A 288,358-nucleotide genomic window follows, 5' to 3' on the forward strand; every position below is an offset into this window, starting at 1 on the left:
TATTTTCATTGGAGAAAGGGAACATAAAACTCCCCTTTATGTGGGTGGCCAAAAATCTTTCTTCTCCATTTGACCAATGCCATCTCATCATTTAACAATTTTTTCAGGTTACAAAATAAATTTTTGGCCCATCTCTGGTTCTGTACACTTGGGAGTACACATAAGAACTAAATATAGCAAAATGTTTGGGGCCAACTACCGACCTCTTTTAGATACCATAAAAGCAGACTGCCCTTCTAAAAGCAGACACGCCTGTCTACCCTAGCTACTTTATCTTCTGCAAATGATTCTTATTTTACCATCTAAAAAGGTTATAAAACTGCTTGAAGTCATGTGGAGTTCCTTTATTTGGCGTAAAAGGAAGCCCGGTCTAAAGATGGCAGAACTCCAAATGGCTGGGTCTGATGCGGGGTTTAGATGTTCCAAATGTGAGTTATATCAATTGGCTGCTCATTTTTGGGTGATGGCAGATTGTCTCAAATCTGCCCCTGCTTAAGTTTGGTTCAATATTGAATCCTTCCACTTTATGAAACTTGCTGTTTGTGAAAAACTGTAATGGATTTCTGAACTATCCTTATCACATTAAGCATGGTCAGAGCTTTAAGATCTAGCTTGGAGCGTCTGTTCATTTAACATCTCTGCTAATTCCTTTCCTAAATAATCTAGATTTCTGATAGGCTGCCAAGAATGTAGCTTTAAAGTATGGTACATCAAGTGGTTAACAAAGCTAGGAAATTTATTTGAGACATACTGTATATTAGACCTTGCTGTCCTTCCAGATGTTACAGGAGCAAAGGAAGAATTTTTCAGATACTGTACTTGCAAATTTGTCTTTTTCTTACTAAGACACAACATTAGCAATCTTATGTAGGAAGGGCTTTGTGTTTACAAGTATCTAAAGATAGACTAACCAAGTCTATTTTCTAATTCTTATATTTTTTATTTTCCAAATCTTTACACTCCTCCCATAATTCTAAAAAAGTGTGGGAGAGAGACCTGGACTTCGCAATTGATGGCCCTGACTGTCAGAAAGTGTACAGTCAGGGCTAGCTCAGTGGTTAAGGCGTTGGCCAACGGTTCAGAAGGTCCCACTTCAGACTTTACGACCACCAAGTTGCCACTGTTGGGCCCTTGCTCTAAATCCAAACTACAATGATACTGGTCTAATATTGAGGATGATCTGGATGTAATTTTTTAAGTTTTGATTGCGTATGCTCCTATGTGCCTATTTCTCCTATGTTCCTAGGTCTTCTAGGCACTCAATATCAAGCATTTTAATTTATTATTTATTATTTTAATTTATACATCTTTTGTAACTAGGAAAGAACGTTTTGTTGTTTTGAACTGAACATGTTGCTCAAATAAAAAAACTCCTGACAGAATCTCATAATGGACATCATCTCCTAATAATATGTTTATTGTATGATTTATTCCTCTGACACTTTTTATAACATATCCTAATTTTAAATATATTGGACGTACACTGTCATCTTCGATAATACAAGGGTTTCCTAATCATTTTTCAGTCATCTTTTTTCTATACCGCTTATCATGTACAGGGTCATGGGGGACCCGGAGCCAATCCAAGGAGACTTTGGGCACAAGGACAGGGTGCCAATCCATTGCACAGCACACACATGCACACACAGACACAAACACTGTGGACAATTTGGGAATGTCAAATATTCATAGGGAACCCATGCAAACTCCACACACCACGCACACAGACCCACTGAAATCAAACTCTCCACCCTGGAGGTACTGTACCGATGCCACAGCGTGTGATTTTTGTAATGTTTTCACTGAAAAATGTTTTTTTTCCTTGGATACATTTATATTCATATGTTTTCTTCTTATACAGTATGGCCTTTTTCTGCTGTGGAGAGTAGTTATTGTTTGGGGTTGAGATAATGCCTAGCATCTCTGTCTGTGTCTTCTTCTGTGTGTGTCATCGTCCCTTATGTGACCCTGGCTGTGAAGACCCAGCAGAAGTTTTTTTTGTGATTCAATATTTTCTTTATGAAATCATATGCAGAATGTGGTGTGTTTTTACAGACAGGGTCACATATGGTCATGTTATGTCTGAAATGTTTCGTTCATTTGTTAAGTTTGTTCAGGGCAAATCCAATATATATATACATAATTTAATATGTGAATTTAAATAATTAAAATTTCAGAATGAATTTAAACAACAGGGTTTCCTGCAAATGAGCAGTGTCTGAGACCCTGGAAGCATATTAGCAACCCTGGACTAGGTTATCAGAAACCAATTATACAAATAATGTATGCCAAATCAATACAATGAAAAGATATAAAGGTATTTTACAGCTTAATATCCATTTTGCATGAGTGGGATAGACTGTGAGTCTAAAGTTTAATTGGACACATGCTCAAAGATGTCACTTTGTTGTTCAATCGCACTTTGTTGTTGGGTTAAATATATTTGCTGATAAATTGTTTCAGTTATAGATTACTCTCGTTTGATGAGGACTTGTACACAAAAGAAGCTATTTAGTTAGCATTACTTTTACTTGAGTCAGTCAGTATACTTTTTTTCACCAGGGCTAATAATCCTGTTAGTGATCTCAATATGCAAACTGGCAGCATTACCTTTTAAAGCTAAGACATCAGTCAATCATTTAATGTTGTTTAACTAAATGCTTGACACACTTCATCCATCCATTCATCCATCTTCAGGGACCTCTTTATCCTGATTCATCGGATGCCGCTCCTGGTAAAGCGCTCATGCTGCATGGTCTGCTTGTTTGTTAACATTGTGTTCAGGGTGTTTGCTCCAACCAGCCTCCTTGGGGAAATGATGTTGACTGCTGCAATTAAATCCTGCTTGAACAGGATTCTGCATCCCAAATATGCAGACAGGATACAATAAAGGGTGACGTGACAATGTGTGCGTGATCAGCAACTTCCTTTTAAGGTCTGTTGGAGTGGAAGTGCTCCAACTGGGAAGTCCATTTTTTTAGTACAAAGCAAAACTGATTGTATTGTATATGGAAGTTTGAAAGCAGGGACTTTCTGTGCTCAGTTTCTTAACGTTATCCACTTTCACATTGCCTTTTCTAAAAAAAAAAAAGAATTCTCGGTTGTGTTCAGGTGCCACAGAGACTAAAAAACAACAACCCTGCAGATGTAAAACACTTCACATCTGCAGGTTGTCTGTTTTTTGCCAAAAGGTCACAGTGTCACAGTATAGGGGAAAGTCTGCAGGGGCTGCCGGTTGTTTTTCGTCATAAAAAGACCCTAACAATTCATATTAGAATTCACACCCTGTTCCTTTATGCCTTACCATTGCAAATACATTCTTAGGCAAAAGAAATTAAAATAAATAAATTAAAAAATGGAGCTTTTTCAAATGATTGGCTAATTAAAATGACATAAATATGGTCTAATTACAGCACCGGGTATCCCTGAAAGGGTTTCTTAAAATCCAGGAGATGATGAGAGGATGTACATTTAGTGGGTCCATATTATTAATAATGTAATTAATCTAGCAGTGATTTTCTTCCCTTCATGCCCACTAATTAGAGTAATTAATTAGTGGGCAAGCTAATAAGCGAGCTATGATAACTAAGTGTGCTATGTCTTTAAACTGGCTAATTAGGGTAGTTAGCTGTGGTATCAAAGCTGACTAAGGCAGTACTAACATGGCTAATTGAATTATTCAGTCCAACCAAACCACTTGGGTTGCCAGCTCAATGCCTGATTGTATCTGACCACTTGAGGCTGAAGGACCTTACTCAAGGGTCCAACAGTGGTGTCGGGGCTCAAACCGGCGATCTCCTGATGAGCAGCCCAACACCTAAACCACTGTACTGTACATTATCCAATATGGAAGCATTTTTTTCTGGTGCTGTCTCATTTATTTTTTTATAACAGTTTAAACCTGGTCAGGGTTTTGGTGGATCCTGGGAAAACAGGGCAAGAGGGATTACACCTTTTGTTGGATGCCAGTCTATCACAGAGTGCCATACACATTTATATTTGGGGCACGTCAAGTCACCAGTCCATCCATCTATTCTCTACGGCTCTTGTCCTGTATACTGTAGGGTCACAGGGAGGTCTGGAGCTTATCCCAGGGAACCAAGGGCACAAGGTGAGGGGGCCAACCCATTGCACGGCACTAAGGGGAAATTAGAAATCACTCTATGATGCATGACTTTGGATTGTTTGAGGAACTCAGCATGCCCAGAGAAAGCCACCAAGCATGTGAAAAACAGGCACACAGACCGCATGTGACAACCCAGAGGCAAAAGTGCTAACCATTACATTTACATTTATGGCATTTGTCAGATGCCATATTCAGAGCTCCTTACATTAATCTCATTGTAAATCTGTGCATTTTAGGGTTAAGGGAGTGGCTACAGCTTGGTGGTGCTAGAGATCAAACCTGTGTCTATGATCAGTGGTCAACATCTAGACCACTGAGCTACCCCTGTCCACTAGGTTGTTGTGTTGTGTAGGATAAATTTATAATAAATAAGCCAATGACTATAGTAAGCCCCCAGTATAATCATCTATCCGGAGGCCTTGTCTAATAAAGGAAGCTATTTTTAAGACTCAAAAAAAAAAGAAAGGCTTTCATGTTCATTGACCTCATTAAAAATGAATCGTTACCTTATCTTTGATGTATACATTAAAGACCCAGCTCCCCTGTGCTCTGACATTAATATGATATGACACTAGTAAGTGCTGAAAGAGACAAGTGCACCTTCAAGGTTAACAAAAGGGCAGTGGCCCTAGAGATAGAGGAAACTGAAAGAAAACCCGCACAACTAGGGAAAAAAAAGAAAGATTCTGACTCTAACTATTGCGCTACTTTTTTTCTACTGCCATCTCATGGTCAACTGTCATTGATACAGCTTTTCAGAAATACTCTCGGACAGAGTGGAGAGCCAGTTCTCCAGATGGAGTAAGACAAGCCATGCATAATGGCAGTGTAGTATTATGTGGTCAATACTTTGTAATCCTCATTATTACCAACGGGGATGGTTTCACACATTCACTGTAACACTTGACAAGGCAATAATCAGTGGCTTATAAAATAGCAAGTCTGTGTCAGCAAACAAAGGTAGGCTCCCATAATAGGATAATACTGATGGAAATGGGCGGACGCATGTTAGCAATTACCCGACAATGGCCATCCTTTCGACACAGGACAGACAGTCTGTAACTATACAGCCATCTTGTGTACCTCCGCATCTCAAGGGAGACTCTCGAAGATCTGCAAATAGTATAAGGATGAATGTTCTTAGACAAGACTATATATTTGCAGCAATGAGAACTATGCTATCTTCATCTCATTCACATATAGCAAAAAATATAGATCATCCAGCTCCCTACAGAGAGAAGAGCTTTCGTGGGTTTTTATTGGGATCTTTAGTTTTACTTTTCTCTAAGTGAACAGATAGGGGTAGACTTAGTTTCTAAAATGTCTGTTCATCAATAAAAAAAGTTCTCCACTCCCGAAAGGTGCAAATGGTTCAGTTTGCCTGCACACAGATAAAATGCTTTCTTAGTTTAAATAGCAGATGATACATGAGCCCATGGACAATCATCCATCAACACCCCTCCCATGCACAAAATGCAACATAAATAAGGGAAACGGGGAACATATTAACTCCAATGGCTTTAAAGAAAATTCATATATACAGTACATACTGTATACAGTAAACAGACATTTGTGCTACAGTACAGTACAGTACATCTATACTATCATTTTACCATCTTTGACAGGTTGTGCTAGGTTTTACAATTATTGTGCCCTGCAGCATAAAAGGCAATGATATTATAGAATGCATTTAGTCTTCCTTTACGACGCAGTAGCTGCATCTGGGTCATTACCTACAGTAGGTAAGGTTAATGCGATTTAGCTGTGTCATTAGCTTTCCTAGCTTTATGGCATGCCTGCAGTTAGACCTCTTTAATGTGCACAATGTGGCACATGCAATTAGTGTATATCTCCGCTTGGTGCCTGATAGGCTATTCAAGGTGGAACGTGGCCTTGTGAATGCAAAGCCACAGCTAATTATCTTTAAGAGAAAGATTGGAAGTTGATGAGAGACTCCAGGGAATTGGCTGAGAAGGAAGAGAGAGAAAGAGAAAGTGAGAGAGAGCAAGCAAGCTCTGCATGCTTGTTAGATGTTTGTCTCACTCCTTAGGCTTCTTCAGGCCATCCATCACCTAGACAGAATCATTACTGTTCCAGTCAATGCAGCAACTGGGCTCAATGTCCCTTAAGGAGCACTGCACCGCGCTACAGCACAATCCAGTCCAAGCAGCTTTGTTATTGTTTTATCATGCAGAAAACGGTCGCGCGCCTAATTAATACCGAAGCACTAGATTTCTTATTGCCTCCTCTTGGCTGCCTAGTGCTAGATTGTCCAAACAAAGTGTCTTTATTATCCATGTCCTCAGGCTGCAAACCCCTCAGGTTGGCCTGCAATACACAGGATGGTTGCATTAAATTTGAAAGCTGGACGCTGGCCTGACACACTCACATAAAATGACCAATGTCACAGGTTTTATACAAGGACAACATTTACCTAAAAGCATTTTTGCAGCATGCTAAAGCAGCAGCAATTTCGGTTTAAACATGTTCTCACTGCATAAAGCGATGAACTAAACACCAGAGTCTGAATCATGCAAATGAAAGTCTATCTTCTCCAGTCTTCAAAATAAAAAACATCACAGATGACTAGGTATTTAATTTTTTTTAATGCATGTTTATGAATGCATTCAGCATATAAATACAAGCTTCCCTTTCTGCTTTCCTGTATACAAACAGACAATATTGGAATCTCTGTGTTTCTAAAAATCTGTCGAGATCTGGAGGAACGGAAAATATACGTAGTTGAAATGCACTCTGTGCTGATTAATTCCTGCACTGGGGGTAATATCTTACTGGAACATAAAAAAGGAACAGTAGAAGATCTGGGAAATGGTATGCAGAGACCTCATTTTTCTTTTTTATTTAATAGGATAGTCTCAAGGAAACCCATGTAGAATGAATAATGAATACTTAACATTTTACGACGACATTGAACACGTAGTATTATCAAGCTTAGTGCAAGTCCTTGTCATATGGTCATATGCCATATATGGAAACCCTGTGAAATCCATATACATGTAAGTATTCAGTAAAAAAAAAAAAAAAAATAATAATAAAAAAAGACAAGCCAAAAAAAACCCTGACACATACAGTGAAATACAGTGCAATCCACAAGTAATTAGACAATACACACTTTCTTTCTTTTCCTTTTTTTAAGTTGTAGCTCTGTAGTGTAATGCAACATATTGATTTTATAGCCATGACTATAAGCATAAACAGCAGCTTTAAATTGTGATTACTTAAATAGATGAGCCATGTAAAAATCACAAACGGTTTTTATACACAGTCTCTGTTTTCAGGGGATAATTGGACAAATTTAATTAATACTCTTGAAAAAACATTGCTATGCTTGGTACTTGTCTGTTAATTCTGCACAGTCAAGAGCTGCCTGTACTCTCTGACCCACAGATATAATCAGACACTGGATAGCTTCATTAGTGGTGTTCTGTCAGGCGTATAATACAGTCATCGGTTTTGTTCCAGAAACATTTTGCCTTCAGTCTTGTCTTAAATAAATATAAACCATCGCATAATCTGTGCTGAATAAAACATTATTTATTCAATATTTTATGTCAGACCAACATCTGGAATTTTATATATATATCTTCATATATATATACAGTATATATACTGTATGAATATGCGATTGTGAATCGTGAACAGCAGTCTAACCAGCTGCCAATAAACTAGCTCACTTTTAAGTAGGATTTCAGTATTTCAGCATTTTATCAGTAGCTAAACAAAATTTAATTATACCTTATGAAGCTGACTTTTATTCGATAATTATACTATCTGGCCAAAAGTTCGTGGACACCTCACTACCACACATATATAATTGGTCTTCTGATACCAAGAAGTTGGAAGTACACAGTTGTATAGAATATCTTTGTATGCTAGTGACATTACAACTTCCTGTCACTGAAAGTTAGTGGCTCAAACATGTTTCAGTATGACAATTTAGCATGGAAAAACTCTGAACCTCAACCAGACTGAACACCTTCAGCAAGATCTGTAACACTGACTCTGCCCAAGGTTTCCTTACTTAAAATCAATACCTGACATCACTAATAAGTGGGGTAAAATGACCATAGCTTCCTAAATCTAGTTGACAACCTAGAAAGCCTAATAGAATAGAGGTTACTATAACAGTTAAAAGGAGCTTAATCTGGATAAAGATGTTCCATAAATACATATGATTGTTATGGCCAGTTGTTCACAACGTTCATCAATATGCAGTACCAGGGTGAGTCAAAAATTATCCATTAATTACTTTGGTTATATTAAAATGTCTGTTGGCCGTGCTGCCTGTTCAATATATCCGTTTCCCCAGTCAGTGCTGTGCAGGTGTGAACAGGTTACATCAGTTCATTTGTAACTGTGGTGCGAGCAAAAATAGATTTTTGTTGTGATTTGCACAAAAGAAGATCAATGATTAATTTTTTGTGATCTGACGGGATACCTGATGCAGATAGAATACACAGAAGTGCATAAACAGAAGCTTTTGGATATCTGCAAACACAATTTGACCAGGTTTCTTAAAAAAGAATCATTACTAGTGACAAGACATGGATTCATCACTACAAGCCTGTGGGTAAGAGTCTGGAACGGGAACATCCTTAATCATGTATGACTGCACAGTATGACTGCAAAACAATTCCTGCTATCCGTTTCACCCAAATGAGCATGGGGTCCCTGTTGAGTTTGGTTCCACTGAAGGTTTCTTCCAATTGCTATCTCAGGGAGTTTTTTCCTGCCATCATCGCTCTCAGCTAGCTCATCAGGGACAATGTGATCATTTTGATTTATACACAGTTTCTCACATTTCATACAGATTTCATCGTTTTCGTTTGATTCTGTAAATCTGCTTTGTGACAAAGAACATTGTTAAAAGTAAAATAGAAACTAAATAGAATTTAATTTAATCGCAGACCGAGAAAAAGTTCAACAGTCAACCATCAGCTGGAAAATTGATGCTTATAGTTTTTTGGGGGGTTTTCATGGGCCAGTATGAGAGCATTAACAAGAAAAAGCTCCAACAATTAAACATTGAGAAGCTTAAAGAGGGGCTGAAGCCTAAACTTAAGCGTAACACAGAGGACTGCTAACCAAGGCCGTTATGATCTTGTATTACAATGCACGCCCGCACACTTCTGTCACTCTGCAAAAACTTTGTTTTAAGGTGTTAAAGCATCCTCCCTATAGCACTGATCTTGCCTTATTGGACTGTCACCTGTTTGGTCCCCTAAAAGTGAAGACAGCAGTGCTATTGTGGCTCGCAGCTCAACCTAAAACATTATTATTATTATTATTATTTTTTATAAGGGAATAAGAAACCTTGTTGACAGATGGACAATGTGTATTGAAAAGCAAGGAGGTATATTAATAAAAAAAATATTTATGTCTTTTGTAAAAAATAATTTAGGGTGGATTTAGATATTCTTTGTGCTGCAGTATCTGAGATGGGGTTTCGGTATTGCCTAGAGAACTGACTTGAAACCCAAGCGAACAACTTTAAACCTGAAAAACCCTGGGATAGAAAATACATTCTGAAAGAGCAGGAAGTGTTGTCTTTTCTGTCAAATATAATATCATGTAATATAAAAGAAAGAGACTTTAAAAATTAAAAATAAAAAGAATAATAGGATGAAATATGAATGAGAAGACAGCAGATACTGAAGGTATCTAGCATATCTTATTGTTTTGCATTTTATTTTGTGCCAATAGACAATAGTGATAATGAAGCCACAAGAAACTAAATTCAGATTATGAGATTGTAATATTTGCTTGGAATTTAATCATGCTTAAAATTGTCTATTTCGCTGTTTTTAAATTAATGAAATATTTCCAGCAGTTACATCTTAGGTCCGAAAAATTATGCATGCAATTCCTGTATTAGATCCTCACTAAGCATATTAGGTACAACACATGGTAAAGCTTGAACATAATGGCTGGATAATTACACTTAATAATTTTACGGCTGTTTTACCTTGACCTGAAATAGCTTCTGTTTAGCATTCATTCAACTTGATCAAGTGACAGTAAGAATCATGCTAATTTATTGTCTGTGGGGACCTTTTCATACTACATATTAGGGATGGGAATCGTCAGGGGCCAACTGATCCAATATTCCGATACTCAGTTGTCGAATCAATTTGTATTGCACTTTTGTTAGTATAACGATTTCAAAATATCTCAATTCTATTTTTTTTTTTTTTGCTTCCAAATTTCATTATAATCCTAAATAAACTTAGCAAATAATTTGCTCTTGCCACACAGGAAGCTGTTCTGCCTGCTATGTGAATAGTTTAATGCACCACCTACTGGATTACAGAGGAACTGCAACACAAATGTAATATAAAGGATTATGTCACACAAATTTCAAATAAAAAATTAAATAAAAAAATATTTTAGAGTGATAAATATATTGCAAGAACTGTGATCTGTAACTGAAATGATTTCCCCCATCTCTACTACAGTACTTAATATCCCTACTACAATAGCTATCCATGTGCCAACTTTAAATTAAACTCGGTTCCAAGTGAATGCTTGTATAAAATAAACTCTCTCCATTGTCTTCAAGAAGGTTTATAACAATTATTGATACAAGAAAACATTTTGAGGTAGGTTTTTTACTAATTTGCTAAGATTAGCTGGCTAACTGTTTTCTTTGCTTATGGCAGGTTAGCCTAGCATTGATTCGAGTGGCTAATGTACAGTGGCTAGCAAGTCAAATTCTAGCTAAAGGTAAAAATCATTTATTTGCCTGAACTTTACTTTATATTAATTCATAAGCACCTACTTTATTGCTAGTCATTCTTATGACCAGCTAAGTTACAAAACAATTCTTTTTGCAGGAAAAAAGAAATCTGTATAATAAAAAAAAAAAAAAGTTTCACCATTTTTCCATCACAATACTTTTTAATACTTGAGTACATTTAAAAATAGCAATGTTTTATTTTGTTGGCTGGATAATTTCTTCTTTAATTTTGACACATGCACAAATCAGAGATTATAAACTTTGAGCATTAAAAAAATGTACTTTTACTTTACTGAAACAAGTTGTGCCCTAGGTTCAGTGATAATGTAGCCTGGAGTTAGCGATGCAGCTGGACATGGCGGACATGTATAATAGTAATGTATTCATAGATTCATAGACTGCTAATGTAAATACAGTGCTGTGAAAAATTCTAAAAAAGAAGAGTGAGCAAAATTCCTCTTCACATAGGGCCATGTAGGTTTGGACAGCTTTTTTCCCTTAATTAATGAAATGACTTATCTTTGTGTATTATTGAATATTAAAATTTGTTTGATTGCAATTATTCAAATGTGACAAATATACAGAAAAAAATCAGGAAGAGGCAAATATTTTTCATAGCACTGTATGTTTCCAGGTCATCGACAGTACATTAACATATTAATAAAATTAAGAGTCCATATGAGGGTAGTACTATAATAAGAAAAATGTGTGTATTTAGGAGTGAGGGGTGGATGTTAGCATAAACCCACTCTATGTTTCACTTTATAAAACTTGTAGTATATTAGAAGTGTTTATTTGATTAACATTTCTCATTGTAAGCACTAGACCTCACAGTTTGGCCCATGAGCTCATATTTCCTTATTATATTCCAGAGTGTCTGATCATCATAATTAATTTGGCATTTACCCAGCCACCTTCCTTTCATCATTTCTTAAAAACAGGATGAAGCGATTCTGAGACAATAAATAGTAAATTACATGATCAAGTGGATTGGCAACAGTGTATTGCACAAAAAAATGACTATTACACATAAATGCACATAACTGCAACATAACGATGAGAACAACTTTAGTCTCTTCTTAACCAAACCACTGTACACTTAAAAAAACAGAAGCACTAACAAATGATGGGGCTTTGATTTTAAAATGGTACAGAATTTGCTACATAGATTAGTAGAGTAGAAAATATCATGTCACTTCAATCAGTTCTCGAGCGTCTGGTCATTAATCTGGCTAAAACAAGGCAGAATTCATGTTAATGCTGGGTGGCCAAAGTCACGCAAAACAAAGAAAATGGAGGTAAAAACGAACAGCTCGGTAATGAAACAGAGTGTTTTGTCAAAGACAGAGAGGAAATTGTTTCGTTATAGCTTTGAGAGCATGCCAGTGCAATTGCCTTGACAACAATCATGCTAGAAAAACATCCAGTTTCGCAGTTTTGCCTGGTCCTCCAGGGTAGCACAGGGAGCCACAGCTCACAATGTGGGGATTAGATGCTTCATCGAATTTGCTCAAACCCTTCTCGATCAAACCTTTAGGCGAGCTGCCACTGCCTAGAGCTAAGTGAGGTGTCCTGGACTCCTCAGAGACAAGTGTCATGGCCTACCCAAATTTCTCTTTCCCTCTCGCTCTGTCTCTACTCTCTTCCTCCCTACTCCTGTGCAGAATGAAAGCTGCGAGCGGAGCTGCGATCCAGGGTTTCATATGAAATTGGTGATGCTCCTCGTGTCACTACATTTGCTTTACAACAATATACACCAGCGCAAATAAATAGATCCAGTGACACCCACTCGCACTGTTGCTGTACGGAGTGCAATAACTCATGTGTGCAAACAGGTCATTGGATCAGCAGGGAGCTGTATGAATAGAGTGTGCTACAGTATGCAGCAGGGAGTAGCACTGGCAGACGTTGTGAAGCTTAATGTGGCTATTACAGACGGTATCTAAAAATAAGCATAGCTTCAATGACTTACCGGTTATTTTAAACAAACGATCCTGAACGAAAGACTAAAATTATTAACCAACCAATTACGGATAAACATATGTTAAAAGTAATGCATAATCAGCAATTCAGTTTCTGCTGTTCAGCGGGGATCCTCACTGTTCTAGTGCTTCAGCTCTGTATTTAATTCCAAAGACGATCACGCAGAGTATGATATCGATTCTAAGAAGTATTCGACCTTCTGCTCTGACCAACTGCTGTTTGCTTGAAGGGATTCGAATGAGACAAATCATCTAATCCCCATGTTGTGAGGACCCTGAAGGAGAGCTACATTCTAATTGGCCACCTGCCACGACTCGGTTGGTCAAAAGAAATGATGCCGAAGTTTTGTGGACTTTCTACAAACTTCCTGTTCATTAAAAGAATTTTAACAGTCTGAGTAATAAATCTCGCTCTCTAATCTATAATCCTTAATCTAGGCACCTCCTGGAAGAGGGTTGAGTTGTTTTATCGTTGGAGTTTCACTGATTTACTGACCAACTACTAGATTTTTTTTTCACAGTTGTTTTTTTTTTCTCTTTTTGCTGCAGTCTCCAGCTCGAAGTTTGCCAGTATTTATTAATATCTCAGCAGTTTTGAGTTATTAATGTACATTATAGCTAAAAAGTTAAATAAAAGTAATCTGGAACACAGAGAGAGCACAGAATAGAGACAGTGATACTGTACTTGCTGGAGAGATTGTGAACGTGCTTGCTCTACGTTTGCGGCCAAATGTATTCAATAGTTATTAATAATGAGTATTTAAGAAAAGTGGGAAGTTATTGTGATGAAGCGCACAGGGAAGTTGATTAAAGTACGAGACACAAACACAAATGACAAATGACAGCTTGATTTCGGTAACTCGCTCTGCAGTTTCCCAGCAGGAACCCTAAAGTTGGATGACGGTTGTCATATGGTTGTAATGACGCTGCAATGTCATCCACCGTCGGGACAACACTGTACTTGGAAGTTTGAATGAGTTTGATAAAATGATGTTGAGATAACTTTGAGTAAATGATCCCAAAACAATATTGCAAATACAACCTCAAAGCACGAGATTTATACCTTTAGGACCTTAACATCTGTTCGCACAACTCAGACCACATTCTTAAGTTTATGACCGGATTTCGATTTCTAACCAATGATCGAGAGGGACACAAAATTTTCCATGCACAGAGTTTATATCTCATGATACATCTCTTAGAGTTGTAATGTTACCTTTCTCTTTCAAATTCCTTAAACAGTAATATTGCCTCGTGCATTATAGCTCACAAAATACTTAAGTGTAATACTTAGGCGTTTGCACAGCATCCAAACCACATAACATCCACTTTCACAGAACAGATCTCAGACATTTAATGTTTTTCTTTTAAATTATTATAATTTTTTGCTTTCTGATCTACTTCCAGCACTGGCCTCTGGCCTTAGTGGCTTGGTTCAATGCAGGAAGGGGTCAATCCCAAACCAATGCCCGAAAACCTAGCCACTGGAAGTGCCACGTCCTAAGATAGAAGGGTTACATCAGGAAGTGCATCCTGCAAAAAACAAACAAACAAACAAACAAACAAAAAAAGTCCCAAGTGCCAAGTTGTATGTGGATATGACGGTCAGCCAAGTTGTATGTGGATATGACGGTCAGCGCTGGCAACTCCCTAACAAGAGCAGCTGAAAGAAGAAGAACAACAACATGTTCTCCTGTGGCTATAGAGACTGGAGTTCAAGTCAGGTCATTAGCTTAGTTGCAGAAAGACAAAAAACAAAACTATCAGCATTACATAGATGCATTTCAGTTGAGAGAAGTCGTATTTGCAACACTGGATTGAAGTTAGCCGTTCAACCATATCCTAACATCATGTAGTTAGTCAATGTTGGTCTCATGTCATTTCATCAAAGTAATTCATACTTTTAAAAGCAACCTAGTACAAATGGTGCCCCAACATTCACAATGGTGCCAAATTAACAGCGCCAACGTTCCAAAAACCACAAAACAACGCTTTGACAACCGAAAATTCCTGCTGGGTTAATACTGTGTTTATCCTGCATCATCGTGAATGACTATCAATAAGCTCGAATTAGTAAACAGCACTGACTTAAACATGTGCACCTAATAGAGATTCCTGTCTCTGGACCACTGACTTTGGACCTTTCTTTTTTTCCTTTCATCTTTTTCAGCTGCCGTAGCTTTCACTATGCTTTCCTTTCGGTTTAGTACGAGAGGGAGAACAGCATTTGACGGTATAAACAGGTTGTTTTGACAGTTTGAACGGAAACTAACACGACCTGACGCAATGAAACTGAGCAGAATAAATCAGAAGAAGCCTGGATGAGAAATAATGTGTTTTTGCAACATGTCTTCTCCAGTTTTATGATTTAATTTGGCACATGGCACAATCAGCATGTATACATCTGGTATACATAAATAAATATTAAATATAATTATACATAAATATACATATAGAGCTGTTAAAAAGACAACTGGTGTGGCATGGGATTACGGTGTTGAGAATTCGACTAGTACAAACGCTAATCGCTCGCCGTCTTTCTGGATACTGATGCTTCTAGAAGTAGTCTAGTAGTAATGGTCATTACAACGTTAAGATCAATGGGAGTATAATCTTCCTAAAAGCCCTATACATATATATATGTATGCCCATATTTATATATATATACTGTATATATTTATCTATATATTTAAAGAAATACAGGTCTACACTGAACTAGTGTTATTCAGTGTAAACAGGCCACCATGTCCTGCTGGGAGGAACCTTACAAAGTCAGTGGAATCATGTCAGTTAGTTCAGTTGAATATTAAGCTATTTTTTTTTCTTTTACATGTAAAATAATATATTTATTTTTGTAATTCTTAAGCAAAATTAGACATATATAACTTTTTTCGAAAAGAACAAAAAGTGCTATTTTGCAGAGGCGCAGCTCAAACACTACTGGTGAAAATCATCAACATGGTAAAGAAGCCCTCCATGTCCCACCCCAAAGACACAATGTTCAACAAAAATAGGGTAAATGTACACACATCATACACACGCACAAGCACACTCACGCGAGCACGCGGGCACGCACGCACACAAACAGACGCGCAGTCGTGTGTAAGTGTGCATTTCATGAAGATAGTTCATTTTGTCATAAAATATGCAATTTTCTCTTAACAAAACACTCACAGTAAAGTCTGTATCTTCAGTCTTGTCTCATGACAGAGTCATGATCAGACGAATTATTATTACTCCAAATAAAGGAAAAAAAACAAACAAAAGATAAAACCATATATGAGTATATTCAACTGAAAAAGCTGGTCTGGATTGCCTCAGGTCTCTAAACATTTCCAATGTGTCGCTATCTTATCATTTTTTTGCACAAATCCGATCGTTCAGGCGAAATAAGTTCCAGGCACGGTCATGTCACTGAAAGATAAAACAGACAAAACTAAAAATCAAGCTCTCGTGTAAGGCATTGATGAGAAAAAAGAAAAAGCCACACATATTATGCAGATGTCATCTGAGAGTTTGGAAATGTGTTTCCCACGCGAGAACGAAATGGGAAATAAAAAGCACTTTTCTTCATATTTTTTTTTTCATTTAATTATTCAAAAAAAGTGTTGCCAAGATCCTGCCCCGTCTTCTTAAAAAGGTTGTCCCCCCAATTTTTAAAATGATTATTAGAAAAAAATACTGCTCGAATTGCTCGTCCCATCTCGTCCCATGGAGTAGTTCATGACCGAATTGAATCGACATTCACAGAAAGCAACTGCCTGTGACAAAATGTCTTTCTTTCTTTCTCTTTTTTTATTCCTCTTCCATGACTGTGATATTCGTACAAAACTCAATACTCTTCAGCACCCTCCTTAAAGCTATACACGGGTGGTGGAGTGTGAGTGGGCCAGACCGGTTGTGCCAAACCCGGCTGTGAAGGTGTTATATGGGTGCAGGCTGGGCATGGGCACCAGTGAGTTGGGGATCATGGTGATGGTGTTGGGCGTCATGAGAGGGATGTCATCAGGTGAGCGGCGCAGAGTCAGCGTGTAGTCGGGAAGAGCGGTGAGCGGCAGTGACTCTCCACCTGGATTGGCGTCACATTGATTGACTTGCAGCGACGCGATCTCATCCTCAACGTTGGTGCCATTGACGTTGGAATTTGCGTTTGCACGGGGCGGGCTGCCTTGAGGCCGCTGCTCCTGGCGACGCTTGTCCTTGCGGTAATAAAGTGCAGCAAAGGCGAGGACGTTGAGAAAGAGCAGAGAGGCACCCACAGCGATGGTGACGCTCAACTCGGTCGAATAGTCCCGTGCGTTCTCGATAAGCAGTGGCCCAGTCTCGTCGCTATCTGCGCCGTTCCGTCGTTCCGTGCCGCTCTCGCTGTTGTAGGCTGGTGACATGGGTGGCCGCTTGGTGTTAAAAGGCCAGGCCTTGCCATTAGGTCGCTTGGTAGCCAGTGAGTTCTGAGTGGTCTCAGGTGGAGGCACTCGTGTAGTGGTGGAGGTGTAGTGGAACATGTCGTGCAGGTTGTATAAGTGTGGCACCAGATGCTTCCAGAAGGCCACCTTAGTAGCACGGTAGTGGTCACGAACTCGTGGCTTCAACCCGATGTGCAGGTACAGCTGGTCCTGAGGGTTGTATTTGGACCAGGCCACTTCTTCAAAGCGGTTGGCTTTTGTGTGGATGAACTTGGTGTCCTGAGGCACCGGCTTGTTGGGATCTCTGTAAACACACACATCAAATTTATTAGACTATACAGGGTCTATTGAATATATATAACATTTATTAACTTGTGTGTCACACAGCAGTATTTTCTTTAATAAACTTGGACATAAATAAGTAACAACAAAGTTTGAACTCGTCCAACAAAATATTGAGTTTTATTTGGAGCAAATAGGATCCAAAAGCTCCAGGATATATTTCATTCTCTGCACTAAAGTGAACATTAACTTTCTTTTAATGATTAAATACTCCAGAGGATTAATTTTGTGGTCTGTGTGTGAAAATATCTGAGGAAAAAATGTCATGAAATATGAATTTATCTTGTTCTATTACACCCCTTACAAGCCAAGCAGTACCAGTTCATCAGGAAAGGAGGATAGAGCTTTTAGGTTTGGGAGTGCTGCTCGGTTATGCACAACTTGGACAAAAGTATTTGGACAGCATGCCCATACGTATGTGGTTTTCCCAAAGCCTGTTACCATGAAGACGAAAATACACAATTTACGGGAACTACGAGGCTTAAACCTGCCTCCACATGACAATGTTGTTCACATGGAATCATATTTTATTCATATATGACACACATCACAGACATGTGAAATGCATGATCTTTTTCTGTAAAAGGGCAAATGAGGGCATTTCTTCATTGGAAAGTCTCATATACAGTCCAACTAGACTACAGATTATAGCAACTATTCAATATTATTCACAGATTCTTAATGTTAGAACTAACTGAACTATCAGCAATTCTACTTTTACCCTCTTTCACTCGATATAATGTTTAGCTGGATACGCAAATGCCACAGTAATTTCAAATAAGCAAAGTGTTCAATCTAGCTACAGATATCATGCTTATACAGAGCACAAAAAGGAAATGTGCAGAAGGTCAATTATTCATACAAAATGATAGGCTGGTCGTTGCAGCCATGCACAAATAGTGTGATTTAAAATACACCAGTCCAATGCAACAAGTGACCATGATGTAGAAACGACCAGTGAAATGAAACATGGTTACTAAACCATACTGCCAAATGATGCAAACTGATTAAGGACTGAACCGTGCGAAATCAAAATTTGATCCCTGGGGGGGGGGACAGTTATACACAAATATTTCTTTTGAAAGAATGCAACCAATGGAAACAGAGAATAAAACTGCCGATTTATTTTGTCTCAGTTTAACGTCTGCGGCACCATCGGCCAGCTGTCTTTCAATTCGGAATTAAAAGTATTTAAAGTATTTTTTGTTCCACCTTGATGTCGTGACATATCAAAATCTACAAGCGCTCGTGAAAGAGGAATACATCATCTGCTCTCTACATCCTGACTACTGAACGATATACAGAAGCAGCAGCTCAGGTTTGTCTGGCTTTCCACAAATGAAGACACAATCGATAGTTGTTGCAAGCCTTTGGTCAAGTGGTGTCTTGCAACTGTTCTTCCACTTCATTGACCACATCCTCTTTTCCTCTAACTCTTCCGCTCTCCCTTTGGACCTTCTGCTTGACCAGTTTCCATTTCACAAAACATAGCAAACTGCTCTGAGTACTTTTTCATCTATGTACACAAATTGCAGCACTTTAGGTGCTACCGTTTGACTCGACAGTGCTTACAGTGCTTCACATGAACGGTGTAGAAATTGACTTGCATTGTGCTAGTGGGTTTTTTATGGTCCAAATTGTATTTGATTGTTTTCAGCTTAACAATATAAAGTTACCTGTGCTTTGTGATAAGGGCTGTTTATGAGATCCGCATTCTTTGGGTATTACAGTAGGTGGAAACTGACTGATTAAAAAAGTTAAATTCTTCTATATTCTTTTGGTAACTGAAGATACTGAAGAAATGCTTTCTGGGATTATGTAAAGAATATTGGAATTTGTGTGTTAAGCCAGTTTTACAGTGTATGATTTTGAAAAAAACAAACAAACAATGATTGTGAGCCTACCAATAGGTGTCTCAATGGTCAAACTCTTACACATCGTCTTTATCCTGTATTCAGGGTCAGGGGTAATGGAGCCTATCCCAGGAGGCTTAGGGCACAAGGCAGGGTACAAATCCAATGCAGAGCACACATAAAAGAAAGATGCAAACAGACTGGAAAAAAAATGCTCAACACCCCAAGTCCACATGAAAAACATTTTTTTTCAAGAAATCCAGTTTTCTGCAATAATACCTATACATTACATTTAAACTCCTTTCACTCTAGCCATGATTGTTGCATATCCTGTCCACGTACGTCCCCCGTCCCCACACTCCCCTACTAGAAGGCTTTACATCAGTGATAACGCTCTGTACCTGAGTACACGTGTGTATTTACGCTTTCTGACACAACAGGTGGCAGTACGCACTTAGTTGGTTTGCTACCGAACCAATAAATACAAAGAGAAGTACAAAGAAGTCAACCTCCATGCTACGCCTAATATTATTGATATTTCAGAGAAAATGTGAAGAGTGAACCTCTCGCTACATTATCGACTATAGCTGTACAGTACGGAGGATGAGATCGGGGCACGCTCTGCACTAACAGAGATATTGAAAGGAGTAGTGAAGTTGACAGTCACATTCTAAACATTGGTCTAAACAGCACTTCCATGTTTAGGTGCACCTGGCTTTCATATTTCATATTGTCACTGTGACCATGCTCAAGACTACTTTTTCAAGTGAACTATCAAATTGGACTACGGTTAGGAAGGTCTCAGGTTCAAACCTCACAACCACCGGTAACTTGGTAACCAAGTTACCACTGTTGGGCTCTTGAGCAAGGCCCTTAACCCTCAACTGCTCTGGTGTATAATAAAATAAAAATGTAAGTTGCTCTGGATGAGGGCGTCAGCCAAATGCCGTATTGTAAAATTATTCTGAATATGAATACGTATATTCTGAGACAGTCGTGTGAAAGCACCCTTAGACAGCCTTGTAAACCAAAATGGTTTATATCTGTCAAATAGTTTCATGTGTATACAGTTTTAAATGAGGGCTTCATGATAGTTAACAAAACCGAGAGCTTATGCAGTAGTTCTGCGACATTTTTTTTTAACCAAATCTTTGAAAAGCCAACTGCAGGGAACCTAAAGCCGCATGCCCAGGAGCCCAAGATAATCTGCTTTACAGCAGCTAGAATCAATGCCACACTTTACATATACAATTTATTTATGTCTAGCTTATGTTGAGGTATGGGTCTTTTAAAGGTTTTTTGAGACGGTCCTTTGAGAGAAGCATTAAACGTGAAGAATTATAAAAGGGCCATAAATGAAAGGATAAAGATGATTTGACCTCATGTAGATACCCTACCCTGTCCTGCTGACTTTGTAAATAAAATGGTGATTATCACAGCTTCAGTGTGCCTTGGCATAGACTCTACAAGTCTCTGTAACTATCCTAGGGAAATGAAACTCTATCCTTTTAATTGCTTTTTCCCTCAGGGGTGTTTTGATGATAATGGAGAGAGCTGTCCATTTAAGTCTGGATACCTATAGGACATAGCATAGGATTTACATTATCTTCATACTCATTATACAATTTTGTGATGCCTGTGGATAAATATGTACACCGATTAGATGTAATATACAACAGAAAAGATGATGTCCAGTATTGTGTAGGGGCAGCTCTGGCCCCTTTGGGGCATGACTCCACAAGACCTCTGGGGGGTGCTGTGGTGTCTGGGACCAGGAGATTAGCAGTAGATTCTTTGGGTAGGGGGTGGTGCCTCCATTGACCAGACAAGTGTGTCTGGTGCATCCCATGGGTGCTCAATCGTAATGGCATTTGGGGAGCCTGGAGGCCGGGATGATGGCTTTGGGCTCTTTGACTTCTGGGCCATGTGCATAGTGGGCTGTGGTGCATTGAGTGCCTCCTATCAAATGTTGTCCACCGGCATAAATGAGTTCTTGGTTCCCATGATGCTATTCATAAATGAGTTCTTGGTTCCCATGATTCCATCACTAGTTGATAAACAGTGTGAATATTGTGTTGTGTTAACTTTTATGGCTGATTATCATAGTAACGATGTTGAATCTATGATGGCTCAACACACACACACAAAAAAAGGGTCAATCTGTTTTTTAATTTGTTACCGGTAATTATATTTTCTTTTCTTTTCTTATTTTCTTTTCTTTTCTTTTCTAGAAAAAAAAAAAAAAATTTCTTTAATTTTTTTTGTGAAGCTGCTTTGAGACAAAGACCATTGTTAAAAGCGCTATATAAATAAAATTGAATTGAATTGAATTGAATTATATCTGTATTTATTATGTTTGCTTCAGAAGAGAGTTTTACATGGCCCTATGTACACGGCCTGAAAAAAAAGGATGAGTGCCTTGCATCAAGAGCGTCCCTTCTTACCCTGATGCGATCTGGAATAGGGTCAGTCTGGACTCATCAGATCATATGTCTTTTAACCATTGCTCCAAAGTCCAACCTAAATGTTCCTTTATTATTATCCTAACAGCATGTGTGTTTTTTTTGGCCACACAGTTGTTTTGTTCCAATCCTGTCAGTTCTCTCCACATGTGGAATTTTTCTTACTTTTACTATTAGACATAGCTGTGATTTCTGCAGTCGATTTTTAGCGTGGCAAATGTACCAAGCTGATGTTTATGGCCATTCATTATTCTTTTCTGACCGCAGTCCTTCCACGTAGTTGATGGTTCAGCACTATTCCTCCTTTCAGGTTTTAATAATGTGTTAGACAGTTCTTAACCCAATTTCCAGTAATTGTATTGTTTTCTTTGCTGCAGGACAATAATTTGATTCTTCTGAGACGGCGACTCAGAATTTGGTCAGGCAGTGTATAAGCCATCCTTTAAATATGAATGAATGAATAAATAAAACAAATCAATGCAATAAAATTTCCCAAGCATTATGACAGCATAGCAAAACCCAAAACTAGTCCTAATTGAACTCTCATTGCCGCATTTCTGTTTATTCCATGCTAAAATCTGCCTTTTCTAATACTCTAATCAAAGCAGTGTAACTAAAGCAAATTGAAATGTATTTGATCATCTTTTTTTCTCTCTTTATGTTTCCTCTAGCCTGTTCTCTGCTGTACAGCATTTACTGTTATTACTGTCTATATTTACGTGTGTACTCACGCCCACCCTTCCTGTCTGGGGGTTTATCCTGATGGCAGGTGTGATCTTCGTTCACTACATTTTCGTTTGTCTGCCTGGGACATCGTCATACTTAAATCTATTCTTATCATACTGGCTATATTCTGTGTTCCTTTATTTACCTGCTAGAAAAGATATAGAAGGTACAAATATTTAAATCATTTATATACCTTCTATGCTGATCTATAGAGGGTAGCCGGAAGCCTGGACACTATCCCAGGAAAATTTGGGCACAAGGTAGGGTACGTCCTGGACAGGGTGACCATCCATCACAGGGCACACATGCACGGCAATTTGGAAAAAACAGTTAGCCTAAGCTGCATGTCTTTTGATTAGGATTGTGGCAAAAAGCACGCGAAGATTCTGCACACAAACTCGTGGTGGGAATTGAACCCTCAACCATGGAGGCATGAGGTCACAATTCTAAGCACTGTGCCTCCGTCTTGCCTAAATGTACAAGTCGACATATTTTATTTCTATGGGGAAATGTAAAATGTGCCAAATTAAGTTATTGTCCAGTGGAATGGGAAAGAAAAAGGTGAGCTTTGGTTATTGTAAAATGTGTGCCAAGCTCCAACAACAAAGAAATAAAAGAAATAGTTTCAGCTTGATGATGGAAGTAAAAAGGTTGGAAATCAAGTGACAAGTCGGTATTTATGACAAAAGTTATGCCATAAAAATTCAGCATTCTGTGTTTACTTCACTTGATGTTTGGCCTGGATAGACGAAGTGCGTTGTTGAAATTTTCATTGAGAAGATGTTTCTGTTAATTACCATTTTTTTTCATATCAACAAATCAGAAATATGTTTTTGTGGTATTTTGTGGTAGGCATTAGATAATTATGTAACAACAACAGCAGTCAGTTGTTATTTTAAGACACGGAGGTCAGCCTTTCTGGAATAGTTCTTGCAAGAACAGGGCGAAGACGAGAAGTTTATTTGGAGTTACCAGCGTCAAAAATCACCAATTAACAGCACTCGGGTTGGAGCCGTTATGAAGGCTTTGCAGATCATGAGTAGCAGATACATCTCAACATTAACTGTTCAAAGGAGACTATTGCATATGGATGCTTTAGCATTGCTTTACACTGTAGAAAGAAATAAAAATCAGGAACGACCATGAAGATAGAAACTTTTGATCCCAAACTTTTGAGTGGTAGTGTAGTTAGATAATAGTGCTATTGTGTTTTATATGGTGGTCAGTATCTATACTGGTTTACTCTGGATGTATTTTTTGGTTGGGTAACAGTAAAACATCCGATGTTATAAATATTTATTTAAAAACTTTAACATTTTCACCATTTTCATAAGATAACTCCATTTTTGCAGTTTTAAGGAATATTGCGAACTGATAAAGAATATTTTGTGCATGTTTTCTTTGAGTCAGAAGGATGATTGTGGAATAAAGATTGTTGAAGATCTCGAGAAGTATTATAAGCAATACAAAAACTACAGTTTATAGCTTCACCAGCCTCTTTCTCTACCAGTCTGAGTTTTACTGCGGTAAATGATAATGGCTCCCCATCATAGTTCAGGCATGCATTGTATAATCTTCATTGTGTCAATCAGTCATCCTTTAAGGCTTATAACATTATCTTTATTATACATAAGCGCATGTATCTCATGTCTGTTTAACTTGTGTGTATTTTAAGTTTGGTAATTTTTTAGTTGTTTCTCTGCTTACCACAGTGCTTAGACTACAGTATCCCACAGAGTTTTGTTACAACATCCAAACTGCATAAAGTCCTATTTCACAGCACTTATCGTAAAAGTTATCTACTGTACGCTTTACTGATCACGTCACAATACATCACATCAGTTTTTGCTTGGTAAACAGGCAGATATGTGTTGTGCTCTGCTCCAAACTTGAAAGTTTAAAGCTTCTAAAATAAGATTACATAGGGTTTTTTTTTTTTTTGGTTAAACATTTTTTATAGACAATCTTGTATGTCAAAGAATAATAATTTTTCAAAATGAGTAATAAAAAATGAGTTTTTGTCTTGGAATACAAAGAAATAATAATTTTTACTTTTATTACAAATAAAAAAGTAGAACACTAGAAAACAGTAAAATATTAGAAATGAATAAAGCTGAAAATATAAAAACATGGTAAATATTAATTAAATACCTATATAATATTAGGAATATTAGTGTTTTCCCTGCCACCATCGCCCTCGGCTTGCTCATCATAAACAATCTGATCATTTTGATACACACATATTTCTCACACATTTCATACTAATTTTCATAAATCTTTTGATTCTGGCAAAGCTGCTTTCCGACAATGACCATCTACTAATAGAAATTGAATATGAAAATAATAGATATTATGGCGATATGCCTCATACTGTATGTAAGTACAAGTGCAACTCTTTATTATTTTAAGGCATGCATGCTATGAATGAAAAAGCTGCCCAAGCGAAACTTACACACTGTGCTTTCAGGCAGGCACCCACACACACGCATTTTAAATAAATGAATCAATAGTTCATCAATATTAATCAGCGGAGTAATGGGACATTGCTTGCTATGTAATGAAAAGGACATGAAGGTGCTGCGTCTGTACAGTGTAGCTTTTCCATTCAGTCAGGATCATTTTCGCTTTGCCTACCTGTCAACATTTTTTTAGTTGACACTTCTCCTGTCAGGTGTTTTCCTGCTCAAAGCCATAAATTCCTCTATATGCCATAACAGAGTGACCTAAATATCATCCTCTAGTGCAGGAAGACAAACCAAACCGACTAGATTCCTGATTCAGAGACAGAAGCTGTGTGTACACCTGCTGCACGAACATAATGCATTATTAATTCCAATTGTTATTTTTTTAATACTGTTCTATCTAAAGGTTTGGCAGACACAATATCTATGCACTATATATCTGGTGTATTCAGTATGCCAAGTTTAAAGAAAGCCCAATGCATCTCCCTCAACTCTATATGGGGAAAAAAAAAGAATGGAGCAGAAGCTTTTAGAGCAAATACGAATGAATAAATCAGCATGTTTCAGGGTGTTCTTCAGGTAGCAGCTTGTTTTTTTTTTTGATAAAGCAACAGTGGTGCAGGCTCTTGGCTAATTGCTTTGGAGAAACAGCACAGTGTGCATTGACAGCGAGCGTGCTGATAGAAAGTGGACCGTATTAATCATGACACTAAAACATGGGGTGCCTCGAGTGGAGGAGCTTGATGGACACACTAACACCTTCCCGCCTCCAGGGGTCAGCGTTTCCGCATCCACATTGAAGGCGGCTGGCGCTCATGTGCAAGGTGGCATCCAATTCCCTTTCCCCGGCACTACTGATTTACTAACTGTATTAACATATGGCATTTCGGACCGAGCGCATGTCACATTCGTTTCATGTATCCTGGGTGTGAGTGGAATAGTGAGGAAAGGGGGATACTGTACGAAGTAGAAGGCAGTGGCACAGCATGGCATGATATGATCTCATCTTCACATCCTTCATGCTCACGTTTGGAGTTTAATCAACAGATTCAAGGCATGAGCCCCACTAAGCATACAATCAACTTTGGAAAGATTTCTCATTTGTGAGGAAATATGGCACACTGGTGTGCTGTACAGGCCTGGGGTCTTTTTCGGCTCCCGCTCCTCAAGGATGTGGGAACCTGTTCACTTTCTGCGACACAAAAAAAGAGATGAGGGAATGAAAAAAATTCAATCCAGCCAAGAAGATGACACGTTTTTATTTCTAGTTTATTGCTGTTAATTTTTTTTTTTCACTTTCAGGCCAGGACTTTTAAATTCATACTGCTGAAGTGAAATCCGGCGAGACTGTACAGTATATCAGTGATGTGGCTCATAAATAACCCGTTTTATTAGGCTAGTAATGATCCCCGATGAATATTGGCAGACAGGCTATGATGACTTTGTAGCCGAATATCAGTAATTAAGTTTCAAAGGAGCAGGCGGCCGAGGTAAGGTCATATTGATCCTCCTTTGTGCAACATGCCAGAGAGCAGGACGTCAATGAAGGCTGCAGCATCAGTAAGTTTATGAATTCTTGCAGCACAGCCGGCGTGTCCGAGCCGCAGTCTGAACGGTGATAGGAAAGTGCAGCGTGTCAATATACGCGAGACGTTCTTGCCAGTAATAATCAGGGTAACAGACTGTGCATTGACTGCATGCATGGTGCAGTGCATACATAGTGGTACTGGAGTGCTGGTCAAGCTTAACTCGGGTCAGCAATGACGTTGTTGTCATGACAGTCACTCAGGAGGAGAAGCAGTAAGACGCATAGTTAGAAAGCTTTGAAACTTTGAAGTGTTTTTTAAATGTAGGTTGCGAAGATGAATAATTCACCACCTCTCTATGGAATCAATGCAGCATCTTGGTCTAATCTGATTTTTGCCATAAGCAAGCAGTATACATAGCTTTATCTGATTAAACACACATACACGCCTGCTGATTGTGGCAATAGTGTCAATAGTAAAGAGGAAGTGGACTGTGTGAAAGGGTGTGTATGAGTGGACAAGGCCCTAATAGACAACCTACTACTGTAACCCTCTTTTTCATATCGCTACTTAGCAACGAGTGGTGTGTGGGTGTGACATTCAAATCCGCCATTGTAGTGAGATTTCTGATCTCATTTTGGTCACCCCAAAAAATCTTTAGTGTGTATTACTGCCTTTCAAGACCCCTTTTTAGAAGAACAGAGGACAAGAAGACATTACTTCAAGCGTACCATAATAAGTGCCCAGTTTTGTGGGTGTTAACTATTTGTGTCACTAGACTTATAATAGTCATCTTTCTATTTTAACCAGTGTTTAAATCCATAACAGCTATGAAGCACACTTATGTGCTTAAAGTGAAAAAACTGCTTTAATCTAAATCTCTCTCATTATAACATTATAACTGTTCCATAGCAGTACTGTGGAATTATATCACTTTATCACTCACACATCGTCTATACCACTTTTTCCTGTATACAGGGTCGCAAGGGGCCTGAAGCCTATCCCAGGAAACGTACGGCATAAAACAGGGTGCCAATTCATCATAGGGCACACACACATACACACATTCACACACTCATTCACACACTATGGGATATTTGGGAATGCCAATTAGCTTAAATTGCATGTTTTTGAACTGTGGGAGAAAGCCGGAGTACCCGGAGGAAACTCACCAAGCATTGGAAGAAGATGCAAACTCCATGCAAACAGAAGTAGGAATTGAACCTGGCCGGTAATCTCATCCAAACCCTGGAGGTGCAAGGTGACAGTGCTCACCACTAAGCCGCCATGCCACCGGTAAAGTACAAGTTTAGTACAATACTGTACACCCTTATACAACTTTATACAGTTAGTTACAGCTAAGTAATCTAATTGGATGACAGGCATTTCATGAGTGCTGATATACAGCTTAACAGCACTTCCATGTTTAACTACATGCATTACTCTATCGCTAATCACTAAATGGCGGTCGCCAGCATGGGTGAAAGTAAGTTAATACAGTGTGCAGCACTGGAAATAGGGGAGAGCAGCTGCCTGCCAAAACTTACATTCAAAACTAGTAATGGAAGCACTTTCAGCAAGAAAACACTTGTGTCACGTTATATCATCTTAAACAACACTTTGTCTCTCAGTGATTGCCTCCAACCAGTTTGTGTTGTTTAGTTCACGGTTGAAGTGTACTGCAAGGCTAACTACTGTGGCTTCTAACACAAGGCTGATTTTTATTTGGCACAACTGGCATGTGAAACAAGGGATTGTACACCCTACATAGAGCACTAGCCTTCCATGTCATGCTATTTGGGATTCAACTCTGGAAACCTGAAAGTTAGCTGATATTCTGAAATGTAATAAGTGGAAATATAAAGAGAACTGTACAAGATTTCCCGCCAGTCCCCAAAACCCAGCTACTTGATGCAGTGCCAGTCCCAAACCCGGATAAAATGGGAGGGTAGCATCAGGAAGGGCATCCGGCGAAAAAACCTGTGCCAAGTTTGTATGTGCAGACCAGATAGTCTGCTGTGATGACCCCCTGCCAGGAGCAGCTGAAAAACCACCTTTCACCCCTGTTAATTACACAGTCAGTTTCCAGCTCTGGCAGTCGTGGTTTCGCTAGTCGTGCAAGGATATGTGTTGCCGGAGCAAAACAACAAATCTTACTCTGAAAATAATAATAGCCATAGATAATAATAAGAGCCAATAACTATTGTATAAAAGCAGTATCACACTCGAGGTCATGCTGTTGTGCTGAATATCATCATGGCTGCGTTCATGGGCATGATGTTAACATAAAAGCGTATCTGTAAAGGCTTTATGTCTCCCCTGAATCTTTGCTGCACTTTCACTTGTCACACGATGCTTTTCTGATGCTTATTTAGCCTCAAACTTCATCAAAAGATTAAATAACTCTTTATATTCTTACATAATGAAAGTGTAACAGTGTACAGATGTTTATCGCTGTTAGAGCTGATGTAAAGCAGATTAATAAGATAAAGCTATCAGGCGCAGGGCTTTCATTCTCCTGTGATATGTAACAATTTTGTGCACTGAAACTAATTTGTCGACCCATTAAACAACGTGTTCGCTCCTTACGCAGTTTGACATAATTAGGGTAGCATCTTAAAAAATAGATAGTTCTTAGATTTTACAAGGCTTCCTTAAGGGTTAATTTGATAATTAAGACTTCATAAACTCCAACAACATTCTACTTGAAATGATTTCTTATTGGGAAACATTGTTGTAGGTTTGCCCCAGAAGGACAACTAAATAACCATTACGAGTTACAAATTTTCAAATAGGGTATACTGAGACTCATGTGCATTCTCCAGTGCAGGTGTATAATGGTTTGGAAACAACATATTAAAATAGTTTTATTGTAAGTCTAGACTACCAAATATACACTGCTTGGCCAAAAAAAAGTGCTTTTAGCTTTGAGGGCACACTGTGGTGGCGAATACATGTGTAAAAATGATTCTTCATGCTCCCAGAACTGTCCATACTTTCACAGTTTGAATCGTGGAATATGCATGTTCAATCATAGCTCTTGCAAAAGTTTATGCATGAGAAAACCTGATCATTCAGTACATTCATGTAGTCAGCTGAACTAACTGAAGCACCCGCAGATCATAAGACTGCCTCCAGATGCTTGTACTGCACAGTGGGCACGATGCATGATGGATGCATTGCTTCCCTTTTTACCCTGACGCAGCCATCACTCTGGTAGAGGGTCAATCTGGAGTCATCGGACCACATGACTTTTTTCCAACCCTCCAAAGTCCAATCTTTATAATCCCTCATCGTTTTTTAAACACAGAAACACTGTTGAACATAGTTGTGATTCCTACTGTCAGTATTTCTTACTATGCATCTTTACTAAATATTTAAGTGATCTCCATAATTTTTTTTCCTGACCATATTTCATTCACAAAGTTGACGGTTCAGCACAGTACTAACAGTTTTTAATAATGTGTGTGACAGTTCTTAACCCAATTGCAAAAGTACTCAATTATGTTCGGTACTTGATGCATGCTAATAACTTGACCCTTCTGCATTGGTGACTTTTTTTTTTGGCCAGGTAGTGCACTTCCATATGTTTGACGGTTCTTTTGGGTAAGTGAGGCTTCTGGATCTCTGCTCGGCTGACTAAGAATGCTCCTCGAGAGCCAGTTGGACAAGCTAGAAGTTAAAAAGAGCTGCCCTGGAGCAGATTGGATTGAAAGTTGATGCTTCTGGGCACTGATTGTGAAAGAAGGAGACCAACTCCTCCAGAGAACTTGGTAAACAAATGTAGCTGGAGCCGTTCCTCTCCCAATATAAGGCCATGTGGCATGAGTCTTACCATCCTAAATTTATGGATGATGCAGTCCATCTGGCAGAGAAACACATACAATATATGCATTCACAAGCCTAAGAAACACAAATCCCATGATATTTGCTTCATGCAACAAACAGTCCATTGCACCACTGGACAGCAGATGCCAGGTGATGAAAGTGTTGTTGGTGTTTGCATGTTACCCTATCTCTCTCTATTTCTTTTACCATCTTTTCATCATTATGCCATAAAAGGGAGCTGGGATGGGACCCTCGGTAGGCCTGTTTGCAGAAATCTGGGGCACATCTGAAAAGACTGCTCCAAATACAACTGGGACAGATGTTTTAATTGATGGCAATCATGCAGCCATCCTACAACCAGAAAGTGTCATACAGAACACCAGGGACTAGACTTCAGGCCTTAGTGGACTGAGGCTGTCCAGAGACTCTAATACAAGGATACTAGTTGTAGGTAAATTTGAGGTGCAGCTCTGTTAGTGCCAGCTGAAACTGAATAGAAGGCTAAACAGCGAGTTTCACTTAATCTCTACCTTTTTTAGACCGAGACATTAGGGGTACTAATTGGATGGAATTTCGTTACAGTACTTAACAGTGGGCTTAGGACTGGGTGAATCCTGACAAGAAGGACGATCTGAAGCGTGTGTGGCCTTAGCAGTCGGTTCTTTAGGTGAGGATAAGCTCTAATTAAACCGCATCCCTTGATACTGTATCCAGTCAAACCCAATCTTAAAAAAAAAAAAAACAACACACCACTTTGTGAACAGCATTGTGTTCACAAAGTGAAAAATATTAATAATAAAGATAAAACTTTATTATGTTTAGCATGTGTGTAAATAGACACACACGCAACCAACCCCTCAACATGCTTTTGGACTGATTCAAGTAGGTACACGTATCCTTATATACTGTACCTGTACAGTACATACTCGCATCCGTCCAAAAGCATGTTGATGGGTTGGGTGCGTGTGTTTATTTACACACATGCTAAACATAATAAAGTATTATATTTATTATTAATAATTTTTTATGTTAAAAATTAACAAAACTTAAAAAGTAAAATGGTTATGTCACATAACATATCTCACTTATCCCACTAAGTCTGGTATCTGTGATTTCCTTTATTATCTCATTAAGCACCTAGTGATCCCAGGGGAGCTTGGATAGAGTGCACGGTTTCCTGTACGGGGCGAAGAAGGAACATTTGTCACATGTTAAGCACAGGTTGGACACACTAGACATGATGGTTTCACTCATGGGAGAAATGTGTGTCTTACAGGCTGATCTACTCCACCTATGGGATTCTAATGAGCACAAAGTTCCTCTGCCAGTAGGTGTGCCAGCAGTAAATGACTGCTAGAAATAAATATGACATGGCGCTAGAGAGTCAACTACAATTAAATGTGGCTTTTTAATGCATCCTTTCTCACTTCATAATGCATCAGTGACCATGGCCCCAAGGACCACCATATCTAAAAAGATTTGCTGAAAGAACCAGAGGAATTCTTGTCAATTTCTGATATCTGAATGCTTAAGTGAGGTGTCGAAAAATAAACACCAACACCCATCTATACACATGCTGATAATTTTCTTTACAGGTCATCATTTATGAATAATGCTATTCAGGTTCTTAATGATTAAAATAAAGGACAGTTCCAGAGGGTTCAGAGAGTGCTTTTTGTTTCAAGGAAACCAAAGTAAACTGAATACGTTTTTTGTTCTCACAAGGTCTAAACATATCTGAAAAACATGAACCACAACACACATGCTTGCGTGATTAAGGAGAAACCTTGAAATCTTCTCTGTTGATGCGGCCAAACTTTTTTCAACTCACAATTCGCACGTTTCTCTCTCCAGACATTTTTTGGAATCCAGCACTTTAGAAGCTGCTTGTAGCTCTGATGTTATTGGAGCATAGATCATAGGACTGTGGATCATAGACAGTCGCTTAATATTTTTTCACTCTTCATTATGGTCCATAAGGAGTGATCAGATTAGATGGAAAGACGGCTATCATTTATTAACTCATGGTCCTACATGTTTGGCCGACGTCACTATTCGGAACGTAGTGTGATGGTAACAAATCTGTCACTGCACATTTTCTTGCTGTTATTATTGCTTTTTATTGCCAAGTGCAATGTTATAACTATAGCCATACTGCCTCTAATGCTAATGTATGATCTATGATCCAAACAGGGAAGTATAGAGGTGGAGGTAGAATCATTGCAAACCAGTGATTGCTCAAAAGCAATCATTGCTAAATTGTCCTGATAATTGCCATCTTATTGCAATGACTTCTCTTCCAGAAAGAACAGCACAGCAATCTCCAGTGTATCAATTTCCTGCTCTCTTTTCAAATATTTTTTTTCCAGCAGCTTCAGGAGGCAATATCTCAATTACACCATTTGTTTATCCACTGTATTGCTTTCTTCTCGCTGATGTAAGTTTACACTTTCCTTCCATGATTCATGTACTGTAAAATATATAATGTTTGCATTCTAATGTTTTTATACAGTATACACTATGTTTGCTTATATGATAAGGTTATATATTAGTGCATTATATGTTCACAAGATTTTAGAGTGTTTCTGTGGGAATTCGTGCTCATTCATTCTGTAGAGCATTTAATAGGTCAGGCACTGATGGTGGACAAAAAGGCCTGGCTCGCAATCTCCTTTTCAGTTCATCCCAAAAATGCTTGATGGGGTTGAGGTCAGGGCTCTGTGTGAGCCAGTCAAGTTCTTTCTTACCAAACTCATCAATTCAATTTAAATGTATTTGTATAGTGCTTTTACCAATAGTTACTGTCACAAAGCACCTTTCCAGAATTAAAAGAAATTTATAAAAAAAAATTATAAAATCTGTGAGAAAATGTGTGTCACAATGTTCAGATTATCAATTGTCATCAAACCATGTCTTCATAGTCCTCGCCCTGTGCACTGGGGCACAGTAATGTTGGAATAGAAAAGAGCCCTTCCCCAAACTGTTGCCACAAAGTTGGAAGCATAGCATTGTCCAAGATGTCTTCTCCTCTGCAGCAGAGGTAAGTTTTGGTCTTGCCTGGGATGGTCTCCACGAGAGCCAGTTTCATCATGGTGCTTGATGGGTTTTGCAAATGCACTTGACAATGATGTTCTAGCAAAAACTATTTCAGAAAGGCTGTCTTAAAATAACTACTGACTGTTGTTGTTGTTATTACATAAATAAAACCTAATTCCATATGTGTTATTTCATAGTTTCAAAATCCCAGTGTTGTAGAATGTAAAAAAATAAATCACTAAACAAAAACAAAGAAATCTGCAAGTATAGATTTCTATAAAAAACTGTATATATAACTTGTGTTCAAAAAGTCCTGGAAAAGTTGCTTGAAATTTTCCCAAAACTAAATTTGTGTTTTTATTGCCAGTGCCCCAGTAGAAAAACACATCCTTCAATAGTTAAAATTTTTACACAAAAATACATGACAAAAAACTAATCAGATAAATACCTGTACAGTCTGACAGACTGGCGGCCAAACAAGAGCACTTCAACGCACTCCTACTACTTTACGTAGCGGAGAGACTTTCTGAATGCACTGTATATATACATTATGTCATATTGACAGTCTAATTAAAAAGAATTGCTCTGTCCTTGATATGAAGAATAGCATACATTTTTTTTCTGCAGTTGCCTTTCGATACGACTACTATTTTATACAAATCACATTTTGTCCTTTTGTGTTAAAACAATGCATCCACAGCGGTGCTGCTGTATTTAGAGGCTCATCTGTTCCACCCATATTATAACCATAATCCACTCTATATTTCACTTTGGGCCGCCTCTTAACATTAGGCATTATTAATTTGTACCTTGCCCAGGAACGATTGCTCCCCACTCCCTAGCATTCACATTATTTTTGTACTCACTCTTGCGTATATTTACAATCTCCGATACAGCAGATGGCAGTATAAACATATTTGGTTTGTGAGTCGCTTTCAAACACAAGAGAAGAAAAAAAGAAGGTTGTAAACCTTTGCACTATGCCTAATATTATTGATAATTCAGAAAACTATGTGAAGAGCGTGCCTTCCTAATTCATTAGCCATGGCTGTGCAGGTCAAAGGAGGAGGTTAGCGTGTGCTACGTGGACACAGAGATTTCGTACGAGGCTAATGAGCTGGATATTCAAAATGATACTCTGTTTAATTTTTGTCATTTTAATCCAGGTGCAGTTGAGGAATTGAGCCATACATGCAGTATTAGTTTATTCCTAAGCGCCTGGCGCTGAGCTGCATTACTAATGCACAGTTCGCCATAATCACACGTCAGACGGAAGCTGTTATACATTTAATAAAAAACCCTAAAGTGGAATTGTTATAAAACTTAGGCAAATCATTTTTCTGAATAAAAACACTTATTTTTTATCATTAAACGTGGTTTAGAACTGGAGATTTCTTTACAAGAGAGGTGAATCATTCACATAGTGCACGGAAAACACAGGCGACTTATGTATAAAGTGAGATTCCTTGGGTTGCAAATGTTAACGAGTCACATAAATAAACAGTTTCAAATCCATATATCTCCATATAACGAAATGCAGCAGTACTATTTAAAATATCACAGATATCAAAGATAAAATAAATAAATAGATAAAATAACAATGTAGTGTTGGATACCCAAACTCATATTCCCATACTTGGTCTGAAAATAATCGTTTTCATCCCTAGTGTTTTCTTAAGTAGTATGTGTGGGCTTATGCAGTAGGCAAAAGATGGGAAAATAATATCATTATAAGAATAGATCAGGATTAGTAAATGTACTATGGAATAACATACACCTGTCAAAGGAAAAGCTCTAGGTTTATAACTGTGTTGTTATAGCATAGATCAATATAGACTCAGACTCTGTAACAAGCCACTTTGTTAGCTTAGCCTAAGTTAATTAGAATATTGGCGGCAACTCTTCTATCGGTAGCTGGGCTTAAACTAAGAGGCTATTGAAAACAGAGAGGGGTGCAGTTACACAAACCGTGCATGAGCTCTTTTAAACCGCAGTGGGACTGACCGTGGTCTTTGCTGAGACAAAGCCAAAAGACGAAGGATGTAATTAGCTCCAATCCTGGGAAAGAACAGGTTGGCCTTGTGTAATGGGGCCAGCTGACGTTTGAGCGTGGTCTCCTCTTTGTCTGAGTGCACTGGCTTGCAAATTCCCCTCATTAAGATGCAGCAGTGTCTTGAAGTATTTTTTTTTTTATTTACTTACCAAGCTTACATCATGTGAAAAATGTGGTTTAAGCCAAAATAAAACAAAGTAAAAGGTACAAGTATTATTTCAGTGCTAAGTGTGAAGGCACTGCTAATTGAATTTTCCTTCAAACAAATACACCTCATTTACGATACCTTCCATGAATGAATAAATCACCAAACACGATTAAAGTTACAGTGCTAATGATGTGTAAATGAATAGTACTGTATATGTAAACATGCTATTGCTGTTTTGACAGTGTAACCCGAATCACTAAATTGAGGAACAAGTGGACAGGCTGTCATTTTCTGCACATAAGTACAAAATATTCATTTTTCTGTTGGATCTGAATTCATGTCAAGACGACTTGTGTGAATGAAAACAACAAAACGAGAAAAGAAACGAAAATATTGTACTCAAAAGAGACTGACAATGGATAAAAAGAAACCCTGAATAACAGCGTTCCTCTGCTGAAAAGCTCCTGAAAAGAAAGAAATGATGTGAAAAAAACAACTGGATGGGGATAGACTAGTAACACAACTGTCTCTATAAATACAGTGTTTTTTTTTTAAATCACAAAGTTGAGCTGGTGTAGCTGGAAAAATGGCAAGAGACATGGGTTAAAAATGCACAATAGCTTGATGACTGATTTGGGAATAGAAATAAGACTAATTCTTGAATTCTAATCAATCATGTAAATGAATTGAATATATTTGCTTTTCGTATCAAAAATCCATTAGGATAAATGACTAGCTGTTTGCAATCCTTTTTTTTTTTTTTTTGTTAAAAAAATGTCACATTTTACTGCCAATAAGTATTTTAATATCTGTTTACTTTTGCAATGACTCAAGATAAAAAAAAATGGAATTCAGGTTTGGGAATGATGCATGTTGCTGACCTCCACTCACACAGGTTCATATAACGGAACTAATGTATTACACATATCAGATTTATAGAGATGGCAAAATCTGGGTCATCTCATTATAAAACAGCTGGCATAAACAGAACAGCTGGCATGACAAGCAAATGCAAACCGCTCCACTGGATTCCTGGACAAGGTGTGGTTAGGTCAGCTGGGTCAACAAGCAGGTTGGGTTGAAGGACCATCTACAGTACTGTAAGGTCTTCACTGAACTACTTCTCAAATATTTAATCAGTATTTTCTGAGCTCTATATCTAATCCCCTAACCTTTAGAAGTTACAGAAACAAGAGCAGGATAAGTATTCCAGTTTAGAAAGGACACTACGTGTCACAGAGGTACGCTCTTTGCAAAACAGAGTTACATAATTTTCACAACCTAGTGTTGGACAAGTCTAGTTCAATGCAATATGCTCTCATAAAGAAAAAAAGATGCTATTCATGATGCTACTCTTGTGGCCAGAATGTGAAATAAAATATATTATATAGAATATGAAATGTGGAGTACCCTTAAGCTGTGTGGCTTTTCCCAGACAGATGTTTGTCTGGAGGCTTTTCAGAGCCTTTTGCACATTTCTTTTTTAGAAATCCAACTGAAAATCTAACTCATACTCTATCTTATTTTCCAACTTTATCTTTTGTGTATTTTTAACATTCGGAGAAATGTCAGACGATGCCATTTTATTATGAATAGCAAACAGGGAAATTCACGCAACCAGAAACATGAGTAATCAATATATATTTTTGTTTGCTAGGAACAGTGGTCATCAAATTAGATTTGTTTTTGTTAGACCCGATTACAAGGTCTTCTCATACAAATCCATAATGTTTTTGCTCTGGGCAAAACTGAGCCGAAGAAGAGGAGAGGGAAAAAAGTCAAGTCAGCTGGGGAGCTGGTGATCGACTGCAGAGACTGCAGCTGATCGATGCTGCCTCGGGCAGAATGTCATATGGTGCCAGATAATTTTCTGTTTTCACCCCTTGTCGCAATCTTGCAGCACATACAGTATTCCCACACATGATCTAGACTATATTTTCACACATAAAGCACAAACCCATACACATTTAAAGATTAATGTTGTAAGGCTTTTCATGGTCTCATCTTCATTGCTAACTATCATCTCTGACACTGCCCTCCAGAAGCCCCAGACTAAACTTATAATATACTAGAATGATTTACTGAACAGCGGCACTCACCCAGTCTTGGCGAAGTTAGTCCAGTAGGTCATAACCACGGCGCTAAGCATGACATCATTCTTAGAGAAGTTGCAAGGGAACAGGTCAGTAGGCCCGATCATTGGAATACCAAAGACATAGGGTACTTCATCTCCATGTGCCGCGTCTGACCAGGCGGGTTTCATCAAACTCTGGCAGTGGTGATAGAAGGCATAGAAGTAGGTGGGCGAGCCATAGCGAGCATGCAGGTCAGCCGTCACCACCGACGGTTCCACCCACTGATGGTCAGTGAATAGTGCGACGAGGGTCTTGCGGCGTGTTTCTGGGTTGTCTCGGTCAGCCCAATCCGTGTACATGAACTTGATAGTCTCCCTCAGAGTGTCCTTCCCCTCTGGGTAGCCATACAGGCTGTCTACAAAGTCAGAGACAGAGAAGTCGAAGTCGTTGCCTGAAACGCCGTCTTCAGAGTCCACAACGTTTTCCACAAATCGTAGGCCCTCGCCCTGGTTCACGCCCAGCATGATGTCGTAATTGAGAAACTCGCCCTGCTCCATGAGGATCTCGGGGTCATCTGGGATCACATCACCATCAATCACTGGCCCGAAGGCCACATGGTAGCGTGCAGGCTGGATGTCCTGCTCTACTAGCTCGCGGGCGTTCTTCTTCCGTAGGCAGTGCACCATGTCCATGGTATCCAGCACATTACAGCCCACCTTCTCTGCAAGCAGACGTGTATATTTCACAGGCTGGTAGTTGACAGCCCAGCTGGATAGCGCTGAGCCGCTTTGGATGATGGCACGATGAAACAGACCTGCAAAAAAAAAAAAGAAAAAGTAAGGGACATAAACAAACTTTTCAAATAACACTTTGAGCAGTGAGTGATTGTGACGACTGGCTTTAATAATCATTAAAAAGAACATTTCTACATTAATGTTCAGTCTATAGTTAATCTTTCCATTCTATTGCCCTAAAATGTGGCACATGGATAAATAGAATCATTTATCAGACATGTAGACAGATGGCTTTGTATAGCAATGCATTTATATAACAGGCAACATTTGCTATGTGCATATATACTACTAAGATTTTCTCAGGTTAAAAGAGTGCTGGGCTAGAGTTCATATGTCGAAATCATACAAAGCATCTGATCACTGGTTGTGATCCTCCATCAACACATTCACACCCACCTCCTTGCTAAAGCAGAGTAGTATTCACTCTTTGCGTAGGAACAGAACAGTATGACTTTCCATAGCCAGTACCAAAACTGATGGAGGTTCAAGTCTCTCTAGCGCTTGGCTGCTCAGTAAGTACTACTAACCGCTCCTCAACCATAACAGTTGTGCAGCAAACGGAGCCAAAGCAGTCTGCCTACACATGCACTGCTATTGGAAGGCTATAAATATAAAGAGGAATGGGCACAAACGCCTGTATTACTACTGTACAATGGCTCTTGTACACCTCAGAAATGATCAAGAGATATGTGCTTGCACACAGTTGGCAGCCCAAAATAGCTTGGGCTCTGATATAAGGTGCACTCTTGCTGCAGCAATGCACTTTTTTTTTTTTTTTTCCAGTTTAGTCTGTTAAAGGATTACTGGCTCAGCCTCCTCGGGGCAATCTCCTACCTGATTGCACAATTGATCTGAAGACCTGCATGCGCCACATAGCCCCGATGCACACTGACAATGTTTGCCAACCACTTAGGCCTTCTCATTTGCAGCAAGATAACGTTTTACGAGCCAAATGGTGGAGAAAGGAAGGACCAGTGCAAACATCGCTCAGTTTGCACAGTGTACGCTGCTAATGAAGTTTTGTTTTTTCACCGAATTCCCTGTGCTGATTAGGTCTAGAAGAATAAATTCATACTGCAGTTTTCCTCCCCGACAATGTTGCTAACACTTCTAGAGGACAATACAGAATAGATCAGAGACTGATTGTCTCTGTGTGAGTGTGTATAGACCATAAAGCTATGAGAATACACTAGCGAGAGAGTGGGCTGTGTGGCACTTTGCTTCTTGGAGCAGCTCCATGGCTGAAGCTTTGGGCAGGACAGAGGCCAGACTCCCCGAGTGAGCTGAACAGATGTCAAGGATATCACTGAGCTCTCTGAAGCATTAGCACAGTATGTGCAAGATGAAAGATGGCCACCTTGGGGCTGAGAAAGTGGCAAATCTGTCCCTGCCCTCGCTCTTCGTATATTGACCTAATGTTCTCCTCTGTTCTTTGTGTTCTGCTGGAAGCCTTGTGCAACATCATAAAAGTGTTAAGCCTTTGATTGTGGTATCTTGCGTATAACTGTAAGCCAAACCTTTACCCTTAACCTGCCTCTGAAAAAGATAAATCACCTTAGGCGTTATTCCTGGCTACTTCTCCTTGGCCAGCCAAATGGCCAGAGGCGTTAAGAGCCATTTTTGACTCACAACATTGTCGGCTACATTCCCGACTATCCCCTGTGTAACCATGTCTGTTTTTGCTATGGAGGAGCATCAACCCTGCCTCGGTGACTCGCTGATTGATTGAAGTAATTATTCTAGACGAGGGTCACCTCGCCGAAGTACAGCGGATACAAATTACTAGCTGACTGAGAAATTGCCTTGCAAACAATATACTTTGTACTTTTAATTGTGTGCCCAGATCTTTATTAATACTAAATTATCCTCAGCTCTCAGCACTTTACGTTTACATATGAGTACTTATTATCCTCTAACCTATATGTATAACTTCATACCCTATATCTGAACTCTTTGGAACAACCTCTAAAAGAAAAACTTTGTTAAATGGTGCTATAGAGGTTTTTTTTTATATTACAAACACAGAGAGCAATGGACATTATTTCATTATTATTATTATGTTATTATGAAATGTCAATCAATTCATGGTTCCGTCTAGTTTGGGAGGTTTATCTACTTCACCTGTTTTAATTATCTAATTTTTTTTCTGTAACTGAGGACTGCTGCGAGACTGACTGCGAATGTTTTGTCTCTGCAATTTTTGTTTTCTCTGTCTTTTTATAAACTGGGTGAGTAAAGTCAGGGAACGTGGGCCCCATGAAATTCAATTTGGTGTTTGGTACTCAAGAATTTGTACTTTATTACTATACTTAAATATCACTCTTTGTACCTAAATCGAGTATTAACAATATACAAAGAAAGTCTTTTCAATACTTTGTAATACTATAATGATTTTTTATGAAGGAAAGTAGTTTTTTGACTTTTACTCAAGTGCAGATTTAAACGCAGGACTTCTACCTTTACCGTAGTACAGTAACATTTAACCAATGGTATTTTTACTTTTACTCTAGTACAGGATTTGTATACTTCAGCTCCATCCATCCAACTAGGGGTCTCTCTAGTCCAACTGTAGGGACAGTGGAGGCCAGTGGTGAACGCTATATCTATTCCCCTTTTTACGATCATTGTAGAACCTCAGGTCAACGTTTGTCATGGTCAAATAGCCTAATGTGCAAATTTAAATAGAGTACTTCTACTTCTATTAAAGTAATATTTTACCGACTTTGCTTTCACTCAAGTACAGGATTTGTATACTTCAACTAGAACTGAATAGATAAATAACTTAATTTAACAATCTGAATGCCCTCTCCCCCCACCAGTAAAGATTTCATTATTAAACTATAAAATATGTACACACATAGTTTTTAACATTATAGTTTTGCTAATTTAGCATTTTTCTGATTGCAGATTTGACTTTCTTTATTGCCATAATAACTTTGAATAAAACATGTGCTTTCCAAAACTGTAACTGTAACTTTCCAAGATCTGCAGACCCATAGGTATTCCCAACACAAAATCAAACAATGTTCATCACTGACTCTTTATCCTTAATGAATATTAAACAGTCATGAAAAAATGATTCACCTTTCTACATAAAACATGAAGAAATCTAATGACATTTTGCTTGATGAATAAAAATGAGATTAGACAAAAGCGAAAGTTTGTGTGCTCATTTTGCACAGATGATTATACGAAGCCCATAAAGGCGTGCTGCATGCTAAACACTGGGCCAGGTGGAGGAAGGGCTATGGCAAGAGGATGCCGCTGTAGTTATGTGCATTAGCTAATCACCTAACAGATCTCTGTATGCTAATGTTAAAGCTTTGTGTTTGGGAGGAAATGCTGTCAGGCTTCTAACTTATACACATCCACATTTTCTGTATTGTACGTATATCCTGTCTAGTTAGCTATTTCTTTAAGTAGATAGATAATTTCTATGTTCTTATGTTGTTTTATGTGAATGCAGTTTAATGAATTTCATTACAATCCAAAATATATTTGTTATAATGGACGCTTGGGAATGTTATTATGTATGCATTGTATGAAACACCAGATAGAGGGGCCTTCGGGCTCTGTTTGACATGGGTGCCGAGCGCATAAACCTGCAGGCCTATCCATCAGCGAGTGGCTTTGCTGGCAGATTGAGGTCATGGTGAATTATGACAGGAGCTGGGAGGTAATCACTCATTTGGCCCAGCTAAAATGCTGCTGCATGCCTGGGCTTCGTCGACCTCGACTGCGTGCCTTCTCCTCTCAAGACACTAGTTAACCAGCTGCATAGCAGATGCTCTGATTGGCTGATGACAGATATTCACTACAGATACAAACCGGTGTCCTTGCACCATGTGTATCATCGTACAGTATCATGATATGTGGGCTATGAATTGGTACACAACATACGATGAACATAACATCATAACTAGTGGCAAAAGAACAACAGAACTCTGTCTTTTTAATTTTAGCAATCAGTAGGTGTGAAAAATGATTTGTCTTTTTGGCTCACCACTAATCCCTGCAGATCGATCCAGAGCAGCTGCATACACTCTTAGAAAACAGGGAACTAAAATAAGTAATTGTAATAATTAAGTAATTGGTGGTGCCCTCACAAGAACAAATGTGTTTTTTTTTTTACTTAGTAAGGTGTATGCTCCAAAAGTAGCACTTTGCCTTAGTAGTTGCACCACACTGTTGCCCCACAACTCCAGAGTTAGGGGTTCGAATCTCATCTCCCGTTTCATCTGGGTACTCCGGTTTCCCCTACAATCCTAAGGTATCCATTGTAGGGGGATTTGCAATTCCAATTGGCCCATAGTGTGCGAGTGTGTGTGGTGTGTGTGCCTGAAGTTTGCAAGAAGTTTGAGGTCCACAGCAACGTAAATCTCCTTTACAGCACTGCTCACGATGGTGGCTTGAGTGGATGCATGGATGGAGTGTGCTTCAAAGTACTTTTAAAAGCTAATTAAAGGTACAAGAGTCAGCCTTCAGGTTTAATTATTTACCTTCAATCACTTATAAAGGTAAACTGTACTCACATTACCATGAAATAGACAGACATCAAAGTTACCCTTGAAGCTTCCACTCCACTCACAGGGCAAGTTGAACTGAGCGAAAACCGGCGCTGACAGCAAACCCCTTGTCTCAGAGAAGTGTCAGGAGTTCCTGTCTTTATAAGCTTCTCTCCAGTGTCCACTTGCTACTTCACTCACACACACACACACACACATACACACACTAGCACATTTGCACTCTCACTAGTGATTATGGCATTTTAGCCTTGCAGTGCTCTGGGCTTGTTCCTCTAAGTCACCTCCCTAGTGTGGATGCAAAATCCCTCAAGTCTCTCTGACTGCCATGGATGACTCGGATCCCACAGCAGAATCATCTCTTCTTCAGCCCAATGTGCCATTATCATCACGATTTTCTCGCTCTTGCAGTCCAGGTTTACTGCAAGGCTTTTTCACTGGTGATGCCATTTTAACAATGCCTCCTGCTTATTCACCAGCTCCTCTTCCTTTTATTTAAGAGGCCAAGTACGGAAGCGGTGGGGATGTAGACTATTCATCCAGAACGAATACATCTCTGTCTGTCTTGGCTCCTACCTTTGACTCGGGATCCTGTCTCCATAGTTACGACATATATGGCAAAAACTCATGCTAGGTGCAGTCAAGCAGCTACCTGCTTCAGTGTTATGTTAATTTTTTTTTTCTGAGAAGGCAGCACAGAGGATCCTATTATGCAGCAATTTGTCTCCAGGGCCAAGCATGATTTCTGTAATGGCACAAACTTCCTACCTATAGATTAGGCTGTAGAATAGCTGTAAATCGATTCCTTTGCAGTCGCAAAGGGCAAACACTGCACTCCACATTCCTGTCCTCAAGCAACAGCAATCCCAGGAGTTATAATAGAATATAACACACTGGTCGGTCGTCCTCACAGTGTGTAAAATGTACCAGGGGATTATAATTCCTGACGCTGTTTTACCATGTTAGCGTATTGCATCATAAACAATGGAGTATGACATGAGATGCCATCACCTGGGCCATTACACTACTGAATCACACCTCTGAGCGCATTTTGCCCCCCATCCTATACTGCATCTTTGCATATAAACGAAGCAAATTACCATAATCAAGTCCCCGCTTTCGGGTTACACTGTTTAACTTGCTTACTTCATTTATTTGCATACCCTTATTTTATTTAGAAAATCCTAAGCAAAGTCACTCACTGCCTTCTTTAATAGGAACACTTGTTTATTCACTGTTTAATCATTAGAGATGAAAAAAATTGATTTAGTCACAAATCACGATTCTTTTGTGTGACGATTGACGAATCACCACACTGACACCAAAATCGATTTTTCAAAACCAATTTTTTTCACATTTATAGAATGGAAATGAACTGGTAGATCGGTCAGAATTGGCTGGTTTGTAGTTTGATTGATCATGACTGGTGATCAGCCGATCAATCTCAGATATAAACGATTCTGTTCAAAGCACAGAAGCTTCCAAAGGGTGCAACAGAAATGCATTTTAGGGCATTACACTTTCAAAAATTGCACCTGTTAAAAGTCTCTAATCTGCCCTTTTCTCCACTCTGTGAGCAAATTCGTCTCAAACCCACTCATTACACACAATTACACCAGTCTCAAAATACTGCAAGCGCAATTTATTCAACAATCCTGTGCGTTAGAAGCCACAGCGCCTGCGTGCTCCTAGTCGGTCAACCTAAATGCTCACTTTGGAGGCATTTGAGACGGAAGAATATCGCCATTTCTTTATAATTCCGCAGGTGGTACACTTTGAACTATTTAGAAATTTTCATCCCGTGTGGTAGGAGTAAATTATTTGCTAAGTTTGTCAAGAAATAATAATTATGGCAGATGACAAATATAAGTGCTGCTTAGTTAAATGGTATATTCTTGTATTTGGCAGTTATTTTGTATTGTATAAATGCTGCCCTTGGTTTTAAAGTAAGACTACATTTATTTAAACTTATTAAAAAGTGTAGTTGAATCGGGACTTGAGATCATGATAATATCAAATCGGGAGGTGACTGGTGATTCCCATTCCTGTTATTCTTACAATTATTCTCAGCAATAACAATTCTACAATGATTATTAGCTGATCAGGCTGCAGTGGAGCAGTGCATGAAAATACTGCAGGTATGGTTAAGAGCTTCAGTTATTATTCATATTAAACACCAAAAACGATGAGAATAGTGACTGATCTCATGGGATTTTTTATGCATACTGTACACACAACAGTGTCTAGTTTGCACTAGAAAAAACGAAAACCAAACCAAACCAAAAAAACTAGTGAATGATGGTTCTGCAGGCAGAAATGCCTAAGTGAGTGCTTCAGGAGGTACAGAATGACTATGGTTAGTTAAATAACTACTATTTACACTCGTGGTGAGCAGAAAAACATCTCATGCACAACTCATCAAAGGTTGAATTGGATAGACTACAACAACAGAACGCCACATGGGTTCCAGTTTTGTCAGCCAAAAACAGGAATCTGAGGGGCCCATGTTCACCAAAACTGGCCACATGATTATATGCCTGATTATAAAATGTGTGTATATTATGTGTGCATTATAATCCTTACACTATAACTACTGTACCATTAAGACAGTCTTCCTCATGCATAGTCACAACTACTGGTTTTCTAAAACCAACTGATAAGAAAAACCTGTTTGAAATGTTAACACAAACTTTCAAGCGAAAGGTGTAAGTTTTAGGAACTAACACATGAGCATCTGGTGGCACAGCAGGTAGTGTGGGTGACTCACAGCCGCTGAGCTCGGGATTCGATTCTAAACTCTATTTAGAACTCATGCGTTTGCATGCTCACCCAGGTAAATAATGCACTAAAACTCCATCTCTTTACACAACTCAAAACCTGGTTGACGAGGAGCAATGGCCAGAGGCTAAGGCGGAACAGTGAGCGATGAAGAGAAACAGCACAAATAAAGCTTTATTCACCAACCATGGAGGATGGATGACTAAGAATGATCCAATCGACAGCATCTGAGCTGCAGGATCGATACCTCTTTCAGACGGGACAAGCGCAATATCTTCCGCTAATCATGGCACGACACCCCGCAGTCGATAGTGTGCACTCTCAAGTGCTCAGCAGCCACATCACCCCCACTCTGCCCACACTGCTGTAGTATACTAATCTTACAACATACCTCCAGTTCAATCACTTGCTCTTTTCACTTCATGTCTATCTTAAACCTCTTTCTTTTTAAAATACTGGGCTTCCCTACTGTAAGATGTGATGCTTTGTGACACTGCCTACATCTTTCCTATTATATCTTACTACTGTTCTACTACTAATACAACAACAACCACTACTGCGGCTGCTACTCACTACATTTCCCAGAATGCAATGGTCAACAAACAAGGCTGGGGGCGGGGAGGAACCAGAGTACCCAGAGGAAACTTAGTACCAAGCACTCCAAAGTCCACGCACACAGACCTGAGGCGGGAATCGAACCCTCGTACTGTACATGGAATTGCGAGGCCACAGTGCCAACCACTATGCCACTGTGCCACCTATGTGTTTTCCTGTTTTGATATTCCAGTTCGATTTTGTTTCTGGTTTCCCATGGTAATCCTATCTTGCCCTGACTCTTCTTGTTTAAATGAGGGCATGCATCAGCTACACATCTATGAATCTTCACTATAAATGATGAAAAGTCCCGAAGCTAACCTTAGGCCACCTTGAACATATATGCTTTAATATGGTTTTAAAAATAGCTAACGCAATCTTTTCTTATGCTGTGTGAAAAATGTTTGAAAATCATCTACCGCACTTGGAGCTGTGAATGATGTGCATGCGATGGCTATAGTGCTGCAGGATATCTTTCTCAATGCCTTGCTTTCACTGTATTTATTTCTCTCTCCCCTTCTATTTTGACCGTTTTGCCCTCTCTGCATTGCCAGACCTACATACAGAATACATTGTGAAATATATATATATATTATTTTCACTCACAGCATAAAGTAAACATCACTAACATCCTGTTTGCTCCCATTTTCTCACTGCACTGTGAAAAAGAACAACACCACACACACAGTCACACATCACCCAACGCAACCAACAAGACGCCCAGTGAGCTGTAACTCGTGTCGATTCGGAGACGTGAGGAATAATGAGTTATTATTGTGTTATCGCTGTTTATCTCAGTGCCATGTCGGCGTAAGCCTCTCCACTAATCTCATTAGATTCAACACCCGGTAAAGTGTTTTTCTGATTCCTCGTCCATGCACTTTGCAGCCGAACGGGTTCGCTCTGGTGCGTCAAGTATAAACGATTCCCTCCATTTACATGCCATTTACGAGAGGAATATTTTTTGGGGGAGGAAAAAAACACAATCAAAAAAAAAAAAAAATCCACCATCACCAACAACAAAATAACAACCTCCCACTGAGCCAGGCTGACTAAAGCCAAGGGTGTGCTATTTTTGGAATCACAGAGCCCACCATGGGAAGCTCACTCGGAGAGAAAGAGGTAATTTGGAACACTTTGAAAAGCATGAAAAATGTAATATTTCTAATCAGATTTACGTAAAGGGGATTTACTGTGTAGCCATACACAATTCACTTATATTCCTGGCTCCACTTTGACTCTGACAGCCAGCCTGCGTGGCCGAGATGCAATTTCAGCTGCCAGGGAGCTTGTGCGGGTAAGGCAGTTAAATTCGTGATAAAAATCAGCAGAAGCTGACCCTTAGGGGGTCTTCAAAGAACCTAGCACAAACCGTGGTGCTCCAGCATGCTGAGAGCAAGATATAGATAGAGGTGGAAAGATGGAGAGACAGCGAACAAGACTACACTCCTAACAATTTCCAATGACATCATGCCAGTGAGATCTCGGGGTCGATTATAAGCAGAAAACGCTCTGTGTAGCTGGAAAAACAATCGAGCACAAAGGTTTTAACAGCTCTGCCTCTGAGCTTTTAAAGATTACTATCTCATTAGGTTTTAGAAATGCAGCCTAGCCAGTGTAAAAGTCTGGAAAAATATCATGCATGCACACAAACACACACATACACACATAAAAACCAAGACCCATAGACTGGAACACATCTCCAGGCAGACCAACGCCTACTCTTCCTCAATGAGAGGCAGAAAACTACCTTAAGGCCATTTCAAAGATATGCTCTCTTTCTCATCGTTTCTATAGACTCTCCTCATTAAGCAGAAAATACAGCTCATGCTATCTGTACAGCATTTACGCTCCTTCACAGCTTCAAATAGTGGTGCCAAAATGCACTCAAAGTGCAAACTGAGAGAATAAGCAGAAAGAAATAACAGCTGATGGTTAAACCTATTTTTGGGAAGTATAATGCAATCCATCAGGGCTCTTTTATTTTTTATTTTTTTGGTCTAATTTCTGTCTTGCTGATTTCAGAAACAGCAGATCAACATTGACATTTTGGTCATGTTTGAGCAAGCATTAACAGGTAAATGTTTGACTACGCGAGGCAGACGTCTCTCTTCGCGCGTCCTGTGACAGCCATGTCGGTCCGGGACGTGGATGGGTCTGTCTGTGGCCAGTTCCAAGACCCTGGCCAGTGAGATAACAGGCCCCGCAGTAGAACAACACATATGCTCGCGCTAATTTAAACAGACACGCTGTGTAAACACGGGCCTAAAATAGTAGGCCACTGCCTTTGCACTTTTGAACACAGTAAAGACTGAAATGGAAGCATGAAGGCAGAAATGTATTCCTACCATCATCACGACATAATCATGGTCTTTAAAGCAGCTGCGCTCCATTGTGGGAGTGTGTGACGTTGGAGATGTGTATGTATGAGTGTGTGGGGATAAGTAAGACAAGCTGTATTCCTCTATTTTAACAGATCATGATTCCTCTTGGCTTAATCAGTCAGTCAGTGTGCTGTCTGATGAGCAGACCGGTTATTGTTAGTATTAGTCTAGATTTTGTTTATGAAAAATGACAGGGATTTAAGTAATCCAAAATGAAAAATATGGAAGTTGCTCAGAGATTAAGGCTCTAGGCTACCAATCAAAAGGTCATGAGTTTGCCTCTTAACTCCAGGGGTGATGTTTCATGGCTGACTGAGCCCAGCTTCCTAACAATACGTGAAACTTCTCATACACTTAAGCGCCTAGCACATCTTAACCATTTCCCTTATATTATTGTCAGAGATCCATCTTTGTCCTCTCGCCTACAATAGTTCTCATATTTATGTCTCATTTTCATCCATTGAGAAAAAATGACATCGCATTTGTTAGATTTTTAAGTAGAAGTATTTAGTATTATTTTGTTATTATTGAATTAGTACTGTTTAGAAACATTTGCCATCCTAATTAAGGCATAATATAATAAATTAATAGAATCAATTTGCAAATTAAAATTATTTTTGTAAACTTACATACATAAAATGGTAAAATCTGGCATTTAATTTACTTCCTTAAAAATAGACCATGGCTTTGGCAGAAAATTAAAAAATGTTTTCCATCTTCTACTAATACTCGTGTTTTGCAAGAGTAATGCTTCTACTTCTTTTAAATTTATGTGCGGTTGGTGCAATACCACCACCTAGTGGACTGGAGAGTGAATTAGAAGATTCTACATTGGTTACCCTGTGTACCCCAGGAGACTACAGGCACAAGGCAGGGGACACCCTGGACAGGGGGGCCAATCCATAAATTAATGCTAATTAGCCTGATCTGCATGTCTTGGACAGTGGGAGGAAACCCACCAAGCACAGGGAGAACATGCAAACTCCACACACACAAATCCTGGAGGTGCGAGGCTAGAGTGTTAACCACTACGCCACCTCACCATCTGTGACATTTACACAATCAATTTACACAACACAAGCTATACAACATTTCTATGTTTATACGACCCTTTTAGTAATTTTTCATATTTGTTTTAAAACTTGAAAAAATATAACTGCTTAAGACAGGTCAGACAGTAAAAATGAAAATCACAATCCCAGAGAATCAAATGGCATCAAATCAAATCGACAGTCAAATTATGATTCACAGCTCAACCAGTCAGGCCCTGAGTTGAGTCAGTCCGATATGCCATATCAATATCCTAATTACATACGCCAATCCAGTTCCCAGTCATAATCCCCTCACCTCTGTAATTATAACACAACAGTTATTTACTCTGCATCATATAAATCTTGTCATGTCAATCAGGACTGGGAAGGAAATTGTATGTTTGTGAACTGAGCTACAGTACATTCTGTGTGAATGGAAGGCAACAATCATTCTTTTTGCACAAAATTTCATGGATGGATTTACATAATCACATGAAGGGTAGCATTCTAGTTCTACTATGCTTTAAATAAAAATGCTGTATTAAATGTTTCTTGCAGCGTTAATGCATGGTAGTGAAATGGTTTAATACTCAGTGTGATATTTCAACCTGTTCCACATACACAGTGACATTGGTACCTGAGGAGGCATGATATACAGTGAAGGAAGTTTCTTGCTACGCAATGCTACATTTCCGAGAACTGTCCTAGAGCTGAGTACAATAAGGAAATACAATGCAGTGTTCTGTAATGGTATAAAAATAACCCTCAAACATGGCTGCTTTCAAACTGTCTTTGTATTATGTGTACAATTTCATGTGCAGACTCTTCAAAAGCAAAGCCATATGCAGCCTCTTCATACGGCATATGGTGCCATGGATGAACCTGAATAGGTCTCACAGAAACGCTGACCCCCTAACTATAAGCCCAGGATTCTGGCAGCTAATGGAAACTTGGCCTCGGTTACAAAGAGGCGACAACAATCTGGTCATGTTAGGATAATGGGCTAAACACCTTCAGAGTGTACAAAAGTGTATAGTAGGTACTGTATAAGGGATATGACCTGATAAGGATATATTATTTAGAAAGAACAGATAATGCGCTCTAAACAATACCAAATACAGCTATGAATCAGAGGCACACTATTTATTTCAACAGGGCACGTGGGTGAGGCTAGAGGTGTACATCAGGATGCGGTGGACAGCAAAACATAAAAAAAGGTTGCATAAACAGGAGCAGACATGAAGCAAATAAGCCCCAGCTAATGGTTAATGTTAATGCTGGTCATTAATAACATCCTGCTCAGGGTCATGGTGGTTTAAACTAGGATAATAATATGAAGTAGAACCGACTAAATTAATAAGAAAGTGTGGGCAGGAACAAATAATAATAATAATTATAATAATAACCAGCTGCATGGCAAATACCAGGGATTATAGTGTAAGAAACTGCCAGAAAATGGTTTGTTTCAAGCAGCTTTATTGTAACAGGTAAAAAAAACAACAAAAAATGACATTGTCATTCTGTATATTGTTTATGGGTGTTTGTTTAAATGTCTCATACATAGTGCTAATCTTTTTTCCCGCCCTTCTTCTGCTCTATACTCCAGTCCAGTAGGGGGTGGTATTGCAAAAACTGCCCATAAATTCAAAAGAAGAAAAAAACATGAAACTTATAGAATGATATAAAATGATTTAATCGATTCTAAATATAAAACTGACTCATTGATTCAATTAAATAGCTCGACTATCAAAATTTCTAACTCTTGTACTGTTTATGGGGACAGACAGTGATATGGTTCATATTTAATAATAATAAAAATAATAATAATAATGATAATAATAATAAAAAGCAGGCCATGTCCACTTTGGGTTTTAAACCGGAATACAGTCGGAGAAATAGCACTGATAAAAACAGGGGCACTACATTATACAACCGATATGAAAGAATATAGCCCATAATTTGATTTGCCATTAGTGATTTTACTATTTCACTGCAATATGTTGCTTTCCAGACACACAAATTGATGTATAATTCAGGGATGTGGACCTCAATGCATTAGTTTTTACATTTATTTTATAATTTATCAGAATTTTTTTTATAAATATAGTCAAACCTTTCTGGCTTTTCAGGATAGAGAGACAAATGGGAGGCTGTATGCCTCTAAAATCCAGTTTAGCCTCCCTGAAGTGATGATGTGTCAATCGCTGACATTTTCCGACACCTTAGGCAGGCGAGGTGGTGCCAGACTTCATCTCCTTCTGATTAAATCAGCCGGGGCATGTGAGAGGTTCAAATCTCAGACTCTAATTAACCTGCTTCTGTCCACAGTCACTGCAACCAGGCTACCAGTTAACCCTCAAGCTGCCAATAAGTACATGCACTTTAGCTGAAAGTCAAAGTCGGAAATTTCAGCGGCTCAAAAACCTCATTTTATCGGGTAAAATAAAAGATATGGGCTGTGGTTTAAGCAATGTTCTTCTCTGGGTCAAAAATAAATTATATATTTATATACTTTTCGTCTGACCTTAAATAGGATCACAACAGTGTCAAGACATTTCTGAATGCTTTGGAGCAGGAGTGATTATGGCTAGGAGGCCATTGGTGTGACTAAGTTACGATGCTGTCTTTGGCTTTGGAACAGCAGCCACACCAAAGCACACTACAAATGCGAACTGGTCACAGCAAACTTCGTTGGGAAGGAACAACTTCAAGTGGACACCATTGGTGGATGCTTAAAAGGTGCTAAAGTCAGTACTGCACATCCAACTAAGCCTTATGAAACAATTTGTCAGTGCTCTGGATGAGGACTCGACAGCCTTCAAGTACCTTCAGGACATTCTTACGAAGCTGTCTGAGGCAAAAGTCATATCCCATGTCTTTGTCAGACCACGGATAAAGAAAAATCCGGACTGCATGAAGTTCCCCAAAAAGCTCACTAGCAAGGAGAAAGCAGCTTGGAACAGTTTTTTTCCACAGTGGTTGAGGGCTTTCTGGGCAATAACAAAGCAAAAAACCTACAGTATAAGCATCTTGTTGAGACTCTGATAAAGACCTAGAGAAGAGTGGGCTGAAGGATGTCTATTAAAGTCCATATCCTTGATGCTTATTTTGATAAATTCAAGGAGAACATTGAGAGCGTACTCTACTCTCAGGAGCAAGGTGAGTACTTCAACCTGGACACACAGGACAATCCCAAGGACAATATAATTAGAACAAGATAAGAGACCATATTTGGATGCTGCTTCATGAAAGTGATTTCAAATATAATAGTAGTTCTATAAAAAAAATAAAAAAAACTACTTCTACATCTTTTGTTTGATATATTTATGTAACCACTTACTGTACTTTCAAATCTTTTGGTCATTTGTTATAACTTTGGTATGAATAAATGTTAAGGTTTTCATGTGTATGTTGTATTTTTTTTCGTGTCTATATAAACTTAAAATGCAATAATGCAAATTTGCCCATCTTTAAAATGTCACAAAAGCTATATTTGAGCAATCATCTGCAATACTGCCCAGGAACCAAAATTATTTTACAAAGTTTTACCCAGTTTTGTATTTAAATATAAATCCAATGATGTTGTAAAAACTGTCAGTAAATGTAAGTTCTGAGAGGTCCATTACATCATCATAGTGAGGTTTATGGGACTTAATATTTTCTTCTGCTTACATTCACATCCTACCACATCCTAGTCTAATTTAAACCATCAGTCTAATCAGGCAGCTACAAAGAATAAATGAATTCTACAAACACATTAGTCGTTTTTTGTCTTATGATCTTCACATCTGAAATTCTGCTTATATTGACATTCAATAAAGAAACCTTTGTCTAATTCCAATTTTTTTTTTGTGCTCCAGGCATAATGCTCACTGTCTCTTGTCTCTCTTGTCTCAACCAGATGTTCATGTGAAGCATTAAGCTTTCTTCATTATAGCTTATCTGATTAGTGTAATCATATTGGTTACATACCTAGTTCTAAGATAACATAAAATGCCTGTTACTGGGAATAAAATTTAGTCAGGAATATTCACCAAGACAAACTGACATAGTGGTAAAGATCCACTCATCTGCAGATAGAGAGCGAACACTGCAGGAGTCGCATAAGGGCTTTGGGCTGACATACTGTTGACAGCAGAGACAGACCTGTGTGAATAGTTCGGTGGAGGAGAAACCTTTAAATGCAAAAGTGATGCAGGAAAAATGATATGCCTTCTCGACTTTAAAGTGAGGTTGTTAAAAAATAAAATGCAAAAAATGGAGATGGAAGCTTAGGGGAAAAAAACAACAACCCCAAAACGTATAGAACAGAAAACTACTCATGGACTCATCGACTACTGATATATAAACAATTTTTTGGCCTGATAAATTTCTTTTTCAAGACATTTTTATTTTCTCTTTCTCTTCATACACTAAGTCACTGCATCTGAATATGAACAGCCACAAATATGACAAGGATTTATTTAAATATACACATCCGCATTGGTTTACTGGTTCATGTGCCATGAAGTTTTTTTTATTTATTTATTATAATAGATTTCTGTTTTATGGTGAAAACATTCAAGAGTATGTTTCGCATCCTTTTTCCTGAATTCCTTCAATTTCTTCAACAAGTTAACACAGGTCTCAGAGATTTCCCAAAGTGTGTATGTTAATATTTCAGCTTAAAATAGCTCTCAGAAAACTCTTTTTATATTGTGCCTTAATCTCACCTTCAATCTCTCCTCTATCTGCACATGCTGTTTCAGTGTCTATGTAAATGAGCTACTAAAGAGCCACGCCCCTCCAGAGAACAGCAGAGCTGAGTAACAACTAGAGGAGGGTATCTATATACATCACAAAATATATCAAATATATATCAAGAAAAGAAGAGTAATTATTTTTTTTGTGTTCTGATGGTGGACCAGGTGCTGAAACAACTCATGGAAAAGCATGAACAGAAGAGTTTGGAGATCTGCAAACAAAATTTGGACCAATACTGTAAGGAAGGTGAAAGTTTTATAAAGAGAATCATTATTGGTGACGATACATGGATTCATCACTACGGACCTAAGAGTAAAAGGCAGATCATGGAATAGAAACATCCTCAATAGCCGACCAAGAAAAACCTGGAAAATTGTTATCAGCTGGAAAGTTGATGCTTACATTATTTTGGGATTTTCAAGGACCAGTACTGGATCATTATGGGGAAAAAAACAGTTTTTGCTCATTACAAAAGAACTGAAGCCTAACCTTCAGATTAAACACATTGGACTTTTATCCAAGGGCGTTGTGATCTTGCACACTTCTGCCCACACTGTCGACACTCCGCAGAAACTTCGTTTTGAGGCGTTGAAGCGTCCTCCCTATAGCCCTGATCCAGATCCATCAAACTTTACTCTGTTAGGTCCCCTGAAAGCAGCCCTACAAGGATGAAGATTTACTTCTGACGAAGAAGTGAAGACAGCTGAGCATTCGTGGCTCGCAGCTCAGCTTAAAGCATTTTTTAATGAGCGAATACAAAAGCTTGTTAAGATAATGTCGAAAAATGATGCATTTTAAATAACATAAATTCTACAGCCAGAGTGTGGATAATTTATGACTCACCCCTGTATAAGAAGTCACAATAACGGAAATCTAATTGGATGGTTAAAGTATTAAATGTTTTTTTCTTACATTTTTTGGTTTGTACATGCGTACAATGGAGTCCTAAAAACTGGCTCTGAGTAAGCTGTAACCAGACAGTGTCTGTCCATCCGCCCCAGCGCGTGAGAGATTTGCCAGAACCACAGTGACAGGGCAACATCTGACATTATCTTCCATGCTTTCAAGAACTGTCATCTCCAGGTATTCATACTGAACAAAATTTTGATGAAGTGACTACACAAATTACAACTGATGGACTGTAATTTGGATCTCAATCAGAGAGTTAATCAGGACCAGACTGACACGGTGATGGACGTTTAATGAATATCCTTTGCTCTGGTTCGGCTTTCTGTATTATGTATTTTACGTCATGCAGAAAATCCATGTTGACAGTTCTGATATCGTTTAGATATCGTGTCATATTTCTGGTGTAAATCAGGGTCATGAATAAACCACGAAGCAAAATGCCACACGGATTACTTAGATACTCCCTCCTGATTGCAGGGAATCAAAATTTTTGCTTAGACTCTTCTCAAGTGTTGAATCTTAACAGCAAGATGCAAAGAAGCATGTTATCTTAAGGGCTTTAATAATGCTGTGATTTGAATGCGAACAATGGCTGCAGCTATTAAAGCCTGTTGCTTGATCCTGCTGTGCGGAGACTTGGCTTCAGACTGAGAAGTAGGACTGCTTTTTTTCCCCGACGGTGAGTCCCATCCGCTCTGAGGGGAGGATGAAAGGCATTCAATAGTTGGCTTTCTGCCTCACTGATCACACAGGAGATTATCAGTCTCACATATACATTCGCAACCGGAAGGCAGGAGGATAGGATAGGAAAATAGTGGTGGTGGGATGAGACCCATAAATGATTACAGCTCAGAGAGAGCTGGGAGTTTGTGTTTGCTTTCCTTTCCCCCTCCTTTCCCCTGATAGCATGAATTTTGGCTCTTTATTTTTTTCGGATATTCATACCTCCCGTCCTCTCGCTGTGTTTATAGCAGCCACTGGGCACACATCTGTAGCCGTATAGATTTCCCAAGAGCCTGCATTCAAACAGGGGTGGAAAGCGTGAACAGCTGAGCTGCGCAGCTCAGGGGAACACACAGTCATGCCAGGCTAGACCGAATGCCCTTGCAGACAGTGAGAGAGATAGGAAGAGAGAGAGATTGATGTGGAGATTCATCATGCCTAACACCTCTGGGGCTGGACTAGATAAAGGTATGGGCAGGTGAGCTTTCTATGCGATTATCCGCCCATCCAGCACTCCTATTAGTATGACAGGGCATAAAAACAACACCTAACTCCCACCTGGCTATATCAATTATCTGCCCAAATCCCTGCCGTGGCCGGTTGATTCCCAACGAAGCTGACGGCCGTGCACACAGGTAATAAGGCTAATTGCCTTTCATCGAGCTCTCTGACCTCTTGATATTGCCGCCTCAAAGTTTTTTTTTTTCCCAGCTATCTGCTAAACAGCCACATATGCTGTTGATCCTGTGGTGTTGCGATCACATATTCCGAGCACCCTCTTTGGTATGCCCTTTTTGGTCAGTTTGCATCTGAGTTTTATCAGTTGTGACACTGAGAAATTGACTTTGCTCTGGCTCTCATCAAATTGTGGTGGTATTGTGTGTGGTATTTCAGTGGTCTTTGAGCAAAATCTTGGTTAGATGCTCTTGTCATGATAGACGCCAGTGGGAGAGTTTTGCCGTGCACTTGCACTGTTCTCCGTCAAGAAGCAGCCTACTAATGAGGATTCTATTAACAGACATGGGACCATGCCGGCAATAAGGCAGACGGAGAGGGCTGGGTAACGACGCTAGCAGTTAGCAAACAGATGTTCCTTCTGCAGAGAAGCTGGTCGTGGCTAATGAAGCCTTTACCGTTTCCGAGGAGTCCCAGGACACTCAGGGGAGCGCCTACGTGTGTCCATCTAGCTCTTGTGCTCAGTGTGTGTCGGATAAACAAACGTATGAAGGAAAAAAAAACAGTCCATCTAACAGCCTGCTGCTCTCTGTAGGAAGGTTCCTGGCTCTTGCACTCTAGACACCAGCTGTAGCTGCATATACAGATACAAGGCCAAGCTGCATTTGAGCATTAATTACTCACAGTGGCATGTAATGAGATGGGGGTGTCCACAGATATTTTGGGGAGCAGAAATTTAAAAAAAGAACACATTCCATCTCAGGGACCACTCATACTAATTATTCTTTTAATAAAGCAACCTGTTTTCCAATTAGCCGGGACCAAATCTGTCACATTAGATCAGCGCGTCCATAAGAAAAATACATCTTTTAGATTGCATGTAATGGCACTAAGACCTTTAATCAGTGCTTGTACTTTCTATGATATATTGCATAATGTTTCTCGTTATACCAAGACGTTTCTTTTCTTTTTTTTTTTTTAATAGTGAGAATGCGTCGTGTTAGAGTAAAAATATTGTTAGTGTTGCCTTAGTGAGGAAATACTTTCCCAGCAGGGGCAATGAAGTTTCTAACTAACTATGTAAGTACATGGAGTCTCTTGGTGTAGCATATGGATCCTTCATTTTTTAACAGCTTGTATCACTTTGAATTCATAATCCATTTAAACACACATCACATACACTTCTAAAATAGGATTCTTCAAGAGTTGTTCTATTAATTATGCATTATTTGCTTTCTAAAAGAGTTGCACTTGGAGACCTCTGTGGTTGGGAAAAGTTTTATTTCTCCACAAGCTAAGAACCATTTCCGGGTTGTGAATTTACTATTAAAAAAAATGCCATCCTCTACATTTATTACAGTACGCTTATCTATATTCCAGAATTTATATATTTTATATTCATCTATTCTTGATAAGAATCATGAACAATCTGAAACAGTTTGCTTTGTAAAATCACACGAATTGAGGGAGGAAAAATCCTGTTCTGTTTTGTGTGTCATACTGAACAAACATTATGTCTAAGAAACGAAGATAAAGATGAAAAGAAATCACTGGCCTTCAATAATAGATAAGTTACATGTGTGGATTTGGATGAACATTTGGTTGATTAGGAGGTTCATAGGTCTCCGTGACCATTTGAAGCCATTTGAGAGGCTTCTCTTAACTGTTCCCTCAAACGGGGACGCACAAAATAGTCTAAAATTCTGTGTGTTGTACAGTAGCATTCAAATTTCCCTTCATGGGAGCTACGGGACCCGAAGCTGTTCTAGCATGACATTGTCCCAGTGCACATATGGAGCATGGTTTCCCAAGATTGGAGTTTAATATGAATGACTTGCACAGATCTCTGACCTCAGTCCCACTGGATGAACTGCCACTTTGATTGAGCCACATTGTCACGGTACCTTATATCACTTCTAGTAGCTGAATGAGCACAAATGCACACACCAAGCACTCACACACCAATTCCCACACTACGAGCAATTTGGGAGCACCAATTCCTGTACCTTGATCTGCATGTCTTTGAACTGTGGGACACACATAGAAACCCGAGGCAGGAATCGAATCCTCGACCCCGAAGGTGCAAGGCCGCAGTACTAGCCACTAAGCCACCATGCCGCCTAGTACAAGACTGGATTTTTTCAACTACAACAACAGTCAATTGTTATTTAAAGACATGAGGGTCAGATGTTCTGGAATAGTTCTATTGTTAAGTGCATTTGCAAAACCAATCAAGCACCTGTCTCTCATGAAGAACATTCCAGGAAAGCAAGACCAAGACTAACCTCTGCTTCGGAGGCGAAGTTAATTTGGAGTTATCAGCCTCAAACATCACCAATTAACAACTAGCACCTCAGATAAGAGTCAATATGAAGGCTTTACAGATCAAAAGTAGCAGGAACATCTCAATATCAAATGTTCCATATTTTTGATGCCTTCAGCATTGTTTTACAATGTAGAAAGAAATACAAAATGGGAAAAAAACATGTGATTAAAAGGTGTGTCCAAAAGTTTGTGTAGAGGAATTTTTAAGGGTTATTGAAAACAATATTACTAGGGGTATATCCTATTGCCAGCCAAGTAGATGCATTGACTTCTTACTACTTTTTAGAAAGTAATGGAACGACTATATCATATATAACTTAGGTACAACTCAAGCATGAAAAATAATTACACACTTCAGGTATTGCAAAGACCTCAATTTTCAAGCTGTTCTACAAAAAAGGTACTGTAAACTAACCTACAGTTAACAGTGCTTCATTAGGTCCTGTAGCTGGCTACTACTGATGTACTTGTAGCATGTTATCAAGTGCAATCGATGCTTTGGGAACCAAAGAAGACCTAACCTTTGGCTATATTTCTGGAATACGGCTGAGATGAAGAAAAGCTTAAGGCTAAAAAAGGGGAAACGCTACAAGGTAAAAGCCAGTGAAGCAGCAAAGCTCTTATTTTATGGAACCAGTAAATTGAGGGGGTGTACAGACATCTTAGGTTACTTTGGCAGCAAAATATTACATTCAAGATAACAGTGTCATTTTTTCAACTTGTTATTATTCCCACAAGACAAATGACTCATTACAGTAATAGCATGAACCAAATTGAAATTAGCTGTTGATCTCAACAGATTTCCTCCTTGCTTATAACATTAGTCTCATTTTTAAAATAAACCAATTGATCAAACACACCAATTAACCATAGCATTATGACCACCTGCCTAATACTGAGTAGGTCCCCATGTTGCCACTATCATAGCTCTGACCCGTCAAAGCATTGAATCTACTAGATCTCAAAAGGTTTGCTCTGGTACTGTATGTGGGACCATGCCATCAGCAGAAGATCCTTTAAGTCCTGTAAGTTGCGAGGTGGGGCTTGCATGGCTCAGGCTTGTTTTTTCAGCACATTCCACAGATGCCCAGTTGGATTGAGATCTTGAGACTTTAGAGGCCAAGTCAACACCTTAAACTCATTATGGTGGTCCTCAAATCTTTCTGAAACCATTTTTGCATTGTGGCAGCTCACATTACCCTGCTGGAAGAGGCCACTGCAATCAAGGAATACCATTTTCATGAGGAGGTATGATAACCAACAATGTTTAGGTAGGAGGCATGTGTCAAAGTAACATTGACATGTATGGCATGAGCCAAGGTTTCCCAGCAGAACATGACACAACTCCTGCCACCTTTCCTTCCCATAAGTCTCCCATAGTGTATCCTGGTGCCATCTCTTGGCCAGACACACACGCACGCACGCACGCACACACACACACAAAGAAAACTTGATCCATCAAGCCAGGCTCTTCCACCATTCTTCCAATGCTCCATAGTGCAGTCCTGCTATTTACATGCCCACTGGTTTTGGACATTGGTCAGCATGGGCACCCTGACAAGCCTGAAGCTACGCAGCCCCACACATAATAAACTGCACTGCATTGTGTGTTCTGACACCTTTCTATGGAAACCAGCATGAACGTTTTCAGCAATTTAAGCAACAGTAGATCTATTACTGGATCAGACTACAAAACCCAGCCTTTCGGTCCGCTCATGCATCAGTGAGCCTTGGCCGTCCATGACCGGCAACATCCAACCGGTTCATCAGTTTTCCTTCCTTGGACCACTTTTTTTAGGCCCTGACCACTGCAACATCCAACAAGAGCTACAGTTTTGAAGTTGTTCTGACCCAGTCCTAGTGCCATCCCAATTTGGCCTTGTCAAAGTTGCTTAAATCATTATGATGACAAAATGTTCACTTGCTGCCTAATACTGTATATCCCACCCATTTCCAGGTGCCTTTGCAATGAGAAAATCAATGTTATTCACTTCACCTGTCAGAGCTCATAATGTTATGGCCGATCAGTGTATATAGAAGAAAGCCATATTCCAGATTAGTAATATGTGAATTTTGCATGATGGACAATAATGTTTTTAACATGTGACAGATGTTTACTAAATATTACAACATCTGTAACCACTCACATGAGCAGAAATGTGACAGCTATGCTTCTATTTAGAAAATCATATGCTCCAAACATGTGGTCCTGCTGTGCTTTTTAATTGGAAGGTTTAACTCATCATTTTGTTTGAGCATGATTATACTGTAGTAATGCTTTGACATACTGTTTCCATTTTGTTGTCTTTCTACCTACTGTAGCCTATATATCTATCTATTAAATAAGTCAGTAAGAAATTTACCTTTAAAAAAAAACATAATTAGTTCCAATATAGTTCCCATAATTAGTTTCTTATATAGTTTATTCTAATATAGTGTAAAGAATTTCTGGTTTTTAGCTTTTAGTATATACAGTAAATGGTACAATACTATTTAACATCTGGGGCAGCATAAGAGCTTATGGTTGGGGGTTCCAGTCTGTGTCTTTAGAGTTTGCATGTTGTCATTGTGCTTGAATGGGTTTCCACCGATAGTCTAAAGACATTAAGTGACTGGCGTCCAAACTGGCCACAGTTCCCCACTTTGTGCCATGAGTTCGCTGGGATGGGGTCAGGGCCCCCACAACCCTACACAGGACAAGAGCTATAGTCAGTGGATGAATGAACAAATGAATTTAACATCTAAAATATAAAAACACTAGTAACCACAACCCAAAGTAGAAAAATGCAATTTGCGCTGCTTCAGTATAGACTATTTTGGGCGTTTTTACATTAGGGCCCAGGGATCGTTTCCTAAAATTCAGTCATGTCCAATTCCTCCCCGTCACTCGGGGAGGGAGCGATCGTTCCTGGGCACGTACAAATCAATCGTGCCCAATGTGAAAACGCCTCTAGGTTGCTCTAGAAAAGTCATACATTTAATTAGTGATTGTTCTGGAATAAAATCCTTATATATTAAATAGAGGAATATTCCAAACCCATCATTTATTTAATAATATATTGTCATGAAACAAGACTCTTCTGGAAAGAAATTAATGAAAACCCGTTTATATGTAAAATTAAACATGGTTCTAAAGCGACCCACAACCGTCACTGATGCTAGTTCTTGAGTGACCATATTTTTAATTAAGGAAGTGTTTTAGGGCAATACTTTTATGTGATTGTTGTGGAAATATAATTGTTTATACTTTATCTCCTTTTTCAAGCTAGAAATCTCTTGCAACACTGCACACTTGGGAACCGAAGATTTACGCTTTTGTCAAACAGGCACAGGTTTTTTTTTTGTTTTGTTTTGTTTTGTGCGATTCAGCATGTTTATGAAAGTTCCTTCCATTTGGGGTTTACTTGTGCACTAACAGCCCTCTCTGCAATGAACATAGCATTCATTTTTCACAATGCTGGTGTGCAACAAAAGCAAACGCCCTGTTATGTGCTTTATAACAGCCATGTTCCTCAGGTTTTAATAGTCCAGATGGCATACCCTCCACAGGTCGTAACACATCAGAGCTGCTCCGCATGACACGATTTAGTCTACCGTGTGCGCCACAGAAACCCGAGCTCAAGAAATTGGCTTGATTTTTATTTTTTTTTACATTTTTTTAAAGGAAAAACAAAACACCTTTTTCTGTCCGTACTCTAATTATTTTCATCAAGCTGAAATGATGTTGCAAAACAGAGCGTTCCTTGTTTCCATGAATGTTTGTTAACCATAAGGAATGGTCACTAATGAGAAAGAAATATCGTGCCTTATCTGCGACGGAGCTGAAGAGCACTTGAGAGGAAATAGCCTGAGAAGAGAATGGCTCAGGTAATTTTAATGGTGCTGGCGAAAGGGAAAAAAAGAGGAAGAGAGAAAGCAAAAGAGAGAGAGAGAGAGAGAGAGAGAGAGGGAGTGTGTGTGTGTGTGTGTGTGCAAGAGAGGAAGCGAGAAACGGAGAAGGAGAGAAACAACAGCTCGTTCAGTGTGAATTTAAAAGTGGAGCTGAGTGCCGAAGACTACGTCTCTAGGTGCAGCTCTACCACGTGAGGACACGATTTGATTCAGGCTGATGAGTTGGTTGATGGGAAGTTCCTTCTGCATGGAAGAAAACAGGGCTGAGACCAAAGGGAGAGAGAGCAGGAAAAAAAAAGAATATTCAACATGCCCTAGTTTCATCAACAGAATCCATGCAGGTGTCCTCATAATATCTACTTTGCTGTTAATGAGACAGATTACCCATGTGATCTAATTTACAGGCTGCTAAATAATGTCACACAATTCTGATAATTCTGTATTACTGCATTTCTCTTTTTTGACAATAAAGTTTAATCTAATCGAATCGAATCTAATCTAATCCAATTAAGCTGTGAAATATTTATCGCACCACAGCACTGCTGACTTTTGGATTAATAACAGTTCTAGCAGTAATACAAAATGATCGCTGTGATAAAAGAAGAATATATACCACTCCTGAACACCCTTCAAGTGATTTCAGAGGTCCATTTGCATTGTTTTTAACACAGTTTTTTTCACAGAAGAAGGCAAAGCGAGATGGATAGCGTTAGATTCTTTAGATTCTTTTCATTCTCAAACCAGAACGGTCTTATTTTGGTCATGTTTGATGTTATCGGATGCAGACAAAGAGCCGGTTGACACGAAGGCTGCGGCGAAGGAGGAGGGGAGGATTGGAAAGGGAGGAATGGGGCATTCAGCTGTCACGCTCTTAGTGTTTGGGCTTCCTGTGCAGGTGGGCATTGAGGAGTGCCAGCTCCCTCGCTCAACAACACAGGCGACTATGCATCCAGCCATAATGGATGCTTTTCACAGAAACCGCTCTCTCACACGGGACATGAGAAAGGGAGACAGAGCGAAGTGTGGAGGAGGCTGTGGAATGAGAGCGGTGAGAAAAAGGTGCCGAGTGGAAGCAACCAGACAAGAAATGTGTACTTTCGCGCACCGAACGTGGGCTACGCGCTGTAAAGAGATAAGCTCCAGAGGCAAACCTATTTGAAGACAACCACAAATTAACGCTCACATACAGTATAACAAGCGAGGGGAATAATATCGGAGCAATAAATACGCCTATTGAATTATTGCAATAATACGCCATGCGTTCCCTCAGCTCTTCTTCAATATAGGTGATTACTTAATTTGTAAACCAAAGATGACACTGCAGAATAATCCATTCAATGCTCGTTCGAAGCCATTTATAACCCCTGGCAGCTGCTTTCATAGTTTGGTTGCTGTTGTATTTCGTCCTTGTAAGCTTTAATTATCGGTAGCCATGTGCCAATGAGTCTTGCTGCTTCCACGTGTTAAAAAGCACTGAACTGAAATGACCAGCTGTCCAGCAAAGCATTCAGCCAGTTGAAAGATTATTATTTTTCATGTTCGGAAAAAAACCTTGAGAACGGTCACGAATGTCTGCCTAAAATCCCTTCGCAAAATCCATTGTGCCTTAGAAGCCATGTGATGAATGAGTGACTCATTGATGCAACCAGAGTCCATCTCAACGGAGGTAGAGGTTTAAAGACAGCCGAGGGATCTTTCTTAATGTTTAGGCAAGTGGAATTTATATACATACTGTAAGAGTAGCACAGTACTTGTGGTTTTGGTGGGAGGGGGGGGGATCAGTTTTTATTTGTTCATACACAGGCGGATCGGTTATCGTATTCCAAATGAATTGCTCAGGAATGAGTGAAATAGTTCAGCAGGCCTTGTTACACCAGCACATTAGAACTTGTGCACCCAGTGGGTGCAAAAACTTTTGGGGCTCCATTTCACAGCAACATTAAAGAGCTTACAACTTTCCTAAAGCTGGTTTTGTGGCTGTTCACAGTTTCTATCAGCAAAGCTACAGTATAGCTGCTTAAGTTGACATGTCATTAATCACAAATCATCCTGTACTTAACACAAATAATACAATGTCGGGAAGAAAAGCAATTAAAAAGCAGCACAAAATGTATTGCTCTTGTAGAGATGGGTCCTGAAGAGACATACTGTAAATAAACGCACACACAAAAAAATCACATTCTTTCCAAAATGCTCAGTCTGAAATATCCCCCTGAGATAAAGCATTTTTCATACCTCAAGTTTCCTTCATTTTCCCCCGAATGTGTCCCACTGCAGTGTCTACTGTATGTAAATGAACAAGTTCTGATCCACGCACCATCAGAGAACATCAAGCCAGGGGTTAAATCCACTTATATGAGGTCATACTAGGGGGGAGGAATTTAATTAGCTTGTTTAAGTTCTGGTTAATACAAAAACAGAAAAAGGTCAAAAAGCAGTCAATGTTTTGTCCTAGTTTTTTTTCTTTCTTTTTTTTTCTTCTGGAGACAAATATGAATGTCTAAAAATGACTAAAAAGTGAATTTCACATAATAGGTCCCCTTTAACTGTTTTCAACTCCATGCCCTCTTACACACCCCATTGTTCATAAAGCATAGACAGTTTTTAAGGCAGCCATGGGAAGTCAAATGGATATAACCCAATTACACCACTTTATAATATTTCAATTCTAACCCCAACAATTAAAAAAATTATACCACTGGCCAAATTACTGCTGTCGGCAACAGTGGCCATGAAGAAAACAATCTGCCATGAAACAGTGCCTCGGTCATATTCCATGCGTGTGGCCTTGCCTTATGGTCATGAAAATGGTTGCTCTATCAGTATTCACATATAAAAATAATAATAATAATAATAATAATAGTGTTTCTATTATTATTATTATTATAAGATGGAGATTTATTCATATCCTATGAAATAAATATCTAGGTTTACATTATAGTATTAGAACATAATATTTGTTACAGTATGGAAACAAAGAAAAGTTAAGATTGACACCAAAATATATTTAATCAGTGGACACTTTTTTTAAAAATTTTTTTGCTGTCTTCAAGCCTATCATGGGCAGCCCAGATACTAATTTTTCTTTTTTTCTTTTTTTGAGAATTCTGCAAACTGAATTTGCCTGCCCAAGTAAGAAACCTGAATACAGATTACTGGTTATCTGAAAACTGAATCACTGAATTTGTGAACATTGAAAAATCAATTTGAATATATTCTATATACTTCAGCTTCCATAACAGAAACAGCTGACCAAGCATTGCTTTTTCAATATTTATTATATTTTCCAATTTTGGTGGGGGTGTCCACTGAGGCTTCGAAATCCAACCTCAAGGTTTGACGACTTGAGCGCTCGATGCTAAGAAGTACTGTACAATTAAAGTCTTACTCACTCATCACCTTTACGCTTTATCCTGCTGTAGCATGGGGCATGGAGTCTATCCCAGGGGACATAGAGATACACAATGGACGGGTTGCCAATCAATCGCAGAGCACATACTCACATGCTCATTCACACACTACGGGCAATTTGGGAGAGAACATGCAAACTCCATGTACAGAGACCCCGAGGCGGGAATAGAACACGGACCCTGGAGGTGCGAGGCGACAATGCTAACCACTAAGCCAATGTGTAACCTACAATTTAAGTATTATTTGAAAATCTTTATGCCTGTTTTGCTTTCATATTAAATCAATTTCTACCAATTGACCTAAGTCTAGCTCATTATTTTGCATTAACAGATTAATCAGGTTATTTATTCTCCCAACAGGTAGGCTGGTTCCATGCCAATGTACATTTGTCCTTGCATTGGCAATTCTGTGTGTTTCCTGTTGTGTGACAACCTGTACACCTCCTATTCAGTTAAATAATTAGGTAATAAGTTTAGTTAATGTGGTAGAACACTAAAACTTAATGTGCAGAGGTGTTTTAGCAGAAGGACTGGGGAAGTCTTCTAAAATGTGATGGCTTTCCGCTCTTTGTATTATGCTTTATAGACTGGAGCAGTTGCAGCAAGGGTGCTGCAGAGCGATGGCTACAGTCTCTGAATGAACTATACACCCACTGACTGGCAATCTGTCACTGCTTTGTTTTTGTGGAAGCTAAGCTCTGAGCTACACTTCATCTAGAATAGATGGTTCTTCTCTACACCTTACTCTTTAGTTTCCTATCAATCATAACAGCCTATTCTTCATGAATTATGGAATGTGACACAGAGTTTCTGCCTACAGTAACGGCCTGCATCTTCACCTTCTCTTAATGCTTCATGGGTATTTTCATTTAAACGAAATCTGATTTCTTTTTTTACCTTAGGTACTTTTTACTTTGGGGCAAAATAAAAAAATATCAGGGCTGTTCAAGTCAAACCGGGACTTGTGATGGAATTTCATGTGAATAAAAACGGTTAACAGTACAAATGTTTTAGAGAAGGCCGTACATTCGTGAATGATGACTCCAGCCGAGGTGGCTCAGAGCCCACTGCAGTCAATCTCATGAACATTCAGCGAAAGAAACACCTGATCCTTGTAAATCTATGGATAACTTGTCACTAACTTGCAGAAAAGACGTATCTGTCTGTGTACAGACTTACTGTACCAACACCCCTTGTACATTACAGGAACTCGGCTGGGGGATATTGTCCCATCCCCCGTACAGACGTAAAGCAGGGAGTCGCTGGCTCTGGAGTACTGAGAAAACTTTCTACCTAGATGGTATCCAAGCACTAGTGAAACACTGGAAGGTGATTATTTATAGAAATAAAGGTTTTTAAAGGTTTTTTACTCTTACAACTGTGTTCTGTGTTTTTCTGCAGGATGTATAGTCGCGGTTTGATTTGAACATCACTAAACATTGCATTTGCCAAATGAAGAAAAGTGTTTGAGTTTTTTTTTCCCCACAAAACTTTATGTAGTTGGATCAATTTTTTCCCTAATAAGCTAGAAAAGCCTTCCCTCTTTGTCTTTATGTCTGTTTTAATAATAATAGTTTATAATTTAACTATAAACCAACTATAAAGTTACAGTAGTTTTCAATATTACATTCAAATTACAAATTACAAAATAAAATATCAAATTTAATATATTGAATTTAGTCAAATGTATTACAGTACTTCACATTTTAAGACAATGTAAAGACAAATATAGGATTATTAAAACTATTTCTAAACATTTTCTTATTCCAAGCTTAAAGTTTTCTTGTTTTATTGATGGATAAATTCTTTCTAGAACTACTCTAATACATACTAAATGATGTATTTAAATAAAACATTTTTAAACATGAAAAATAAATACAGTATACGGTAGCTTGACTTTCTATCTTCTAATATGGCATCAGGATTCAAACAGTCGGTCAATACGGAACAATTGTGAAAAGTTGTGACATGGCATATTTAAAAAAAAGCTGGCTTTAATAGAGGTCATAAAATCCACATGGTCAGCAACATAATATATTAAAAATATATTTTAAACATTTGATTGGTATTAAGGGATGCAGTAAAGGCTAAATCTCTCCCTACACTATCATACCAACACCACCAGCTGGAACTGTTGACACAAGGTATAATAGGTCTATGTGTTCATGCCTTTCATGCAATATTCTAACCTTAACATCTGTAGCAGAAATTGAGATCAATCCAACCGAGTGAAATATTTCCAATTGTCTAGTTTGATGAGCATGTAGCTACTGTAGTCACACTCATGTTCTTGGGTGACAGGAACAGAACACGAAGTGTTCTTCTGCTGCTGTAGCCCATCTGCCTCAAGGGTTGAATTTTTTTTTCTCCTGAGATACATTTCTGCTCACCAGAGTCAGACCACCATTTAACACCATTTAACAGCTGTCTGTCTGTTCTTCCCTGACCTTAACAAGTGGTCTTATGTTTACAACATTTGATCAGTTGATGGTTAAGGGCCATGCTCAATGCGCCCACAGGGGCAACCTGGTGGTCATGGGTTTTGAAACTGAGACCTTCCGAACCTTGCCTCTACACTATCCTAGAGACTTATATGATTTCTTATTAACGCAGGTCTACAGCCAATCAATCACATAGCACCAGTGACAAACATTATAAAAAATATAAAACTAAAGACTGTCAGTTAATGTTAAAAATCAGAATGTTTTTTCTCAATCCAGGTGTAATTACTGATTTTTGTCCTGGAAGGTTTTGAGCCTTCTGTTGAACGTTAATAGTACCTACAAGTGGTGACACGTTGTACATGAAGAGTTTAAAATTTTGCTACGACTAGATGATGGTTGCCATGGAGACGGCTGGCGCCAGATGGACTGGTTTGACTGTTTCAGAAACCGCTGATCTCATGCAGCTGTAGAGTTTCCGACACTTGTGAAATCCATGCCACCAAGAACTGAAGCTATTCTTGAAGCAAACGGAGTCCTAATAATTAGTATTAGTTAAGGTGCTCTCAATATAAAATATAATACATAATACAGTTGTACTTTGGAGTTGTACTTCAAATGTATTTTGTTCTTCCTATGTGCTGTTGGTATAAAATACGATTTTTTAATATACTTTATGTCTGTTAAGCAATTGTGATACTATAATTGGTTCACACTGGAAAAGCAATCTCTGTCTTTAAAAATGAACACTCTGTAAGTAGTCGCACTAATAATTCTATGTGTACTACCTACTGTATACCCTTACTTACTCACTCATCATCTATACCTCTTTATTCAGTTTCTCGAGGGGCCTGGAGCCTATCCCATTAGACATAGGGCACGAGACAGGACAGGATTAGACAGGATGCCAATCACCTACTCTACACCTCACAGGTAAATAGCTCTGATCTTTGTTAAAGACTAGTGTTGTACTGCATGTGGCTTTTTGCTTTTGCTTCCAAATGCTTTTAATCACTGTTTGTATTATAATGTTCTGTTTTTTTTAATGTTCTGTGCTCCCTGCAGTGCATTTTTACTAAAACGATCCAATCTTGTTTCCTGTAGAATACAAAAGAATCTTTAAGCACACCTCCATTCAGAACTCATGGAGTAATCTTTATCTTTCCTGATGCATTTCAGACCTAGCAGTTTTGGACAGAACCAAAATCTCAGACGTATTTCAGTCATAATTAAATTACCCCTTGTGAAGAATAGACTTCTCTAAATAGGGATTATGATGCTGTATAAATAATCAATTCCTGTCAAAATGCCAGGAGCTGCAAATGAGCTACAGCTACAAGTGCTATGTACATTACATGTGTTACGTTGCATGAAAGAATGTTTACTACACCGTCCCTGTTAAATAATTAGACTAAAAACAATGAAGCACAGAAAAGTATAAAGCTGGAAAGCGTTATTTTGCAGTTGGACACAAAAGATCTGTTCTGACCCCTTTGAGATGAGGGTATTTTCAACAACAGATTTTTCTCTTAGCCTGTGCCACGGAATATGTTATTTCCACAACAATGGCTCTTAGTTCTACTCAATACAATGATCTGTGGCCATACAGGGAGCGCTTGATTCACATTTATTATTTTTTCTTCGCTGTGATATCGGCTGACATTTACTGGCGGCACGGCTGTAGCGATAGGAGGCTGTTATGATACCTGCATAATAAAGTGTGATCTAGAAATGTTTACTCTGGCTGCAGCCATCTATATCTTGGCCTCGCTTTAGTCCTGCAGGTTTCTTTTCAGAAGAAGTGGACCAGAACAGAGAATGCCAGACCTTTTAGAACTTCCATAGGTCAAACACAGGCAGTCGCTTTGCAGAAAAAGTACTGATGTGTTTTGTCTCTTCCTCCTGCAGTTCTTTGTGCAAAACATTTTAACCTACTTTTAATGGGGTCATACAAGCAGTCAATTGCATCAGAATCGGGTACAAAAACATAGCCCTGGGCTCAGACGTTTCCCTTCCCGTTGTTGGTAAGGATTATTCAGTGGTGCGTCTATGTCTACAGAACGCCAACCATTGGTTACTTAAGATCAATCACAAAATCGAAAAACATGTAGCTTCATATTACACGAGACATTATAGTCTGGGTCATGACGCTCACCTCCATTTAAGTAATGCATGGTGGAAACTAAATAATGGAGAGACTAAATGTTGTGGACTTTACCGCTAAAAGCCTTATGGTCTTGTTGCTCACACCCTTCAGGGCCACTAAAAAGGTACACTGATACAATTTCAAGTTCTGTTGCTCTGTTAGAGCTTTTTAGAGCTGTCAGCTCCTTTAGCCAGATAATAGTCTGCTAGTCAGAAGCATCAAAATGCAAATCAAGTGCTCAAAGGCAAGTATGTAATGTGATCAATTTTATGCTATTTTCCATTTTTTTGATTTTGTACAACACAATGCTTTTTCATGTCATAATACCATGAGAAAAACAACATGACAATTTGAATGATGATGATGATGATGATGATGCATTCATTATTAAAAAAAAAAAAAAGTGCTTGAATGCAGGTTCCCCAAAGAATACGAGTCATCAAGTAGGAGAGAATAAAAACGTGTTAACTTTACGATATGCATTAGAGGGAACTGAGGGAAGGATGCCAGGTTCCTTGCAGTGATCTCAAAACACTAAATGCAAATAATCTCACTTATAGAAGCTATAACCCTTGGGGAGATTTTTCCAGAACTGTCGTTGAAGCCTCTCCATCTGTCCTTTTGTAAACACTGTCAACCAAACAATCATGTCTTTAAAGTATAAAGCATGCTTCCTTGAGTTATGTCCTTTATATGCTGTATCATGCTGTTGGTGGTTTTACTAGACCATAATGCATTCCCATGCACTACAGTACCGTGTTTCATGACGCTTCCATGAAACAAACCACGGGCAACGACTTTACATTGGCCGTGCTTTAACGAGAGGCTCATTTTCTTAATGACATTAAAGTGCTTCAAGGCACAAAGCTCACTGCACTCACGGCATCCTTCTAATAAAACCAGCCCAGTTCAAGCAGGCACATTTATAGTCCTCAATAACCCTAAAGTCTTAATAAAAATGAAAGCTGACATGGTCACATGGACTCCTCCAACTACTAGGCCTTCTGTTCTTAATGTATGAGGCATTCCATTAAAAGGGGGACACCTCCTCACAAGCAGAGCTTTTAGGCTGATTAGTTACTGGAAAGGGAAAAAAATAGCAATGACCTTCACTGGCAATGCTGGTAGCTCACATCCTTCCTGACCTAATAAGCATGTACATATAAACCTGCCGGCGCTTAGTATTCCAGGGGTGTGTCGAAGCCAGCTCTCATTCAACATCATAATCATTATGAAGAGAATGGAATAGAGGGGAAAAAAAACTAATATCTGTGCTCAATTAGAGCAAGCCATGATGCCAAATGGATAGTAACATATGAGACATCTAATGTCCTGGAGAAGTGCTCTCTCATTCTATCTCTCTTTCCATTTTCCCACTGATGCTTGTAAAATGGAAAGGGAAAAGAAAAAAGAAAAAGCAGACACACTCTGCTCAGACTGTATAGTTGCATCTGTTGAATCACATTAAAGCACTAAGTCACATAAAACCCTCCAGTTCCTGCTACTAATGACCCATTTTTGCCTGGTTCTTCTCGTCGGGGCACAGTGGTTACGATATCAAGAAAGAGCCAAAATCGAACGCGGAGCCTTGCGCTTTTCTTCGTCCGTCCCTATCTTGTTCTTTTCATGGAAGTTTGACATATGCATTAAAATCCCACCTGGATTATTACCCTTAAATTTAAAATTGGATAAAGGAGATGAAGAGTCACATGCTGTAGTGGGTTGCAAGCAGGAAACAGCGGGTTGCCCGTGCTGAGGAGCCACACTGTGTCGAGGAGACAGGTCGCAGTGGCCTCATTAACACCATCATGCACACACACACACACACACACACACACACACACACACATTGGACAAACAAGCAGTGCCCTCAATCTCACACAACCCACATGGCTCTGCGTGACTGAACCTGACACTCAGTTTGCTGATTTGACCCATGGTATTAGCTGCTGATGGGATTCAGGTAAAAGAGTATTCCTGCGCATTAGCTTGAGGTGGTAGATGTGGTCAATGAGGTTCCTCTTGATCACTGGATTGCTGATGTTCGGTTTCGGTATGTATTTAATGCTAATTCTTAAATACTGTTAAATATTTACAACACAAATACTTACCATTAAGAAGATTGAATGAAGAAATGTTGTAGCACTTGTTTTATCTGTACTTTTCGCTAAAGAGTACTTTCTCCTTCGAAAAACTAGAAGAAAACAAAGCATTATTTATAATAGAAGGAGCAAGAGTCAACGTGTTGTAAGAAAAAGGATGATTTAAGCTGAGTGGTGAAAGAGGGTGAAGAATAGCCTCAGAGGGTGATGCTCTACATGACCTGCAACCTGGTGTGGACAAAGGGGTCCTGTGTGTACTTCCACTTGTGCCAGGTCTAATTAAGAAGTTAGAGCCTGGGTAAAAAAAAATAAAAATAAAAATCAGCACTTTGTGAGAAAAGTTTGTAAAAGAAGTCAGTGCAAGTCAAAGCTCATAAGAATAAACGCTTAGGTGTGAGTACTGTATACTAGCTCCACATGCCTTGTACAGTACCTACTGTATATACGAAGTAGTGCGTACAGTAGTAAATCAAGTGTGCAGGTACAATCTAATAGTATGCCTGCTAGATTTAATTTTCTCTAAGCCCTACCTTTTTAAAAGAAAGGGACCACCATGGGACCACAGCTGACTAGAAATTATTTGGGTGGTGCAAAATTCTCAAGGCATGGTGGACTTTTGTTTGGTGGATTGAATCTGTAGTAAGGTTCCTTTCTCTCTTTCCTTTTTTTTCCTTAAACAACTAGATGTGTCTAATCGTGTGTCAGTCGTTTGAAGCTGCAGTCAAAAATTGCATGCAAAACTCATACTGTACATCTGTAATCTACTGTACCAAAGTAAAACTGGTTTGCTGAATCTTCCTAAAAATGAATGGACAAGTGAACAGCTTAAGTGCATACAGTAGCTGTTCATTTGGAATATGTGTCCAATAAAGATCTCTTCGATTATGCAACTTAATCTATCTTTTGTTGATCGGCTCTATTAATTGGTGAACAAATCAGTTTTTGATTTGCCTTTTAAATTATTTAAGTAAACATACAAATGTTATATGGCACTATCATTAAAAATACCAAAACCCCTAGCAATCATTGTGTGTCAGCAGCAGCTTCCTATTCAAAACAATAGGCGGTCAAATGACCGCTGAACCGCATTATAAGTAGGTGACACTGGCGCGGCGCTTCTAGTGTTAAATACAAAAGTGCTTCCAACTTTCACAAATACTCATGTTGCACAGCTTAAAACAAATCAGAGAGTAAACATTGGTGCTATCGTATGAATTTGAATTAAAATAATCGAAATGCGAAAACCTATAATGCACTGCTTTAGTCTCTATTGACCATGTGTTATACATATTTTATGTTGGAGAATAAGTGTTGTGCACACACTGTACATTACAACAGTGTTTTGTTTTATTAGTTAAATAGTTTTCTGGTTGAAATGTCCTAAGAATCACAACTTATGGACGTGTACAGACTGTGTCAAAGGATTTAATCACATGGTCTGTAACAAAACTAATGAGATGACAGAAGAAGCTGTTCACGTACTATAGGATCACACAGGAGGAATGTTGCAATGTTTGGACAGAGCCGCATTTAATCTCTTATTTAACATATTTCACTTTACCTGATCTTTTTTGTCTATACTGTAAATCTAAGTGAATCAGATTTATACACACTAGTCTATAACATTAACATTAGTTAAGCAATTACATTTGACACTGACCAACGAGGTCAATGCTCGTTAATGGCACAGATCTCATATATACTGTGTGTACAAACTAGAAATTACTAGACAGTTTTCAGCTCACAGCTTCAATCAATCAATCAATAATTTCTTTTCGCATTTTAAGCCTCACTCCATGTTTGCTCATTCCAACAGCACACTTGATATTGCTTATTATGCGAACCAAATCCAATGCTTTCCTTGCTACAAGGTTAGAAAGTGCGCACTACAGCCGTACACTTGCTTGGTATTCCCCTCAGGTGTTTCAACCCTCTTTGGCAGGCCACTTCATCCCCTATCCTTCATTTGATGACTGAGATCACAGCTTTATGGATGAACGTTGAGGTGTCTGATTGATATTGGTAGCACTCACCATCAGAGCACCTTTTCATAAAAGAGAGCTTCCTGTTTCAGTTTTCCAGGGTCTCACAAATTTATACGGCACCTCTTTTTTTTTTTTTTTATCTCATCAAGCCGAGCAGGGCACACATTTCTATTCAAGGGAAATATCAGCATCAGTAATATCCAATTTACTGAAAAGGAAAAGAGAGCGGGTTTGAGGTGGCTGTATAGTACCACGCTACATGAAGCATGGCATGGTGGTGTATGAATAAAAAATTTATGGCTAGAAAATAATAAAATAGATGGGATATAAATCCAACAGCAGTCATATTCATTTAAGGAAATCAAGGCAATTAGTAACGCTTTGATGCAAAATGCAGTGGAGGAGCACAGAAAATGTTTCATAATAAGAAGCCAGGCGAAATTGCCGAAATGACCTGATTTCAGTTCGAGACTCCATCTTCTTTCAATATACTGTAGAAATACAGAGACTCTGGATTACTTAGGTTTTTTTTTCCTTCTTTGAAGCAGCTGTAAGCAGGTCAAGTGCTAGTTATCTGAACATGTACAATGGAAGAACACCAGTATAGCCTTTTAAAATATGTTTTATAACAAAAATGTCTTGATGAATGCCAGATTTTAAACCACACACACACACACACACACACACACACACACACCAGTCTTATACTACGCCGACTAGAGCTTTTATTCTGTTGAAAAGTTAGACCAGAAAACATCGAGCTACCAAACGTAAAAGGCTCAATAATGAATTATACGCTGGGGATTGTTACTCTAGCTCACACTCTGACATGTGTCAATTCGCAACTAGTTTATTTCCAGAACAAAATGCCAGTAATTAAAACCCTGTGCAACAGGAGTTTCATACAATTGAAACTCAAACACTAATTATGATGCCTCCGAACGCATGTGGCCTTGATTTATATCAAACACAGTGAAGCGACACACTGCCATGACAATTCATACAACCCTGGTAAAAGCCGGTGAAAAACTGTCATGACTTTATGACTACATAAATACCTAACACCGTGTGTTAATTTTCACAGTCTGCTTGCAATTCTCACTCAGAGAAAGCCTGGCATCAGTTAAAAGCATTTTGGCAGTGTTTTAGACCAAACTGCCAACAGGCAACTGTAAGCATGTAAAAAAACAGCACATTAGAGAGTGCATGCCATTAGTCTTGCCCATTACGACTGTGGATTTGAGCAAAAAAAAAACAACAAAAAAAACACACAGAACAACCTAAAACCTCCTTGCAGGTGCACATTGGCAAAAAGAAAATGCTAATGACTGAATTCGTGCCCCAGCAACAACTTAAAAAAAATATATTTTTTATTTACAAAAGTAGGATCGCCATTTTTTTTTAGGATTAAAGATTTATCTCAAAGTATCTCAAAGGATGTCCTTTTACCTTCTGAGTGATGGGACAGGGTTAGCAGGCTCACGCAAGAGGCGCCGATGCCTGATCCGAAGACTGTGATGCGGTTAGAATCACCACCGAAGTAGCCGATGTTCTCGCTGATCCAGCGCAAGGCCTGGATCTGATCCAGGAGGCCGTAATTACCTTTAGCGGCCTGGTCACCCGTGCTAAGGAAGCCTGTAGGACAAAAAAAAAATAAAATGTCAGAACACTTCCTTTAACACATCCTTGGTTTATAAGGACTTTTATGAGACATTATTGTTATATATTCTCTCCTGTGGACCGGGTAAAGACTTAACCAATTATGCCACTTAATTTTGTTAAAATGTAGCTAAAGATAACTGTTTTATTATTCACCATTTAAAAAGATACAGTCGTTACTTTTAGCGTTGTCTTCAAATCCACACCTATAACACGCCTCTAAACTAGAAGAACTAAATCCCAAGATCTTTCTGAATTGACAAGAATCATGCAAGTAAAAACCCTCATTTGCCCTTATTTTCATTTTTATATTTCTCATTTATAGATCCCACAGAGCCACAGAGCTGGTAATTTTTCTTCTAAGCAGATACTTGTGACTTCTCTGGAATGTGGAGAGAACTATTACAATGTTGTTCCAAAGATAACCATTAACCCCACCTTTAGTTTTATTTTGCTGTAAACATGTAGCAGTGGAGAAACATTCCAGTTACTGAAGAACCAATGATGACGAATGATTTAAAGGATTAAAAAAAAAAAAAGTCTGGTTAATGGAATAGCTCTGCTATTCATAAGTGTTTTCAACTGTCATAACTGAGCTAGGATTGCAATTAACTGCTGAAATGAAAAACAAAATAAATAAAGACTGAAATGCCTTCAGCATGACTACACTGTATTATACACTGCCTGGACAAAATAGTCACTATTTTAGGAGGGTCATGTTATTGGCCTGTATCAAGGAAAGAAAAAAACTAAGAGTTGAAGATGCTAGAATTGGGAAAAACCCTTTCATACATTAAAGCATGGGAGAATAGTGCTGAACTGTCAAGTATGTGGAAGAAATTTGGTTTCAAAATGTGGAGATCAGTTGTACGCTTGGTGAAGCTGAATTCCAAAGAAATCGACAGTAAAAATCACAGCAATGTGTAGCCATTAAAAACCAAATCATTTAGCCATTTTTTTCCATTACTATGATTTTAATAAATATATATATATATATGGGGTCAAAATCACCAGCACTGGTGGGCCTGAGTTCAATTCCCAGCCAGTGCCCAAACCCCAGCCACTAGATGCTCCGGAAAAGGCAGGAAAGGCATCCGGCGTAAAATCTGTGCCAAACTTGTGCAGACTAGATAGTCTGCTGTGGCGACCCCTTGTCGGGAGTGACCAAAAGACCGGCAACATACAGTACAGTATATGGGGTCAGGATTGTGAAATATAGCACAGGCCTGCCCCTATATAAGCATAATAAGCACCCCCTAGGCAATATGATGAATTGAATTTTATTTCATTTTAACCAACTATACACAACCATGATGTCGCAAAAAAAATTACAAAAATTTGTATAGGGAAGGAAATGTGCAGGCACAACAACGCCATTCCCGTATTCTGGTATCAGTAAAATTTACGCATTTTAAAAGTCTTAAAAACTTCTACCTGACGTGTCCAAAAACCCAAATGATGCCCAAAGCCTCACAGTCATTCATATTGGCAGGACTTCTGGATAAGCAGTTTTTTTATGTTGTGCTGCTGATACCAGTTCATGCCACTTGAGTTTTAAGAGTTATTAGTTAAATTAAGAGCATTTCCACACACACACACACACACACACACACACACACACACAATGTGATGAGAACTCGCAGGATTGGGACTAAACAGCTGTGTGTCCAAAAGAAAACCCAAACACTAAAACTTGCTAGGAAGCATAAAGACTGGACCTTGGATTTATGTAAAAATGTCATGTGGTCTAGTGAGCTCAGATTGACCCTATTCCAGAGTGAAGGAATCAGATCAGGTTGAAGCGAGGCACCCAGCAGGCATAGTGCGCAATGCACAAGACTCTGGAGGAAGGGTTATGATCTGTGGTTGCTTTAGTTGGTCAGGTCTGGGGCCAGTAACATTATGTGGCAATAAAATGAAGTCAGCTGATGACCTGAATGTACTGAATGACCAGGTTATCATATTAATGGATTTGATTTCTCTAAAGACCCAGCATATTCCAGGTGGACAAAATAATAATAATAAAAAAAGTATAGAAATAGTGATGTATTCACAGTAATATAAATTTAACATTAATAGAAATATTGAAACTACTGTCTGGGCTGTAAGAAACCAACCAAAAAGAATTTAGCATACACAAGATGTGTTGTATACCCACCTAAAGGATTGTTAGGAACACCTGTTCAATTTCTCATTAATGCAATTATCTAATCAACCAATCACATGGCAGTTGCTTCAATGCATTTAGGGGTGTGGTCCTGGTCAAGACAATCTCCTGAACTCTAAACTGAATGTCAGAATGGGAAAATTTAAGCAATTTTGAGTATTTTACAATCTGCTCAGTTACTGGGATTTTTTTATGCACAACCATTTCTAGGGTTTACAAAGAATGGTGTGTAAAGGGAAAAACATCCAGTATGTGGCAGTCCTGTGGGCGAAAATGCCTTGTTGATACTAGAGGTCAGAGGAGAATGGGCTGACTGATTCAAGCTAATAGAAGAGCAACTTTGACTAATATAACCACTCGTTACAACCGAGGTATGCAGCAAAGCATTGGTGAAGCCACCACACGCACAACCTTGAGGCGGATGGGCTACAACAGCAGAAGACCCCACCGGGTACCACACATCTCCACTACAAATAGGAAAAAGAGGCTACAATTTGCACGAGCTCACCAAAATTGGACAGTTGAAGACTGGAAAAATGTTGCCTGGTCTGATGAGTCTCGATTTCTGTTGAGACACTCAAATGGTAGAGTCAGAATTTGGCGTAAACAGAATGAGAACATGGATCCATCATGCCTTGTTACCACTGTGCAGGCTGGTGGTGGTGGTGTAATGGTGTGGAGGATGTTTTCTTGGCACACTTTAGGCCCCTTAGTGCCAATTGGGCATCGTTTAAATACCACAGGCTACCTGAGCATTGTTTCTGACCATGTCCATCCCTTTATGACCACCATGTACCCATCCTCTGATGGCTACTTCCAGCAGGATCATGCACCATGTCACAAAGCTCGAATCATTTCAAATTGGTTTCTTGAACATGAGAATGAGGTCACTGTACTAAAATGGCCCCCACAGTCACCAGATCTCAACCCAATAGAGCATCTTTGGGATGTGGTGGAACGGGAGCTTCGTGCCCTGGATGTGCATCCCACAAATCTCCATCAACTGCACGATGCTATCCTATCAATATGGGCCAACATTTCTAAAGAATGCTTTCAGCACCTTCTTGAATCAATGCTACGTAGAATTAAGGCAGTTCTGAAGGTGAAAGGGGGTCAAACACCGTATTAGTATGGTGTTCCTAATAATCCTTTAGGTGAGTGTGTGTATATATATATATATATATATATATATATATATATATATATATATATAAAATAATGGACCATAATAAAATCATGGTCACGGTATATAGTAAGTGGTTTTAAAGACATGTTTCTGTACTTGAGGAAAACATGAATCAATCAATCTGACAACCAGCTGGGTACAATTTATTCACAAGAGCTGATGATTTATGATCATAATATGACAAGATTGGTACAACAAGATCGCTACAATGTTCAGTACTGTACATCACAGCAACTCAGTTTAAATAGATACTAGTTCATCGTGTTTTAATAAAAGATCTATCAAGCTATCTTAAACTGTCATCAATATCCGACGGTTGGCTGCAATGGCCTATGACATCATATTAGTGGTTATAGGGCTTACACTGTGAGAACCTCAACCTACAGTACGTGCAACCTACATGAGTCCACACACTCTCACATCCTTTTAGACATTACAAGCAATTTGGAGACAACAATCAGCACACAGTTAATGGACTGTGGGGAAAAACTAGAGCACCCAGAAGGAACCCATAAAACAAACACACACACACACACACACACACACACACACGAGGTGAAATTCAGCACCAGTTCTATAGGTGCAAAGTGTCGGTGGTAAAACACACTAAAAAGACTTATATACATCTTTAAATTGAACCTCTTTTCATACACGTCTTTAAAACTTCTCTCAAGGAAACCCACTAACATGATAAAGCAGGCTTCTCCTAGGCGTTTTTAATTCAAATGCTCATTTCAGGCTCAAGGAAGATAAGAAGCTTGTGCCATTTTCTCACCCACTGGGCTCCGAGCTGAATACACACACCAGGTTCAATAAAACGCCAAGAATCGAATTCCTGCGATGTGTTGTGTCTATGAGACCAAAGCAGACTCTCAATATAAGTGGATCTCAAGTGACATGTTTATAGCAAGATTGATTTACATATCATATCCCTGGAGAGTCCTTATTAAAACAGCTGATAAGAAATGCATTTCCTTACATTGTTCATGAAGGTCAGCTATTCTATTCCATTTCCAAATTCCATCACAACCTTTGCAGAAGATTTCAGATCTGACGGTAAAGCACCTCGTGGGTGAGGTTTCAAATTACAAGGCTGGTTTTACCATCTAACAAAGATATAGTGTGTGTGCAGGCCCATAGGTCACAAATGTTTAAAATATTGATTAGCTTTCAAAGACTCTGATTCCCAGCTGAAACACACTGTTCAGTGTTTAACATACAGTATGTCCTAAAGATACTTTTGGTGCTAGACCCATAAAAACAATAATAATAATAATAATAATAATACATGCAATTTTAGTTTTGCATTTGTTGCGTCGTTATCCCTATATTCCAGCAGAAAATTTACACTTTTTAAAAGTAACTTTGGTTCTACATGACATGTCAAAAAACCCGAATGCACAGTGTGATGTCTGAAGCCTCCTCGTTAACACACACCGGCAGGACATCAGTCTAAGGGTTTTGTTTTTGTAAATCGGTCTAGTTGCTGTGTTGCCGCACGGATCTGTGCTGCTTTCGTTTTAAGGGTTAACCCTCCTGTGGTTTTGTTTTTAAAGTGCAACCTGTTCACTGTGCGAAACTGAGCATGTGCGACCGTCATCCCAGCCTTCTTCTTCAGCCGGCATCCATTTACTCTGTCTCAGTACCAGAGGTGGGTAGTAACGAGTTACATTTACTCTGTTACATTTACTTAAGTAACTTTTTTGAAAAAAAAAAAGGTACTTTGAGTAGTTTTAGTTTAGTAGTACTTTGAGTAGTTCTACTGCACCATACTTTTTACTTTTACATCCCTACATTCGGCTACACTCGACTCGTTAGTTTTCTAAACATAGTCCACACATTACATATTCTTTTTTTTCACGGTGGATCTACCATATGATCGTGTTTTACCAATGAGATATAGCAACAATAATCACCTGACTCTGTTTAACCAATCAGCCGCAATAACAATAATCACATGTATTAAAATGACCACACAGAAACGGTTAGTTTACCTGTTTTATTTAATCTTGCAATGTTAAAATATATAATTAGCAAATAAGCTAGAGGGCCTTTTTATTATTATAATTTTTTTTTTTACAGTTGTTCTACTGGACCCAGTTTATGGTCATTTTCTATCCTCTTGGCCATTTGGAGAGCAACTGAATATACAGTATATCTTACACTGGAAATAGTTCACACTGTTCAAACATACATATGTTACCTACAGTAGATATTTGCTTCAAAACCTTTATGTTGTAAAAAAAAAAGTGAGATTAGGACATTTGTGCTTCTTGTTCTGTAATTTGCTATTATATAAAGCTATTTAGTTTTATTCATTTATTTTATCATATTTATTTTATTATTTGGAAATGTCAGAATTTGTACTATATGTTTTTTTATAATTTTGTCTGGTTGCTTACATTATTTCTAAAAAGAATAAATCGAACATTGCGATAAATCAATTACTCTTACTTGAGTAATATTTTGGATGATTACTTTTTACTTCTACTTTATTTATGGTCTATATTATTTTGAAGTACAGCTACTCTTACTTGAGTACAATTTTTGGATACTCTACCCACCTCTGCTAAGTACACCGCGCATGTGCTACCGCTCGGTACATATTTTTTCTGCTAGCGCGAGAGAGAACTGTCTGCTACTAGTTAATCGATCTTGGATGGCAGATGACAGATTTATAAAAAGGATCAGCAAATATACTTAAAGGGCCATCGATATACTTGGGCAGCCCGCCAAAGTATACTCTATGTGTGGGAAACGCTGCTGTTCCTGTTAAGGGTTGTTCAAACATTTTAATACAACTCATAAACCGGCTGGCTAAAACGAAAAGCATGAAACATTGCCGCATTCGACTGAACAGGTACAGTATAGAGGTTCACACATAGAGGACGCACAGAAAATCAGCTAGGAGGGGGAAAAACAGAGGGGAAAAAATTATCAGCTGTAAATCAATTAAATAGCATGAAACTGATTAGCACATCAAAATGAGCCTGCTCGCTTTGCATAAACCATTCTTCCAGAACAGAGAAGACAAGCTAGCATGAAAGAGAAAAAACTTTTAAGTTTTCTGCACTCCCCACGGGCATTGTCAGACATTTTCTGTTTTATAAATCCATGGATTTTTCATGTAACTTTTCAGCGTCATTTAAAATGAATTTGCTTCAAAATTTAACCAAAAAAACAAAACAAAAAAACCCCCCTACTATTTCTCTTCTCTGATGTCTGACGCCACAGTCGGCAAAGCTTGAGTCTTTTACTTTGGACCCTGTTCTTTTCCGAGCATCTCTCGGGAGCTTGTTAGACACACCAAGAGTTGGAGATGAGCCATATAAGGTCATATGAAGACTAGCGGGAACTAGGATGAAATAAATTCACCACTGATCAATAATTGTGGTTGTTTAAGGTAGAAAAACAGTCGTACACTCCGCTGTGATCACGATCACGCACGGGGGGGCAGAGTTAAACACAGGGCCCTGCTGCTGAGAGAAATACGGCAGAAAGCAAATGGATCAACAGATGGTCTACTTTAGAGCTCCCGAAGGATGGCAGAGTAGTGAGGATGTGTGCTGGAGAGGCCAGCAAAGAAGCCTTCTCCAGAAACCGCAAAATACTCTTTTCAGATATCTGTACATAATAGCTGTAGCCAAAACCTGCATTTTTCTTTTTTTAAAGTTATATAAGATCATGGAATGTGTTTGTGTGATTCATGTCACCTAGAGATGCAAAAACATTCATGGGTCTTCAGAAGTTTTTATGTTTAAACGTGGCAAATCATCCTGCTATTGAGTGACGGACGTCAGCAGAAATACGCATTCCCTTATTTGTAGTTTCATAAGTTGCTTTCAGCCATGACCAGAACAGAGAAATACAGAGGAATGCAGCTGTAAATGATTGCCAGTTTTCACGCTGCCATAACACGCTGAGCATTTCAAATTTACTTGTGATTTTTCACAAAAACACCCTGTTCCTGCATTTGAGTGGATATGACTTTTTCGTGGCTGTAAATAGCTTTTGAAAAAAAAAGAAAAAAGGTTTTTTTAAGACAATACAAAAAAATGACAAACAGGTACACATACTCACGTATATTTTTAGTTCTTTGTCTTTCTATCCTTAGTACTCCATCTCAGTACCAAATTACTGTACACCCATTAGGTACACCTTGCTAGTACTTGGTTGGACCCACTTTTGGCTTCAGATTGGCCTTAATTCTTTATGGTATGGATTTAAACTGTGCTGATTTTTGGTCCATATTCACATCACGCACTATGCAGTAGCTGCTGATTTCTTGGATGCACATCCATGATGCGAATCTCTCCTTCCACCAAGCCCCACAGGTGGTCTACTAGTAAAAGGTGTCTGAACCAAAACCACAGAAAATGGTAATTAAGATAAAAAAAAAATTAATAAAAATACATTTAAAGTATGCATTAATAAAAGTAGATCAAAACACAACTACTTTACATACTACCTAACCCAAACTACGGTAATTTAACACCAATAACAGCAAAACAGTTAGTATTCTTGGTATGCTACAAACCAGCTTCAAATTTCAGTAGGTCTTTTGCAGAAATATGACCATATTTGCCTTATCTGACAAAATACACACCTCTCCTGACTTGGTCTGACCGGGGCTAAGACACACACACTGTCAGCTGATGTCCCCAAGCTGTTAGACATGGTGCATGCCTCTGCCTTTAACTACATCTCGTGTGTCCTCAAACTGTCCTCAGATTGTTGCATGTCACGGTGTCGGAATCCTTTGTTGTGAAATACAGCCACACTTAGAACTAGAATGTTTCGCTTTAGGCCTTTTAATTTAAGCATGTTTAGCTTAGCGAGCTAATGCTACCTGCAAGTGTAATTACTGCATTCACGTGTATGGTCTCATTTCAGAGTTGTGCTTTTAAGTCGGAATGTAAAAGCAACATGCACACTCGCGTTACTGCAAAGATTAGTTGGATTAGTCGAACTCGCGTTCAAGTGTATTTTCACAGTCAGGAATTTTTTTTTCACGTGCTATGGCACCAAAATCTGCACTATAACCAGGTTCTAGTACATGTACAGGTACCTGTGCCATATTGGCACCCAACCCTAATTCTGCCTGTACCATCTGAGTGTTGCAGCAGGAATGAAGACTCATCAGACCAGGCAAGATTTTTCCAATAATCTACTTTTGTCCAAATTTGGTGAGCACATGTGAATTGTAGCCTCAGTTTTCTGTTCTTAGCTGAAAGAGCAGGTCTTGGAGTGGGCTTCTGTTGCTGTAGCCCATCTGCCTTCAGGTTGAGCATTCATAGATTCTCTGTAGCATACCTCAGCTGTAACGAGATTTTATTTGACTTACTGTTGCCTTTCTATCAGCTCCAACCATCTGGCTATTCTCCTCCGAGCTCTGGCATCAACAAAACCTCATTGCCCATAACATGCAAACTCTATCCACAGGTATGAGGCGACAGTGATAACCACTTGGCCACTGTGTCAAAAGCAGCTGCACTAGATACATCCAAAACCTGCCGCAGACTTCCCCAACTGTATTCACTATTCCAGCTTGTCAGAATTTCAAATGCTGTCCATTCATGTCGCCTGGACATCCCACCAGAGCGGCTCTTTCCCTGCTTACTTTACATATGAGAATATTGACACGCATGCACGTTTCTTGAGTTGGCATGCAGTTAAAACACCATGTGGTTACAAATTCTATGACTATGTGTGGTCTGTTTATACAAAAAATCAGTCATAACAATAACACCATATAGTTTTAAACCATGAATGTTGATTATCATTTATGCGCCAATGAACTGGAGACAGGATCACAGGCAACCAAGGCTTATTTATGCTTGTGGGGACTAAAAGCCAGCCCCTCTGGTCCAAACCCACAGAAATGCCAAAACAGCAAAAATCACAGAAAAAAAAAATGCTGGCCATGACAGAAAGGTGTCAGAACACTCATTACGGCATACAGCATTACGGCGGCCCAAGGATGCTGATCCGGCATCCAAATTTCCCAGATCCCAATCTTGATTGGGCATCCATGATATGTGCCAGACAAACAAGTCTGATCCATGGAGGCCTCACCACTGGATTCACAGCACCCAGGATCCGCTGCCAACATCCAGGTGCCAGACACCATAGCACACCACCAGAGGCCCTGTGGAGCCACACCCCAAGAGGCCAAAGCTGCTTAGGTGGCACAATCTCAACCAGATGCCCACTACACAATATTGGGCATCTGGTTCTGCATTGTAATGTTATGGCTGATGTTATGGCTGAATGTAGTTTGCATTATATGTACCACTCATTTTAAAAAGAATATCCACTCACGTACAGTACCAGTCAAAAGTTTGGACCTTCTAATTCCAGGGTCTTTTCTGACTTTTATTTCTTTCTACATTGTTAAACAATGCTGACGGCATCCAAAATATGCAATAATCTCCTTTGAATGGTTGACATTGAGATGTGTCTACTTATGCTCTGTAAATCCTTCATCACGCCTTTAATCTGCGGTGCTGTTACTTGGTGATTGTTGAGCCTGGTTTAAACTTCTCCTCTGCAACATAGGTAAGTTTCGGTCTTTCTTCCTGGGATGGTCGTCATGAGAGCCAGTTTAATCACGGTGCTACAGTAGATGGGTTTTACAAAGGCACTTGACAATACAGTACTTGCAAGATTAGGTGATTTTTGTGTCTTAAAATAACAACTGACTGCTGTTGTTGTTGGTTAATTAACTTTTTCCATACATGTCATTTCATATAATATAGAAAATAAAATTATAGAATGCAAAAAATAAATCCCTAAAAAAAAAAACAATGAACTGGAACGTGCGTTCAAACTTTTGCCTGATACTGCATAGTCATTCGAATATAAAAAATGAGCCATTCGTGTGGCAGCTGCACCGTGCATAAAATCATGCAGACACAGGTAAAGAGCTTTAGTCCGTGTTCACATTGAACATCATATAGTGGAGAAAATGTGATTTCAGTAAATTTCCTTGTGACATTTTGGCTGTTTTGAGTATTTCAGAATATACTGATCTTCTGGGAGTCTGTAGAGGTTACACAAAACGTTTCACCATTCTGATGTTCGATTCGAACATTACCTGAAAGCCCGAATCTGTACGATGTTATGCATTGTGCTGTTGCCACATGATTTACTGATTGGATAGCTGCAAAAACAAGTAGGTGTACATGTGTTCCTAAAGAAGCTCTTACCATTATATATACAGTAGATATAGACATGTAGAAGTTTAACACAATGCTACCATATGTGTATCTGTTTAGTGCTTAAAACTTTCAGATCTGGATCTGTACTTAAATTTAGACTCGGTGTGGGTGTAAGACAAACATGGAATTTTTATTTTTAAATGTATGACCCCTACCTTATGTACACACTATAAAAATAGAAGAAAAAAAACCCTAAAACTAAGATAGTGGTGCCAGCACTTTTAGCAATGTCTATGACTTCTCCATTCTCAACCTAACCTTGAGATATATACAGGTCACAGAGTTATTATTTTTTGTTTGTAAACAAACTAAAAGGTCCTGGTGTACAGTTAGTTGATATGCAATCAAATCAATTTCTCATGTTATTTTTAAAACCCAGCTAAGGATTCGTTTCAACATTATTAGCTTTGTCCTATAAAGATAACTGCGATATCTATTGATAAAAATAACCACCCGGCTGACCTAACTAACAATGGCTTAGACACGAATGTATCACCCAAGGTCCCTACATCCTGCTGTTTAAATATCATCAGTTATAGTACATAAAGTGGAATTGATTGCCACTGGAGAGCCTCTATATTTTTCATGGTCTAGCTCTGTCTCATACTGTGTGTAATAAAGCCATAGAAAGGGAATCTATTATCACTGGCCTCTCTCAGGAAGTTGAAGGGTGGCTCAAACAAGTGGAGAGGAGATCAGGAAGAGGAGGAAGCAGCCGATGATGATGATGATAACCATGATGCAATGAAGCCTCACTGCCTGTCTTTTTCGCTGCTTTCCCCTTGCCCTCATTGTGGGTGCCAGATAACAAGGCTGGCTGTGTATCCCAACTATCTTCCACCCCTCTCAATGCACCAAGAAAAAAAAGGCCACACAATCAAAGCCTTGAGAATCTTGCAGAAATCCTCCCTCCCTCCCAGTTCGACGACAGAGCGCCAGGCCCCCTGCCCTCTACCCCCACCCCGGGTGTATGAATGGAAGGTTCTGGGGTGTGGATGGAGAAAGAGGCCACTTGAAGGCCAAAATGTCTGCATAAAGACGCAGTGTGTCAGTTTCCCTCATGAAGACTATCACCCTGCAGTCCATCCCTCCCTAAGGGATCTATTCACTCTTCCCACACGCTATCCATGCAAACCCCCCAAAACCAAAAAAATAAATATATAAAATTCCACTCCCCGTAAGAAAAATCATGGCATTCTAAGAAATACGAGGTCTGAAAAGAAACCGGGGAAGGCAGGCAGGGGAGGAGGTTGTGCCAGTGAAAAGATTCAACACTCATTTATATCATGAAGCTGCTTCTCTGTCACTCTCTCTTTCTTGAGGCACTCAATAATGTGACTACGGAGTTCAAAGAAAGACAGTGCTGTATTTTTTTTTCCACTGCTTTGAATACTGAGGCCTATTCACTGCACGCTTCTTCTCTGTTTCCGGTGGTAGAACAAAAAGGGGGCCATAGATTTGGACATAGCTTTGTTGTGAGACACTAGGAATGACAAGCACACTGCGATTTTCTGTGCAGCAAGTCTGTTCATTGTCAGATGGCTGGAATGGTCTACATACTGTATGTGGCATCTCAATCATGTTTGTTTCGAGTTTTTAGGAAGTTCCAAATGTCACTGGATGAATACGGCTTCATATCCATCTGCCTCCAAGGTTCTGGCTCGAAGCAATGCTTTTGAAACGATATATTCCACAGAGTGAGCTGTGAATTCATGGGAAAGCCTACATATGGTAACTGGCATGAGATAACATATTATATGACTTCATGTGCAGTGTAATCTCATGCCAGGAGGCAAATCTTAATTGGTTTTAAATGAGATCCAATAAGAGTGCCTTTGGAGACTGGTACGCTTTCAACTCAGTGAAGCCGAGTTGCACGCCTCCAGTTCAGGAAGTCGGCCCATGCTCGAAATTCGAATTGCTTTCTCCAATCAGTCTGCGAAATGAACTGCAAATGAGGCTGACCCCAATCTAGCACATGTACGCCACCGCGACACAGTTTAAATATCTATTTCAACCTTCTTAGCAGGATAGACAAGAGCCTGTCTGCAAACTGTCATCAGCACACGCAGCTTATCATCAACAAAAGATGATAAACTAAACAGCCCTAGAGATTTGCAGGTGATAAGAACAGAGTTCCTCCTAGCAAAGTGACCAGTAGTAGAGTAATATCTGTCTGAACAGGGAAGGGCCAGCTGACTCTTAATCTGATTACACGATCGGATCTCTTCGGACAGTTCAACCTCTCTCGCCTCGACAAACCACTGGAGCCAGCTACAAAAGAGCAATTTGCATGGTACACTCTCCTTCCTAATTGAATACATTCCAATCGATCCCACGATGCTAAGTGGTTTGGTGGACGGGTGGGGGTGCACGGGGAGACTTGAGGCCAGCTCTCAAAGACTGCGGAATGCGTCCGCTTCACATCATACTGAACGGCGGCCAGCCATATTCACGTTTCTTCCACGGCACTCGAGTGAAGTGGATGTTGTGCGCGTCAGCACAGCGACTAATCAAAGCAAATTGTGAGAAGGAAACGGCTCGCAAGATGATAAATTAGAGCGTTTTCAAACGGCACCTGACCTCAGGTGGCAGCCACAATCTCGCTTCGTGATAATGAGCAGATTCCGAGGCATCTTAAACTTTGAAGTTTTCAGATGTTAGGACCCAAACTCACTCAGACAGCCTGCTACCTTTTCTCATTTTTTATCTCCAGCAGATTAGTAATGATTTGCATCACCTCAGGCAAAAGGCCAGTGGGGATCCGTTGTCTTAACTATTTCCTGTTTTTGAGCTGTCTGTGTTTTGGGGAAATTTGAAAAAGTGCAGAATTATCTGGTCTGACTCCTGCATCGCTGACAAGCTGTTGAAAGGGCACTAGTTAGCTGCACTTCACCTCAGGGAAAAGCGTAGAAAAGAGCTATGCCTCCGCTGTCCTGCTCTGAAGTAGATTACAGGGGAAGTTGCTGCCTCCCAGCATGCCATTGTGTGTTTGAATGCTCAAGCAATGGGGAAGTATGGATATTAATCACAGGGACGAGTACATGCTTAAGAGATGGATGGGGTGTGAGTGCAGTGATGTCACCCTGACGAATGGCTTGGCAATGTTGGCGGAGACTTGCGCATCGCCTCTCATTTCAATTAGTTCCTCAGCGCTACTAGCAGCTCTCACCTCTAGCGCAGTGTAAAAACTTGTCTGTGTTTGCGTGTCTTGCACGGACATGCAAACACGCGAACACGCAAACACATACACATGCAGTATGCCATTTCCCCCACGTCCTCCAGCGCTGGCCTCAGGTTGACGAACAGACACACCTCTGTCACACCAAACCGACAGCAGTGCTTTAAAACAGGGGAGCAGTGATCCACGAGCATTGCTCTTTGATTTAATCACTTGCTATTACTGGCACAGCAGTTTGCAGGCTTCCCTCGTCCACTGCAAGTCATTACACAGTGAATATCAGCTCTCACCTAAGGACTGTCACTCACCACCCACATGATTAACTCAAGTTTCAACCACATCCTTGTCATTAGAGCACATTTTCTTGTCGCTTGTCTTAAAGGCACGTGAGCAAATTGCACATGCTCAGCAATAATATATAATACGCCCAACCTGGTTTGAGGGAAAGCAGCAGCGCTGTAATCCATTTACATTGCTCTACATGTGCATACATGTATATTAGAGATGTGGGAAAAAAATCTATTCAGTCATCGCGATTCTTATTGTGTGGCAAATCATGTATCGCCACACTGATTCTGTAATCAATTTTTTAAAAACTATTTTTACTTTAAAAGTGATTCCGTACAGAGAACGGAAGCTTCCGAGTGGCACAACATATCCACATCATTATGGAAGTACATTATCAACAATCATGCACGTTAAAAGACTCCAATCTGCCTTTCTTTTCCAACCTCTGTCTCAAAGCATCATGAGCACAAATTAGTTGAAAATTGCATGCATTAGCAGCCCTGCGTGCCCGCATTAGAAACCGCATGCACTCATACTGTACTTGCAGCCTCTCAACCCATGCGCTCCCTGTCAAGTTGAGTTTTGAGACATTGGAAGTATTTAAGAAGATAAAACAACACAGTGTCTTTATAATCCTACAGTTGGTGCACTCTGAGCTATTTACACCTTTTCATCCCATGTGGTAGGAGTAAATTATTTGAATAGTTTGTTTAGAAATAAAAAGTACACTGGATAATATAACAGAGATATAAGTTGTTTTGGAAAAATGTAACAGGCTACATTTGATTAATCATTAAACTTTTTAAAGGCTTTTAAAGGCTTGAAACTAAATGTAATATCAAAGCAGGATATTTATAAAATTGTAATACTTTTACTTTTATTGGTGTAATATTTAAAGGTTGAACATTGATGAACATTAGAAACCCAAAGCTTGAGTTTTTTTTTTTTTTTTTAAAGAAATAGTGCCATACTTGAGCTTCTAGAACATCCAGAACTGGGCTAATTTACAGACAATCTTAAAGTTTAATGTCATTAAAGTAACAGATGCAGATTGCTAATTACTGTGTCATGCAAATAACATCAAAGTATGCTTTAATGTCTAAAACATTGCAGATGCTTGTTATTCTTGTTTATTCCCAAAACAAGATATTCTATTATACATCCTACATATCACACTAGCTTTCCGTTTGATACTTTTTGGGATTCAACCCCAGAACAATTAGTTTGAGGATTCAACCCTAGAACAATTCTACAGAATAAGTGGAGACATTAAGAGAAACTTAAGAGATTTACACGACTGTGTGCCACCTCCATTGTTTATTCTCCTGGCCTTCTGGCTACATATTACTAGTAAGAATTTATTTTACCCCTGCCTTTAACCATATAAAAATGATTTCCTTTGGGTCTATAAAGCTAACATTAAATGTTTTCTGAGTTGTTTCCCCTTCAGTTTCCATTTAAAACATATCCAAAATGATAAATAGATATAAGAAAAAATCAATTCAGTGATGTATAACTATTCTTTTCTGTAGCAATTCATGTATCACCGTACTGTCTCTAAAATCTTTTTTTTTTTCATTTATAGGTTTGTATTTGAGGCAGTAAAATGTTGCCATTCCTCTATAATCCTTCAGGTGGTCCGTTCTAAACTATTCACACATTGGCAGGGAGCACAGTTTCCTATGTGGTAGGAAAAATAATTTTTCAAGTTTGTTTTTAAATGTGCAACAAAATCTAAAAAAAAATATTAATATCAAATTGGAATATTTAGAAAATCATGTATTGTGATTCATACTAACAGAATCACAATACAAATCAAATTGGCCCCTAGGTATGATGATGATGATGATGATGATGATATTGCATCGAGTGATCCCTGGTGATTCCCATCCCTACTAGATAACTGTTGCTTTCAGCTTTCCTTATGTAAATGAAATGTCTTTAGAGTAAAAGTAGTTTGTGCCTGTCTTATCCTAAGTGTCTGTTTTTTTTGTCATTATAGAAGAGCTCCACTTATTTGATTGTTGGACAGGCAAAGAGTGCCAAGAGTCAAAGATATTTCTTACCACTGCACTTTTACATTTCACTGTGTGTCTGCGGTAGCTCAGAGCATTAAGGTTCTGGATTACTGATCAGAAGGGCGATAGTTCAAGCCCCAGCTCTATCAAGCTGCCAGTGTTGGGTCTGTGAGCAACCACGTCTGCTCCAGGGGCACCGTATCATGGCTGACCCTGGGCTCTGACCCCAGCCCGAAAGCTGGGATATGCGAAGAAAGAATTTCATTGTGGAGTAATGTATATGTCACAAATAAAGCCCTAACTTCTATGTGCTCTACATATAAAGTTCCACTTCCTAGATCAAAACAGTGATTACAGTGGAGTTAGTGACATCATCAGTTAACATAGTAAAGAATACGCTTCAGAAATATAACTTTGGCTTGTAAAAAAGCTCATCAAATAGATGAAAATGAACAAGAGAGGCAAGGGAATGTACCAAAAGCATATCTAATGGGATCGTGCAAGCTACTATATTCTCCATTGGTGTCTTTTTACTTGCCAGAAGCACAACAAACAACATTTGGTTAAAAAAAAAAAAAAAAAAAAAAAAATTGGCACATTGATGTTATGTCAATTGCACGAAAATAAATGATGATTGGAAATGTACTTTATTCTATTAAATAAGTTTAGCATAAAAAAAAATCCAATTCTACCATTATTTATTTTTGTTAAACTTACATATTGTATGTACAGGGAAATTCTGCGCTTAATTTAAATATATATCGACAAACTCAATTTAACCATACTAATTTTCTGTTCATAGAACTGTTGTATAATAGCAATATCACACTCACAACTTGCAAGCTCATGCCTACGGCCAAATCATAGCCGTGCTTGTGAGATATTGCTTTATTATGCTCACGCTACCTGTTCCTTTTTTGTGCACTTCAGCTCTATATTTATACCAGATAGAAAATTGTGGTTGATTGTTGCTTGGACATCACTAGTTAATTTACAATAGATTTCACAAAAAAAAAGAGAGCTTTCATACTATTTTCAATGCCAATAATGTCACACTAATGTGTGCTAGAATTAGTGGAGACATGGAAGCTTGAATTTCTAGGATGCAATGTGTAGGCAATGGTAGGAAAATGGTCAAGAAGGTTCCTTCTAGGGCATCATTATAGTGTAAAACCTGTGATGACATTTCCTAATTGCTGCCCTTCAAATCAACTGGATATATAAAAAAAAAAAACACCAGGGATGAAAAACCACCAGGGTGTCCCTATGTGCAAAAAAGCATGACAAAGTGTCTTAATGGGTGGCGTTCCAGGGCTAAAACAGGATGAGTTGTCCTAAAAGAACTCATACATGCACGAAAATGAGATGAAGTGCCTTCCAGGTTTTCCTATGTGTTATAAAATATATCCTCTACAGTCAACACAATTTTATACTGTAATGAACAACAGTGAGTTCAGTGAGAAAAAAAAAAATCCCTGAGATGATATAAAAAAGAAACCATAATAGAAACCACATTCGAATAGTTCTATCCCTTTCTGTTTAACACTAGATGTGCGATTAAAGTCCTCATCATTGCTGGTTTGCTTTGTATGATTGTAGACTACGGCACCACGCCTCAACCTTCTGACCTTTTTATTCATCTCTGGTGAATACAGATGCTTTGAAAAAGAACCTCATCTGAATGGTCCATCACTGGGAAGCCTGACTGTAGACACTGTCGTCCAATTTCCATTGGGAATCACTGCCAAAAATCTCTTGAGGTAATTCGTTTTTCTTTTTCTTTTATACATTCAATTCACACTTTAATCCATTGGCTTTGTGTTCATGAAGGGAATAAAAAGGTTAGATCGCTCTTTGTCTTTCATCTTTTGATGCCCGCAACCCCACAGGAGAGCGTGGTGCTTGGTGTCTTTTGCCAGGCATTGGGAGACTGTGCCAGGGCTCCTGTTTGTTTGCCTTTCTTTCCATCTCCATCTCGTAGGAATCTGCCTGACAGTCCGGCAGTGCTGCTTCCCCCCCAGGGATTCGGCATCAGATAAAATGTCACCACGGTTTTTGTTTCCACCTGCCCCTCGGCCGCCTGTGCACCTGAAAATCTAGGCAGAACAGAGAGTGGTCCCTGCTTAAAAACACTTCTATCTGGTCTTATTGGATAGGCAACTGATTTTAGATCTGCGTGCTTAAAAATTTTAATCAGTAGCAAGGTGTTAGTAGCCAACTGGGAAGAAAAACAAGCTAATCTCATCCTTTTATGGATCATAGTTTGGACAGATTTGAACAGTATGGGCTGTACCCAGCATGCTTCTTATGCTACAGATAAAACACAACTGCTCCTCTTTTCATTTTTTTATCTCTTTTCATCTACCAAAGCAAAATGCTGACTTGTTTTTCTACTGCAAGTATTCCCATGTCTTTTGCTGCTCTAATTCAGAGCGAACATACAGTACGTTGACAATGTATAAATATCTTTATTTTTTTTTTACAAAAATATACTGTACTGCATATAGTATGAAAAAAATTAACCAATATTATACACCCATCAAAACATAAATACCATTGGCAGATGAATTGAATAAGATTGATTATCAATAACATACCAGTAAACCGGTGATCATTTGCACCCAAGGATCATTTATGCTTGTAGAAAACAATCGGTAATCTGTCTGGTCCGATCCCATAAAAAAGCCAACGTACCATAAATTGCTAAAAAAAAGTTAATATGTGCTATGATAAAAAATGAAAAACTCTTGGGGTATCACAGAATGGCCTTAAAAAAAATTTCCCTACATCTCAATCCGATCGAACATCCATGGAATGTGTTGGTCTAATCCATGGCGGCCCCACTTTGCATCTTACCGCACTTAAAGCGCTTCAAATTAGGGCCCTAGGATCATTTCCGAGAACACTTGACCCTTAAATCTGGTTCATTTTGATCAGTGGGAAGACAAGTGTCCGGGCTCTGGAACTGTTGAAAAAGGTGGTCACGGGCACAGTATGGTGCACTTGGGCATGGATTGAATCATACGAAAGCTAATTGTACCTGAACATGGAATGAGCGGTTGTTTAGAACACGACATCATTACTGCCATCTGTCTCCTCCAAAATCTCAGTGCACGCGCCAATCTATTCCTCTGACCTACGCAATACAATAGGAAGGAACATGAGAGCCATTTTTTTCCAAAATTGGAAACAGTGCGAAGATTGACTTCCTAGTTTGCTTCTCCTCTATGTGTTTAATGGTGGTTTGCAAGCCAACCAGGTGCATACTGCCACCTGCTGTATCGGAGAGTGAAATATGCAAGTGTACCCGAGTACGGAGAATAATAATAATAATAATAATGTGAATGTTGGCCAGCGGGAGAGTAGAGAGGGGTAGCAACCATTTCTGGCCATTGGACAAGTCAGTTATGTCTAGTGTAAAAGCTAAAAGAGTTTCCTGCTAATGACCTGGTGCCAGATACCACAGAGGTCTTGGGGAGCCCATGCCTTGTCCGGTCAGAGCTATTTTGGTGGCGCAGGGAGATGAAAACTTTTTCAGCATAACACAGTATAGGCTCTCTGACCCTACCACTTGCCTACCTGTCTTATAGGTTAGCTATTTTCATTTGAGCCGCTGTTGCTCTATGGTATTGTCTCTTAGGTTTTCTCTAAGATTAGCATGTTTACATGTTATTGTTAGATGTAGACTCTGCTTTCTTTTTTTCACTTTCAATAAAGCCACTAACAGGATAGATCAGGTAGCAAATGCGATAACAAGAATACCAGAGAAATGGTGATAAATGTTTGCCATGTACTGTATTCCTCACATATAATCATAAAAGCAAAAGTAACACCATTATAACTTCTCTCCTAGCAAAAGGAGCTTTCTGGCTGGTAGCTGGTAGACCTCAAGGATGTGTTAACTTAGCAACCAAATATGTTTGTGTTTTTATAACCTTACTTGTACTTTAACACTACTTTTATCTGTTTAGGAGACTGTAGTTAACTCATCAGAACAAAATCTTTTTTTAGTCTACTATTGGTATTGATATTTTTTCAAAGCACAAAAACTTTGGCGATCAATGTGGGTCGAACCGGTGGAGCAAAGCAGCCTGATCCGTCCTCTCCACCGGGAATGGCTTGCTATTACTTTTCTATGGACTCCACCTGACGCTTTTCCCTAAATTGCCCATTCGGGACTTACTGTATATGCCCCATCACCCAGGATTTTGCACGCACCCACACAAAACATACAGTAGGGCCAGGTCTCCCAAGCACAATGGAATGACAATACTCCCGGGAACACACACACACACACACACACTGTTTTCGAGTTAGGATGTTCAGTTTGGTATGTACCTGTGCCAAACCACTTTGCTCCCCTGACTTGCTCGTTTTTGTTCAGACAGGAAAGAACGCCACACTGCTTGTCAAAGAGCTTGAAAAACTGTACTACTTTGGTAAAAATTATGTCCATCAAAAAATAATTCACCTCTTGAGAAATGGCCCTGAATTCACTGCAAAAATCACTTTTACTGGATTTGTAGAGTGGACACGCACTGAAAAAAATGTTTTTGGACCACTTTTTAAAAACTGCCACCATGTTGCAGCTTTTAAAGTACACTTATGAAACTTGACATCCCACAAACTGAAAGGCTTTTCTCTCTCTCTCTCTCAAAAAAAAAACCTCTGTAACCCCAATGTTTCCTTTCATATACGTAAAATAATTGCAGGACTGCACTTGCCCTTTAACCTAAATCTCGTTAGGTTCTCTGTGCCTATGAGTTTTGTGTGCTGAAGGAATGGGCAACTACAGAAAGTGGCCGAAGGTTCGCCCCCCAACTTACACATACCCCCTTGTATATCATAGACTCATATCTTTGGAACTACAGGGCTTGGACAATAAAACTGAAACACTGGCCAATTTAGTGTTGGAGGTTTCATGGCTAAATTTAACCAGTCTAGTGGGCAATCTTCATTGATTTCACATTCCACCAGTAAGAGCAGAATGTGAAGGTTTAATTAGCAGAGTAATAGCACAGTTTTGCTTAAAAGATTGCAAGCCACACAACATTATGGGTGATATATCAGAGTTCATGAGAGGACAAATTGTTGGTGCGTGTCCCACTGGTGCATCTGTGACCAAGACAGCAAGTCTTTGTGATGTATCAAGAGCTGTATCCAGGGTAATGTTAGCATACCACCAAGAAGGACGAACCACATCCAACAGGAGTAACTGTGGACGCAACAGAAAGATGTCTGAAAGGGATGTCCGGGTGCTAACCCAGACAACCCAGGGATGTCCAAAAAACATAAAACCACAGCTGCCCAACTCACTGCAGAATTAAATGTGCACCTTAACTCTCCTGTTTCCACCAGACTGTTCACGGGGGCTCCACAGGGTCAATGTACATGGCCGGGCAGCCAGGCTGAGTTACAGTATGGTGTGGAGAAGCCCCAAAGGAGCGTACCACCCAGACTGTTGTGTGCCCAGAGTAAAGCATGGAAGTGGATCAGTGATGGTTTGGGCTGCAATATCATGGTATTCCCTAGGCCCAATACTTGTGCTAGATGGGTGCGTCACTGCCAAGGACTACCGAACCATTCTGGGGGACCATGTGCGGAGTGATTTGATAAACATAAAAGTAAAGTTGAAAATCTCCCATGGCCTGCACAGTAACCAAATCGAACTAGTATTGAGCCACTTTGGGGTGTTTTGGAGGAGCGAGTCAGGAAATGTTTTCTTCCACCAGCATCATGTAGTGACCTGGCCACTATTTTGCGAGAAAAATGGCTCAAAATCCCTCTGGCCACTGTGCAGGACTTGTATCTGTCATTCCCAAGATGCTGTATTGGCCGAAAATGAAGGCCCTACACCATATTAAAGTTAATAGTACTAGATGACTGAACATTCCCAATGCACCCAAATAACAAAGGTTTGTGGATCAGCTGTTAACTGATCTAATTCTTACCTTCCTGTAATTCCAGCATGATGAGATTGATACGATGAAATTGTTACATTTTTCCATTTTATACTGTACAGTATATGTGTCTTAATGTTTAACAGGTTTCTTATTGAGTGTAAAATGTGTCAGTTGATGAAGTCTAAAAATACATAATTAAAACCCTAGACATACACTTGAGTTGCTGTATCTGAAATGAAAATTAAAATATCCAGAATGTAGCTGCTCACTGGCAATAAGCTATTTATTGCTATTTTTTTCTTACATTTTGTTCAAATATTACATTATTATATATATATTTTTTTATATATAGAAAGGTTCAGAGCACATCTGGTTGAGACTGGAGGTGTGCATTGGGAATAGGTGCTCAACCTTAAATTTCCGTGAGCAGGAGGTTTTTGTTTTTTTGCAGGCAAGAAATTAGCTATGAAGCTCACAGGTGCGAGCGGTTTGCAGATATGATGCTGGCAGGAGATCGCATTTATTATGATTAACATGAACAATGCATTTTTAGTGATGCTTTTACAGCAATCCATTTATAGGATGTGTTCACTCATCAATTGTAACCGCCTGTTAATTGACAAGGTGCTTAAAATTAGGTTATACATTTACACAGGTTATACCTATACAGTATATTGGTTATACATCTTCGTTCGTTCGTTCATAGAATTTTTTTATAAACACATATGTTATATAAACTTATAGCCTGGATAATCTAAAAAATAATAAGGTTGTTGCAGCTGGTCAGGTTTAGGCTCAGCAACTACTGTATGTGGCCATAAAGTTAAGTTAACTGACTACCTTAATATACTGAATGACCAGGTTATCACATCGATGGATTTTTTTTCTTTCTTTTTATTATTTTTTTTCCCCTTGATGTCACAGGATTGGTGGTTGGAGCATGAGGAGATCAACAACTACTTGTACTACTTCTGCTAAAAGATTTTAATTTATTTCCATGATGACAAAGAATATATATATATATAATACTAACTGACTTCGTAAAACACTTTAAAGCATTTCATTTTAATATTTGCATTCACTTTACAAACATTATTTGGGTGTGTCTACACTAAATCCAGGATCAGTAGAGCTGTCAGTTGTCCCATGCGGTGCAGCCGAATGAGATTTCTGACAGCTCTACACCACACTTTTGGAGCGACATCCTGGGCGAAGCTTTAATCTAATTCCAATTTTATTGAGATGTATTCATCATTCAAAAGGAGCTTCAAATATTGAATTATATGATTTCCTGTCACAGTGTCACCCTGTGAGTGCATGGGATTCACCTGCCATCAGATCCACTCGGTTCAATATAAGAAGGAGCAGCTTTACATTGAAATGGAGGACCGCAAGCTGTTGAATGTGAATGAGACTCTTCGGCCCAGTGCCTACCAATTTAAAACACTTTCAAAAGTGGACCATCTGAAGCAGGGTTGTGAGGTCTTGGAGCGCAAACGGGTCACTGCTAGACAAGGGGTGCTCGAATAATGGAAATTTACTGACAATTCTCCACCTCTCTCTCTCTCTCTTATGTAGATGTCATCTCATTCGTGTCTCCTCTCAGTTGCGCTGAAGGTTGACCTACTGAGACAGGGTTCTAGTGTCAAATCAGAAATGAGGTGAGAGACCAATAAAAGGAAGTGGGCTCATTATTCCAAGTGCACAACATCTGGCAACTGACAGTCTTTTCATGATATTGTAGTATGACCTTGTGTCTATTGATTTTGTGCATGCATTACATCGAGACATTCAGGAATCAATGTTTTTGCTTATATGGCTGGGAGTAATCAAATATTCCATATTTAATATTAATCACAAACAACTTCATTGAGCAGGTGCTGCATTGGCTGTTCCTGGTTGGCAATTTGGAACCTGGCCGCACCAGTTTGGAAAAATATTAATCCAGCTCTACAAATTGTCTAATATTCAGGCTTGTGGTAGGACTTGGCTGGATTCCTGTGTTAGCTCTGACTTCCCTAAGTATCTATGGCTGAAATAACACAGAAGTGCAATTGGGCCTTTGGGTGCTAAGCATCTGCACTAATTACACCATGAACAAAATTAGTCCTGGTTGTGAGCAGTTTCATAATTACAGTACTTTCATAAATGACCATAAATAGAAAAAGAAGAGAAAAAAAATAATAATGGGACATGTCCAACCTAAGGAATGATTTTTTTTTTTCTGATTTCCTACAAATATTTTAGCAAGGAATCTAATAAGACATACTGAGCACATCCACTACCTGCTGGAAGCAAATGTGCATCTCCACCTTTTGATTGCAAGTTTAACAATAGTACAGTGCTGCTTTTGAAAGAAATCTCAAATAACATATTCCTTATTAAAGGGCAACATATTCATCAAAACCTGTGAAACTCCAACCAATTTAACAAAAATGGGGGGAAAAAACCTTCAGTTTCCATCTTCCTCAAGTGTGTGAGTCTTATTTGCTCTTGATTTGAACCATTCACTGAAATTACCATTATAATCCTGACCACAGTCACATTAGGAAATGCAAATAAGGGTTTTGCATCAAAATGCAAATTCATTCAGTTAAGGCAGCTCATCCAGAATTCATAATTTAGTGTGAAAAATGGTACGTCTGCAGCTGCATCTTTCCAGCTCCCAGTTCTGTGCTTATGTACTTTCACCGAAGAGATTACTGAGATCATAGAATGTGTTCATGAATGCAATAACCAATTAATTCGAGAACACTGGTACTAAAGCCAAGGCTTTTAGTAATGGTGTACGATTACAAAAATTGTTCGAATTAGTTAGCCAAAAGTTATTTTTGAACCAGATTTATAGTTTTTGTCGTAAAATATCAAAGAATGCAACAGGAACAGAGTCAAAACGAAATAAAGTGCATTCATCAAAAGTTCAAAATACTTTCTAGCCAAGTCGTGGTCAGGTTCCCAATGCATCTTTCATACTGTCACTAACAATGTGAATGTTATTACTACTGTATGTCTGTTCATATACTGTAGCACCACACCCTAATCAGACACATACTGTACAACACAGCGGCTTGGAATACATACTGTGACACGCGCAGTGGTTTTCTTTGGGAAGTGATGGTTTAAGCCATAAACATGGTAAGCGACAGAGGAACATAATATGAACTTAATGTGGTATACCAGAACATGACACGGCCCCACAAGGTCATAACTCAAACCTGAAGAGGTCGTTGTGAGAACTTCATTCATGTACATTAGCAAGAACGCAGTGACATCCCAATAACAGTGAGGTCAGAACACCATCCAATCTTTCCCATCTGCGCCATGCTTGTCGTATGTCAATCAAGTCCTTATAAGGTGTTAGTTACACTGTTATACACTGGTCAATGCCATCATTATGATGTCCTTTTTAAGTTCTTTCTGCATCTTGTTGATCACAGTAACACAATAAGTTGATCACTTACTTCCCTGACTGATTTCTAACTCCTTCCTGACAACCTGTACACCTTCTTACACACTTTCTTGAGGATGTACTGGGATCACGGCTCAATGTGATGGGGTTTAAGCATTTAACATGACTTAGCCAACCTGCAGCTTTACAATATTGTCTGTTAACATTATCAAACAACTTTAAAGTAGAGAAAAATCATCCATCTGGTAGACTAGTAGCTACTTTAATAAAAGTCATGTAGTTTTTTTCCCCTTACAAGTTATTATAGAGATGCTTCCCTGACAGAGAAAGTGGTCTTTAAAAATGTACAAGTTCACTCCAGGGAAGTCTTGGTGCTCTTTCATGTAAGACCATGAAACTTACCAATTGTATACAGCTCCTTGACCTGAAGATTCCTTGCAGCCTACGACTGTTAAATACTTCTACAATCTGCAGCAGATTTCACACGTTTGTTCACACATCCAAAGCCAAACACACCATTTGTTTTCTAGCTGAAATCACCCAGTTGGATTAAAAAGAAGTGAAAGTACAGCACTGTCCAGATGTTTCAACATCTTAAATTGATAGCATGTATCTCCACAAATGCAGGTGGTCCTCATCCAAAGTCATTTTCAGTCTTGCAGGGTTTATGCCATGTTCCTGGAAAACACGGGATGTTTAGGATAAATCGTGCCAGGTGCGACTGAGTGTGTTGTACTTGTGTACCATCCACTGCGTCTACCTTTTTTGAATGAATGAATATGCAATAAAAAAAATGATTTTTATTATTCTTTTTTTAAAATAAAAAAAAGAATAATAAATATATATATATATAAAAAATTTTTTTTTAGTTATAACAGCCAATTATCCAAGCATATTATAATGCATAAAAAAACAGGATTGCCCACTATTTGTAGAATGTTAATAGAGAAGGTGGCTGCAAGTCAGACCTATTGACATGCCTTGTGTCTGATTTAATTAGCATTATGTGTATTAATGAGATTTTACAACAAAATGCCGCATGCATGTAGGAAGATGCATCATTATTAACATAGACATGTTGCCTCATATGCTATGCACGCTGATCATGATAAAGAGGTGTTGAATCCAAACTATTTATATGCACAGAATTAGCAGCTTTGAATGCAAAAAAAAGCCTGTGTTCAAGCTTGTGTACTTGGAGCAAACAAGCAATTACCCACAACTACTGTAACTCTCATCTACCTGAGCGTGGAGCCATGTAGTGCTTAAAATGCTTATTCCTTCTCTTTTCTTTTTTTGTTCCCTCTGAAATATTTTCTAATGTAGGCTTGGTGCAGGAATTTTCATAAGGGAGCATCAGGGGCTAATTGTTAAAAATGGAGTTATCCAAACGCATGACCTTCAAGAGCCCCAGAGGACAATAAGCAAGAGGCAAATACAAATATCTTCCCAATGGTTTTGCTAGTACTCAGAAGAATCCTTTGTCTCCTCAATGTCATAATAATGATGTAATAACTGGACAGCCATTGTCAGTGACTATCATGCCATTTAGCACAATTGATAAAGACAAAGCTTGGGAAGAAAAACGCAGCCGTAGTTTGGCCTGGTGTCAACCAGACTGTTCTGGTGTTCCTAATGAGGTAGCTTTTCACACACTGGTGGTTTTGTTGGTGTGCCCCTGTAAACCCTGGTGATAATTCCATTGTGTTTAGCTTTTCCTCTAAATGCACACTTCAAATGCACACTTATTTGGGATTTTATTTTCGCATTCCAATTATGGTGCAACAAGGCATCTTATAATACTTCTAAGCTAACACTGGTAAGTAATGTAGATGATGATGAAAACAATACTGTTTATGAAATTTGCCATGCTCCACATTCACTGTAGGAGTACAGACTGGACACAATACTTGACCAGTGGAAGTCAATGTGGTGGATATCAGAGAACAAGATACATGATGGGAGTAATGAGTTACTGTACTGTACTTTTGTTGGAAACTAGTAATATACTGCATTACTTTGCGTGATAATAATGCAGTGATACAGTATGTTACAGTGGTGTGAAAAACTATTTGCCCCCTTCCTGATTTCTTATTCTTTTGCATGTTTGTCACACTTAAATGTTTCTGCTCATCAAAAACCGTTAACTATTAGTCAAAGATAACATAATTGAACACAAAATGCAGTTTTTAAATGATGGTTTTTATTATTTAGGGAGAAAAAAATCCAAACCTACATGGCCCTGTGTGAAAAAGTGATTGCCCCCTGAACCTAATAACTGGTTGGGCCACCCTTAGCAGCAATAACTGCAATCAAGCGTTTGCGATAACTTGCAACGAGTCTTTTACAGCGCTCTGGAGGAATTTTGGCCCACTCATCTTTGCAGAATTGTTGTAATTCAGCTTTATTTGCGGATTTTCTAGCATGAACCGCCTGAAACATTTAAGTGTGAATGCAAACATGCAAAAGAATAAGAAATCAGGAAGGGGGCAAATAGTTTTTCACACCACTGTATGTTGGTACAAATAAAAGTTGACTTATCACTCTGTAATAGAAACTTTGTTATCAATGAATCCTATGTTCATTTGTTTTTTATTTAAAAAATAAAAAATCCACTTAAATTATTTTCAATATTTTTCCAAAACCAAAATTATTTTCTAATCCAAAATGAAAAAAAATGGATAATGAACTCTCACTTTCCATTTTCATTAGACACAAGTGGCGCAACCATGACCCTCTGAGGCGCCACACCTCAACACGCATAAAAGCAGGATTAATTAGCTGCACAAAGCTTTTATAGGCATGGCTTTTACACATTTACTGTAGCATTAACAGTGCCATGTCAAGGACACATGCTTACTTACAGTTACGTAAGTAAATCTCAGTAGGGGAATCGACAAACTGTACTGTACTTATGTATACTTGGTTACTTAAGATTGTAACTTGTAATACATTACCTTCACAAAAAAATAACTGTAACGTTATCAAGTAACTTAGCACAACATTTATAATAAAAAACTTAGAAGAGTTTTTGTGAGGTGCTGCTGTGCTGACGCAGAGAAATCAGACCAACTAAAAGAAAGCAGAAACATGCTGATAAACTTGAGGATACAAGTAAGATGCAGGCAAGAAAAGGAACTGCTAGGAGATACCACCATATACATGCAATAGAAGAACAGAAGAAAATAAAGGGTAAGAAAAAGATTCAACAGAGATATCTGTAGACTATTTGTTGATAAGTATAGAGAGAAAGAAGTTACCCGGGGAAGTTTAGAGTGTGAGGGAGATAATAGATAAACATAGAAAGTGGGCAGGGTAAACAGGAAGAGTAAGAAAATCGTTAAAGGTAACTGAAAATATTCTACCAAGAGGCAGGAAAAATATATACAGACAGTGTGGAAGGCATAAGCTGGGATACCTTTGGATAGAGACGCATTTCTTCTTAACCAGAAAGTAAGCGAGATTTGTTCAAGTGCTTGACTGACTCAAACAACAACCCAAAGTCTTTCAGATATCGCACACCTCTGCAAAATCTAAACAAACCAGTCATTAGCTCAGAAAAGTAGCTAAATATGAACAACAAAGAGATTAATGAGAGGCGTTTACATCCTTTTACTGATGGAGAAGCGCTGACAGTGTATTATGACAGAATAGCATACTCGCCTAGGCTGACAAAAACGGCATATTCCAGAATCCAAACAGTACCCTTTACATAACCATAACCTTCTACAAACACTCAGTTTTCTAATTGAATAAGTTTCCCCCCCACCTTTTTTAATTCCCCATTACTGAGCTACTACTGCAGTAAAAGAATCTGCCTCCGAGGGTAAGAAATGTATGGAAAACATTTAATAAGATGATCAACAATTTCCCTAGGTATGAAGAATTATAAAAAAAAAAAAATTGCCTGTACTATAAAATTTAAAGTATAATACTTTCCCACCTGCCATGCAGAATGCCCTGTTTGTGTCCCAGTCACTGGGGTTGGAGGGCAACCCTAATGCCTGTCCCAAGCCCATTACAAATGGGAGTGCTGTGTCTCGAAGGGCTTGTGTGTAAAAGCTTTGCCAAAAAAAAAAAAAAAAAAAAAAAAAAACAGACTGGAACATGTACGTAGCATATTGATGTGTTCTGCTGCCACTGAGTATGACATCATGTTTGTTCCTTCCTCAAAGGTCTAAAGCACTTCAGAGAGTATCTAGTGTCTAATTGTTTACTTCTGCAGTCTCAGCCTGAGGTGCTACACTCACTGGTCATAAAGCGGCTGATATTTGTATGCCTCACTGCATTTTCATGAATATGCAGTTTTGTGTAATATCTTTTCAGAGCGAGACATGTCCAGTAATGTGCAAAAAAGTCTTAAGTCACCCCTAATTTCTTTATATTTTGCTTCCAAACAGACTTTAGTCTTAAGGAAAAGTTCTCCAGGCTTTCTGAAGGTACTTCAGGCTTTCTAAAGGTTGGCTCTCATTTTTGGCAAGTTTTTGGGCATATTTTCAGTCCAGTTTCTGTACCTGAGCAGTTTCAGAGCATTATTTTTTGTTTGTTAAGCCTCACAGTGACCTACTGTATGTAGTATACTGGTGATGCTGAATGCTGAGTGGATGGAGCAGATAAGAGGGGAAATGGGGTTGCTGCTGGTGTTGTTACATAACCAACCAATTTTTAAATTGTAACTTTAGGTACTACATCCAGTATGTTCCATTTCTTTAATTAAATCTGCATACCTTTATTTAATTTCTACATTAAGGATGGATCAAGACTTTGTACAGAATTGTACAGGTAATTTAAATAGTTTAAATCATCTTATTAATCTCATTTAATAGTAAACAAGATAATATTGCAAGTTTGCAATTGGGCTATGGGAAACGGCCTGGGATTTTCTTTTATTTATTTTTTTGCTGCTATATCAGTTAAACTCACTCTTTTTGGGTTGCTTGAAATATTTTGTTGCTTATACACCTAAGGCTGAAATATTTATTACTACCTAGACCAGAGGTATTTAAACAGTTGGGGTAGGATGGAGATTACCAAAAATACAATACTGTACTAGTCAAAAGTTTGGTCATATTAATAAAAAGTTTGGATTTATTTTCTGCATTCTAGGACAATATTGGATTTTTTTTTATTATGAAATAACATATACATAGAATTAGGTAATTAAATACCAAAAACAACAGCAACAGTGAGTTATTTTAAGACATGATGGTCAGCTGTTCTGAAAAAGTTCTTGCAAGGACAGTACTGTCGAGTGCATTTGCAAAACCGATGCAAAACCCATCAAGCACCATGCTGAAACTGGTTCTCATGAAGACCAAAACTTTCCTCTGCTGCAGAGTAGAAGTTTATTGAGGGTCACCAGCCTCAAAAATCACCAATTAAGAAACAGCACCTCAGATTTGAGCTGTCATAAAGGCTTTACAAAGCAAAAGTAGCAGACATTAAAAGACAGACAGAGTTCAGCAATAAAAAAATAAAAATCAGGAAAGACCATGGAATTAGAAGGTTTGTCCTAACTTTTTGGTGGCGGTCCATAATTTAATAATTTCAGACAAGACAAACTAAACAAATATTTGCATGGGCGCACCACATTTTATATAACATTTGTTATAAGATGCACCGAATGGGCGATCAGCATCACATACTGTATAGCCTATTTAGTGGCAATCACGTTCGTGCTCCAGAGTAGCCACAAGTTTGCCCTATCATTGTGAGTAGCGTACTTGTACTCTCGCAGCAATCAGAACGGCACCAGCAAATCACTAGCCAATCACATGCATCTGTGCATCAGTTGACCATATTTATTAGAGTAAATAAAGGCTAACAATTTTGAATACAAAAAAAAATAACAGGCCTACAACAGCATGTACAATGCTGCACATTATAAGTTATTTATGCCAACTATAACTGGAAAGTGATTTAAAAGTGTTGTGTGTTTGCTGTGCTTGCCCGTGACAGTCAGAAACCTTTCAGGTTTTGGGAGGGACAGTAGAAAATTAATTAGTAAATTGATATCATGCCTGTTCACTTTGTTTAACATCAGCCGACATTTTTTATTATTTTCCTGGCAATAACAGGTAGATTTTTTTGCATTTTTTTAAACATGGGGAGAGAAGAGAAACAATTTTTTAGCAATTTTGTTACTTTGTATTTACACATAAACCATTAAAAATATTTTTATAATTTCTATAATTGCATTTCTGAGAAAATAGATAGCTTATCTAATCGGCAAAAAGTTAGCATGACTGCAGGTTTGTGTTCCAGCCAAGCAGGAACACACCCAACTCCGCTTCTAAAATCAATATTGGCTATTATGATTAGTTTTATCGGGTTTGGTCGCAGTGAAAACCTGCGGCCATGCCAGTCCTTTGTGACTAAGATTGCTTTGCCCTAAAGTGTAGTACACACTTTTTCCCCACACATAGTATTTTGAGCACCTTGCTCTTAAAAGACATCCACTCTGCTGGCCCCTTTGCCTATAAGCCTCTTATCACACGCTTACACAGCTTAAGCAGCATTATTATCTTGCCAGACAGCTGCCCATTCCCTGACTTTCCATTATGTTTCACAGCATTTACAGGCTAATGTTGCTTTAATTGAATTGCCCACGTGCGCAGACCCATTTGGGCAGTCCAATGTCAAGACACAAACATATGGCTGGGTAACTGGAGTGCTTACTAGAAAGCAAACAAGCAAAAAATGCAAAAAAAAAATGAAAGGAAGAAAGAAAGAATTTTATTACAACTAAGAAAGATGGAAGAAAACAAGAAAAAAAGGAAAAGGATGAAAGCATGCAAGGTGCAAAAGAAAACATGGAGAGAAAGAAAAAAAAGACGTTTTAAATTTACTACACCTTAAATCCATTTTAAATAGAAAAGATGTAAAAAAAAAAAAAAACTTTATGAGTCTTCCAAGGACGGCATGTGTCGCCTTCCCACTGAACCTGCTACTTCTAAAAACTAGTAGCTATTTTACATCTATGCTTTTCAATAAAGGTTACACTACTTTTATTAGTGATGCATAAATTACACAATATAGCAATCATACCCTGCACTGCTCATCACACTGCGACAAAGACCATAAAGTTCTCAGTGTATCTAAAACATATCAAAGGATGCAGCGGGAACAGGGTCAAAATGGAAAAACGTGCATTTATCAAGTTTATTCACCAGTTCCAATGACTAAGCTCATGATTAATGTTAGTTTTCATTACTTAGTTTTAAGATTATTTATCTTAGCTATACGAAAGTAAGAGAAAAAAGAGAAAAAAATGGATTATCTAAACAATAATTAAAAGAAAGTAAATAAGAAAGAAAAAAAAAACATGTAATCCATTAAAATAAGACAGATGGAAGAAAATTAAAAAGCAAAAAAAAAGGCAAGAATGAAACAGAAAAGGAAACAACAAAACAAAAAGAGAGGAAAGAGAAGCATGGGAAAGGAAACAGAAGAGAGGACAAATAGGAAAAGAGGAAGCTGCATCAGCACTGAGAGCAACACACTTTTGACGGCATTCCAACTGAACTCTTGAATAATCTTTACTTCAAATGTTAAGTCCACCACAGGGTTAATCCTGAAAGTCATGTGAGCAGTGCTGAGTAAAGGACAAGTCGTATGTGGTCACCGATTACATGGAAAAAATCCAACGCAGGAGGAATATTCTACCTTTCTCGGCTTTCCACATAACTGTTGTTTAGTTACAGATTGGACGAATTAAATTTAAAAGAAAAAGTTCTACGACATGATTTTTCCTAATTAAAAAAAAAAAAGAACCAAAGAGATGTTGAAACCTTCAGCGTTTGATCTCTACTAAAACGGTCTGTAAAATCTACTGTATGTCTGCAATATTATTGCACTCCAGATTTTTTAAAGCAAAAAAAAAGGTTTGACAGACTCGTCCTCTAACAGAATGTGAAAGAATGCACTGCAGCCAAAACCAACGATGGGCTCAAATGCATCAGCACATTAACCCCTTATCATTATTCATGAATCAGCTGCCCTTGTCTGTGCACTGCACAAAACACAACCCGTTGGAGCTGTTTACGAGAACAACTGTAGATCTTGTCTCACTGCCGTAGGGATAAACTCTCTTTAGACACTGCTGGTGATTAGATCCACAAATGTCTCACCTGCACATAAAAGAACACAGCATGGCTACCAAACAAACTCATAACAAGTGTACATAAAGACAATTGGCACTGCCTGAGGCTACAGATGCCACATACTGTATGGGGGTAGAAAAACAAACGTATGATCATAGGCAACAATTCTATGAAAGTAATTGAACCCCCAGGGAGTTTGTGTCTGAACACTGCAAACTGGTCGCTTACAGACTAAACTTCAGAGAGATTTCTTATTTTAACTGTCACATACAGTAGGGCAAAAAAAGTATTTAGTCAGCCACCAATTGTGCAAGTTCTCCCACTTAAAAAGATGAGAGAAGCCTGTAATTTACATCATAGGTATCCAGAAAATCACAATGTAGGATTTTTAATAAATTGATTGGTAAATTCCTCAGTGAAATAGGTATTTGGTCACCTACAAACAAGCAAGATGTCTGGCTCTCACAAACCTGTAACTTCTTTAAGAGGCTCCTCTATCCTTCACTCGTTACCTCTATTAATGGCACCTGTTTTAACCTTTTTATCAGTATAAAAGACACCTGTCCACATGCTTAAACAGTCACACTCCAAACTCCACTATGGCCAAGACCAAAGAGCTGATCAAAGGACACCAGAAACAAAACTGTAGACCTGCACCAGGCTGAGAAAGCTAAATCGGCAACAGGTAAGCAGCTTGGTGTGAAGAAATCAATTGTGGGAGCAATTATTAGAAAATGGAAGACATACAAGACCACTGATAATCTCCCTCGATTTGGGGCTCCACGCAAGATCTCACCCCATGGGGTCAAAAAGATCACAAAAACTGTGAGTAAAAATCCCAGAAATCACATGGAGGGACCTAGTGAATGACCTGCAGAAAGCTGGGACCAAAGTAACAAAGGCTACCATCAGTAACGCACTGCGCCGCCAGGGACTCAAATCCTGCCGTGCCAGACGTGTCCCCCTGCTTAAGCCAGTACATGTCCAGGCCCGTCTGAAGTTTCCTAGAGAGCATTTGGATGATCCAGAAGAGGACTGGAAGAATGTCATATGGTCAGATGAAACCAATATAGAACTTTGAGGAGAAAGAATGCTGAGTTGTATCCGAAGAACACCATACCTACTGTGAAGCATGGGGGTGGAAACATCATGCTTCGGGGCTGTTTTTCTGCAAAGGGACCAGGACGACTGATCTGTGTGAAGGAAAGAATGAATGGGGCCATGTATCGTGAGATTTTAAGTGAAAACCTCTTTCCATCAGCAAGGGCATTGAAGATAAAACGTGGCTGGGTCTTTCTGCATGACAATGATCCCAAACACACTGCTCGGGCAATGAGGGAGTGGCTTCGTATAAAGCATTTTAAGGTCCTGGAGTGGCCTAGCCAGTCTCCAGATCTCAACCCCATAAAAAATCTTTGGAGGGAGATGAAAGTCCGTGTTGTTGTCCCCAAAACGTGTGTGAAAATCTTGTGAAGACATACAGAAAACGTTTGACCTCTGTCATTGCCAACAAAGGATATATAACAAAGTATTGAGATAAAATTTTGTTATTGACCAAATACTTATTTACCACCATAATTTGCAAATAAATTCTTTACAGATGTGATTTTCTGATTTTTTTATTTTTATTTTGTCTTTTATAGTTAAGGTATACCTACTGTATGATGAAAATTCCAGGCCTCTCTCATCTTTTTAAGTGGGGGAACTTTTGGTGGCTGACTAAATACTTTTTTGCCCCACTGTAAATGTTGTCGATTTGACAGTGACAGGTTATAAAATACTGGATTTTTACTGACATGCTTTCAGTATATTAGTTAAGTTAAAAGTGATGCTGGACTATACAGTATTAATGTGGTATACAGTATGTAATACTTATTTTGGTAATGCTCTTTATCACTGCCTTGAGGATTTAAATTCTGAACCACCAGAGGAAACATGTTAAAAAAACATTCAAATTAACAGGCATGGTAAACAGCAAGTTCAACCCAAGTTCAGTTCCATCATCATACCTGGGAATCTTTTTTTCTTGATATTTACCTAACATTTATTAAAAATCTGTCCAAACTGCAACATACTAAGACTGAATAAGCAACGAACTTGACAGCTCTTTCCCTAGCATATAATAGCTACCAACTAGGCAGAGTACAGACTAACACATACATCCTCCAAGACATCTGAAGTCAGCCAACCACATTTTCCAACTGCTGCTCATGCATGTGTCATAGGGCAGCATGACAGGCACACACACTCACACACCAAGCAATGCGTGGCAATGCAAAATCTGGCCTATTTTGCACTCATAAAGCTAACACAAGCCCATGTTTGGGGGAGAGAGTTTATAATACTGTATCTCTGCCATCCGGAAAACCAAGTCCAGTTCCCTTTGGCTCCTAGATTGGTCAGGATTTACTGTAAATGCACAATCTTAAAAGAAACCTATTATGAAAGAAATATTTTTTTAATCATTTCTACCCTCTAATGTGAAGATATCCTCCCCTGGCTTGTTGCTTAGTTCTACTGATACACGGGTACTGACATGACACATTTGAAAATGAACTTAAGTTATAAAAAATTCTTCATCCAAGGGGTTCTTCAGCTGGATCATTAACAAACACAGTTTGATGAACCTCTGGGACGTGTGCTAATTTGTTAAAGAAATGTAAAATATGGGACCTTTAAATCGACAGGCCAAATAGATGCTCTTTGGGTTGCATCACTTTTCTGTTCTGTTTCCATTCTGTATTTGCCATGTCTTCACTTCATTGCTCACACATCATCTCGCTTCAACCAGAATCAGTCATGGACATAATGGTGATTCATGTTTAAGAAAATCTAAATAATTGAACTACACCCTCTTTTGTGTCCTTTTTTAAATTATTTTTTACATTGATCGGTTCTGCTACAGTAAACAATACTCCCATTAATCGGTTTGATCTGCTGAAAGACTTTGGTGTTCTGCCAGTTACCGAACCCTGATCTACAGTTTCCGCTAAGAAAGAGGACCATAATGTGTGACAGTCTTCTCTATTTGAATAATAACACCCACTTGGTGTCTTAGCCTTCCATATTGCTCCTGCGCGTCTCTCTTCCCGAGTCATTTGGAGCGTCTGAGTGGCTCTCACGCCCACCTTCTCGCTTGCAGCTCCCACCTCTAAAGCCGTTTGCCAATCTCTCACTCCCACCTTCTTCATTCATAGCAGCACAAATGTAGCCAATTTTGACTCCCACATGTGTAAAGATGCCTGACCTTCTCTCCTTAGTGAGGCCAAAGCATGATTAATTTCCTGACAAGACAAGTAGCTTGAGTTGGCCAACGAGGCAATATAATTCTCCTTAGGCAGAGCGTTTTCGACCCAGAATGCACCTGATGATGGACAAATGCTGTTTTCCTCCCACAGAAAAATAAATGAATCAGGCAAGAGGAAAAATAACGGATTGAAATATCACCCTCTTTTTTTCTCATTGATGTTAATGAATCATCTACTATAATGCTTCATCTGATGTCTTTGGAGAGGGGCTATATGTTTTTTCTATGAAAAGATTCCAGCTGAAACTTTCTGTATTTGTCTTTTTAAGGGCACAAGTCTTGATGTATTTATGATTTGAGGCCCTCCAGAAATCATGAGTGTAGATGAAAAAAACCCCGAACAAATTGGTCAGTAAGGGCATGAATATAAATAAAAGACACAATGAATAAACAGAGATAAATCTATCAGCCTATAAACACAAACCTGGACCTACTATGAAATGAAGATCTAGACTTAGACATAAGATGAAATTATGCTTAAATAAGAAATAAAACATTTAGGGATGAACTGTTGTAGTAAAATAATCCACACTGGAGTTTAGTGATATACAGTAGCCTGGCATGAAGTTGACGTGAAGAAAGTTAACGTTTTCATCCCGAAGCTGATTTGTCTATAATATTATGGTCCAAATTTTTTTATTCCTTATACAATACTGCAAGCTTAATTGTTTAATTAATGACACATCATAGCTTTATCTACCCATAGATACAGTACATTTGATGTTGTGGAATAGCCTTAAGTTACTTTACATTACATCAGCTATTATAGAAAGCACAGCATATCATTTGCAGAGGTGGGAAGAGTATCCAAAAATTGTACTCAAGTAAGAGTAGCTGTACTTTAAAATAATATTCCTCAAGTAGAAGTAAAAAGTAGTCATCCAAAATATTACTCAAGTAAGAGTAAAAAAAGTATTTGGTGAAAAGATACTCAAGTACTAAGTTACCGTTTCATCGTCATGTCCGTTTTTTTTTAATTTTTTTTAGAAATATGTAAACAGCCAGACAAAATGATAAAATACTGCACAAACAGTAACAAATCGGGTGTAGCTAAATGTAGGGGTGTAAGAGAAGCGTTTCTTCTTCGCCCAATTCTACTCAAGTTAAGGTAAAAAGTATGGTGCAGTATAACTACAGTATTCATAGAAGTAAATTTTTCCAAAAAGTTACTCAAGTAAATGTAACTCGATACTACCCACCTCTGATCAATTGTCATAGAAAACAGAAAACACAAAGAAAGGTTCACCATATAACAATTAATTTTCTTTGTTAGATAACATTGTTTAATCTGCTTTGGATTATGTGATGTGTCCAGTGTACAAGTCTCTGTGAATGAGCTTTTATGATACAAAACAATGGCATATTAAAAGGAGGGAATTAATATATATCTGAGATCTGAGTAATATCTTAGAAGAGAAGACTGATGTAACAAATGTAGCTGACACTAACGTAATACTTTTATAGAAAAAGAATCAAAATCTTGCGACAACGTGGTTAGCGCTATCGTCATGTACCTTAAGGGTCTGAGTTTGATTCCCACCTCGGTGTCTGTGTGCATGAAGTTTGCATGTTCTCCCCATGCTTGGTGGGTTTCTTCCCACAGTCCAAAGACATGCAGATCAGGCTAATTGGTGTTCACAAATAGCCTGTAGTGTGTGAATAAGCTTGTGTACAGTATAAAGCGGTACTGACGATGAGTGAGTAAGAGTGAATCAACACCTTCTGGCCAATCAAATCTGAGAAATTAAGTGGTATTAAGAGCAATAAAATATACAAATATTTACCTGTAAGTAGAGTAACCTGCACCCTAATTAAACAGATTTTTAAAAAATAAATAGTCTATTATAATGATCTTTAAATGTTTTAGTTTGTCATTTAAATCAAAACATCCATTAAAGCCTTTTTTTATGAAAAAGGTTAAATTGACTGCAATAACTCTTTCAATTAAACTACTTTATGATTTCAGAACTACTCTCATCACAACAGTAGGTGGATGTGATATTTGAATTTTTTTACTTTATTATATATAAGTACATAATGGTTTTTGTTTACTTTCTCTCTCTCTTTCTCACTCTCGCCATCTGTACAGATAGCTCTTTGATTCTCACTTCTGTAGCAACGAGTAGACTTTAAACATTCTAGTGATGAAAATGAAAGAGCTCAATATACCCAGCTGCTTGCCTGGACGAAAGCATTGCAATGCAGATTGGGTGAAATCCATCACCGGGAAAATGTCCCTGTAATGTCAGACAGCTCAGATTGCAATGCAAAATTGAAAGTTGAAAAAAAAAAACAGCAAGAGATCAAAAACAACAGCATATCTGGGTCCTAACCTTCAGATCTTATGAAATCCTACTGTAGATAAGACATTGACTTTTCCTGCTGGGCTTTAGTTATGCATGCATGGATGTTCATGTGAACAAAAAAATAAACTTTATTTTATACCTAAAAAAAATAAAGAAATAAAAAATTAATTCTTTAACATAAATAATTAGAATGTGTTGATTAATTTACTATAAGAGTTGTTCAAGAAGAAAAACGATTGACATTTACAGGTCTTTAGCATGTGAATAAAAAAGACCATACGTCAGTGGGTGTTGAATCTGGCCAAGGTGGCTCCGAGCACATTGCAGTTGCACCAGTGAATATTCAGCAAGTGAAACACCCGATCCTTGAAAATCGACATACAGTACGACATGTCGCCAACTTGCTGAAGAGACGCACCTGTCTATGGAGGTATTCACACAATCATTCACCACTTTCACAGTACAGGAAAGTTATTGTTGCACCCCCTGTACAGTCCTGACCTCAATTCAAGCCATTTCTACATGTGTGGGTCATTAAAGGAGTTTCTGGAAGGCCAGCATTTTAGAAGTGAAGCAGGGAGTGAGATCATGGCTCTGGCACACTGAATAAACCTTCTACCTTGACGGTATCCAAGCACTAGTGAAACGCTTGGATAACTACATTAGTAGAGGAAGGGTTTACAAAGGGAAATAAAGGTAGATCTTCTTTAAAACGTTCTTACCATTTAAATATTTTCACCGTTGTATGTTGAAATCTGTAAATCTGTCAATCGTTACTAAATCGTTACAAAAACTACCTTGTTTCTGGGATGTTCCACAACGTTAAAGGAAATGATGTATCTATAAAAGCATGGCATTACGGTCATTCAAAAAATGAAACACTGTAATTGCGAGCAAACTCCTGTGATGAAAAAAGACTGAAACAATTTGGGGTGGTAACAAAAACTCCTCAGTACAAAACCCTAAACATAACCTACATAATTAATTTACTCCTTATTTATGCTACAAAAAACAGAATGGTCCTGGTAGTTATCTAGCTTAGATCCTTGACAGACATATATAGAATGAAAGAAACATATAAAAATATTTACAACTCATTGCTAATAAACAGCAAAGAGTACTATTTTCTATTAAGCACTGTAACAGCTCATGCTGCCATTTGAGTTGCATAACAGTGCATTTGAAAGGTCAGTAAAAGGTAAGATGCTCTACTGTATATTCCGGTCACTAAGAGATGAGTAATGAATTAAATTTAAACTGTATACATTTCGAGACATCCTTTCATTTAAGCTTATAATGAACACTCTGGGCAAAGAAATGAAGGTATGTTATTACACGAACATTTTGATGGATGAGCCCTGAGAGAACACTCCACTCCACCAAAACACTTCCTTAACCATGATGATTTAGTGACACTGCGAAAGAAAAAATGTAGAATATCTCTTGGTCTTGGAACAGACAGGAAATAGTACCTGTATACTCAAAGGCTGTAATATTAAATATCTTACGTCTAAAGATGTGGCACGTTGTTAGAACAATACTGTAGTGTTGGTTGTCCAAAATTTAATATACAGTACAAATACAGATAAAAACCCTTAACATAAATAGACTGTTAACATTTAATTATGTCCAAAACCAAAATGGCAAAAAAAACATGATATCGACCAAAATGTTTTTCTTTTTTGATAATGCACATGATACACTGCAATGGATAGCATCTCATCATGTGCAACTATTTTAAATAAAATCCAGCATATTAAGTATTTCCTAAGATACAGTAGGTACTATGCATTTACACTGATCCAAATATAAGATTTTTAAACCTATTTTTACCTTTCTGTCAGCATTACAGTTTAATTTCCAGATCGTCATAGAGCTAACTTTATGTCGGAGAGAATCATCATGATGGAATATGTTTGGACCCCTTAGGCCTTGTTCACACCTCACATTAATGTCAGGGTCAAATGTGTCTAGAAGACGCATTGTGATCCCATCACTAAAACCACTTTCTGAGATGGAATAGGATGAACATGTCAACATCACATTTGTCTTCGTGCATTCTAGACAGCAATAAAGGACCGCGTGATCGATTTCGGCATTGACCTAGCTGAAAAAAAATGTAATCATTGCAAGACTGTTTGAAAATCACACTTAATGGTAGAAATCCCTGTCGCTTGGCTTAATGGATAAAGTCAGTGCAATAACAGCACCTTCTTTTCATATATTCATTTGTTGTCTTATCTCTCATGCACTTGTGAGTTTTGTTAGCAGACCTCGGGAAATTAAAATGTCTGCAACAGTTCTTTCAGGTACATTCACGGTACATTTCCGCCTCGGAAATAAGTGCAGCAGAAGACTGATGTAACAAATGTGCATGACAGCCTTTGTCTAGGACAGTTAATTCCAGTTATGAAAAGAGCTTTAGCTCAAGTTAAGAGAACTTGTAATTCTACAATCTAGGACATACTGAAATGTGCATACAACTGTGGTACCAGAATAGAAAGGAACTTAAAAAAGGCCTGTCTTAGATTGACTTGCTATTTAATTAAATTACATTTATTTTTATTGTATTACATTTTATTGCGATTCAGTTGTTGTCTTAGGACATTTGAAATTACTGGAACTAAGATAAGAACCCTAGAACCTACGTAAGTGCTGAACCATCAACTTCTTAGAAGAAATGTGGTGAGGAAAAATCATGAATAAAGATCACTTAAACACTCTGTGAAGTTTAATATAAAAAAAAAAAAAGCAGTAAAAACCAAGGCTATGTACATACACACAACGTGATGAGGACTAAACAGTTGTGCGGCCATACGTGTTAGTGAGACTAATCAGGAAAAAAGGATTCAGTTTGGAAAAAGATCGGAAAAAGATCATGTGGTCGGATGAGTTCAGATTGACCCTATTCCAGCGCGATGGGTACATCAGGGTCAGAAAAAACCGATGCTCCCATAGTTCTGGAAAGGGTCAATCTGGACTCATCAGACCACATTAGAGCAATGGAAAAACATTGTTTCAAAAATCTTTATTCATGCATAGTGCCCACTGTATAAGCATCTGGAGACAGTGCTTCAGTTGGTCAGGTCTAGACTCAGCAACATTATATGACAAGTAAATTAATTAATGACCTGAGTGTACTAAAATATCAGGTTATCATATTAATAGTTTTTCTCTTCTCTAAAGGCATGGGTATAAAGTATTCCAGAACTCGACTTGTAAAAGAGTGGTTCTGAAAGTATGACGAATTATTTCTACACATGAGCTGGCTGTAATCAAAGACAAAGGGGACTGAATACAATCTGAGAGTGTGCTACTTTTTTTCTGGTCAGGCAATGTATAAACTTTTTTTTCCTTTTTTTTTTCTTTCGCAAATGTTATTGCTAAAGACGGCAGCACGGTGGTGTAGTGGTTAGCACTGTCGCCTTGCACCTCCAGGGTCCAAGTTTGATTTCCGGCCAGGCTCGATTCTCGTCTCTGTGTGCATGGAGTTTGCATGTTTTCCCCGTGCTTAGTGGGTTTCCTCCGGGTACTCCGGTTTAATCCAACAGTCCAAATACTGTATATGCAGGTTAGGCTAATTGGCATTCCCTAATTGGCCTTAGTGTGTGTATGTGTGTGTGCCCTGAGATGGATTGGCACCCTGGTTCAAGGTGTACCCTGCCTCGTGCCCTAAGTCTCCTGGTATAGGCTCCAGGCCCCCTCCACCCTGAATACAGGATAAAGCGGTATAAAAGATGAGTGAGTGAGTAAGTCTTTTTACTTAAGTCATAATTAAAACTAAAGAAAAGTAAGATAATATGACAAAAAGTAACATACAGAATTAAGCTCAGTTAATTCTGCACCAAATATACCGTATAAGAAGGCTCTACTGCAATTCCTTTTGCTAAACGTCTAATATATTACATCTTTGACAGTAATTTCTTGACAACTGCACAGACAAAGAAAATCCATACACAAATAGCTGATCTCATTTAACAAATACCATCAGGTCGAGCGATTGCTGCAAACTGGATGGTGAAATTTACTGGATTTAATTTGGAGTAGGCTTGTGCCAGCTAGTCAGCTGGAGGTGTATAAAAAGCAGCATGCTGATCCTCACTCCCTGACATTAATAGGGTGAATTTTTTTAGCCTATTTATTTATTTATCCATCTATCTCAGATTGAGCATGCCTATTAAAATAACAATGGATATTCATATATAAAGTCCAGAGAAGAACTGGACAAGACCCAAAAGAGGAAGTCCAGAAAGGAGCTCTTCATGGCCGTTTACCATGTGCGTGTTCAATAATGTTGATTTCTCCTCCAGGCCCCAGTGAAAGACTACAAATAGCTTTGAGTCACAAGCAGTCTTTTTACACAATGGTTGGAACCGCAAGTAAGCGGCAGCTCTATTAGCAGCCTTGGCAACCATGTCCACTGTTCCTCATTTAATGACTTAATGTCAAGGACCTTATTGTTGATTAAGCTGCTGTATTAAAATGAATTTTTTTTAATGCTGGTATGACTGAACTGAATGTCGTGAATCACTCCTCATCTTGAGCAGGCAGCTTACAAAAACCAAACGGCTCACCTTTGAGCGGAAGAGCAGCAGCCATTGTTAATTTTTAATACGTACAGAAACGGTAATTGTCTACCCCATAGGAACTGGTGTGCTCTGGAGAAGCAGTGACTAATTATATTTGTGAAGAGCAGTGATACTAGATACTTCTGTCTAACTGGGACCCATTACATATTATTATAGAGACACTGCAACCAAGGACTAAACTTTAACATGCACACTTGCTTGCAAGAATGTCCTATTAATACTACAGCTAATTAATAATTTTTTCAATAGCTATCCTTTTGGGGATAACCACACGAATATTTTGGCCCTTGTAGTGACACACTGTATGGTTCCCAACAAATAGGCTCCCCAAAAAAGATTTCTCCCACCATGTAAAAAAAAAAAAAAATAATAATATATATATATATATATATATATATATATATATACTGTATATACATATACATATATACATAGGTGCAACCTGCCTTGTGTCAACAGTCTAGGATGATTTCTTGGCACATTGATACCAATAACTCACTGCCACATCCTGTTTAGGTACGGCCACAGGCCATGTGCGTTCCATTATGGCCACAATTTACCCATCTTTTACTGGCTACTTCCAGGATGATACAGTAATTCACCATGTCACAAAGAAAAATTCATCTTGAACAGTTGTCATGACAATGACTTCAAGAGTTTTTCAGTACCTTTCCAGTCTTGAGATCAGAATATAACAGAACACCATTGGGATTCTTGCCATGAAAGTACACCTGAAAAAAAAAAGGCCAAAATGGACCTGAACCTTAAAGGAATGCTTGCAACATCATGTGGAATCCATGCCATAAGTAAATGAGGCTGTCCTAAAAGTAAAGGGAGGTCCTACCTGTTATAAGTTTAGTGTCCCTTAATAAAGTTGAGTTGTTGGTCTTTTGGCTGCTCCCGTTAAGGGGTCACTACAGCGGAATACCCGGTCCACACTACAACTTGGCACAGGTTTTACGCCGGATGCCCTTCCCGACGCAACCCTCCCATTTTATCCGGGCTTAGGACTGGCACTGCATCCAGTGGCTGGGAATCGAACCCAGGCCCTCCGCATGGCAGACGAAACACCTACCACTGAGCCACCAGTGCCCTAATAAAGTGTTTGGTGGGTGTTGGTCCCTTATTTACCAGACTCGGAATTAAGGAGCCTCTAGATCTCCATATGCCACATCCTAGCATGTGGGTCTCGCCAGTGTCCTGATTTTATAATTAAACATTAAACCTGTAATGAATTCTCATTCATCTAAATGAGGAAGGCCTCAGATCTAAAGCTTTGCAAATGGAGCCCCAGGAGAGAGGCCTGACCCTTTGAAGCAATAATTACTGTTTCTATCAGATAGAAAGAACACAACCAAACTGCAGAAGAAAAAATTAACCAGGATGAAACGGCGGTCTTCGTTACTGTCATTTACTTATATAGTACTCAATGACATTTGAAGTCACATAACCCAGATTGAAAGATGATGGTATCATCTAGCCATAATTATACTGGTCCAGTTCAAAGTGCTTCATAGCACAAGGACAAGAACAGCAAGCTCTACAATAAATATAGCATAAAGCAAAGGTTAAAAAAAAGGATTATTTTTAATACTAAAATACTTAATAGGATGCCAATCCTGTCTGGAACCATGACAAATACTGATCTTCCTTCTTTGAGATTCTTTGCCAGGCAACATTTAGTTGCTGCTTGTGTGCTGCTTCTGCCTTCAGTAAAAAACAGGAAGTGTTGAGGTCAGGTTTGAGAACATTTTATTTCTTTGCCTAAAAAAGCTCAAAAAGTTGGTTTTTGGATACAGTACCGTGCAAAAGTCTTGAGCCACCCTTCGTTTCTACATATTATATTAAATTAAAGTATGCAGATGAAATTAAAGAACTTGGAACAAATGATTTACTGTGACAGGTTAAAAAGCTGAAATTCAATAATTGGTTGCTTACTGTATAACAACCTCAGCAGCAACCTCGTTCCCTTCTTATCTGTTCCAGCCACTCAGCATTAAGTATCACCAGTACACTAATCACCGGCTGGATCATCTGTCATCATCTGCACCTGTTTCTCACTGGTTCATGCCTTAAGTTAGATTGATTTTTATCCTTGAATGATTCATAGGTCACTGTGTGACTTAACAAAATAAAAAAAAACATGCCATAAGCCTGGAGGACTATTCCACATGACTACATAAAAAAAGAATACAAAAATGTCTGGCTCGTTGTAAGCAAAATATGAAGAAATGAGGTGTGGCGCAAGGCTTTTGCACAGTACTGTATGTATGTTTTGGGTCATTATCCATCAGTAATATAAAGTGCTGTCCTATCAGTTTTGACACAACTGGCCGTGAAAATGCTTATCAGTCATAGACTAATTATTTTTGAGCCTCTGAAAATGGAGGGACTTGGTTGTAATTCCTAAGCAATTAATGCAATATTTTTGCTAAACCCCACTGAATTAAAGCTGAATGTCTACAGTTCAATCAATCTTGATTGCTTCATTTAAAATCCAGTATGGTGGTGTTTCGGAGGCAAAAATATCACAATCATGTCACTGAGCAAATATTTTTGGAACTGAATGTACTGTAAATATTCACTCAGAACTCAAGAGCCAGCGCTGAAACTACAACACAGTTTAATCATGGCAAATCATTATGCAATTTTTTTTTTCATCTCTAGTAATCACAAACAATGCAGCATACAGTAACTGCTCAGGGTTATGGGACTGTTACAGATGTGCTCCTGTAGTGTAAGCTTCAGTTCTGAATTGTGTAATTGCACAAATGTTAAACGTTTTACTCTAGATTTAAAAAAAAAGCCCCTACAGTAACTGCTCTGATGTATAACGAGATAAAAAAAAATAAAAAAGTCGCTATGAATAAGGCATCTGCAAAATGTCATAAATGTAAATGTTCTCTGTGCACCTAGAGGGTTTCTCAGTCCATAGACATAAGCTGATTACAAATTGTCCGTAGTTTATGACTTATGAGTGTGTGAATGTGCATGTTTCCTGTGATGATTTGGAACTCCATCCAGTGTGTACTCTGCCTTGTGCTTTGCGTTTCCTGGGAGAGCTCCACAACCCTACACCAGATAAGCTACAGTATCAAAAAAAAAAAAAAAATGGATGGATGGATCTTGTACCTTACTTCTGTAGTAAAATGACAGCCCTTCATAATGAAATGTATTAACAAAAATGAAAACTACCTCCCCCCACAAAACCCCTCCCCAACTAATCTGTTTCAGTTTCATAAATGACAATTTTATCTGAGTCACACTGCCCACAAAAGTGCATTTTAAGAATTTTTTTTTGCATATTTATTGCAGAAATGTATTCACTTTCATGTACATTTAACAGTTCAGTCTAAAAAAAGCATTAATGCTGGAAACTGTTATGTTTAATTTTTTTCCCCCTTCGCAACAAACTGTCTCTGTGACTCATGCAGAAGGGCAGGGGTACATAGCAAGCAAATAGTCTGCACAAAAAAAAAAAAAAAGAAAGGAAAAAAAGGTCTACTGCACACTAGGAAGTATATGAGACATTGCAGCTTGAGACATCATTAAGTGATAGCTCTAATAAACAGGTTGAACATTAAAAGAAGATTTTGCGGCAAGTAGAACGATTGTACAATGGTAAGTCAAAAATTATCCGCACTCCATCTTATCAGCGCTTTCCATTTAAGGCTTCAGTCTCCCCAGTCACTGCTATGCAGGTGTGAGCGTGTTACATTAGCTAAATTGTAATTGCGGTGTGAGCAAAAATAGATACCCCACTTGTGATTTGCTAAAAGAAAAAAACAGCGTGCAGTGATTTGTTTTTTGTGGTCTGAGGGTGAACCCAGTGCCGAAACAACTCATGAGGTTAAGGAAGGTGAAAGTTATTGGTGACTAGACATAGATTCAACACTATGAGCCTGAGAATAAACGACAAAGTATGGAACAGTAACATTCTCAATCGAAAAAAAGGCAGCCGAAAAAAAGTTCAAAAGTCAAGCATGCATTTACAGTAAGCATTTGTGCAGACGCCCTTATCCAGAGCGACTTACTTTTTTTGTTATTGCAGTATTCATCTGAGCAGTTGAGGGTTCCGAACCATAATCCAATGCCTTAACCACTGAGCTACCCAACAGCTGGAAAAATTCATGTTTACAGGTTTCTGAGAATCTCAAGGGCCAGTATTGAAGCAATATAAGGTAAAAAGGTTTAACTAAGGTGTAATTAACAGTGCTCATTACAGTGACATGCATAAAAAAGAGATCTTCTTCTTTGTCTTTCAGCTGTTCCCTTTCAGGGGTCGCCACAGCGAATCATCCGCCTCCATCTAACCCTATCCTCTGCATCCTCTTCTCTCACACCTACTACCTTCATGTCCTCTCTCACTGCATCCATAAACTGCCTCTTTGGTCTTCCTCTAGACCTCCTGCCGGGCAGTTCAAACCTCAGCATCCTTCTACCGATATATTCACCATCTCTCCTCTGAACATGTCCAAACCACCTCAATCTGGCCTTTATCTCCAAAACATCTAACATGGGTTGTCCCTCTGATGAACTCATTCTTGAATGCATAATAAAGAGATGAAGCCTAAAAATTGAATTTTATTTCTGCCCACACTATCAACACTGCAAAATCTTCGTTTTTGGGTTGATAAAGCATCTTCTCTATGGTCCTGATCTTGCCTTTAACAGTTTGGACCCCTGAAAGCAGGCCTACGAGGATGAAGATTCACTTCTAATGAAGAAGTGGAGACAGTAGTGCATTCGTTGCTTCCAGTGTGGATAACTTTTGACGCACCCATGTACTGTATAAGCTAAGCTGTTAACCATGCTCCTTCTATACAGGAGTATTCTCAAGCAAATAACTTGTCTTCTTTGTTTTAATTTATGGATAATTTTTAAAGCTTGATTTCTTTTCATTTTACATTTTGATTTGATATCAATTTAGTGAATGTAATTAATATAAATTGACCAGATATTATAAGCATTTCATTAAATGTTGTGTGGGTGTGATTTAAAATACATACAGTAATCTATTCAATTGAAATAGCATTAAATGAATCTTTTTACAGTATGTGTAAACACGCATACACACCTCATGTGTGCATATCTTCATACTGTAAATTCCAGATTTCTACTACTCATATAGATAAACTCATATGTATAAATAAATATTTGAATCCAGTTTGATAAAAGAGGTCCACCGTATTTTAATGGACAATTACTCAAATTTCTTTTCAATTTCTTGTTTTTTTTTGTTTTACTTCATTATATTGTGTCTAATAATCGAGCCTCAATTATTCCCAGCTCATCCTTCTAATTAAAAGACTGCTCATTCTGCATTAATACTGATCCATTTATTTATTTGTTGATTTATACTGTAGTTCACTCTGCCTTGAATTTCAATGACATTTGCATTGGGTCCCACAGTCTGCATTATGAACAACAAACACTGTGTGTTGTATTACTTGTCCCTGGCTTTGCATTCCATAAGCTTAAATTATTAAAATTAATTATATCATTATTCATATATTGCATAACACTGGCAGAAGCCCATAACATTTGCATGTTTGCCCTGGTTAAGTAATTGGCAATGTTTATCATTAGATTAAATATTTAGAATGAACTGTCAAATCATAACTGTTGCTCTTGAGACACCATTCAATATATTTTTCGTTTTTTTTTTTTTAAACTAGAATACTTTCTGTGATAGCTGTAATAGTTTTTTAGATAGCAAAGAAAAAGGTTTGTCCAGGCATGCTTAAAATGACACTTTTCAGCAAACTACTGTATGTGCAGCAACAACAACAACAACAAAAAAATTGGTGTAAAGAAAAACAGGCAAAATTATTGGGTCTCAATGGTCTGCACTGACGCAAACCGAATTTACAGATGAAAAACATGATGCTAGATAAAACATACATAGCAGCCAATTTATGAATATTATTTCCCCTCTCTTTTTTAACTTTCTGCTTTTACCGAATCCAACAATTGTACATTGTGCTTATAATGTGCTCAAAATCATCACAATCAACTCATGAAAAAAGTCTTACTTTTAAAAGTCAACTTTCAATAACCAAAACAAAATTCCATAATTTCAATTGTGATATTTCTTTTGGGGGAAAAGTATTTCTTTTTTAATACATTAACAAAAAGAATTGTCTTCTGCTTTGCATAGTTTTGTAAATTTATGATGTTAACTTGTTTTGTCTTAGCTAATCAGCCAAGTAGGTGTCTTAGCTACTTTTTGTAAATTTATGTTGTTTGTATGCTTTGTATGCTTTTAGCTGCAGTAAAACATCTGAATGGTGCAAACGTTTTAAAGAAGGCTGTACGTCCGTGAATAACAATCCCGGCCCAAGGTGGCTCAACGCCAGTGCACTGCAGTCGTTCTCGTGAACATTCAGCAAGTGGAACGCCTGATCCTTGAAAATGGACACCTGTCACTTGACACACTGTCATCAACTTGCAGGAGACACACATCTGTCTGTGGGAACTGTACAAACAATCATTCAATGCGCAACCATTCATTTGTTATTGCAATATCCCCTGTACAATCCTGACCTCGCCTCAAGCCATGTCTGCATGTTTGGGCCAATAAAGAAGTTCCTGGAGGGCCAGCATTTTACAAGTGAAGCAGGAAGTTTGATCATGGTTCGAGTTTACTGAGTAAACTTTCTACCTTGATGGTATCCAAGCACTAGTGGAACTCTTGGATAAGAGCATTAGTGTAGCAAAGGATTATATAAAGGAATAAAGGTAGTTTCATTCCTCAAAACTGTGTTCTGTTATTCTGTACAACCAAGTCCCGGTTTGACATGAACACCCCCTGTATAATATATATACTTAAAAAGGCAATAATAATACTGCATGCCCTCACTTTCAAACTACAAAAAAAGCATATTTACTAAAAAACACCCTTGAAACAAATAAAAGCTCCTTACCTAAGACGCCGACCCGGAAGTTGAGCGTGATGACGATGACATTGCCGTAGCTGGCCAACACGCTGCCGTCGATCATGTTCCCCGTGCCCTCCATGTAGGAGCCTCCGTGAATGTAGACCATCACAGGTTTGGCGCCGGTGTCTCGTATGTCTGCAAGAGTGGCCACGGTTAAACCTGCTCTCTAAGCCCTAACACACACAGCAAAGAAAAGCTCAACACTCGACCCTCCCAGATACCAGCCACACGTACATGGCTGCCTAATCGACCTCTCATGACAAACTGATAATGCACAGCAAGGAGATATGAACAGATGAAGCCGTATGCAAGGTCAGAATTTAATTGCTTGCATTGTCATGGCGAGACATTTGCAGCCTCAGTGATGCGATGACGTTCGAATTTAGCGCATGTCACGCCCAGGCACGGAATAAAAGGCGATTATCTACAGAATCTTTATGTCTAGAAATTCTATAAATATTTCTGCATGTATTTAACCTAAGCATATGATGCACTAAAAGGACTATTTAGATTTTAACAAAATTCTCTTATGTCAAAAAAATAATAATAATAAATTAACAACATGTGGCCATGATTGAAAAAGGCTGTTTTGACAGACGTGATTCTTTCTTTGTCTCTCTCTTAGGTCTGGTGGTTGTTTGGCTCTGAGTCCCAGTCAAACAATTATATGGTATTTGTGGTTACCATGGCTACTGCAGACTGCAAATTCTAAATCCTCGAGAAAAATTGCAAATGACAAACAGTGTGCTTGCTTCGTCCTGCTGCAGTCTAGAGGGCTCTTCATATTGCATTCACGCCTATTTACGTGGAAACGGTCATGGCTAATTAGCGGCACTGTGAGATGAATGAAATGTCCTTTGTAGGTGCTGCATGTTTTTTTTTTGTTTTTTTTTTGTTTTTTTCCTTTTTGATCGCCTGCGCCTTAAGACTTATCTGGTATCTGAGAGAGCTGTGATAAGGCATGGGTTTAATACTGGCAATTCTGGGCTAACATGTATCTTACACAAGAGAGACGATGCATAGAGCGAGGAGAATGAACAAAAAGATGAAGGATTTCCTGCACCGGCGAGGCATGGGACATTAAAACAACTGAAAGTAGACAGATTCAGAGTGAGAAGGAGAGAATAAATATGCCAGAAGGAAAAGTAAGAGAGAAAATAAAAGTACTGAGTGGAACAGGATGAGTGATTAGTCATGTCAGTGTTATCAGAAGCCTCTTTTGTTGATTCACATCAAGAAGTTTTGAACTTGGAACTGAAACCGGTAAAAAACACCTGACTAGTTAATACCGAGACAGCATTAAAACAAGACACATTCGCAGCAGGTCACTGCGTTTCCAAAAATAGTATGCGCTGAAAAAAGAAGAAAGGCACAGTGAAAGACTGAATACAAAATACACACATTTTTAGTTCATGCATTCATTTTCGGTATAAAGTCAAAAGAAAATGTGAACTGTGAATAGGATATAAACTTTATAAGAACTGAATTCATGTTTAAGATGTAGAGGATGAGGGGACCCGTTATAGAACGAGGTGATACACGTTCCCACATGCATTCGCACACACCCACACATGCACTAGATGCTTTGTACAGTACAGTATGTCTCGAGGCAGAATGCAAGCATCAAAACCTTAAGCAATCCTAACTTCATCTTTGTTCCCTTTGACCTGCATGATTCTGAAGACCCGTCTACATACAGTAGATGCGCTGGTATCACTTCGCCATCTGGTGATTAGTGAATCCATGAGTGGTGTAAGTCATGCTCAGGCCCGTAGCGCTGTCACTCAGCCTGTTCTCCAGCCTCATAAATCTCACCGGGCCACTTTGCATGGTGGCAGCAGTGTCACTCCGTAGGAGCCGAATGGCGCGGTATGAGCAATGAGCGCCTCCAACAACGGGCGATCTGCTTGACAAGAGTTGATTTTGACGGCATGCATGCAGCTACCGTCAATGCGAATTACGTCAGATGTGACGCAAATTACAACTCCATGACAAGTCATGATCACAACATCGCACTGCTGAACCCTTCTGTGTGGCATGGATAACAAGTAATAATTTGTACTGAGCTTTTCATTCACTGCAAAGGGAGCCTGGATACGCAGCGTTATCTTGCGTATTTTGCCTTAGATTTTGACAGTGCTGCACCTGAACAAGATGGGGGAAAATGACCTTTGAAGAAGAGGACTTCTTCAGGCTGTGGCCATGGCGTTTGTGCATGAAATATAATGTTGCTAAGCGCATAGGCAGGTGGTTTGATGTGCTCTTTTGAAGCCTGGCCTTTGGTACCAGAGGGGAGCTGGAAAGAGAGTGTAAAAGGAAAAGAGGGAGAAGGATACATAGTAGACCAAGCCTCTTTCCACACATACACACAAACTCTCTTACAGAATCAATGTAAAAATCACACCGTATACACCAGCTACCAAAATATAACTTTAAAACCAATAAAATGTTTGCATCACCGGTGGATAATAAGTATTTACCTCCTAGAGAAAATATCTTTCCAGAGATTTAACATAACAGCCCAATAAGCCCTTTCAAAGCTCTTCATTTGGGCCATGAAGGCTCGAGTCGATCTTTCCTGTCTTTTCATGACAGCAGGCAATGAACGTAAACTGGCCCGTTGTCTTTTGAAACCATGCTGACTGACAGCTGGAAGTCAATAGAATCAATCCTAATAGCTAGACAGGTGGAGAGAGTCAAAGCCAGGCGTTCTTTGTCCTCATTAGGGAGCTTGGCTCACTCAGGCAAACAGTTGCGGATCCGTTTCCATGAAATGGGAGAGACCAGGCAAAGGTGCATGACTCTGAATAACAGGGCCACCATTCATCATCCATGTTGCCTCACTCCCTTGGCGTGATTTCGAACCTCCACCAGTTCTAAATATGCCTCAACTATGACAGGGATGACACAGTGCACCCTGGCGCTAGCCTGATTTCCGCAGGGCCTTCCGGAATAGCAAATTCCCTGGGTTGCAGCAGACTTCAGTGACTGCTAAGAGCTCTAAGTGGATGAGGGGCCACCCGAAACAGGTTTGCAAAGCTTTTTTCAGTCTGCCAAATGAGCAGAAGATGAAGCGCCTGCTGAATCGAGATGACAATGCCTGGCTAAGTGGATTGCAAGATGGTGGGCACTGTCTACTTCCGTACACAGATTATATAAAACAGTGTCAGATACAGGGGCTGAGGAAGTGTATGAAATATACAGTGGCCTTACAGTATTGCCGTATGTTCACACAGGCCTTCCGATCCAAAAAAAGAGGGTTCACTGTCCCCGGTTCCATTTTTAGCATATACAGTATTTCCAAGCGGTTTTACAGCCGTATCACTATGAGATGGGAAATCTACGGCTTAGCGCCGAGCAGGACATGAGTGTTAAGTAGGACGTTTGTCTCAGTTCAGTCTCTGTGGCAATTTGGAGAGAGGAATCTTAAACAGTTATTTATAGTGCCATCTGCTTCCGAGAAAAACTGATACAACGCCTGAAGAAAATCATTTCAGTGCTATAAAAGCATCAAAACAGATTTGTAGCCTTTCTCTATTCAATTATCACTCTTAGAGGAGCTAACAATAAAAGTAGTATGCCTATATTCAATTACTTTAGAGGAGATAATAAAATACGGCAACAAAATAAACAAGGTAAATAATCACGCGAAACACATTAAAGTCAGCGGTGCTCGGCTTCAGGCACGCGTTTTTGGTGTTTTATTTTCTGACTTATTTATTAGCAAACATGTTTACCAATGATTTTCCCCCCAGTCCTGTCTTTAGGGGCCATTGTACAGAGATATCACTGCAAGTTGCAATAAATATAAGCCAATTGGTTTGATATGCGAAAAAGTGGGAAGCAACAAGCACACCTAAAGCACATATCTTTAACTCCAGCGGCGTATCCGTGCTTTTACATCCAGTTGCTCTGGCAGTGGAATTGGACTCCAGGCCAGGTGGTAAAGCATCTGGCAGGACACTTTGCCATTTGAGCACACCACTTGGCTATACTTGGCCAAGTGGATTTTCACAGAGGGCAGCCTCAGGCACCATACTGTATCTCTGCACAAGGCAGTGATGGAATTGCCTGTTCGGACAAACTGTAAATCTAATGCAAGCACTTTAGACAAATCTGTCTTTGGGGAATATGTTACGTCCCCACATACAGAAGGCCGAGACATGCTTCAAGACATCACCTCTGCCAAAGAGATGTGCTGATTCTGTATCGACTAACACTATAGCTAATCCTCCTAACCACGCTTCTTTAATAAGTCTCTTTCAGAAACGCACATGAATACTCTGAAAAAAAAATTAATCTTCGGCTTCTGGTGTAGAAAAAGCACTGAGCCGAGACTGACGATCCACGTTATGGCTGACCTGAAAAACCGACACGTCACAGCATGAGGTGCTTACACAGAGCACACAAAACCCATGTTCGATATGGTATAGCAGCCTAGTGGTGAGCATATAACTCACCTGAGTAATCTCGGAAAAAAGCAGATGAGCAACAGAACAGCAGTGGCTGGGTTTGCAGATAGATTCTGGGGTTTAAGCCGTTTGCTGCGGCATGGAAAGAATGCTTCCCTGTTTCTAATCTTCCCAGATATCCATCCTGAGCCCTGAATATCCCAAGATAAATACTGAAATTGAACAATGCTGTGGCTGAGCAGCACCTTCTTTCATTCTTTCTCTGCTGTTAATCCTCTCAGCAACTCTTCAGGCTGCATCTTTTCAACTATACAGTATGCATTCACCACACTCTCAAAAGTCAGCTATGATATTATGCTTTAACAGTCACAATGGCAAACATTTAGTGGAGTATACTGTAGATAACTGCACTACACTATGATTGGATAAGATGCTGTAAAGTAGAATGAGTGGTGTGACCTATGTCTTTAGGAGACAATAGGATAAGCTTAAATCCACAATGTACAATAGAAAATCACAGTATTTATATTTATATACATACAATAAACATGCACTTTTACATTGTCCTAGTTTTAAACTGACTAGCGTTAAACAAAAGTCAAAGTAATGGATTCTGATCACCAGAAGTCCCATCACACCTTGAATCTGGACGTAATGCTTTCAGAGAGATGCCAACTCGATAAACAACAAATTATTTAAGATGTAATTACAGCTGGCCAACTATTTCTGCCCGTATCCCCTATTACTCCAGTGACCCTTTCCTATCAGAAGAATAATCACATCAGAGAGTGTGTTGCTAGTTTGACCCATTTATAATTATGGCTGGCTAGCAGTCATGCAGTCTTTTCTGACCTACTTTCGATGTACCCAATTTTTGCCAAGTAAATTATGGAGAGATTAATAAAAAGCTGCATTTCTTTTCCCTTTTAAATAATAATTTGATATCTTTTGATAATCACTTGATTAGATATTAATGTTTTCTAAAGTCATATCAATCGTTACAGATTTGTTCCCTCAATTTCACTATTCACTTATTTTTATAGACTTCATCTTCATGATACATGCTGCGTATTGCCGGAGAATGTCTTTAAGGATCACGATTGTTTTATCACCCACCCCCGGTACAAACTACAAGAAAAAAAAAATATACCAATAACAAGTACAAATTTAATGTACTATTGTATATTTTAATGACAATATGATATACAGTGGTTAGAAGAAAATGCCTCTTAAAGTCTATGTTTTTATTTACCATATCATTTGCCTACATTACAATTATGGAGTACTCATCAACCTATATTTACTAATAAAATGAACAAGATCAGTGAATAATCAATACATTAAAGTACCCATATCAAAGCATAACTTTGCTGAATTGATGTCCTAAAACACTCAGGGGTGTTTCTACATAATGCTAAGTAGAACAGATATTAGCCTTGACCTCAGAGAAGCAACTGTTGCTGCACATCAATCTGGGAAGGGTTATAAGGCCATGTCCAAACAACTTGAAATCCAGCATTCTACAGTAAGACATACAGAGAGCCTTCCAGACAGTAGCTGATCTTTCCAGGAGTGGGCGTTCCAGCCAATTTAGTCCAAGGTCAGGCAGTATAATGCTCAGAGATATAAAAAAAATACCCAAGAGCTACAATGTGTAACCCAGTGGCCCTCTGCAAACACAGGAAATGTTTCTAATCAGGAGAGCACAAACAGACTAAACAAGTTTGACTTTGATGGATTTGGGTGGCTAAGAATAATTTTAATTTGAAAAAATTACTTCTAGACAAATCACAAAAGATCCAGAACAATATCTTTTGGATTGATGATAACAAGGTGGAGATGTTTGGCTGTACCAGCTGTCCGTCATAATGGTAAATGTAGGCTGTTTTTTTTTGCAGCCACATGACATGGGATCTGAATCAAGGATGAATTTTTTACCTTAATATTCTTGAAACAAATTATGACGTCCTTCATGCAACAGATTATGCTGGGCCAAAATTTGGTCATGAAACAGCAATCCCAAGCACATGAGCAAATTGACATCTGAATGGTTAAAGAAGACAATAAAGGGGTTGGAATGGTCAAATCAAAGTCTATTTTTTAACCCTATTGAGATGCTATGGCAGGTTTTTAAGAGAACTGTGCAGAACTCTTATTTTGTTATAACTGGTAAAAGTTAGATGGTGCATTATATGGTGTAGTTATCTTCTACCTTGTTTGTAAATGTAAATTTTAGTTTAAAAAACAAAAACTGAAAAAAAAAAACACATACTGAATTAATTTGGCAACAAATTTAGAATTACATTAATAAACCTTTACATGATTACATGATGATGGGATAACATTGAACAATTGCCCCTAACACAATGTTGCAAAAACAATATTAATACCAAATACAGAACAGTAAATTAGAACATAAGAAAATTAGGCAGAGAGGTACCATTACAACACAACCGTCATAATACCCAAATCATGTTAGAACGTTAAGGGACCATCGATGTGGTCAACCAATGTTCACCAACATAAAGGTTAAAATTTCATTGTTTTGATGTTGTATTTGCAATGTCGTCTTTGGGTCTTTTGTTCAATGGTATATCAACGTCCTTTTTACTTATATTCATTTTAACTTAAAAACAACATTATCCTGACGTTGACCCAAAGGTGGATGTCATCGCAATGTTGTTGCAACTATATCACAAGCCTTAGGGATCCTGCAGATACATGTCAAAGAAATGTGGTTTCAGTTGAACTAAAAATGGTTCTTGGTACCAAAAACAGAAAAAACCTAGTGTTTAAACAGAATTTTACGAAAAAAAAAATTAATGGGCAGCATTTCTATAGATCAATAAGAGTCGTCAAATGAGAATATCAGACTGGTTCGAGTCTGACAGGTAAGCTTTTCCTAATTCAATGTCCAGTTTCGGTGAGCCTGTAACTCCATGATTTCATGCATTTCACCTGATGACACATTCAATTCAATGCATTCAATCATGACACATGATTGGTTGATTGGATAACTGCTTGAATAAGAGTATTTTCTAAAATATAATAATGTAAAATTTGATTTGTATTCTTAATTTAAATGGATTATTAGATAAATAATAAGACCTGTATTGTCTACTAGATTAACCTAAATACAAATTGAGTTATTCTTTGTATTCTTCTTGTTCATACAGTACCACTTTAGTATCTTTAGTGCAGTTGTATCTGTATTTCCTTATTTTAAAATGTGATGAAATTTCACTTTCATTATATTAAAAAGTTTAAAGCAATCGCTAAAACAGCAATTTTTTTAAGAACAAACACAAACAAAACCTAACCCCATTCATCCACCATCACTCTCACTATGTTGATGAGTTGGGTCATGAAAATGAGAAAAAGGTAAAAATATAGCAATGATTTTATTCAAATCGTTTAAAAAAAATAAAAAATAAAAATAAAATAAAATAAAAAACAATAAAAAAAAACTGAAAACAAATTCATTAAACATGCTACCGCCTTCATCACCAAAAGGAATACCTTCATCTTCATCGCCGTCATTATCTGCTAAATCTTCACCCTGTTTTTTAGCATGGGATCCTATAAATAAATCAGGAAAAGACACAAAGATGCACAACACAATTCACAATAGTACGATCATTAAGGCAGAAATGGATATTTTGATGCCTGTCACAAGTCTAAGAGGACATTGTAACATCCCTCGTACATTCAAATGCTTTGAAATGGTTTTGACCTTAGATAGAGTTTTACATATAAATAAAACATTAATATATAGTATCAAATAAATACACACATAAACAATTATTAAACAAACCTAATGAGAGGGTAAAAAAATACCAGATGTAACAATCCACCCTGAAAGTGACTTACATATTTTTTGTAACGATTATTACTTTTTTTATGTAAATAAGGTCCCTTTTTTAAATCTAAATTTCTATTCTTTAAATTTCATACCAAAGTTTGCTTTGGTTTTTCCCCAGAATATAATTTTCCTATCTGTTGAAAGACGTGGCTCTGATTTAGCTTTTACTTCATTTCTACCTAAACAGAATGATGCAATGGTGCTTTAGTCCTTTAATCTAATCAGCTCTCACCTCCTCATCTGTGAACCCAAACAAATCAGCTGCCAAAGTGTCAACTTTCATGCTACCCTGTCGAAGCCATCATATTTATAGATTTATAATTAGCTGAGCTAAGTGTCTACTGTATAGTTAACTGGATTATCCAACTATGTGTCCAATGTCTGCTGTATCCATTACTTTTACATTGAATTTTACATTAATAAAAAATGCACTTGTCTGAGTTTTTCCACCCTTGAGCTTTGTCTTTTTTATCCTGGGGTTGCCATATTATATCATTTGATCTGCAAGATCTGGAATAGGTTTTGCTGTATGCTGGTGTCCTTCCTGGCGCGAGTCTCCCATTTTCTAACCAGTCTTGTGACTGGCACTGCCTGCACTGGCTGGGAAGTCTTCTGAAGAACTAAACAGGAGGGACTCCCTTTTGAGTTTTTTTCTCCTTGGGATAACAGTGAAACCCGAGAGTTACCCCTTGTGATTGTTTAAACGTTTTCTCTTATTGAGTGACCTTGTGGCTATGCTGGCAATGTCAAGCTACAGTATAATACTGGCATGGCAGACAACTGCTAATTTCTTACAGGAATAAGAAAAAAAAAACATTCAGCATCATCAGGCATTTCAATGTAAATGTGTTTCAGGGTGGAGTGTACCTTTAAGTGTGTATCTTAGACCCAATGAGCCTTCTTATTAGGTTTGTCATTTACATAATAAAGTAAACATCCTATAAACAATATGCATATTTACATTTATAACATTTATAGCCATAAACAATAATGAATAATTCATAATTCATAATTTTTTTTCCATCTTGCATATTCTACTATGTTCTACCACAGTACTATTGTCTACTTGTAGAAGCATTTATAATAATAAAATATTTGGCAGGAGACCGGCAGGAAAAGTAAAAGCACCTCTTATACTACAGACAGAGTTCTACAGTAGATGACGGTATATTAAAAGTTTGACATCAAAATGAGATTTTTGCAGTTTTGGGAAAAACAAGAAATGATAAAGAATTTTATGTGCATGTTTTTTTGGGTCAAAGACGTAAACACAAATGGGCAAATATTATGTCAAAATTGTTTTGTTTATAGCAGTGTGAGTATCGTGTTCACTACAACTCCCACCACCACCTACAGTTTTGTCACAATGGATAAATCAGCCTGCAGTTGTTTGTGCTCATTTAAGTATGCAATTTAGTATTAATAATATGTCGATTGAGTTTTCATAAAGAAAAATATCGCAAACCCATGCTTTGAGTTTTTGGGGCGAATCACTGACACAAATTGCAACAAGGAAAAAAGTGTGGCTCTCAAACGCAGCAAAACCTGTAACTGTACTGTAACTGCAGTGCAAATAAACATTCTCCAAAATCCACTAAATGCATTTAGTTCACTCATAGCAGGTGCTATTTTGTTTAGCAGTAAGGCCTTGTTCACACGGGCGTGAAATTTTTGGATAAACGAACGCGCTCTGAACATCCTAGACGTTTATGTTGCGTTTTGTATTAGCGCTCGATTGACTTCTACACTGGCGTTCGTTTGGCTCTGTCTAACGCCAGCCTGCAGCCCCAAGTTTTGCTTCATTGATCACAGGATAGAAAGAAGTGATTTGGCTGGCCTTATAGGATGTGATGTGTTTTGCTATGTAATGCAGCTGCTCTCTGTCATGGTTTCCCTAAATAGTTTAAAGTTTCTTAAAGGAATATCTATGTACATACAGTAGTGCTTTTCAGTTGAAAGGCTCTATATATATATATATATATATATATATATATATATATATATATATATATATAACTGACCAAAATGTTTAAAAGCCAGAAAATAGTGTTTATCACATTTTGCAGTATAACTGTTCCTTAACTTTATATTTATACGCACAGTACAGTATATAATGGGTTTCACAAAAAACTGTGATAGATACTGATACTATGTTCTAAAAAATTTACTATATCTGGCTAAATATATTCCTTAGGCATTTTATAAACGTTGTTTATAAAAAAAAAAAATGTTTTGAGGAAACTTGCAATTTATCCTTCTTTAACAAGCTTTAAACCTTTTTGCCAAAACACAACAGCAGACAATTTCATATATTACATATCAAAATGACATCCTAAAAAAGCTAATCGACGTTGCTTCTTTTTGTCACATTATCAACGTAAAGTAGCACAAAATACGGGCTGCTGTGAATGGGATAAAACAGTTGAAAGACACAAACTAAAGGACATTTTCCAGTCTGAAAACAGCATGGTAATTTCCCCCATTAACTTTTTTAATTAACATGCATTATGAGCGACAAATCTCAAAACTTTTTTTTACCTTGTTTCAATTTGCTGCCAGTATTTTCCTCATTTTTTTATTAAAAATTAGCCAACATATTACTGATATTAAATAACATACTGGCACCAACACCACTGCAGGCAGATTTATCAATTTTAACAAAACTATGGGAGGGGAATTTAAAGTTCTTGCAAAATCACACAGACATGAAAAATAAACCTGCTTTTCTCAAACCTGGCAAAATAAATTTAGCTCATTTTGCAGTGAAACCTATCATATTACACTTACATACTGTATATACACAAGTAGTCAAACGTTTGGACACGCCTTCTAATTCCATGACCTTTCCTGATTTTATTTTTTTTCCCACATTGTAAAACGATGCTGAAACAACTAAAATATACAATAATCTCCTCTGAACATCTGATATTGAGATGTGTCTGCTACATACTGTACTACTGTACATGTTCTGGGAAACCTTCATAACAGCTCTAATCTAAGGTGCTGGTGAATGGAGATTTCTGAGGCTGGTAACTGAACTTGGTGAACTATACAGCGGAGGTAAGTTTTTGGTCTTGCTGTCTTGGGAGGGTCGTTATCAGAGCCTTATTATGAGAGGCTTAGCAAATGCAACTTATAATACTCTTCTTGCAAGACTTAGTCCAGAACAGCTGCCCTTCATAGCTTAAAATAACAACTGACTGTTGTTGTTGCTGTTACTTAATTAACCGTCATATGTTATTTGTTTAAAACAAATCCAGTATTGATCTGGAATGAAGAAAATAAATCCATCCTGTGCCCAAACTTTTGACTGCTACTGTATATGTACAACTTTAACTTAAACTTGTGTACAATAATATCATATATGAATAATCAAATTCTATGTCCCAACCTACCTATTGAGAGAGTTCTATATAGTGCAGTATTTATACAGAGATTTTTAGGTAATCATGTAACCATTAAAAAGAAAAACATCCTCCTCCAGTATCAATAAAGAGGGAAAGGCATGTCCCAGTATCTACAAAGAAAACAATATAGTACACGAGTGCAATACCAGTCATTAAGCCTTAGATTTTAACCTCAATTTTTGTGTGTGTGCGTGAAATTAGATTGGAATTATGTAAATAAGAAAGAAAAGAAACCATTTTTCATAGGATGTAGCTTTAAATCTGTTTTTTTTTTTTCAGTTGAATCAGAACTGCTCCATTACAGTCCCATTTACAAGTACTCATCATAGTCTGTTTATAATTATGTCCTGCAATTATAACCTCTTGTCATGATGAACGGAGTTGTCAGCTAATTATGTCACATATTTGACTCACTCTGCTGGTTTACCAACAGCATCAACATGTTGGTGCAGTAGCTCGTTAATGGAAGTTTGAGAATTAGCGATGACTAAAAAATATTTTTTAGTCAATCTTTTGATATTGTATGTAAGTCAGGGAAGCCAAATGTCATCTCCTGGACAAGAATCCTGGATTTTTTTTTCTGTGTAAATTGCACTTTACTCCAAACTACATGCAAATTTTTTATGTTTTCTCTGTACCGTGAATGAAAAAGAGAAATTTCCTTTCACTAAAAAAAAAAAAAAAAAATCCAGTCATTAATATATTTCAGTGTAGAGTAATTGCATATGTATATTCCGAGCCTTGAATATAAAACAAACTATAAAATATTCGCTACATTATAGCTTTACAGGTGTTGCAGCATAAAATGTAAACAGAATCTCATTTATCATTTGCTATCACTTTGTTGATGAATTTGCACTTTCTGGGCCTTTCACAGTAATAGTAAATTTGATAAATGATAAATAAATATTACAAATTCTAAGATGCAGCCAAATAGTGACATTCTCCCCCCAAACATCCCCCCCGCCCGTACCTTCTTGACTGAATAAGGCAAATCAAGATGGCTACATTGCTGCTTTTAGTTTCTAACCACTTTCTATTTCTGTTTTTGATATCTTTTTTTTTTAACTGTAATGCAATTATTGGCATTGCTATGTTGCATATTTTGTATAAATGCCTCTGAGCAAGCAAATGTTGAACGTGGTCTGTAATTATGTGTACTGTATGTGTATGTCAAGGCCACTGAATATGGACTGAAAAAAAATTTCCTTTTCAAATATATATATATATTTTTTTTTTAAAGAAGTGAGATTTCTGACATTTCTGATTTTTGCACTAAAACCTGGCTTAAGTGGGTAGCAGTGTGGCCTTGCACCTTCTCTGTGTGGGTGGAGTTTGCATGTTCTCCCCGTGCTTTGTGGGTTTACTGCAGGTACTCTGGTTTTCCCCAAAAGTCCAAAGATATGCAGATTATTCTAACTAAAGTTTCCACATTGCCCATAGTGTGTGTGCTTGTGTGCCCTAAGACAGACTGGCACCCTATCCTGGATGTTCCCTGCCTCGTGCCCTGAGTCCCTGGGATAACCTCCAGGCCTCCCGTGACCTTGACAGGATAAGTGGTATAGATAATGAGTGAGAGAGACCATGATGACCAACTCATGATGAATTAAAAATCTGGCTGAAGTCACATGATTGACAATTAAAGATTACCTGCTGCCATACTGTATGTACTGGCTGAGCATAATGAGCTTCTTAGTTATAACAAAGGCACACACAGTGGAAAAAAGGTTAACAAATTGGAACTTTAAACAAAGGGACGTAGGTCCAGACTAGAGGTGGAAATCTGTCTTTTCTCACAAAAAAGTATTAACTGAACACATTTGCACATCAGACAGCACAAGATCTTTATGTGTTAAATGAATAAATCATTTAACACATAAATAGTGTTCCATGTGCACAGGTACAGTATTTTGATTTTCCCACAACAGAGACACAGAAATAGAGTTGGGGTGTGTATATAACTGGGTGAGATCCATTTCGCTGATCAGAAAGACGGATTACTCTAGGACACGGTGCCAAGGAGCCGCCCTCCAAATACACTCCCATATTAACCTCTGTGAGCAGCAACCCATCACGGCCTGTGGTGGAGCGCAAAAGAAATGTACTCTCTCTCTCTCTCCTCACCGTGACCTCCAACACACTGGACTGATGATGCGCTCGATATCAGCTAAGCACCAGATGGGAAATGTAGTCGCTTTGACAAAGGAGAAATACAGCGTGTCAGGGCGATAACTGATTGGAAGCTCTCTGAAAATCTGAAGAAAAAAAAAAAGAATCGCTGGGTTTTCACTGGCGAAACACTGCTTAATAACAATTCAGTATTCTTCAGTTTACAGACTTCATTTCCAATTCTCTAGTGGCTTCCTCTTTCACTTCTTTCCAAGGCTTGCCTTCTGCTTCTATGATAAATTCCTGTCAATTCGAGACACTGAAAGTTTAATGCGCAACTTGGAGGGAATGGATTTGAGGGGACTAAAAAAGGCACTTAGAGATAAAGAGGATTGCAATTTCAAAAAGAAAGGGTGAGCCAAAGTTCACAACACTGTTCAGGAACAAAACAAGCAGCGCATTTTTTTTTTTCTTTTCCTGAAGGTTAGCAGACAGATTGGCGTTATGCGACACATTAAAAGAACTGCAATGTGCTATTAGTTACTATAACATCGAGCCAGCCCAAGCTGGTATAAAATTAAATGGATCTCGTTATTCTATAAAGCAAAGGAGTTGAAGTTAATAAAACAAATAAACCCTTGACAATTTCCTAATGAGCCTGTTTTAGGATGCTATGTTTTTGGAAGGAGGAGCGCATTAGAAGCAATGCAAAGTGAAAAAAACTTCCAGACAACTGGCCTACAACAATTTTATCTTCTTTTTCGGCTTTCTTAAAAACTAGCCCTGGGCTTTTCTATGGGGACTAGCAACAAAAGCTATTTGGAGGCTAGTCGTTAGCGAAAAGATATACTGGGCCAGTATATGAGCAGCGGGGGGAACTGAATGGGAACTTCCTGGCCAGGCTGTGTCTTGCATTTCAAGTCAGAATGAATGAGGCGCCAGAACTGAATGCAAAACTCCTGCCAGGACTGGGTTTGCAACACATTTAACAGAGCTGTTCCATATCAATCAGATGGGACATCCGGATTTTTTTTTTTTTTTTTTGCTACCGCTGTATTGCTTACAGTTTCTCTGTCCTGCACGTCCACACAATCCTACACAACCCCATTTAATGCTTTCCTCTGCAGCTGGATAGATCCGAGCTACCCAAACCTCCCAATTCCATGCCATGTTATCGCTCAACCTAGCACGTATTGGCATTTTCATCACACTGGCAATCTGTAGTGATCTGCTACAGGATGACATTTTTTTTTTCTACCCAAGATCCAACCTCAATGTACTCCTAACATTCACAGCGATTTCGAAGAAAGGCTTTTTTCCCCCACACAGCCCTTGTGCTGATCGCTATGTAAATCAGATCTGTGCTCTGATGCTGCAAAAATATTCTCTCTCAAACGATTAAAGAAATGATTGGGAGCATAAATTCCTAAATAGGTTTCTAGCTAATAAAGCAATTTTTGTTTCAGCCCCCACTTGAAACATGAGAAGAATGGCTCCCTGAGGAGAATGCTGTAAAATGCATGCTTATATGGCAAATCTGGATCAAACAAATGAGAAATGAATTACTGCAAGTACAATAATTTCATCTTGCATTGTAAGCGGCATTATTAATGCAAGACTTAACAGCACACGGGAGATTACACATTTGCTGTAGTAATTAACTTAAAGGAATAAATAATTCTCAGGACAAGCGATTAGGCAGAAAATGGGCTTATAGGTGGTGCTAAAGGGGTATATAGTTTTAAAACAGACATTTGAAGATATTGTTCTAAGCAAGAGAAACTGACAAAATGACTGTCATGAATTCTCCCTTGCAACACAGCAAGTGCTTCTCTTCTGCAATTTTTTTTATGGTGGCTCATATGTTTTTGCTTGTTTTCCATGTTTCCACGCAAGTCCTGGCATTAAATGATTATCCCTTTATGTTCAACAGATCCTTTATATCCTGATGTACTACACGATGTACTCCCTACTCCCTGTGGATTAAGGTAACTTCCCTCAACAAAATCCCTCTATTCAGAACTCTGCGCAGATGTCACTTCCTCTGTGCATTACCCTGGCAGCTTGGATAGGTGCTGCTGCTACTGCGGAATTTTCACACTTCTGAAATAAATATATTCTGACAAAAACAGACACGTATGCAAAACATATACTATTAAAATGTATACTGTATAACTTGTGGAGGAATGTAATTTCATATGGACTATGTCATCTCTAAATATTATGCAGATTAATAGTCTCTGTAATTAAAGATTTATTGATAAATAAATAAATATAAATGTAAATTACTTACAGATGGCTGACTTAAATTATTATTATTATTATCAATAAAAAAGACCTCCTTTACATTAATAAATGGTGCATAAAATGAATGCCAGGTCTCCTTCGAGCGCCTTGCCTTGTTTTTTTTTTGGCACTACAGTGAGGCACAATGACTGATGGGTAATTTTTCTTCTCCACTTCAAAAGCGCAAAGCAATGGGCCATTGTTCAGTTGTGCTCTATGCTGTTCACAGTGCCCTTTGAACTAAGCGCGTTCCTTCTCTAACGGCAAGTCGTTCCCTGTGAAGTGGGTGGCACAGGGTACGGGCATGTTACGAGTCCCTCCATCGTAAAATCCATTCACATCACTTCCTCAGAGTGTTACCCTGGTTACGTAAGCAACTTGGAAATTCCACACTCAGTCACTCATCGTCTTACCACTTTATCCTGTATTCAGGGTCGCGGGGGCACAAGGCGGGGTACACCCTGGACCGGGTGCAAATCCATCACAGGGCACACACATATACACACATGCCGGGCAATTTGGAAAATGCCAATTAGACTAATCTGCAGGTTTTTGGTCTGTGGAAGGAAACCGGAGTACCCAGAGGAAACCCACCAAGCACGGGGAGAACATGCAAACTCCATACACACAGAGATGGGAATTGAGCCTGGCCAGTAATCGAACAGTGCTAACCACTACAACCCATGTGCCGCCTAAATTCCCCACTACGGAAACAAAATACTGTAAAATATTCATTGAAACAAAAAGTTAAATAAAAGTGTGTTTATATATATATATATATATAGCTGCTGATTTTTATTTTTTTTTCAGTTGATGCAGTCTTCCTTTACTAACCATTCATTCAGTGAAATTGTTTAAAATGACAAATTTTGACCTTATCTTTTGCCCCATCCCTGGCAGGGGGCAGGGTGGCAAACAAACGACTAGAAGAACTTCAGTGCAGTTTACTCAATGCGAAACCTATCATTACTGGTATGATTGTACTTGAGCATAGTGCAGATTGCAGGTTTTTTCCCTCCATCTTCTCTTGTTCCTTTTCAGCTTAAAACAAGCGATATTTTTAACAACAGGTTTCACCGCTTTGTTTTCTTTGTGAGTCTCCAGGGCTGAGTGGATTGACAGAGACACAGGATTCGAAAGGGCGATCAACAGGCTTGGAGAGCTGATGAGTTATTGTTGCCTGGCAACAGTTCCTGCTGGTTTTTACATCATGCTAATTTCTACAAATTTACATGAGATTACAGGTTCATGTGCAGAAACCAATAAAGCACTTCTTTCCATGGATCAAAAAGATCAGGGTCTACAAGGTAAAAACAATAATGATAATCACGACCTTGTTTACAGTGCATCGTGCTTTTGATGCCTTTCACTGACCTGTCATTATAATAAACTATGTACTTTGATTATTATCATTTATTTTAATTTATTTATTAAATTACAAAGCAAACAGCACTCATTATTTGTACTGGTAACAAGTTCATGTAATTATCTCAATAGCTTTGATAAAGCTTTTTAATTGCAGTTTAATCTCTGCATGGCACTCAAAATGTCTCATTTCTTTAGATCCATGCATTGCTACATAAAGCTAATTATTTCTTGGCAGTGAAAAAGCTGCGATGTCCCTGCTTCATCAAAATCAAAGTATCAATCATAACCATGATTGTTCTATAATACACTGCATCCCTAATTCTCATAACTGTTATGATGTATTTTCGTTACAGCAGTTTGAGCAATGTTTTTAGCTTACTTATCTTTTATTAAAATTTTTATTTATAGGCAAGGAACTATCAAGATTATTAAAATTTATTTATGGCTTATTCAAGGGGGAAAAAACACCTTCAGGTTAAAGTGTGTTTTTAGGAAAATGCACCTTAATTTTCTAAACTACAAAAATGGATTGAAACAAAAAATCTTGGTCAGTTGTAAGGCTGGATCTTATCTTATCCATGCAATTTCTAAACCTTTACTGGACCTCAATGAGAGTCACTTGTAAATTTTTTTTTCAGCCTGAACACTTATGCTAGGCCGCTTAAATAATCTTTTAGTAGTAATGCATTGGGAGCTCACATTTATCTTGTCACAACACATCAGGCGCGCATTCGTTCTGTTTTCCCACCAATGTTTCAGACACACCTATAAACTAATCAGTTAATAGCTCAGCTTAACTGCCTGCTATTGTCCAAGTAGACCTATCACTTTCATCCAATCATGCCATGATGCTTGACTGTTTATTCATGTTTGCCTGGGGTTCAAAAAAAGATTATGTTCATGTTCCTGTTTGTGTTTAGGCATGTGGAAAGACAGCAATCAAACTCGGGAGCAGCTCAAATGGGTCCAGGAACTGAATTGCACCATGCCTGTGTATGATTGCTCACATTACTAATATTATTGTTCCATACTAGAGTACGCTTGCGTCCTTAAGCTCTCCAGCACAGTAGGGGGCGGTATGCATACACATTGCTTTGAGTTAAAAAAAAATCACAGATACAAGAAGAGTATACAATATACAGTCGTCAATCTTTCTGCTTTGCCTAAAACTATATTATTGGCTGTTTGGAAATAAAGTGACCCTCTCACGTGCCAGATGTGTTGATGATGTCACATCGTTTTGAACAGCACTCCACTTCCATGTTCAGGTACGGGTGGCAAATCATATTTGATTTGTGCGATGCCCAAGTATGCCATACCGTGCTCGAGACCACCTTTTAAAATAGACTTGAGCATGGCATGCTGACCTGTGCCTGTGCACCAAGTGTTCATGTTATGCAAACATATTCAACTTTGGGTTCAAAGATCCCATCGTCGTGTTTGGGCCCATGATGTTGAAGCCACTGGAGGACAACGCGTTCATGTTTAATTTTAAAAGCAATAGTTTCTTTTGTGGGTTTTGACCTTTCATCCACATGCCAACTCCATTTCAGGTCACTTAAAACTGACATTTAAAAAAAAAAATACTTCTTCCAGGGTGAAATCTGGAAACTGATGTTTAGAAAATTTTTCAGTGTTGACACGTGGACAGGAAAAACATTGTTTTTGGCTTGTAAGAGCATTTGATGCATGGACTGTAGCTCCTGTGTTCAAAGTCAGAGTGTGACGCACTTAGTGAAAACTTTTTTCAGGCTTCTTTCATGGCCGCTTGTTGGTTTGCCATTCTTTGGCAGCCTGTTTTTTAAACTTTTTTGTCAATTAACTTTTTATGTAAAAATGGAGGACAAGAACCCATCTTTAAGGCCTTGTTCACACGGGCGATAAGTTTTTGGATAAACAAACTTGCTCTAAACGTCCTAGACGTTTATGTTGCGTTTTGTAGTGGCGCTTGATTGACTTCTACACCGGCGTTCGTTTGTCTCTGTCTAACGTCAGCCTGCAGCCCAAGTTGTAGTTTGTGTGTTAACCTGTGGGGGCAGTGTGTCTGGAACTGGGTATAAAAGCCCGCCGCTACCGGGTTCACTCTCTGACTGCACAACATCGGATTAAAGGAAGTTTTTTTTGTGGTTTATAAAGAAATGCGAACATTTCAGCGTAATTTTTTTTAACAATTATTATTTTTTATTTTGCCCTTTTCCGCATTTCCCTATGTATAGCATGTAGGATCATGGGATATATCCGGTCCTCCGAAGCGTAAAATGAACGCATGCAAAGTTTTTTTTAATGCCGTATAAACGCGCAGCCGGACAAACGCACGTCACCAAAGCCCGTGTAAACACTCTCATTGACTCCTACGTGTAGAAAACACTCTGCGCTTGATCCGCGCTCACCGGACGCTACGAACGCAAGAAAAACGCTCAATTTTAACGCCCGTGTGAACAAGGCCTAAAAACAACCATGTATGTGTGGACTATGAATGAGGAATGAAGTCTGGTTCAATGTGTACTCTAGCCAAGCTTGATTGCACTGACTGCAGGAAATGAATCAAGCAAGCCATATATTTTCATTGTTTAAATCTTTGTAGGTGTGAGCTACTAAACTGCGCTTCAATTGTTTCAGACAGAGCTGCAGTGCTGCAGAAGCAAAACGAATTCTAAATATTTATATGGATATGTTCTAGACACATAAGAAAAAAGACAAAAGAAATGGACAGAATACACAAAAAAAATTATGCTGCGAATTTAGTAAGAATTGGCTCCATGTTTTCTTTTTTTTTAATCCTACCTGCAATTGGACTGCAAACCCCTTATAATATTCTGGCTAATGAATGAAAGTTTGTAAGCATGTCTTTATCCCTACATGTGTCATGTGAAACTAAAGCCAAAAATGTTTCAAAAATCTTAAATGAGCAGTTATATATATATTTTTTACAGGTTTTGAAGTATTAAAAAAACTACTGCAAATTGGTAATGAGCATTGAAATGCTCAGTAACTTATAAGTTGTAATAATTTTTTCCTGAAATCTTCTGCTTACGTTTCAGTCTGATAGGTGATGCAATTGTAGCAGACGCCCATAAACTTAAAAGAAGAAGAAGTAATATTCTCACAAAATATGAGTATTTGTGGAGGATGTATGAGGCTTGTATCTTCTGCAAAAGCTATGGAATAATACACTATTTTAAATGTTTTATTAATTAAATTGCATAATCTATTAAATAGCACAAACTCAGAAAAACAGTCTTATAGGTGTGAAAGATTCCAAGATTCTAATTGTGAACTGAGGACAATGTCCCTACTCATTATAGAACAAGATGCGGAGGATCACTTCTAGAATACATGGAAATAAAACCCACATACAGCGAATCTCTACAGTGATTGGTTTCGATAATGATCCTTAAATCATTGCGTTGATCGTGCTACATTTGCAGTTCTGAGTCTTCTCGAGTAATAACTTTCCCTAAAATGTTATGGCTTTTTTTTTTTTAAAAGCATGTTTGAAGCTGACAACACATCAGTACATTTTCATTTCTTTCCCAACATATTAACAAGCTATGTCTGAATTTTTGTGACACATCAACATGGATTTTTAGTTATTCCATGAGCCTGACTCACGTCTACAGTACATATATGCTTTCTGAAGCATGCTTTTATGACATTTCTATGGCTTTAATTAAGACAATGTAAATCATTTTCTACAGAAAGTCTCCACACAAAATTGAAATTGCGTGTTCGTTAAATGTTAGGCAATAGGAATGTGAGCATAACAGTGATGAATGCAATCATATCCTTTTTATACACAAATGATTTGGTTTCTTTTAGACTTTGCACATCAAAGAAGCTGTTTAACATTAACTGCCTGGCACCTTGGGGTAGCCATGTCGGTTCATTTTATTCAAACGGATTAAAAGTAAACACTGATCCATAATGCAGATAATTATGCCAAATAGATATAAACTTTAAACAAACTTTGTTTTCCGTAACAGATGAGTATTTTAAGGTTCCAGAGCCCCAAGGCTTGTCTATGCAAGTTTAAATTGGTTTGAAGGAACAAACATTCGGTATTGAACATATCACTCTCTCATAATTATTCCAACTTTCAAATTGCTGATTGAGAGCTCTGCACTGATCCCTTTAATGTGACAATTAATCAACTGTGATGTTACACATGCACTGTCACTCGCAGATGAATCCCTTTAATAAGCTGAATTCAGAGGGCTGTTTAGGAGTCTACATTTCATGTCACCAGTTGCACTAACACTGGTGTACGGCCGGGATTTCACGTCGTCTACAATAAAAATAACAATACGTACATCTTAGAATACTATATAAACATTGCACATAGCGAGATGAATGAAGGGCTGTGATCACTGCTGTATCAAATAACATTCAGTCAGAGAAAGATGACTTTCTAAGAAAATCCTTATTATGTGGAGTTGTTCTGCAGCTGAATTGCTTTCGGAGTTGCAGCAGAAGCATCTTTGTCTTTATACAAGGAAAAATACAGCGATAAAATTTAACAATCTTATGGTGTTTTATATGACAATAAAAATGTTTCATAATTTCCAGTTAAAATTAAAGGCACCAGGAGAGATTTTAACAGTGACATAGAATTTATTTATTTATTTATTTATTTATTTACTAAGAATGATTTAAACATTCCTTTCACGCCGAACTACAAAACTCACCATAAATGTTTTTGGCCAGGGTTTGCAGCACTTTTCGGATCAGCGATAAAAAAAGGGAGACCAATTTAAATTTGCTTTATATTTACCACCAGGAGAAAGGTACTGACCTCCTTCTTTTAAACAAAAAATAATGCTTTGTATTAAAGAGATGGGAGAAAGAAATCAAGTCAGTGATTTTTTTGGGTGATTTGTTGACTGATATTTTTAAATATATTGTTTAATTATATATACTTGCATTTGAAGTGGTAACATCTCTCTGTAATCCTGCAGTTGGTGCGGTCAAAAATATTGACGTGTATGTTTTAAACTATAGTGAGGGACCCCTATGGATCACGATCAACTATGATCTGTTACATGCCTAATCAATGTTGCCATCATGTTGGGTAAATATGACATTTAAGTTTTATATTCCAAGGAAGTTTATATTTATAGGAATGTATAAAAATATATATATTTATAAAAAAACAAAATTCATGGCCTATAGTTATAGTTACTATATGTAGAATCTGGTACTGCACTTTCACCACAGCCACAGTGTCTAGACCTTCTTGTTAACTAATTTGCATGCCTCGAATTCAAAAATGGAAAAAGCTATCTAAGACAATTAGACTTTTGTCCTTGACCCTATTTGGAACCATTCTGAAAAAAGTTAATTTGCTGGCTCTAATTCCATATCAATCCTACATGCATTCATTCACTGGTTCTTGAGCTATCACACTACCAGGAATTTAAGATGTACAGACAAATGTACAGACAAATTATTGTACGCCGAGAACATGAAAAAACATAATGCCTGAACTGCATGGTCGGCAATAATGAAAAAGGCACTTCAGGATCCATTTACTGAGTGAAATTGATGCTTGTAATTCATTCGCTATTTGGGTCACTTTGTGTGTCACATTCAAATATTATTGCGATTTTTTTTCGTGTGTGTGTGTTTATCTGTGTGAATACCCAGAACACATTGCACTTCTACAGTCCTACAGCTCTGTCCTGCATCTTGCAAATCAAAATATACAGCATGTTTGGATCACTTCCTGCAGTTCCAAGGTCGTCTCACTTTCTCACTCCAATTGAGCTTGATTTCCGGACTGAGATAACCTCACTCAGACAGTCTCAGCCCAGTTATTCCAGTCTGCACCTGAGTGCTACTGCGTTGCTCTCACCTGCCTAAGAGGGAATGCATCAGATACTATATGTAGGTTCAAACAGACTGCATACCCAATATTTTACTGGCACCTTTATTATAAGTGTTTGTAAAACAGAATGGCATGAAAACATGGCTACACATGGAAATAAGTTACAAAAGCTGCCATTAGATCTGAAATCTCTGTGGGTTTCTACTCACTCACTCACACATCTTCTATACTACTTTATCCTGTATTCAGGCTCGCGGGGAGCTGGAGCTTATTCCAGAACACTTAGTGCACAAGGCAGCGTACACCCTGGACTGGGTGCCAATCCATCACAGGGCACACACACTCACACTCTCATTCACACACCAGGGACAATTTGGGAACGCCAATTAGCTTAACCTGCATAACTTTGGAAGGAAACCCACCAAGCAAAGGGAGAACATGCAAACGGAGACATGAATCAAGCCTGGCCGGGAATCGAACCCGGACCCTGGAGGTGCATGGTGACAGTGCTAACCACTACACCACCATGCCGCCCCATGGGTTTCTAATATATTTATAATTGGAGTAATTGCATGTGGTTGAACTAATTCAGTCAGTCATTTTTATGGCTTGTCCTCCTACAAAAAGCAATAGTAATGAAACCCAGTTAGCTTTTTGCCACAGTACTGTCACAATGATTATGTCAATGATCATTGAGGTCATCGTCATTTTTTCATCTTTAAGTCTTTTATAGTGGCCTTTTGAATCCTTTTAAATTCTCCCTTTCAATAGTGTATACACCGAACACATCAGCACAATAAACAGGTCTAATGATTTCACTTACTACTGTATGTTTTATAATAAGATACTGTATGAATCGCTGGTTTTTACATTTATATACATTTACTGGATATAAATTGGAAACTCAGACCACTATTTGTAAAAGATTTGTGTGTAAGACCAGAAACTCACAACATGCACCAGATACTTGTGAAAACTGGTGCATGCGACAGCTTTTGATTTAGTAAAGTACGAGGCAGTGTCTGTACATATCTACTGAATGAAGTCACTTGGAGAACATCAATTGTACAAGCAAATTATAAGACCAAAGGGCAGGTATTTAATTTGTATAAGCCAGTTTCTGCAATCGGAAGATAAAAAAAAAAAAAAAGGTTTTAAAAAAGTTCTTAAATTATGCCTCAGTAACTCAAAATAATAAGAAAGTTTGATTCTCAGAATGACGGGTGAACCTAACCGAGCTATAGTTGGCTTTGTAAAGACATGCAAGGCATGTGCCACCTCTCATTCCAACAGGATGTAAAGTCAGCCAGGGAAAAAAAAGGTTTTTCATTCATGCATATTATTTGTTTTTCAGTGCATCTTCTCACCTTTGCTCTGTATTACACCTGACACTCGATTATGCATGTGTGTCGGTTGCCACAGCTGCTGTGAACAAACAGTACATGCAAAATCTCATTTCCTTACTCTTACTTCTCAAACTTTGCAAAAGCTATGATATCCTCAGCAACTGGATGTACACTTTAACAAACCGCATATGAAACCTGACCTGTTTAATTTGAAAGCTTAGTAAATCAAGGAATCATTGTATAAGCACTTATTGTATTATGTTATATAAGAGCCACTGTAAATATTGTGCAAACATAATTTACGTAAAAAATCATTAAAATGATAAAACACACTTTACATAACAAAAATGCATAAAATTCTGCTTGTTCAGTATGTTTTTTGCTGCTCTGGAATATAAGATTATTTAGTGATTTGACATGAGGACCCATTAATTAAGACAGACTATGATGAGTATTATGGTTGGTTAGTACACTGACTTTTTTTTTTCTCGCAAAAACTGGAATGCACAATATAATGCATCAGTATTCCATACTGTATTATATATTTTAGTCATCTTAAAAACATAAAATTACCATTAAGGACCTTGGAGCATCCAAATTCAACTGATAATTACCGCAACTTGTGTAAAGCAAGAAAGAGCAACATCTACTGTAGTAATTACGTACTCAAACAAATATACAGACTAAACTCATTGGAAGTCAGACATTCTTTACCACTCTGCTGCTTGTTCATATATAACATCGTAAAACATACAGACATAATTCATCTGCACTCCAATTTCCATGTTGCCCATTCCAATTAGTGCTCTGATTCCCAGGATGATGGAGTTATGGCGCTGACTTTAGAGAGGACGTACCAGTCGCTCTCTTCTCTTTTTCGCTTCCCCATGATGGCTTGCTTACATACCTCCTTTTCTACATATTTTCTTGTTGGGTTTTCTGGCACATTCCTTGGATATTCTTTTGACTGTGAAATGAATAAAAGACTACAAAATAACAAAAGTCTCTGGAAGAAAATCGGGAGGACACATGCATCAAATTGTTTCAGACCACCATCTCCCTTCCTCCCGTCAATATCAACCAGAAAAACAAGGTAAAAGGTGTTAAGAAAATTCACTGGGGTATTTCTTTAGGTATGAACTGTATTCTAAAAATATTGGAACAGATTTGCTGCAGGTCGGGACACAGGAAGCCTTGTTTCACATGCACTTCTATATAAGACCCGTTACAACCATGAAGTCGGCTGAGCCTTTTATTATTGCGTTGCCTTTACCGTATGTCATATGTTTGTGTTACAAAGCGGAAGTTATTATTTTTAAGTCTGAGCAAAATAAATTCAAAAACGTGGCATGTATTTAAGAGTATTTTGTAATAAATTTTTGGGAATATTGTTTTTCTCATGTGCAATTTAAGTACATCTTCTTTTGACATGTTTTTAATTTGATCATTTTGAGCTTGGCCGTGGTATCCATGTGCCACTCTTATTTTTTTTTATTGCTGAAGTTATAAATACTGTACTAAGGCCGGGAGAAACAAAAGAAAAGGATAGTAATGGGTCTTACATGGCTAGGACTGATGCTACAGGCCTCTTGTGTTCCTGCATCTTTAACCAACCCTACAAAGGATCAATGTACATCAAGAAGGCTGATCTCTAATCTCTAATCCCCAGAAGAGTCAAGACAGTGAGGAGAGGGAGGTGCACCAAGATCATTAAATCCAATCTTTATATCCGATTATAATCTAAGTTTTTGTGCGTTTTATTTTTTCCTTTTCATGATTACATTTTTTTTGGCTTTATCTTAAAAGACACAAAAGAGGAACCCATTAACAGTGGCATGGAAGGGAAGAGCTGATGAAATGACATCATGGGAGATCAAGTCAAGATGTAGTAACAAGGTGGACAGACACAGCATGCGCCAGACAAATCATGCTTCAAACACAATACATGGTGACAAAGAAGGAAAGAAGTGAAAATAATTGTTTTTCCTGTTTACCCAACACACTCACCATCTTCGGTTGGCACATATATGTTGAGGTACAAACAATCCTCATTTTGCTCCTGTATATATGTGGCGACTATATCCAAGTTAAAAGTGAACCAGATGGGCATCATGATCTCAGGCACGGCGTTGTGGATGTTTTGCGGGCATACGGGCGCAAAGTGTGTGGCATTTTTAATGCCAGACCATGATGAGGGCGGCTCGGGGGGCAGGAACCGCTTCTCAGCCACAGGTGGTGCCGCATAAGGCACACCCAAGTACTGGTCCACAGGGCCCAGGATCTCGCTGGGAAGTGGAACGCGCATACCGCGTAGCTTCCCGTAATGTGTGTTCACTGTGGGGTAGTAGCTCTGCGCCCGTGCCAGTGCCACAACTGAGCAAAACAACCATATCCACAGCCTGGTGGCATGGCATCCAGGCCAGACCACTGAAAGCCGGTTCCTCTGCGCTGTTGGCCACATGGTCTGTGAGAACGCAATGATGCCGACAAACACTTTTCCCTCAGCACGTGCCTCCGTCCTTCAGGCCCTCAACTCGTATTCTTTTCATCGGCCACGAAGGAGGGGCTGCGTGGCTTAAAAGGTGTAAAAAAAAAAAAAATACTTATTCCTGTTCAGAATTGGGTGTTTATTCGCTGTCTAGTCCTCGTGTCGAATCTGCTGTCCTGCACGGGAAGAAAAAAGGAGAAAAGAATTAATGATAATTGCCACAGAGCTAAGTACTCCCATTTATATGTCTTTCTTCCTTTACTACATTGTCTCACTTTTATAGACTCAGCATGTGATTTGTGGTGCCACTATAAACCAGCACCGCCAGCACTAATGCTGCCGATCTGTACAACCCAGAGATTGTGTACCTGGTTATTAGGGATTTATTGCAACACCACTGTTTGTATGCATTTCTATTTGTTTAGTCACAGTTTTTGAATCTTGACAAAAATGTGTTTTTTTAAACAAGGCCATTGTGAATATTCTTTGGAGAAAGAACCAGATCTGGATTTACTGGCTCTCAAATGAACATTCAGGTTTGTTGAAGACAGAGTGGCTGTAAGCTTTATGTCCCAGGGTGCCCTCATGTCTGTGTTTCCTCCGGGCACTGCCTTTCAGTTTTGTTGTCATTGTTAGTCTTGCCGAAGTCCCTGCTTGCTCTCTACACAAAATGTACACTGACCTTATCCATTACGTAACAGTGGGTATACCTTATTATGTGTTTTTTTTGTCCTCTCTCTCTTTCTTCCCCTTTTTTTGAGCCACACATGGCATTCCTAAGTTACAAGTGATCCCTTTTCGCCCTGTGGACCTGCTTGGTCCTTTCCGATGCCCAATTTCTGGTTAGAGTTCTCATCACTTGGAGACCACTGAAGATGGCCCCATACTGTACCTGTATGTAAAGCTTACAGATAGATGTTGGTAACCTCAACAAACTTCATGTAGTTAAATCAAATTTGCTCTTAAATCTTCTTTTTTTTGTCATTTTGGGGAGTTTTCCCTTGCCTCACTTTCTGCTCCAAATAAATGACCAAAATAATATTAATAAAATTTATATATTTTTATTTTTACTTTCTATCCTAAACTTATATTTCTATAAAACTGCATTGTGACAGTGTCAATTGTTAAAAAGCATTTAAGCAAATAAAGTGTAATGAAATAATCGGATTGATTTGAATAAAGTGCTTCAAATATCTGTGTGTGTATCTGTAGTCAAGCCAGAGATTTTTATTCTTTGTCCCTATGGGACCCCAGTCCCAGTGCACATCTCTAGACTGCCTGTGAAGATGTTCTGTGAACAAAAATGAAAAACTGTGGCATTCATATCTTTATTTCTATCTGTTTAAATGCATGTCTGTTCATTCTGAATAATGTATTCATATTCACTTATATCCCTACTGAGAATAATTATCTCTGTACAACTCTGTCTTATGAGTTGTTTCTATGTCAGACATGGCCGACTGTTGTGAGTGTGTGATGGTGCAGAATAACAGAACACAGATGTGAGAAACTACCTTTATTTCTCTAAATAATCCCCTGATACACTAATGCACTTATCCCAGTGTTTCACTAGTGCTTGGCTGCCTTTAAGGCAGAAAGGTTTACCCAGTACACCAAAGCCGCGATCAGACCGCCTGCTCCTCATCTATAACGCTGGCCTTCCTGGAACTCCCTTAATAACCCAAACATCTGAAAGTCGCCTGGAGCGAGGTCAGGACTGACTGTATGGGGGATGTGGCTATAACTCCCAGCCAAGTCTCTTTAATGTGCAAGTGGTGTTCGTGAAAGATTGTGTGCAGAGTTCCAACAGACAGATGCATCTATTATCTGTCAATCTCAAAGAATCAGGTGTTCCAGTCGCTCAATGTTAATGGGAACGACTCCAGTGGGCTCTGAGCCACCTCTGCTGAGATGGTCATTCACGGACATGCCTGCTTTACTGCAGGTAAGCGTCTCATCACATTACTATGCTTTAAATTACAGTACACCAAAACTCCCAGTTTAAGTTGTTTGTATATAAAAAGGTCCTTTCCGTTTATCAGTCACTATGAAATGAATAAAGCTCCCACCTCACCTTTACAACTACCACACCTGAACCTTATAGATGAAGATGTGTGAAATAACATTTGCAGCCAAAGCTCTCCGGGCCTGTCTTGAAAGATCACATTTGCAAATGCTATAGGGGCACTGTGCACTGTAAATGCTAATCAGTGTCAGAGTGAAGGGAGTCCCTTGCGGGGGTGAGACTGCGGTCCAAACAGTACTGATCAATTTTCAGTTCTTAAAGCTTAAAACCTTCAGCCCTCAGCCATTGTCCCATGGGCCTGGAATGAAAAACAGAAGAAAAGGCAAGAGTTCTTGGGCTGGATATTGCATCGCGAACCAACTGCGTGAATGATTTATAATGTATTGGCACCCTGTCAAGGGTATGCCTGAGAGAAGCAATATGAATTTTTCCTCAAGGTGCACTTATCACTGAGTCACACTTCTCTCTTGCTCAAAGCCTTCATGTGTATTCCTCCACATCATGCATGTGAACCTCATCTAAACACACTTATCACCCTCAACGAAATGGGCGGTGAGGGAATGTGAGGCCCAGAGGGAACAAGTTCGCTTAAGCACAGGAAACACAGCTCAGTTGGTACATCAAACTCTTTTCAATATGCTGTAAACATAATGTTGTTGTTTTTTTTCAATGTGTATCACTTTCAATGAACTGAAAGATCCTCAGAAAGAAAGATTGCTTTTGGTTCCCTTGACTAAAACTCCACATTAAGTCCATGATTTATAAATTATTTTGAAGATCAGTGCAACTGACAGACTCATTCTCACTAAGCTTCCATTTAATTTAGGACGTTACCTGCTGACATTTTTTAAATCGAGGCTATGATGAGCAATGCTGTCTCAAATGGCAGCTTATGTCAAACACAATTACATTATTCATGTTCGTATCGGCTCTCAAAAAGAAGCATGCTAAAAGCCGTGTATAGCCGGTGCCTGCCTAATCGCGGCAAAATATTATCGGGCGTGTAAATGGCTTCGCAGCTGTGTTGTACTTACTGTGATGAATTAAGCAATTGAATTGGTTTGAGCGACTCAAACTCTGGTGTTGCGTTCAATATTAATCTGCAAATATGCAGCGCTTCTTTCTATAAACATGCTGCAGGATGAAATGCACAGCTTGCGCTCATCGGAATCAACCACAACACCCGTGTGGTGTTCAAGTCACATGACTGGAAGTGACTCTAAGCACCTGCTGAAATCCTGGCCGGGAGAAAAGCACAGGGCATTTTCTTCCAGCCAGTTTTCCCAGAAACTATTAAACGGCTCTTCTGCTAGCCCTTAAGGCTATCCATAAATACTGGCCACTGACAGACTGTTCAGGCTGAAAGGGGTTATTAGTGGTCGTGATCTCCTGTATGTACATATGTACATGTACGTTAAACGATTTCTCCCTCCTAGTCTCTCTTTTTCTCTCTCCAGCTTTGCTTCTCTAAAAGCATGTCAGACCTGCCACTCATCTACCCTGTAGAACCTCCACGTCTAAAATATATCTGACAGCTCAAAGGTGAAAAAAAAAAAAAATCCAGACTGTTTTTTATGATACTGTGCAAAGAGAAAGAAAAATATATATGCTACAGTACAATTGATGCAAGCTTAGCATATCCAGCCATGACCAGAGGTTCAATTCAAATACAATACAATTCGATTTTATTTGTATAGCACTTTTAACAACTGTCATTGGTGCAAAGCAGCTTTACGCAATCAAAAGAACATTATGGACATTTGAATGAAATGTGGAAAATGAATATGAATCATAATGATCGGAATGTCCCTGATGAGCAAGCCTAGAGCGACGGTGGCAAGGAAAAACTCCCTGAGATGGCAGAAGGAAGAGGAACCGGACTCAGCAGGGTGATAACATAATCAATGGGATTACATTTTTAATAGAAAAGATTCCTGCAAAAAAAAAAAAAAAAAAAAAAAGCTTGTGTTTTAAAGTGTTCACAGCCAAATCACTGGTGTTAAGTAAACACCTGCTGGGTACATTCGAAAACAATGTCACTACACTGTTCTCCCGATATTCACTGTAACTAGTAAAGCTGGTTATTTTGCTATTTTTGGCTAGAGTTGATGTAGTGCACTTTAATTTGCAGAGAAAAGACACACACACACGCACAAAAATAAGTAAACCCTCTAGCAGACATTGTGTAGCAAAGTCTGATGTAGATCACTGGAGCTCATTTAACACTGCTCGTCTAGCTACAGTAGTTTTGTGTTTCTTTCTTTTTCTTTTTTTTTAAATCAGGAAAATGGTGCGACTTTGAAGGAAGCCACTTTGCTGAATGGCATTAAGTGCATTTGTTAGCTCTTAAAGACTTATTTGTATTTTCAAGTCCTATTTACAAAAAGGAAGAAAGTGGGGAGTCTAAAGAAAACCAATTTACCAATGAGACTTAAGTCTATTTACAGGCCCATTACAGCTCTGAAAGCTCATTTCACCTGCTGTAGTGTTTTGTACTTTTCCTGTCGGTATATTTGTTTCTTCTACACCTCGGTTTAGACCTTGATTCATATCCTGCAGTACTGTTTAATAATCATTTTACTTAAATAATACATCAGCTTTCAATGCTAATGTTCATGTAGTTTTTACACAACATACACTCAGGTGCATTAGAGGTATTAGTTTGCCTAAGGACTTTTTTTTTTAAAGTTAAAAAGTAATTACGGACTCAAAAAAAGTAGGTTGAACATTGCTGTGAGCACTTCAGTAACACCTATTAATCATAACTCTGATTTCTGGCTGGCAGCAAAATGGCACGCTGCACATGGGGTGATAGAGAACAGAAAGACCTGAGCTGGTGGAAAAGCACCTGAAAAACTCGACTGTCCAAATGATTATTCTGCGCAAAGAACCTGTCAATGTTTCAAATGACTTCCCAAAAAATTATGTTTCAAGTTTTTTTTTCATTTTATTTCACTTTAAAAGGTAATCAACAATGACCAAGCGTTCAAACTGGCACTGTATTTGGTACCTGCCTGCTGTGAAAAATGTCGCTTTTAATCAAAGAAACTGACGTGTTGGACATATAATAAACATTTGTTAAATGTCAAAATATATTCGCACATTACAAATAACCCTGGCAGGAGAAATAAGATGTTGTGCACTGCTTAATTTTGGCATGATATCAAGAACAAGTTCAACGCCATGCCATTGCACCTATGCTGCAAGTGACACTTTTATAAAATCTACTCCTAAAAGCCTCTTTTTGAAAAAGTGAAAAGCAATGAAAGATTCCTGAAAGCCTCAACAGACAATCCTCGAGTGTTTTCCTGTATTGTATTTCACTCTTCCCAAAAGGCTTTGGCTGCTACTACCGTACAAAAAAAAGACATCTTTTGCCTCATTTTCTGCCTATATAAAAAAAACTCTATTCAATACTTTATTTGGATTGTCGTTTTGCTACTATTTGATCTTTTAAGGGCAAAAATTGTAAGCCATTAAAGTGGTAGTAGAGTTTGGTGGACCAGTGCAAATGCTTAAATCATTACGGAAAAATTTACAAAAAAAAAAAAACATCCAATTTTTATTCCTAACCATGCACTGAGCAAAGCTATATGAAACTGGAATCACCTTGAGATTGCAGATGAACAAACAAACAGACAAATAAATACATATACTCCCTGGCCACTTCGAACATCAGTACAGTACATCAGTTCGAATGTGCGAACACAAATATCTAATCAATCAATAATATGGCAGAAACCCAATGCATTTAGGCATGTAGACATGGTCAAGATGATCTGCTGAAGTTTAAACTGAGCATCAGAATAAGGAAGAAAGATGATTTAAGTGACTTTGAATGAATGAGTGGCATGATTGTTGCTGTCAGAATATTTGTCAAGAATATTTCCCGAAACTGTCGATCTCTTGAGATTTTCATGCACAACCATCTCTAGGGTTTACAGAGAAAAAATCTAGTGAGCAGCAGTTCTCTGGGTGAAAATGATTTGTGGATGACAGAGACAAGAGGACAATGGCCAAACTGATTCAAGCTTGTAGGCAACAGTAACTCAAATAACGTCTTATTAAAACTAATAAGGAAGGAAATTTCAGAATGCACAACACATCAAACATTGAAGCAGATGGCCTACAACAGCAGAAGACCACACCGGCTGCCACTCTTGTCAGCTAAAAACAGAAAATTGAGGCTACAATTCACATGGGCTCACCAAAACTGGACAACAGAAGTTTGGAAAAACGCTGTCTGGTCGCGGTTTTGATTTCTGCTGTGACTTTCACATGGTTGGAGTTGGTGTAATTCCTGGTATGGATTCATGTTGCCCTGATTAATGGTTCAGGCCGCTCACAAACTAGTTTCCTGAACATCACAATGAGTTCACTGTACTCAAATGGCCTTCAGTCAACAAATCTCAATCCAATACAGCACCTTTGGGATGTGGTGGAATGGGAGATTTTCAGAGAGAAATCTACAGTGTGATGTGATGCTACTATGCCAGAATCTCAAAGGAATGTTTCCACCACATTGTTAAATCTATGGCACAAAGAATTAATGCAGTTCTGTTATGTCAAAAGGGGGTTAAACCCAGTACTATCCATCTCTCAGAACAAACCCTATAGTTTTCTTTGAGGTACTCTAGGACCACTAGCAATAAAAAAGGGGAAGGTCAATGTTCCCCTGTCCCTACAAGTGCAAGCCTCAGTCTTTTATGTCTATACTATTACTACTATATCCATTTAATGTTTAGCTTTCTGTGTCCACTGAAAATGCCATCCACATGCAGTGCAATCTATAGTATAACTGCTCTGCAAGCTGACTACAAAGCAGATGCTATTGTATAATTTAGCAATAGAGTAGCGTATGATAATTTTCTTTTACACCCATATTGCCATTGTTGCTTTCTAACATATTATGCAGTCAAGTATTTAGAATGTTGGATTTCGTCAAGCTTTATTCACCAGACATCATGTTCATTTTTATATTTATGTCTTTTTCAAAATCGCATAAACCCAACATTGTGCTTTTCACACAATTTAATGCATCATGACCAGCAACAAACCGGGATATTAGTCTGCATAGATGAAGGTTAATGTACTCCTAAATGATCATTTTCCAGGAGAGAGACGATCGAAGCTGCTCAAAGTCAAATTAGAAACTTCAGTTGTTAACTACCTGCACTTCAGAGGGGAATGTCTGTTCTCTGGGACTTTAATTTCACAGTGTTAAATGCATCTAATACGTCAAATGTCACACGTTATTACACTTTTATGATAATAGTCACCTGAGTTATCACAACACATTTAGAAATGGTGGTGTCATCTCAAGCCAATAAACATCATCGATCACAAAGTGTCAGATCGGATTTCATAAAGTGGAAAAGAAGCCGATTTTAAAAACTAACTGGCAAGCTTAGATCTCTTTAATTAGATATTTCCTTGCTCTTCAACATTTTATTGCTAGTATTGATCCACAGTAAACCAGCTGGACAGCATGGTTGTCCCCGGAGAAGGATATTTTTAAAAAGCTGTTAATGACTGAATATTGCTCAGGGGACATTTTAAAAGGACCATATGGGTCACAGGAGATTCTTTACTAAATCAGATTAAATGTTATAAATCACATCTAATTTCATGTACAAATTTAATGGATAAAACAAACAAACAAATGAACATAAAATGTGGTTCAACAGACTGTTTGAAAGCAAACTGAACATGCCACACTTGTAACAGATGCAACGTAAGCTGCCATTGATTTCTTCTTGGAATTTGTTGTACTTTGTAGGAATTATTTGAAAATACCACAAGCTGAGCATTTTTCTTGAATCCCACTCATTCAAGAATAGAGATAAGATATACTGTGAGCATTTATTTAAAAAAAAAGAAAGAAAAAAATTATATTATAATTTGTGATGATACCACTGGATGTGTCATTAAAGTTATGCTAATGGTTTGCTAGCAAAGTGACAAGCCAATAAAACATATAGCATGCAGAACAATAGAGAAGAACAATGGATGATACAAAATTATACTAAACATCCACCCATTTAGATTACAGTAATTAAAATCGAGGTTATAAAAGCAAACTCATACACACACACACACACACACACACACACACACACACTACAAACTCTATAACTCCTTCTTAAATTTTAACATTGCCTTAAAAAAATACACATCCTTGCATTAACCGATCCTTTTTCCCCTTTATCACTTTTGTGCACCTGAAAAAATATTTCTGATTAATCATGAATATTTCAGTTTATACGGAAATGCTAAAGAACAAACCATGTGACATTCAAACATACCCCAGGCAAGTTTTATTCTACATGTCAACAGACTGCTAAACCTTCTTGACCCTCCTCACACTTCCTGTTGTCCCTGCCATGCCACTGAGGCTCATCAACTAATACTTGCAGCACTTTTTTACTTTTGCTTTAGACAATATATAAAAAATAAGTTTGGTGCATCCATAAGAAAGACCATATTTATTTGATACATAACTAAGATGAGGTAACAGGGCTGTTTCCCAGTTTCATAGCTTTCCCAGATTCCTCCTCTTAATTAATGAGGTCACTCTCCTGCCCTTGCTCTATAATACAGTAACAGTGAAAACGACTATCTGCTGAACGTGTTGTTGGAGCCCTTTTGGGACGTACTATACCCTTGGCCCAAATAAGCCCAATATTCTCTAGCAAATAAGCTGAAAGAAAGACATTCTGTGGACAGCACACCAGAAATTTACAGCTAATTAAACACATTTGAAAAACTAATTGCCACAAATACAATGTATAATACTAAAACCCTGATAGTCTAATAGTTCTCTTCAGGTCAGGTTTTGGATGCCAGAAAATATTAATATGTTATGGTTAATGTATTGTATATATTCAAGCAGAATTACTGTTTTTTTTTTTTTTTTTCATTTTTAAGTATTGTTTTTTTATTTTTATTTCGTTTTATGCTTTGGCCTTATAGTTGTAAGTTTAAATTTAGAAAAAAAAACATAAGGAACATTTGGGACAAAAGAAACATTGCACATATAAATTTCCTACAAAAAAATCTGTCAAATAATAAGAAAATTAAATTTTAGACAGAAATCCTAAATGCATGTTCAGCAAGTCCAGCCAAACAACGTTGAATATTCCAAAGGCTTATCATGTGTAACCCCAGAATAACAGCAGTGGCACAGGCAGAATTTTCTGTATGATTTCTCAAATGACACCACCAAATTAATGTGTCTTGGCTTGCCGTTGTCAGTCTTGGCCCTCGAGACCTAGGGCGAGAAGCGGTGGACCCAGTTGTTCGGAATCTGGTATTTCTGGCATCTCCAAACCGCCTGGCATCATCTGCTTGCATTGCACCAAGCTAAAGCATTCCAATGGCTCTGTCCATGCTACTGTAGAACTCTCTAAATGGGACATGAGAGTGTGAAGACAAAATGCCCACTCAGAATGTTTTCCTTACTTCTAATACCAAGGCATGTCATCTGGACAAAATCATATGCACGTACACAGTACCACTTAAGAAGATGTGAGTTTTGTTATCCATGATAAAGAAACGCTTTAATGTGCATGACCTTACCCGTTTAAAGGCAAACAAAATGAATTAGTTTTCAGGTTTTTTCGTTTTTTGTATTTTTTCCATAGTGCATTGTTTCTTTAGTCCTCGAACATATTTAATCTGAATACAAATAAGACCTCTATCTGGTATGAATGGAAAAGCTAATTTAACCAAGCCGTGTTTCATAGCCTCAGGGTTTGAATTGTGATAAGCACACCTCATCACATAGGTTTCCATGTAACTGCTTTTGGACACAGATAATTACATGGTTTCTCATGGTCTTACAGGAATTCTGATCTAAAGGTTTATGCTTCCAGCATGTTTCTCTTGTGTAAAGTGTATTCACTGTCAGTTGCATGTGGTAATATTCAAACTATTTTATGGTCAGTTGCTGATAGCAATGTGTTCTCTGATGTTGGGAACAAAAAACACAGTGTCCCATGTGGGTTTTCTATAATGTCCTGTAACATGATTCTCTGATAACTTTGAGAAATAAAATATCTTTCTTTCTTTGTACCCAAATTTCACAATCATGAACTACGGTTAACTTTAGCATACTCGCCCTATCATCCGGAGATCGCTGGTTCGATTCCTGGGTGATGCTGTAACCTCTCGCAGTTAGAGGTCTAGAGAGAGCTGATTGGCTGAGCTCTCTTAGAGAGGAGCGATGAGAGGTACTTAGTGCTCCCACATTAATACCGGCTCTGCAGCCAATCAGGGGCGTCTGTGAGCTTGCGCAAGCGTAAGGATCGGATAGCGCTGTCCTTTAAGCAGTTTGAAAAGATGCGGTCGGCTGGCGTCACATGGTTCAGAGGAAACACGTGATAGTCCTCGGCCCTCCCGACTGAGTGGTAGTAGTAGCCTTAATGTGGAAGCGCCCTAGTGACGAGAAGGAATTAGACACGACTAAATTGAGAAGAAAATCAGAAGAAAAAAAAAACTTTAGCATACTTGCAAACGTTGCAAGCTTTTGTGGCAAAATACCCTCATACAGATGGCTGTATCTTTGGGCTCTGTTTCAAATTAAATCATCTGTTTGCTTTGTCTATCTCCACCTCAGTATGGCTTTGTTTGGGCTGGCAGCATTATTATTCCGAAAACATAAGCCTTATTTTGCAGCCATTCGGTGCCTGAAATCAACATGACCTCAAACAAGTCTACTACAGTCTGTCTATACCCAAACTTACTGATTGACCTTTTAGAAAGGACTCTTTAGAAATCAACTCCACAGGCACATACAAGTAATTGCTGTTTTTTTTTTTTTTTTATAAGTAAAATTAGACCACTGTTAATAGTATATCTCGGTGTATGAAGTATGTCTTGCCATTTGCAGCTAACACTTAGTGGCATTTAAACCTTAATATGGTGACAAAGTGTAAAGAAAACAAAGTGCAGTGTTTATTTTATTACATTTTATGATATATATATATATATATATATATATATATATATATATATATATATATATTTCATATAATCTTTTATTATATTTTATTCTGGGTAGAGCCAAAAATGTTTCCTCTGAATCTACTACAGTATATGATAATTTATCATACACAGATGCATCAAACTCGATTGGATTGAGATCTGCGGAATCTGAAGGCCAAGTTAACTCTTCGTCATGTTCCTCAGACAATTCCTAAACAGGTTTTGTAATGTGGCAGGATGCATTATTCTCCTGATGGAGGCCAATGTCACTGGTGAGCCCTGGAGCCATGAAGGAAAGTACAGTACTTGGTATGTTTTCCTTGGTCTGTTTAGGTAGGTGGTACAGTAGAGTATGAGTTAAATTCATATCAATATAAACACCAGGACCTGAGGTTTCCCAGCTGGACATTGACCAAAGCACCACATTACTTCTGCTGGCTTGCCTTGTTCCTGTGGTGCATCCTGGTACCATCCACATGATGCACATGCACCTGGCCATCCACAGGATGTTAAAGAAAAAGTGATTAATCAGAACACGGCACTGATGGCTGATCTGTGGCTTCACAGCCCTATACACAGCAAGCTGTGATGCTAACGCCTTTCTATCTAGTAATTTTGACTGCAATTTGTACATCCTTTTTGTTGAGTAACTGGTTGTCCTTCCTTTTGCCTGTCGATTCGGAGATTCTTTGAACAAGTCATCTAGTCAATCAAAAATTCAGTCAGATCTTTATGCTTACCTATTTTAAATGATTCCAACAAATTTGTTTTAATTTGTTTTAATAACTACAGTAAGTACTCACTTGCTACCTAATATATTATACTCCTTAACAAGAGCCATTGTAATGAGAAAAACAATGTTACTCCCTCCAGCTGTCAGCAGTTTAAAGTTCCAGCTGATTGTTGGACTGTACTGTATATCTTGTCTGGCCACTGATCAAAGAAATGTAAGATTTGGTAAGATCAATTTTACCTGAGATTACATGAAAATAAATAAATAAATAAAACTGTCAAAGAGACCTAAAGAAAATCTGATTCATGGCAAACACCAAAAGGAACAAATGCAGAGCAGGATAATGTGGCAATTTACATGCAAATGACTTACAGTTGCAAAGAGGCAAGCGGAGATTGAAAAGAAATTTGCAGTGTCAATATGTGTTTTGTAACCGGCTTGAATCTTGAGCCCATAACTCATTGATGTGGGAAAAATGTGGGAGTCCGCAACAGCAGAGCAGGTAGAATGCTTAATTCCTTACCTGCTTAGAGTGAAGCAAGTGAAGAAAAGAAAAACTACACCATAACATGTATACCAATCAGATATATAGATATTTAAAATTCTAGGGACAATGTGCAGCTCTAAGTTAATTTATTATAAGTATAGTCAATTTTATTGGGCCTCATTTAAGTCATAAAACATTTGTTGGTGCATTTATGCAAGGAATAAAAAAAAAAAGGTTACGCATCCAAAAAATAACTAATGTAAACCCTGATTGAACAACTAAATATCATACAATATTATAAAAAATAATAATAATTCTAACTATTTTAAAATACAGTAGTTCCTCGGCATATTTCGGCCCCGCCTTAAGATTTTTCACTTTAAGAACTAAAATTTAGCAAAAAATTTGCCTTGCCATCCAAAGTATTTGCGGCGTACGAGCAGCCGAATCAAACCGAACTAAACGCCGGCTTGCGCCTCACTCTGTGTACGTCCAGCTTGTGCCTACCTTGTGTGCGCATAAGTTGTGCATGTGTCCACGAGCAGTTCAAAACTTGTTTGCATGAGTCGAAAGCCAAGCAAAGCGAGTTTGCATATTTTTCTGGGTTTTCTGCATTTTGTGCAAAAAGCAGGTACAGTAGCAAAAGGAAAAGGGAGCCACTTTCAGTTTTGTTTTTAAAGCAACCGATGACAAGAAGAATCATAAATCAATGTCTATTTATTTTATACTTCACTTCATTATTTACATCTCTTTTTTAAATGTTTTAATCGTTTATATATGCAAAAATATGATTATTATTATTATTATAGTTAATATGAGTATTGGAAACTTAAGGAATATTGGTGGGTTTTTTGGGTTGACTGAAATGGATTATTAGTATTTACATTATTTCCTATGGAAAAATGCATTTCGCAATACATAATTTTGGACAAAAACCTCCGGAATTTATTAACTTTGTATGCCGGATTACTTTTTTAGTTGTTTTCTTGTTTGGTCACCTATCCTAATTCAGCTATTTTCGTTATTTGCTCTAGATTTTGCCCTTTTTACCTGCCGTTACATTGCAACATGATTTTATTGGTATTGAAGTGACATTTCAGGCATCATTTTAATTTATACAGCCCTTTGTGTCCAAGACCTTCTTTGCTGTTTGTAGGTGTCTTTTAATGACAACAAGCTGCTTTTGCACTTTTATGGTTGCTGAGCATACGCAAGTAAGTAGGAAGAAAATGTTTGTAAATCCGGAAACATTTATCCCTGACTTTACTAAATGGTTTATAACTCATTGTACACAGATAGCAATATTCAGGACAGAACAGCACAGGAGAGATTCATTATGGCAAATGATATCATTTTCAGTTGTTACAGCAGATATCGTAATTATTTAAAGAGATTCAGTCAAACATCTGAGATGACTGCTGAATAAAGAGATAATATCCACTGTGACTGCGTTGTGTTCGGAGGTTCTCCACAAACGAATCAGGAGTAATTTGTCGATGTGCTTCCCTGTGGAGCACATACATGTTTCCGGTATCTTTCTGAGTCTTTGGTATTTTATTTGATCTGTCAGTACAGATGTCTGCGTCTGAATTGCACAAAGGAAGAAAGCTACGCATCCGCATACAAATGAGCCTCCGTGACTCTTCTTATTTCCATTCTCAAGGTTCTGGTTATTTTATTTATCGGAAGGATTTCATTCTGTGTCTTCAGATGATATGCATATTGTCTCTGTGAGTAATGAAGCTCCCTGTCTTGGAGAAAAACATGCAAAGACAAGGTTTGCGGATTTGTTTTTGAGGTTTGTGGCAAAAATTAACCTTGACAAGCTTTAATCAACAAGAAGCAGAGCCCATGAATTGCGGATGGCTTCAGATGCCTACAAAAGGAGCAAAAAAAAGCATGTCACATAATCCAAAGAAGGCTAAACAGCTCTGCACATTAAAATATCGCCATTGGGGAGTAAAGCCTCCATCAGGGATGTTAGCCAGTGGATTTAGTGGAGATGGAAGGGGATTACTGGACTGATATCAATCATTCCAGCTGAACCAACAGATCATTTAAACATATCAGATGCATTGGCTGCTCAATTAGTTTAGACCTATCCAGGCTTCCAACACCACAATGGGATTTCACAGCTACCCCCTGAGCTCTTAAAAAGGTTAATCTGAAATGAATGCGTCTTCCTGCACTACTGGGACTTCAAAATGCCTGACGGGCAGTGGGCACAGGTGAGCATGCCAACAAGGGGATTTGAGAGCTGTAGGTGCCTACCAGCTTCACTCAACTGTCCAGGAATTGGGTTGGGAGTTGATTCCTTGGCTTTCAGCCTGGAGCTGAGGTGAGATGCAATAATGAGCTTGCCTGGTACGCAATGACACGGATGTCATGAGTTACCCTTTTTAAACATATCAGGCAAAAATAACTTAGTGTGGGCAACCAGTTGAATGATGGAAACAGTAGGTCATTAGAGGTACAACATTTTTTTTTTACCACCCATGTTCAAGGACAGCACAGTACTACTTCAGCGACCAGCCATCTTTTACCTAGTCATAGCTAAAAAGGGAAGTGTTGCCTTGCTGTTTAGCTTTTCTAATCTCATTTGAAAGCCTGCCTCTGATGTGGGTCTTCTTTTTAAATTGGCAGGAGGCCAAAGTGATTGATTAAAGTAGTGTTACCCAGCTTTATCAGGCCACCTTAAATTCAGAGCTTCTGCCAAATCTATTAGGTAATGCACCCCTTGTCATTGTACTTTTCTGTCTGAAGGGGTTGTAAAAGTGAAACAAATATAGAATGGCAAAATAGAAACAGGTTCAGGCAATATGTGCTTGCCCTGTGAATCCCACTGAAAATCTGTGTGAATTCTAAAGAGTCATAAATTTAGTCGGAATTTTGTACTAACGTAGTGCAAATAAGTTTTGCAACCCATGGCTCATACCTTGGTCTAACCTTCAATATGCATGTACTGTATCAGTCCTAACAACAACAACACCTGGCAGGTGAACTGCACAAATGATCACCAACTATATATCAGTAAACTGGTGGCTCACCCATGTCCACGATGACCAAAGACCAGCCCATCCAGTCCGATCCCACAGAAAAGCCGTCCCAAAACAAATTGCAGAAAAAGTCAGTGCTGGCCATGATAGAAAAACACCAGAATGCCAAGTGCACCACAGCTTGACATGCATTGGGCCTAGCAGGCAAAGAGCCCAAGGATGCCGACCCTGCCTCCAAAATCCACAGATCTTGATGCCGATCGGGCACCCATAGAATGCAGCGGACTAAAAGGTGGCCCATCCTTGCAAACTAAGTACAGCACTCAAAGGTCTCAAATGCAACATTCTGGTGCCAGATAACACACCACACCCAGAGCAGTCCTATAGGGCCACACACCAAGGGGTCAGAGTCACCCAGTGGCACAATGGCGTTATAATGTTAATGATTTTAATGTTATCATGATGTTGTTCATCAAGTCACTATTCATAAAAGTCGACTTGTGCAAATTACTCATACCATGATCTTGAGCTGTTAATAATTCAGATAAAAGGGAATGAAATATAACTGCAGTGAAAGTAATAGAAACGCTATGGGCCCTTTGAGGTTTATTGTATTAAAGGGTGTAGGCCTGTGAATTGAGGAAGTGGCAACGTTATTACTGCTGACTCCTACAAGGCTGGGTTACAGCTCTTAGGACTGTCTGCCGCTGGTCATCATTCACAGATGCTCACATAGAAACACAGCTTTATAATGATCAAGAGAAGACTCAGACAGCCATAAGGCACTCAGACACTCGCAGTCATCCGAGAGATTCCGGCGCCACATAAGTCACTCAGCACTGTCCGCTCTTATTTAAACCTAAACTAGCCCATTTACAGCACTGTGCCCTTTCACCTTCGCACATACTACAGAGTCAGCATAAAAAGTCTTTCCCTGATTTTAAACATATATTACTCAAAACCCATGCCAGGTACAAACATATAATTTAGTGCTAATTATACGTTAACATAAAAAAAAAATCTTTGTTGAATACAATCATGAAAGGAGTATACGCACATAATACATACTTGTATTCAAAAACAAAAAAATGTTATTGCAAGATAGAACTCGTCATCATATTTATTGCTTGGTTTCGCAATATGCATTGTGAAATTTCCTTACACCATAAGCTACTTATTTTTTGCAATTGAGATAACTGAATGTAAATGTTATAAACCTTAAACTACGCATAGTGAATTCTGCCAAATACACGATATATACACCTCCTAATACCACAAACATAAAGCTAATATATGCTGTTATATCCTGCCTTCATTCTTGAGCGAAAAAACTATTTTTCATATGTGTGTGAATTGTATTTTCACTTGCGGCAGGGATTGCAAAGTTCATATTTGGAAGCAGAGAACGCAGGATTTAATTTATTATTTTTTTATTCAGAAGATGTCTTGTTAAAAAATACATTATTTGTATATTTATACATCTGTATTATTTGCATATACTGTATGTTGTTCTTTGTACAATGACGATAAAAAAAAAACGTCACACACTAATATTTTTTGGATTGCTTTTTGCTTTCATTACAGCTGTGACACCGTTTTGATGAGTGAGCTTATGGAATGTCACAACATTTACTTCTGTCCAGAGTCACTTTAATTACTCTCCAGGATCTTGTATTGATGATGAGAGAGTCAGACAGCTGGGTAATGTCTTCTCCAGGACATCCCAAAGATTCTCAATGGTGTTTGGTCTGGACTCTGTGAGGGCCAATCAATGTATGAAAATGATGTCTCATGCTCCCTGAACTCCTTATTCACAATTTGAGCCCAATGAATCCTGGTATTGTCATCCTGAAATATAACTGTGCCATCAGGGACGAAAAAAATCCAACGATGGAAAAATCTTCAGTATTTTTAGGAAGCTAACTGTCCTCATTTTTGAGCATATAGCATTGCTGAAACTGCAGCTACCGCTGGGGGCCAGGGTTAGCTCAGTGGTTAAGGCTGGGACTACGGTTCAGAAGATCCCAGGTTCAAACCCCACAACCAAGTTGCCACTGTTGGACCCTAATAACAGATAGATCATAACACTCCTCCTATAAGTGTGTACAGTAGGCACTACGCGTGATGAGTTCATCACTTCATCTGTGTCACTTCTTGCCCTTATCACTTTGGTACAGGGTAAATCTAAACTCATCAGACAACATTATCTTTTTTCCAGTGCTCTACAGTTTATTCCTTATGCTCCATAGCATGTTTTTGTTGTTTTTCGACCACATTTCTTTTTGATGCTGATGGTTCATCATTATCCTGCCAAGTTTTAATAATGCATTTTTTAATTCTTAACCCAATGTAATTTCAGCAATCTCCATATTTTTTTTTTTTTTTATTGATGCAGGCCAACAATTTGGCCCTTCTGAAACAAAGTAACAACTTGACCACAGGATATTCTCACATGGTTGTTTAAGAAATGAGAAGCTACACAATGCATCAGTTAAAGATACTTAGACTTGTTGCCAGCTGATACCATATTAATCTCTGCAGTAAGTTTCCAAGGGAAGGCTTCTTTGTCCTTAGTTAAAGTCAGTTGGTGACCTTTTTCGGCCCGGAAGTGTATATTCGAATAAATCATCATAATTGTATTGTATCATAAGCACAACATTTTCTAGCAATGAAGTTCAACCATTACAACCCATTCAGCTACCACGTTGGAGCAACAGAAAAAGGTCATGTGATTTAATAAGTTAGGCTTGACTCCATTTCTATTATCTGGGGTTGCTTCAGTTAGTAGTCAGTTCTAAGCTTAGAAACATATTATTGCGTAAATTATGCCTGAATGTTATTCAGTACATTTACTGAATTTTATGAATAACCAGGACACCAAACCAATATAATAATTTTTATTCTGTGATAATTTAAGCATTTTTAAGCTTAAATTATAAAATAAATAGCTATCAATTTTTACAGTAATTTGCTGCCAGCACGCTGTAAAATCTACAGTCGATTACATGAAACTGAAACCCTAACCTTGCTGCTTAAGAAAGTAAAATTCATTTAAGTTTGATTCTGACATAATGAAGATAAAGTTTTATACATCTGGTTTGTGCAGCATGTGGAACTTCTGGCTGAGGTGGTAATGTGAAGAACACGGACAAAGACAAAATTGATAAATTACCTAAGATAGCAAGACATACCATTAGATTAATTAAAGTTCATTAAAGGATGAACATCATCCTTTACATTATAATATCAAAAATCTTGCTCAGATTAAGCCCACAAGTCTGTAAAACAGAATGTTATTTCTTTCTTTTTGTGCCTCGAGGATTTAGACAATATATATGATCTAACATGCAGACATATTTTGTAGTAAAAACTGATGTATGTGCCTCATCTCTTTAAATGGTAAAACCTTATGATTTATGTGAGATACGTGTTTTAAGTCATGTTTTTAGATTTGTTTTTACAATACCATATAAGGTATTATAATTTTTACTGGACAGATGGATGGATTAATATTATCTACCTTTACAGTTAATAAACTATACTACCAATAAAAAATATTGTAAACTTACATAGTGTAAAATATCAAATAATCCAGTTCATATCCAGTGATGCTTTCAAGAAAGTTACTTGGTTAAAAATTACAACGAAGTATAAGCTTAAAGGTCTTGCAAACAAATTGCTGGGATATGCAAAGAATAATACATTTTACTGTGTATTAATGTATAAGGTATGCAATAAATAAAGGGTTGACTTAACCATGAGTTGAACATGCAACCTTCTGATCTATAACTTAAAGCCTTAAACATTAAGCCACCACATCTTACTGTCAATAGGATATACAGTACATTTATAGCACTTTATGGGCAACCTTCCTGTTACTGAAGGAACTCAGGAACTTCTGTAGGAGCTCAACCAATTTTTTCAGAACTTCATGTTTTTTCATACATTCCAGATTTTTATTAATTAAACTCTCTTAAAAATAAGAAGAATTAAAAAAATGCTGGTCATATTCATAATAATAAATGAGATGTTATCTACTGAACCCCTTCAAATCAATGGAAATGTGTTTGGGATTGTATGCGTGTGTTTTTGGAATTTGTCAATTTATTTTTTAGTTCTTTCAATTTATCTTGTGACTACGAGAACAAACATGTTTGGCTACACAGCCTTGAACATCATGTCTCTTATGTAAATTAGCTTACTATTGTAAGCGCCTTATTAAGTTGCCTTAATTTTTTTTTATATTGTTTGATACATATTTATAATAAAAAAAGAATTTAAATAAACTTAATTTGAGAAATCCTTGATATTCTTAATAAAAATATTATTTCTGTCTAAATCATCTGCCAATCAGATGGCCTTTGCTGCTTGGGTAGCAAGAACATCATGCCCCAAATACGCAAGTTGGAAGAATTGAGACCAAGAATACTACTTGCAGCCAGAAAAGCAAGAAGATACTTACACATATTTAGACATATACATAACTCATGCTGAAATGGGAAAAGAGCTGCGTATAATTACACATTTACAAATGCTACACTGCAGGTGAGGTGCCAAACTCGATTCATCTTTTGTCATGGGAGTAGTGTGCAGATGGAATGTTGTGCTATATTTACCCCACCCAAGGACATTTTGCATCATGACTGGAAATGAGAGGTGACAAAAGAACTGACAGTCACTACAGTATAACAATATGTGATTCACTTTTATGAAAATTATCCCAAAGAACAGAAAAGCAGAAAAGCAGTCGGACAAAAATCCAGTATCCTCTAACACTGGCTAAAACATTTAATTCCTTTTATTTAATTGACCTGGAGTTATTAGTTTATCTGCAGCAGAGGCTACTGGTTAATGGCTTTATAATACAAATTATATAACTATTATACAGGAACAATAGGGATTTATGAGTCTAAACACTTTTTCAATCATAGTATAGCTAAAAGTGAATGTCTGGCTTTATTGGAAAGTGTCAGTTATTGCAAAAATGAGTAAGTAAATAAATAAGTAAAAATGATGTAAAAAGGAAGTGCAGATGATTTCATGCATGAGGTCCTTTTTAATTTGCAAGATGGAATAAGAAACTTAGTATGTAAAAAAACATACACACACACATACTGTAAACTATACATTATATATATAAAAGATGAGATTTTTTTTTCCACCTTTCAGCACTAACCTTAGCTGTAAAATCACTCCCAAGACCATTTATTGGTGCCTTTATTTAGCACCATGAATGAAGTCATAGAGGGGGTCATAATGTTTCATTTAGTTCAAGCAAAACATGCTAGTATAGGTAACAATGAATGACACACTGGGTCATAAAGTCAGGTAAGCATTTATTGGCCCTACTATTCATTTAAATCTCTTGCTTACAGCACAGTTATAGTAATTAACTCTGCTGCAAGGTTAATTCCACATCACCTTCCAGTTTATTCATTAGTGAAACACATAACATGGATGCTGTAAAGCATTTTTAGGAAACTGTTACTTAAAATTGAAATCATTAAATCCTTAATACTATTTACTGTCAGATGTGAACAGTTTGACAGCCAGGTGTGGCATAGTGTGGCACATTCTGGCAAATTCCAACTCTGCCTCCAGTTTCTTCATAAGGGACAAATTGATAAACTTTGACATATTTCTATACACTTTTACCTATCCATAAATTTTAGTATCCATACAGTACATTTATGCTAAGCTTTTATTTGAACCATATATGTTACTGCACAGTAAAATTAGGTTCTTCGCATACTCCAGCTTAGGAAGCTGGGGTCAGAGCAAAAGTTTAGTCATGATATGCTCTAGGGCCCAACAGTGGCAATTTGGCTCAAACTGCCCAAAATGTGTCCCCACATTTGTTAAATTTTTCAATTTATATCTATAATTAAAATTTATATCCAGGATATATTCAAAAATTTAGCTATAAAGCTGATTTAGAACAAAATGAAATTAATCTTAATTTAATTTTCTTCTGGCACACAAGGTTGTCGATAACTATAACACTACACGTGCTTATTAAAGAATGTTTGAACTTCCACAATTTAGGCAAAACATAAAAAAATTACACATTCTGAAAAGCAAAAACAGCAGCTGTCATAAGTGTGTTAAATGAGTTCAAATGAACCCAAGAAATGAAAAGACTTTTAGGTTCTGTTACTGCCATTGTGTCTATTCCAGCATTTATGGACTGCAGGTATGTTTTGCTTAATCTCTACAAAATGATCTGTGAAATATGACATTATGCAATCTGGATGTTGTGCGAACACTGTATTATATACAGCTTGACAAAGTTGTGTGTGGGAGGGGAGGGTACTGTAGTACCCTCCCCTCCCACACACAACTTTTTAAATTATAGTAACCTTCTTTTTCACTTCCAAATAGTCACTTCTCTTTTTTCTTTTGCTGCTTCTAATGCTTCTTTACATGCTGGTTAACACCGTGAGCGCATTTGCTGTGTCTGTTGCATTTGTTATGTCTGATTCTGTTCTATTGGGATTTCTGAACTGTGGCCTATTATGACCTTATAGGACCATGAATGTATATGCAGTAGGATGATGAATAAACGGCAATGTTATATGGCACATACCGGTACTATGACAAAGTGCTGTCATGAACTACCAAGGTGAAACTGACACTGTTAGAGGAGGAAGCTGACAATGCTTTGCAAACTAACTTTTTATATACATTTTATTTTTTCCTTATGCCAATAAACAAGCTATGTTTTTAAAATGGCTTTATTTAAAATAAAATTTGACACTTTTTTCTTGGTTGCAGTTTCCAAGCAAATCACTACAAAAACACAATCAAACCTGAGTTTTCTCAAACTATTTCTTGATAATAAACTGCATACTGAAATATCCAGAAACACAAGGCTGAGTTATCCATTAACACTTTTCAGTGGAGTTACCTCATTCTGCTGTCAAACAGTGTTCCAAACAGATACAAATACAGATGTAAATAGACTTGTTTTGTTTAAAAAGCATTACAAATTATAGTACTGTATGCATAGGATTTAAATCTTCCCACTTAAATAATACAAGACAAGTAACAGTTAAAGCCATGTTAATACATTTTGAGCCACCCCTCATTTCTTTATATCTTGATTTCAAAGAGCCCGACTTTCTTCTAGCTTTTAATGTAGTTCTGAGAAATAGTTCGCCAGGTCTCAAGGACTTTCATGGCTCTCATTTTTGGCAACATTTTGGTTCTCAATTTTTATCCAGCCCTGTACATGAGGAGTTTCAGAGGAATGTTTTGTTTGTTTAACCACACAGTTTTATGAATCATTCAAGCATTAAAAAAAATCTAACTTAGGGCATGAACCAGTGAGAAACAGGTGCAGATGATGACAGATCATTGGGCCAGTAATTAGTTTACTGGTGATGCTGAATGCTGAGTGGTTTGAACAGACAAAAGGGGAAATAAGGTTGCTGCTAAAGTTGTTACATAAACAATCAATTTTTTAAATATATATTTTAGGCACTTTAAAGCCTGTCACAGTAAAACATTCGTTCCCTATCCTTTTATTTAATCTACATAATTGTATTTAATAAGAAGAAATGAATGGAGACTCAAGACTTTTACACAATATTGTATTTATTTAAAAAAGAAGGCCAAATGCATAGGTTTCAATTTGAATTCACATATGAAGGTAGGGTCATTGTGTTATTGTACACCCAGAGTTGTTCAATCAACAGCTTACTACATTAGCAAGAAGACTCATCACGAATCTTTCCACTGGTCTTTATCTCGAACTTGTGTAAAATTCTGGCCGAGCTACCCCAGGTGCAAATACTACTCTCTCTCTCTCTCTCTCTCTATCTCTCCTTAAAGCAAACAGCTCAGTTTGAAATAATTATTATTTCGAGAATGTGTATGTGTGTGCATGAAACAGAACTGAATTGGCCTTCACCGCCTACAATGTGTGTATACAAGCTGAAGACAACAAAGGAAGCAGTCTCCATGTGGGTAGCACTTCCTTTCCTTTATTAAAAACATCAAAGTATGTTACAGTGAAAGACTAACAGCTCACAAAAAGTAGGCCAGATCTAAATACTAACAACGAATTCTGCCTCGAGTCTTTTGGTCTTGCAATATGAAAGAATATGAACAAATGCCATACAAATAACATTGATTTAATTCACAGTAAAGCTCAAATACTTCATGTAACACTGAGTAAAAAAAATCAGTCAGGCTCAAAATCAAATCGAACTTTAATTCAAGGCATCGGAGTACAATCGACAACTTTTATAAAGAGACGAGTGAAGTGACTGATGCATAATCAGTTGAAATTACAGCACAAAAACTAAAATTTTATTAAAATAATAAATTTAAAAGATCGAATGGCTCTGTTTATAATGTTCCATTCTAGCAAGCCAATATGAATTTTAACAAGGGAATACAACAAAGGCAATATTTTTTTCTAAACACTTTGCAACAATAGCAAGAGTGTCTTTCAAACCAAACATATTACCTTCAAGGCTATGTCGATATTCTCTCACAGTCTAATAAGCATAAAGCCGAAGTGTGGGTGTTAAAACAACACATTAACCTGTATATGTAAGATTTGTCTGATATGGCTTTAATAGATTAATGGAAGTTGAAGAATAAATAACATAGACTGGCACATAAAATGTGAAAAACAGACAGACAGACAGAGAGAGAGAGAGATGGGAAAGGTGTATTCCTGGCACATTAATTGCAGCTGCTCCCAGGCTGTCTTTCTTATTCCCTGTTTGTTCCTCTCTTGAGGCTAATGCATCAAAGAGCTGCATTAGGAGAACTATCCAGAGATGCAAACACTTAAACTAAACATGAAAAATGTCTCAATTATTAAAAGCTTTACACAGGTCTGCTATTTATGATTCATTTCATATAGTCTGTAATGCATATTTTGGAAGTCTGCTGGTTCTGTATATGTGTGCTCTAGTCTCCAGTGTATTTCCCTCTATCAGACTCTTCTATCAATATCCCTGGCAAATGCAGTCCGAAGATTTGGTACCCATGGGCATTAGAGGCAATAAATCTTGGCCAGAGGTTGTGTGGGCTTCCCAGATAAATCGAATGTGCTGTATTTTATTGCCGCTTTGCTTGTTTTAACTTTCTAGAAGTGGGAAAGTGTGGTGCTATCCTTGGTGCTGAAACTTCCTCCTGTATTTACAGATATACATACTGCCTTACACTAAATATACACTGTAATTTAGGCTGACCTATTCACATCTAAAGTTTATACAGTATTGATCGCTACTAGTTGTTTCTCTCTCTGACGTTAGCATGATTTTGCTTTAATGTGTTTTACATTGATTTTATTTTTTTTATTCTTTTTGGTTTTTAGTATTTGTGGATTTTACTTTATTTACATACATATATAGTACTGCACACAAGGCTTGAGCCAGCCCTCATTTTTTTTATATTTTGCTTCCAAAGCGCCAGATGTTTGTGTATGACAATGTAGTCTTAAGGAATAATTCTAAATGACTATTTTTTTGGCTCTGCTGTTTTTGCTCTTATGCAAAAATTCATTTTCAGTCCAGTCTCTGTACCTGACTAGTTTCCAAGGAATGAAACTTACTGGTGATACTAAATTTTGAATATTCTGACTACTTTTATTATTTTTACTGTGAAGTATCCATATGTGCAGTAGTAATAATAATAATTATTATTATTTTTTTTTTATTATTTTTTTAAATGAATTTCTTTATTTTTTGTGAAGCTGCTTGACAATGACCATTGTTAAAAGCGCTATATAAATAAAATAAAATTGAATTGAATTAATAATATGCATTCAAACTAACCTCAGAGCATTTATTTTCTAAATACAAAATTCTAATTTCAGCAAAAGTGCCACAAACTGATAGCACAAAAAGCTACACTTGGGATTGGGATTTTTAGACCATTCCTATAGTAATCCAGTGTGGTCCAACGTTTCTTAAATTCTCCACTCATACTTTTAGTACCTACTTGGAGTCAGTACCATTTAATGTTTTAATAGATGAAAGTGATGAAACAGGCAGTATGAGAATAAAAACTATAATTTTCAACTATCACTTAGTAGATTTGGAATTTGTACATGCGAGTCAGATGAACAAGTTTATTTTAAATGTAGTTCAGCATTACATCCAGTCAACATGCTAAACAGCTAAGTAAGATGAGTGATATTTATGTAGTATATTTTCTTACTTAAGCTGCAAACTGTAGTTTTCACTATTATAGATTAAACAAATAGATATGTCTGTATGTTGATTAATACTCTTGTTAAGATTAATACTCTGTTAAGAAAGAAGTGTTCACTGAGTTGTGCAAAAAATAGTAACAGCGCCATCAGCGGCAGCAAATACGGTAAACATTATGTTTTTAAAAAATCCTTTACATATCCCTAATTTAAAAGAACAATTGCTTAATATTTGCATTAGATAGTGGTGTTACTATTTTTTTTACTTTCTTTTTTAAGAAAGAAAGAAGGTATATGTTCCTGTCATCAGGAAATGACTAGTTTGCCACTGTTTGCAAGTTTATACAAATGTTTAGATAGAAGATAAATTCATAATTAATTAAAATAAATTTTATGTTTCTTTTTTACTTTATTGTGCCAAAAACGTACCAAACTTTGACTGAGGTATGTACCAAACGTGACTTTTGCAAAGCCCTATTGCAAAAACAAATTAATGGAAACTAATAGATGAAAACACCAGAGAATTGCTCAGTGTTCATACTGTACCTAGTACAGTTAACTTGATTTGCTAATCCCCCATTGGGGCTACTACACAGCCTAAAATGTAACATAAATCAAACAACCAATTTTCACAATGACTAGTGCATTACATAATTTGATTAACTAATTACCTTTAAAAGATATATAAACTATTTAATCTGCAGAATTTACATTATTTCTCAGCAAATTGAAATCTTCTTGTAAAGATGCTGAACAGTAAAATGCTTTTAATGCTGCTTTAGGGATTTTTTTTGTGTGTGAGTACGTGTTTTTAAAAATGAACCTCGGGTCACCAGTTTTATTTAAAGCTTTGCGGGTGTTTCACAGCTGTGCATCAACTAACTCCTGTCTTATGTCTTTGTGCTGTAGCTTTTCTCTCTTTATGTGCCAGCAAGGAAGAAAATGGGCCAAGGAGAGACAAAGCCAAGAACATTCCCTTGGGAAACACTCCACATTTCCCACATCCTTTGTTTTAAGATTCAGGACTCTGCTTTTCTTGTTTGAAGATGCAGGAATGGTAAAGAGAAACAAGTTTCTGCATGGTTAAACTTCACGTTGACAGGAAATGTGTTTGCTGAAGTACCAACAGACATAATCTGCATTACATATTTTGACCATGAGGAAACAATAAACACTGTAAGATTATTTAAATTCTTGTACTGTGGCTTTGACTGCAGTCCTGAGATGAACCACAATGTGTGCAGAGTTACTGTATATGTTTTTAAATATGTACTGTATGTATGTATTTATGTATGTATGTATGTATGAATATATAAATTTTATAACCTTATGGCAAGATCTTTAATGTTGCATTTCTAATTTAAAACAAGCAGAACCACATAAAATCACCCCAAATCCCATTGGCTTATTTAATGCTTATTCTAAGATCCAAATATTTAAAGTTCCATTTTATTTGTAGCATTAAGATTTATACTGTATGTACTATCCCTAAAGTACTGATGGTTTACTGTAGCCCTACATCCAGGTTCCATTCACAGTAATGTAAAAGTCCACTTTATCATCCATTAAAGTGGTGTAACCAATTTGATATTAGAATACTTTTAATGAGTAAGAAAATTTTCTGTGAATAATTTCATCCTAACAAATAAATATTAATAAGCTTGAAAGCTAATTTAAGACAAGACTATGCTTACTTCACAGCATTGTGCTGAATTCACCCACAGAAGTAGAAGGTTGAAAATGGCACATGAAAAGTTTGAAAGGTTACCCTTTACCTTTCTTCGGGAGTCACTGATAAATCAATATGGATTTAGAGACTAAACAGTGAAAGCTGTGTAAACAGAAACCTTGTGTCTCAGTTTGCCAAGAAGATAAAAGTATTTTCCTACACTTTTTAAAATATGTCATTATGCATCGTGCTTGTCTGCTTTCCTCCTGCCTTGAGCTGGCAAACGAAGTTAGGAGATGTGTGTGCCAAAGACAAGATGATTTAAAAAAGAAAATTAATAATGGCAATGATTAATGAACAATTATAACTAATGAATATTCCTTTATACAAAGTGGAATCTCGGTTCACGAATGTAATTCGTTCCTAAATTCTGTTCGTAATCCAAATGTAAAACAATTCTATAAAAATAATACAACACTTATTAATCAAATAAACTGTACTGTACATTTTTATATGTACATGTACTCTTTCTTCGGGAGACTTGCTAATGTGATGGAATGGAGGAGATGAAGATGTGTGGTGAGGAGGCTAGTGTCTGAGAGAGTCCCCTTCCATAATAACACTGGGTAATTTTCCTTCAGGGGTTTTCTCTCTTTTTTGCTTCATGGCCTCTGGTTCGTATGTGGCAGCCATTTTCACTAAAAATCCATTTTTTTTTCCTGCACTGCACACTGGTGCAACTGCGCTGCACAAAAAAGACACCACATTATCGTTCATAAGGTGTAGCACTCTGTTCGTCACAGTTTTGTTTGGATGATACTTCTTGGCAAAGGCTTGGACATCGTTCCACTTTGCACAACATTCTTTTATCATGTGTGTGATCCATAGCTGCAGACTGAGCAAAACAGATGCTATGCGATGCACTTATGCCTTTGTTCAAGTGATAGCGGCAGATTAGGATGGCGGTTTCTGGGGCGTGTTCCAAGGATGAGTTTGTGGACAGAGACAAGTTTTAGGCCAATTTTTTGATTGTGAACTAATTTGGTCGTACTCTGTGATTTTACTGTACGTACATTATAGTCAGCCAAATATGTATACATGCTTCAGGAAAAAAAAAATAGTATGATTTATATTACATTAATATTATATTATTTTTGATAATATTATCATATCAATATATAATGTATAAATTTAGTATTAAAACTGATTTTCCTGAACTGTGTATTAATTTTTTTTGGCTGTATATATAGTGGCAAGGTGGCTTTGTGGTTATCACTGACACCTATATATATATATATATATATATATATATATACTTTATATACTATATACACACACACACACACACACATATATATATATATATATATATATATATATATATATATATATATATTATTTTATAATATTTTTTTTTTTTTTTTAACATCACTTTGTAAACAGGAAAGGAATTCTTTGTTGGGAATAAAACCGTAAGCTGACTTCAAAATTTTTATATTATTTCATGTTATGAAAAATATGGTCCCTGTCTACCCTGTTCATGATGTGCAAAAATAATAATAATAATAGTGTTGTTTACTATCGAAGGTGTTGTTACTACTGTTCCAAAGTCTAATTCAACAAATGAAAACATAAAATAAACAGTGTAATTTTTTATTGCTTTATATATGAATATTACAAAAATCAGTTTTTTGGGGTTTGTTTTATATTGCCCAGCCCTAGTATCAAGTAATATTAATAATGTATTATTAGTGTAAGGTGCTAGTAAAACCATTAATATGCTTGTATATAATTTTTATATAAAATCATTTTTTTTTATATTAAAAAACATCTAGCTCTCTTTAGATAGTTTAATTTAGACAAGAGCATCACCATAAGGCTTAAAGGTTTAGGATGTGTTTTAGTACTGTTTTTAACGTGCGCTTCTTCCCATTGCGGTTTCTTGATAAGGGTGTCCTTACTGCCCTCAGGGTATTCAGCCAATTTGATTAGCCTGAATTTTGTTAGATGAACCCATGGAAACCAAAACCTTTGGTTATCAAATGCAATTTTTGAAACAGGAAAAAAATGCCAGTGCAAATGTATATGTAGCAATGTTCATACTCTTTTTAAGTTTAATACTTGCTTTACTCTATTTAAGCTGAATTTTATGTTGCTAAATACTTGATGGCTAATTTAATTTTCCTATTTTATTTTGCTAGCTGAACTAGTTAGAACTTATCAGGCAGGATGATACTTGTCAGTCGAAAGAGCAAAACTGTCAAGGCACTGTGCTCACTGTCCTTTCTGCCAAGCTACTCCTCCCACTTAGCCACAAGTACAGGGTGCCATCATTCAGTGTAGTCAATTTACAAGCAAAAAATGACAATCGATTTTAGTAGTTAAAAAATCCATAAAACATGCCATGTCACATGTCTTTACTGCACACCTGGAGAACTGTTGTGTAGGAAAATTGTGCAAACATACAGTACAACATGGTTGCGTATGGCTAACCGGAACTAGCCATATGGCTATCTGGGAGAGAAAAGGCACCATAAATTTGAAAGATACCAATTCAACTTAGCTTAGACCTGCAGGAGCTTTACACGAGTCTCAGTTGAATTATGGAATGTATTTGTGGAATTTGGCCTTGATTACTACTTACTTGATTACACTGTACTCATGTTTCATGTGACAAACTTCATGGTCAGTCTGCAGAGCAGGAAAACTTGTAATGACCACTACCAATTATAATGTACTTATATACACCTGAATTTTGTTTCGTTTTTTCAATTGAAAGACTTGAAAAAACCTGAACTATCAATTGAGCATTGTACTGTCCGCTTAAACTAATGATTAATCAATTATCGATTGATTTTCTCAAACCGATGGTCGATAATGGAATTGTTACCGACTCACTAGTAGATACACACTTTAAATCTTGATGGAAATTCAATAAGGCTTCATTAAACAATATTAAAATGCTGGATATTTTTGTTATAAAACACCAGGCATCAGATCTGGTGCATTCCATTTTATCATCTGTTTGCACATGTCCAGATGCTAATCCTAGCTTAGCCATCTTCTGCTTGGCTGCTTTGCAGTGAACCTTGTCATCCGTCCCTCTCTTCTATCTTTCTTTCATACCCCTTTTCCTCTACAATACTCTCTGCAGAGTGCCTTCACTAGCCTGCTATTTCACTCTTCAGAAGTGAGCTGTCTACTACCATTATAGCGCTGAAAACACACACTCCTTGGGCACCCTCAAATTTTCACAGGTGGCTTTTAGACATCCCTCTGTTAGCCAAGGGTGTGGAAGTAATTCAAGGTTGAGGCAGAGACTGAGGTGAAATATTAGATGGAAAATGGCTAAATGGTGTCCTGTTATAACTGCCGTAATGTGACCCTCTGCAAATTAGCATTCCACAGCCATTTTGTGGGATATGGATTCTCTCATTACTGTCGATGTGACCATGGACTCACAGTGAAATGGGTGCTTATAATATCTCTTCGGCTAAAGGTGTTTTCATTGCTTATACATTGCTGTATCTAATCCCTATTTTGCCCAGCTACGTCAATTGCCCATTTCTTTATGAAAAGTAAAGATTAGGTTGCATCGATTGGGCTTGTTCTCAGTGAGGCGATTATAGGATGTGTTCTAGCACATCCAGACGTAAATGTAATCGAAACGCATACGTTTTCTTTCATGCACCAACACACACACACACACACACACACACACACTTGCACACACTTCCAGGTGGCTTCTATGCTAGACAGACAGAGTCTTGGGACTTTCTCTAATAACTTTATTTTCTTGTCTCCTTCACCCAGACCACTGTGAGACTGACCCTGAACTACTAATTCATTAACCACACATTTTAAGCACTAAAAGCAAGCGGTCTATTTTTAAAACACTCCCTAATTTCAAGGTAAGATCACATTGATGATGGTGTGGTACGACATTGTAATATAATATAATATAATATAATATAATATAATATAATAAACAATAATTTAATAATAAACCATATCATAAAAAATAGGGAAAATACCTTTGAATAGTCTATTAGGGATGCCGGTGTGTGATTGTATGTAAACTGTTTTAATACCACACTTATAGTGAGACAAACAATTGTGTGGTTATATTTCTCTTTGTTTAAAGTCTGCTTATATCCACAAGTAAAAAAAAAAGAAGAGAGAAAATTAAATTTAAAGATTTCTATCCGGTTTCACTAAAAGACACACCAACACACTAAATCTCTAAAATCAAATGCTTCATATTCATTTAAAGTGCTTTAACAACAAAGAAAGCATATTACCCTTGCAGCTATGTCTATCTCTATGTTTACCTTTATTACTATAGACTTCCTGTCAGCGCAGACCAGTCCGGCCATTCTCCTCTGATCTCTCTGATCAACAAGGTACTTTAGCCTGTGGACTCTCTACACACAGGATGCGTTTTGTTGTTTACACCATTCTGAGTAAACCCTAGAGCCTGCTGTGTCTGAAAATCCCAGGAGATCTGTAGTTTCTGAAACACTCAAACCAGACCATCTGGCACCAACAACCATGCCACGGATAAAATAAAAACTTTTTCCCATTCTGATGTCTGATAACCTGTTAGATGGACTTGTATCTGCACGATATTTCTGCACTGCACAGCTGACACATGATTGGTGGATTGAATGACTGTGTATAGTCAAAGTGTGGTTTAAAGTATTTTATATAAAGAAAAAAAATCTATTTTGATTTAAATTCATTTTGCCATTTTTGTCAGAGTGTTATTGGGTGACAGTAATTACCAACTGTCTGAGTACATGATACCGTTTTATAACATTTGATATGCCCCTTTCCAGCTTGATTCCTAAAGCAGGATTAGGAAAAAATGTTAATTTAAATTCCTCCATAGCATTATACCCCATATACGAACATACTTCCCATTTTTGTCCTTAAACATGAGAATTCATAAGAAAGCACAAAAAAATGATCTATATTTAGCATGAAATACTTTACGAGTAGTTTCCAAGTGGTACCGGGAAATTCGGATTGTGCAGAATAACACCATTATGAAAATAAAAACTACCTTTATTTCTCCATATAATCCCCTGCTACACTAATGTACTTATCCTAGTGTTTCACTAGTGCTTAGATACCATCAAGATAGAAAGTTTCCTCAGCATGCTGAGGCCAATTATCAGACTGCCTGCCTATTTTGGTTTATTTTCTAAAATAAATTGTAAAAATTTTATGATTATTATTTATTTTATTATATTTATTACTTGTATTATGGTGTCAAAACAAGTAATGTAAAACTGTATGATTTATGCATTTATGCAAGGGCTGTGATAGCAAGTCTGTAACAGTAAGTATAACTACTGTAAAGGTTAATGTTGATGTCATAATATACCATTTCTTTAGTAACACGTCATCAACCCCCAAAGAGTTTGCTTTTTTTTTTTAAATGCACACTATACTTCCCCCCTCGCCTGATAAAAAAGAAAAAATTAAAACCTGTTGCAAACTGTTACAAGTTTGGAATAAAATTTTTCCAGTCACTAGAATTTTAATGCATCTTTAATTTGTAGTTTCAAACATGTTGGAAAACAAAAGTCTGCTAGCTTGTGTACAGTAGCAATATGATCCAGACCAGGTTTTATCTGTTTTATAGCTGCTGTAAATAAAATGTAATCTAACTCAGACCGTACCACATTTAAACACTATATATGATACCAAATCCAAGGACTCCCATTATCTATCTGGTGAAAAAAATATTGAAAAACAATACTCTTGCCAGAATAGTCTAAATCTGTATAATACCACAAAGTCATCCCACAACACTGTGATATTCAGTAATTCTATGGTATGGCAAAGGGATAAAACAGGAATAAAAGGATATATGTGTCTTGGGCTAACAACATGTTTAGAATATGCTTAATGGTTAGTCTGTCCTTGAGATATTTAAATATTGGTTGGATTTCCTTAACAGTGATAGTGTATTTTAGCACAAGGAGGGTGTCTATTTAGTGTTGCTACACGGAAAGCAACTGTAAAACACAAAAACATTCTATAGTTTGTGGATGGGAAAAAGTCGAGCGGGAGGGCATGGCATACCCGCACTCTCATATCTATCGTGGCGACACTTGCTAATCATAGGCATCTGCGCTCCCAGGTAGGGTGAAAAGGGGTGGGAAAAAAAAAAAAAAAAGGAGCGTGCGTTAGCATTAAGTGTCTTAGGGGAGCATGGGATCGCCTTCATTTTCTCTGGTTGGTAATTGTTGCCTTAATGGGAGAGAACTCTAACAAAGAGATAGGTGGAAATTGTCTTAAACTAAATTAGGGAAATAATAGAGCAAAAATAAAAAACTATTAAAAAAAAACTTCCAAAAATCCAGAAAAGAGAAATCTACAACTAATGCAAATAGAGAAATAGCAAGGACATCTTTTTCAGGTTGCTGATCTATAGTAAGTTACAAAGCACTGCCATGCATTGTCAGTTATTAATAATTATTCTATAAAGAATTTAACATTATGCAGTCACTCGAAACTTTCATATCCTTCCTGTTATCCCTATAACTCTACTGTACTAAATTAGTGACCTAGACATAACAATATCATATCATATATAGTATTGGTATGGTATTGTTATATATATGCATACATTCTCTTCCAGGAAAGTCACAAAAAAACACAACAAAAGACTCCATCAGTAAAAAAAGGTAGAAGGTTTTTGGCTGACCAAGTCAGTCACCAGTCCTCAACCCAATTCATCCTGCCATGCACATGCTGGGGAGAAGACTTAAAGAGGGACAACACAAAGCAAACAACAAATAAAAGAAGAAGCAGTACTAGTCTTAAACAACAAAAGAGGAATGCAGCAGTCTGCTTATGGCTGTGGTTTGCAGAAAAGCATTATGCTAAATATGATGTTAAGATGATCTGCTTCTATACTTTTGCTTACCTACAAACTGGATGGCTTGCTGTTGTTAGTGTTGCTTTAACACTAGATGTAATTATCAGGAAATAAAAGCAAAAATTCGGAGCTATCATCTCATATTCAGCTTTTTATTTTAAACCCAAATGTCATAAAGAGAAGAGCAGTCCTTGCTTTAAGAGGGGACTGTACAGTTTCATAAATCATATACTTTATTTTATTTTACACTTTTTAATTCATGTTTAAATGTATAGCCTTATTCTTATGATTTATTTTACAAAAGCTGGCTATGCATAGATTAAACTTAAATGACACCTTTGAATTGGATTCCCTCTTTTCTTCCCAAGCTCATACACTATCTGGCATTGTCTCTCTATCTTCTCTTCATTCTGCTGATTCATCTCTATCTTCCCGTCATACTATAATGACACCCGTGAGTATCTCATTAACCTATTGAAAAAAGATTGAAAGCTTCTTTTTAAGTGAATACAGTCCAATGCTCTTCCTTCAATCCTACACCCTGTAGGAATAAAAGAAAGCCAAACATACTGTCACTATGGATGAGAATGAGTCTATAAGCTCACAAAAAGGTCGTTGTGTAGCGTCCGCCCACTGTGCTGATATTCCTTCTTGAGATTTTAATTCGCCGCTTCCCAGGATGAGCTCATGCAGCGATTCTGGTGAGGAAGAATAGTCTAATGCTAACTGACCTTTTCTAACTTTAACTCACCTTTAGCCGTTGTAGAATATTATTTCTTCCTCCACCCGCGTTGCCCATGCTGCTCTGGAGATTTGTTTTATTTAAATGTGCAATCTCAGAGCATCGAAGGCGTCACCATTAGCTATGACCTGAACAACCCACGTCTATGTTGCTCAGGCACGACATGGATCGTTATGTCTTGACCCACTTCTCTGTTGTCTGGTATGACATGCCTGCGAGGTTTTGTTATTTCTGAGTGATGGAGCAGACCGACGACTATAACTGGACTTTCTGGCAAACAAGGGAAGGGTAGAAAGGAATCACACACAGTCTGGAGCTAATTGCCTCCCCTGTGCTGTCTGTATGTTGCTACAGAAATCCCATAGTGAAGGATTCATGGAAATCCTTACTTAGTGTACGCCAACAGTGTCCTAGTGTACTAGTGTGCGATTTCCAGTGGCTATTACAAATGCATACAATTTAAATCCATTTTAGCTTATTTATTTATTTTTCCCTTTAACATCATAGTCATAACAATAAAATACATGTTCCACTGACACATTTGAACCTATTTAGACCATGAACATGATTAGACCCTTGATGATTGTCCTACATATAGGTTTTAAAAAAGGTCCTTTAATATAGCCCATTCACAATGAACTAAAAGCATGTCTTCTAGCTTGCAGCTTTTAGTAAGCTTCTTAAAAGCCTGCCCTTAGGGATCAATGATAGGCCTCGGATACGGTCTCTCCGGGCCTTATCTTTGCTAATTTATTGCAAAGACTGCACGGCACAATCGCCATCTATTCTCTGCTTCATACCCCAGATAAAGAACTAAACAAATGGAAAATGCATGTGGATGAAAGAAGAGGATTTTAAGATGCTGCTGAAATTCCAGTCATCTCACCACGCTGTAATCATAATTAGAGCTGATTTCTAGAGGACACTGGCATGAGTGATGGATGAAAAAAGAAACTAAAGATGAAATGGCGAATTACACATAATGCAGGAAGGAATAGCTGCTCAATTTCTAAACTTGGCAGCTGTTAAAAGACATGACTTGCTAATAAAACAACTCAAAACATACCAGTAGTTTTAATAGTCTTGAAGTCAAATAATAGGTATTATTACGATGCGAACCTTAGTAAGAACAGCCTTTTTGGATAAGGAACACAGAAAACTGAAAAAATATCTGTATAAATTGCTGTATTGTACAAATAAATGGAAACTCAATATCTCTGTCATTTAGTGGACAGTGTACTTGGAGGTATGTTACTTTAACCCCTTAATCCAATGGAGCAATGGCTCCAGTATAGCATCTTCAATTCAATTCAATTTTACTTGTATAGCGCTTTTAACAATTGTCTTTGTCGCAATGCAGCTTTACACAATCAAAAGAGTTATTTAAGTCTGTATGGAATGTAAGTTTGCATGAATCAAGATAAGCAGATTGTCCCTGGTGAGCAAGCCGTGATCGACAGTGGCAAGGAAAAACTCCCTGAGATGGTAATAGGAAGAAACCTTTAGAGGAACCAGATTTAACAGGAAACCCATCCTCATTTGGGTGAAACAAAAAGCAGGATTTGATCTGCATTCATACTGTGTGTTAGGTAGCTGGCAGTTCAGCTATAACAGTTGATGTTAATTGATGTAAATATGGAGTCCAGGTAGTTATTGGAGACAATTGCAATCTTGAACTATCGAGCAACCACAGCCAAGTCAAGTCCTCAGAGAAACAGCTGTCAACACCAGTCGAGGCCAGGACTGTCTTTGTGGTAAAGTGAAACCATCCCCAGACACCAGACGCATTCCAAAGAGACACACAGTGCATCCATGCGACGAGATCTCCAACCAGAAGCGGGGCACCAGGATGGGTCGGACAGGTCCGGAGGGCATCTTCCGTGCGGCTGAGATGTCACTTCATGGCAAAAGTTACAATTTTAAATGAATCCCCAGAATTAAAATATTTTCGTATTCGACTTCTCTCTCAATTATTATTTTTTAAATAGTTGATTAACCAGAGATTATTTCTGCCATAACCCCCATTCCTCTGCTTCCCTAAGGGTACAGCTCCTGCCAGGCCTTAGTGCATGCTCAATGCAGGCCTCACCTGCTCAAGTCTGCACACATGTGAATATAACCCTGTTGTCCAGTCTCTGCCTTAACATAACATAAAGCTGTGTAATTATTACAATATAAAGGCTAAGGACAGTATAGTAGTTTATCGCAGATAAAATCGACTGAGTTACAGTATGTGTTGCGTTTCTTGTAAAGAAAAATTGTAAAGAAATCTCAGAGAACATTTAATATTGACTCTGGATATTTATAAAATTGTTATACTGACAGAATCTCAATACAAATTAAATAGGTATCATGATAAAAATATATTAGGTGGTCCTTGGTGATTCCCATCCCTACTGCCTATTGCCATTTACACCATTTAACTGATTAGATATCTTACGTCAAAATTATAGATATGCTCCAACACACAGACTGACTAGCTTATCAAGCATCATCCATGAGAGCTTGTTTTCTGGTAACCTAACATAAATCTTACAATACTAACATTAGAGGGGCAGTGTGCAGTGGTGGCGCAAATGTTTAAGGCTGTGGGTTACTGATCTGAAGGTTGAGGGTTCAAGCCCCACCACTGTTGAGCCCTTGAGCAAGACCCTAAACCCTATCTTCTCCAGAGGCTCTGTATCCTGGCTGACTCTGTGCACTATAATGTGACAAATTATTCAATATTATTAAAGCCAGATGGCTAAAGCACAGACATTGAAAATAAGATCTCCAAGGTACATATTAATGCAGTGTACTATACTAGCGTAAGTCACTGAAACCTGCCCAACCGGAGTAACATTAGACATCTCGTCTTAAGCGCGACTGCATTTCAGATGCTCATGCATTGCCAAAGTGCTGCCATGAAATGACAAGTCTGCTTCGCAGAGTCCCCTTTTAACTTGTTTCATTGGTTTATTTTCAGTTAAATGCTCCAATACTTTCAGTAGTTTTGATCTTGCTTTACTCTGAATCTCCGTTTCACCATCATTCATGTGTTCTTCTTCATTACTAAAGAATTTAGTCATGGCAGACAATGGAAGCAACACGGCTGCCAGCACATCCTGTAATGCACTGCAGTTACAAATGAACATTTACATAGTTTTATGACATAAGATGTTGACACCAAAGTTCTGTGTCAAAGATGCAGAGACAATTAATGCCGTCGATTATGTTGACTAATCGTAGCAGCACTTCATTACATCATAAGCATATTGATCTTTTCCCATATCTATGGTGGTAAAGTGATAGTGTTAATGGTTTCAAAATGTAGTACTGCAAAACCCCTGCTCTAAAACAAACAAACAAACAAACAAAAAACCTCCCAAAAACTAGTGCTTTTTTTCTAATATCAACAGTCTAGCCTTTAAATGAACTATTACTGAGCAATGTTTATTTGATACTCTGATGCATTTCTACTCATTAAAACGAGAACTTAAATACAACAAACATTCACCAGACCTGTTTACATACTCTAAAATTTCAAGCTGGAATTGTTAACTATTACATTGTGTTTCTTTTCCAAGTGTTGAAATGATTCCAATTGAAAAAAAAAAACAACAAAAAAAAAACAAATCGTCTTAAATTATATTCAACACTTTTTTACAAAGCTAAGATACAAACGTCGGTGGTCTGCTTGTCAAAATAAATCATGTTTTGACATTTAAGAAGTTGTGTCTCGCAGTAAACACAAAGACCTCTTTCAGAGCAGATTTTTGTTTGCCTCATTCATCATTCTATATCCATTGACAGAGATGACAGGCTTATGGGCCTCCTTCCTTCACATCTCCTGATGCATGCTAATTTGTCTGGGCTTTAAAAGCTTTGATTTCATTTTTTGCTGTATCAGCTCTTGCGCTTGCTGCTCGGTGGCAATTGTGTGGGCCCATTAGGACTCCTGAAGATTTCGGGAGCATTTACATTTTAAGTGGTTACGACTTAAGGGTCAAATTTCTGCTAATTATCTCCTCCTTGCACTACATATGCATGTGCATATAACTAAGTGATCATTCAGGAAGAGGCACTTAAGTGTATTTACAAGCAGTTAAATTCTATACGTAGATTCTTTCAGTGCACCAACATGGTGATAAAGGCTGCTGGCAACTCTCATATGAATACTGCAAAGAGGGACATTGCATTTGCATAATAGGACTAGATTGCAGACAACAGTTTGCAACGTAGGGACAAATTTATGGGAATATTTGAAATCTTCCGAGACAAGGTCAGTGAGACACTGTCACAAAGCATTTTGGCTTCTTTCTCTGTCGCTACTTCTTGGAATGTCAAAGGACATGTTGGGCTTATATTATCCATGTCTCTCATCTTTGTTATAACATGTCTTTACCTAATTGCTTGTTTTGTAAAATCTACTACCTTAAAGGATGTTTTTCTAAAGATGTCTAGATTATTGCTTTGTTCGATCTATCTATTTATTTATTTAATGCACACGATCATTATTAATTCATAAACGCGCATTATTTTTGATAATTCAATGCCATAAAATTGTGTTTCTGTTGTTTTACGTTAAGGATTCTACACTTAGTACAGAATTGGTTATAAACTGTATGAGGTTGTTCAGTCCAATCACTGGGCATGCCAATCAAACTGAAAACCAGGCAATTCTGATCAATGTCTGATCAATGTCTGATCGACCAGTTCATCTTTATTATAAATGTAAAACTAGTTTTTTATTATTTTTTTTAAAAATCAATTTTAATGCATGAATTGCCACACAAAAGAACATAACTAAATCGATTTTCTCCCCATTTCTAATCTCTAAGATAAAGGGTGAGCAAGTGCAGTTGTTAAATCAGAAAAATAAAACTTAGCATGAGCCTGTCACCACATCTAGATTATTTTGTTCTATCTACTTATCTACCTTCCATAATAAAATCATAATAAACCTCATTTGATCATTGCATTTGGTTTCAGTATTAGGCAACTACATCATCAGACAAACAACTGTGTATAACTTTTTCATGGTGGTATTATTTATTTAACAAAAAGCGTAGCCAAAAAGGGAAAAAAACATGTGGACAATACTAAGTACCCCATGACTCAATAGCTTGTAGATCCACCTTAACAGCAATAACTTAATCATAATCGTTTCCTCTCTCACATTGTAGTGGAAGAATTTTGGTCCATTCAACATAGCTTCAGTTCATTGAGGCTTTTGGTAATTTACATATGTACAGCTCTCTCAAAGTCTCGCCACAGCATTTCAATTTGCTGTGTGGTCTGGACTTTGACTAGGCCATTTAAAAATCTTGATTACTTTATTTTTAAGCCCAAATCATCACCCCTCCACTGCTGTCCTCGGCAGTGGGTACATGTTTTCCCCAAACATGGCACTGGGGATTAAGGCCAATCAATTCCACTTTCCACTTTGGTTTCATATGTTCATAGGACATTGTTCCAGAAGCATTGCACTTTGTTCAGATGCAGATTTGCGAACCTTAGTCATGCTTCCATGGTCTTTTTAGAAAGAATAGGCTTCCTCCTGGCAACCCCTCCAAACAAACTGTACCTGTTCAGTCTTCTTCTAATTATGCTGTCATAGACAACAAAACATTTAACTTCAACATGGTTAGTGGGGCTTTAATAAGGTCTAAGATGTAGTTTGAGGTTTTTTTTTCTTTTTTCTGAGCATTGTATGCTCTGCCCTTGGAGCGAATGTGCTGGGACGTCCACTTCGTCCAACTACTGTCTTAAATGCTTTCCATTTGTGAATAATATTTCTCACTGTAGAACGGTTTGAAAATGGTGCTAATGATCAATTATTCAAGGGCTGATGATTAGCAGCGCATGGCTACAACTTACTCTCTTAAATCCTGGGTTACGTAAACCAGGTGGTATTATATATATATATATATATATATATATATATATATATCCTTGGTAGGTCTAGTCATTGCCTTGCTGACCTTTTCCATTGACAGTTAGTCTCTAGAGTCTTGTAGTGGCCAATGTTAAGCAGCAGTGTTTAGCTGACACACTTGCTCCTCCTTGCTCCACCTGTCAACTATATGTGTGTGTGTGCGCGCGCCTGCATGCTCGTCCCAGAGTGTATTCACAGTAATCGTGGGTGAGTTTCAATGAATGCAAATGGATTATTGTGAAAGCGGTCTTTACTTAAAAATTCACTAAAAGCTCTGAAAAGATTTCGTGAGTTTTTTTTTTTAAGCATAAAAACACAAAAGAGATGCGGTGTTTTCAATTTCAGTTACTTAGACAGCTACATAGCAAGACAGAAAAACAAGGTATCACACTGTGTGGTTGCTTGTCACAGTTATAGACATAGGAAAATGGATGTGGCGTACCTTTCACTAATGTGTTAAGTGCCGTAACATTCATTGTTATAAGCCTCGCACTGACAGCTGTCCACTGCACTGGCTCTTGATTAGATTCTGATTGTTATTACAGCCAGGTTAAGCCAGTTTCACAGAGCACAGAGCTGGATGTTGATCATGTCATGTCATGTCATGTCAGATATTTGTGCGGTGGCGGAGCAGCAAACACATCTGTTTCCCGAATGGTTTTGAGGTGCGAGAAGGCCCGTCTAGTGAGTTCAATGTCAAAAAGATCACTAAAGGTAAGCAGACAAATTGAGTAATTTAATTTGATATGATTTAGGAAAAATTATTTACTGTAACCCTATAAGGCAGGGTAATTGTAATACCATCAAATTGTTAATGATGATGTACCCCTACAGCAACCCTATAGGTAATTCATTTATAAGGATAAATGAATTAAAAATCATCTTAAGAATTCTATCATGTTGGCTCATTTTAGGTACCTGGCTTTCTGAAATTGAAAAAAAACATGCATATATTTTAGCATTATGGACTTGCAGCTTGGGAGCGAACGCAAACCCACAGCTATCTGTCTTTTGTGTGTGTGTGCGTGAGTGAGTGCATGCGTGGCTTTTGCAATAAGGTTGAGACTTGTTACAAACAAATAACAAAAAGACTTGAAATATAAATAAATTATTTTAAAATGAAACCATGTAACCATGTTACAGTGCCTCATGGAAGGGAATAAGCATAAAGCACAGTGACTGTATACAAATAAATCAATACTTTAATGAAAATAAAAAGGAGCAAACTTTCACATAATGGCTGCCTGTGTTCCCAAACACAGCGAACTGTGCCAATACTTTAATCTTTACTGAAAATACAGAGCAAACATTACCAGATGACACTGGAAAAAGAAACTACAAAAGCGGTCATGCATTTCCTGTAGCTGAAACACCAATGTATCTCTACAGTATATTATTCTTGTGACCATAAGGAGAGGTGTTTTTCTCAATTATATTAGATTCTATATATGGAGAAAACAAAGTAAAAAGGAGGCCATTGGAGATTTAGCTCAATTAGAAAATGATGGATTTCAATTGCAATGGGAGAGTAAGCTATGATTAAAAAACACTCTCAGTAAATGAATACAAATAGATGTTAATTAAACTGACTTTTAAAACTATGTAAATATGTAAATTTATTTTTTAAATTTCAAAAAGAAGTCTTACACACACACACACACACACCAATCAGCCTTAACATTATGACCACCCCACCCCACCCCTCTATTTGCCTCCAGAACAAGCTAGCCCTCAAGGTTTGCCAGATCACTGTGACACACTCCCCCTATAATGCACTGAAACTCCACCCACTCTGATAAAAAAGAAAGTAAGAAACTGAATAATCTAAATAGTGACATCTAAACCAAAAATTAATACTGTAGCCCGGTTCTATATACCATTATGTTGTTTCAATATAATTTGAATATTTTAATTAGAAACTGAATGTTTTTCGTTTGAACAATAGTGAACAAAAAATCGCCTGTGTCCACTTCATTAAATGAAATACATACAGTGTAGGGAGAGGAATCACCAGTCATTACCTAACACCATATTATCACGATACCTAGGTGCCCTTTCAGTTAAAATTGTGATTCTATAAGTATCACGATTTTATACATTTCCTGATTCGAGATGACATTTTTCCAGATTTTATTACAAATTTCAACTTTTAAAAAAGTTCAGAAAAATCTGAAAATCGAACGGACAGTGAGCGCAGAAGGGGGCAGCTTCCAGGGCTTTTAATGCAGACAATTATTGAGTAAGTCTGAGTTTTGAGACAGGTGTAAGTGTGTGTAATGAGTGGGTTTGAGACTAATTCATTACGTCTCGAGTTTGAAAAGGCAGATTGGAGGCTTTTAACGCACAATATTTTTTTCAATGTATTGGACTGAAAACCAGGCAATTCTGGTCAATGTCTGATCGACCAGTTCATCTTTATTATAAATGTAAAAATAGTTGGGTTTTTTTGATGAATTGCATGAATTGCCACACAAAGGAACATAACTGAATAGATTTTTACCCCCATTTCTAATCTCTAAAAGAAGGGGGGAGCGAGACGTGCAGTGTTAAAATCAAAAACATAAAACCACATGGCAACAACCATCATAGTGCTTCAGGACACCTCTGATTTTTACAAACATTAAAATATTAAATACATATAAAAATGTACTCATGTGGGTAAATTAATTCAGAAAATATGTAATGCCAACGCTTTCGATGGAAATGACTCCACTGCCGTTTTTATATCACTAAGCTCATACAGTATATCTTTGAAAGACACTTTAAATGCAAAGTTATTGAAAGAAATCTATTCCAGATATTTGACCTTGCTGTGACCTTGACCCTGTTTGGTTCTATTTCAAACTCTAATCAGTTCCACTGCTGGTTATGATAATAATTCCATATAAATTCTACAAACACTCATCGACTCTTTCTTGGCAGACCCTGCTAATGAGAATCTTGGATGGATGCACGAGGGGAAGGATGGATGCAACTTAAAAAAAAATCCTCCACCTTCTTTAAAAGAAAAAAAAAAATCATTCTCATCTACAGTCACTCAGGGCTCTTTTATTTTTATAATATGAACTCTAGGAGAGTGTACCTTTCACAGCGTACAGTCAGATGTGCTTAACAAAAAGAACATGTAGAAATAAATATTTAGTAAATTGTATTTCTTGGAATACAGGTGGGACCTTTTCCAAGTTACAGTGCTGAGTTGCTATGGTGATGCCAACAGTTTCTCAAATGCCTATCGACTGAAATGTCCAGGAGTGAAAAAGAGTCAGAAAAAGATGACACCACCATTGACTTGATCAGCGTTTTTTTAACTAAGAGGCGTTTTAGTTCATTTGGCCCCAGCCTCTAACCCTTACCACCCCCAAAACACACACAGTACCACAGATATGCAGTGGTAATTTTCTATTCCTTCTACCATCCTTCTATGAGTTCACTAATACAAGAATCAATACACTGATAACATTCTGCAATATAAATGAGTGAAAATTATACCGAAAGCTTACTGCCTGGATTTCAAACTCTGCCTTTATAAGTTGCTTGACATGTTTAGTCAAATATGGTACAGTATATGCATTTCTGTAAGGTCCACTATGAAAAATTGTAAGGCCATGTCATGCCATTAGCAAACACTCATTTGTTGTAATAATAGAGTCTGGGAAATAATGGGCATCAAGAATTAGGTCTCTCTCTGCAATTAACATGTGTTTACAAATGGATCTTAAAGGCTTCTTGATGGGACTGAGCTGCACGCAGCTAAGCAACCATTTAGAGTCCTTAATGATTCTGCTACATCTTGAGTTTTGGGATCGGAAGGCACCAAAAACAATGATGACAGCAAAAATATTAATATAGAAGAGAAGCTAAATGATTTGAGATGATAATGCTTCTCTTTTACAATCATAGCAACAAATGTAATACCACGCAATAAAGTGAGGTGTTTTAGCCAGATCACAATTTTGCTCTGTAGCATCATCTGGAATCATCTGTGGCAGGGCATGAACCTAAAAGACTAAAATACATTGCAATACTAGAAATATTACGTTTATGTTCATTTGGACATAAGAATAATAAAGTGAAATGCAAATGTTTTAAATGACTGTTGATCGAGACAACATGACCTCCATGTCTTGATTACATTTGCATTTGTTTGCACACTATGCCTGTGAAATAACCATATAATTGTCTCAGCACGATATTACACGGCCACGACATCCACTGACTTTTTTTTAAGGTTATATTACATAATTAGATTACCAGACCTGTCAACCTTTATGCTAGAATAAGTTATCACACAGAAATACACTAAATACGCCATCATTTTTCTTGCATAATGGAATGGGAGATGAATTAGTCAGCATATGAATCTAAAATGATTGTGCTGGTGTTTTGAACTCGCCAGTATTAACTGACAGCACCTGGAAATCCCGCTTCCGTTCTCACCATCTCAACTGATTTTAAATCATCCCTCATGGCTCTCTTTCTGTCATGTGATGGAAAAATATTAAGAGTTTATTAAAATTATTGCTGCACATTGAATCATATAAAAATCTTTGTGAATATATACTCATTCACTCACTCATCGTCTATATTGCTCCATCCTGTATACAGGGTTGTGAGAGCCTGGAACCTATCCCTGGAGACTTAGGGCATAGGGTACACACTAGACAGGGTGAAAATCCACAGTGCTAACCACTAAGTCACTGTGCCGCCCAGGTGATACAGTAAGTACAGTTTTTGGCGAACACCCTCTTAAGGGGATGAATTTGTGTAGATGGTTATTTGCTGTTAGCCTAGTTAAATACATTTGAATACAAATAGTTACATATTGCAGTTTAAACTACAATTGCAATATGTGTCAATATAATTGCAATGTGATTTTTTTAAATCAAATTATGCAGCTCTAATTAATAGGAAATAAAATCTATAAACACATGGTCCACCCTACACCATTATTACACCCAGAGTACATTACACTTACGTATATCAACCAGGCATACTGTAAGAATCAATTCACGAATATAATAATACTACAAAGATGACACAGCTGTTAAGGCATATGTACACTGTCATTGTAGACCAACTAGTATTTACCCTCGTACACACACTCCTTGTGACAGATTTTGCATTCCACACTCTTCATGCTAGGATTTTTGTTTGTTGGAGGTTTACTTGTTTAATTTTTTCTAAAGCCAAGGTAGATGGCTCACATTTGGGGGTGGCCTTTTTCCAGGAGAATTGTATGACTGGCGACCTTGAGCTACATCATCTGCCATTTTGAACAACTGTGTTGCAAGCATGCACAGTTATCGACATTCATGTTTTTTTTTCTAATACACAGAATACAGGATTGCATGAAAAAACATGAGAAGGGTGAAAGTTTAGAATTGTTCACATTGGGCTTTAAGAAATGTACTGTAATGTTTTTTTTTTTACTGTATACTATGTATTAGTGCAGAATCACCTAAAAATCCAACATTTAGTTAAGTTTTTGCTACTGCTGCTGCTGACAAGCAGTTCCTGACTGTACAACTGATATTGTAATTACGCTCTGCTCTACTCTGCTTAAACAAGAAATGGTGTAAATACTCATTAGCATTTCTAAATGATTATATCTTTTAGACATTATATCATTTCTCCTGGAAAGCCTAATCTGCATGTTTTTGGACTGCGGGAAAAAACCAGAGTACCCGGAGGAAACTCCCTCTCGGGGAAAATATGCAAACTCCACACACACAGGGGTGGGAATCAAGCCTGGCCAGTAATTCGAACCTGGAGGTGTAAGGCTAATCCTGATGCATGCATTTACCATAAGGAGTTTAGCCAACATACACTTACTCACCTTTGATACACTTAGATTTATTCTGTATTCAGGGTCACGACTGGCCTAGATCCTATCCCAGGTGACTTAGGGCACGAGGCAGGGTACACCCTGAACAGGATGCCAATTCATTGAGGGCACACACATTAAGCCTAATCTGCATGTCTTTGGACTGTGGGAGGAAACCCACCAAGCACAGGGAGAACTCTATGCACACAAAGAGGGGAATCAAGCCTGGCTGGGAATCGAATCTGGACCCTGGAGATCCAAGGTGACAATTCTAACCACTACACCACCATGCCATCATATAGTTTATAAAAAAAATTTAAAGGTAAAATCTGACCACCTTAATGCATGCATTTCCCATGAGAAGTTCAACCAAGATACAGTACTTAAGTAAGTCAAAAGGTTAGACACACTATTCAAACGTTTGGGCACAAGACTGGATGTATTTTACTACATTCTAATACAATACTGCGGATTCCAAAACTATTTCTATTCTTACAAGAAGAGTATTGTCAAGTGCATTTGCAAAACCCAATAAACACCATGATGAAACTGTCTCTCATAAAGACCTTCCCAGGAAAGCAAGACCAAAACTTACTTCTGCTGCAGAGGAGAACTTCATTTAGAGTTACCAGCCTCAAATCATCAATTAACAAACAGCACCTCAGATTAGAGCCGTTATGAAGACTTTACAGATCATAATTATCAGACACATCCCAATTTCAAGTGTTCTAAAGGAGATTTTTGCATATTTTGGATGCCTTCAGGAGTGGCTCTGTGGTTTAGGCCCTGAACTAGTAATCGGGAGGCTCCCAGTTTCCAACTTCACCACCGCCAAGTTGCCACTGTTGGGCCCTTGAGCAAGGCCCTTAACCCTGCTCAGATGTATAGTAAAATAAAAATGTAACTCTAGATAACAGTGTCTTCCCAATGTCAAAAATTTATGTAAAATAAAGTTTTTTCTCATAATAATGTGCACTAGGAGTTTGCAATACCCTGCATGAAACCATACACCACATTATAAATTACATTTTGTTTAGGTTCTATACAAACTGTGATTATGAGTTGGGTAGAAGTGAGGACAGAACAGATTTAAATCAACTGGAGCCACAAAAGAGGCAGAGGCTGTGAGGACCGAATACAAATAGAGACATACACTGAGAGGGGAAATTGAAAAGCAAGACCGTGCATAATCCTTCGAAAGACACCAAATGCCCAAGCATAAATACACAGCCTGCAAGTTTAAAAAAAAGAAAAAGAAAGAAAAAACAGTGCAATGTGAGTGGTCTCTGAAAAGCATCTTTAGGAAGCGACTTGATTAACCCAAATAGAATAATGTCTACAAGATCCATAAAGCTATTAAATGGTATGAAACTGCACGGATGTCCACATTTGCATTAGGTGGATGATTGTGTTATTCAGTTAGCAAAGTGCTGTACTGAGGGCTGAGATGGAATGGATATGCAGTGGCACTAGGAATCCCTTTAAAGCTTCGGCTTTACAGGCAACAATTGCTTATTCACTATATCTCCATGACAACTCAGAGGCACCCATTATTCCTCTCACGGCTCTGCCCTCCTTTTCCCGTTCTTCCTGTTAAAATCTTCTCCGATAACGAAAGCTCAGATAAAGAACTGTACGCGGGAAAACATCTGTGACATCTAAACTAATTATTCGCCAGTGACTTTCAGAGGTGCTCGGTTCGTACCGGCCACTTTCGACTGACTGACTGACCTTGTGGGGAAATAAATGAATTAGGGAGTCAGGACTTGTGCCAGGGTTTCACTGTTTGACTCGTCTAGTCGCAGTGTGTGAATCAATCGTAGTCGAGTTAGTGTGCTGCATGTATGTATGTATGTCGGGTCTGTAAGCTCAACACCAGAAGGCATGATCGGAATAATTTCTTCTTAATGCCAGACAAGGAAGCGGTCACAAAGCCCCCTGCAGGCTGGATCTCAACCTAGCCTTTTTTACATACTTATCTCTACATCTACATTTTTGGAGACTGACGGTTAACCTGTGGAGGTCTGTGAATTCAAAAGCAGCAAAATAAACAATATGAATTTAAACAAACAAACCAACAAACACATCAGGCGATGATGATGATGATGAGCCTAAATGGTGCAAAAGCATGACAGCATAATTAAATAGTAAGTAAATGCATGCAATCAATAGAGAATCTTTTCAATCTGCTTAAAAACGAATGTTTACGTTCCTTTGCATGATGCATGTTTTTGCATTTACCGTTTTATGCACATAACATCACGGCACGGGCAAGCTCGCGCAGCATGTAAACAACTGTTGCCCGGTGTGTTTGGAGGCTGACGGGGTTACGGATGTCTGTCGAGGTGTAAAGATGGAGCTATTGTTAGTTCTGTACCGCACGCAGATACGCAGTGGACGCATTGTAACGCTTCGCCTGGTAACTTTAAGGGACTCGATCGCATGTTTTCTTCATCACATCCGACACAGTGAAGTGCACGCGCCAGACTTCATGCTGCATTCAAATTCGCTGATGAGATTAACGTCTGACTTACCGAAAACTCGACCGTTATTTTCTACAGCTGGCTTAAACAGAACGGAAACACATGAACTCGAATTCATTCTTTATAAATGATATAAATGAAAGAGAGAGGGAGAGAGAGAGGGAAAGAGAAACACGACTCACCTGCTTTGGTGAACTATTAAAAAAGCCTCCATTCCTGTTATTTTCTTTCCCCCCAAAAAATATTTATACACCCGACTCTAATGCACTACTAAACCGTAATCCTACGCAGTTCTTTAAGATTCCCCCTCTCACGACACTTCGTTTTTTCCGAAAGAAGGAAACATCCTTCATTTACCCTCCGTGCGCATTTTCGTGATTTTCCCCCTCCCCGTGTACCGTTTCCTTGCCCGTTCTTGAAGTCTCTCTCTCTCTCTCTCTCTGCGCGCGGTCTTCACGGGAGCGCGCCGCACGCACACGCGCCACCTTCTTCGCTTTTTTCGGGAACGCCAACGCAGGCGCGAGTTACCAAGGAAACCCTGTGCGCGTGCCCGTCATATTCACGCAGGATACAGGGTGGATGCTAACGCAGATTTTCAAAACAATTACAATAATAATAATTAAAAAATATTCGAAACCCGATGTTGCTTTAGACAAAAAAAAAGATTTTGTGAAGACCTGTTTTTGTCTCTCTCTCTCTCTCTCGCTGTGTGTGTGTGTTAATAACCTTGATTTTTAATTACTTTTGCTTTTTAGTTCTTGTTATTGTGACTTCTAAGGATGCAACCATTCACTCGGGTCAAAATTTGATTCTATTCACGATCCTGCCTTCACAAATGAATTCTCAAAATATTTTGAAGAAATTTTTTTAATGAAATAAAAGATGTGACTGAAATAAATAAATAAACAATAAACAAATTCATTATAAATAGATATGAACAGAGGCTGAATATGATGGACAGAATTCAGTATAAGTTTTGATCTATGTTTTAAATATAAATAAATAAAATTGACACCCTGTCCTGAGTGTCCTCCTTTTTGCCCAAAGTCTCCTAGGACGGGCTCCAGGCCCCCTTTGACCATGTACATGATAAGTGGTATAGAAGATGAAGATAAGATGAAGATGATAAATAAATGAATGAATAAATAAATAAATAAAATTGGCACCGTGTCCAGAGTGTACCCCACCTCATGCCCAAAGAAGATGAAGATGAGATGAGAATGATAAATAAATAGGCAAACAAACCCCCTAAACTTTATTTGAATAAACAACAGATGATGAAATATCAGATCAGAAAAATCAATTATGAATTTGTCAAAAGTCAGAATAATCAGTTATGATTTGGGATATTTCCATATCTGTTCCTAAGATACATATCTCTTATTTTTTTGGTCAGACCTCTGGACAGTCTAAACAGTGAATTGGGATTCATGCAAATTTTACATCAATTCAACACAACATTAATTATCATTTTGCAATATCTAGGGTGAAGGATGGGATACTGAGGTAACACAAACATTTGGGGGGATCTTCCTGCATGAGCAAAATGTTAAAGCGCATAATGAAACATTTTGCAACAGGTCTGTGTTTAAAGTGATTTAAAATGAAACCATTGAATGCGACCACAGGAGAACATTGTTGCAGGAAAGATAAAAGTTAAAAAGCTAAATTTAAAGAAACTAAGAATATAAGCCAAAAAAGGTAGCAAAATAACATGCCCTTATTACAACAAGCTTGACCACATAACATGACACATTGATCCTTTGCGCAAGCAGGTCAGTTTAGGAGCATGATCTTTTCAGATTAATGTCAGATATACTTTAGGTCACATTGAATACATAGTATGAACAGCCAAGCAAAAATTAGATTTGGTCAGTAAATCAAATATGGGCCACTTTTGCTTGCGATGTAAAAGTAGCCATAATGAGCTCTGTAGCAGTTCCTGAGCCATCACTTTAAAAAGGAAAAAAGAGGTCCAAAGTGGGCTAAAATGTCTGACTTCTGCTTTCTCATTCTCAAGCACCATATATTGGAGCATTGCATTACTGCAGCATTGCAGAGCTGGTGTTGTTTAAAACCTACTGAAGAACTCTATCTGGACTTTCCATGAAAGATGAAATGAAGTGTCATGTGACCAGCATGCTTGTTATATATTTCAGCTACTTGCTTTGCACAGATTGGAAGCAGTGGTGTTCAAAGAGTGCAATTGCATAAATTGCATAATTAATGGAAGAGCAATTTCCACAATGAGAATCATACATTTCCATGATGCATAGTGTCACGTTTTTGTGTTGTGATGCATTGTGTCATAATGCATCATTACATGCCTAATGGCTTCAGTACTTGGTTGCTTTGTAGCTGCATTTCTTTATTCCTACGAGCATCAGTTTGACTTAGGATCAAGTGTATTTATGAGTTCTTCACTGATATCAACAGCTTTGTCTAAGAAACACAGTATGATCCTCAATGCTGAACTATTATTCTAGTTAAAAAATAAAACCAATTGAGTTGTGCTGTGATAGGAAAATGATCAATGATGTGATGATGAAATTCAAACCAATCCATGGAGTGGAGTTACTCTTTCCATACATAAACATATGTTTTCCTTAACATAATCGCAAGACACAATATGTACAATATATACCAGTGCACGTCGTAAATTTGTAAAACCAATGAACATTTAACAAATATAGCCCAATGTGCTGGTTTAACACATGCTGGCTTGATCTGTAAACGCATCTCTTATGCTAATAAAGTAACATGGCTATGCAAATTATTCTTCACACTGTTGAAGTGCTGCACTGCTACAATATCTAAAACACTATATTATCATTTCAGAAACATTAGATGCCCTGGGCAATTTTTAATCTCACCTCTTAACTTGTTTTAAATATATTACGTTATTATATAAGATATTAATATATCAAACATTTCTAAATTCTTTTTTTCCTCCAACAATCTGAATAATTTAATTGTGTATAGGAATTTGATATCTGGATGATCATTAAATCATACAAAGAATACAAAATCAGTATTTTTGATTTAGTTCAAGCCAATATTATGATTATGTTTAAAATGGTATACAGCAAGTTGTCATACTGTATTTGTTCTATTCCTCCCAGCAATAGAAATTAAGAGCCATGTCTGGCCTCTGTTTCTTTTTGTCTCTTAATAGCAAGTGGCAAGATCCTCTGCAGTGACACCTAATTTTGAGCGATAGAATATACTCCACAAGATTGCACCTGGTTTAAATACATTCACTGCACAAATCAGTTCATGTTCTGCATAGATTCCATCGCTTTCATGGCTTTAGTCTGTACTATTATACTAGTGGTGTTGGCTGGCTGCCCTGCTGATACCTAAAGAAAGCTTTGGTTAATTCAGAACTCTTACCAGGAGAAGAGCTTAGTACACCAATCTTATTCATGTAACACTGGCTTAGCCAGTTCTGCATTAGTTCTGCATTAATTAAGTCCTGATTTGGATGTTTAAAGCGTATGGTGTAGTGTCTCTTGTTGATCTGCTGAAGCACTATAACCCTTCCCAAGCACGTATTCCATGTGAGGCAGTCAATCATGAAAATTACTCACTGCACGGTAAGACTCAACTTACATCGCCCCAATACCATAGAGTAGTAGGTTTTAAAATCCAAATATATATATATATATATATATATATATATATATATATATATATATATATATATATTTCTTAATTAATAAGCCTATTCATAGCTTATAGATGTCATTTTTTGTGATAATTTGCATACATGCTTATTTAATTCATTAATTTAATTTTAATTCATCCTATATACTGACAATATTTTGGAAAATCTTATATACTGTATGCAGTCAGACAAGTAAAAATCATTTAATGCATATTAATCCGCAATATATACTGTATACATCCTAATCTAATAATAGCAATCAAAGGAAATTGTTTATATTCTTTCTATTTGTCATTCTGAGATCCATACAAACGAGACACTTCATTATTTTGGCATGTTTGTGAGAAAAGGTAGAAACTAATTTAAGTATTTTGATTTAATTCTATTTAGTTTCAGTTTGTGATGGGAATTAAATACTAATTGCTCCACTGGCTCATGACCCAAGATGGTTCTTGACAGTGTCTAGCCCTGACTGGGCCCCCCACGTTTGACTGGGACCATTCTGCTCCCTAGTGAAGTCTAGACTCTCGTGGTCTGGCCATTCTGTTAAGAGACTGAACTGATTTGGATCTAAACAGCTGCTATGATCTTGGACTGATGCGAAATGTAATTTAATCGTTGAATGAGAAGGCCCGTGTGGGCTTTGTGTGTAAATATATTCACCCAGGGGAACACAGGGCTGGCAATTCTCACTGTGAGAGACTTTGATTAGCTGAGAGGGTCTTTGAACCTTTTATGCTTCCCAAAAGAATCACTCAAGCCTAATTATACCCTCTTTAAATATACACATTGCCATTGCTTAAGCCAGAGCCAATTATGCATGAGCAATCGCGATGCCTTTTCAGGGGTGTAGAGATAGATCCGTTACTGCATGTTGGACGAAGGTAACAGCTTGCAGCGAACTCCTCCTGTCTTTAGTGCCAGTAGGAAGCTGCACCAGATGTCTGTCTCCTTTACCTGAAGCTTGCGGAGCATAAGATGGTTGCTGTATTCGCATTCTCTCTTTGCATTTCTGCAAACAGGTATTCCATAGTTGCCTTGTGTAGCAACACATATTACTCTTTTCTTTTTGTTGTTTTGTCATTTTTTTGCCACAGGGTTTTGGAAAAAAGAAAGCTGCGCCAAAGGCTACGCCAAAGGGATTTTCATGTATCAAATGGGCATGAGCAGCAACAACGGAGTGTGTCATTACCATATACATCTCAATGTAATGACATTTCACACCATGTTTCTGGGGGCGGTGCTCGTCTTCTACCTAGCACAACGCTCGTAAATGGATTCACAGCTTCTCCCAATGTCTGAAAAGAGGAATTAGAGCAGCAGAACCCTAGTGTTTACCATACTCCTCTCTCTCTCTCTCTCTCTCTCTCCTTTTCTCTGAGTGTGTTTAATGACAGCTGGGGATTGGGCTCGACCAGGCCCCTTTACAGCGTGAGCTAATTAGCAGGTTTTCTCCTGTCAGTGGTGCCACCAGATGGATTCCCAGCCCACCAATGTCAGTGAGCAGGGGTTCACAGGTGGAACTGCCTTTAATAAAGCTGCCTTATAGAAACTATATGGGAGACTCCACATTTTCTCTTTCTTATGCTTGCTGAATATACCAGAGGGCTGCCCCGATGCTGGCTGGATGCCCTTAGGAGAATACACTCTATCCATTTGGGTTAAGTGTGAATGGAAAAATTATGCTCTGTATCCTTGAATCACAGTTTGTGAATATCTCCCGGGTCACTTTAAATAACATCATGCAGCAGCAGCACAATACTATTTAGAAATGTTTATTTCATTTGACAAAACCACAATATCCAAACTTTAAATAAAAACCTGCTTGAACTCAGATAATTATGAGATAAAATTGCAGACACTAGGTAAAATATTAATGTAAATTCATATCAGTGGAAATTTTATACACCTTACTATATCATCATGAACCAAGCATTCAATTGTAATCATCAAATTTCACACATTTATGAATAAATACAATGCAATATCTGAAAACCAACATTGATTTTGAATTACAGGAAAACATTGCCCAAATTGTTCATTGTCAATATACAGTATGATTGTCGTACATTAGAACGCTGCCAAATGTAAGCACCCAAAAGTAACATCACATTAAAAAAATGTGAACATTTCAAATAATCCTCTTAAAAAAAAAAGCTAAATTTGCTGGTTGATAGAAAATTATCATAATCTGAATAAAACATTGCTAACAGCCCCTGACACATGCTAGATGTAAGCTACATATAATGGCCGCATTAGCTAATGTACACGCTAGCTTGTGATACAGCTGCCCACATGTTCGCTAGCTAGTTATCACATGGTTCATGTGATAATAGTGTTATTAATATAAGCATGATATATTTGTGACAAGTTGCACTTTTTTTTCCCACCCCAGCCAAAGAGGGCAAGCGAGATGGCAGATGCTCAGGCAACTATAACCCTGTCGTGTGCATGCCATGTTACATATACTTTTCAGAATAATAATAATAAATCAATACATAAATACATTAAAAATATATAATGAAGGCTGCTGGGTTTTGCATCCAAAAAAAAAGGACAAAATGGAAAAAAAAAGAAAAAAGTTGTGAGCTGCTAAATAAAACCACCTAGCTTTCTTATCAAACTGTACAACGTGTACCCGAGATTACTTATTGCTTTTTAATTAGGTGCAGTGTTTACCTGTACTTTACAGTAGTTCGTTATAAATAAATATATAAAAAAACATTTTAATCATTTAATCAATTATTTCATCTTTTACTCAAAGCATTTATTTGCCTGTGCCAAAGTTTTTATTATCTACTGTACATGAATCTTAAGCTGTATTGAAGCATTGCATGAATCAGTTTCTAAACACAGTTGGAATGTATAATAAATACCTTGGCAACTTTATGTCCATGCATACCAGGCATATTTGGGGGAAAATGGCGAAGGAAAGAAAGCCCACATACCCAGGTTAAAATACAGAGTTGGCTTATTCTTGCTTTGGGCTGGTCTTTGGCTGGTGGTTCAGAGGGTGTTGATGGCATGAATTTCATTAAGTAACTTGGCAGGGGATTGTAAATGAGATTGCAAATGCAAGATGCTTTAATAAAGTACTTAGGAAAAAATTTAATTGGAATTTTGCGGGAAACAAACTGCACAATTAATTAATTATTTTAAGTTTTGGGTGTTTAAAAAAACCTTGAACTTAATTTTTTTTTTACATTTAAGATTTAAAAAAGTACGCAATCAGTGGGTGTGTGATTGATTTTTTTACTTTATATTAGTTTTCCCTACTTTATGTAGTAGGTGCCAAACATTCTGTGATTTACTTTTATACAAAATAGATTTTTGGACATGTTTGTTCTATAAGAATGACATGTTTTTTTTTTTTTTAAGTATTTCCTTTGAACAGGACAATATTGCATCATATTTCAAATTCTTTAATGTACTTTATTGAACGCAAATGTTCTTTCTGTCTTTACTGACACGTAGCACGTCTTGCTGGCAAAATGCCATTGGTGTAAATGGAGGACACATTGATTGGACATGGTGTATGCTTTAGCATTGGACTGACCTTGAAAGCCAGCTTCTTTCTTTGAATGATATCTCACCTGGAATAGGCAACAACAGAAAGCAGATTGGAAAGCATTCTCCTTCCCCTCGCCTTTTGTGAAGGTTGTCCTTAATGAAGGTTACTGTGTGTACAGAGTATGGCTGAGAGAACAGTGGAAATTAAATTGCAAAGGAAAGTTTTATGACTCTGCCGATGAATAAAAAAAACATGTCAAAAGTGACAACAGACCTTTTTTGTTCGCATAGCAGATAGATTATCAGCATGTGCAAGCTATTACTGAGTCAGCTGTTATCAGAGATCACTGTCAAAGGATCATGAACTGCTAACGAAAATTTGATAGGAAGCAGTCGTAGCTGTGGAGAATCCGCTTGTGCAGTGGAGGTCTTTATTAACTTCTGAAGCAGTTCTTGCTTAGGTCCAAATATTAAAACTCGATTCAAAAATCCCTTGGTGATTGTGGCAGCGATCTAGAAGATGATTAGCCTGGGAGGTGGGGCGATGGCTCCCATTGTAAAGCACAGATAAAAGTAAGGTTCAATTCCCCCTAGTAAGCAATAAAACGAGTAAAGCAAAACTTCCTTTTGCTGAACTGGGACTATTCCAGACAGCTTAATAACCCAGCATCTTCAGAAAGAGAACACATAGGCTAAATAAGACTTATAGTGCAGCGAATGAGTTATAAAACCCAAGGGAAGAACATGGTGAGATCGGGAAAAGCGACTGGAGAGCTTTCTCTTCGCAATTAAGCTCTGTAACAGCAATGATATTTATTATGCATGTGACATGGGTTTCAAATTGATTTATGCATTGATTTTTGTAATAAGGATGAGAGAAAGTGATTTGTGTGATTATTCTTTAGCAGTTTAAGGAAGGGTAAACTTATGGTGCATATGAACATGCTGGATTTACTGTAGACGTGTAGGTAAATAGAGAGGATTATGGAGCAAAGGGACCCAATCAATTATTAAATAAACTGTGCTGTGAGTAGGCAAGTAAAAAGGGGAAAAAGAAATAGGAATGTTAATTTTTCACACATTCATTTATACACCATCTTTGTTTAACCAGAACCTAATGTAATTAAGGTGCGCCCTCTACGCATTAGCAGATGCACTAAACCCACACAGATGACCTCCTCCTGACCTCTGCATGATTTAATGGGAGAAAGCTAAAATGAGATCCTCGTCAGTGCTTACTGATGGCTGTATGTCAATTGGTTGGATTGGCTCACAAGCACGAATGAGTTATATGCTTTCTAATTGGAATGTGACATAAAACATTATCATGGCATCATACATTATGGCAGCAGTCATAAATAATTACCGGTAGCGTGCATGAGATATTCATGTTCGTTAAGGTAACACATGGTATTTAAGTGATGTCGGTATGCAAGTTTATGAACGATGCAGCGTTGATTCAAGTGTTGCTGTTTTTGGATCTAGGATTTGATAGTGGTTATCTAAAAAATATGGCTTTTCAAGACAACAGTTATATGTACGCTAGGTATATATTTCACGCCTCCTTATCACACCCATAGACAAAAGTGGGTATGATTTATTTAGGGAGAAATGATTTACAGGCTACATTGCATGGAAATGCAGCATGACACAAAAAAATTAAACACGAAGACTACCAGGTGGTGAAACTGTTTTCAAATAAACTCTGAAGACCTATCCAATAAGTTCCTACACTAAACCGGCATCAAATTAAATAGAAAAAACACCCTCTAGAATAGCAAACAAACATGCTGATGGTATTGCTCTCTGTTGCTGGGGGCCAAAGAAGCCACATTGGACATGCTTTATGGATAGAAGGAACCACATTACCCTTTTTGCCCTGTCAATCAAAGCAATACTGGCCAACTGTTGATGTCTGTAAGTTGATGTACTGTATGTGGAAGGGAGCGTATAGCACTTTTTCTATGAGTGAGGAATTTAAAAAGATGTGATAGGGGAAAGCTGAGGGCAACAATATTTAAATTCAAAGGCATTCAGCTATTGCCCGGTTGGTATTAAGGGGCCCAATGTGTGCCAAGAAAACATTTCCCCCACGACTACTGTTGACCTAAAGCAGGTTGGCAACATGGATTTATGCATTTGAAATGCAAATACTGATCTTTCTAGACGTTTCAATATGACGCAGCAGAAATCAAAATTCATCAGACCACACAAGATTTTTCCCATGCTCAACTACCCAGGTTCAGCAAGCCCGTGCCCACTATGGGCTCAGATTCATGTTCGTGGTTATTGTTGTACTCCATCCTGCATTTTGAGATGTGTTCCTGCTCACCACACTTGTAATTGGTGGTTCTTTATATTACTGTAGATTACTGTAGACCAGTCTGCCCATTCTGCTCAGCCCTTAACACATTTTTGGACTGATACTAAAACAAAGTCTAAAAACATCACCTCAAAACAAAAGTAATGTCAAAAAACTGGCATGGGATAAAATTCTGGTGTATCAGACATTTCTGAAATATTTAAAGCATCCATTCTGGCATCACAGACCCGCCACAATCACTGCAATCCCCTTTTTTTTTTTTTTTACAATGCTCTGATCACAGACTATATAAAAAGAACATGACAAACTTTACCATAGGTTTTCTGAAGCAGTTTTGGTTGGAACATTACCCCAGGTACCATGAGCTTGCAAGCTTAGCTTTAGCTTAGCCAAAATTCTGAGGTGGCTAACGTTCATTTATATGTTAACATAGTTTTACATTGGATTGAACTCATGCCCTACATGTCGTCACGTGTCATCTTCTACATTTCTTGTGGGAAATTAAACTACAATGAGGCATAGCAAACAGCTACTGTAGTGGTTTGACACCTGAGTTCCACTAATTATTTATGATTTTATGGCTTAATATTGATACGTTCCTTGTATAGTCATGAGTGGCATGGTGGCTTAGTGGTTAGCACCGTCGCCTTGCTTCTCCAGGGCCGGGGTTCGAATTTCCACCTTAGATCTGTGCACTTGGAGTTTGCATGTTCACCCCATGCCTGGTGGGTTTCCTCCGGGTTCTCTGGTTTCCTCCCTTAGTCCAAAGACATGCAGATTAGGCTTACTGGCATTTTCAAATTGCCCATAGTGTGGAAGAGCATCAGACTGACTGGCAACCCGACCCCTTAAGAAATTGCTACAGAAACAGTGAACATGTGCCCAGGGTGGGTAGTATCCATCATTTGATGTGTAGGATGGCATGTGCATGAACGGAAAAATTCCAAAATATCAAGTAGTTGTTATGAATGGAAACTCCACCTGTGCAGACCACTATGTAACAATGTTTAGTATTATTATCATCATTATTATTATTAATAATCATAACAACCACAACAACAACAACAACAACAACAACAACAACGACAATAATAATAATAATAATAATAATAATAATAATAATAATAATAATGTATGTGTCTGTAAACAAATATTTTTGTTGTAAAGTTGGGCATTTTAACATTGGGCTCTATGGAGATTGACTCACTTTTTGAGCCAGCCAGTGGTCATTGTAGAAATTGCACATTTTCACACTTATACTTTTTTTCCTTTTTTAGAACCTAAGGTTTCCTCTTGGTTCTGATGTTTTTACTACATAAAACATTTAACCTGCTCATGTATAATCAGATATGTCAATATACTAAACTATACCTTTCTTTGTTGCTGGGGTATCTTCTATACATTGTACCTGTATACATTGTACCTAAAGGCTTTATTACAAATGATTTAAATGGTGCAATTGTGGCCCTTAAGGGCCAACCATTCATCTTTACCTTGTTTGAAAGGTACAATAAATTCACATTTTCACATGAAGGATTAATGTTAAACATACAACAGATGTCCCAGAGAAACATGGGAATGCATAAAGTACCCTTTTTCTAAAAGTGTATAAATTATCTCATGAATTATATATAAAATGTTTATACAACATGCAAATGTTTATAAATAATACATGTAATTAATGCTTTTTAACTAAACGAGATAAAAGGCATTAAGATGCCCTCCAAAACAATGTTTTAAATATACCTACACTAATGAATAAAAAAAAAAATTTAAGTAAACCGGGATTATGTACTGTAAAGCCTGTCAAGTAGATATGTAATAAACAAGGTGACACCAGGTCGGGAAAAAATATATATATATATTTAATCTGACAAATCCTAATCCAACTCATCCAATATTTCCGTTTTATTTTAAATGAGTTGGTGGGATGCTTAATGGCAGCTACAATATGTCTTTAACCGTTTTTTTTTTTTAAACGGAAAAATTTTGCACATGATAATAAATGTTTTGTCAGTTAACAACTAGCATGTATAGTAACATATGCTTCTGCACATAACCTCTGATAATACTTCCCTCCTCCAGCTCCCTTTCCCCCCTCAAAAACCACTTTGATAAATAAAAATAAATAAATCATCCAAAAACTAAAGACCTGGCCTGTGCATGACATCATCAGTGCTTCCAGTCTTTAGCAGGTAGACCATGTTTCACAATTCCTGAATCAAACCTAGCTCATGTTTTATGGTTCATTTCTTATTGTCTCATATATCACTGAAATGAATTCTATTACTGAAATGAATCATACTTCAGTGATACTGCATGAACTCAAACCTTGATATCGATGCAAGATGTAAGCTGTCCCTATCCGGTCATCCATTGGAGCATGTGCTTGATTAGCGTCTGTGCACATCCATTTATCACCACCGAGCTCAGACGCCACGGGCCCTGCCGAGGAGAGGGGCGTTCAGATAGACTTCTTGGCTTAATTTCTCTCCGTTTCCCCAGGAACAGAAGTGGCAGCCTATCCCACCTGTGACGCCTCCATCTGCTCCTTTAGTCACAGTGGAGAGCAAGTGCCAAGCAGGGCTAATACAACACAGGCGAGTCAGGATTCATACAGTCACCTGTGCACTTTTTACTACTTGTTCATGCTGCAATGAAAGCACCATGTATTCTGGGTCATGGAGGGTTGACTCTAATTGACTGATTTAAGCAATCCAAATTATACTCCTGTTGGATTTCCTTAAACACAATCTATACGGTAAAAAATTATTTCTAAGAATCAAAGCCATTTAGCTGAGGTCAAATCCATTGATAAATGAAATACTATTGAGTAACACCAGCATTACACTATACCATGGCAAACGTTATATGCTTATATGGACTTTTACTTACAATGTTAACACTGGGTAGAAAAGTTGGAGGACACATTGATTGTTTTAACACCTCTAATCTCTTGCCAATATCCACCCTTTCCAGAACTTAAAACAACCCCAATCCTAACCCCTACATTAAAAATTCAGTTTTCTGAAAATCAGCAATTTCTGAACCATCCTGTCTAGCAACAACAAGCAATTATGTTTCTTCCAAAAAAAAAAGAAAAAAAAGAAAAAAGCCCATTAACACCAATATTTCATCTCTATCGTCTGGGGATCTGAAGAAGGTTCCCTGCTGCAGTTGAACCTTGCAGAGTTGGGCATATCGCAAATGACATATTGTTGTCTGTTTGTGTTGTTTATACCTGCATTACTGGAGAGATTCCTTCTGTTTGTTATGTGCTTTCTGTATTTGCACGAGTCACCCGGTGAAAGTACTGCTCAGCTGTCTCCCTGTTGCAACTCATGCTTATTCTCACCTACTTCAAACACCCCCACCAGCGTGGATATAAACTTGCCTCTACTCGCACCTTCTTTTCGTGATCAGCAGTCGACTATGAAACTGTGGGGACGTAAAAAAGGTAATCTCACACATTAGAATGAGAAAACCAGGCAGGATATTTTGTGGGACGGCATACAATCTTCATAAAATTTGTGCCCTCTATAAAAGCTCCAGAGCATTATCGGTGTTCGATATAAAATCATTTCTTGTCCCCTAACACTGGTGAAGAAGTTTCTGACGCGTTCAACTTCGGAGCGATGTGCCCCTGAATGGCAGAAATAGTGATGAAGTGAGGAGGAGGTATTTCTCTTCATAGCCTGGTAAATAATGCACATGAATCACATGAATAATTTTTTATCCCTTAATGGATATTGTATGCTCGGAAAGGATTTCCAGGCCCAGCTTAAAAATTCACCACACGAAATGGAGCATCACTATATGCCAGTGATTTTAAGAGGCAAGTAGGAGAAATGCACTGGGGAGTGACAGTGTGTGCCAAAGCTGTTTTTCGGACTGAGATTGACACGAGAATACATAGGCATGGCAGACTTCCCAACACAGTCCCATGTCAAACCAATTCCAAAGGGATTACCATGGCACAGGCAGGTCTCTTTAGACTTGGGCCACAACTAAATATTTCAATAACATGATACATCCTGGCTGAATGCTAGGCTGCTATGGCATTCCTGCTCTAATGAGAATGTCCATAACCCAGACAGTGATGGATTTTTTAATAACAGCCCTGTCTTGCGGCATTTGCCATCTTAAATTCTTCCATCTTGCCCCTGTATTATTAAAACTAAACTGCGTCTTGTCATGCGGAAAAATACATGTGAGACGAAAACACCAGAGGACAAGGCTGAATATTTGTTGCACCATAAATGGAAATGCTTTATTTGATTATTTCCTGTTTGAGATAATGTCAGGATGCGATTTTACATTTATTTAAGCATGCAACGCATTGATAGCTCCAATTATTATGCTTCTTGAGTTGCACTTGAATATGGCTAGATTGTACCTGTATGCAGGAGAAAAAAAAATGCATGTTGTGAAATAAGATGCAAATCTATGGTAGAGAGTAGAAGGGCAGGCCACATGATGCTACCTGCCTCCACTGTCTTTCCATACAATATGCATATACTATCAAAGGGTGAAAATAAAGCATAAAAGTTTAATGAATGCAGAGAACAGAGGGCAGCATATAAAGTGGGGTGATTTCGCTCGAGGTGGTGCAGAATTGTTTTAAAAGAATGTAGGATAGGGAAACCTGAAAAAGCAACAAGAGCAATTGTGAAAGGTCCTGGGATTACAGGCTCTACATTTATTAGATGTGAACCATTCTGATGCCAACTGACATACAAAACAAGCTAAAGAAATCATTTTTATATGGGTTTCCTTTTAGCATAGATATTAATAGTAGGAAAAAAATATTAAAATATAATAAAAAATAATAAATAATCATTTTTGGCAGACATTTTATTAAAAAAAAAAAAAGAAATAAAATACCAGGCAGAATCCATTCCAATCACATAGCTGTTAGGGGAGCAGACAGAGGACAAGATGCAATACGCTGCAAGATTTCTAGCAGAAGTTTAAACCAGATGATTAAAATAGGTCCAAGGCAAGAACAGAGAGAAGGCCATACACTAACATGTATAGACACACACACACACACACACACACACACTAAGACTATAGATGGCAATACACTGCCGAGTAATACATGTAACTGCAAGAGTCATTAATCATATCCATACCTACCAGCACAGCAAAAGAGAAAATAATCCAACCCCCCCTCCTTTTTATAATATTATCTTCATTAGAAAAAAAAAAAGCTAATTGATGATTGCTGCATATTCACTTGGATGTAAAAGAAAAAATAAAGATCTTGTAGTGCCTTGAAATATGCAGTCATTTCTGTGTTCTTTCTTTCGTCTGTGTCCTTTCATCCATTTTCAGATGCTGCTTTTTGAGACCTCGACTCAGCCCAAAGCTATTAAAAATGAAAAAAAAGGTGACAGAGGGTCAGCATGCACAAGCCACAACCGAGGTCAAAGTAACCTCCAGAGCAAATGGAGGACCTATTAAGGGGCTGATGAAACGTTTATTGGACGAAAGATCTCACGTCGATCCAATAAAAAAAAAGGTCTCTGACTTTATGAATCCCATTTAACACAAAGCATACACAGCATTGTTTCCAATCTAGGACTAATGAGGAATTAATATCCTCTCAATTAAATTCATTATGGTAGCCCTGCTGGCATGTAGAGTCAAATGAGCACAGTAATGACCACTTGGGCAGACTGTTATTATAAAAGTTAATATTTCTATTGCTTGTGACAGTGACGTATCCACGCCATCGCTGATGTAAAGTTCAGGTCCTGCCCACGTGAATGTCTATTTTAAAACCAGGTTGCCCCCTGATTTACCTTCACAAACACACACAGCATCCTTTCCAAGGCTGGTGTTGCTAGGCAACTGAATACACTCATGCTGGACGACCTGGAATTATTCTCTGATTTCAGAGAAGATGCCATTCAGCACATAATAAAAGCCAGAGAAGTAACACGGTTGAAATGAATAATTACAAATTGCATACAACATCAGAGTCACTTTTTTTTTAATGCATAACAATGCTACATAATTATGCACTATACTCATTACTTGTCTGACTTATGGTACTCTCTTAAAAAAAAATTCCATAGGCACAGAACTATCATACATGAAAAATGAAGGAGAACACTTATAAGGCATATGAATTAAAGCTTTAACAATCAAAGCCTGTAGAGGTGATCATTTTTAAGGATAAGTCAGTAAGAGGAAAATGCATACATTTAGCTGATCATATAATTTGTCTCTCATCATAGCCTCTTAGTATTATTGATGAGCCGAGTGTAGCACAACACACTCGCACTTGTATGCAAATATATATATATATATTCGAACTTGGTAGAGCTGCGGCTTAAATTACCAACCTTTTGATCAGTAACTCAGAAAAATACATTTGCACATTTCAATATTATGTTCGATCTTTTTTAGCTTTGATTACAATATGCAAAATGTTGGCAATTTCATGTGTGTGCAATTTTCCTCATGCACCCAGAACACTTTTCACAATTTGAGTCCTGGAATATACCTGTGGCTTCAGTGAAGTAAAGGTCATTGATTCAAAAAGTCAGCTGACTTCATTTTATTGCCACATAATATTGCTGAGCATTATAACAGATCATAACACTGCCCCCAGAGGATTTTACAGTGGCCACTATAATAATGGCTGCATTGTTTCATGAGCTTCCCTTCTCACCCCGATGCACTAATCACAGTGGAATAGGATCAATCAGGACTCATTACACCACATGACCTTTTTCATGACCTGCTCCAAAGCAAAGCCTTTTTAGATTATACTCACTAAAACCTTCTTTCAGCTGCTCCCGTCAATGGGTCGCTATAGCAGACCATCTGATCCACATTCAAATTGGCACAGGTTTTACACCAGATGCCCTTCCTGACACAACCCTCCCATATTTGTGACCGGCACTCCATGCAGTGGCTGGGCAGTATGGGGTGTGGCAACCAGCAACAGCAGGGCTCGAACCCAGATCCTCAGATCCCCACATTAACAATCTAGAGCTTTAGCTGCCTGAGCCATCACTCCCTTTTTAGGCTAGTCTCACTAACAAGTGCTTTTCTTTTGATAAGGAATCTCTGTTCATGGTTATTCATGATTTTTCTTAACCATATTTTTTTTTAAGAAGTTGACAGTTTTCCACTCCTGACAGATTTTATCAACACATTGAACATTTTTTAACCCAAATCAAATCTTTTTATGTGTCTTTGCTTGATGCTGATCAATAATTTAATGACTTAGACTTAAACAGGTCAACAATGGGGCTTCTTTATTACATTGCAATGAAATGGTACAATTTTGACAACACTTATCAATGCGACATCATCAAATCTTCATTATGGTCTTTGTAAGAGAACTGGGATAGCCTCCCGGTCTGGTAGGACAAAATCCCAGCCTGGTGTCTAATCTAGACACTGCTGCTTTTTATTTGTACTTGTGCAGTAGGCTAGTCATTTCAACAGTCATGTTCTTGATTTAGATTATTAAAAAAAAAATATTTAATTTGGTCTATAGTTGCGTTTGATCAAGTCACAAGAACACAAATATGCAGAAACACAAATTAAACCAAAATAAAGTCTACTACAAAACTGTCATCTAACTTGGTTATCATTGGTTATGTCATGTTTGAAATCAGATATATGAGAGATTATTTACAGAAAATGTCCTTTTTATCACTTCAAGGAAATACTCAACATGTTAAATTTTAATGTCTGTTTGTAAACGGTATGAAGATGACTTAAGCGATATGAAACGACAAATGAAAGCAAGGTGACTAAAATGGGAGTGAAGCTAGAAATAAGTAAACATCACCCTCTGGTGTCGAACATACGGAAGGAACACGTCTCTGAGCACTTAATTGCCTGATGTTGAATATTCTAGCTAAATCCCTTTCCATCTTCACTAAAATGTTTTATCTTTGGATTTGGATTTCTTTTCTACAGCAAGCTCCTTAGCACCATTACTGAATCAAACAGCTTTCTGCCTTCCTCACCTAAGACAGAGATAAGAGGATCTGGTTGATATGAACGTAACCTGACATAAAGGACAGCCAAAGAAAGCTTTGAAAAGAAACAGCCTTTGCTGCTGGCTGCTATCTTTGATATTTTTGAATGAAATAGATGGTGACTTCTCACTCAGAGGGAATGCTCTTTTGACTTTAACTTTTTGCCTGGAGATGGGTATTGATCTTTGCCTTCTGCCTTTTACACAACCTCATGAGCATACCAAATCTTTCCCTTCCATTCTCATTCCATTTTCATTCATTTAATTGACTGCTGACGATTTACTGTCCAATCAGTAGGCTTGTTTATTTTTAATTAATAAAAAAAACAATGCTCAATCCTTATACTTTATATACATGATAATACTTTTTCGCAATGGCTGTGTGTTTGTGCATATATACAGTATATTACGGCATTAGCCAGGGCAAAAAGGTTTTGAGAATGATACAAATATACATTTTGTCTGCTGCTTCAGTGTTTTTTGTCAGATGTTACTATGGTATACTGAAATATAATTACAGGCAGTTCAAACACTTTTATCGACAATTACATTAAGATTTTGCAAAGAGTCAATACTGGCAGTGTTAACCCTGATGGTAGAGCTCACTTTTTCTTCGGAAAGGAGATTCATCAGAGAAAATGGCTTTACCTCGGTCCTCAGCACTCCAATCCCTGTACAATATGCGGAATATTATTCTGTCTCTGATGTTTTTTCTGGAGAAAAGTGGCTACTTTGCTGCCCTTCTTGTAAGCCAAGGGAGTGGGCTTACTCAGACTCACCTTACTATAAGGAAAAAATCTAAGTGGCTCAGGACATCAACATTTATCCCCATGGCCAGAAAACTCCTCAGACCTTAATTCCATTTAGAACTTGTGGTTAATCCTCAAGAGGTGGGTGGAAAAACAAAAACCTATAAATTCTGACCATCAATCAGGATGTGAACCAGAAGTTGATTGACAGCATGCCAAGGTGAATTGCAAGGGTCGACAATGCACACTTTTTGCATAAACTTAATGTAATTGTAAAAAGCTTTTGATGCATTTGAACTGCCAGTAATTATACTTAAGTATACCATAGGAACACCTAAAGTAGAAAACTTTGTGGAAATTAGCATTTGTGTCAATCTCAACACTTCTGGTCATTAAGTATTTGGTGTTTCAGTATATTCAGCAAGACAGCTGACTTAATTTTTAGGTAGAAAATGCTGCTAACCCCTAGACCTGACCACCCGAAGCTTCCGTAGATCTTGACACTGGCCCACAGACCTATGTGGTAGGCACTAGGCATAAGACTTTATAGTCCACTCTTCTTACCCTGATAACTCAGCAACATCTTTGCCACAACCACAGGGTATGTCTACTGACATGGTTGTTTAAAGGGGTCATACAGCACTACATGCACTATTTTAACCTGTTTGGACTAAACTGTGTGTTAGGAGAGTGCGTACACAACCACTCTACGATGATAAAGAGCCGCCCAGTGGTTTTCTTTTCGTTTATTACAGTAACATCCCCCTTCTGAAATCAGGCCAATCACAAATGCCTGTCGATGTGACGCCAAACCGACAGAGGCCGCTCCTACACAAGTTGATTGACACTGGTGTTTTAGCAAAGACCCGCCCCGAGTGAGAAGACGCTGTCGGCCATTGTTTTTTCGCCGCTGGAGCAAAATGTTGCCTAAGCGAGTGTTGTGTACAGTTGTTGGGTGTAATAGCGAACACAGCAGTCGTCATTCACTACCTAGGGTTAGTGACCTAGGGTACCTACCTAGGGTTAGATATCTGAGCCACTGAGGATGCAGTGGCTGAATTTAGTTTTTAAAGCTAACGTCCCCGCTGATTTACCTAAATGCGTTCATGTTTGCGATAATCATTTTTCACCAGACTGCTTTATAAACGCGGGTCAATATAAAGCAGGTTTTACTAGGAAGCTGCTCCTAAAAATCGGATCTGTACTAACGCTTCGTGTTCCTGCTTCATCTTCACCAGGCTCGGTGAGTGTAATTTATTTTACTATGACTCTTTGCAGATCGCCTTTTCTAATAATCACGATAAATGCACTGTGACTGCACTGTCACTGCTGGGTCACTGTTTTTGAGCATCAGATTTTAATTAATCTTCAAGTAATTCTGGGCTTCCCATGCAGTCTTTAAAAAATGATAGTGATATAATACAACACACCCCCCCCACCACCACCACCACCACCACCACCACCACCAGTCATCATCTCAGAGCCTTAACCACCTCAGCCACCATTGCCCCTATGGGTGATTAATCAATCTAAAAACCAAAAGGGTTACAGTATTTGGTTATTAACTACATGCCGTAAAACAACGTCTCCTAATATTACATTTCATAAGTAAATAAAACATTGTACATTTGGGACATTAGTGAAAAGAACACCAGTAGATGGATTTAACGCATTAGTTTGTACTATGCATTACTTTTACATTTTGGGACACAAATTTCCAGAAATAAATGTAGATTCATTGAGAAAATGCAGCCAGAATAAAGGAGCATTTACTGTCTGCGTGCAATGTTTCTCAGCTGTATTTTTCATCCACTTATTGGTAGCTTTCAGGTTTAAAATCCAATTTAAATATCCTCTTTATATAAAACATTTTATTACTCCCAGCATGATATCATTTGTAGCTTAAGGACATAAAGCCGATAAGTACATCGGCTTAAAACGAGCAGCTCAAACTGCAGGTGCACCATAAGGGTCTACATGACACCTGCTTCACTATTACTTCATGAGCATCTACATAATACCATGTGGCAAGAAAAACGTACACTGTAAAAAAAAAATAACTTTCTGTTAATTAACAGTGAGTTACTGGGAGCACAGACGCCAGGAAGCTACTGTAATTTTACAGTCCTCAGACTGTTTAATCACTTTAAAATTTATTACCGTAATTATAAACCACAGTATATTTCTGTATTTTTTTCACAATATTCAGTAGCCAGCAACATACTGTAAATGTAGAGTATACATCCAGTATTTATTTTACAGCATTTTTCTGTAAAAATTACATGCATAACTGATTGTTTCAGTTGAATCTTCTCTGTTTATTAAAAAACAGGTATAATTGATAATAAAATAACTTTAGGTTTAAAATAAACCTAAAGTTATTTTATTATCAATTATACCTGTTTTTAAAAGAACAAAAAAATCAACAGAAAACCACCTTTTCTTGCCACTGTATGTGTATCCTCATATTGTGTCTACAGAAGACTGTAGAACCAAACGTCCAGACACAAATGTAGTTTCTTACCTCACTCATTCACCATCATAAATACCGGACCAAGATAATCTGTTAGCTGATATACAGTAGAAACATCAACATATGTCTTCAGATACTTGTAACACACTGCTTTATATCTACAAATACTGTACTGTAAAATCCTCATCTATTACAATCACATTTCCATATGGGATGCACATTATTGTTGTCTGTTCTTCCACATACACTGTCACTCGCTGCATACTGTAGTCTTGTAGATAATCGATATATTGCTTGTATATTGTGTACTATCTCTTTTATCTCTTTTTATTGTCTGAAAATAACATGTGCATTGTCAATGTTATCTGTATTGCTTGAGATCCTTTTGTGTGTTAACAAACTTGGCCAATGAATCTCATCCCATTTCTGATTTGTCTTTTTGATGTTTCCCACTTTTAAATAATTGAATCACATTTTTATTTTAAATTTACAACTGAATTTTACTCCCTAAATTTTGTCAACTACAAAATAATAAAAATGGTATTTTTAACACAATATTTTTTATAACACATATTTTTGAACAGCTGTTTAGTAAAGTCAATATATTTGCAATAAATTTTAAATGCTTAATTTTTTCTTTTGTTCGAAATATACAACCACAATAAACTGCATTGCCAAAAATTTGGATTTATAGCACCAAGAAAGGATTTTTTTCAATTCAGATCTATTCATTTATTTATCCATTTATTGGACCAAGTGTTTGTTCAATTAATGTAATTCAACATACATTTTTACACGTTTAAAGTTTCAAGTTTTATTGTCATATGCACAGTAACAAAAGTTCCTCTCCGTACAATAGAATTATTTCTTTGTTGTCTCCAATGAATGCCATGGAAATTTAAATAAATATAGGTATAGGAAAAAAATAGATAAAAAAGATATATTAAACACAGTTTTAAAAGCAAAATATAAAAATATAAAAAATCTACTGTATACTGTAAACAGTCCAAGGAGTGTGCATATTGCTTCAAGTGTGTAAAAAATCCGCAATGTGTTTAAGTAAGTAAGTAATACACTTGTGTTTCAACCAGACAATGAATTCTAGCTTGGCTAGAATAAAACACAATCGTCCCTGTGATTAATATCCGAAATATTTTGTGGTTCCTAAAAAATAATAAAAGCATATGGTGTATCCTCATGTTATCCTTATAATATTGTTTTATGTAATATCTTATTTAGGACCTATGCAAGGATCCTCTTTGTAAAATTCAGCTCTCTACTTCACACTATCATCCCAGCTTGCTGTATCCCCCACCAGCTGTCAGAGGATCAACAGCCTCCTGACAGGCAGGAAACAGCAGGAGATGTTGGGGGAAGTCATTTCCAGTATAAATCCCGAACTGTAAAACACCTGAGCAGCCTTCAGTTTGATTTCATGTCTAATATTTTGTGGTCCCTAAAAAAAAAAAGTAAGGTGTATTCTTATATCGTGTACAACATTATATTATATAGTACTATTACTATACCACTGTATACTGCTGTATATTATACTATACTATACTATACTATACTATACTATACTATACTATACTATACTATACTATACTACACTTTAAACATGTTAATTATTTAATTTAAATGTTTCAATCAGGCTTCTTATCCCCACTGAAGGGCAAACTTAATGCTTTCAATTTGTGGTAACAGTTTTGAGAAGGCCCCTCCAACATGACTGTGCCCCAGCAAGGACTATAAAGACTGTGGTGGTTTGAGGGGTTTGGTGTGGAAGAACCTGACTGGCCTCCACAGAGCCCTGACACAAACCCCACTGAGCACCCTTAGGATGAACTAGAACAGAGGTAGCAAGCCAGCTCTTCTCGTCCAAGTGGCCATGATTTCCCGGAACAGAAACAGTCTAAAATCTTGTGGACAGCCTTCTAAAACTAATCTCATTTAATTGGGCCTCAATATAGAGTAGCAATTATTAAGTTAGATTAAATTAAACCCATCAAGTCCAATAGAAAAATCGTTGCTGCAAACAAATAATGAAATGAGGTTCAAAAACACTCAAAACTTTTTAAAACCATCATGATGGTCCGAACTAATGAAGAGTTTTAAGTGTAGTATTACTGCAAAACTGGACACTTAACATGAACTAACCTAGATATAAAGCTGGAAAAACAAAAACAGTGTTCCTCTTTTTTTTGCTAACAACAAATATAAAGTGTCCAGATATTTACAATATAGGGTTAGTTTTTCTGTAAAAATGTACTTAATGTAGATTTGTTTTTTGGTGTCTAGTACTATTTTCCCTAAAGCAATACAACACTTCACATGTTCTTCCACAGAAATAAAAAAGTCTTAATAGCCTTAAAAGACATCAAGCATTTTCTCTAAAGTAGGGTATTAACATGCTTGTAAATTGCCATAGTTAATAAAATTCAAAAGGACTCAATTTACTTTGATCAGCTTTCAGCCTGCTCTGTAATTCTAATGAAAAGGACTCAAGCATTAAATCCTATTAGATATTAATAATTCTGATTCTGCAATCACTGGGAAAAAAAGTATTCTATAGGTATATCAGGTTGGTTTTTACTTAACCCTGTAATTTCCTGGGGCTTCTAACTGCTCAACAATTTATTTGGCACAATTTTATACCTTTTTTACCTCTGTATATTGTATATGTATAATACAATTGACGGCCAGCCTTGTCTGGTCCGATCCAACAGATAAGCCGATGCAGCACAAACCACTGCATATGGGGCCCAGCAGGCAAAGAGACTAAGCTGGCCTCAAAATTCACACAAGCCTGATCCATGGAGGACCCACCCAGGAATCCACAGCACCCAAAGGATCCACTGCTAATATCATGTCAGCACACCCCCAGAGATCATGTGTAGTCATGGACAAAAGGGAGAGCAGCTATATGCCGATACACACATTCAAAAACTACTTGGTGCGTAGTTCACCCTAGTAGACTAGCTTCATTAGTTTCAATCCTGGAAGCCCGGAAGATAACATAGCTGATATTCTAAAGCAGAATGAGTCATGATATAAAATAATTTCACCCCTGTTAATTACACTAATAGTGTCAGTTGCTAACTATCAGCTCTGCCGATTGTGGTTAGTTTGTTCTAACAATCATGGAAGGATACACAGGGGGGTAGTATAGTGGTGTATAAATACTATCTAAATAAGCGCCGCCTTTTGCAAAGTGAGAGTAACTCTTCTTTGTCTTTCGGCTGTTCCCTTTCAGGGGTCGCCACAGCGAATCATTTGCCTCCATCTAACCCTATCCTCTGCATCCTCTTCTCTCACCCCAACTAACTTCATGTCCACTCTCACTGCATCCATAAATCTCCTCTTTGGTCTTCCTCTAGACCTCCTGCCTGGCAGTTCCAACCTCAGCATCCTTCTACCAATATACTCACCATCTCTACTCTGAACATGTCCAAACCACCTCAATCTGGCCTCTCTGACTTTATCTCCAAAACATCTAACGTGGGTTGTCCATCTGATAAACTCATTCTTGATCCTATCCATCCTTGTCACTCCCAAGGAGAACCTCAACATCTTCAGCTCTGCTACCTCCAACTCTGCCTCCTGTCTTTTCTTCAGCGCCACTGTCTCTAGGCCGTAGAGCATTGCTGGTCTGCAAAGTGAGAGTAAAATAAACATAAATAATAGTACTGCAGAAATGCAACAAAACACAACATGGGGCGCACGCCGATGTGTGAGGAATCTGAATGTATAGGTGTAAACAGCAGAGACATCAGTAGAAGTCCTGGGGAAAACCTGTTGTCACCTGATCCAGGTGTAAATAGGTCTTACATATTCGTGAAAAGTCATGGATTATTCAGTGAAACAGTTAGGTGAAAAAAGTTAGGCACATCAGTCACTTTCCCCCAAATAAAAGGTCTTTCCGAGTGTTATAATTTAGTTGTAACATAACACACTGGATACTAAACCTAAACCGGGTGCGCAGATTTATAAAACTGAGCATGAGGATTAATAAACTGAGATGCGTGTTTCTTAGCTCCACAACCCCTGTAAAAACGGCATATTCAGAGAAAGGCGCACCTGCGAGAGGTTGTGCATGGACCACTAAGCCTTTGTGGATTTTAAAATTGCCATTGTTACTGTTTTTTAATCCCTGGAATGGAAGCGACTGAGATTTTCCTTATCATAACATGCATTGTATTGTTTTTAATCATTCTTTACCCAACCCATTTTTATTTTACAAATAGAATAATTTTCTTTGGTATTTTTTAATAGACTATTATACTTTTAAATATAAATATAAATTATTTATAATTTTCTATTTTATAAAAATAGACCAGCACTGGTAGTGGTCTATTTTTAAGACCACACAAATTTAAGAAAAGGCCTGAAGCACTGCAGGTCTTCAGAAAGACCTCCGACCCCAGAGGGTTTTAAAAGTTCACATCAGGGGGAACTGGGGTGCTTTATTTGCATTTGAATATTGTCTCACAAGAACTAAGAATAGGAATAAGAGGTCCAGATTATACCGCATAAATATGTTTAGTACAACTAAATGCCTGGAAAAAAAATCCTATGTAACATTTACACAAATGTAAGACAATTTATTTTTTGAGTTATTCTAATGTTCTCTATTTTTCGAGTTATTCATATATTTAAAGTTTGATGTCTTTAAATGTAACAGTTTTAAAAAATCTTAACAATAAACAGATACAAACAAAGATAGGCAATATAACAGTTCATTCTTTGTACAAATAAAATTGTTAGCTAGCAAACTTTTACAACATTTAACCAATGTTAACTCATTATAGTATAGTAAACATCAACAGTTCTGTTTTTGATTTTTCATGTTTGTTGTATAAAATACTTAAATGTGGAAATTACCATCACTGTAGTATTTCTAACATATTGTTATGTCTTTTTATGAATTAAACTCTAATTACATTTAAAAACTGCGGCAACTGAAAATGTCACTTTGCACCACTTGGCGGTCATTTTTTTACGAATGACTGCTTTATTTTGGTTCTGTAGTTTTGCGGCGGCGGTGAGCACTGAGGTAATAGGCATTCAGGTTGACTCCCTACTGTATGTGTTCGTTAAGCAAAGTAACTGGTTAAATAAACAAACAAATCATAACCAGTTGATAATAAATGGATTTTGTGGAACTGTTATGTACAGTAAAAGCAATATCACACTCAAGGTTATGGTGTCGTACTGAATATCATCACAGGTGTGATATCTCCAGGCTGTAATTCAGCTGTGGGCATGAGGGTGCAGCGCGGAGATCCCACACCCAGGTTGATATTCAGAACAAAAGCACTCCCTCTCATGGAATATTATATAGTTAACCTAGTAGTTAATGCTTTATCCATGTCAGGGATTAGTCACCTGGGATTGGCTCCGGGCTCCCTCGTGACCCTGTATACAGAATAAAGCACTATAGAATATGATAGAGTAAGTTTTTTTTTTTTTTGAAATTAGATGATCTATGAGCCAATAACAACAATACATCATGCAGCTTTCGAAGCCAATCACATCACAACCCAATTGATTAGGTAATGAGCTAATATGGAAAGTAGACAGAAAGGTGACAACATAATTGTCTTGTTTTAAATAAATAAGCAATTTGCCTATGTACAAGTCAGATTCGTTATTTAGTTGTGTTGTGGGAGGCAATCTGGTAGTATGCACTTGTGATGTGATATGAATAATAATATTACAAATAAACATTTTCAATGGGAACATACTATTCAACAAAAGTGTATTAAAATGCTATTGGAGACACATGGTTTATAAAAAAAAGAAAGATACAGAGACAACAGTGTAAACTAATTTATCACCATTTAAAGAGGTTTAAGGATCCTTAAGAAAGGATCTCAAGGAATCCTCTAATAGTCAACCCAGTCATGTGAGAATTTCAACTAGCAAAACCAACTAGTTTGTAAGATGTTGTATGGTGGAGTTGAACGAGTCTCTGCTCTATAATTCAATGTAGAATAGTGTTTGGTTTCAAAATATATCTCCTTGCTTGTATGCAGTAGAAATATATTTAGTGTTAAACTAAATTTATGCAATTAACCAACTGCCAAGCTTTACAAGCGTTGCTCCCAGTGTTCTTGAGATCCAAGACATCGCAACATTGTGATTTATGTGGTTACTGAAGATGAGAGAGAAAATGCAAAACCCAAACAAAAAATGATCAGTTTGACAGCAAAATGCGATAAACATCAAATTTGAAAACTGCTATATAAACTTATTTCAGGAGCTTTAATGACATAAATGCATTTTAAGACCTTGCACTAAAGCTAGAACACATGGGATTGCGTTTAATCTAAAAAACAAACAAACAGGTGAGTACAATTAATGACCAAACAGAGATGCACTAATATGCAGTACACTATATTGCCAAAAGTATTCACTCACCCATTTAAATAATTGAATTCAGGTGTTCCAATCACTTCCATGGTTCAAGTGTATAAAATCAAGCACTCAGGCATGCAGACCGCTTCTACAAACATTTGTGAAAGAATGGGTCACTCTCAGGAGCCCAGTAAAATCAAGCATGGTAACGTGATAGGATGCTACCTGTGCAATCCAATCATGAAATTTCCTTGCTACTAAATATTCTACAGTCAACTGTTAGTGGTATTATGACAAAGTGGATGCAATTGGGAAGAACAGCAACTCGATAGTAAACAAAATGATAGGCTACATGAAGGTCACTTCATGATTTAGATAGGTCACTTTAGATTAGCTCAAGACCAGGTTAATAGAATGGGTACCATGACCATGAAGGTGCATCCTTACATCACCAAGTGCAATGCAAGGCATCGGATGCATCGCATGCTTGACTCTAGAGCAGTGGAGACATGTTTTCTAGAGTGGCGAATTATGCTTCTCTGATTGGCAAGCCGATGAACGAGTCTGGGTTTGACGGCTGCCAGAAAAATGGTACTTGTCTGACAGCATTGTGCCAAGTGTAAAGTTTGGTGGTGGGGAGATTATATGATGTGGGGTTGGGCTCAGCCCATTAGTTCCACTGAAACTAACTCTTAATGTTTCAGCCTACCAAGACATTTTGGACAATTGTAGTCAAAGAGTGTGTCAAAAATAAAAAAAAAAAACACACTCCTAAAGCTTCTGGAAACCCTTCCCAGACGTGTTGAAGCTATTATAGCTGCAAAGGGTGGGCCAACATCATATTAAACCACATGGATTGAGAATTGGATCAGCGAGACATGGACCACCTATGCGAGACACGAAAGGAAACTCAATAGCTTCCACATGAGGTGCCTGCGGCGCATACTACAGATCAAGTGGCAGTATAGGATTCCCAACACCGAGGTGCTGGAGTGAGCTGACATGAGCAGCTTGCATGCAGCTCTCAGTGTGAGACGTCTCAGGTGGCTCGGCCATGTCAAGAGAATGGACGCAGGCCGCATTCCCAAAGACCTCATCTACGGTGAGTTGACCGAAAGCAAAAGGACAACAGGGCGCCCAAAACTGCAATTCCAAGACGTCTGCAAGAAGGACATGAAGCAGTGCTCCATCAACCCCAACTCATGGGAAAGACAAGCAAGCGACCGCCCAGCCTGGAGGCTCGCAGTTAGGCAGGGTACATCGTACGCAGAGGCTGAGCAAAACACCACCCAAAAAAGATCCGGGCGGAAGCAGAGGCTACAACAGTTACAACAGCCATCCGCCTTCACCTGTACCAAGTGCAGCAGGGACTGCCACTCTCGAGTCGGACTGCACAGCCATTCTCGGCGGTGCAGGTAGACTCACACAAAGCTAGACCATCGTCTCCTGAGACGGACGGATGCCAATCATATATTGGAAACTGTGATATTTTCCCAGAGTTGTAAATCTCACTGCAAAATACATACAGGTGTAAGGCAGACACCCTTATCCAGAGCAACTGTGAAGGTAACAACTTGGTGATGGTGGGGTTAGAACCTGGAATCTTCCAGTCAGTAGTCCAATGACTTAATCACTGACCTCCCCCTGACCTACTGTATGCAGTCTGTAAAAGGTCACGTTTGTCTTCTGGCCAATTTCATCAACCTGTATCATGGTGGTCCTCTACTCACAGAGACAGCAACACATTTGATGAAGGTTGGTAACACTTTCTGGCATCATACCCTGCCAGGCAGTTACAGATGGCACTTTCAAACAGTCCTAATACTATACTATTTTCTACTGAGGACAAGAATCACAAACATACTGTACTGTGAGAAGCACATAGCACATTGGGTGCAATGAAGAAATATTCTAGGAGGTTGCCATACTGTATCATTTGTGAAATGTGCTAGTAGGTGTTCCTTTATGTGTATTTAAGCCTGGCTGAGCTATCTCTTTTTCCCAATAGGCTAACCAGTCTGTAAATCACTGATTGTATTTATGGTGTTCTCAAAAACATGTACATACATGGCTAGTCAGTGACTGATGTTCACTTTCACATAGAGCTTATATGCCCCCTTTTTTTTTGGAAAAAAAGACTGGCTGGGCAAATTTTTTTAATATTAAGAATTTTAAATATTAATAAGTTTATTTTTATGTTGTGTGGTGGGTGTTCTTATCTGGAGTGATAGTGAGAAACAAATCTTGCAAATTTATGGCAACGTCTTTAAATGGTTGATGACAAGTGTTTACGATTTTGCATTTGGATCCTAATGCAGGACTATTTTATGGAGTCAACAAATGCTGGGGACTATTAAAAAAATATACACAAACATACAGTATAGCTGAATATTTGGCCAATCATGTGCTAATACATTATGGCCCAGGGTATTGGCCAGTTTGCAGAAATACAGTTAAGCATATTTTTATATTAGTAGATTAGAAATATTCATTATAATGTCATAAGGGAAAAAAATAATGATTTCATAATAAGGCTTTTTCAGAAGAAGCTTTTGGCTCATTTTGTGCCTTTTCCTATCTGGCTATTTTTAACAGTGGATATTCTTGTGTAATGTTATGTGAATACCAGAAAAACTAGATGCCAGAATATTACATGAAATGTACTGCTCTTGAATTCTCTGCTCCAGCAGTCCAAAACCAGACTGTTTATTCAGACTTTCCCTGAAGGAAATTTAAGGCATTGGGTGTAGCCAATACAGCAAGGATGGAATGGTTAAAAAAAAAAAGAAAGAAACCACTTGTGTACACTAACAAGCAGACATGGGAACAGGTTGGCTAAAAAAAACAACACAAAAGTTGATCACAAAAACTTGAGAACTGTAAAGACAAAAAGCGCACAACAACAATTATTGGTTAAACAGGATAGAGCTGGTGTCATGGCTTGTGCATGGCTGGTTATAGAACAGTCTCACTTTTTACTGATGATGAAACTCATGGTGGTAGCAGAATGAAATCAGAAGTTACAAATCTTACAAGTCAAAACACTGACCCAAAACCGAAACAACCTACACAACAACGTGTGTTGTTCCAAAAATGGAAGGTTTGAATGGACCAAGTTAATCACCAGACCTTAACCTAATTTAACCTGTGTTTAATGTACCTCCTGAAGCAGAGACACCCCTAAAAACAAACATCAACTGAAATTAGCTGCAGTACAAACCTGGAAAAGCATCACAGAAAAAGAATAAAACCCTTTGATGATGTCAGTGGGTCCCAGGCTTGATGCAGGTAATGCATGCAAGAGATAGGTACAGTAACTAAATATTAAATGTTACTTTCTTTAATTTACTTTGCTATGACTGTTTTTATATTTTTGCTCACCTAAAAATTAGCAGGTCTGCTATCAAAGGTACCATGTTTTAAGTTGTTTTAAACATTTTTTTTTACCAGCTTTACAAATAAATCCTAAAAGCTATCTAAAAATAAAACCTAAAAATCAGATTTATTGTCCCATGTTTATCTGTGGCTTGCAAACCCAAAAGCCTTCAGTGTGTAGGGGGAAAAAGCCATTCCAATACTTTCACCAGGAGAGATTTGCATGCACAAATTATATGATTTTTGGCTGAAATATCCAGTGTCTCTCAAATATCCAGTAAACATTGCTACACAGAGCATATCATTTATATTAGTTATTAATCTGTGTTAACCAACTTGTTATTACCTTGTGTTTTCATCCATTTATAGCCTAGTAAATTGGGTTTCTTGGCAACCAAACCAGGCAATACAGAAGCTTTTACTTTTGTTAGCAACGGAATGTGCTGCCTGTCCACCCTTTCATGGTTAACATATATCTATGCAAAAATGATCATGTAATGTCCAGGTGACATGATAGCCTAAAAGCAAAAAGACTGTTCTACCTTTATTTTGCAGAAATCTTATCATACCTGAAATTGTGCTCACCCTATGTCCATGACTCATAAATATTCCTGCTGTAGCACATATAATATACACTAGAGGTCAGGATAGATCAACTTTTTGGCCAATGCACATTTTCCTCACCAAAATTACATATTGCATTAAGTTGTTAAATTGACTGTCAGTGTAATCTCTCTCTCTCTCTCTCTCTCTCTCTCTCTCTCTTTTACCGCCCCAAAAACACACACACACACGCACACACACAGTCACTTTCCAACTCCATGTTCATTCCTGATTTTTATTTTTTTCTACATTGTAAAGCAATGCTGAAGGCGTCCAAAATATGCAATAATCTCCTTTGAACAGTTCATATTGAGATGTATCTGCTACTTATGACCTGTAAAGCCTAACGGCTCCAATCAGAGGTGCTGTTAATTAGTGATTTCTGAGGCTGGTAACTCCATGCAGCAGAGAAGTTCATGGAGTTTTTTCTGGGAAGGTCTTCATGAGAGCCAGTTTCATTAGGGTGCTTAATAGGTTTTGCAAATACACTTGACAATACTGTGCTTGCAAGAACTATTCCGGAAAGGCTGACCTCCGTTTATTAAACTCAAGTAACCTTTGCCTGTTATTGTTGTTACATAATTATCTTATTTCATATGTGTCCTTTCAAAGTTTTCCGCGTAAATCCCAATATTGTTGTAGAATGTAAAAAATAAAGGAAGAAATTTGCAAGTGACTGGTGGTAGTGGACTGTATGTAGATGTTTTTCTTAGTCTTTCAGCTGCTCTCGTCAAAGAGTCACCACAGTGGCCCATCTGATCTGCACACAACTTGGCAAATGTTTTATGCCGGATGCCCTTCCTGACGCAATCCTCCCATTTTTTTCGGGCTTGAGACTGATATTGCATCTAATGGCTGGGGTTTGAGCATTGGCATTGGCCGTGTTATCCATATAAAAAAGGTGCATTAAAATACTAAAAGACTACTTTTACTTACATTGCGAATATTAAGCATAATAAATACTGACAAAAAATTCTTCCACTTCTTCCTATTTTTATTATTTACTTACTTCCTAATTTACTTACATATTTACATATTTTAAGGAGGGCAGCCAGGGTGTACAGTACATCGCCTTTTGTCTTAAGTCTCCTGGGACAGGCTCCAGTCTCCTCATGACCCTGTATACAGGATTAAGAGGTATAGACGATGAGTGAGTCAGTGAGTGAGTGTATTTTAAGGCAGTCCAGCTCCACAGTGGCTATGTGCGAAGAGTATAAGTGGGTATTATAGGATATGCTGTCCAACATATTATCTAAAGAAAACAAAAAAACAGGGCACCTAAACTATAATGTTCAACAGCACCCTGTGATACGTTTTTGCTTTCAGCCCAAAACTGTGAAAAATAATTGAAGCTCTACTGGCAGTTGACCATTAACATGTCTCTTCTCCATAGCAACTAATGGCTGAAAAAAAAAGAAAGAAAGACAAATCTCTGATGCAACACTCCTGGGCAGTTTGGTCATTGCGTGAACCAGTGACTATTGATGCAGAAGTTTGGGATCGACATGTATCGCCTGATGAAATTTCATCCAGTTTGGAAGAATCAGGCAGGGCCTCAGGAGTTCCTCATGATTACAGTAGGTAGCTGCACCATGAGGCGTAATAAACTTTTTAATAGTGCACAATAAACTCTTTAATAAGCCACTGGAGATATAGTCTAGCAGAGAGAGCATAAAAAAATAAGAAAAGGAAATATTTTTTCTCCTTGTCCCATTTTTCTAAGATGCTGCATGCAGTTCAATATCACTTTGGTTATTAATGCATACATTTAGTTTTTTTTTCTATTTACACATTCTATATTGAATATAAAATTGAACATAAGATTATGCTTAGTGGCGTGGATGCCATATACAGTATGAGTAAGTTGCACACATTCTGCTCTTATGTGAAGGATTAATTAGGTTGGTTGGCATCTGTCAAAAAATAATGAAGGAATAGTAACTTAATTCTGTAAAAATGAGTAGGACTCGTGTATGGGAAAGGAATTGTACTGTAGTACTGAAGATGATGACAGAAGTTCCAAAATGGGTAAGTGCAGTGGTGGACAGTAATGAAATAAATGTGATTAAATACTGTACTTAAGTAAATTTTTTCCTACCTGTATTTACTTGCGTATTTTTATTTTAGGGATTTTTTTTTTTTTACTTTTACTCCAGTACATTAGAAAGTAAAATATTGCACTTTCTACCCCACTACATTAAGTGACATCTCATGCTCCTTCCTACTTATAAGTGGAATAAAGATACCAGTCAGGGTACAGTGTGTGCACTTTATTTTTTACTGATTTGCTTTGACCTGATGGTTGCACTTACTGTATATATTCTATCTACATAGTGAACACAGAACATTACAAGGTTAATGCAACAGCCTCTAATACTGACCAGCTAGAAAAATGACAGACCCTAACTCGCCACTTCAGTACCCATGACATTATTTTAAAGATTGTTTTTAAAAACTAAGAAACAGAAGAAAGATTCATTCATATTCAAATAATACTTTCTCGGCCTGTCTCCATAATTCCCTGTTAAATCAAAACAAACACATAGACGTAAGACAGCACTAGTGGATATTTTGTTTAATGGGTAATCTAATGTTAGGTTGCAGCAGTGAAATCCTTTGTTGTGTATGTGTTTTAAAATAAATCTGTCATTGCCATGATTATGCCATGTTTCTTTTAGCCAGATAATTGGTAGCCAGATAAATAAATTTTTGAGTAGTAAATTGTTACTACACCACAAGCTCAAAAGAAGCTGAAGCTAGTAATCATTGGAAGCTTAATCTATTTCTATTAGATAGCTATAGATGTTTCACCTTACTGTAGGTTGTAGTGTTCAAAACTCAATTCAGTTGAATTCTCTCACACTTAAGACTTAGATGTCTGTAAATAAAATGTGGACTAATTAAAACATTTATCAGGTGAAGTGAGTTCTACTTTAACCAACTAAGAATAGTCTTCCACAAATCCAGCTTCCACTGACTATGATCATAACCTCGGGTAAAATTAAATGTCCATCCATCCATCCATCCATCCATCCATCCATCCATCCATCCATTCATCCATCCATCAATCCATCCATCCATCCATCCATCCATCCATCCATCCATCCATCCATTCATCCATCCATCAATCCATCCATCCATCCATCCATCCATCCATCCATCCATCCATTCATCCATCCATTAATCCATCCATCCATCCAGGCACCCCTGAAGTCTAACTAGGGACCTTTGAGGCAAATGGTACTACATTGTGTTTATTAAAATAAAATGTGCTTTAATAATAATAAGTGTTTTAATACAATCCAGGATGTTATCGGAGTGACATTAGTGCCTTTTTAATGAGTAGATTATGCAAGCACCTAATAATCAAAATAATAAAATTAAAACTGTGATAACTGACAATACTTTTTGACAATTTTGGTACTTAAGTACATTTGAAGGCCAGTATTTTATTATTATTATTATTATTTATTTATTTATTTTATTATTATTGTTTTTTTTTTTACTTTTGCTCAAGTGGAAAATTAAAGGCAGGAATGTTTTTACTCAAGTGCAGGATATATGTACCTCATTCACCACTGAAGAATAGGAATGCACTCCTGCATTCCTGTCAACCTCACTTGCACAACATTATCAGTTAAATGGAGAAGGAGAACGAGGCACAGGCTAACATGGAGAAATGCTTTGCCTCAAAAGGTTCTGTAAGGTAGGGGAAAGATCGGCCATGTGCATCCTGTGCTTTCCAGGACACAAAATGTGACTCAGTCTGTGAAAACCAAGCTGATGTCTATTTTTTTCTGTTTTCTGCCTAAAATCCTGTGTAAAATGATGAAAATGACTTCAGCTTAGTTTACACAGACTGAGTCACAAATAGTCTGACTCACCCTAATGTGGCTTCAGTGCTTGCACAGGTTAAAGGCCAGTGGGAGCACAATAAAATGGTTCAGCCAAACCCTGGAATATACAGTGTAGTCCTTGAAAAGGAGTTCAGGATCATGTAAAAAACTTTTGCCACATAGGGAGAAACTGTAATCCTTGATTTATGGTTCCTGGAGCTCTTTGTCAGATAAACTAAATGATAAGCAAAAGTAGAGTCAGCAGATTGATGGTAGCGAAAGTAATCTTCGCTAGCGTCCATTATTTCAAGTCTTGCAATGTAATGGAACTAGGCTTGTCATACACATTACTCATATTCACTGGGGAACGTCCTGTTACTTTTATTTCTCTTATTTTAAGTCATTTATCCAAAGGCTACAGTATATTACAATTATTTCAGATTATAATCTCCTAATTCATCTTATTATTATCTGTATAATGTGGACTACCACATTCATATTACAAGTTGCCACTTTGGCTGTTGTACACCTAAATAAATTATAATTATCAAAATGTACTAGTCAGGAAATAAATAAATTATACTCTGAGCTACATCTATCCAAGTAACTATTACACTTTATTACAACTGTGCAAAGATGTTAATCTTAGGCATATGGTCTATATATTCTCCATTTGTTATCCTAGGGCCTGTTGATTTTTCTCCTTATCTGTTTAATTAGCTCCTGCATCACACATCATTAACCTAACTACTTCATCCAGAGACAGTACTTCAGAAATGGTCCTTATAACCTGCTAAATTTATTTATTTATTTACTTCTTTAACTGGTTTTAACCATGCAAATGCGAGGCACACAGCACATGTAACTTACACACTCAAAAATGCTCTCAAGAAGAAGTGGGCAAATATTATATTTTATTCTTTTACCTGAAAGCCATTTGAGATTTTTACAAATACTGTATTACTATTCATTATACTATGCAGTGGAAAATTTACGAACACTCAGTTAGGGTAAACTATTATTCAGTCCAGTTAAACTCAAAAGTTTTTAAACATCAGGAATTACAGCGTTATTTTTATTACCATAGTTTGTTGGTTGCTCATATGGTATGTTTTCATTGAGATCCTTATTAGAGGAAGGTAGTCTTGCAGGATGAACCCATTAAGTTTTTAAATGAAAAACACGTACACGCGGCTATAATTAGTTATAAATAAATATAATATAAATAAAGTATGTATTTATAATAATAATAATATAATAATAATATTAATTAAATATTATTAAATATAAATAAAGTATGTATTTGTTATCTCCTATTCGACTGAGTACTTTAACAATTTGACATTTTTTTCTTCATATTTTCAGTCATGGAAAAATAAAAAAAAAATGAAACAAGGAGTGTTTCAAACTGGTAGAAATTATTTTATGCATGCTGCCGTGAAACACTTTAATATACATTAGACATTCTATAAAATTAAACGATTTTTAACATTTCTTATTTGACTAAGTTCTTGTTGCATTCAAGTTTGGTAAGCTTATTACTTGTTTAAACTGAAAAATATTCAGAGCAGTTGAAGTGCAAAAATGCAGGTATAATGTGTGTATTTAAAAACAAGGATATATATATATATAGTATTAGACTGCCTCAATCAAATAAGCAGAATATTTCACTGATATGGAGTTTATAAAGCTGTGTTATAGATGTGTCCCATCTTTAATGAAGGTTAGAAAGAATAGCAATGCAATTAAAAAATAGCTATTTAAATATGTGTTACAGTATATTTTTATTTGCTTCTACTTGTAAATGCAACTGATTACAATTAGTCAGAATGATAACATCCCACCAATGGTGATTACTGAAAGGGTATGTGCTGTAAGATATGTTATTGAGGACCCCAACTTTTTTTCGCCTACAAGCACACACACACTCACACTATGGGCAATTTGGATATGCCATGTTTTTGCTGTGTGATGGAAAATGGGGGAGCAGAAGAAACCCTACAGGCATGAGGAGAATATTCCAGTTACATCTACTGTAAGGTTTTTACCCCAACCATGGAGGTGTGAGGTCACTTTGCTGCCAAACATTTAAAGTACATAGAGGTTATGAGCTGAAGTCTACTAACTCTTTGCAGTTGCAAAGAGCCTGACAGCCTGGAGGAGGCATACCCCATATAGCAGGTCTGTATGATCAAGTTTTAAAGGAGCTGGATTGATGCATTGAATTTCTTCCTGCTTAGAAAATGGAGGCACTGTTAAACTGTAATGAGATAGTTGGAGATGTACACATTCAATGTAAAAGCTTGTGATGTAGACTGCATTAAACTGCATTAAACTAGTCAATATGTCTAAATGTGTCTTTTCAATAATCAGCTCTTCTCTTTATTTAAAATAAAAACTTTTTTGATTATGGTTCACAGTGATAGGGTGTCCAGGCCATCCATAGGGCAGCCACATGCCATTCGCACACGGGTATTTGACGTGGCTCCCACTGTAGGTATTGTTTTATGCTCACCATTCTGGCTATCCAAATAAAGTGAATTAACAAGTTGACACGTGTCACCATACATAATCTTCATGCCACAGTTTGTCCCCCCCTCCCCCCCGAAATCTGTTGCAGAGCTTGTTTTACAAACCGTTGAGCTAACCACTGGCTTTGAAGCTTTAAGGCTTTGAAGCTTTGAGGTTTTATTCAATACTATATTAAAATCTGATGCAAACAGAAAAAAAATCTGATATAAATGTTTTAGTAAACTTTGAGTAGCAAAACATATGTTTATCTTGTCCTTGACAATCACCAGATCTCAACTCAATTGAAAAGCTATGGGAGATTCCCCTGAAGTGTTATATAGCACTTTTCACTACGACCAAATTTGGCAATAAAGGCAATCAAGAATTGTGTCCCATCCCTTCATCAGAGACCTGGTTGGTGTGAATGAGCATTGTTTTGCACCAAAATGAGACCTGTGGAATCTATTCCAAATTGTGTTGCAGTTGTAGCTTATATGCATTTTACTAAGATGTGTTTACTCCATTCATTTGTAACTTATTTGTAATCTCTTGAAGATAACATAAAAAATCTGGATATTAAATGACCTTATATAGCATCAGAGCCAGACTACTTGATGCCGCCATCTGTAATTACCATTCAAATTACAAAGGCTGTAGCTCATCAGAAAAAAACACCTCCTAAATGCACTCTGCATGAAGTGCAAATTGCATTGTGAAGTGGTGCAAATGGTCAACCAAATAGCTGTCAAAAAGCCTGGGATTAAAGAGGAGATGCAAAACCACTAAGAAAGACAATGTGGTAAATAACGCCTGTCATAAGTTAAAGGTCTGGAAGGCATTTATATAGCTAATATGAAATATGACATTTCATTACTAATTGGTTTTAATGAAAGTAACAGAAACAGTAAGGTGTGCGGATGTATATATAAAATAGAGTGTGCTGGGTTTTATAATATATGATAAAAAAAATAAACGTGCAGCATTTTAAGTCTTTAGATAAATTGTGGAAGATTTAATTAATCAATTTATTTATTACACAAAAAAAAAAATACGTGGGTAATTTTTTTGTCATGAGAAATATTATCTCTGTTTTATAGAGAAATATTTTTACTCTTTACTGCTACACTTTATTATATTTTTAATGTAAAAATTATTTAACTGTAAAATAACTGTGGATCAAAAGTGGATCAAACAGTATGGACGACTGCAAGCAAGATGGCAAATATAATACATCTTCACGAATCAGACATAACTTTAAGACTGCCACCAGGTGAATTGAATATCACTGATTATCAATGATATACCAGTAAAATGGTGACAGTGATCATGGGCATTGATCCTGCGGATATCCAACACTATCCCCATCTGTGCTGATCCCACACAAAAGCCAATGCAGCACAAAAGAAAGTCAACACTGGTAACAAAAGAAATGCATTAGAACACCCAGTGTATCACAGCTGCCATGTAATGGCTTAACCGGCAAAGAGTTCAATATTGTTGATCTGACCAATCCATGGAGGCTCAACCTCACAATCCACAGCACACAAGGGATCCACCACTAATGTCTGAATTTTAGCCACCACAGCAAACGGCCCAGGGGAGCCTAAATCCTAGATGGTTTTAATGTAAATTGTTTTAAAGTTATGCATCATCGGTCCCTCAACTAAATGGCTGTTTATGTGGGAAAGAAAATTTAATTTGTGTCAAAACTTGTTTTAACAAAGCAAACTGATCCATATTTGACAGAAAATGGAGGGAAAAAGGTGTTCTGCAATATGCTCAATGCTGTTTTTAAGCAATACATTTACTTGCTCCTGAATGAATATGGGGGACCTGGTTGGTGTGAATGAGCATTGTTTTGCACCAAAATGATAAGACACAATGAAGTGATAATACAGTTTTTTTGTGACAAATAAATTTAATTCTATTAAGAGATTAATACAGTACAATTAGAAAGGAGTCCAATATCCATACAAAGTCAAACATTACATTAAAAGTCTTTTTTATCATACTAGTCAAAGGTGCTTTAAATCCAAATGAGCTCCATCTGCATTTAAATGCATCATATCATGTAAGAAGCCTTGGATGTTTCTTGTTCCAGCCGGGCTGCTTTGAAGATGAGAGAGACTCAGCCATTGGCATAGTAACGTGCAGAGAAAAAGTGATTGAAAATCAGGCCTAGCTGTGGGGGATGCTTGATCCAAACAAGCCATTGTCAGTCATTCGGATGGACCGATCGCTCACTGGATGACAACTCTTTTAGCAGAGATGTGTTTCCGCGTGGCTGTCAGAGCAAGAGCCATGAAAGCAATGACATTCCTGGAGAAAAGGGCAATGAAGAAACCTTGATCATAAAATGTGTTGAGTGTCATTGTGTTTCCTCCCAATATCACTCTGTAGTCCCTGCTGCTATGCAAGAAATATAGATTTAGGAGAGACTTTATGCTTTGCCACACTTTCTTTAAATATGAAATATATCTAGATGACTGAAATAGTATGAAAGGGACATTAACAGTAAAACTGATGAATTGCCTTAGGTGTGTTTAAAAATACCTTCTTGAAAATTAAAAGACAATTTTTTTTAACCATACTACACCACATTTAAAATGTCCTGCATGACTAAAACTTCCAATCTTGCTATACATTGCCTGGCAAGACAAAACAGCTGTGTAGTCATAAGAAAACCACTTGTGAGTGAGACCAATCACAAATGCTTCAATTTGCTAGATATTATTATCAATTGACGTACAGTACGAGCAATGTAACAAGGTTATGTGGTATGATGAGTCCAGATTGACCCTATTCCAGCATGATGGGTGCATCAGGGTAAGAAGGAAAGCACCTAAAGTGATGGATTTATTATGCATATTACCCACTGTACAAGCACACGGAGGCAGTGTTATGAAGTTATGAAGAAGTCAGCTGACTACCTGAATACCATCTAAGTATTCCTTAAGACAGTCCCTATTCTAGGAGACAAATTGTGAAAGAGTGGTTCTCGGACCATAAAAAAATCACTTTCACACATAAAGTGGGCAACACATTATACACCATATTCATAGTGTCAAATAAAACATTAGAGTGTGTGAGTTATTTTTGGGCCAGGTAGTGTATTTTATCAGGTAGGTAAGTATTAGGTAAAAATGTTATTAGGTACTAAATTTTAGTATGTGTTAATAATTTAAGGCTTGATTCTTAACGGTTGTAAACAGTTTGAAAGCTTGCTTGTGTTTATGGTAGAGATACTGTATTTGGCTCACTGCAATAATTTTGATCTAATGAGAAAAACGGCACTTTGAAATGTAATGCCATAATCCTTGGTCATAGACATGATTTTTTTTTCTTTTTCAGATTTTTCAGAACAAATTTACTGTCTTTTTTTCTATATACTAATCTCTACTTGTCTATTCATGAGACATTAGGAAGTCTATTACTTGTATATTCTTTGTTTCACAATGGGTGAAGCAGACATTAATATAATTTAAATGCAAAGAGAATTTTTTCCTCATTTATTTATTTATTTATTTATTTTTAAAATGCATATAAACACAATTTATTTGCATGCTAATGGGAATTCATATAAACTGAAGAACATACACAGTTTGAATTCTTCTGTAATCTTAAATTTCCCCCATGGCCAGAAAATAGAGCAAGAGGGGATCATTTATGCAATGGCAAATTAATAAGATCTTTTTTGTTCCCCCTCTTTAAGCAGTAAAACTTTCCAGGAAGTTGGATTACTTTGACTTGGGGCAATTTGGAGCTTTGCCATGTGAATTAATTTCCATCTAAACCTGCTACAAAGCCTCCAAACCCAAAAGTGGAATATTCTGTGGAAAGGAAATGTGGAAGGAGGCTGCATAGCTGGGGAGGTTTGCATCATGAGCCATCTGGGTCTAAACAGCTTTTCACGGGCTGATTGGTATCCCAAACCTAAAATCAAAGTGGCTCTAATCTAGCAAATCCAAAAGTGTCATAAAACTGGGTTTTGTCCAGGTTTTGGTTTGGAAGAAATTCAGAGTGAAGGGAACATGCCTGACTTTGAATGCTTTCCCTCTATTCAAAAAAAATGAAAGGCTCTAAAGGGAATCACTCAAGCACTGAGTTGTTCCCTCCCAAGTCACAGCTTCATGTTCGATTTCTTTGCCAATTGCAGCTTTTGTTCTGCCCTATGACTTGGGTTGTGGGAAATATAATGAAAAACCTACAAAAAGTAAATAAAAAAAAAAGTTTTTTACATTTACATTGCAATGTGTATTATAAGGAAGAGTATGGGTCATTTCTTCAATGGCTACTACTGCACCATAAATAGGGCAAAACAACATGTTCTATGAAATCAATGATTGGCACCAAGTACATTTTTTCCAGTTTAGAATCTGAATGGTTTGATAAAAATAAAAAATAAAAAACTATATGCATCACCCTCTGTGGGTGGAAACTGGATGGCTGAAGATGGGAAAAAGACCAGGCAATGATTCAGTGGTTTTATTTTTCAACATCAACGAAACTGTCTTATTTTGGTGAGTATGAGGCTACTGAAGGGCATTTTGTCTATTCTGGGATGCTTTTGTACTCACTATGGGTGTTAAGAGTGATTATTTGAGTGATTGTAGCCTTCAACTATTCTCTTCATCAACAAAGTGCTGACACGAGCAGAACTGCCAGTCTTTGCATGCTAAGTTCACATTTTTATATAGATTAAATGTAATATAAAATACCCGGTGATAAGCACCTTCTGAAACACTTAAACTAAAATGCCATGAGGTCACGTTTTTCCTTATTTCTATATCAGATGTTTAATTAATTCCTAATCAACCTAATTAGAAATATTATATATTATAAGTACTGTCAATAATGATGCAAAATTCCTCAAAAACATACTACAGTGTTTCGCCTCATGGTTTATCGAGGAACTGCCCAACAAAGTGGTCATTTTAGCATGCACTCATTTTTTCCATTATGCTTCCATTTTCATTTTAATGTTCTCTAAGCTAGTAAGGATGTAATTACACCTAATTGAATCCGATGTTACTGTATTTTAATGAGCTTTATTGAAAATAGTCCTAGATTTGGTACAAAAAGGCTTTTTGAGAAATGCAATTAATAGAATTTCCCCTGACCTATTTCCAATAATGCAGTAATTGATCACTTTTTTGAATGTTTGTGTCTTTTGTGAATATTTGTGTAATAGATGATATGAGGCACAAAATATAAAAATGTAAGATTTTTCAATTAAAAGGATTTGCTGTTATATCCCCAAGATTAAGCCTGTTATATAAACTGTGCGATTCACTACTGTAAAGTAAAGTAAGTAAAGTTTAGGACATTGAGGGACATTGTCAGGTGCGAGAAGGTGGACACAAGTGCAGTTTAATTGAACTTTAATATATGAAGCAAAGCAAATGTCTATCAAAAGTCAAAAGCATGAAACTAACCAGGGGCATCAATGTGCAAACAACTTAGACTGGAAAAAGCTAAACTCATAAACAAGAAAAATTATCAAAAAATCAAGTGAGAAGTAAATCAGAATATACAGGCGTGTTAACATCTGGGTACAAGAACACAGAGCGTGAGCCAAATCTAATTGTCCGATTGACTGACAAGTGATGGAGGTAGCTGCCTGGGGGGTCTCACTGGTTTGATTAGCTGTTTAGTTGTATGGTAGGTGTAGGTTCTTAAACTGGCATGATTAGAAATCTACATAAAAAAAATCTAGATAATACTAGCTTGAAGAAGATATTTCTCATTTAATGATATGAGAAAGATTATTAATGCTAATAAAAACATAATAGCAAAATTCTGCAAGAATGAGTCCATCAGAAGATTTGGAGATAAAGTCAGAGAAGGCCGATTGAGGTGGTTCAGAGGAAAGATTGTGAATATATTGGTACATAGAAGGAAGCTGAGGTTAGAACTGCCAGACAGGAGGTATAGAGGAAGACCAAAGAGTAGATTATGGATGCAGTGAGAGAGGTCATGAAGTTAGTTGGTGTGTGAGAAGAGGATGAAGAGCACAGGGTTAGATGGAGGCAGATGATCCGCTGTAGCGGCCCCTGAAAGGGAACAGACGAAATACAAAGAAGAAAAAGAATTTGTGAATTTCATGATTATGCTACCAGAGATGAAATTGGTACCATTACTGCACAAGTACCAGTAATGACCAACATGGGGAAACTTTGACCAGGATTACCATTGTCTCTCGCTGGATGGCTGATAACCACAAATCTGTTTTCTTTTTGTCAGTGGGAAGCTAATAAAATTATTCTGCAGATTTTTTACCTTGTACAGTATGTTGTGGCATCTTCATACACAGCAATTTTTGCCATTGGACAACTGGGCTTCATGACGTTCAGCAAAATCACAGACAGATTGTGGTTTGTTTTTGGTTCAGGTGTGACGTTCGAAAGCTCTATACTGATTGAAATAGGTGATTTAAGAAAGAAATCTGTGTCAGAAGCGGTATGTTGGCTTAGTGGTTAGCCCTGTCATATTGTACCTCCAGGATCCATGTTCGATACCTGCAATGGGTCTGTCTGATTTTTCATGTCCTTCCTGTGCTTGGTAGGTTTCTTTGTGGTGCCTCCCACAGTCCAAAGACGAGCAGATTAGGCTAAGTGGCACTCCAGAATTGTTCCTTGGGATAGGTTTCAGGCCCCCTGTGACCCTGCATACAGGATAAAGCATTATAAACAACAATGAGTAAGTGAGTGAATCTTGGTGTGGCTTGTCTGAGTTGTGCTTGGGATGAGTTATACTGTACAGCTTCTGAAGACCAGGAAACACTGCAGCAAAATGAATAGACACCCAATGGCAGCTTTAAGATAATTGGATTAATATCCTCTATCTGACTTTTCCAGGTGGAGTCAAAAGCTGTTTTGTTTTTTTTAACAATCTGTAACATTGTCTAAAAAGGCAGCAGATCACCCAGCAAGCAAAATATTACAATAGTCAAATCCACACAGATGAGCCAAAGCATTATGGCGACCTGCCTAGCATGCTGTTGGTCCTATGTGTGCCAGCAAATCAGCTCCAACCCACCATGGCATGAACTCTACAAGACCTCAAATGGTGCTCTGTGGTATTTGGCTGTTAACCAAGACATTAACAGCATATCCATTAAGTCATTTAAATTTGAGTCACCACACATCCCACAAATTGAAAAGAAAACAGAGAGAAATAGGGGTCATCAGAGCAGGTCACCTTCTTGAATTGCGATAAAGACTAACATTTGCATGCCCGTTTTTGACATATTTCATAATAGAGTTGTGTTAGCCTCGGCACTCTGACCGGACTATGGTGCTATGCTGTGTTGTGACATGTTCCTCCAGAACCCATGACCACAAATTTATGTGCATTGAGCCATAGTATCACTTCCTTTGTTTTAGACCAGATGGAATAGCCTCCATTGTCCCTGCACTTTAATAAACCCCTGCTGACAAGGAGCATGACATTAGCCCTGTTGATCCATGATTATTACATAATCAATGTTATTTGTTTTATTACTGAGCAGTCAGTATATTTTGGCTCAGCTCTATAGAGGTTATGAGAGCATGAAATTATTTCTTACCATCCTGTGGTCATGTCTTATTTTTTATTTTTAAGATATGAATGATCAGAAGTCATAATGCAATATCTTAGAATGTACAGTCTGATGGTGCTTTGCCAGTCATTAGGTTACACTTTTACCTTTCACCTGACAACCTGCTGGTGGTGTTACACTATGGTGTTATATAAAGTAATGGCTGATGCAATAATATAATGATGCACTCTTAATCTACACTATAAAACCGTAAACCTGTCTATGCATTGAATATATTTGTGAAAAAATATCTTGGGGGGATGTAAGATGAGAAATAAAACACATCAAGCTGGTTTGTTTGTTTGTTTGTGCACGCTTCACATAAAAACATTTGAACAAACTTTAACAGGGTTTTCACAGGTGTATCTGGCCGAGCTTAAGGTAACATATAGGCTTTGGTTTATCGCAATCGGCCCACAGGAAGATAAAATATACTCATTTGAAATTTCAATAGAAAACGGCCATATTATAAATAATCTACCTTGGAAAAATTAATAGTTCATCTCAAAATTCAACAGATTGTGGTGTACATTTTCAATCTGCGCTTATGAGTGTACAATTCAAATCAACTTAATAAACGCAATCTCACACCTTAACTCACCTTAACATAAAAATTTACATTTAAAATTCAACAGATGGCATTGTAAATTTTTAAAAATGCGCTTATGTATGTGCAATTAAATTTCACGTGAACAAAGTCGCAGGCGCAGCTAGTGTACGATAATAATGCATGTCTGTCCAATTACCAGCCACGGTAAAATCTGTCATAACAAACTGCCGGTTTAGCTTGTTTAGAAAAGTCTAGTGGTACTATAAAGCTGAGATAGATTTGCAAACAACAATTATGCCTCAGTAAGATATTCTGTTCTTGAATCATGTCAAGATTTAACAGAGAACTGTTACCACTGTCACTGTTTATTATTTTCTCCAATGCTACCATTAACTGTCCAGTAAAGAATCTGCGCTCGAATGGAACGATAACCATTTGTGTCATCCATTTCAAATCAGAGATGATGGTTTAATCAGGGCTGTGTTTGGCCCTGCTGCTCCGCCTCTGTCTCTTTGGTTTGATCTTCACGCCACAGTGATTTTCCATTTTAACACAATAAGCCTGAGGTGGGAGTAGGGTGTTGGGGGGGGGGGGGGGGGGTGTAATAACACATTCATTCCCCCTATGTGCTTTAAATTTCAGTTTTGACACCAACCAGAGAATGGACAGAGCCATTGTCAAAATGGTGAGATACATGCTGGGTTAGACTGAGCTGGTTTTAATGAGCACTGCTGGCTAACACACTATTAATGTGATAAATTGAAGTTTTCATGTCCTACTCAGAGTGGAATAAAGCGGTTACAGAATGAAGAAATGAATACATGAATACATGAATGTTCTGCCCAGCAACAATTTGTTAAAAAAAGGCTTAAGGTCAAACTACTTGATTAAAATGTTTAATCTACTTCCATAAATGAATAGATAACTGCTCTGGTGTGGATCATTGTTTTTTTTCCTGCAGTGTGAGATGTTCACAGCATGAGGCTCTTAGCCCGCTGAACTGCATGGCTCAGAACATAGCTATTTATCCAGAAATGACCTTCAGATCAGAGTATGTGCACACAGCATCAAACCTCTGGGTGCCAATAAACCTAAATGTCTTGCGTGGAAATGTGTGTCAGAGGTCGTATCGTGGCCGATACATGTTCAGATGATGGATTCAGATTGAGATGTTTGTTTCAACAAGTGGTATTTGGACCCGAGGCAAAAATGCTAAATAGGTATTGAATACCACAATCAAATGGCAAAAGAGGTTATCCACATAGCCATAACCACATCCTGTGCCCTGTGTTCGCTGGGATTTTTAATGTATATAACATTTTATACAATTGTTGATATACACAGCTTTATTTAAAATATAATTGGAATCATCGTACATTTTAAATTCATGGAAATTATGACAAAGTTTTATCGAAGTTTAGAATGATTTAAAGAAAACTATGAATAAAACATTAAAATGTATAAACATTTAAATGGGCAACTTTCTACTATACAGCAGGCTGTAAAATATAAATGTAATTTAAATGTGTGGAATTGAATAATTCGAACGGACGGAGCAAAGCCAAATATGTGCATGGCAAATTAAAAATATTAAATAAATCTGGCATCTAAAAATACATCAGTACACTTCGAAAGTGCATGGAATCCAGTGGAGAATATGATGCATGCTGAGACTGTGATTGCACAGTGGATCTAAGCAAGCAGCAAGAAAAGCCTCAGGCGCTTTTGGTGAGGAAAAAAGCAGACTGAAGTCATACATGATATGTGTAGGTAAAATCCTCAGTCAGTACTTCTTACTGGATATATCTGACAAATCTACAAAGCAACGGTGGTGGCTCTGCCTTATTGTGCTGGGCGCCGCAGTTTAATTTGCACTTAACGACTAAAACCACTCCTCCCCCACCCCCGACACACATGTCTGCACATTCACACATGCACAGGTGCAGTAATCCGCTTTGCAGCAGTAACATTGCCATTTTGGGCGTAAACACACACTGAGATAATCAGCTCATATAGGATATACAGTACAGTAGATGCTACTGTAAGGTTAACAAGTCTGCCTACATAAACACACCTATGGATAAAAACATTACACACAGTACAGCCAGAAGCCACAAATGGCAAGAAACAGACAAGTGCACATTTCAGCCTTAGTATCTCATCCCACAGAGCTTATGTTATATAACTGAGCAACATATTAGATAATAGAGATAATTAGAATGAGAAAGAATTTGTGTCTAAACTGTTAAATGCATTAAATTTATAACAGGCAATCACCACGGAGTCTACACGGAGTCTACACATGGAAGCTGTAAAGTAAAAACAATACATTATAATATTGGGTTACCAGTCACAAAAAAATTATAATTGAAAATGTGTTCTGGCAAAAAGGATGCAAATGTTTATCATCCAAGCTACACAGGAGTGGATTAAGAGGTTTTATATAAACCCACTGGCCACTTTAAAGGAACAACAGCAGCACATTTGTGAAATTATCCAAGGTCTCTGTGTTCCCACTGGTCAGATCAATAACAATAACTGACAGGCAGGGGAGCACAAACCCTGGCTATAGCCATGGAGTCCCCAGTTGGGACCCAAATCAGCCCCAAACAATTGAATGAATATGTGAATAATTTACTTTTTATGTACCTTAGCTATGATAGCTAGCATTAGTGATAGTTGATTTATTTATTAGCACTTGACAGTAGGCCTGTTTTACCAAAATGTTTATTTCCACTCCATGCAATTAATTAAACTTTATAGCAGTGACAAATGACAGTGCGAAATGACATATTGACGTTTCCGTTATCTATTCATGCATGCCCTGGCTGATGGTGTCAACCACTGATAAGAATTTTAATTATGCATTTTAAGCGTATTTGAATATTGGGGGATGTGTCTCCCCCGGTGTATATCATAATGACAGCCTTGGCACAAATATATACACTGGGAGCAAGAGAAAGGGGAATGCACAGCTACAGACACACTGACCTTTAACACCAGATTAATGACCGAGGTATATGATTTCCAAAAGAATACAAGAATTCTGTTCATTAACAAAAGGTAAATTAAAAAAATCATTTTACTAAATTAAGTGATTGCAATAACATGAACAGAACATCAATATTACTTACGAATATCCTTCCCCCCAAAATGTACCAAATGGTACTGAGACATAGCAGAGCAGTTAACTTGCCCTTGCTGTAGTTCCTCCCCTGAGGCAGTTTTTATGCACTGCTGGGGGTTTATGTGCACATAATGATGCAACCTGACTCATAGACCTCCATGGAAGTGCTTTCTTTGCATACAGCATGTTCATTAAGCTAAAGCAATGCATTTAAATATTGACATCTAATTACATGACACTGAGTTTTTATTATTAAAGTTCATCCATGCTTGCGTCATTTTTGTCTGTAAACATAAACACAACCCATTGTAATTTTTTGGTTTTATGTTCCTTTAAAATACAGTAGTTGAAATGATGCTTAGGGTTTTTTTTTTTTTTATCTTGCTGAATGAATCTCTTCTTGTTCTCCTGAGCATACAATCAAGCAGAATTTCAATGAGGCTGCAGAAATTGTCCATCTAAATCCTATCAAATATTTAGTGATGCCTTTAAAGGCAAATCTCATCATACCCTTTGTATTACATTACGCCTAGTAGGAGTTTGATCTTTTCCTATGAACAGGTGTAGGCCTTTAGCTACATAATAATGTTGGGTATCCCATAAGGTTCATAGTTTACATACTGATATTTTCTTGGCTTAATGCCAACAAAATATCAAAATCTGTTAACACCATAAACAGCACATTGACAGCAATATTCCTCTTATAACTGAAACTAGGTTTCCTGAATGCCTTGGGATTACAAGGTTTTAATCAAATGGAATGTCATGTTTTTAATCCTAAAATAGAAACTGTCCATGTGGAGTTTCACATGTTCTCACTGTATGCACATGGGTTTCATTCAGGTTCTTTGAGTTCACCATGCAAACCACTGGGCCACCATAAGCACATTAATGGCACATAAAGTCGGTTTTGGGTGGTTGAGCCAATTTTTGGAAGTATGAGCTGTAGCAATTTGGCAACCGTTGGCCAGTTCCAGTATTTTGTACAAATGCTGCCACCTCACAGGGTCTCCCGTTTGATTCTGAACTTGGGTTAATGTGGGGCTACATGGACTTCTGTCCTTTTCTGAGTAAAATCTTTCACCTTGTGATGATGATCACATCCTCTGCAAGTACAGTAGTTGTGGTGTAGTTTTCGGGACCCTACTGTATAGAGTACAGTACAACCCCAGGATGTCCATAAGCAAACGTAAAAGCAGTGGCGATGAAGCAGGGACTGCTAAGAAGCGTCTAGCAATAATAATAGAGGCAAAAGTGAAAATACATTAGAGAATGGAACGAGGTGAAAAGATAGCAGACATATATTGTGCATAGCCAATTGTGTTAGTATCCTAGTATCTACTGTAGACAATGTTTGTTGGAACACATTGGACTTACAAATGAGTCCTCGGAACGAAACTTGTTCTTTTCCCTGCTATTTTCATAGTCAGATAAAGATGCCATAGCATATACAGTAGAAAAATATATACAGTGCAGAGTCTCATTCAGCCTGTCAATTCATGTGTAGTTCTATATATTTCTACATATATTGTGTTTTATATAAGTAAGAACATTTAATTTGTACATCTCTGTTATCCCAAGCTAGAGACCAGAACCTATCCTGGGAACCCTGAATGCAAGCAAGGTAGGAATACACCCTAGAAGGGTTGTCAGTCTTTCACGCTCTTATCATGCACATATTTACTGCTTATAAGGGCAATCACCAATTAACTTTTATCCATGTTTCGGGAGCTGTGAAGAAAATGCAGATCTCTGGAGAACGTGAAATTCCACACGGACAGTAAATCGAGCTCAGATACTTTAAAATTGTGTTGTGTGGAACAATGCTACTCGCTGTGTTACCATCTCTGTTGGGGGAAACAATACTGTTTTCTCGATTTCCTGCATGTCAGTCACAATATATCCAAGAATGCATCATACTTGTTCTGAGATATTGATTAGATAGTCGAGTAATAAAGACTGCAGTAGTTGCATTAAGACACAGATAAATGGCAGGTGCATAGTGTCTCTGCGAGAAGATTCATTATGGTAATTAGCTTTACGTTGTTCCTGTTGACCAAAGTCTCTTTTTGATGATTTATCACTAAATATTCAGGAGAAAACTATTCTGTTGTGGTGGATGATTTGAGGATCTACGCAAGGTTTCTATTTTTATCTCAAGCCAGCATCACCAGCTTGGGTAATCAACTCGACCAGATTGCACACTGAGAAACAAATTGCTTCATTTAAGCATGAAAATTGATTGAGCAAAAGGGTGCCTCACGAAACCGAACATTTATCAAGCTCTGTTTACTCCTTACAAAATCACTTTTCCTACCTGTTTTCATTCTGAACGAAGTCGGGATGACTTGAAAACGTAAGCCGTTGATGTGCTACTTTAGTTTCAGAGATAGCGGATACATTTCAATTTGTGCCTCAAATGTCCCCTTAATATTAGGGTTTATATCATATTAAACAAATCATTTTAATAGGCAGATGAAATAAAAAGCTATTGAATAACTGTCAAAACACTGACAAAACACTGCCTCAAGTATGTACAACCGTAAACCTTGGGCATCTGCAGTTTTTGCCTATATATTGTTACCATGCAAATGTTTGATACATTTCTTTTTCAGTAAGACCTAGTCATTATAAACTCACTCACTGATCCCCCAGGAGACTTGGGGCATAAGGTGGGTTACACCCTGGAATCCATTGCAGGGCACACTCATATACACACACAATGGGCAAAAATGGAAAGCCAATTAGTTTAATCTGCATGACTTCGAGCTGCGGGAAGAAACTGAGTACCTGGAGGAAACCCACCAAGGACAGGGAGAACATACAAACTCCATGCACACTAAGGCAGGAATCGAACCTGACTAAGTCGCTGTGCCACCTGTCATTATAAACTAAAAACACAAAATAATCCAGAAAATTGAGATCATTCCATTATTCAAGAGCACAGCTAGCACATTACAGGAACCTGCTGGGAGATACTGGCAGGAACTTTTTTTAGTGTAACATATCTGGTCGGAGAAAAGCTTATACATTCACAATTTTTGAAAGTTTTCACTACTTAGTAACTTTGTTAGAGATTAAATGACAGAACCTTTGTAGACATTATTTAAATAAAGGTCAAGAAAAAAAATACTGATAAAACTTTTGAAATTAATTTTAAAACTAACTTTTCAGTTTTTAGACTTTTTTTAATTAATAATTGATGTCTTCTCTCAACAGAAAACAACAAACAGAATATTTGGAAACCTTATAAAAATCTTCAAGTGAAATGAAGCATAGGATGTGTATAATGGACAAAAAAAATGACCCCTATATGTTTTAGTTACTATTAAACATTGCACACTTACAAAGACATAGTGTTTCATTGCCTAATTTATTGCATGCAAAATATGTGCATTGAGCACTATGTTTATAGAGCAGTGAATGTTTTATTCAAATGAATAACTTTCCTATTACAGCACAGTGTTGCTGATAATGGAGCTAGAGTAAGAGGTTTCCTGCTGTGTCATGGTATGTGGAGGAAATCAGAAAGGACAAGCAGGAGTGATGGGAAGGAGAAAGCCTCTTAACATTTTAGTTAGGATTCAGACAACTGTTGTAGACCCTGTTATCGCCCATGGCTGAAACTGCGGCTTGGTGTAGCCTGTTAGGGATGTTCAACAATAAAGGCAAAAGGAGGAACGCTTTCTTCCAAGGAGACAAGTGATATTAAATGATATTTAAGTTGCATCGTCATTAATTGTGAATTGGGTATGAGAAAGTCACACAAGGTATTGAGGATTTTTTTTTTCACTGCTGAATAAAATGAAGGCTCCCGCATAATTTATTTAATCAATCTCATTGTCGACTTAACAGTTCTTGTAATACCACTTATACGAATACACCAATTCATCACAGGAGACACACAGTGGAGACAATTTGGAAATACCGGTTAGCCTGTCTTTGAACTGTGGGAGGAAACTGGAGTTCCTGGATGAAACCCGCACGGGAAGAACATACAAACCTCATGCACACAGACCCGAGGCGGAAATCAAACCTCAACCCTGGAGGTGCAAGGTACAACAGCACTAACACCTACACCACTGTGACACCATGTGTTAGAGATGACTGAATTATTTTTATGCATGTTTTTTTTTCCAGTCATCTATTTTCATGTAAATTTTCTCCAATACATTTATTTTGACATGTTTATACACATAAATGTTTATATATACTATATAAAAAAAATCTATTACATTTGCAATTTTATTTGCAATTTTAGGACATTACATTTTAATTGTACTCTTTATGTTTTCTCATTGGATTACATATAAAAAAAAAAAAAACATATGAAAACATGTAAACTGTGATTTTTCCATAAGGGGTGCCGTTCATTTGATAAATAACTGCAAAAGCAATTGTGAAGAAATAAAATATTCTGGACAAAATGGTTGAGTGCACATGCCAACCCTGCTGAGGATAGTGCCAATAGAAGGCAGTCCAGACGAGCACAACCACGGCACTAAATATTATTATGCAGATCTTTCCTATTCATGTTTTTGATAACGTATTTTAATGTTGTGGAAAGAAAGAGAGCCATCAGATTGTTTGGTACCATTGTTCTATGATATTACGCTACCAATATTCATTTCACCGTTTATCAGACACTCGTTTGTTAATTACTGAGATAAATCCTGCACTCAGAAAGAATAACAGGTAACGGTAATTAGCACTGTTTAGATGGCAACGATCTATTGAGCAGCAACCTCATTATCATACGTTAGAGGGGGCGCAAAGAGGTGTAACTGATATAAACAGATTCATTTCAACTCATCAAATACTCTGGAAGAAAATGGCTGAATTTGCACTGAGTTTGCATAATTCAGAACAAACTATTCTGGGATCATTAGGGTCATTTAAAACTTACATAACGTCATTTGTTACAGAACTCAAACATTTATCATCTAATGACGCAAGTTTATACACAAGGAAAAATAAATCAAGCATAATCAACTGTAATATGTAAACCTCTTTTATTAGAAAATGTGTAAAATCAAAAGAACAATGGGTAGAATGGAACTGTTTGGCACAAGCACCCAAAAGGGCCTGTTATGTGATAGTATGGTATCACGAGTATTTATTTATAAATGCTGATATTTTTTACACTGTAAAATCTTCAGGCTACCAAAAACAAAGTATTTTTATTTATTGTGAAAATCTTCGGGTCTATGTGTGTGGAGTTTGCATGTTCTCTCTGTGCTTGGTAGGTTTCCGTCCACATTCCAAGAACATACAGATTAAGCTAATTGGCATTTCCAAAGTGCACCCAGTATGTAAATAAGTGTGTAAGCATGTGTGTACGTGGTTGTGCATTGCACAACTCATCCAGGGTGTATGCTATTTAGTGTGTCAAGTCCTGGGATAGTCTTGAGGCCTCCAATGACCCTATGCCATATCTCTATACCACTTATACAGTATACTGTAAGTGGTATTAATAATTGGTGAATATGAAGTATTGGTGGTATGAAGAATTGGTGAGTGGGTGAGTGAGGGAGTGTATGAACGTCATCTGCATTATCATGTTACTTGCAACCTTACTTGTCAAAAGCCTGATAAGTATCATCATGTTGGTACTATATGCATAATATTGCTAACACTCAATATGTAAAAAATAGAAATCAAATTATTTATTACACATGGTATCAGCTAAAAGTGATGGTAGATCATATTTAATAAGGAGCTACTAGCAAGGACACTGAAGACACCGAAGTGCAAGGTACAGTAGACACAGTTTTTTACAATTCTTACTGCGTCATTTTCTTTTGTTCTGCCTTACTGTGTATGACCCTGCCTCGTTCTTTAATACTTCTATTCTGTTTAGCCTAGTTAATAGTCATTAACCTGTCCTTTGTCTGTTCTATCATTTTTAATACCAGTGTTGAATTTTGATTGATTTGGTTTATTCATTAATAATAAATTAGGGACCTGTCAATCAGCCTATTCTGCATGTCTTTGGACTGTGGGAGAAAATCAGAGTACCTAGAGGAAACTTACCAAGCACAGAGAGAATATGCAAACCCCACACCCGCAGACCCAAGGCAGGAATCGAACCCTTGACCCTAGAGGTGTAAAGCCACTACTCTACCTTGCCAGCAGATCGATTTGGTGTTTTGATAAGAAATCACTCACCTGTAATGAAATCCTCCTTCCAGTATTTAACACATGTATCTTAATCAAAAATCAAAGTGACAAACATTATCCTCTGAAATTTGGATTCATTGCTATGCAATGTATGTCCATGCCAGAACGTTGACAGGTTGCATACAAATAAAAGTATTTCGTATCCAGTGGAAATTATTGTAGGGGAGTTGGAGGAAATGAAAAAACCATGAGCAATACCATGTGAGCATGGGCAGAACATGCTATTTGCTGCACAGACATTAACCCAAGCTCGGGAATGAAATCATGACCCCAGAGCCGTGAGCTGCCCACACTATGCGATGCACCATTGTATTATTGTTTATTTATTTATTTATTTATTTTTAAAGTGCACGTTTGCATGCACAAGGTATACAATATGATACAGCATGTCGAAACTCTTTGTTTAAGCCAAAATTCTGTTGCAAAATAACAGTTTACAATTTTATTTTTGTATTGATCACTGCATGAATTATATTTAATCTGAGAAAGAACATTGTCTGATAATATAAAAAGGAGAAGAACTGCACATTTTAGAATCAATAAGTCCTGTACAGTGCATTCACTTATGAAATGACTTTAACCCTCTAGCAAAAAATATGCAAAAACTGCCAACTTAATAAATTCTTAATATAAATGTATAGTTGAGATGAGATAGCAAGGCAGTTTTACCATAAGATAAAACTAAGAGAATGTATGATTGTGCTGCCTCAGTGCCAAATAGCCAGCAGGCAATTTATTCCACTGACAATACATCTGTCCTTGATGCCGCATCCACACTTGAATGATAATTTTGGGGGACGTGTGCAGCTCAGTGCCTTCTCATAGTGGCGCTGGTGGACTGTCTCTGACGCAAGCCAGCCTTTTCTGTGTGAAGAAAAGCTTTCAGAAATGATTTATCAAAAACTGAATGCACATTGTAACATACAAGTATAAATGTCGACAATATCTTTACGTTGCAAGGCAAGGCATGTAATGAACCGCTGCTCGCATTTTTAATTACAAAAAAGAGATGAAAGCCTGGACTTTTCAAAATGTCCTTAATGACAGTACACCAAGCGTAGATTTTTAAAAATCTAAATAGCAGCAACAACACTCACAAAGATAAAGTGAAAAAGTCAAATCGAAATGACATCACATGGTTACAGTCATGGATGAGCATTACAAATTTCACTGGATGGAAAGATCAGAAGGAAAGCAAATCAGACATTTGCCAACTGTGGATAAAATGGATTGTAAAGATGAGGAGATAGTAAGGCCCAGCACTTTAGAGCGAGGCTGTGCCCTTTAAAATTTACAATGCCGACAGCTGGTTCAACCTAGATGCACTGACCTTTATGGATCTAGTTGGCTGAACAAAAGGGACCACTAGAATCTGGTCTTAACCTCCTCTATTGAAGCAGTCAAATTCTAGAGAGGTGTCTGAATCTTAACTATGATGAAGCCTCATGGGCTTTATGACCACATGCGCTCATACGCCGACACATCTTAAAATTGAAAGAAGACATAAGAAAACCCTGTAAGACAAAACAGTTTGGAAACGGCTTCTCCTTTAACATTATACACTAATGCAAAAGAAATCCAAACTAATAAACTATGTAATAAACAAAACGTGTTAAATAATCCAGAAAATATTTTATAAGTAGCTATAGTTAGGTTTGATGATAGGTTGGCACACACATAGCATTCTCTCAATGATTTACAAGGTAGTCACTAGGATTTACAGGTGTGCCTTGTCCAGAATTCATTTGCGACATTTCTGGCCATCTTAATACACTTTAGACCATTTAGTCCAGTTGTCTGTACTGTACAAATACAAATTATGGTAATAAACACTCAGTTAAGTAAAGAGAAGAGACTTTACTCTAAGAAATGAAGTTCATTCAAGCTAAAAAATGTCCAGAAATTTGAATCCAAAATAATCAAATGCTCCGATGAAGCTGGCTCTTAAGAGGACCAACAGGGGAAAGGAATGCCAGGAGCTACTTCTGCTGTAGAGATTATGTTTATTAGAATTCATTAGCCTTAGAAACCACTGATTTACAACACATCAGATTAGAGTACACATAAATGCTTCTCTAGGTTCAAGCGGCATACATTATTCAACATCCAATGTTTAGACTATATAAGTCAAACCTTCATGATCAAATCCAGCAAAAGATCTATCACTTCAGAAGAACAACAAGCAGAAGAGCCTTGCTTGGGCCAAAAACCCGAAGAATAGTCATTAGATAAGTGGGGAAAAAATTGCCTAATGAGTCCAAATTTGAGATTTTTGGTTTTAGCCATTGTGTCTTTCTTAAACATTTACAGTAGAAATGCATGAAAGAGGCAGTGAGATACTGTAGTGTGGGGTTGCTTTGCTTGTGACACTGTTGGTGACTTAGTCAAAATTGAGGGCACATTTAACCACATTGAACCCATCACAACATTTTGTAGCAACATGCCATCCTATCTGAAATGAATAGGGGTTCAATCATTGGTTTTCCAACAGGACAATGACCTTAAACGCACCTTTAGGTCATCTAAGAGCTATCCGTCCAAAAAGGATAGTGATGGAGTGCTGCATCAGATCACCTTATCTTAATCCAATTGCGATAGTTTGGGATGAGTTGGTCTGGAGGGTAAAGGGAAAGCAGCCAACAAGTACTCAACACCTTTCAAAATTTTTTAAGATTGTTGGAAAACCATTCCAGGGATGAGACTGACTGACGGAATGCCAAGAGTGTGCAAAGTTGTCATCACAGCATAAAGTAAATATAAATGTAAAAATATTAAACATATTCTGGGTTACTTAACAAATTTAATACACAATGTTGAAAACAATGAAAATAAAGATCTTTCCTGATTTAATTAGTTTCTGCTTATTATTTCTATGTGTCTGCTACTTATGCTCTGTAAAGCTTTCATAATGGTTCTAATCTGAGGTGATGTTAAGTAGTGATGTTTGAGGCTGGTAACTCTAAATGAACTTCTCGTTTACAGCTTATGTACTATAAATCTGAGTCTTTCTTTCCTGGGATGGTCTTCATCAAACCAGGTTTATCATAGTGTTTCATGGGTTTTGTAAATGTTCTTGACTTTACTGTTCTTGCAAAAACTGTTACAGAACAACTGACCTTCGTGTCTTCAAATAACAAATGACTGTTATTGTTTTTGTTGTCGCTTAATGACCTATTGCCATATGTGTTATTTTATAGTTTTGAAATCACCAGTATTGTTCTACAATGTAAAAAATAAATCATTAAACTAAACAAAATAAATAAGACATATCTTAAATAATTAACTTAGGATATTAACATATGGATATTTCGTGAGGTAGATAAGAATTAATCATTTTTCTATACAAATTTTTAGTGGGTAATGTTTATTTTACACAATCAAGTTTAGCCATTGTTATAAAGGAAAGCAGTAATTCCTGAATGCACTGTAGGTGACAAATCCAGAATTTGATCCCAATCTGGTGCAATCTCAAGATCATAGAAAATCGATGGGCCAACCTCAGGAAGTCTAACAGGGTTTGATGTGTTTGAGTGAGTCTGGTGTGTTGCAGTGCCGGAGAAATAATAAGCAGAAGAAATGGAACAAACAAAACAAAACCCTTAACCATTCTTTGAAATGCTTAATGTGCTCTCAGGCTAAAAACCCAAACATTGAAGCACTTTTTAAGTTATTAAAATGTGGATTGTAGAAGTTTGCAGGTGGTTTGTAGACTTCGTAGGTGGTTTGTCACAGATTCAAAATATGCTGAATTCCTTGTTTAGTGTTGACACGGACAGCTTTAAGCTGTCATTAATGGAGCACTCATTAAATCCTCTCCTACAGGGTGAAGCTAATCCTTTAAATGGCTAAATCCATCCATGCACACTGAACTACTAAATAGCATGCTCTACAAGATACTAGGTCTATCACTAAAACCAAGGGTTAATATAGATAAATTCAACAATGTACCCTCAGTCACCAAATAGTATGCGCTACTAAATACTAAATCCATGAAAAAAATCCCTAAATCCACCTCTGCTGACTAAACTACTAAATAGTATGCTGTAATAGATACTACACTTTATATATTAAGGTTTATTACAGAATTGTTTGGAGGATTAGTAACTTTTATAGTCACAGCTTTGCAGGTTTCTGTTAACTGGTGAGAAATCGTCTCGGTTACTTTGCTGTGACCTTGTCCCTTGAAAAAGCGGGAATGAGATGCTGTATGAAAATGCTATGGGAATACCTTTTTGTGTTGCCGCTTGTAAAGCATGTATGTATCAAATATGCCAAATCTTCGCATATATAACCTCAGTCAGGTGATGTCATCTGATGAAGCGCACCTGCAGGTTATAAATACAGTAGGAGTGAACCGGAAACATTCCTCAGATCAATTTTGTCTGAAAGGACGTTTAGTCACATTAGCAGTGCGGCATTGGAGTACAGCATCTCGTTTCCGCTTTTTCAGGGAACAGGGTTACAACAAAGTAACCCGAGATGTTCCCTTTCAAAAGCTACACTTGATGCTGCGTGAAAACGCTATGGAACGCTATGGACCAACGCCACAGCACTGCAAGTGTCTGGACCGCCAAATTGTGTAGCGTGTGCGCACAAAGGCTAGAAGGTCTCAGAGCTAGCTCTGGGAGGCTAACTCGAGGACCCACGAGCCCGGAGTAGCATGAATATCGAGACTATAGAATCTCACAAATGTGTGCGGAGAGGACCAACCTGCCGCATCACACACTTGCTGCAGGGGAACATCTCTTGCCAGCGCAACAGATGAGATTTCTCTTGAAAGAAGTGACGATAAGAAAAAAACATCAGGTCAGAAGCCAGACAGGCGCTGACTCTAGTGGTTTGGAAGGGGTGTCAACCAGAACCCATCAGTCAGAACATGACAAGCCGAAATAGCGTCTACGTACATTCTGAGGATACTAGGGCATAAGCCCGAGGACAGCTTTTCTTGCAGAAACTCCAGCACTGAAACAATTCGGCAGTGGACTGGGTTTACATGTTTAGACCATGCAACACTTTCAAATACCCTCACCTTGAGGGCATAAGTTCTTCTAGTGCGTGAAGGTTCCAGGGCTCCCAACTTTATATGCCCTGGAATGTAAATCGCCTTGAGGGACAGGAACTTGTCTGTGCCCCAAGCAGAACCTGGTGCACTAGCCCGTGAGGGAGGCGTCTGTTGTTAGCATCTCGGGACGACAAAAACACACCTAGAGTGGGACCCAAATTCAGAAACCGGAGTCTGAACCACATACAGTAGAACGGGTATGAAGCCACCTGGCGCGTAACGCATATTTGCTTTCCGAGATTGTCCCTTGAGTAAATCCCCTGGCCTTTAGCTAGAATGTACATCGCCCTGCAGGACAGGAACTCGTCCTGTGCCCCAAGCAGAACCTGGTGCGCTAGCTTATTCAAGCGACGCGAGCACAGTCCGCCCTGGCAATTTATGTACGAGGCTACCCTAGTGTTGTCCACCCGCACTAGTACATAGTAACCTCAACTGCTGGAGGAGGTGTTTCAGGGCCAAAATAAAGCCATCATTTTGGGGCAATTGATGTGCCACGCGAGAAGATGGCCTCTCCAGCTCCCTTGGGCTGGACGGCCATCTAAGGCCGCACCCCAGCCCGTGAGGGATGCATCTGTTGTTAGCATATTGTGACGTTAAAATGCATGTAGAGTGGGACCCAAAGGCAAAAATCCGGGGTCTAAACCGCGTGTGTAAAAAAAGGGACAAGCCCTTGGCGCGTAACCCTTATTTGCCTCCGGGGATTGGAGTAAAATCCCCTTGCTTTTAGCCACAACTGAACCAATCTCATGTGCGGAAGGCCCAAAGGTATTACCTTGGACGCAGCTGCCATGAGACCTAAAAAGCTCTGAAAGTGATGAACAGTCAGGGGGTGCCCGGCTCATAACAATCTCTCTGTGCTTCACGCCTCGCGAGAGTCAGACCAGGTCCGGACTGGGTGGCCGACAATCCCGACTCTTGAGTAGGCGGGGGAGGAAGCTCAGTGGTTAAGGCATTGGACTATGGTTCGGAAGATCCCAGGTTCAAACCTCACAACCACCAAGTTGCCTCTGTTGGGCACTTGAGCAAGGCCCTTAACCCTCAACTGCGATAAAAAAAAATGTAAGTCGCTCTGGATAAGAGTGTCTGCTAAATGACTAAATGTAAATTTCCCGAAGGCTTGTTTATATAATTTCGCCTCCCCAACCTAGTGGCAACGTTTACGGCGTCGCCAAACAGGCCGAAGGGTGAGATGGGGGGATCAAGGAGGAACGCACAATCCTTATTCTTGATTCCCATGAGATTTAGCCACAGGTAACTGTCCAGGGAGCACCATCGCAGCCATAAAAACAGCCGATAGAATGGGCCATTTTCTTTGTTGCACGAAGAGACAGGTCTGTGGCTCGGCCGAAATTCCAGGAACGCCATTGAAGAGCCCCGCCAGTGCTCAAGTCCTTCAGCAGGTCAGCCTGGTATAGTAAGCCTGCAAAACCGCCATGGTGTGCAGTAGAGCACCAGCCTGATCAGCTGCCTGAAAGCTTTTCCCCACCAGGGAAGATGTCAGTCTACGCGGCTTGGTGGGAAGTGTGTGCTTTTTCAGGGAGGATGAAGTCCCAGGAGAGAGATAGCCCACAAGCGTCTCTTCTATCTTGGACATTATCATATAACCGCGCCTTTGTATCAACAATATTCGAATAAATCGAAGTTGATGGCACAGGATGAATAAGGCACAGGATGAATAAGGCTATTCCATAAAAGAGTTAATTCGTCATGAAGGTTGCCAAAAAAAAAGGGGGAGAGAGAGAGAGCGCCGCTGAGGCTCCTCCCCCGGCCACCCGACGGAAACCTGTCATCTAAATTTTTGAATGGAAAACTTCCTGCGGGAGAAAGGGGGAATTCCATCTTGTGCCTGCCAGATTGCACTGTTTAACCCCAGGAATGCGCCACAACTTGCGGTTTTCTTTAAAAATGTAAGCCGCGCGCGAAGCCCTTGAAACAAAGGTGTGGAGATCCCGCTCCAAAAGAGAACTATCACGCGGAGGTTCCGATCTCCTAAAAAACTCCACCATATCGATGAGTTAATACTTTTAAATTCGTTTGCACACATCAAACACAAACACAATACGGTCCTGAAGACAAAAAGATCTGAGGAATGTTTCCTGTTCACTCCTATTTATAACCTGCAGGTGCACTTCATCAGATGACGTCACCTGACTGAGGTTATATATGCCAAGATTTGGAGTGTTTGACACACACATGCTTCACAACCGGCAACACAGAAAGATGTTCCCATAGCGTTTTCACGCTGCATCAAGTGTAGCTTTTGAAAGGGCACATAGCAGTTCTTAACAGTTCATAAGCAATTTGCGAAGTGTAGTAGTGTAGAAGCAATTGTTTAGTAAATAGCTCTGTCCAGTTTGCCATAAGTTTTCTATGGCTTGTAGTAGAGTGATAGCTGAATTTTGAGTACACTTTAACTGAAGCTAATGTGTAGTCACTTCATAGGTGACTTAGGGCATGTGACAACACAAGCAACCAAGAACCATCAAGAATTTGTCCTCAGTTTTGACCTCAAACAGACGGACAGACGAATAGTACATTTTTAGCTGCAGCAAGCTATGCCAGTTTTTAATTACAGTTTTAGATTTTTAGCTGTATTTTTTTTTTTACTTTTCATCTTGTGACTAATGATATTACATAATCTATGCACTACTAATAGTGAAGTGATAATGAGAACTATGGTGTCCTTAAGTGAAATATTCTCATTGCCACACAGATCCTCATTAAGCTTTCAGTTTAACAAACTGAGCCAACACTCAAACTAGTGGAGCTTTTATAAAAAGTGGGAGCTTGGCTCTTTAATGACATTTAATTGATCTTTCAAAGGTTTCAGCCTCTGAGCTTGTAAATAATTGGTTCGGCATTTGGTCATTAGTGAGCATTACAATGCTGGGACTAAAGGGAAAAAAATAACGACAAAAAAAAACAAAAAAAAACAAAACAAAGGAAATAGTCAAAAAGCTTTAAAATGTGGAACAATCTTTGCTGTCTCTTTGAAGAAAGACCACAGTTGATAGAGGATTAAATTGACTTAAACATCACTTTAGCAATGACCCTTTAACAAATAAACTTTTCTGCTTTTTTAACAGATATTTCTGATAAACGATCAATAAAAGAGGTAAAGTAATGATTTCATGTGCTAAGCTTCTGACAGGCCAGATATTAGATTTTCCATGATGGATTTAATCAATCATCTCCTTAGCAATGACTTAGTGGAGGGTTGGCAGGAGAATGACACAGTTAAAACAGAACAATTCATGCTGTGATCAGTGGCTGGATGATGGAGGACAAATAGGCTGATGGAAGGATATGACTTGACTGATAATGAAGACATGATGTGGTTGTGTGTCCTGGCACCAGAGCCAAAGCCCACATAGCATTCCTCATTAACTGAACACGGCTGTCAGTAGCACCAGCCAAGCTTAACGCTGTGAGCAAGTTCTAGCCTTCTCACCACACACCGCTTTAAAGTTCCTAGTGCTTAATTGGAAGAGGACAGAAGCAGGGGTGAAGAACGCGGTGGCTGAAGACAGGCTGAGTAGTTGAAGGGCATATCATCTTTGATTGAGCATGATAGGGCCTAATTGGTTGCTTGGTCCAGACTTTGCGGCTAGTGGTAGGTCAAATTATATACTACATTGCTTTTGATGTTCATTCTAAATAAACAAAACCTACCCAATCGATTTCCATGAAATTGTATACGGTAGGATCAGTAATTCATAGATCGAGATGGTTAGTATTCATCATTACACATTCCAATTAACTCATATTAAATGAACATAGATGTTAATTAAAAGAACTAAACAAGTGGCATGTGTTCAATCGTTATTTATGTTCAAAGACGAGACTATCGACTGTAATGTGAATGTTTGATGTGAATTTTGACAGATGGAATAGATGGAGATCATGGCAAATAGCAAATCACTTTAAATTATTACCGCTCTCCATGCACACCAAGCATGACCGAGACATGATAAATTTTTTTAATGAAAACATTCAGCTACAAACCATGGCAAGCAGTAAAGTCCTGAATCTCAAAATAACAAGTGATTGCTCATATAACTGTGAATACATACAGTTGAATATGAAATAAATGTCCCCTACAGCCTTTACTGAGCACTGTCCAAAGGAAGACATTTAGCCATGGCATCTTTGATAAATTGAGGTATAAATATAAAAAGAGAGAGCGATACAAAAAAACAGGTTTACGCATCTTAAAACACTTCAGCTACAGGATTTTGATGTTTGTTTGTTTAGGCAGAGTAGTTCTGTACATTTATCACCTTTATTTTTTGTAATGGAGGAATTTCTGGATTGTGAGCACTATAATTTGAACATAAAAACCTATAAGTGAAATTCAAAACTGTACTATTACATTATTACTGTTCTGCACAGCACACATAGTATTTTAAGGGAATAAGAAGAACTGATTTGAGTAAATTGAAGCAAACCCTCTTCACACTGTATGCATTCCTAACCCAAACCCGTTATTTATACCTGTGCCTGGTTACTGCATGATCAGGGGCACAAAATGCTGGAAAAATATTACCCTATGATCTTATGTCATTTTTTGGCATGCATGACAGTCAGAAAAAAAGGAAGGCCCTTATAACTAACATAGTCCTTCTTTTTGGTAAGTTTGTAAAGAGTTCTACTGTATTTCCTAGGTACTTTAATAGAAAGCAATAATCTTAAGCAAATCTTAAATTAGAAAAAAAGGAAATCACAAAATTATAGCAAATATTTAATAAGAAAATCTTTAAATGGAGATTACAATAAAAAGAATAGATTATATATGGCCCTGTCTCATGCTTCTGTTATTGCTCAGACTGCTAATGCTTGAAAACATGACCAAAAGCTGAAGAAGAGTTGATAGAAGAAGGAGGGGGGGTAGAGGTGCTTATTGTCCCATAAACCAATTAATTGAGAAACGCACCTCCGGGAGGAACTGCATGCTCCACTAGTCATCGCAGGAGAATTATGCTCAAGTGGCTCCCATGAGCTCAGGCATTCCTCAGGGGAAAAAACACAATTAAATAAGAAATAGTGCAGAAGAACTGCACCTTGTGATTCACGATCAGGGTCACCATTTCAAGTATTACTATTCTATAATATGCATTATGTTCACTGTCATTATTCTTAGATTTTTTTATTATTATTTTAACACAACCACGTCCAAAAGTGTTTGTACATTTCCCCCCTAACCCAAAAAAAAGGTATAAATTTTGCCCCTGTACAGCGGCACAATCAATATAAAATTAAGCAGTCAAGTTGTCATTGAAGTGTAGCTTTAACTCAAGGGGTTTAATGAAAAAAAAAAAAGCCTTAACTGTTTAGTAATTACAGCCATTTTTTATAAAGTTCTTCCATTTTCACAGGATTAAAAGTAATTGGACAATTGAGTGCTGTTTAATGAGCAGGTGTGTCCTGTTTTCTTGTTATTTCATGACAAATGAATGAAATTAAAGACCTGGAGGTGAATTTGCATTTAGTAGCTGTTCAAGAGTAATACTGCTTTAACACATCTAGCAAAGTCAAGAATATTCTAAAGGCAGTAGGCATGTTATTATCTAAGTCTGAAATTAACAAATGCCTTTAATAAGATACATATAGAAAGTTTACCTAAAGATGTAAATGACTGGTAACCATGTTAAACTTAAAAGTATATGCAACCTGGATGGGAATAAGGGTAAGAGAAGAATATGGAGAATGAATTAAGCACAGACACCCATCCATCCATTCATCCATCCATCCCTCCACCCATCCATCCATCCATCCATCCATCCATCCATCCATCCATTCATTTATTTATACAGTAGTTGAAACAAGAAGTTTCTGTACACCATAGCCAATTCATTCAATACATTTAAACTCTGCTTTTCACAATTACTGACATTTAATCCTAGCAAACATTCCCTGTCTTAGGCCAGTTAGAACTTCATTTTAAGATTGTGAAAGGTCAGGATTAGTAGAGATTCAGGTTTATTTCTGCTTTTTTTCTTTCATTGCATTCTCAATGGGTCAGACGTTTACATACACTCAGGTAGTATTCGTTAATTTTGCCTTTAAATTGTTTAACTTGGGTCAAATATAGCCTTCAGGTAGCCTTCCACAAGCTTCTTACAATAAGTTGCTGTAAATTTAGCTCATTCCTCCCGACAGAACTGGTGTAACTGAGTCAGGTTATTAGGGCTCCTTGTCTCGCACATGCTTTTTCAGGTCTGCCCTCAAATTTTCTGTTGGATTGAGGTCAGGGCCACTCCAATACCTTGACTTTATTGTCCTTAAGCCATTTTGCCAAAACTTTGGAACTATGCTTTGGGTCATTCCCAATTTAGAATACCTTTTTCTGAACAAGCTTTAACTTTCTGTCTGATGTCTTGGGATGTTGCTTCAATATATTCACAGTACAGTACTCTTCATTTCTCATGATTTATTTTGTGACGTCTCTCATGGAGTAAAGGACCACTACAACAGCTCAATATTTGTTTCATTAGACCAGATGACATTTCTTCAAAAAGTAAGATATTTTTGCGAACCACAGGCTGGCTTTTTATGGCAGTTTTGAAACAGCGGCTTCTTCCTTGCTGAGCAGACTTTTGGGTTTGTCTCATTTTCTTATTGGGTTTGTCTCAGTCTCATTTTACGATGGATATAAATACTTTTGTACCTGTTTCGTCTAGTGTCTTTGCAAGGTCCTTTGCTTTTGTTCTGGAATTGATTTGTACCTTTTGTACCGAAGTATGCCTCTCCTTCCTGAGCGATATGATGGCTATGTGGTCCCCTGATGTTTATACTCGTGTAGTATTGTTTGTACTGTACAGATGAATGTGGTGCCTTCAGGCATTTGAAAACTGTTCCCAGGGATAAACCAGATATTTTTTTAAGCTCTGCTATTATTCTTCTGTGGTCTTGGCTGATTTCTTTTGATTTTTTCATGATGCCAAACAAGAAGCACTGAGTTTGAAGGTAGGCCTTAAAATACATCCATGAGAAAAAGACCGCCAATTGACTCAAATGTTGTCAGTTAGTCTATCAGAAACTTCTAAACTATTACATAATTTTCCAAGCTGGTTATGTGCACAGGCAACGGAATATATGTAAACTTTTGACATTTGTAAACAATTGTTGGAAAAATTACTTGTGTCATGCATAAAGTTTATGTCCTAACTGACTGGCCAAAACTATAGTTAAAAACATGAAAGCAGTGGAGTAGTTATAGACATCAGTTAGCTAGTTAACTAGTTTAGTTATCAATCAATTAGTTGCGGTAGCTCAGTGGTTAAGGCATGGGACTATGGTTCGGAAGATCCCAGGTTCAAACCCCACAACCCCCAAGTTGCCACTGTTGGGCCCTTGAGCAAGGACCTTAACTCTCAACTGCTTAGATGTGTAATAAGATTAAAAAAAAAAAAGTGATTTGCTCTGGATAAGAGTGTCTGCCTTAATGTAAATGTAAAATCAGTGTTAAGTGTAAGTCTATTTATCTATCAATCCATCCATCCATATATATATATATATATATAATATATATTCAGTGGAACCTGGGTAGATTTTAAGTGAAAATGGCCAATCTCCTTTATTCCTTCACGTCAGCATGTCTCCCTAGAAAGGTCCGTCACCAGTACATGTAAAAACGAAGTGTTAGCTCTCACCTGTACAGTTTATATTTAGTGCTGTATTATTTCTGAATAATGAAGGTATCTATTTAAAGTATTGCTATGGAAAAAAACTGAATTGGTGTGCAAACCGAGGTTTCACTGTATACATTTACGTGTTGACTACTTTAATTAAATTACTTATAGACAAAAGTATAAATTACACCAGACATAAAGGCAGAATAATGGCGATGACATTTTAAAGTGTATGATTTGGGGATTTTGTAGTTACACAAGTTTTAAAATACATTTCCCACCCATCATTCACTTAATCAGAACTAGCATTCACAAAAAAAAAAAAAAAAAGCTGCATGGCAAATGCAAGTTTATGTAACTTTGCAATTTCTGAACAAGCAAAAAGAACAAAAGAAGAAAAAGCAGACTATGATAAGTTCCAGGCTTGAATTCGGCTTGCATGTTGTGTGTTATCATCAATTTGCAGAAGACATACACAGTACAAAAGAACCATAAGGTGGAATGTTTCAGCTCAGCCTTACCATTTTATACACTGGGAAACGTTTTTAGGTCAGATGTGGAAAATACACAAACTACATTATGGAGCTGCTTTGTTACAGATTCAGTATTAAAATTTCTTGGCATTTTGCATTTTATTATGTGCTGAATCTTATATTGAAAAGGAACACACAATGCTGTTTTCAAAGGAAAGGTGTTTGCGTGTTAGAATACTGTTGGCCATCTGTGAAGTGGGGCTGTGAAGTGCTGTGGGCAGAGTGCCATCTCCGACTTTCTATTATTAAGAGATAAAAGGGAAGTTGTGCATGAACCATATATTTTTATATAATCTTTCGTTCTAATTGATACATTTTGATTAATAAATCATAGGGATAGGCATCCAGTTAATAGAATTATTATTTATATTACTATTATTATTATTTCTTGTATTTAAGTGTGCGTTATTGTTTGATACATTCAACATAAACACTAGACAGACTGTGTTAAAGAAATGCCAGACCTGCATGAAAAATATTCAAGCTATTGTACTAAACACATTTTCAGACAGACAAGCACGCACACAAATACACCACCCACACGCACGCACGCACACACACTCACACACACACACACACACTGCAAAATACTGAGTTAATGGACAGTAATAATATATAAAAGCACATACAGACAGGTGACAAATGAAGGGCAAAGCATGAACAAATGAGTGTAGAAGCTGAACAAATTCAAACTCTTTCATTCAGGTGCACTACATAATATAATTAAAATCCTAAGATGGAAAGAGGAAAGAAATTACTTTGACACACGGTAGCAAGGGATACCAAACGGTTAGTGTGCCAAAAGCTGCAATTATAAAGTGATCTACATTTAAACATCTATGGGAAAGACATCAGGAAATAGGGATACAATTGTGGGTGAAATAACACATTCGGTGTACCAAGGCACTGGTCGAATGGGAAAGTTAATGGAATACATTATTTTTTGTGTACTGTATAATTATCATGCTTTTGTGCATTTTAAATAAACAGTGATGCAGCATATTTAGAACCTCTGTTGTGCCAGAAGTCCATGCACTGTTGTAAATCTGTTCAAGCAAAGAAAATTCAATCACCTTTTTACCTTGCAGGAGTCTACAGTAGCTGTCTGGTAAAGCTTAAAAAGCAGCTGTTGTCCCTTCCATGAAGGTAAACTTCTAAGATAAAATTAACAAATGAGTTGTTGCTGAGCGAAATTCATCCTTGCTGAAAGGTCTGAAATAAAAGGCGAACACTTTTGTTTGTTTGACTGGTGACTTCCTTGTCTTTAATGTTTCACGGCAGTACAGTCACCCAGAGATTACAAGACAATAGTTAGCAATATATGTCATATTAATGTTTTTTTTTTCAATATGATGTATCCTATTACTTTACAGTAATAGGAAGCCCTAGTCTGCATAGTATGTTAGTAGTATTTGAGAGAGCTCCACTACCATAAAAACAGAACCACAGGAAATATCTTTCGGAAATGGTGTTCCATCCCACTGGTACAGCTAAAGAGACAAAGGCTCATTACAGCTGTCATCAGGGCTCTTTGTGGCAAACTTGGTTTAACTAATAATTTATTGTTAGACTTTTTTGCACTGACCCTATTTAGACCCCTACAATGTAGGTTACCTCTAATAGTCCTATGGGATTTCATCTATTGAGCTTTTAATCTATGACCCCTGAGAAATGACGCAGGGTCCAGGCAGGAAAACTGCATTTAAAGAGCAACTTCCAGCTAGTCTACTGTATATACATTACAAATCCTGTGTTCTACAGGCTTTTGTATTTTAAAATGGTCCCATCCAAAGAACCACACAGGAAGTTACCTGGCAGTGCTTGTGCCTATTTGTGCTTGTGCACATTTCAATGACACCAAGACAAGTTTCAGTCTGTGGCATTTGGAGTCCAGCCATAGAATAACGACTTTTGAAAGAACTGTAGCTCACTGCTGCGGCAGCAGTTTTTCTGCTCTAGTATCCTCAATAGACACAAAAACCCAAATACACTACACATGGTCACCTGGGTAAAATAAACTGGCAAGTGAGTTTATAGTGAATCTACTGTAGCTTTACATTGATGAACTGTGTGGTATGCTTTAGTGTAAAAAAAACTTTAGTGTTTTTCCACCCTGAAGCAGAGCACCTTTACATGGGCAAGGATGGTGCATGGGTCTCATCCATGGAACTCATGCCACTGAAATGCAGACTTTAAAGAGGTTACATGGAATTGGAAAAAATGACAACCAACAGTCTAGGAGCTGTATGGATTTGAAGATAAACTGTGGCCTACACAAATCTCAATAAATTCAAAGGTATCGTGTGAACAGCACATGGTATGTTGAGGAAATGCAATGCTAGGGCCAGGCCAGGAGCTACTGAGCCAGCTTCCACCATATTGAAGCTTTATTTGAACCTTTTAACATTATCTTAGTAACGCACTGGGTTTATCAGTATATTATGTTGTTCTTGTTGTTTTTCCGAATTTGGCCTCAGCCTGTTTTGCTATTTTTGATTATGGATTATTCTTGCTTGTTTTTGTCTGTCTGTGCTCTAATACCTAGTTGGATTTTTTACAATGATTACTGGGTTTGCTTTAATAAGCAACAGAATAAGAATATGCACTGGCATCCTGCCCTTTACTAATGAATTTTACAATCTTAGATCTCTTATATATAAAGTAGTGTGCTTATTGTAACTGAAGCAATTAAGTGACATGTACAGTATATACAATATGTGTGTGTAGTTTTTTTCCCAAATGTGTGTAAATGTATGTACGTTTAACTAATAATGATAATGGATGGCAAAATAGTGTAATGGTTAGCAATGTGGCTGCACACCTCCTGGGTTAAGTGCTCGAGTCCACTGTGTGTGGAGTTTGCATGGTGTGTGTGGAGTTTGCATTGTGGGTTTCCTCCGGGTACTCTGGTTTTCACCCACTGTCCAATGACATGCAGATTATATATATATATGTGGAATTTCCAACCTTGGAATTTAATACCTTCTCACTAATCTACCTTCACTAATTACTAATCTACAGGGTCCTGCTTAAAGTTTTTTTTGTCCTTATATCATACTTTAAGCAACCCGTATTCCCTACTATCAGAAAACAAATCACAGGTAGAAATCTTGCCCTGTTTAAGCTGTTCACTTTTTTCAGCAGGTTTTATGCCAAAAAGCAACAATAGAATTCAGACAACAGATGGCAAACATGATATAATATGCTGATGATCTATTTATAGTTTAAAATCTCTTGTTGCTATGGATAGGTTTTTAAAACGTGTTTCTATGGTAGATATAGATTTATATACTGCAAGTGTCAGATTTACACTATGGCCTGGAAACATTCAGACAGTATCACTGTCAGGTTTCAGAACAACTAACGCATGGATTGTTTTAAATAAACACTAATCTTTTTCTTGTGTGAATTCTGCAGTCTTTAAAATGAAATAAACAGTACATTGAAATGGTTTCTTGACTCAATTTCTTGTCTGGATCAATTAAAACCAAAATGGACTCTTGTCCTCACTATCGATTTTGTTGTTTATTCTACAGAAAAACATTATTGATTCCAGAGAAGACATATGAACTCATCAAGGAAAAGGAGAAGGAAAATGAAAAGAAGAATGTGTTCAATAGATTTGATTAATTGCCATTGGACATGTAGCTTCTATTAAAGGGATTTATTAAGAAAAGATGGTAATGGCCTTAGTCTAGACACCTTCCCAGTTTATTCTAATGCCACCATTTACGCTGCTCTTCAACACAATACTGCTTGTGCTGATGGGCAGAATTAAGCAGAAATACATTCAGCACATGTGACAGAATTGTGATCTATTTTTAATTGGATTTGTGTTTTTTTTTAAAAGAGTGAAATATGTTATAATGCTACACAGTATGAAATTATATGGGCTCAACCTGGAATGATATTATATCCAAATATGTATAATTCAATAAAGTTGTTCCCCCTTTTGCAGTTACTGTAAAACAGCTCCCAGTCTTCTTGGGAGGCTGTCTACAAGATTTTAAAGAGTTTCTGCGGAAATACTTTCTTATTCATTCTGTTGAGCACTTCTAAGGTTAGACTCTGTGTTCCGTGTTCTTCCACACAGAACTCATCAAACTATGGCTTAATATTACTTTTTTTGTGCACTGGGGCACAGATATGATGGGATATCAAAAAGGCCTTCCAACTGGTACGCTGGAACCATAGCATTGTCCACGATGTGTATGTATATATATATACATCCTTGAGGGCCAACCAACACAGTTTGGTGATTTTTCTACTAAAACCCAGCTGCTTCAAATAATCTCTTAATTACTAGGTTCAGTGGGTTTGTTTGGGTGTTGGTGAATTACAAATTTACAAACTGACCCTCCAGGAGTTAAAAATCCTGGGTGTAGGATAAAACACTTAAGTTTAATAAAAATACAGGAGCAAATAAATGAAATACATGGAGTAAAACCATAACAGTCACTTTCACTCAATCTTACTGCTTATCCTGTACATTATCACAGGAAGCCTTGACCCCATTCTAAAGGATTTGGGGCACTAGGCAGGGTACACCATGGACAGAGTGGCACTCCATCACAGGGTTCAGAATCAAACTTTGGTTAATTTGGAAATTCCAGTTAGCCTAATGTGCTAATCTGCATGAACTTTGCTTAAAAGAAAAAAAATGGAAACTCAGATGATTAAATCCACAACCCAAAATCATTCATATAAAAGCAAGGTCACAATGCTTTAGTAAACAGTACACATGTGCACTGAGACCGAGCATGGGAAACAATTACTCATAATCCTGCAGCGCGAGAGAAAAAAAGAACCATTGACTTAGTTGTGATGACGTGCCACTTGGCAAACAGAGTGTTTATGCACTGCTTGTATTTAAAGACCTTGCTCGTTTATCAAGTTAAAAAAATTATTAAAAACTTTTGCAAAACACTCACAGACCAAGTTACTTGTAATTTAAGTTTTTACTGTACCTCAAGGAAACCCACCAAGCACATGCAATCTCCGCACACAGACTGAGGTGGAATTTGAACCCTCAACTCTAGATGCACAAGGCCACATTGCAAATTTACATTTCTTTTTCATAAAGGGATTTTTCACATTTTTTTCTAGATTTTCTCCCCTAATTTAGTCATATCAAATTCCTACCCCCAGCTAAAGGACTCCCACATTAAGGCTACTACTTAATCAGGGAGGGCTGAAAACTATAACATGTTTTCTCCAAACCATGTGATGCCAGCGGACTGCATCTTTTTAAACTGCTTGCTCACGCATTATTTAGGGATGGCATAATACACTCGGAGGACAGCGCTATTCACTCCTTCCGCTTGCATGAGCTCACAGATGCCCATGACTGGCTGTAGAGCCATGATTGATGTGAGAGTGCTAATTGCCTCCCATCCCACCCCAAGCCCTCGGTTGCGAGAGGCTACAGCATCACCCGGGAATCACCCTCGCGATCTCCAGATGATAGGGCAAGCACTTTACTACTGCACCACTTGGAAGCCAATTTTATCTTATTTTTTTTTCAATTAGCTTTTGAACCTTATTGTAACATCAGCTATCATTCTTGTAACATAAATGTAGTTAGATGGTAGGATTTTTTCCAGTAGCCTTATAAAACTCGTCTTTTATTGTCCATGTAATCTGATTATTGCTTTCAGTACATGACTCAATCTCTGAAATCACATGCTCACACTCACATGCAACACAATATAGAATGACCACAGAATTCAAAGTTAAATGTCAATTAAATGTTACCTCAGGCAGAACAAGTGTTGATAAACTGGCAGCACTTAGCTCAAATTATGTGCACAATTTAATGGACATGAAGGTGGTCAGGGAAATGTCAGCAACATTGTACATTTTTGAAAATTCAAGCATGTAACATGAAACAGCAATGGTGTTTGTGCGATATGCCATGTGAAGAGGGTAACTGAGCAGATGCCAATCATAGCAAGGCACAAGCATGAACTCTGAAAGCTAATTTAACTCATGTTATATATGGCATTACACAATACACAAAAACATCATCCACTGATTTACCTGATTTAACCTAATTTAAGTGGAAAGTATTAACAGAATTCCAGTACTATAATGTGTACCCTAGTAAAAAAAAAAAAAAAAAGTATACTAAGTATATTAAATCCTAGCATGCCAAAGCATACTTAAATGTACTTGCAGCCAGACTAATGACTAGTATACTTGAAGTTTGCTATTTTGGAACAACTAATTTTGTACTAAGTGTATTTAAGTTGTAATTAAATTGTACAAAAGCACAATTTTAAGTGTATTAAGTATACTTTTGTGTGCTAAAATGGAACAACTTTAAGTATACTTAGTACATTTAAAGTATAAGCCTCTGTGTGTACTAACGTACATACCAGTAATTAATACAATTTAAGTATATATTTAATATATTATAAGTACATTACAGCTATTTTTACTGTGTTACAAATACATGATTAATATACTATGAGTATATTCTTATTACAGCAGTAGCCATTATACTTCTGGTCAATTACAAATACTAAAAAAAGTACACTTTGTGGTTGATACAAATATACTTTATTGTATCATACAGTACATAAAACCTTCTATATTACAGTATTGCAAATGTATTACCAGTACACTAAATGTGTTTAGGATAATTTACAAATCCTGAATGTATTTTCTACACTATGACATGTTTTTGAAACACATTACATTAGTTCAGTAATTATGAGGGAGATTTTATTCATGAGTTCAACAGATTTAATTTGCACAAGGTTAAAAAAAACAGTCCTATAGTTTATTTGTATTTAACAAACACACAAACTAAAATTTAAACTGTAGTCTGAACACAGACAGACATCAGTATTAGAGTATACAGGTACAGTATTAGTTTAAACCTGGTGTGTGGACACAGGACAGACATTAGTATTAGAGTATACAGGTACAGTATTAGTTTAAACCTGGTGTGTGGACACAGGACAGACATCAGTATTAGAGTATACAGGTACAGTATTAGTTTAAACCTGGTGTGTGGACACAGACAGACGTCAGTATTAGAGTATACAGGTACAGTATTAGTTTAAACCTGGTGTGTGGACACAGACAGACGTCAGTATTAGAGTATACAGGTACAGTATTAGTTTAAACCTGGTGTGTGGACACAGACAGACATTAGTATTAGAGTATACAGGTACAGTATTAGTTTAAACCTGGTGTGTGGACACAGACAGACATCAGTATTAGAGTATGCAGGTACAGTATTAGTTTAAACCTGGTGTGTTGATTCTAGCTGTTACACAGAGACTGAAAACAGGCCGAGAGCTACGGCGCCATTATACCTCAAGCAAAGTACATGAGATTTAGCAACAACACATTAGACAATACATTCTATAGTTTAAAGTATGTACTTAATTACTAATAACAAAAACCGTTAAATTTACCTTATGCCGATGAAAATAAAATAATAACGATACGAACTAATGCACGCGATGATGCAGCTTCCAGCCATTAATTCAAACTAGAAGTGGAGGACTGGGGAGCCAATCAGAGAGCGGACAGTCCGAATCTGCCCGCCTACAATCTCTGATTGACTAGTGGGGCGCCGATTCTAATCTATGGTTGGCTGGAATAAATACAGCGATATCACACTGCTGCAGTGTCACTTTATTCTGTGAGCGCACAGAAGAGTGAGAGAGTGCAAACATAAATTATCTTGAACAGGAAAAAATGATTTTCAGCGCACAAAAACGAGTTTAACATCGCGCGCGAGAGAGAGAGATTCAGCGTGCAGAAACGAGTCTAAAAGCACGAAAGAGTAGTGCACTAAATATAAGTACATTTAAATTTAACTGATAATATACTGAGACTACCAAATATTGAAATTGTATTCTAATGTATACTTTCTGTACATTTGTACAATGATTATTTCCAGCATATGTTTTAAAAATATACCAAAAATACATTGAAAAACAAGTTTAAATAAGTATACTTTGAAAATTAGACCAACCTTTCACTTAAAGTATATTTTCCAATAATATATTTTTTAAAAGTGTACTATAATACAATTTTTTAAAGTATATTTAAAATTTAATTCCAAAATTTGGTAAAAGCATGATGTTAGTATACTTTTTATATACGAACTGATGGTACAATGTTTTGTTAGTATACTGTATTTGCAATGCACTATCAAGGATTTCAATATATTTGTGATACACAAGTTTATTTTTTTTCACCGGGGTAGGCACTATATTTTGCTATATTTGAAATCCAAACCAGGGAAAATATCACAGGTAAATCCATACTTGTTATCCTGAAAAGGAAGGCTGCAGTAAAAAAAAAAAAATGAAGAGATCTGAAACAGCTTGGACCAGACAGAGCCCTGGAGCCCACAGCTTGAAATTCTAGTATCACACAATACAAATTCACTGAGAATAGTATCATCAAGAATGTATACTGTATATGGAGTCTAATAAGACACAGTGAGACTAATAAAGAGATACAGATGATCAGGGGACACAGACAGGGGGCATGGACAAGCCAGGGCTGGAGCTGAAGTTAGAAAACAAGAAAACTAAACAGAACAACTGCAAAGGTTTAATTTTAACACTGAGGAAAATACACTGCTTATGAGGCCTACTGTACCACACGGCTAAACATTCAGTCCCAAATGTCACCATTTCAACTTTTTCAGGATAGTTTGCCAGTTGAATAGGGTACAAAATTTAAAGTGCCACCTCCGATTGGGCATTAAATCTTGAACCAATCATGAACTAACAACACTAATGTGGTAACTTTACAGGTGTTGGAACACGAGTGATATGACGTTGTCTTGGATGTTGGACTAGCATGACTTCGGAATAAAAGTCAATAAATGACCCTAGGACAACATTGCAAAAGCAAGTTGAATATACCATTTGTTTATATTCCCCCCACTGCAAAAGATACATGCAATACTCATGCTGCTGAAACTTTTTATTTTTATTTTTATTAACTAAGCCAAGTCCCTTCTTGAGAACTTTACCTGGGCCACAGGGGTTGGAGCGCTTAATCCTAGCCATTCATGAACAACAAGCACCACAAAAATAACTCTTACAAGTCAGATACTAGACATTAGATCAGGAACAGAAAGAAAGAAAGAAAGAAAGAAAGGAAAGAAAGAAAGAAAGAAAGAAAGAAAGAGAAAGAAAGAAAGAAAAGACTAGCTTTGGTACCATGAGCGCTTCAGGCATTAGCAGGCTATCATCACAGGTGTGAAACCAGACATTATACAATTTGGATGTTGTGTAAACACAATATTATGATGCAGTACTGAAACTTAGCAAAGCTATATAGGATAATGCAAACAGACACATGGCTAAAAACAGGAAAAAAAAACTCACTATGAGCCAAGATGAAATCTAACCAAAACCTTGGAGCATGAATGCAGTGCAAATCAAGACCGTTACAAGAATCCGATGTGACAGAAACAAAACAAGAATATGTGAAAACAAAAAAACATGTGATCAGTGAACTGTAACCTGTAGTGCATGATGAAAGCGGGACTCAGGAACAGAATCTAAGCAAAAAGGCATAACACAGAAAAGCGACTCATGAACTCATGACACCCTTATTCATTTACATTCAAACACAGTGGAGACGGGCGAGTAGTTTGCTTTAAAAATGGACTTTTCCACCTTCTTCAAACAGCCTCACAGACTTAGAAAATAAATCTAGTGTTTTGTTACAGTGCATTGGGGCCAAGTGTGGGTAATTTGCTGCTTATCTTTCATGTGCAAGAATAAAAAAAAAAGCACTAACAATGGTTTATTTAAACCTGAGACCGTTAGGCATTAAGCATAATTGGTTGTGACAGTCCTTCTTCTTCAAACATGGAGGACATACTAATCAGACAGGACGTAGAGGACATATCACCCGTACACGCGATCCCAACCCCGCCACCCCCCCCCACCCCATCTGATTTGAAACTGAAGCATACTAACATGTTTTCAATCTTGTGACTTACCTTTTATATTTGACACCTTTCTAGAACCTTTCAGAAATAAGTGCACACATTTAACAGCTGAGCTGCCATCACCCCCCACTCAGGGTTGTATTCAGTCAGCTGACCGGATTTCTGCTAAAATAAACCTTTTTGTCTTTTTGTCTAAGATTGGATATGACAGAAGCATCTTCCATGCAGAGCAGTGCCACTTTTCCTTAAAATGGCCACAAAGGAGAGCAGGTAACCACGCTGTTTAATTGCTGTAAAATGGCCTCACGGTGAGGATCCTGTGCACTCTTTTACCTTTCACTCCCGCGCTTTTTCAGGGTTAGTGAGTGTATGGCTGCCGTCGATAAATCACCCTTCATTGCTCACCTCAATAGCACTCTGGTGGCCACACGCATCTGGGAAAGATGCCAAATGCAACCATTCATCCGTTTGACAGGAAACACATCAATATGCCACCATGCTGCCTGGCAGCATACAATCAGCAGCTATAACTGAAATACATGAGGGTTTTTTGTGTTTTATGCAAAAAAAAAAAAAAAAAATCAGAAAATGGTTTGCAAAGTAGCACAATAGTCATTTTAAGCACTTGTATAAGTGTTTAACACACCTAGTATATCCTGTACATTTGTTGCTATGATCAGGTGGAATGTGGGAAAAATCGGAAGTTTGATAAGATGTCTTTTTAAAGACAATGGCCCTTAAATTGTCAATAGAAATGATTGTACAGTAGATCACAAAATAACATACAAAGGAAACCTAAAGTGAGTCATGAAATTCTCATACGTCTTCGAAACATTGACTTAAGTGCAATTGATCCAAGGTCCCGTCTACCAATCCCTTACGTACATGTCATATGCACTGTGAACACATCCAATTTTACCCTCATGTATATTAAATTACCATGAAACATGCCCTGGAGCATATGCTGCAATAATAAGTCAATACAAGGAAAGCAGTCAGCAGAGTACAATAATGTGAGGAAAGAAAGCAATGTCCAAAATGGAGAAGGCACCACCACCACCACCACCACCACCACAACAACAACAACAATAATAATAATATTCATAATAATTTAAAATACCCACACACATTGAGTTAAAGACTAATTTGTTTGAGGTAGCTGCAAATAAAATGACACGAATTGTGCTCTTCTTTTAAAATAAAGCTGTTTAAGACAATAATCAGGTAGAAAACTGATTTTGCAAGTAGTTAAGTGCACTCTATTTAAAGCTATGTTCTAATAGTTTAGAACTTGAATAGGTCAGATTTAATTTAAGCTTAATTTGTGAATACAGATGAGCCAACTTTCCATCACGAACAAATAAACAAGTCCATATTTCATGTAGGCAGTTCTTTTAGTAAAGACCTAAAATAAATTAATCAAATACTGACAATCAGGCTACCAAAATCAATAAGACCACATCCTGGTTTGTACCTGATGGTGCTTCTTATATATCTTGTAAATGTATATGGCGCACTATTTAATTTAATCTAATTTAATTCAATTTTATAGAAGCTTGTGTAATTGTTATTATCAAAGTATTTGTTTGACTTATACTTTTCTTCCTACTTTTTATACTTATAAATGATAATGATCAAACATACAGTGCTGATATTTATTATTACCTATCAGTTACTTTACTTAGTGTGGTAGAAAATCTCACTGATATCTCTACAGTAAATGGTTTGCCTTTTAATCCCCTAGATAAAATTTGCAATGTTAATTCACCTTAATGTTTATAAGTAACTTTAATAAACATATTATTACCATCATCCTCATTATTATTATGATTATTATTTTATTTTAACTTTAATTTTGACTGAGTACTTTGTGATGCCAATAAGTAGACTAAATATTATGTGCATGATGTGAAAAGGACATCAAATCCTGGATGTAGATGACCATTATGATATGAGATAAAGTTATTAGTGAAATTGAAATAAAAGCGTTTTGCATAACATAATTTTTTCTCTTTAGGTAAAGGTGGAGCTCTTGTGAGTTCATGAGCCTGTTGTGACGCTGGTGTCTGATCCACCTGACTACTGCTGCTGTGGTAAATAAAGCAAGAATAACCTTATGCCCAGCATGTATATTATGGCTGTTAAAGTGGTGCAATGAAAAGAAGCCTACTAACATCAGTTACCAGTTTGACTAAGTGTTGTTAATTTCCCTCTTCTCCACTATGCTGTCTTCATCTCAGTCATACCAAAAATTATTTGTATGGAGTCAATATTTTTTTTCTCATGATTTTCATCAGGCTGCATGTCAATTATGAAGAGATTGTATTTCAGAGCTTCCGGGTCTGTCCTGATTGACTAATCTAAAATTGTTTTTCTTTGTCAAGACAATCTGGTGATTAAGTAGAATATTAATGTTCAGTCGTAGATTCGTAGAAGTGCTGGATTTAGTATTTTCTCTCTTTCTTTCTCTCTCTGAACCCTACACAGGATGTGTCAAAGAGTTTGCAATCCAGAGTGTCGAGTACATAAAGTATCCTGGCCAGTACAGTAAATCATGCAAAAAATTGTTTGGTTTAAAATGTGGGAAGAAGGGAAAGCTTCAAATAATTTTTTTTATTTTAGGGTCTGGAAACATTTAACGCTATGTAATTCTTTGTAATATGAAATTTAAATGTGATCTCTTCTAACATGAATAACCACTACAAAACATCAAATGTTAAATTTGGATTTTATTTTTGTTTTTTACATGCATAGTCATACACAGTATGATGTGCAGTGAAATATTTGTAAGATTTGTAAAATAGAATATTTAAATAAAGAATATAAAATCTGAAATAAGAATAGAATAAAAATATACTAATATAAAAAATATAAACTTTTAGCTGTAAAATTTAAACTTTACAATATGTACAAGTAATAAAATAGAATTATAATCTGAGTACGTCTGCTGCATCCCATACAGTACCAAATGTACTGTACTGTATATGAGGTCAGATGATTCTCAAAAGCATATCATGTACTGTGTGCCTGCACAAAGACAAGGCACTGTCATCAACTACTAAACTAGTACTGAATTTTGTTATTAGTAAAAGAGGAGGCTGATGATTTGGGCTAATTTTTTTTTTATATTATTATTGTTTTTAATGTTTCTTGTTTTGAAAATGTTTTGCATCAAAACTCAACACTTCTTAACTTGTTTTAATTAGTTTCTAGTACTAAATTGCCAAACATCTCTTTTTGTATTCAAACTGATCATGTCTCAATAAAAAAGGGGTTAAATATAAGAAATTACAGAAGCTTCCTATTTGGAAGTCATGCATTTAAATGAATGTTAATTATTCATAAAAAAAAATTAACAATTAACGATGTTTTCAGAGATTAAACAATTATTAAACAATTTTATTAGCATTACAAGTATTGTTTACAATTTAAAGATAAAACTGCAAAAAAAATGTTTAATAATTGTTTAATCGCTGAAATGGACTCCAGGCCATGCCTCTCCTATAATCAGAAGAGAGCATATTATAGAATAAAATAGATTCTGCTAACACTGAAACATGGAGATCAGACTCACCTGAGAGCTGGAAAACAGGAGGACAATTTGGTGCAACATAAAAATTAAGTAATTTATAAATGTAATAAAAACTGTAGTTAAAACTTTACCTTATTACTGTGTGCTAAAATTTAATCACAAGAATTAAAGTAGGCCAGGTTTCCTTTATATCTACAGTACCAACTTCTGAAGGTTTTTCAGTGTAGTTTTTTTGGACTGTGAATGAAATTATTCAATGCTTTGTTCTCAGTTACTGTTCCAGCCTGTGTTTAGCTCTACAACTCATTATACACTACATTATACAGTTATTTTAGGTATGCTAGGTTAAACATGTTTCTAAAGGGTGGGCCAACCTTTTTATAATGTTTCATCTATACTCTATTGATTGGAAAAGCTGTTTAAAAATGTGTTCCATAAGCTAGCTGTTGCAACTGATATTTAACTGAAATCAAACTTAAGTTTACTTACTGAAATATCAAAGCACATGTAATACACAGCAGTGTAAACATCTCAAGTGTAAGCACTTCAGTTTATTCGTTTACAGCGACTGTGTGCACGCGCAATATTGTAAACAACTGAAATTTGTGATGACATGACCGTTTTAAACAGAACTGAATTGTCACATGTAGGCTTACTGGAACTGGCACAACCATCTTGGATGATAGACTTTCAACTTGTTGGGCTCTTTCTGCAATCATTTAAGTTCATCTGAGTGACTGCTGGCATTCGTTTTTTTTTTTTTTTTTTGCAATCCACTCATCTGTTTATTTTCTGGCCTCCCAATTGAGCAGAACATTCCTTAAATGCAAGCAGCTGAATCAAGATGATGCAACAGCTATCTAATGCTGGGAGCGCAAGAGAGCAGAATTCACAGTGCTCTTGGGAAGGGAGGGGTAGTATACTCTCTCTACTATCAAATACAGTGACACTAACCAATCATAAGTGTCTATGAGCTCATGCTTGCAGAAGTGGGCAGATAGTGCTTTCTTAGAGTGTGTTATGCCACCCCTTGACATTGCATGAGCGCATCTTTTTAAACTACTGTTCAGCTGACTTGGCATGTCCCAGGGCAAGCACAAGCATTTACTATCCCTGGCTGATAGTTGTGTGAGAAGGTACAGCTGTCCATGCCCTAGTTAAGAAAATAGTGGGAAAATGAAAAACAATTATAGAATAGTTTATACAATTATTAAAATCCTCAGTCTGAAGGTTGAGAATTTTTTATGGACATGTTGAATCTTTTTAAATTCAGGCATAAGAAAAGTTAAATTTGACAGTTGCTATATAATGTTTCTTCAAGCTGATTTCTTCAAGCTGATTGAACTTAACTTCAGCCCCTCACGAACTGTTGGGTATTGGACTGTGGGCTGAGGTGTGGCAAGGCATAGAAACAGAGAGGGATGATGGCAAACAGTCTTTTTAATAAAAACCAAACAAAACAAACAAAGGAAGTTGTCTTTCTTTTGGAGCGTGCTATAAACAGAACTCATAAAATACTTAAACATACACAGACTAGGGATTACACAAACTAATACGATACAGACAAGGGATACAAACCAGACGAGACAAGACGCACTAAACATGTAAGAGGCTAAACACACACACGACAGACTTGGCTAGGCCTACTAGCGGTTATGTATATTAGCTGCTAAGCTAGATAGGAGCTTAACAGACTAATTGCTAAACAGGCTAGTCGACCCGAAAGACGAACAGACTAGGGGCACAGCAGACTAGATATGAAACAGACTAAGAACTCTAAAGGTTGGTGGCTAAACAGGTTAGTAGCTAAACAAACTATGATCTAAACAGATGAGGAAACTAGACAGACTAAGATCTAAGCAGGCTAGTAGTGCACTGGTTAGTATTTATACAGACTAAGAACTACACATGCAAAGTAGGTTACTCACATGAGGGTAAACACAAAAAGCTAATTCTCCTAGAGGCTAATCCTGCTAGGAGACAGAGACATACTAAATTAAGACAAATATAAACTTAAGCTTCAGAAACCAAATGCCAACTATAATTAAACAAACTACAACAGAACCAGACAAAACAAAAACCCACTTAACAGAACTCACATTAATGCTCAATCCAGAACCCAGTTTCTCAGAACAACCATCTATTTATAACGAGATTAATGAGCTACCTCGTTCAGGTGAGCACCCGCATCACCTGACCGAGGTGCCTCCTGGGAAACTGAGTCTACCAACTAAACACAGTGCCCTCTAGTGGTGAACCCTCTAGTATTGAGAAAAAGAAACATTTTCCTCCAAATCTGAGATTAATTTAGGCTTCTCATATTTTCTAATAAATCACGCCTTCTAATTTATAAATGATCATATTAGTTCAGCTACATATGAAATGGTGAGCCAATCAGTGTCCCTTTCCCAGCCAAACTCCCAATGGATGAAAATCTGAAGTAAAGACAAATGTAAGTGAATTTCTTCTCATGGAGTTTACAGAGCCAGATGCCCTTCCGGGAAACACGTCACATCACCTAATGTTATGCCCACATTGGGCAAACATGCACAGAATTAATATATTTATTCTGACAAGAGAGAAATTATTGTTTCAAGTGTTTTCATGGCCACTGTTTACCTACTGAACCCATTAGCAAAGGTTTACACGCCCCTCTCATTCTGATTGAAAATTCATTCTGGTGAGATTAGGTGAGGCTATATTGATTAAATAATGCATTTTTATTCACATTGGGCTACTAATGCAATTATTAATGAAACGATAACATCCATGTAAATGCATGTAGTCAGTGCCAGATGCTGCAGCAAACGGAAGTCTGTACAGTAAGTAGAGAAGTCCAATATTTCTAGGAAAAATATCCAGAACTAATGGATTTATTTTCTTTAGATTTTTTTGTTGGCATTTACTTTTTATTTAATTGTATGCTAGTGAATGATAGTTGACAGGTAATAGTTAATAATTTACACTGACAGCCCAGTTGCGAAGTAGTAATATCTAGTCTCTATATACTGTATATTAGATCCATTAGCAGGTGCCCATTCCCTCAGCCCCGCCCCTTCGCACACCTGCAGAACGGTAGTCCATCTATCTAGTGAGCTCTGGAACCATGTCACACAGACATGTTATAAATCGAAATTTATGAAGATTTATAAAGTAATGATGATGGTCATATATGATTGTTGCTTATATGTTATAGTAGCTTTTAGTTTATATACAGTATGTGTAATGGCTGCATTTGTGTAATCATTTATTTGTGCAACCACTGAGTGTACACAATTT

The 288,358-nt window shown here is 37.7% G+C and overlaps 1 protein-coding gene across 2 annotated transcripts; it reads right to left on the reverse strand.

Annotated features, from left to right (window-relative positions):
* Positions 1-15,581: 15,581 nt before the first annotated feature.
* Positions 15,582-203,923, reverse strand: nlgn3a (neuroligin 3a). Of its 2 annotated transcripts, XM_053506450.1 has the most exons (8): positions 203,719-203,923; positions 154,131-154,787; positions 153,031-153,090; positions 135,441-135,500; positions 127,495-127,644; positions 76,683-76,868; positions 37,804-38,593; positions 15,582-17,572 (listed from the first exon to the last, which is right to left on the reverse strand). In XM_053506450.1, the coding sequence occupies exons 2-8, from the start codon at positions 154,582-154,584 to the stop codon at positions 16,726-16,728; spliced, it is 2,547 nt and encodes an 848-aa protein (XP_053362425.1). In that variant the 5' UTR covers positions 154,585-154,787; positions 203,719-203,923; the 3' UTR covers positions 15,582-16,725. The 2 variants fall into 2 exon arrangements, with proteins under 2 accessions (XP_053362425.1, XP_053362426.1); XM_053506451.1 differs by lacking the exons at positions 135,441-135,500; positions 153,031-153,090.
* Positions 203,924-288,358: the final 84,435 nt, after the last annotated feature.

The sequence above is a fragment of the Clarias gariepinus genome, chromosome 10, assembly GCF_024256425.1.
Source record: "Clarias gariepinus isolate MV-2021 ecotype Netherlands chromosome 10, CGAR_prim_01v2, whole genome shotgun sequence".
Classification (NCBI taxonomy): Eukaryota; Metazoa; Chordata; class Actinopteri; order Siluriformes; family Clariidae; genus Clarias; species Clarias gariepinus.

What these genes read in the sequence shown, in the direction of transcription:
- nlgn3a (XM_053506450.1), bottom strand. Translation starts at nt 154,584, where the DNA reads ATGTGGCCAACAGCGCAGAGGAACCGGCTTTCAGTGGTCTGGCCTGGA. An exon ending in TGACGGCGATGAAGATGAAG is followed by an intron (nt 127,645 to 135,440) that starts GTATTCCTTTTG and finishes CCACTCTTGCAG; the next exon opens with ACATACGAGACACCGGCGCC. An exon ending in CTTCCGGGTCGGCGTCTTAG is followed by an intron (nt 76,869 to 127,494) that starts GTAAGGAGCTTT and finishes TTTGTCCTACAG; the next exon opens with GCTTCCTTAGCACGGGTGAC.